General features: G+C 45.8%; 3 protein-coding genes across 9 annotated transcripts; 1 reads left to right on the top strand and 2 right to left on the bottom strand.

The window, feature by feature from the left end:
* The first annotated feature begins 15,549 nt into the window (after positions 1 to 15,549).
* CIT (citron rho-interacting serine/threonine kinase) lies at positions 15,550 to 179,778 on the top strand. 7 transcript variants are annotated; one of them, XM_079763289.1, is made up of 49 exons: positions 15,550 to 15,599; positions 16,312 to 16,424; positions 17,232 to 17,373; positions 24,284 to 24,459; positions 32,685 to 32,786; positions 44,686 to 44,828; positions 46,455 to 46,548; positions 53,408 to 53,611; positions 55,221 to 55,374; positions 77,791 to 77,974; positions 98,767 to 98,872; positions 99,781 to 99,924; positions 101,202 to 101,321; positions 106,080 to 106,250; positions 106,532 to 106,582; positions 107,107 to 107,160; positions 109,508 to 109,648; positions 111,504 to 111,629; positions 115,224 to 115,319; positions 119,667 to 119,783; positions 120,757 to 120,866; positions 121,898 to 122,072; positions 125,520 to 125,717; positions 132,928 to 132,981; positions 141,225 to 141,422; positions 142,099 to 142,292; positions 144,842 to 144,977; positions 147,428 to 147,532; positions 152,466 to 152,606; positions 153,208 to 153,315; positions 155,156 to 155,318; positions 155,571 to 155,735; positions 158,833 to 158,970; positions 159,507 to 159,687; positions 160,288 to 160,379; positions 160,881 to 160,985; positions 161,194 to 161,363; positions 162,082 to 162,126; positions 162,570 to 162,650; positions 162,780 to 162,915; positions 165,255 to 165,394; positions 166,598 to 166,690; positions 168,204 to 168,312; positions 168,407 to 168,535; positions 169,148 to 169,228; positions 170,923 to 171,001; positions 171,129 to 171,308; positions 176,146 to 176,449; positions 177,318 to 179,778. In XM_079763289.1, the coding sequence occupies exons 2-49, from the start codon at positions 16,329 to 16,331 to the stop codon at positions 177,339 to 177,341; spliced, it is 6,255 nt and encodes a 2,084-aa protein (XP_079619415.1). In that variant the 5' UTR covers positions 15,550 to 15,599; positions 16,312 to 16,328; the 3' UTR covers positions 177,342 to 179,778. The 7 variants fall into 7 exon arrangements, with proteins under 7 accessions (XP_079619415.1, XP_079619417.1, XP_079619418.1 ...); XM_079763291.1 differs by having other exon boundaries at positions 176,149 to 176,449; positions 177,318 to 179,777; XM_079763292.1 differs by having other exon boundaries at positions 155,201 to 155,318; positions 177,318 to 179,777.
* A 4,301-nt stretch (positions 179,779 to 184,079) lies between these two features.
* PRKAB1 (protein kinase AMP-activated non-catalytic subunit beta 1) lies at positions 184,080 to 193,985 on the bottom strand. Its single transcript, XM_079762863.1, has 7 exons — positions 193,520 to 193,985; positions 190,702 to 190,865; positions 189,469 to 189,562; positions 189,074 to 189,188; positions 187,001 to 187,134; positions 185,642 to 185,710; positions 184,080 to 185,407 (listed from the first exon to the last, which is right to left on the bottom strand). The coding sequence occupies exons 1-7, from the start codon at positions 193,676 to 193,678 to the stop codon at positions 185,330 to 185,332; spliced, it is 813 nt and encodes a 270-aa protein (XP_079618989.1). The 5' UTR covers positions 193,679 to 193,985; the 3' UTR covers positions 184,080 to 185,329.
* A 14,786-nt stretch (positions 193,986 to 208,771) lies between these two features.
* Positions 208,772 to 241,053, bottom strand: TMEM233 (transmembrane protein 233; the record flags this gene model as incomplete). The annotated part of the gene is made up of 3 exons (XM_079762864.1): positions 208,772 to 208,799; positions 217,513 to 217,649; positions 240,868 to 241,053. The coding sequence occupies 3 exons, from the start codon at positions 241,051 to 241,053 to the stop codon at positions 208,793 to 208,795; spliced, it is 330 nt and encodes a 109-aa protein (XP_079618990.1). The 3' UTR covers positions 208,772 to 208,792.
* Between the last annotated feature and the right edge of the window lie 23,284 nt (positions 241,054 to 264,337).

Consider the following 264,337-nt stretch of genomic DNA (forward strand, 5'->3'; position numbering starts at 1 on the left):
CCACTTAGAGTCTCTGGGTGGGAACCAGGACCCTACATGCTTAAGAATTTCCCCCAGTGATTCCGATGCATGCTAACCTTTGGGAACTATTGGTTTAGGTCAGTGGTTTTCATATCTGGTTGCACACTGGAATTACCTGGAGAGTTTGAAATGTACAGATTACTAAAGCTCCCTCCCTCTCTCCCACCAAACCTCTTGAACAAGAATCTCTGAGGGTGTGGCGCAGGCATTGTATTTTATAAAACCTCCCTAGGTGATTCTGCTTTGTAGTCAGGGTAGAGAACTACTGGTTTAGGACATTCTTAAACTGGTTAACCAGTACCCAAACAGTGTAATTGAATGTTTACTGTAGTTAATAGCCAATTTTCTCTCTGGAATCTGAACTTACGTGTTGCTGTGTGTGTGTGTGTGTGTGTTGGGAAGGAGGAAAACTCATTCTTATTTTGACTGCTGTCAGTGGGAAACCGCTTAGCAAGTCAAGTCATGCATTTCTATTCTGTGCAAGTCACGATGATTATTAAGGTGCTGAAATTGTCTTGAGTGGGCAGAGTTGGAATTGGCTGACTTATCATTCAGTGGCTTCCTGTTAATCAGTGGGGCAGATGGCCTGACTGCAATCCCTGAAGTCTATGGACTGCTTTGCATAGTCCTCTTGTGAAATAATATACCACTTCCCCCCTCAGTTCATGGGATAAAAATAAGGCACAGAAATTGCAGGGAGCTGCTCAAGGCTGGATATCTTGCAAGTGTCAAAGTCAAAGATAGACTCTCTGAAGTCAGGTTATACAACTCAGAGTGGTGAGCTGACAGAATTGTAGGCAATCAGGCACTTAGAATAAGCATTTTGGATGACATGGTGTTTGTTGGAGGAGGTGGTTGAGAGGACGTGACTGCCAGTTGACCAGCGAGCAGGCCCTGGGCGATTGGAATCTCCACATCCCCTCCTCTATCCTTGGAATGTACATTCTGCCCACCATTCCCTAGGGGAGCCGTTTTCAAGGACCTAGCCTTAAGAGAGGAATGTGTTGCCTGGCTGACATGGCTCCATGGTTGAGAGGTCATGGTTTGACTCCTGGTCAGGGCACATGCCCGGGTTGTGGGCTTGATCCTCAGTGTGGGGCATGCAGGAGACGCCGATCAATGATTCTCTCTCATCACTGATGTTCCTATCTCTCCCTCTCCCTTCTTCTGTGAAATCAATGAAAATATCTATCTACACTAATAAAAGAGAAACATGCAAATTAACCATCACTCCGCTACGCCCACCAACCAATCAGAGCGAATACGCAAATTAACCCAACAAAGATGGTGGTTAATTTGCATACGCAGGCACGGAGCAAAGACTGAAGACAGTGTACAAGGAAGAGGGAGGGAAAGTAGAAAGCAGGGCGAAGGCGGCGGCAGCAGTGGGAGGGAAAGCCAAGGGGGGGTGGCGGTGATTGTGGCAGCGGCGGCGGTGGTGGGAGGGAAGCCCCCCTCGGCAGGATTCGCTCCCATCTCTGCTTTGCTCAGGCCACAGGAAGCCCTATTCTTGCAGGAATAGGCCCGAGGAAGCCCTATTCTTGCAGGAATCTTCCTGCAATGGGCCTCTAATATATATATATATATATATATATATATATATATATATATATATTATGCAAATCGACCAGACGGTGGAATGACCGGTCGGCTATGATGTGCACTGACCACCAGGGGGCAGACACTCAAAGCAGGAGCTGCCCCCAGCCTGCAGGCCCCGATTTCCCAATGGGGAACCGGGGGTGGGTTGTGGTAGACGCAGGCGGTGCCAGGGCCCGATCGCCCTGCCGGTGGCCCCACACACAGAGGGCAACTAGTGGCAGCAGGGGGCAGAGGGCGGGACCAGCTGCCGGCAGCCGGGGAAGATCGGCCCTGATCCCAGGCCAGGCCTAGGGACCCTACCCGTGCACGAGTTTCGTGCGCCGGGCCTCTAGTATTTAATCATAAAAAAGGGAGCAATGTGTTGTTGAGGCTATCTGGTTCTTGGTTCTTGTCTCCTGGCCACAGATACGTTCAAGGATCATCAAACGGCTGGCTTCAGGTCAACAAGAGAAAGTGAGTCCCAGGTCTTGTGTGAGTGATTTCAGAAGACAGTCTTTCTTCCCCGGGATGGTGAGCGTGACCATGTGGAGCAGCCATAGGGCCGCTTGGTAAGCCCTGGAGAGGATGCTAGCCCGATGGAAGGATGGAGAGGACGGAGAGCCGGAAAGAAAGCACTGCGTGGTGCCTGCAGGCCACGAGATCAAGCCTTACCCGGAGGGGGATGCCTACAGGTTTTCAGTTACGTGAGCCAATAGGTAACACATTCTCTGCATTGTTTAAGCGCCTGGAGCTGGGCTTCAACCAAAACATCCTCATTGGCAACCATCTCTTATGAGCATAACTGACTACTTTTTAGGGGGGAATGGATGGGGAACTTCAGGCCACATGCGAGTGAGAAGGACCTAACTCCCAAAGCAAGCTCTGCAGGCTCTCTTGGCACATAAGGGGTTTTTACAGACCCTCCTTGAGCCCCTTCAGTTAATGAAATCACATGCCTGAGTCCTCTAATAAAACCCATTAGTAGCCCTACACAAGCAAAAACTCAATAAATTTGCTGACTGACTGGACATCCTCATTGTTATTGAAAATCATTCCTATAGATGGGTCTCTAAATTTGAAAATGTAGGCAAGCTCAAACAGAGTGAGTGTCTTGGGGCTCTTACAGCCCACATAAAGCTCAGAAACTCATTTATTTTATATCTCTGGCCATTAATAAACTCAACTTTCCTCTGCCGATCTTGACCGAAGGGGTCAACCTGCAGGATTCAGAAATGATTTGGGACTTTCAAAAGTGATTAGCCCAGTCATCTGCTGACGGGCACCTAGGCTGTTTCCAAATCTTAGCTATGGTGAATTGTGCTGCTATGAACATAGGGGTGCATATATCCTTTCTAATTGGTGTTTCTAGTTTCTTCGGATATATTCCCAGGAGTGGGATTACTGGGTCAAATGGGAGTTCCATTTTCAGTTTTTAGAGGAAACTCCATACTGTTCTCCACAGTGGCTGCACCAGTCTGCATTCCCACCAGCAGTGCACGAGGGTTCCTTTTTCTCCGCATCCTCGCCAACACTTGTCGTTTGTTGATTTGTTGTTGATAGCCATTCTGACAGGTGTGAGATGGTACCGCATTGTTGTTTTGATTTGCATCTCTCGGATAATTAGTGACATTGAGCATGTTTTCATGTGTCTCTTGGCCTTCCTTCTGTCTTCTTTTGAAAAGATTCTATTTAGGTCTGTTGCCCATTTTTTTATTGGATAATGTGTCTTCCTTTTATTAAGTTGTATAAGCTGCCTGTCTGGATCAGAAAACTGTGGTACATCTACACAATGGAATACTATGCTGCCATAAAAAAGAAGGAATTCTCATCATTTGCAGCAACCTGGGAGGAATTGGAGAACATTATGTTAAGTGAAATAAGTCAGTCAATGAAAGAAAAATACCACATGATCTCACTCATTTATGGATAATAAAGAACATTATAAACTTGAACAAAAAGATAGATACAGAGACAGTAAAGCATCAAACAGACTGTCAAATTACAAGGGGAAGGTTAGGGAGAGGTGGGGGAGATAAGAGATCAATCAAAGGACTTGTATGCATGCATATAAGCATAACCAATGGATGCAAAACTCTGGGGGGTGGGGGCATATATGGGAGTGGGGTGGGGGGGGGCAATGGTAAGATATGTACACATATAATACCTTAATAAAAAAATTGAAAAAAAAAAGTGATTAGCCCAGACCTGAAGGGCGGAGCCTAGCCCCGAAGAACTAAACCCAGACCTAGAGCCCAGCCCAGACCCTAAGGACTGTAGCCAGTCGTGAAGGGCGGAGCCTAGTCCCAAAGGGAGGAGCCTACCCCAGGAGCCCAGCCTCGCCCCTAAGCAACACCCCCCCTTCAGCAGGCCCCGGGAGCCAGCCTCAGTGTGTCCCAGTGACTTCCACAGGCACCGCCCCCTGGAGAGTCAGCAGCCCTTTCCACCCCGGGCTCCCAGGCCGAGTGTGCTCACTTTGGGTCCTCTCCTCTAAGGCAGTCTTGTGGGGACCGGGGCTTCCCCATGGCCGGGCCCGTTTGATTTTAATGGACCTAGCCCGGGATGGCCCAGCCACGGCCTAAGAGCTGGATCTAGTCCCAAAGGGCTGACACTAGTTCTGAAGACCCGAACCTGGCCCCTGAGACCCCAACCTAGTCCTAGGAATAGCCCGGGCGGAGCCTACCGGGAAGAGCCGGGCCCAGACAAACCAGCTGCATTGAAACTGTCGCTGCACGTCTGTTACTCCTGTTTTAGAAAGGGGTGCAATTAAGAGGTCACTGGAGGAGGCGTTGTCATTCAGGGTGAAAGCCCATTTATATAGTCTTTGTAAAGGCACCCCTGGCTGAATTTGACTCGGACTTTGCCTTTCGAGGCACGACCAGATGGGCATCACCAGGTAAAGTAAGTTATAATCAAGGACTTGGTTAGGACAGGTACAAGTGAGAGGGGGCGGCACCTGCAGTTATCCCACTCGGCCACTAGATAGCGCTTCTGCTCCTGTGAGGCAAAACGCCGAGCGAGCCTGGTAGTCTGGGTGCTTTAACTATAAGGAAGTCCCTGATGGAAGTAATTTTGAAGGCGGGAGCCTAACGGCTCTCGAAAGTGAAATATAGGTGCTCATTAGACAGTGCGGAACGGAGGAATGTCTGCATTTCATATATGAAGTATTTCCATTGCTGAACAAGGAAAGTAGAAATAAGTAGGCACAATGTGAAAACACTTCATGCCCATTAAGATGACCGTAAGAATAATTTTTAAAAAGCGCAGAAAATAACAAGTGTTGGTGAAGACGTGGAGAAATTGGAGCCCTGATGCATTGCTGGTGGGAACGTACAATGGTGTAGCCGCTGTGAAAACAGCTGGGCAGTGCTTCTAAAAGCTAAATGTGGCATCATCTCACCCAGCAATTCCACCTCTGGGTATCTACACAAAAGAATTGAAAGCGGGGACTCCAGCAGATACTTGTATGCCTGTGTTCATAGTAGCATTATTCACAACAGCCAAGAGGTGGAGACCACCCAAGGGTCCATCAGCGGTTGAATAGATACACAAAATGCGGTCTATCTACACAATGTAATATGACCCAGTCATAACAAGGAGTGAAGTGCTGGTACATGCTACAATGTGGAGGAATCTGGAAAACATTATTCTAATTTTGTGCCATAAACCAGACACAAAAGGATAAATATTCTATGATTCCACTTATATGAGGGACCTGGTATGGGCACATTCAGAGAGACAGGAAGAGTAGAGGTTACCAGGGGTTTGGAACGGGAATGGAGAGTCATTATGTAATGTGTACAGAGTTTCCGTTTTGCAAGATGGAAAGAGCTCAGGAGGGAGATGGTAGTAGTAGTTGGACAAGAATATGAATATACTTAATACATGAACTGTACACTTAACAATGGCTGAGATGGTGTTATGTTAGTTGTATTTTAACCATAATTAAAAAATAAATGAGTCCTGGCTGCATAGCTCAGTTGATTAGAGCGCTGTTCAGAAACACCAAGGTTATGGGGTCGATCCCTGGTCAGGGCACATACAAGAATCAACCATGAATGCATAAATAAGTAGAACAACAGATCAACAGATCAGTCTCTCTCTCTCTCTCTCTCTCTCTCTCTCTCTCTCTCTCTCTCTGTCAAATCAATAAATAAAACATTTTTTAAAAGAGAAAAAGAGGCCAAAACCGGTTTGACTCAGTGGATAGAGCGTCAGCCTGTGGACTGAAAGGTCCCGGGTTCGATTCCTGTCAGGGCATGTGCCTTGGTTGCAGGCACATCCCCGGTGGGGGGTGTGCAGGAGGCAGCTGATCCATGTTTCTAACTCTCTATCCCTTTCCCTTCCTCTCTGTAAAAAATCAATAAAATATTTTTTTAAAAAAAAAAAGAGAGAGAAAAAGAGCTATGTCAAGCTAGACAGCGTCTTTCTCAATATATATAAGCCCTCCAAAGAGCGATCTTGGGCTTTTCTGCAAAGTGATGCTAATGAGCAACAGAACACACCTTTTCCTACCCCCACCCCCCAAAGTCCTCCCAGCTGGGTTTGCTTTTTGGCTTGGACAGTCTCTCTCCACACCCACATATGGAAAACTAAAATAATGTATCCTGCAGTCTCTCCAAGTGCTTTAACTTTACCGGAAGTTGAGGAATAAAGAGAACATGACAAAGGCTGTCCCTCAGCAGAAAGAGTAGAAAAGTGCAACCCCATGTTATTTACAGGGAGAAAAGGCCAACCCCGGTAGCTTTAAAGAATGCGATTGCAAAGACAATTCTCTTCCTAATGAACGAGCTTTTAGTCATTACAAAAAGTGCCTTGGACCTTATCTCCTACTATTCTTGCCTGCACGCCGCCTTCTTCCACCTTGCTGGTTGCGGGAGGCCCAGAGTGGCTCCCCAAAGATGTGCATGTCCTCATGCTCAGATCCTGTGAATATGTGATCTTACACGGCAAAAGGGACGGCGTTTTCCAAAGTGAAACACAAGCCAGAGTGGCTTCTCAACCGAACTTTAGATTCTAGCACTTTACTGAACTCATGGGTGCATTAACTCAGAGAATATCAATGTCCCGAGGGCCTGCCGAGGCCCAGACACCGTGCAAGATACTGAAGATGGTTATCGGGAGCCGGATGGGCACGATCCTTGCCCTCAAGCAGCTGAAGTGTGGGTGCGCAGAGGCAGGTTTATGTGTGGACATACGTTTTCAACTCCTTAAATACCAAGGCGTGTGATTGCTGGGCTGATGGCACCTTTGGTTTGGAAACTGCCGAACTGTTTTCCGAAGTGGCTGCACCACTTTGCATTCACACCAGCGTGAACAGGCGTTCCTGTGGCTGCACATCGGCGCCGGCGTTCGGTATTGTCCGTTTCCTGACTTGGGTCCTGGGAACAGGTGTACGGCGGTATTTCATTGTTGTTTTAATTTGCGTTTCCCCAATGACATGGATGTGGAGCATCTTTTCATGTGCTTATCCGCCACCTGTCTGTTTTCTAGGGGGAGGTGTCTGTTAAGGTTTTTGAACCATTTTTTTTTAAATTAGTTCATTCACGGTGAACTAAGGAGGCTTTGCCTTTTTAAAAAATATATATATTTTTTATTGATTTTTTTACAGAGAGGAAGAGAGAGGGATAGAGAGTTAGAAACATTGATCAGCTGCCTCCTGCACACCTCCTACTGGGGATGTGCCCACAACCAGGGTACATGCCCTTGACCAGAATCGAACCTGGGACCCTTCAGTCCGCAGGCCGACACTCTATCCACTGAGCCAAACAAGTTAGGGCTGAACCATTTTTTTTTTTTTTAAATTTCTTTATTGATTAAGGTGTCACATATTTGTCCTCATCCCCCCATTCCCATCCCACACCCCTCCCCTTGGATGCCCCAACCCTCTGTTGAACTTAAGCATTGGTTAGGCTCATATGCATGCACACAAGACCTTTGGTTGATCTCTCCCCCCTCCCCCAACCCTCCCCTATCCTCCCTCTGAGGCCCGATAGTCCGATCGATGCCTCCTTGTTTCTGGTTCTGTTCTTGTTCATCAGTCTATGTTGTTCATCATTTCCCCTAGATGAGCGAAATCATGTGTCACTAGAGATATACTTATAAGAATTGAATGTGCGACGAGCAATAATAGTTATGCTGACAGGCAAATGAATCAGTCTGTAGTGAGTTTCTTTCTGGACCAACAGTTCTTTTGAGACCCAATATCAATGTCCACCAGTTCCCTATGAGTACATGTCGGCACTGACCCCTCAGCTCTGGATGGTGGACAAATGGTGGTAATGCAGGTCCGACTCCCTCTGGTTTGGTCTCGGCCGGACCCAGGGGCACTGATTCACCCGGATCCAGGGGCCCACGGCCTCACCCGGACCCGGGGCCAGGCTCACCCGGATCCAGGGACCCACGGCCTCACCCGGACCCGGGGCCAGGCTCACCCGGATCCAGGGGCCCACGGCCTCACCCGGACCCGGGACCCAGGCTCACCCGGATCCAGGGGCCCACGGCCTCACCAGGACCCGGGACCCAGGCTCACCCTGATCCAGGGGCCCACGGCCTCACCTGGACCCGGGGCCAGGCTCACCCGGATCCAGGGGCCCACGGCCTCACCCGGACCCGGGGCCAGGCTCACCCGGACCCGGGACCCAAGCTCACCCGGAGCCAGGGGCCCGCGGCCTCACCCGGACCCGGGGCCAGGCTCACCCGGATCCAGGGGCCCGCGGCCTCGCCCGGACCCGGGACCCAGGCTCACCCGGATCCAGGGGCCCGCGGCCTCGCCCGGACCCGGGACCCAGGCTCACCCGGATCCAGGGGCCCGCGGCCTCGCCCGGACCCGGGACCCAGGCTCACCCGGATCCAGGGGCCCGCGGCCTCGCCCGGACCCGGGACCCAGGCTCACCCGGATCCAGGGGCCCGCGGCCTCGCCCGGACCCGGGGCCAGGCTCACCCGTATCCAGGGGCCCACGGCCTCACCCGGACCCGGGGCCAGGCTCACCCGGACCCGGGACCCAAGCTCACCCGGAGCCAGGGGCCCGCGGCCTCACCCGGACCCGGGGCCAGGCTCACCCGGATCCAGGGGCCCGCGGCCTCGCCCGGACCCGGGACCCAGGCTCACCCGGATCCAGGGGCCCGCGGCCTCGCCCGGACCCGGGACCCAGGCTCACCCGGATCCAGGGGCCCGCGGCCTCGCCCGGACCCGGGACCCAGGCTCACCCGGATCCAGGGGCCCGCGGCCTCGCCCGGACCCGGGACCCAGGCTCACCCGGATCCAGGGGCCCGCGGCCTCGCCCGGACCCGGGCCCCAGGCTCACCCGGATCCAGGGGCCCGCGGCCTCGCCCGGACCCGGGACCCAGGCTCACCCGGATCCAGGGGCCCGCGGCCTCGCCCGGACCCGGGCCCCAGGCTCACCCGGATCCAGGGGCCCGCGGCCTCGCCCGGACCCGGGACCCAGGCTCACCCGGATCCAGGGGCCCGCGGCCTCGCCCGGACCCGGGACCCAGGCTCACCCGGATCCAGGGGCCCGCGGCCTCGCCCGGACCCGGGCCCCAGGCTCACCCGGATCCAGGGGCCCGCGGCCTCGCCCGGACCCGGGACCCAGGCTCACCCGGATCCAGGGAGGGCTGAACCATTTTAAAATCAGGTTGTTTGTTCTCTTATTGTTAACTTTTAAGAGTTTTTTGTGTTTTTTTGGGGGGAGGGGTATATTTTGTGTAATAGCCCTTTATCAGATGTATCATTTGCAAATATTTTCTCCCAGTCTGTGGCGTTTATTTTCGTTTTCTTAAACACTGTAGGGATTTAATGACTTTTTTCTTTTCTAGTTGTCCCAGAGAACATTTGATGTGAGCCAGGTGGCTGAATTTCTTGCATTTTAAATGGACGGGACATTATAAAATACTCCTGAAGTTAGTGGGCTGAAGGTAGCAGTATTAAACCTCTAAGGTTTTAAAGCTTATACCTTTAAAGAAACATGATTAATGGACATGCCCAAGCATCATAGAGTGATTGTCTAGAATCAAATGGCAGGAAAGCTAATTGACATTTAATTGTGTTTTGAAAATTTATTTTTCCTTGTTGGAAGCTTTGTCTAAGGCAGTGATGGGCAACCTTTTGAGCTTGGTGTGTCAAACTTCGCCAAAAAACTGAGCATAACTTGGGTAGTGTGTCACTTTGAGGAAAAAACATTATTTCGCAAATGTTTCATCCTCAGGAGCAGCAAATGTTTCATCCTCGGCATGCGGCCGCCTCAGCGGCTGCGTGTCATCAGAAATGGCTACGCGTGTCAGTACTGACACGCGTGTCATAGGTTCGCCATCACTGGACTAGGGTCAAAGAAGGAAAAAAAAACATAGATAGGAAATGATTCATCCAAACTTGGATAAAACATCGACACCATTAGGTGTTAAAATGTAAGTGGTAACAGTTAAATTTTCATAATGTTTAAATCTGGAAAATGTATTTTGATTTATTTGTGAGCTCTTTGGTTTAAATAATGTATATTTAATGTATTTGTTGGGAATCTTCCCATCCTACAGTCACAACAGTCCTCAATCAAGGGAGATTTTGCCCTTGCCACCCTTCCTATCAGGGCACTTGGCAATGTTTGGAGACATTTTTTTTTTCATATATTTTTATTGATTTTAGAGAGGAAGGGAGAGGGAGAGAGAGATAGAAACATCAACGATGAGAGAAAATCATCGATTGGCTGCTTCCTGCACGCCCCATACTGGGGATCGAGCCCCAAACCCAGGCATGTGCCCTTGACTGGAATGGAACCCAGGACCCTTCAGTCTGTAGGCCGACGCTCTATCCACTGAGCCAAACCAGCTAGGGCTGGAGACATTTTTTATTGTCATGACTAGGGGTGTGTGCTAGTGGGTGGAGGCCAGGGATACTGCTAAATATCCTACAATGAACAAGACAGTGCCTCCATAACAAAGAATTATCTGGACCAAAATGTCAACAGTGTCCAGGAGGAGAAATCCTGAGTTATAACAATGTTTCACATTTATAACTCACTAGAAACTCAATGAATGAAATTCGTGCAAGGCTCTCGGCCCTCGCAGCCCCAGGCGGCCCTCACAGCCCCTCATAGCCTCAGCTGGCCCTCCCACCCTGGCTTCATCCAGAAGGTCATCCGGAAGGACATCCAGAAGGTCCTTCGGCTGTTCCGTCTAATTAGCATATTAGCTCTTCATTATATAGGATTTTAATTTTTTTTTACGTTAAAAATTGTGTTATCATTCACATACCATAAAGTTCACACTTCAATTGTAGAGTTCAGTAGTTTTTAGTATATTCACAAAGTTGTGTAACTATCAACATTGCCATATAATTCTAGAACATTTTAATCACCTCCAAGAATAAACTCCATACTCATTAGTAGTCTCCATCCCCCCATCTTCCTAGCCCCTGGCAATCACTAATCTCTGCCTTCTGTCTCCGTGGATTTCCCTAGTCTAGACATTTCATGTAAATGGAGTCATGTAATATGTGGCCTTTTGCATCTGGATTCTTTCACTGAGCAAAATATTTTTGAGATTCATCCATGTTGTAGCTGGTGTCAGCGGCTCATTCCTATTTATGGTGGAATAATATTCCATTACTTGGACAGACCATCTCTGTTTACCCATTTATTCGTTAGTTTCTACTTTTGGGCTATAATGAATGCCAAAGGCTGTCAGGAACATTGTGTAGAGGTTTTTGTGTGGATATATGTTTTAATTTCTCTTGAGTATATACCTAAAAGTGAAGTTGTTGGGTCATAGATTCTATGTTTAACTTTTTGAGGAACTGCCAAACTCCATAATTTTACATTCTCACCAGCAATGTAAGAGGGTTCAATTTTTTTGCAGGTCTTCAGCAGCAGTTGGCATTATATGCTTTTATTTTTATTTATTATAGCCATCCTAGTGGGTATGGAGTGGTATCTCGTTGTGGGTTTGATTTATACTTTCCTAATGACTCATGATGTGGAGCATCTTTTAATGCGCTTATGGGCCATATTTGCATATCTTCTTTGGAGAACTGTCTATTCACATCTTTTGCATATTTTAAAGTTGGGTTATTTGTCTTTTTACTGTTGAGTAAAAATTCTTTATACATTCTGGATATGAGACCCTTATCCGATATCTGACTTACAAATATTTTTCCCTAGTCTGTGGTTTGCTGGCTTTAGATTTTACAAAGCATTTCACATCTCTTAGCTCTTAATGTCATAATAACTATGCATAAATTTAGACTCAAAGGTTAAATGATGTATGTTTTCCAAATTTCATGATTTAAAAAAAGCTATATTCATGTGCCACTTATACTACTATTGACTTAACATTTTCTTTATTCACTCATTTTCTTCTTTTTTAAGTGAGGGTGGAAGGGAAGAGACAGAGAGAGAAACATTGATATTGCCTCAGGTGACACAGGATGAAGCCTGTAACCAAGGTGCATGCCCTTGACCAGGATTGAACCTGGGACCCTTCTGTCCTCAGGCCAATGTTCTATCCACTAAGCCAAACTGGCTAGTGCTCATTTTCTTCTTAAGTACCTCCCTTAGCCTTACTCCTAGTGATATAAGCTGTGAAATACCTGGTTTGATGGACTAGCTACAGTTTTCCCTGGCACAGGGTAAAATGTAACAAATGTATGTGACCTGAAAGTATCTCTCACACCAGTGGTGGGAACACATTTTGGGGAACAAGTGATGCCTGGGCTATGGCTCCCTCTTAGTGAGCACGCAGCTGGTGGTAGTTATTTTTATTATTTAGAACTTACCTGCAGCTAAAATAGCTCGAGGGACTGTTCTTACCAAAGGGACCAGAATAGCGTTGCCTCTTTGTGGCTAGCTTCTCGGATTCCTTTTCTTCCCTTTGGGAAGATGGTATGTACAATGCTTAAATGTTCCACTCAGTCTGGTTTGGATCTTGTAGTCAAGTCTCCTGTCTCTTTAAGGTACATTGGCTTATCTCTGCTTGCTTTATCTCCCGGGTGAATGTTCTGAGGGCAATCACATGAATTTAAAATTTCGGGCATTTGCTATCACATTCCGCCTGCCCTTCCTTCCTTTGGCTGCCATAGCCCTCTGCCGCCTCCCCTGCCGCAGGAACTCATCAGCGTTCTTCTCAATTGTTCGCTTACAGCCCCATTTCCCCATCACACTTGGCTCCTCAAAAACAGGCAAGGTGGGAGTTCTTTTCATTTTGGTGCCCTCAGTGCTTGGAATAATAATTTTTTAAAAATAAATGAATAAATGATAATTAAATGCAGGAACATCACAATGTCCCTCATTATGACTCAGTGCTGGTGAACTTCTTCCAGAATCCCTGTCGCAGCAATCATCACGGATTCATGTTCAGCATTGAACTGGTCATTGCCTCATTTTGTGCAAGAACAAATGTCCAGTTTCCTAACAGTCTAGTTCTCTAGTGATGGTTCCTTCCATTTGGCAGTGCTTACCCTTTTCGTATTGGCACAGTCTCTATTGTCCCTCTTCACTCTCTTTCCTTCTACACATTCTGTGCAGTGACTACCCCTGAAGGAAAAGTGGTAGCGTTAATGTGGCTTTTGCTTTATGTTTCTTTCTTCATTTTGCTGATTTCCTATCTTGTTTCACAAAGGATTCGCAGAGGCCAGTCATTGTTCTACTGGGACATTAGTAGGGTATCAAAGTAGGATTCAGGGCAATGCAAAAGGGTGTTGTTTAACATTGCATTCTAATTTAGGAAGAATAAGACTGAAGATTCTGGTAAAGACTTCTGTTTGTGACACCTGGGAACTAAGTTTGCTGGGCTAGAAAAATCAGCAGAAGCTTTGACTAGCTCCATATTCACAGCTTTTCTGTGATTCTTTTTTTTTTTTTTTTAAATCCTCACCCGAGGATATTTAAAGGGGGGGCGGAGGGGGAAGAAACATCGATGTGAGAGAGACACATAGATTGGGGCTGGAAACCTTCAACCGAGGTACATGCTCTTGACCAGGAATCGAACCCTCAATCCTTTGGTCCATGGGCTGATGCTCTAACCATTGAGCTACCAACCAGGGCCTGAGATTCTTTATTTCAAGGCAAGAGCTGCCTAGAACCTGTTTTGCGTCTCCCCTTATCTTGCCATCCACAAACTTTGTTAAGCCTCTCGTGCCATTAGAAACATTTCTTATTTCTATACGTTGTTCTGGACTGGGTCAGCCCTTGCAACATGACAAAAGCAGGGGCTGGGAGAATTTCTAATGTCTTCTGAGAAGCAGATTTTGTGTAGAGGAAAGGATTTGAAGTCATATAGTCCCAGAGTTCCAAACCCAGCTCCAACGCCTAAAGCTGAATGACTCAAGATCAGTCACGTGACCCCTCTAAACTTCCATGTGTACAATATGGATTACAGTTCCTCCCTCTCAGGGTTGTGGTAAGGATTCACTGAGATAAAGTGCTTGGTAAAGCAAGGAGGGCTTGATAAATAATAGCTGTATTGTCTCAGGAATGAGTAGCAAGTTATATTTGGGGGAAAAAAGTGTATTAAGCAAGTCTGTAGCTTTGGTTTTGTATTGATATGTGCATATGTGGTGCATGTGTGAATGTGATAACGCATTTCCAGTTCTATCTAGTGTAGGGATTAGAAGAGTACAGAAAGGACCTAAAATTTTTTATATACACAAATAGAACATATATAAACACAATTGAATAATTATAAAATCTCTATTTTATTACCACCCAGGTTAAGAAATAGATCCTATCAGTACCCAGACACCCTGAAAGGCCCCCATCACAACTCCAGGTAACCACTGTCTGGCCTTTTGCGTTCTTATGGCTTTGCCACCCGTATATACATCCCTCCTTAAACAACATTGTTTTGTCAGCTTTTGACATTTATACTAATAAATCATACTTTATTGTTTTGCTTCCTTCATTCAACATTGTTTTGAGACCCATTATGTCATTGTGTGTAGTGTAGTTTATTCATTTTCATTGCTGTTTGAAATCAGTACAAATAAGAAATTATCCTTTCTACGGCTGATGGATATTTGGCTAGCTTCCAGTTCTTTTGGCCATTACACCACTCAATATTATTTGTACATTCTTGTACATGTCTCCTGGTGTACACAATTAGGAGTTTCTCTAAGATATATGTCCAGGAGTGAGTTGTAGACTGTGCATATATTCAATTTTAGCAAATAGTGCCAAGACTGTACTAATTTACACTCCCATCAGCTATTTATGAATGTATGTAGAGCCTCTTCTTTGAAACAGTTAGACCCCCCCCCCCAACACATCTGCATGTTATTGTGTCTTCCTGTGGCTTTATTTATTTATTTTTATGTGTGATTATCAATGAGGTTGAGCACCTTATCATACGTTTGTTGGACATTTGGATTTCCTCCTTAGTGAAGTGCCTGTTTAAGTATCTTGCCTTTTATTTTAAAATATCATTTCAGACAGTCTCAATACCTGCACCTACTCACTGCAGGACAATTAGACCCAAGATGCTGTCACCGAGGCAGGTGGAAGTTCAAACTCAAAACTTTGGCTACCTTAGCTGAGGCAGAGAACCAGTTGATTTACCAAAGTAACAAGTACTTCGACTTTAGCTAAGATTGAGAAACAAGACCAGGCGGCGGCCTGGCTGCCTTCCTCCTCGCTGGTGGCCTTGAAAGCAGGAGACGCCGCCCTGGCGACTTCCCCAGGGATCCTAGACACCAACGGGGCGTCTGTCAACACTGCATCCAGCTTAACCGCCAATTTCAAACTTCCTAGACCGGCCCTGCCGGGTTAGTCCTTCCCCGATTCCCATTGGCCACCAGTCAAAGGAAGGAACAATTTGATTGGCTCCCCTTTACACTTACTCCGTCCCTTTAAGGACCTGGGCGGGGCCTGGATGATACGCAGATGTCCATCATAGATAGGGGTACTCTGATTGGTCCAAACACGGTTGGGACCCACCCATCCGTCCCCGTGTTCAAACGCGACGGCGGGAGGCAGGCGGCGGAGCTCAGTGCTGACGGGCGGGGTCCTCTGAGCGTGAGTCTGAGCCCCCCTCAGCCCAATTCTTCCCACCCCACTCCCAACACAGCGGAAGGGCCCCCTTCACCCACGCCAATCCCACTTCGCCTCCCGCAGCGGGGAGGGCGGCGGTCCCGCCCTCAGGGCTGCGGGGGTCGGGGGGTCGGCGGGCGGGGTCCGGAGGTTCAGGCTGGCGGTGCGCGCGCCGCTTCCACGGGAGCCGAAGGGTCTGCTGGGGGCGGAGCGGTGCCCGGGGCCGGAGGAATTGGTCCCATGGCCTTCTGCCCTGCCTCCTGTCAGCATTACGTGCGTTCTTCTGTCTAGTGGAGTCCGGCTGCAACTTACTACCTGTGTGACCTTAACTTTTCAGTGTCTTCACACCCCGGTATCCATCCATCACCTGCTACCTCGGCCTCTTTCACTCTGCGCTAGCCCCTCCGGTCTTCCCGCCATCATTAGAGAAGGCCAGGGCCTGCCTCAGAACCTTAGTTGAGCCCTGGCTGGGCCCTCTGCCTGGGGTACTTTTCCTTCTCCAGTGGTCACAAGGCTTGCGTACAGTGGATAGAAAACTGGTTTTTATTCGCCCTCACCAGACTGAGTATCCCAAGGCCCGTGTGTGGTGGCCGACCTTCACCTCCCTATCCCTGATACCTTGAGGAAGATCAGGATCCTTCAGCCCTTCCTTCTCACATTGTCAGCGCACACTTGACCTTCTCCTTTCTCCCCTCAGCACCGGCGGGCGGGGAGATGTTGAAATTCAAGTATGGAGCACGGAATCCGCTGGACACTGGTGCTGCTGAGCCCATTGCCACTCGGGCCTCCAGGCTGAATCTTTTCTTCCAGGTACCAGGCTGCCAACTCGGCTCACCTGAGTTTGTTTCCTTGTCACTCATCTTTGTGTTTATCACAATATTGAGACCAACCTAGGAGAAATATCCCATTCTCATGCAGCTGCAGCTCGAAGTCAGCAGGCAGAGGTATGGGGCAATGCTGCTAGATCTGCCAGTGTTTTAAGAGAAGCCAGAAATCTCCCCTTCTCCCACCTTTTGGTAAAATCTGATTTTTCAATATTGGCAGATAATTCAAATTATTTTACATACCACAGGCCAAACAAAACATGTCTGTGGGCTAGATACAGTCTGCGGGCTAAATACAGTCTGCCAGTTTGCAACTGTTGCTCTAGATCAGGAATAAATTCAGCTTTAGAATAGTCACTCCCTTCATCGCACTCTAGATTGTTTGAGTGAATTAAAGACACTAAAGTTATATTAATAAACCTCTGGGCAGTCATTGTTTCCTCTTGTAGAGACATGGAGACGTGTCCGGACCAGCAGGGTCCAGAATAAATGTTCCTGTGAGCCTCAGACCGTTAGGAAAGAAGGGCCTTTTCTAATTAATGGCGTTCATGTGAAGTTTTTCTTCCCGGATGCTGGTGAAAGAAACCCACAGTAATGGAATCGTACAAGTGATAACTTAATGACTGTCAATTGATGTCTCTTTAAAGAATGAAGCCACAGAATTGGGCTGTTAGCATGTGTCGTGAGCAGTTAGTCAAGTTGGTGGCTTGTAATTTACTCTGTGTGGATGGATGTTATTGATCAAAGCTTTTCATTATTGACAGTGTCTCCATCTGCTGTTTGCTGTTTTTAGGGGAAACCACCCTTGATGACTCAACAGCAGCTGTCTTCTCTTTCCCGAGAAGGGATATTAGATGCCCTCTTTGTTCTCTTTGAAGAATGCAGTCAGCCTGCTCTGATGAAGATTAAGCACGTGAGCAACTTCGTCCGGAAGTGTAAGTTGGGAGAACTGTTTCTTGAAAACTGTCCCCCTGGAGAAACCTGGAAGGATGCCAGAGGCAGAATGAGTCAGTGGTTGCTGACAGCGGGTACGAATTCTGCTCTTAGACGGACCCCTTTTCAAGGTCAGGTTCCACCTGTGGTAGCTGGGAGACCGGATAAGTCAGGCCTCTTGGTTGCAAGTGACAGAAACTCATTTCAAACTAGCTTAGGCCAGTAAGTGAGAAATCCAAGGGTGGGTCAAACTTTAGGCATGGCTAGTTCCAGGGACTTAAATATTGTCCTCTGGCCTAGTCCTCCACTTACTCAGGGTGGACTTCTCCATTAGGCATAGTGGGCACAATGCTTAAGTCCCACAATATTTAATTTTAATAAGTTTAATTTATTTTAACTTAATTTATTTTAAAGTCATAAGGAAAATATATATATTAGAAATAATGTATAATGGTTCTGGATTATGATTATATTCATTATACCACTGCTCATAAAATATATATAATTTTTAATTTTATTTATTTATTTATTTTATTTTTAATGGGGGAAGGGGCTGATGAAAGCAAAAGAGCCTAAGGGCCTAAGTTGGCCCTGCCCACACCCTGTTCTTGACTTTGCTTGACTTGGGGAAGTTGGCTGCTGGTCCCTAGTCTTTTTCGACCAGTGGTGATTTTGCCCACAGGGACACTGGGCAATGTCTGGGGACATTTGTGATTGTCAAAACTGCGGGGGAGATTGCTACTGGCATCTAAACAGCCTATAATGCACAGCACAGTTCTCCACAACATGGAATTATCGGGCTGGAAATGTCAATTGTGCCAAGTTTTGGAAACCCTGCCTTATATGACTTTGCAGTATAACTACCTACCCTAAACTTCAGTGGTCTCAAATGATGATCATTGTATTACCTTCCATGATTCTGTGGGTTGACTGGGCTCAGCTGAGGATTCCTCCTCTCTATGTGATGTTGGCCAAGATTTCAGGCACCAGGGACTCTCCTGGTCTGGAATGTCCAGATGGCTCACCCAATGCTGACATGTTGACTAGAAGGCTGGGCTCACCTGGGGCTCTGGGGTGACTGGGCTTTTTCTCCTGAAGTCTCAGGGTTTTCATGCTCTCCACGGCTCCTCTATGTGGTCTCTTCCTCAGGGGGTCAGCCAACTACAGCCTGGGATGCCTGTTTTCTAAATAAAGTTTTACTGGAACACAGCTACTCATTTGTTTAGGCATTGTCTGTGGCTGCTTTCACATTACAGTGGCATTTGAGTAGTGGTGACTGAGACCTTGAAAGGCCTACAAAGCCTAAAAGCCTGAAGTATTTACCATCTGGTCCTTTAAGGAAAAGCTTGCTGACCCCTGATCTGCATGGTGGGTCTCTAGCAGAGATGTCTGGACTTCCTACATGGTAGCTCGAGGTTTCCAAAAGCATGAAAGTAGAAGTGGCCAGCCTCCTTAGGGTGAAGGCCCAGAAGGGGCCTAGGATCTATTTGGCTGCATTCTGTTGTTTGAAGTGTGTCATAGGGCGGCCCAGGTTCCACATGCCAGGAGCTGCACAAGGGCATGAATTCCAGGGGACATGGGTCACTGGGCATCACCTTCAGAGACTGGCTATCATACCCTGCTATCATACCTTTATCTTTCACTATGTACTAGTATATTAATACAATGGCAGGGAAGATTCTAATCAGCTCTGCTTTGGGTCGTTTGCCCCCCTCTTGACCGGTCACTGTGATTGGCCTCATCTGGGTACTGTGATTGGCCTCATCTGGGTGCCTCGGGGTTCAGGGCACCGTGATTACCAGGACCTCATGGAATGGGGGATGTGCAAGTACCAGAGGAGCTGGGAGTTCTGAATAGATAAAATCAGTGTATGGGCCCTAGCCGGTTTGGCCAGTGGATGGAGCATTGGCCTGTGGACTGAAGGTGTCCTGCGTTGCAGGAGGCAGCCGATCAATGATTCTCTCTCATCATTGATGTTTCTATCTCTCTCTCCCTCTCCCTTCCTCTCTGAAATCAATAAAAATGTATTTTTAAAAAAAAATCAGTATATGTTCAGTACAGTGACTTTAGGTATTTATGTATGAACCTTGTCTGTCCTCAGTTTCCTCATCTGCAAAATGGGGAAAATGTATATCTAATAAGGCTGTGTGGGGATTGAATGATCAGGTTTATCATGTTGCCTGGTACATAGAGACACTCAATAAATGTTTCCCAATAACGATAGTCATAAACCTCCACCGATGTTTAATATATATTTAACTTTAAAATGTACTTGGGGTGTTTGCTCATTATTCTGTATTTGTTTGAATAAACTCCCACCTTATTTTCTTGCATATTTAAATTCTCAAATAGGGAGTGGAGGGGAAGGGAAATTATGTGACAGACGAATTTACCACTTACCGAGCCACGCAGGGGCACCTTCATTAGGCTGGAGATTGCTCTCTGGTTACTTTAAAGCAGTGGCTCTTCTCAACTCATTCCGTAATCAGGGGGCTAGGCTTAGTGAAATGTAGATTCTTCTAATGGAATTCTCTTTCAGGGAACTGTTTCATATTGTTGAAGAGGCTTCCTGGAGAGTATAGTTGAGAGGCTATGATTGAAAAAGGATGATTGCGTTAGTGTTTTTTTATTTTCTTCCCTTTTGAGTTTCTGTTTCAGAATGTAAGCTTCAGTTTCCCATGGGAAGAAAGGTCCAACAGCTGTTATTGCCCAAGTTTCTTGAATCTTGTCATAGAGATAGAGATTTTCTCTGGGAACTATTGAAGGAAACGAGACAAAGTATACCCCTATAAACTAAAGTGTTGCCCCTAGCATGGACCAAGGGAGGGCAGAGAACTAGCATTTGGGATAGGGATGGAATTTTTGTTTCTTAATTACTATTCTATCCCCAGTGTCTGACACATAGTAGGTGCTCAGTAAATATTGGTTGACTGACTATGATGCTAATGAACAAAATAAGTGGCCAAACCTTAAATATAGTGTCTCATAATTTGTGTAAAAAATAAACAGCAAGGGTGATATTAAAACACACATAGAAAAGTGTTCATAATTGCCAAAGTTGGGAATTGGTGAGTTGATAGTAGCTGAAATTCTACCCTCTTATATTTGTGGACAAATTATAACTTGAAGAAGTTTTTTTTCCCCCAATAGTAAACATAATACAAAATTAAATATAAAAGATCAAAGAGAAAAATCCTTCAAAATCTTGCCTGCCTGAGATAACCACTATTAATAGTTTGGTGTATAGTATTGCAATGTTTTTGTCCTTATAAAATATTATAGCAATTATCAAACACATCGAAAGAGAAAGAGAGTAGTTTTATGAATTCCTCTGCCCCAGTCAATTAGCTTTAGCATCTGTCAGCCCTTTCCATGCATGTTCTAACATTACTTGTGTTTAATTTTACACAAAAAGAATAGTATGTGTTAAATTAGAAAGTGAAACATGAGCGTTTATTTGAGATCAATAAGAACAGTTGTTTGGTAATCACTGGTTCAGGCAAAGCCCAAATAGTGTTCCGATGAGGAGCAATGGGTATTTAGGAGGAAGGGAAGGGGCAGGATGAAATCAACAGAAGGAAGGCATTTCTGTTGGTGCAGATAGCATAACATAGCGATGTTCATTATAAATCATATTTAAAATTTCAGTCCAGTAGTCATAATAACTGCTTTTTTTGTTACTTTGGAAAACAGTTCTTTGGGACACAAGGTTGCTTAAGCCCAGTCCAAATGTTGTTTGCTCTGTTTTAACTTTCCAAAGATTTGAGACAGAAGCGGTGTAAGACAGTTCCTCTGGCTTGGCGGCTCCGGTCCATTTTAAAGTGGTTCCGCTTGTATTATTGTTCACATATGTGTATAATGTCTTGCCACTAGCTTTGCTCACTTAGCAGCATATTTACTCAACAAATATTTATGGAGCATTGGCTACGTGCCAGATTCCCTTTTAGGTTTACAATAGTGACCAAAACAGACAAACTCCCCCCCATATATTCTAGTGGAGGTTGAACTTTACCTCATTCTTTTGAACAATGGCCTAATATTCTTTTATGTGGGTGGACTTTCCCGTTGATGGACCTTTAGGTTGTTTGTAATTATTTTTCTGTTACAAGCGTGCTCATTACGTTTTCATATGTATCTTCTGCGAGCACATGTGCTGGTGTTTCTGTGAAGCACTTTGAGTTCCTAGAAGTTGAAATGTTGGATTACTAAGTCTCAGAGAAAAAGCTGTGCATTCAGCGGTGCTGGCTTTTGCTTTCTGGGTGCAAATGTTTATCTGACAAGACCATCCTTTGTCTGCATTCTATTACAGTGCTTCCGGTCTCTATCTCCACTTCAGAAGTCAGCACCCACTGGGCTCTTACATGCTATATCCATGTGCAGGGGTGAAGGGTAATATGGTCTTGGAGATACAGAAGCTGCTAATTTGGAGAGAAATTGTGAAGATTTATTTTTTTTAAATAGTCGTAGACTTGAGTTTAGGGTCTCACCTGTTCACCTTAACAATCCAAAGCATTTGAAAAAAGATACTGAGATTTGGAATGATTTTTTAGAATTCTGAGAGTATCATGGTGGTTTTGCCTGTAAGCGGTTTGCCTGCTCGTGTGATTGAGATGTCTGGTGGTTGGCAGTGACAGACCCAAAATTAATAAGTTGGACAAATGCTGTAAGCAAATTGTGGGCTCAAGGCCTAACAGAGAATCAAGAGAGATTGGCCTTGTGTGGGAGCAGTAATGAAATCGGGTTCAACCCAGAGAGTTGCAAGCCAGCGTATTTGGGAAATTATAATTCAAAACTCAAATGCTTGATCTGAAAGAAACTTGGAAAGGGACAGGGAAGAAAGATGGGGTTGGCACTGTGATGTCAGGGTAAAAGGAAAATGCCGTTCAGCTTTCAATTTTGCTTCTGCAATGATTTCTCTGTGTAGGCGCTCTAGATTTTTTAAAAAAAAAATTTTTAATTTTTACAATGGTCATGATGAATTTATGGGGATCTACCTACCACTCTTGCCTGATTCCTCAAGGGACGGAAGGAAGGTGTTTTCAGGATGACTGGCTAATGTGAGAGGTGGGTCTGTGGTGGGTAAACACTCAGTGCAACAGAGTTCATCGTAAGTGCCTTTGATACAAAGGAATTAAATTCCAGCCATGCAACAAAGAAAGGGGGTGGTGACAGCAGTTACAGTTGCATTGGCTAATTCATCAATATGCCACTCTGTGAATGTGGGTATGAAATGGCTTTTCCTTTTGTTGGACTCAGTCCCTGTCATGGTCTGAACAATCTGCTGAGCTGATCCTAACTCTAGAAATCTATCTTCCAATTTTGTCCGTGGCCAACCTACGGAAATGGCGATCTGTTCCAGTGCCCGGAGGACTCCAGTGTCCCTCTGGGATTGCAAGACAGCCTCTTGGTCTTCAAGGTGGCACTGTCTGAGGGATTCTCCAGGGTAATTTGGATTATGTGTTTTCCTTGTCTTCCTTTGGAGTGGACCCCTGTATATGGTGCAGTTTCCCTATAATGTGCAGAACTGAATTAATTTTTCAGTCAGTCCCAGCTGCTCCCCTCCATTCTTGCAGGTCATTAGAGTTGCTGCATATTCAGAGATGCTCCAGCCTAGTGTTCTTTCAGTGTTAAAAAAAAAAGTATGTTAGATTCCAAACCTGCCATCCATTTATTTAGTCCATATTCATACATCGAAGATCTCTGACTGAATGTTTATGTCCCGCCCAGTTTACCATGTTGAGCCTGTGACCCTCAATGGGATGGTATTTGGAGGTGGGGCCTTTGGAGGTACTTAGATTGAGATGAGATCACGAGGATGGGGCTTCCAAGAAGGGATTAGTGTTCTTATAAGAAGAGAAAGAGAACTAGAGCTGCCTTTCTCTTTGTCATGTGAGGACGGAGTGAAGAGGTGGCTGCCTATAAGCCAGGAATTGGGCCCCCACCGGGAACTGAATATGCCAGTATCTTGATCTTGGATTTCCCAGCCTTCAGCGTGATGAGAAATAAATGCCTGTTGTTCAAACAAATATCTATGGTATTTGTTATAGCAGCCCAAGCAAACTAAGACACCAACAGAAAGATTGTACTAGGACAGTGGTCGGCAAACCGCGGCTCGTGAGCCACATGCGGCTCTTTGGCCCCTTGAGTGTGGCTCTTCCACAAAATACCACGGCCTGGGCGAGTCTATTTTGAAGAAGTGGCGTTAGAAGAAGTTTAAGTTTAAAAAATTTGGCTCTCAAAAGAAATTTCAATCGTTGTACTGTTGATATTTGGCTCTGTTGACTAATGAGTTTGCCGACCACTGTACTAGGAAAAGGAGTAAGACCATACATTAAGAAAAAGACAGCTGCAATCCTCCCAGATCTGTGACATGTCAAGTTTGTTTTGTGTTGTTTTTTGGTAGCACTGCCACATATTAAGGCAAGGAAGGCATTACTATTACTGACACAATCCATGGGCGATAAAATGGGCTACTGAGAAAACTGAGCAGAGAGCACGTCAGAATGGATGGTCCGGAAACGAACTCCAACATTGCTTGAGATGGGAGTCATGTTGCTTGCGTCCATTGTAAAATTGACCTAAATGCGGACAAGTGTTTTTGACCAAACACTGCCCTGCAGCCTTGGAGAGGAGGAAGGAAAGCTTGATCTGTTCTTCCCCTATTTCCTAAGTCTACAGGATGCAAATTATAGCTGCCATGGAAACTGTGCTTTGGAATTTCTGGAGCCCTTAATTTTAACATATAAAAACACTTTTGTGCTGATTTTATAATTATTCATGATGATGAAAAGTGACTAAATGTCTTTGACAGTGAGGGAGGACATAAGAACACTTTTTCTTTTCTGGCTTTCATAAAGATGCAGGTCTTCGAAGCTCTTTATTTACCTGGGAGTCATTCTTCTATGTTTGCAGATTCCAGCACCATCACTGAGTTGCAGGAGCTCCGGCCTTCTGCGAAGGACTTCGAAGTCAGAAGCCTGGTGGGTTGTGGACACTTTGCCGAAGTGCAGGTGGTAAGAGAGAGAGCCACCGGGGACATCTATGCCATGAAAGTGATGAAGAAGAAGGCCGTGTTGGCCCAGGAGCAGGTAGGAGCATTTTAGCATCACACCCTTTCCCCTCTCTGTACCAGAATGTTCGTTGCAGAGATGTTAATCTGCTGAATTGACATCTGGGATCCAGCACATTTTCCTCTGTGACTCTAGTTAATTGCAGCTGCATGGGCAGACAGGTCTCTCATGTCCTTAGCTCTTTTTCTTGAACTGATCTTGACTCATTTTGAAGGCTCACAAACTCCCCTGGATTTCTTTATCATGTTTTTATAGTTGTGTGTGTTATTCAGAACCAACTTGGCCTTTTAATTAATGAGTTTAAGGTCTTTCCTGACTGTCAGCTGGGGATTTAGAGATATGCATATTATGAGGTGAGTCAGCATTTGCTTTTGTGCACATTTTATATATTTGTGCTGTGGGCATGTATATTTGATTTTAAAAAACACGCCTCTAAAGAAATGAAATAAAATTCTTATGTGGCTAGGGAGTTGCTTGTTTGAGAGCAGGTAAGAAGGTATCTCAATGGCTATGGTATTTTTCTTTCTTTTAAACAAGCCTGATGCTCCAGACATATTGATTCCTTTGCTGTGTTTCTGGAGAGACGGCCATCAGCCTTGGAGTTCAGAGAGTAATTTATTAGTTACAGACGTTCGAGTGCACATCATGTGTCTGATAATGTATCTGGCTCGTGGGAAGCCTGCACAAGGAAGTGAAGCTTCATGGCTGTTGGTTTCAGGGTTTAAATTAAAACAACCTTGGAAAGCAGAGGAAAAATGCAAATATATAAAGCAGGCGCTTACCAGCTAAAACAGCTAAAGCGTTGCAGGAGGGAGAGCAGTTAGCAAATCCTTGAACGATGGAGTGAGGAGAGATGGGAGCCAGGGGCAGTCAGGGGATGTTCGATGCTGCGGGTTCTGGGCAGAGAGAAGTGACGAGAATGTGCCCGGTGTGGCGTGAGTGACTTTCTGGAGACTTGAGTACAGGATTGCTATATGCAGATGTGGTTTGTATTTTTAGTTTTTTTTTTAATGGTTTAGAATAGACTGGGAATGGGAAGAAATGAGGACATTTGGGTGGGATGGGATGGGGGTAACTGATGGGAAACCTCAAGAACCTTTTCTTTTATTGTGGCAAAATATATATAACATAAAATGTATCATTTTAACCATTTTAAAGATCAATTCATTGGTATTAGTGCCTTCGCAGTGTTGTGTAACCACAGCCATTTCTAGAACTTTTTCACATCCCAAACAGAAATGGTAACTCCCCATTTCCCCCTAAACCAGTTTTTGGAATGGCAGTTTAATCTGTGAGACAGCTGGGGATCATTTAGGCTTTTGGAAGGAGGAGGTTGGGATGAGAGTCTCAGGACCTCAGTGACTTTGTGTGGCCTCCAGTCAAAGGAGCAGCGGAGGACAGGATGCTGCTTGTTCGAGTCCAAGGGTGATGTAGCCCGTGTTTAGGAATGCAGTGTGAGCAACTACCCAGAAAGGAACAATGCAGGGTGGGGCAGATCGTCTGGCAGAGGTGTGAAAGATGCTCACCTGGCCTCCTAGCACCTACGTACCATCTATCCCCAGTAAACACTTCCTGAGCACCTGTTGTGTTTGGAGTGTTTCTAGGTCCTTGGGAAGAGGCATTAGACGTAGTCCCGACCTCGCGATGCTTACCTCGTAGATGGAAATAGTACATGCAAAGGCAGAGTAAACCAGCATCCCACACTGCTGTTCAGATAGCGTGCCTTCCTCCCGGTGAATGACTCGTGATGACCCCTGTGAGGTATGGGTGGGAGGTTTCTAAAATCATCCACATGTTGAAGTTGCCCATCCATTCCTTAAGAGGGTGACTTTAAGAAAAGCAGGGTCCTTAGCTGAGCCATGCTGAGGCTTTGGAATTTAAGGGCATTAGAAGAGAGACGCCAGCACCAGGAGTGAGTGAAGAGAAATGCCAGAGAGGAGGAGGTAGGGAGAGGTAGTGTCCTGCAGACAAGACCTGTCGCCTAGGAGCGGCCGTCCACCCAGCCAGAGCTCAGTGAGAAGTGGAAGAGGTCCTCAGAGACAGTTTATTTTAAATTAACAATGATACACTGTTACCATCTAATCCTCACACCCCCATTCAAGTGTCACTAGTGGTCCCATGGTCTTTTGGAACAAAAGGATCCACTCCAGGACCACACCTGGCCTTTAGTTATCCTGTCTTTTTAGTTTTTTTCCAATCTGGAACAATTCCTTAATTTTTCCTGGACTTTCATGACCTTGATAATTCTAAAGACTACAGGCCAGTTATTTTGTGAAATTTGTATTTGTCTGATGTTACTCATGTTTGGATTCAGGTTAGAGATCTTTGGCAGGAACATCACAGTTGAGATGCTCTGTTCTTTTTATTGCATCCCAGCAGGTGGCTCTCAATTTCAATTGGTCACATTCATGATGATGTTCACTTTGGTATCTGCCGAGCTTCTTCACTCTAGTTACTTAAGTATCTTGTAGGAAGGTGCTTTCAAACTATCAAAATAGCCATTCCTCATAAAACTTTCAACTCACTCATTTATACTGTACGGACTTACATTTAACTGTTTAAGTCAGTAAGTTATGATCCATTACTGTTATTATATATTTTTATACTTAAATTGTCACCAGGTTGGCTCATGAGAATCTCTTTAGATTGGCTTTTTGTCCTTTTGACATATCCCCACCTTTGAGTACTGTCTAACTTTCTGGTACAAGGTTTTCAGGACCTTGTACTTTTACTTTGCCTGCTCCAGCCCTGCAACAGTCCTTTCATTGTAAAACTAGAGGCCCAGTGCACGGATTCGTGCACTGGTGGGGGGCATGACCTGCGGGGATCGGCCTGCTGTGGGAGCGCCGCTCAGCCGAGTGACTGTGGAATCGCCCTCTGAGCAGCTGCTGAATGAGGAAATTAGTCTGAGCTGATATTTTGGGGTAATGTCTTGGGTAAAGACGTGTTCCGTGTCCTGGAGGAACCTGGCGGAGAGCTTTGCACCCCAAAGCCACTTGGTGAATGTCTTTGATGTGTGATGCCAGGTTGGTGACACCATCGGGGATGTTTGGGGCAGCCGTGCTCCAGGATCCTCAGCCACCAGGACACCTCCCCGGGGGGTCCACAGTCATGTCCTCTCTTGCCATCTGCCTATGCCAGCTCCCTGTGCTTTTTCTTTTTTTTTTTTAAATAAATCTTTATTGTTCAGATTATTACAATTGTTTCTCCTTTTTCCCCCCATATCTCCCCATCACCCGGTTCCCTCCCCACCGTTGTCCTTATCCATAGGTGTATGATTTTTGTACAGTCTCTTCCCATACCCTCCACACAGACACCCCTTTCCCCCTGAGAATTATCAATCCACTCCCATTCTATGCCTCTGATTCTATTATGTTCACCAGTTTATTCTGTTCCTCAGATTTTTAATTCACTTGATTTTTAGAATCACTTGTTGATAGATATGTATTTGTTGTTCATAATTTTTATCTTTACTTTTTTCTTCTTTTTCCTCTTTTTAAAGAATACCTTTCAGCATTTCATATAATACTGGTTTGGTGGTGATGAACTCCTTTAGCTTTTTCTTATCTGTGAAGCTCTTTATCTGCCCTTCAATTCTGAATGATAACTTTGCTGGGTAGAGTAGTCTTGGTTGTCGGTTCTTGCTATTCATCACTTTGAATATTTCTTGCCATTCCCGTCTGGCCTGCATAGTTTCTGTTGAGAAATCAGCTGACAGTCGTATGGGTGCTCCCTTGTAGGTAACTAACTGTTTTTCTCTTGCTGCTTGTAAGATTCTCTCTTTGTCTTTTGCCCTTGGCATTTTAATTATGATGTGTCTTGGTGTGGTCCTCTTTGGATTCCTCTTGTTTGGGGTTCTGTGCCCTTCCTGAACTTGTAAGTCTATTTCTTTCACCAGGTGGGGGAAGTTTTCTGTCATTTCTTCAAATAGGTTTTCAGTATCTTGCTCTCTCTCTTCTGGCACCCCAAAAATTCGGATATGGTATGCTTAAAGCCATCCCGGAGGCTCCTTATGCTATCCTCACACTTTTGGATTCTTCTTTCTTTCCTCCTCTCTGGTTGGGTGTTTTTTTCTTCCTCATATTCCAGATCTTTGGTTTGACTCTTCGGGTGCGGTGGTCTACTCTGTATGTTCTTTATTTCAGACAGCGTATGCATAATTTCTGACTGGTCCTTTTCCATTTTTTTGGTATTCTCATTTAGGTCCTTGAAGGTCTCTTCAAGTTTCTCAGCGGTTTTTAGAAGATTCTTGAGTAACCTTATAAATATGGTTCTGAACACTGTGTTGTCCATTAGTTTGCTTTCATCTATCTCTCCTACTTGTGACATACTTCGATGTCTCCACATTTTAGCTGCCTCCCTGTGTTGATGTAGTGGCTTTGTGTCGTTGACCTATAGGGGCCGGTAGCTCAGCTTCCCCAATCACCCTAGGTGGTCGCTCTTGGTACTCCCCTTTGTGGGCTGAGTGGAAAGTTGGAAAGTCTTGGTGTAGTTAAAAGCCCTGATTGCTGTTGGTACACTGGGAGGAATTGACCTCCGGTCCAATTGGTTGTGAGGGCCTGCTGTGTCTATAACGGAAGAATTGCTGTGCTGGAGACACAGTAGGGCTTTGGTGCTCACTGAGTCTGCCTCTTGAATGTGTCCCTTATGAGAGTGGTTGAAATCTGGTGTTCTCCACACCGACAGAAAAGTCACTCTCACTCTCCGACCGATGGCCGAGAGTCCCATAGGCGTCTGGGTCCCCCGCGTGTCCCCAGAAACTGGAGTTCAGAGTGGTTGGGATTGTTGGTATCACTGGCGGGAATTGATCTCCAAGCCAGTTGGCTGTGAGGATCAGCAGTGTCTCCGCTGGGAGAGCTTCTGTGCTCAGCTTGGATGGGGCGGAGTCTCAGGGTGGCACAGACAAGCTTTGGTTTCCCGTCTGCTCTGCCCTAAGAGGGGCGGTTTCTCCCTGCCCGAATTAATGGCTGCGCACCTCTGAGAGAAGGCAGCTTTCAAGCCTCTCCCGCTGCCTAACAGACTAGTTTCTCCCCAGCTGAGGCTGGATTTCAGTGCAGACCGGAGGTTTTGTTTTTCTCCCGAACGAGAAATCCAGCCACTGGGAGGGCTGTGCTCAGCTTGGATGGGGCGGAGTCTCAGAATGGCGCAGACAAACTTGGTTTCCGTCCGCGCCGCCCTAAGAGGGTCAGTTTCTCCGTGCCCTAATCAATGGCTGCACGCCTCTGAGAGAAGGCAGCTTTTGAGCCTCGTCTGCTGCCAAACAGACCAGTTTCTCCCCGACCGCAGCTGGATTTCAGTGCAGTCGGGAGGTTTTGATTTTCTCCCAAACGAGAAAGCTAGCCATGCAGCGTCTGCTGCCCTCCCTCTCTGCGCGCTGTGAGCAAGCCTGCCGTGTATTCAGCCGCCTGCCCTTTCCGCGCTCACGGATCTCCGCACCTCCACAGCTCCTGAGGCTCAGCGTCCCCCTCTCTTTTTTTCTCTAGTTGTAGGTTTTCCACTCTGCCAGCTTTCCGGTGATTCTGGATGGTGTGCACTCTGTTTTCCAGTTGTAGTTTCAAAATTGTTGTGGTAGGCAACAGTTAGGTGTTTACCTTATGCCGCTCTCTTGGTTTCTTGCTAAACTCTTTATCTCCCTGTGCTTTTTCTAGAACACACCTTAGAGGGCCTGCATCAGCTGGTGGGGTCAGGCCAGAGTCTGAATTGTCTTAGGTATTTGATAGGTGTAGAGACTTGACCTCACCCTGGGCCTGCTTATCCCAGTTAGCCGAGTGGTGCTCCCACTGTGGGAGTGCACTGACCACCAGGGGACAGCTCCTGCATTGAGCGTCTGGCCCCGGTGGTCAGTGTGTGTCATAGTGACTGGTCGACCGGTCGTTCTGGTCGTTCTGCCATTCAGTGGCTGGGCTTTTATATATATTGACTGGAGGCCTGGTGCATGAAATTTGTGCATGGTGGGGGGGTGGCGATCGGGCCGATCAGGGCCATCTCGTCCAGTCCTGATCGGGGCCGGTCAGGGCTGGTGGCCAGGGAGGGACTGCGGGGGGTACTGTGGGAGGGCTCCAGGGTGTGTCTGGCCCTTTCTCGCCCAGTCCTGATTGGCTAGACCCCAGCAGCAAGCTAACCTACTGATCGGTTGACAGCTCGTTCGGACACTTAGCATATTAGGCTTTTATATACTAGTATATAGATTGTAATTCACGGCGCAGAATGCTCGGCACTCACTTCCCTCCAGCCCCTGGCCTTGGAGACCTCATGTCCTTCCAAGGCTCTGCTCACCCTCTTCAGCTGCCACGTGAAGTAAGTTGCATCGTGTGCGTGGAAACCCTTTGCAGGCTCCATGGGTGTGTCTTTACTTTGCTGCAGTTCCGATTACCCCAACATAAGGAGAGACACCCTCATTATCAGGTAACACCATCGTGGTAAGACCCCTGCTCAGCCTGCTGCAGAGGTTTTAAACAGGCCATGGGTCGCCCTAGATGATTTGGCTCAGTCAGTAGAGCCATGGCCTGTGGACTGAAGGGTCCTGGGTTCGATTCCAGTCAAGGGCACATTCCTGGGTTGCAGGCTCAATCCCCAGTAGGGGGCGTGCGGGAGGCAGCAGAGCGATAATCTCTCAGCAGTGATGTTTCTATCTCTCTCTCCCTCTGCTTTCCTCTCTGAAATCAATAAAAATATATTAACAAAAATAAAAATAAATAGGCCATGAATTAAATGTCACTGCTCTCCATCCACCCAGTCCTCTCATACCCTTTCTTGTCTTGCCCCTCACTCTCCCCACACACACACTCTGCTAGGGTCTGTAAAATGGGGTCAGGATTTCTACTTCAACCAAGAGCGACGCTTCCGCATGGCCCTCCTTCCCCGCCCCTCTCTGTCCCCAGTCCTGTGTGGTTTCTCCCTCCCTCCCCTCCATCCAACCTGGTGGGCCCTGCTCTGCCCCCTCCTCCTGCGGCCTCCTGTCTGCAGCCTCCCCCTTTCTCCGGGGGGCGGAGCTCCCCAAAGGCTGTGCGGGCCAGGGCTGTGCGGGCCATGCGGTGATGCAGAGCTGTGCTGGGTGAGCCCAGGCGGGGCCTCGAAGGAGAGCTGCGGAGGAGGGAGAAGGGGGGAGGGGGGAGGGACGTGGAGCCTGTCCTGTGGGAGAGGCACCGGGCTCCTCAGCTGCCCCCACCCAGCAGCTTTTCTAGGCCCCTACGTCACCCTCTGTCCCTCACTGCCTCCTGCTTCCTTTCAAGTTTTGGACTCGGTTTCTCTGATTCAGCCCTTCCCCCCTCTCTGTTGTGTCCCTGGGACCCTGAGGCCGCCCCTTGGCCTCAGGCAGGCGCGCCTGGCCTGCTCCCCCCCAACCCCATAATGGTGCTCCCCACTCTCCTAGAGTAGTTAGTGATACTTAACAATAAAAAGAAGCAGCTCTGAAGATTATAAATTGCACACTGAGAATGCCACAGGCTGTGGAGGGCTGCACAGTCCACAGCTCTTGGATCACGCGTAGCAGCGTCCCACACCACCCGGTCCCTCCTGGCTCCTGCCTCTGCTCGGGCCTGGGGCCAAACCCTGGGAGCTTCCTGATGGCTCTCACCTCACACCTCACTTTTTAGTCCAGCCCACCAGCGCCAGCAGCAAGTTAACCTGTCAGTTTGAGCATCTGCCCCCTGTTGGTCAGAGCACGTTATAGCGACTGGTCAAGCTGTCGAACTCCCAGCTGAACTCTGGTCAAGGGGACAATTTGTATATTAAGCTTTTGTTATATAGGATGTGCATCTAATCTACTGTCTTTGGTGCTGCCCTTCCCTTTGGTAGGCTCAGAGCATCCCTATATGTGGGTGCCTTCTTCACCCTGCATGGCTGTCGATACCATATATTGGACTGTCCCCACACATGTTTGCAGCCCTCCTCATCCTGCTTGCGCCTGGTATCCTGTTCTGGGCCACCATGCCTCTTTTTCTACCACCTGTCACTGATGCTCAGGAAGGGAAGGTGAAGAGAAAGAGAAAGAGAAAGTACTTAGATTTAAAGAAAGTGAGTTGACTTTAAAGAAAGACACTAAGTAAATAATTGGACAGATAATATACGGATCTAGCAAAAATTGTGAGCAAAGTAAGAAAATGGATGAGATTTGTGGGATGCTGGGTTAAATGATTTTTTTAAAACATCAATTTAAGCTTAAAGAGAGAGAAAAGGGCATTTTCCTCTTCCTCACATTTATTTTGTATTATAATTGTCTAAAAGATTTCTTTTTCCTCTAGGTTTCATTTTTTGAGGAAGAACGGAACATATTATCTCAGAGCACAAGTCCTTGGATCCCCCATTTACAGTATGCCTTTCAGGACAAAAAAAACCTTTATCTGGTGAGTATTTACATCTATCTGCAAGTAGCCCGGTGCACTGATACCGATGTCACAGTCATAGAACTGATGTGGTTCTTGCTCAGACAGTCCATGGCACTGCTCATTCACTCCCTTGCTTTTCTGACTTTCAGGTGTCTTCCTGTTCTTCTCACCCTAAAGATTGAGGGCTAGCCCATTTAGAAACAGCCCCACTTACTGTTGGGTAGTGTAACTATGACTTAAAGGTCAATAATGAGAAATCATTTATTTGGGAATAGTCTGGGATCACCTTTAATAGAGTCTTGCTTTAATTTTTTAATTGAGGTATAATTGATATATAATAATTATATTTCAGATGTATAATATTTTTTGATATTTGTGTATTTTGTGAAGTGATCACCACAATAAGTCTAGTTAACATCATTAAAAAAATTTTTTTTAATCCTCATCCGAGGACATGCTTAGAGATAGATAGATAGATAGATAGAGAGAAACATTGATCAGTTACCTTCCATACACTCCTTGACAGGGGATCAAACCTGCAACCCTGGTATGTGCTTTGACTGAGAATTGAACTGGCAACCTTTCGGATGATGCTCAACCAACTGAGCCTCTTCAGCTGGGAAAAAAAGTTTTAATTTTTTAAAATTGAGATAATTCATGATTATTATTAAGAAAATGCAATCACTGAAGAACTGTATGACATAGAAGGGAAAATGCTCTTTTTTTCTTTCTAGTCCATTTTCTAGTAGAACAAATATTAATGGTTATGCATGTTCTCTCTGATCCTTAACTATGCCTCATGGGAAAAGTATTTCTATGTCTATATTTATAACACATACATATAGTTTATTTTACAAAAAATGGTATATTACTCTCTGCTCTGCTCTTCACCTTGCTTTTTGCCTTTAAACGATTTGTCATGGACATCTTTCCAGATTAGTACATACAGATCTGCCTCATTCTTTGAATGGTGCCATCGGTATTTCTGATATACATGTAACATAAGTTGTAGAATGCTAAAATTCATTTCGGGGCCTTGTTTAGGTTCTCAGGGGTTTAGATTCTTAAAGTAAAAAAAAAAAAAGTGTATCCTAGAAACAATTTTTGTCTCTGAGTTAGCCCTTAAAACAAGACTGTATAGACTTTATAGAGGCTCATGTAAGAGAGAGATGGGCTTCTATTTATCTTGAAATTTCATGGGGCTTCTTTTTGGGGACTTGACTGCCTTTATTTCCAACCTGGAATAAACAGTTTATTTGCTTTGGTTTCATATTAGTTGAGAACCCATGCTGGTAGAGAAGCTGCCCCCCCCTCACCACCCCCCACCCCAGCCTTCTAAGCAAGGACATTCTCACAGACTGTGTTGGGAGACTGGCCTTGCATCAGCACATGCTCCTTCAAAATCAACACCACATCTGCTTGCTTATGGCCTGAAACTTCTTTTCCTTGAATAATGTCTGGGAAGCTTTTCTTCCTTGAGACCTGGGGCATGGAGCCCTGACCTTCACAAATGACCTTGATGTGTTTCTAGGTTCACTGATATCCTAGGATATTTGCTGCAAATGCAACAATTGCCTTGTGGTGTCTGTATCTTACAGAGTTCCTTATGTTTGGGGGTATTAACAGACTTCATGATTAGCCTGCAGAAAAGAAATTCCCTTGAAACCAGCAGGGGTTTGTTTGTTTGTTATTGTTGTTTTGGGTATTTTAATTAGAACTCTGCAAATGATTTAGAAGACCAGCTTGTGAGGATAAGCTTGATTTTCAAGGCAATACTGGCAGTCTTGGAACTAGGAAAGGCACTGATTTTTGGCAAAAGCCGAGTGCATAGTTTTCTGGTCTGCCTTGCACTGCTCTGTAAGCTCATATTTCTCTTCCTCTGGGTTGAAGAGCTCATCTTCTAGATATCCAATCTCATGCAGCTTCTTCTTAAAACTACGCATTGTTTAGGAGTGTCACACTATCAAGGCCAGCTTTGGTAGGGCGATGACAGATTCTGAGTGTTCTGTGTAACTCAGATGACAACTACTGGTCCAGACACATGTGGCAGCCACTCACTGCTCAGTTGCTTCAGGGAAATGGTGTCTGTGGTGGCCACTGAGGATGACCAGAGGGAACCCAGGAGTGACCATTGTCTTCTTTGTTTGGTTTTTTTTTTCTCATGGCTCAACAGTTTTCAAAGCATATCTTCAGGAAGTAATGTTTGGGCATTTTGAGAATTTTAAACTCTTTTGGTGTTCCCATTTTCATCCTTACCAGTTGGCTTTGTCACAATGGTAAAAACCTACCCTTTCTTTTTAATTTGTGGACTTAACTGGTGTGGACTTCTGCTTGAACATAGCCTTCCTGGAATAGCTCATGGATTGGGAATACCTGCCGTTCCTCTGCTAGGATGGCTCCCGGCTGCAGGGGGCTTCCTTTTGGGGTCTTCTAGCTGTGGGCCTTCCCCCTGGATTTTGTCCCTGGCATCGGCATCCTTAGCTTAAGGACCATCTTCTCAGGTTATCTACCTGCCGGCTTGCAAGATGGGAATGATTGCAAAACAGCTGCTTCTGGAGTTCTGGTTGCCTCAGCACATTGATACCTGGTTGCAACATTTTTATGCCCTTCTTTAGTAGCTCCATTGAGTATCACTGATGGCATCTTGTAATTATCTCCTTGTCTGCATTGTCTTCTCAATTACTTTGGTACTTTGGAGTAAAATGCTTGCTAAGGGTACAGTTTTCATCTAAAAATCCAAACTTAGTATAGGAATCAAGGTGAGATTACAGACCCACCATCCCTTATCTGCAATTCTGAAACACCCAGAGCTCTGAATAACCTCAAGTTCTTTTGTTACTTATTTGGCAGCAAAGCCTGACTTGAACTCCAGCAAAACCTGACCTGAACTCTCTTATTTATTCCCTTTAGTGCGACTATTCATCCATTTTGCTGCAAAATTATGAATGTATTTTATTACAGGGTGCTATCCCAGGCCCTACCCTTGGGTGTTACATAATATAAAGTATATGCACATTTTACCCTTCTGAAACCTGGGAATGCATTCTGCCGCAGGATCAGGGGACTGTAGATCTACTTTGGTATCATAAAGTACTAAATTTCCATTATACCGTTTGACCACTTAGAGATCATCAAACCTTTGAAGTTTGGGGAAACATGCAAATCATGGTAAGCTCCCCTGTTAGTTGAACATCATTGGTAATGCAAATACATTTAATTGATGATACAATTTATATTAATGAAAAAATATAGGATTCCACCTCCGATACATTTCTCAGAGCTATCTCTATTCTCCAGCCCTGCTTCTACCGTGAGTTCCGGCCGCCATCTTTTGCCTGCATTACTGCATTAACCTCCTAGTGTTCTCCCTGCCATCTGTCTTGTCCTTCCCTCAGGTCTTCCACACAGTGCAGCCAAGTCGTCCTGCTGTTAAAACCCTTCAAGACTCCCTGCTGCCCTCTGGATGAAGTCCAGACCTTCCCACGTGGTTTACATGGCCTTTTTTTTTGCATATATCTCCAGCCTTGTTGCTTACCATTTCTTTCCTTTCCCTTGACATTCACCCTAAACTTCCTTTGGTTCTTTGAATTTGCCTCTAACCTTTCTCCATGCTGTTCCCTTTTTCCTTGTTCCTCTGGCTTACTCTGATTTCAACTTCTGTGCTTGGACCAGATGCTACTTCTTTTAGAAATTCTTTTTTTTTAATAACTTAAAAAAATTTTTTAAATAAGAGTTGAGGTACAGTATAGTTTCAGGTGCACAACCCAGTGATTAGACACATATAACTTAATCTTTTTTTTAAAAAAAAATCTTTTATTCTTTTTAAAAAAATATTTTTATTGATTTCAGAGAGGAAGGGAGAGGGAGAGAGAGATAAAAACATCAATGATGAGAGAGAATCATTGACTGCCTCCTGCATGCCCCCTTTTGGCGATTGAGCCCGCAACCAGGTATGTGCCCTTGGCTGGAATTGAACCTGGGACCCTCCAGTCTGCAGGCCGACGCTCTAGCCACTGAGCCAAACCAGATAGGGCTCTATAACTTACTCTTTCAGAAATTCCTGCTGGGCCCTTTACTGGACTCATCGCACCCCTGTACTTCCTCTTTCTGATCGGGTGTTGGTCTCCATCATCGGGCTACTCCCTCCATGAAGGGAGGGATTATGTCTCCCTTGCTTCAGTAGAGTTTCCCCAAGTAAATGCTTAAGAAATATTTATTGGATGAATACATGATTGATTTCACAGAAATTTGATTTGTATAAAAATTTACTTATTGTGTTATGGAAATAATATGTACTCTAAAGTATATAATTTAAGATAGACACAATGGGATTTTTAAAATTTGGAGTGCAATACAAGGAAATTGAACTTGGGCACTTCGGAATTTTGATGGTTAAAAATTTCCCATTTGTCGTTACACACTAATGAATGTGGCTTACAGTTTCTGGTATAGAGAAAGTTGTAGCAAGTTTGTTGTAACATCTGGTTCTGTATAACAAGGCTAGTCCTGCATTCTGGCAGGTGGCCCACAGAAACAGTGCTGTTTTAATCTGGTTCATGATGAAATCTGTTCAGTTCTGAATAGCAGATGCCTTTGCTAGTGTCCTTCCACAATGGAGCTGATCTTTACAAAGGAAACATTGTTTTGCAACTCACCACTTGTAATATGGTTACATCTAAATTCTCTGTAAATTCTTAAAGCTTGCTGGTTTTGTATTGATGTGTTTCATACTGTGGATCTCTTCAGGCTGCCTTAGCACTGAGCCTATAACTAACGCGTGAACCTTCTTTCCCTGCTGTGGCCTTATATCAGCTTCCCTCTGTGCATTCCCAATGCTCCCTGCCCCTCAATTGCACACAGGGAGGTAGTAGTTAAGGTATAGGCTAAGGCATTGTAACGAAGAGACCCCAAAATACAGTCCGTGCAGGTGGAGCAGCTGTGATACTTCAGGGACCCGGTTTCCTTCCATCTTGTGACTCCCCTATCCCTTAGGATGTTGTATTCATTGATGTGCTTGAACTGGGGCCATTTCATGCCTTATTTTCCCCAGCTGGTAGCAGAAAGGAGAGCAAGGCAGAGCAGCCACGTGTCTTTTCCATAGGATGATACGGAAGTGGGGCACATCATTTCCTCTCACGTTTTGCTGACCAGACCTTTGTCACATGACTACACATCTGTATTGTCTAGCTGCATGGCCTATATCCAGCTCAAATTCTTACCACAATGGAAGAAGGGAAGATTGGATTTGGGGGACAAGTTATGTAGTCTGCCACAGAGATGAAAACAGTGGGTTTGAAGCCAGGCTCCCTAGACCCACCTCCCTTACTGTCATTACATTACATTGTCGCATCCCAAACCACTTCTAACATGACCCTGGTTCTCATGTCCTGCTTGGAATTACTGCTCTATTCTTCTGTTTCTCTTTCAATGCACAGCCAGGCAGTTTCGTAGACAGTCTTTCCTTTCTGTGCGGGAGCAGTTTAGAGGTGGGCTGTTTCCAGGCAGTGACCCTGTGGCCTGTGTGATCACCAGCCTGTGCTGTCGTTGGGAGTCTGGAGAGAGCGAATACAACTTCATTGTTTATTTTACTGAAATGTGGCAGCTTGCGATAGTTTTGACAGCAAAGACATGTGCTGTTTTGATCTCACTGGTAAGATTACCAGTTTTCAGGCTTGTCTCAAAACTCGCCAGCGTGTTCACGAGCTGCTGCTTCGGGAGCCAGGGTTTGGAAGACAGCTGCCCATCAGAAGGAGGCTGTTACTTCGAGTGTAGGTCCTTGTTTCATTACTGTTCCTGATTTGGTCTGTCCGGAGCCATTGGCCTCTTCGGCTTCCATTTGCTCAGTGGCGGAATAAGATACTAATCCCTCTTACGGACCCCCATTCAGCTGCTGAGTGGGTTACCTTTGCGGGGTTCTTTGAGTTCTCCATGCCTTTCAAATAGTTGTGTTGTGTCCTGGTCTTCAAGGCATATTTCAAGTGAGTGAATTTAGAGTTTTACCATCTTGGGTGTCCCTGTTTAGTTACATTGTCCCAGTTTGCCTGGCACCACCCTCCGTTTCTAATTCAGTAGGTCTGGGGTGGGGCCCAATAATTTGCATCTGTAATCAGTTCCCAGGTGAGGATGCTGCTGCTGGACCCCACTTTGAGAACCACGGTCCTATAGCTATTGGTATAGCTATAGTTAGCGTCTGGTTCCTGCGACTTCCTCCCACTCCTTCAGTATTAGTATACACATCTGAGATCCCTTTTCTGGTTCTTTTAGGCCAAGGCATGGTACCTACTCACTCCTCTGCTGTTAGCTAGCCACAGGAGTTTCACCATCCACGTTTATTTCCTTTAACCCTACCTACGCCTTCGGAAACAGCCCCTTCATTAATTCATCTCCTCTGTTACCTAGTTTGAGTGTGCTGTCTGTTTCTGGCCAAGACTGTGGGTGATTCAGTGCTCAATGAGGATTTTTTGAATTCATGGACGAATCAGGCTGGGATTCAGAGTTTCTGAAATAAAAGGCCTCCTCTCTTTTCCTCTTGGTCATCTTGCCCTTCAGGAATAATTTAGGGTCTCTGCCAGGGCCCACTCTGCTTAGAGGATCCCTTCCTTGTTCCCTCATGCCAAAGATCAGGAATACCGGCAGAGCAGGTGGTGATGCCAATAGCATCGTTGCGTTTCCATGGCACTTTCAGTCTTGCTGATTGTAGTGCAAGCATTTCAAGGACAATATTACAATATTTCTAAGTGATGGCCAGCACAGTGTGCCTCTAATGACACCCTAGGCAAATTGGAATAGAGTACTAAAGAACTATTAAATATTCATATACCCTATATATGCATACATGTGTAAGCAGGTGTGCAGGTATGTGTGTGTGTATAAGTGTGCGCACACCACTCATACACTCATTCTTGGTTTCAAATGCAACACAGCTGATAGGAATTGCCATCCTTGTACTTGGGGGTATGGACGCAAACACCAACAGAGAAGCATGTAAGACGTTCCCTTTAATTAGCATCTGTAGCTGCTGCCATCAGAAGGGCCTGTCTCTGTGGGCCTGAATGTCTTTGCTTTAAAAGAGCAAGTCCATTATAGCTCCAAGCCGGGCTCGTCTGTCAGCTGCTGTGCTTTCTCTGCCATCCGCAGGGTTGTCACACTATTTAGGGCTGTTTCACTGCAGGGCTCTTTCCTCCTCCCACGTCCCCGGCCTTTGATTACCATGCCTTGGCACTCACCATTTGGGTGACCTGCAGCTGTTCAGTGTGTGCAGGGACATCTCTCGTCCTTGCAAAGATGGGGGATTGTTGCTTCAGTGCTGACAGCCTGGTGATTTTCCAGCCCTTTGTTGTCAGTGATCTTGTCTTGATTTGCAGAAAGGCTCCAGGTAGTCATTGAAAAAAAATGTACACAACAGAAGCCATAGTTGTATGAAGGCCAGGTTCCGTACAAGGGCACCTTTGCTGTGGAAACTTTTCAACTGGTCGGAGTAGGGAGCCCCGGTGGCTCCACAGCCTCCTGGGCAGCGGGTCTAATACAGTGCCGGGCTGGCTGCATCAGATCACCCGGTAGCGCCCTAAAATGCAGGTCCCTGGGCCTCACCCATGGAGCTCGATCCATGAAGTCTGAGTTGGTCTCTGGAACCCACATTTTTAACAAGATCCTGAATGGTTAGGATGGGAAGAGACATACTTTACTCTTTCATACTGCTTAATTAAAAAGAAATTTTTTTCATTCCATTAGAATTCCAGCTCCATGAAGATAGCCGTTTTCCTACTATCTAAAACAGTGCCTAGCACATAGTAGGCACTCACATATTTATTTGGATGAATATATTTTATCTATTTTAAAATAGTGCTTACTTACCCAAGTGATTCTGGTGGACAGGCAGGTTTGAGGAGCCCGGCCCAAAGGACTTACCAGTCTAAGTAGGTTTGAAACCATATTTTGGGGGGACCAACATCTCACTGGGCACCACTGGATAGTAAAACCAAGTGCTGTGAATGATCAGTCTGGAACAGCCTGGGTGGTAATTTTGGCCTTAATTTGTTGATAGTGTTCTGTTGATGCCGCTTGTAAAGACTCTTAGTTTGTGACTTTTTTTTTAGGAATGTCAATCTTTATTCTCGTTTTGTTGTTGTTAATCCTCACCGAGGATATTTTTCCATTGATCTTTTTAGAGAGAGTGGAAGGGAGGGGGAGAGACAAAGAGAGAAACATGGACTGGTTGCTTCCTGCACTTGCCCTGGGGATTGAGCTTGCAACCGAGGTGTGTGCCCTTGACCAGAATCGAACCCAGAACCTTTCAGTCTGCAGACTGATGCTCTATCCACTGAGCCAAACTGGCTTGGGCTCTTAGTTTTTTACTTTTGATGATGCTTTTGGAGCCTCTTGATTTGGTGCCATTTTTAAAAGCCCAAATGTGTTTTCTGAAAGTGCCTGAGTCCTGGTTCTTTATTGTATCTCTAAGCTCAACAGCAATATGATTGATTAAGCTTGGGTTGGCCCCATCCAAGCCATCTTCCCCACGGGCTCCATTCAGACCAGATGAACAATTACCCCAGTAGGATAGGTTTAGAATATGGGTAACATCTTGGGATAGCCAAATCTACTCAATAAATAGGCAAGCTAAGTTCTCCTAATGGTGCTCAGTTGGTAATCTGGAATCATATTGGTGGATCAAGTTCGATTAGCTTCTTTGATAAGTACCCAGTCTATTTAGGTAGGTTTGTAATTTCGTATGTCTCTTTGGCCTCATGTTGTGGAGCATACTGCTTAGCAGCTGTTGTAATTTTTGTTGCTTGTCTTCTCAATCAGCCCTGGTTTTGAAGAAATAAAAAGTTGTTTGACTTATAGAAAAGACAAATCTAGTTTGGGCAGGGATTTCTAGCTCAGGAAATTTTATTTTTTTGAACAGCATGCATATCTTTTTTGCCTTTCTAAGAGATGCTTCTTATTTTCAAAACTGTTTTACTGATTATTACAAATGGACTCTTCAGGAGTAGCTGCTAAGTACTAAATAATGGTCAATTTGTGAGTTCTTAAAAGTTGTCAGTGGCTGCTACGCATTGACTTTCTCATCCTTAAACTTAAAAGCGGTTCCATTTTTTACATCTTTAATAGAGCCAGATCAGAAAATTTATAACTGCTACGTGTTGTCATAAATATGCATTGTTCTTATTTTAAGACATTTCCATTCTAAAAGTGTGACTACTAGTGTTATATGTGAATTTTGGGGGGATGTTTAAGACCTTTTTGGTGGTAATATACATGAGTGGCCAGATTATTATGATCTCTGAACACATAATAATCTGGCCACTCAGTATGTGTGTGTGGGGACATGGTGTATATCCTATATATTAGAGGTGTATATCCTATCTTACCTTATAATAGACAAATATGCAAATCGACCGCACCTTCGCTACGCCCAAGCCACGCCCACCAACCAAGCCACACCCACCAGAAAACCGTTGCAGGGACGTTGGGGTGTGGTGGAGCCCAAGGCCGGGAAAGCCTCGGGCGGAGGCTTTCCCGGCCTTGGGCACCAGCAGGGAGCCTGCATGGATTGCAGGCAACGACCAGGGGGTCGGCTCCTAAGATCTGTAGCAGGGACGCTGGGTGCAGCCGAGCCCAAGGCCGGGAAAGCCTCGGGCGGAGGCTTTCCCGGCCTTGGGCACCAGCGGGGAGCCTGCACGGATCACAGGAAACCACTGGGGGTCGGCTCCTGAGATCCGTACCAGAGCCCAAGGCCACCGCCCGGGGCCAAGCCCCGACCCTGAAAGAAGGCAGAAGGCGGTGGCCACAGCCAAGGCCTGGGTCCCCGGTGCCGGCAGAAAACTGGTGCAGGCAGCCAGGTGAATGAAGGTCTATTGCACGAATCTTCGTGCAAACGGGCTACTAGTATATTATATCCTTGGTGTATATCCTATATATTAGAGGTCCGGTGCATGAATTCGTGCATGGGTGGGGTCCAGCCAGCCTGGCCAGGGGGAGGGGACATGGGCGGTTGGCCGGCCTGCCTGCTGGTCGAACTCCTGGTCGAGGGGACAATTTGCATATTAGTCTTTTATTATATAGAATATACACCAAGTGGCCAGATTATTATGTGTTCAGAGATCATAATAATCGGCCTCTCAGTGTATATGTAAAACAGACATCAAAATTAGCATTCATTCACCCACATACCAGGGCCTATAGAGAACCAGGTTGGGATGAGTGGGTGAGCTATAGGCAGTTAGGTGGCTCCTTTAGCACAGGGACAAGTAACTTATGTCTGCTGTGAATTTGGGGGACATGAAGTCTACATTTTAGCTGCCTCCCCCTCTAAGTGTTGCTGTTCTTGTTAGTTCATAGATCAAATCAAATGGAACCTTACTCTTCAAATTGTCCAGTCTCTGGTTGAGTATCTGCCATGTGTATGATGCCATGTGAATGGGGGAGACTCCCAGGTGATGTGGAGCCCTCCGGGAGGACATGCAAGTCACTGATTCCTTTCAGGGGCCTCTGGCGTGGGGTTGGCTTGGTGTGGGGCAGAGTCTTTACTTGACTAGCCTGGGGCCTCTGGGGATATGTGCCATCGCTCCATGTTTGACTTGACTAGAGCTTTCTTCTAATTCTGGACTAAAAGCAAACAGGAGTTTGGAGGAGGATGGAGAAAATTCACTTCCCAGAGTGAAAGGATGTGAACAATGTGAACAATGTGGAGGACCTTTTTGGTGCCAGGCTTTGTATTGAGAGGGTTCCTTGGTGTGGGAGAAGTTTTTTGCTAACCAAATATTTTTGTTTGTTTTGTTAATCCTCACCCAAGGATATTTTTCCATTGATTTTTAGGGTGGAAAGGAGAGGGTGAGGGGGAGAGAGAGAGAGATAAAATGAAAGAGAGAGAGAGAGAGAGAGAGAGAGAGAGAGAGAGAGAGAGAGAAACATCAATGTGAGAGAAATACATTTATTGGTTGCCTCCTGCATGTGACTGACCAGGGCCAGGGCTTGAATCTGCCCTTGACCGGAAATTGAACCCTCAACCCTTCGGTGGGTGGGCCAATGCTCTAACCACTAAGAAACACCAGCCAGGGCACTAACACCCCCCGCCCCTCCGTATATATACTAACAAATGTAATAATTTGTTGTTGTTTTTGAAATTCACAACAAAGGAGCTGTACTTTACCCTGCATAGGACACCACTCTGTATTACTGTGGACAGCTTTCCATGGCAGTGTGAATAGATCGAGTCCATTCATTTTTGATAGCTGCGTCTTATCCCACTGTTTAGATGGATCACATTTTAGCAGTCCCTTACTGATGGATATTTGGGAGATTTCCAGGTTTTTTCCTTCTGTGTTACAAACAGTGCTGCAGAGAATCTGTTTATCTATCTACAAACTACTACAAGTTCCTGTAAAATAGTCAGAAGTGGAATTATGAGACCAAAGAGTATATGTTCACATTTAAATATTTAATAGAGAGTCAGACTGCCTTCCACCCTGGCTGATGGTTAAAGGCAAAGATTGTATCACATTTATTGCACACGTGCTATGTTCTGCTGGGTGCTGAGGGGAATGCAAAAGGGGTGCAAGAGGTTTGTTGTCCTCCAGGAACTTCCATCGAGGCTGTGTACTCACCCTCGGGAATGCCTGTGTCGGTGGGTGGGCGAGTGGGAGGATTCAGTTCAACTTTTCAAGCTTGCCTTGCAAACATTGTGCATGGTGTCTGGTACTAGTCTTTCATTTTATTGATTCTCTTGGGGAACAGATGCCATTTCCTTAGGGCAGGGACCTCATTCTACATGACTTATAATATGTCTCACACATCTTCATTACTTTGTGGAGACATCGTAATTAGAACATGTCAGGCAGGATTTGAGGATCTAATTGAGACATTTCCTTTTTTGTGTGTGTGTATGAAGAATTAATAGCTTTGGCATTCTATACAGGTCATGGAATATCAGCCTGGAGGGGACTTGCTGTCACTTTTGAATAGATATGAGGACCAATTAGATGAAAACATGATTCAGTTTTACCTTGCCGAACTGATTTTGGCTGTTCACAGTGTTCATCTGATGGGATATGTACATCGGTAAGTGATACTCTCTGGTAGAATACTGAGGGTTTATCTGTATCACCTAAGAGTTCCAACAATAGAATGAATAGATGAATGATTTAGGCATCAAAATAACACTTCATCTAATTTTTAGCCAGTCTTAACTATAACTGGCTGAAACTAAATTTTCCAAAGTGGCAGACATTTCAGCTTGCCCATTCAACAGTGAAATAGATCTAGAATTGTAATGTTCTCAAGTTTGCTAGTTAGGTGTGTGAACGTAGTTAATTAAGACCAGGATCTCTTAGAGGGATTCTTTGCATTATATGGTAGAAAGACAGAGTTTGACTTGCAAAAGGAGCTGACATACCATGTAGAACAGAACCATGGAATTGTACTTTTGACCTCACCTGTTAGTAATTTACAAAGGTGATCCACACGATCCTCACTTGAAAAGTGTTTCTGTACATCCTCACTATTTGATGTTTTATGTACCTGGGAATGTTGTGGGAATGGAATGTGGTTAGACCAGGAATCACAGGAGTCTTCCTCCTCCTCCTCTTCAATGTATTTTGCAAAATGTGTGCTTATTATTTACAAGAGGCCTAGTGTACAAAATTCATGCACCGGGGAGTGTTCCCCTCAGCCCAGCCTGCACCCTCTCCAATCTGGGACCCCTTGGGGGATGTCCAATCGCCGGTTCAGGATCGGGCCTAAACTAGCAGTCAGACATCCCTCTCACAATCTGGGACAGCTGACTCCTAACTGCTCACTCCCCTGCCGGTCTGGTTGCCCCACGCAGTATGCTGTTCGGTTGTTACTGTTACTGTGACGGCATCCTGGACAATTTGCATATTCCTCTATTATTAGTATAGATATCCATCAATAGGGAGGTCTTATAGCAGAATACAGACACTAAGATTTTTTAAAATTTAAATTCTTTATTGTTTAAAGTATCACATATGTCTCTTTTTTCCCCCATTGACTTCTCCCCAGCCGTTCCCACCCCCCAACACATGCCTTCACCCTCCTACTGTTTTTGTCCACGGGTTATGCTTATATGCATGCATATAAATTCTTTGGTTGATCTCTTACCGCCCCCCTCTCCTCTGCCTTCCCTCTGAGATTTGACAGTCTGTTCGATACTTCTGTCTCTGGATCAATTTTTGTTCATCAGTTTATGTTGTTCATTATATTCCACAAATGATGAGTTCATGTGATATTTATCTTTCTCCGACTGGCTTATTTCGCTTAGCATAATGCTCTCCAGTTCCATCCATACTGTTGTAAATGGTAAGAATTCCTTCTTTTTTACAGCAGTGTAGTATTCCATTGTGCAGATGTACCACAGTTTTTTAATCCACTCATCTGCTGATGGGCACTTAGGCTGTTTCCAAATCTTAGCTATGGTGAATTGTGCTGCTATGAACATAGGGGTGCATATGTCCTTTCTGATGGGTGTTTCTGATTTCTTGGGGTTTATTCCTAGAAGTGGGATCACTGGGTCAAATGGGAGTTCCGTTTTTAATTTTCTGAGGAAACGCCATACTGTTTTCCACAGCAGACACTACGATTCTTGGCCGAATCAATATCCTAGGTGAGCAGGCGCTTGCTGATTGGCATGGACAAGACAACACTAATTGTGGCCTGATTTTCTTACAGAGACCTCAAGCCTGAGAATATTCTCATTGATCGGACAGGACACATCAAGCTGGTGGATTTTGGATCAGCTGCTAAAATGAACTCAAATAAGATGGTAACAAAATGCAATAAGCTAGCTTAATAGAGGTTGTTCTGAAAAGCATTCTGTGATCCTCGTAAGTTTGGGAAATACTGGGATAAAGCTGAGTGACATTTTGGAGCCTTTTTCTGCCAGCGTGTGAAATGACCTTGAGGGGGATGAGAGTGGGGATGGGGACACAGAGTTGTTTCCCAGACTTACTTGACCTTGGCACCCTGTTATGTATAATACCTGTTCATACCCTACAAGACATTTTTAGGAACATTCTTATAGTTTGGTTTAAAAGAGAGAAAAATGTTAATTTTTTTCCCCCTTCATTTTTCTTGCCTGGTAGAGACTGTCTTCTGTTACATTATGTGTTTTTTTAACCTTAAAATATTTGGTGAAACGTAATCTTCTTTATTTCAAATCCTCTATTTTCCATGCAGCACAATTAAAGTTAATCATCAGAGCATTTGAACCAAAATATCCTAGGCATTAAGAACTAAGTGCTCAAAATGTTAATCCTGAGTCCTGGAACTATGGTAAAAATTAAAATATATCCCATGTGCTAAATAGTAAGGCAGGAGGGCAGCTATTGAGAGCAAGAGTGAGAATACTTTAGGAAAAAGATGACAAAGTAAAAAAAAAAAAAGATTAAAAATCTAATAAAGTTAATACATATTAAAATGTGAATTTGGAAGTCAATTATGCAAAAAATGATAAGTCTAAGAGAAAATCGACTTAGGTTTTAAGACTCATTTCACACCTGAACCACTCGGTGACCTAGACAAGTCCTTATGAGTTTGGCCTTTTATTCTTTCTCCAGAAAATACTGATTTTAGTAAAATTGCACAAGTTAAGAGGTTAGAGAAGCTGTTCTTCGAAATGTCCCCAGCTGTGAGTTAAGTTCTTTTTGTAAAGGGAAATATGTAAAGTTACCTTTCTTTCTCAAATTTCTTGAAGGAAAGGTAGGTATTATATCAAATTATGTTTTATAATCTATTCCTCTTGACCATTACATTAAGAATTAGATTAGAGAACCAAAGCATTTTGTTTTTAAAATTATGTGCAATTCCAAAACAGGCATGAAAACTTAGGTGTTGAATTTATGGTGGAATAAAGCTCTGAAAAAAAAGTTAAATACAGCAAAAGTCTTACCACCTAAGATTAAAAAAACTTATACATTGCATTCATAACAAAAACGTATGCATCTAGAAATAAATTGGGCCATCCTACCTAATAATAGACAAATATGCAAATTGACCATACCTCCGAACACCCACAAGCCATGCCCACAAGCCACACCCACCATCCAATCAGAGCGAGTATGCAAATTAACCCATCCAAGATGGCTACAGCCACAGAGAGCATGGTTTCCCAGGCAACAGAGGGAAATAAGCTTTCCGCCAGCCGTTGCAGGCCTAAGCCTCCTCTCAAGCTACAAAGTTTCAATTATAGAAGGTAAACAAATTCAAACAGAAATGGCGTCAGAATGGAGCTTGAGAGAGCAGGCCAGGGTTGCCACCGGCAACAGGGGAAGCAAAGCTTTCCGCACACCCTGGCCGGGACCACCCGCTTAAGGCAACAAAGTTTCAATTATAACCCCAACAGAAATGGCTGCCGCCGCGGAGGGAGCCCCAGGCTTGGCTCCGCTCCAGGCTACAAAGTTTCAATTGTAGAAGGAAAATAAATTCCAGATACCAGGGCCTCCGTTTGGGTTGCCAGGGGTCGTGGCCCGCCTGCAAACCAGCACAGGCCCCTCGCTCAGGCCGCCCCATGCCCCAAGGGAACCCCACCCTGATCAGGGACACCCTTCAGGGCAAACCAGCTGGCCCCCACCCCTGTACCAGGCCTCTGTCCTACCTAATAAAATGGTAATATGTAAATTACCATCACCGCTATGCCCAGGATTGGGCCAGAGGGAGGCGCAGGAGGCGAGACTTGGGGTGGCTGGGGTAGCTGATTGGGCCAGTGGGACGCTGAGCTTGCGTTGCCAGCGGCGGTGCGAGCTCTGCTTCTGCGCCATGGCTGTGCTGCGGAACAGAAGGGGCCTCTGGGGCAGCGAGCTCACGTCCCGCCGCGGACCATCAAAAGCGGGGGAGCTGGGTGCCTGTCTGCTCCGGCACCAGGCCTTTCGGAAGCCTCCGCCAAGAGCCGGAGGCTTCTGAAAGGCCTGGTGCACCAGCGGACAGGCACCCGGCTCCACTGCGATCGAAAGTGAAAGCGTGTAGGGGACCCTACACGTGCATGATTCAATCATGCACTGGGCCTCTAGTAGGTACATAATCTGATAATTGAAGTATAGGTACATAGTCAGCACCACTGACATTTTGGTCTGGAGAATCCTTTGTTGTGGGCTGTCCTATGTGGTACAGGATGTTTAGCTGCATCCCTGGCCCCTATCCACTAGGTAGATGCCAATAGTACCTTTCCCTGCAGTTGCAATAACCAACCAAAAATGTCTGCAGACATTTTAATTTTTGAGGAAATGCCATACTGTTTTCCACATGTCCCCTGAGTGGCAAAATCACCCCAGGTTGAGAATCACTGCTGTGGATTGAGAAGCATCTGAAATCTAGTAAATGAGAGCTAGCAACAGTGTGTTTGCAATAAACCTGCTTAGAATGCGAGGCTAAGATCCAGTGTCACTGCTTGCTAAAGAAATGGGAATTAGGACTAAGGCCCTATCTCTGCGTCTGGAGTCACTCTCTTCAGACCCCTTGCGGCAGAGACAGGACTCCTGTTCATTTCCGATTTCTGTTTTTCAGTGCTTCGAACTGCCCTTTTCACTTCTTCTAATTGTAGCACCTTCACTCCAGGCAGGAAGCCTCCCAGAGGCACTGCCTTTTATTTGCAGCTCAATGAGCTTAACCCTGGATTATTTTGGTCAAGGAGATGTGGTACTCAGTCCTGTACACTCAAGAGTATTGCATCTCCTCTCCTTGTGGAGACAGAATAATTTCTCTAGAACTTCCTGCTTTTAGGGCTGAGAATGTGACAACCAGAGAAGTAGGGGTTTTTAGCATTGTTTTAAGTGGAAAGGCCCTTTTATTATAGAAGACCAAGTATCTGCAATCTACTAGCTAGATCAAGTATGGATATACTCCTGTATAATAAAAGGCTAATGTGCAAATCGACTGAATGGCAGAACAACCGGTTGCTATGATGCGCACTGACCATTAGGGGGCAGACGCTCAACACAGGAGCTGCCCCATGGTGGTCAGCCCGAAGCCCTGAGCCAGGTGCATGGCTGGTGAGTGCAGCGGTGATGGTGGGAGCCTCTCCCGCCTCCGTGGCAGCGCTAAGGATGTCTTTCAGTTGGACATCCCCCGAGGGCTCCCGGACTGCGAGAGGGTGCAGGCCCAGCTGAGGGATGCCCCCACCCCTCAAGTGCACGAATTTCGTGCACTGGGCCGCTAGTAGAATTATAATTTTTTTTTTTTTAATCAATGGAGGTAGGTTAGAAATGTGTTTCCACTAAATAGAATATTTTATGGCCCTGGCCAGGTAGCTCAGTTGGTTAGAGTGTTGTCCTGATACACCAAGGTTGTGGGTTTGACCTCTGGTCAGGTCACATATAAGAAGCAACCAATGATTACATAAATAACATTTTGGAACAACAAAATTGATGTTTCTCAAATAAAAAAAAGTTTAAATAGAATGTTTTATAGCCCTTAAGTTGGTTCTAAATGTTGGTACTCAAAATACACTATATAAAATTGAATCCACATTGACTGAAATTATTGTATGTTACCCCAAGTCAATTAATCCTTTTTCTTACCACTCACAAATATTGTTTATGTGTTTTGGATATTTGTGAATCTTAAATCTGTTGTGTTTTCTATCTTCCATTGTCTTTATTTCAAGCTTCTTAGAATATTGCTTTGGAGTATTTTTCTTACTAAGCACAGGTGGACCTTACTGCCTGGAGATTTGGGTGTTCTAGGATGTGCCATTGACGTGCTGTGTGACTTAGGTCACCCACTTCATTTATTAGAATCTCAAAGAATGGTAAACAGCTAACATTTTAACCTGTGTCAGCTCAGGAAAACAATTGTAAGAAGGTTATAAATCAGCCCCATTGATCAGTTGGAAACCCATAGGAGATAGCCATTTTTGAGATTTATGTTGGAGTGAGAATTTCTTAGCCCCCTGCTTCTGCAGAGGTGTATGTTTACGCCCTGGGCAGTGAGATGGGGAAAGGTAGGTTGAAGCAGTTTTATATAGTTTAAGCATTTTATGGGAAGGGGCTTGGGAAGAGGAAGACAGTGATTTTCTTAACTTCTTCTTGTCTTTTTTCTGCTTATAAAAGAATCTGCTAGATTAATCCTTTTCTTTCTTTTTTTAAAACCCTCTATTTCTCTAAATATGACTGACCCTTCTGCCTCTTAGTCATTTTCTTCTCATCTCCTTCTGAACTGGTATATTTTCTTCCCTGTCAATATAGTGAAAATGAATGAAACTTCACAAAATGGGGGCCTGGTCAGATGATGTGTTGGACTGGACTCCTAGTACATGATTCCCTTTTTGATATCTCACCCACATTAGCCGACCGTGAATTGCCCCCAGAGGAGAATGAAAGCATCTTGCAAAAACCTTATCAAGATGTGTGAAGTTACATGTCGAACAGGTTTAATATGCTTGGAGGTCAATAGCTAATGGAAACTTAGTAATCATTAATGGCCATTAAAAGTCTGTTAATTACTATAGTAGGACATATACAAAAAGCAAGCAAAGGAGTATTTTTCTTTAAAATTTAGAAAATTTACAAATGGATGAGACAGATGCCTATGATCACATATCTGTTATGGGCATTACTTGGGGAGTTATCTGACTCTTTGATAAGTCTAATAATGAGTTTGAAAATGAGGCATTGGCAATTTATACCCTTTGCTGGATCATGCTGATACACATGACCTAGTCAAGTTCCAACTTGACTTTCAGCTCTTTGGTTGTGGACAAGTAGCCAAGCCGTGTGAGCTGCAAACAGGGAAAACCGAATATTCTCAAACAACCTAGTGTGATGATAAAATAAAACCCAACATATGCAAATGATGTACATTTGAGGATTGTGTATTAATGGTTCTGCAAGATAATTAGGCATAAAGGGTAAGCATTTAATCAACGATACAGTGGCATTACTAACACCTGGATAAGTCAAGGTATTATAGTGTTTATTTTCTTATTTTGATATTTAAAAGGTATTTCTCATTGTCAGTATTGATGGTTTTTACCAAAACCCTGCAGTTTAATCCTAACCTGTGTTGAGCTCATTAACATGTACACACACATTAAAAACACAGAAGTCTGGGCTCAGGCCGCCCAGTGTCAAGGCTTCCTCTTGATGTAAGCTGCTTTCAGTTCCTCAGGCTTAGGGTGTGCTGTCGTAGACCATATGTTTCCTCCTTTCTCTTCACTTTTGTCCATCAACACAGGCCCGTGAGTTTCTTGGGAGGTGTGGCCATGTAGCTTTCCCAAATGGGTATTTGCCGTGGAGATCCTTTGCCCAAAGCAGTGGATGACCCTAGTGTCAAGAGTAACAGCATCACACTGCTTTCTGGTTTACAGTTTGGGAAAACATATGGTGGGCCTGAGGCAGGGGGCGGGAAGAGGGGGAGTATGGAAAATGAGTCCATTTTCTATCACACTGGGCCTCTGGGTCAGAGGAATGGACAAAATTAAACTTACAGTTGGAAGAGCTTTGGGTCTTCATCACTGGGGAAAGGAGACCTAGTGTCCTCTAAACATTCGCTTTCCTCTCAATTCCCAATCGAAGCTAATTTACTTTCTTGATATAAAGCCCAGCATTAAAGACATGTGGCCTTACCCATAAAACCTCTTGGCTCACAGAGGGGCACTTAACATCCTTTAATGGGGAGAAAGTTCTTTTGTGCCATGTAACTGCTGATGTGAGAGAAACCTTTTTAGATGTAGGGTTATTGGACAGCTGGTCAGCACAGTATATGATTAACATCAGGCCCTCTCTGGTTTATGGGGAAGGTTAGAGAGGTGATCCTTAGACTTCAAATTTCATGGCTCAATAAAACTTCAAAACAATTTTGAAGACCAAAAAGGCTGTTGCTGACTTACTAGGTTGCCTCCGAAGGGGTGGGGGTGAGGGGCAGAAAGCCTACTTCTGTCATGAGCATCATTTCAAGAAACAAAGGACATTTAAACACCAAAACAGCCAGAAGGACAAATTCTCAGAAACAGAAAGGACAGTTCTTTAAATGGAAAATATTTAGCTTTATAAAAAGACATGCTACATCGTCCTAATCTTTCGTTGCCAAGGTCGGGTGCTTGGGTGCCATTGGATTGGAGGGCCCTGGTTTCTGAACAGTGGGGAGGGAACAAGGAACAGTGGGGATGAGGAAAGTGAAGTAACATTGTGCAAATTTTCATATCTTGCCCTGTGGATGGGTCAAAGTGAAAATGTTGATTCCAAATATTTAAACTTGACATATAACACGTTTGTAATATTGTGTTGCCAACTAGCTGCCAGTGTCTCAGTAATGGGTAGATTGATCTTATAGATTCATTTTTAGGATTTATTATCACTTTGCTGTTGCATAAGTAAGAGAAGTTCTATCATATCCGTAACGTGTACCAGAAAAGCTATCTTCCACTTCACGTATATACTCCCCTCTCATTGTGTAACCAAAGGGTATATATCAACAGCTCTTTGCCCTTTCCTTTTGGATTATACTATGTGCTTAAAAAAAACTAGTAAGTCATTTGCATTTCCTGACAGTGTGCCACTTGACAGAAGGTTTAAGTGCCTGGAAGAAGAGTAATCAGTGGCAAATCAGCTTGTGTCTGAAATGTGGCTGTTCGCAATATATTTGAGGATAATTGAAAGCTTGTTGTGTTCATTTTATTTATGGGTTTCCAGGTGAATGCCAAACTCCCGATTGGGACCCCAGATTACATGGCCCCGGAAGTGTTGACAGTGATGAATGGGGATGGAAAAGGTGTCTACGGCCTCGACTGTGACTGGTGGTCAGTGGGAGTTATTGCTTATGAGATGGTGTATGGAAGGTCTCCGTTCACTGAGGGAACTTCGGCCAGAACCTTTAATAACATCATGAATTTCCAGGTAAAGAGCTATTAGTAGATTTGAAATAATATTAAGAAATGTTAAAAATTGTGGAATGAGCGTTTGTAATGTAAACCAGCAGTACTGGTTAATAACATAGCACATACTTATATAGCACTTACTTTATGCCAAAGGCTCTTCTAAACACTTTGTTACTTGTAGTCTATTGGCTTTTAGCTGCCAGTAATTAATTGTAAGCTTATGTCATTATTTTGTGTACCATTAAAAAAGAAAACCTGCAGCCAGTTAATCTATGATATTTGATTGAGTATAAGATGCATTTTGATTTCAGTGTTGTTAAATGTGAGTCTTAGAATTGATGAAATATAGTTTATTAACTTGGCAAATTCTCCAACAATCCTGTGAGGTAGATATTATTATTTTCATGTAACAGATGAGGAAACCAAAGCACAGAGTAGTTAAGTAACTTGTCCAAAATAACACAGGCAGTCTGGCTTTGCAGTCCATGCTCTTGATGTCATGCTATATGCGGCTTCTTAGTACTACTAGCTATCGAATGTGATTGAGGGCATGAATCAGAAATATAATAATATATATAAAGTAGAATTTAAATCTATTTTCTAATAACTGACTATTCACTATAGCCGTGGTCAGCAACTGCGGCTCACGAGCCACATGTGGCTCTTCCACAAAATACCATGGCCTGGGCGAGTCTATTTTGAAGAAGTGGTGTTAGAAGAAGTTTAAGTTTAAAAAATTTGGCTCTCAAAAGAAATTTCAATCATTGTACTGTTGATATTTGGCTCTGTTGACTAATGAGTTTGCCGACCACTGCACTATAGTAAGCCCATTTCTTAAAGATATGACAAATATAAATGTTTTAGTTTCAACCAAAAGGAAAAAAAGTGTTTTCACAGGTTTTTGTATCTCACCCAATTTCATCTTTCTGGAATACTTAATACATATTTTTATATGTATAATACATATTTTATATGCTTAATACATGCGTAGTTATTTGTTATTCTTGAGTCTCCTCTTGAGTTAAAGTTTCCACTTAGATGATTCTTGGGGCTGATTTATTCCCTTCATTTCAGCCCACCATTCAGCAATGAGTAGATCGCACTCACTACATTTAGGTACCAGGTTTACAGTGATGAGCAAGGAGAAGGTTCTCTGTCTTCTTCCTCCATCGTCACCCAGAAATCAGAATACATGTGTGTGTGCAAAAGCAGAATACAGAGGGAGAGTGCAGGAGGGAGTGACAGGGTGGAAGAGGTAGGCAGGGAAGAAGGGCCCAGGGTGGGCAGGGTTTTCTAGGCAGACAGAACAGCATGATTTGTTCAGGCAGCTTTAAATAGCTCATCATTGTTGGACAGCCAAGAGGGAGATGGGGAATGGAGCTAGATGAAATGGGAGAGGAGCAGGGGTCAAGTCATGAAAAGTATTGAACCCTTGCAAAGAAACGAGGCCTGTTCCTGTGAACAGGACATTTATTTTGGGAGCTTGCCTTTGGTTCAAAGTGAAGAGGGCACAAAACTTCCTTCTTTAAAAAAAGAAAAAGAAACTTGCATATAGGAGAAGTACTTTTTTAATATTGGGGCATAGGAAGCTGAATTTGCTAAGGAAATTATTTTATTTTTTGGAATAGCGGTTTTTGAAGTTTCCAGATGACCCCAAAGTTAGCAGTGAATTACTGGATCTGATTCAAAGCTTGTTGTGTGGCCAGAAAGAGAGACTGAAGTTTGAAGGCCTTTGCTGCCATCCTTTTTTCTCAAAAATCGACTGGAATAACATTCGTAACTGTAAGTAGAGCTGCAGTTCCTTCAGTTCTGGGGTTGGGATTACGAAACACATGAAAATGATCTGAAATTATTGTGGCCCACAGAAGCTGTTATAAACTATAACAATAAGGGCTTTAATTATCTACCGGATAGAAAAGGCTGGTGGTGTAATGCAGCTGTCGGAGTAAAATTCCACTTTAAAGTTGTTTGCACAGAACTGGGTCACTTATCAAACTCCGTGGTGATGTGGTCTTTAGAACATACTCCCTCAGTAAGCTAGAGAGATGGAGTTTGAAGGTGGTAACTTGCTTCGATAGAGTTTCCTTCCAGAGGAAAAGTGGGCCTGGGTATTTCATTCACAGGTTAGGAAAAAGATTCTGAGATTAGGCAAAGTGCCCAGGTTGCTCTGCTAATGGCCAAGCCTGCATGAAAACCATAAATGCCTCGCATTTTCATTTGCTTTCCTCTAAAATTTTTGTGTTTGCTCACAAGCATGTAAAATCTATAATGTACACACAGAATGGATTCATTCATATATCACTTTGTAATGAACTAATGCAAACTAACTTCATTAAAAACAAAGACCTGATTTATTGTCAACAAAATAAAAATGCTTGGTTTTTTACAAATTGGTGATTTTTTTAAACCTTTTTTTAATTGGGTGTGTTGTTGATTGAATGTGCTCTAGTGACCTGACCCAGTGATTAGCATAGATTAGCCAGTAGGAAAGCCATTGGCCTGCTTGAGTGTGTTTTATTTTTGCTGATGAGGGGAGGTAGGGAAGTGGAAGCCATGTCTAGGTGGCAAAACCAGGTTTCTAGTTGGAACTGTTGTATTTATCACCACTTGTACCTTCAGCTGGAATGTGTTGGGTTAAGATCCAGTATTGTCCAGTTGAAAGCCATTTTTATGGTTTCTCTAACCTCCCGCCAAAATATTTAAATAGATTGCACTCTCATAAATCTTTTGGCTTTTTCCCCCTTCTGGTAGCCACATTGCTTTATTTTTATAATCTTTAGGCATCAACCCCCAACTCTCCACGGTTCTGAGCTTTTAATCAGCGATACATTTTCAGTGCAGTCTTCCTTTTTGCTTTTAGAAAGATGATACAGTTTCTTTTCGTTGCTATTCAAATACTTAATCATTTCTTGCCTTGCCTTCTCATCTCTAATACTAGAGACCCAGTGCATGAAATTTGTGCATGGGTAGGGTCCTTGGCCTGGCCAGTGATCAGGGCTGATCAGGTTCACTGCCTCCCTGCCTCCTCCTTTCCTCACTCCCTCAGTGGGGGCATTGCTGGTCGCCCACCATGTTCCGTGCTGCCCCTGGTGGTCAGTGCACGTCATAGTGAGCGATAGAACTCCTGTTCTCACAGTTGAACTCCCGAGGGGACATTTTACATATTAGCCATATATTATATATATATATATATATATATATATATATATATATATATTAGAGGCCCGGTGCATGAAATTTGTGCACGGGGAGGGGGGGTGTCCCTCAGCCCAGCCTGCACTCTCTCCAATCTGGGACCCCTTGAGGGATGTCCAACTGCCCGTTTTGGGATCGGGCCTAAATTGGCAGTTGGACATCCTTCTCACAATCCAGAACTGTTGGCTCCCAACCGCTCGCCTGCCTCTGCCTGATTGCCCCTAACCGCTTCTGCCTGCCAGACCGATCACCCCCTAACCACTCATCTGCTAGCCTGATCGATGCCTAACTGCTCCCGGCTGGCCCGATTGCCCCTAACTGCCCTCCCCTGCTGGCCTGGTCACCCCTAACTACCCTCCCCTGCCAGTCTGGTCACCCCTAACTGTCCTCCCCTGCAGGCCTGGTCACCCCAAACTGCCCTCCCCTGCTGGCCCGGTCACCCCTAACTGCTTTCCCCTTGAGGCCTGGCCCCCCCAACTGCCCTCCCCTGCAAGTCTGGCGACCCCCAAACTGCCCTCCCCTGCAAGCCTGGTCCCCCTCAACTGTCCTCCCCTGCAGGCCTGGTCACCCCAAACTGCCCTCCCCTGCTGGCCCGGTCACCCCTAACTGCTTTCCCCTTGAGGCCTGGCCCCCCAACTGCCCTCCCCTGCAAGTCTGGCGACCCCCAAACTGCCCTCCCCTGCAAGCCTGGTCCCCCTCAACTGTCCTGCCCTGCAGGCCTGGGTCCCCCCGCCCCAACTGTCCTCCCCTGTAGGCCTGGTCCCCCCCCACCCCAACTGCCCTCCCCTGCTGGCCTGGTCTCCCCCAACTGCCCTCCTCTGCCAGCCCGGTCACCCCTAACTGTCCTCCCTGCTGGCTGATCGCCCACAACTGTCCTTTCCTGCAGGCCTGGTGCCCCCAACTGCCCTCCCCTGCTTGCCTGGTCCCCCCCAACTGCCCTCCTCTGCCGGCCTGGTCGCCCACAACTGCCCTCCCTGCTTGCCTTATCGCCCACAACTGCCCTCCCCTGCAGGCCTGGTCCCCCTCAACTGCCCTCCCCTGCAGTCCTGGTCCCCCTCAACTGCCCTCCCTTGCAGGCCTGGTCTCCCCCAACTGCCTTCCCTTGCAGGCCTGGATTCCCCCCCAACTGCCCTCCTCTGCTGCCCTGGTCACCCCTAACTGCCCACAACTACCCTCCCCTGCAGGCCATCTTGTGGCGGCCATCTTGTGTCCACATGGGGGCAGCCATCTTTGACCACATGGGGGCAGCCATCTTGTGTCTTAGAGTGACAGCCAATTTGCATATTAGATAGGAAGGATAGATTCTTGAATAAGCAGCTAATGATTTATGCATGCACTTGCAGATTATGTCTAAGAACATATCTCCATTCAAGTAAGTCAGTGAATAGTGATTAACTTATTTTGGTTTTTGGTAAACCTTGACTTTTCAGTATTGTGTCAGAATTCTCAGATTTTGCCCTAGCTGGTTTGGCTCAGTGGATAGAGTGTTGGCCTGTGGACTGAAGGGTCCCAGGTTCAATTCCAGTGAAGGGCACATACCTGGGTTGCAGGCTCCATCCTCAGTGTGGGGCATGCAGGAGGCAGCCGATCAATGATTCTCTCTCATTGATGTTTCTATCTCTTGCTCCCTCTCCTGTTCTTTCTGAAATCAATAAAAATATATTAATAAAAAAAGAATTTTCAGATTTTGTTCTAGTTTTTTCCTTTTGGGCTCTTTATAGGTTTTAGGCTTGTAACCACTGTTCTGTAAATGATAAAGCCCCGTGGAGAATACATGTCAGTGTAGAATGTGTCCCATGCTGTCCATCATGAGGCCCATCCCTGAAGGTCATGGTTGTCTTTGGGAGGAGATGACTTTGTGATGGACTACTAATAGTCTTGGTCATCTTCACACTTGTTGCTGCCATATTGGACTCACTATTCCTTCTGTGGCTATCTTAATTTTTCCATATCCTAATTAGTGCCCTCTTAGTTTTTCCATATTTTTAACACATGTCCCCACTCCTTCTCCCCCCCATACTCATTCGTATAAGGAAATTCTCTTCACCCAACTGAATCCTAATTCTTTTTTTAAAATTTATTTTTTAAAGTAAAAATTGTATATATTTAAGATGTACAACATGATGAATTGCTATACATATACATGATGAAATGATTACTGTAGTCAAGCTAATTAACATATCCATCTCCTCACAGTTACTTTTTTTCTCTTACTTTTATTTTTTTGTGGTGAGAGTACCTGAAATCTACTCCCTTAGCAATTTTCCACACTTCAGTACAGTATTGTTAACTGTAGTAATTCTCTACATTAGATCTCTAGACTTACTCATCCTACATAACTCCAACTTTGTACCCCTTGACCAATATTTCTGTTTCCTCCACCTCCCCACCCTGGTAACCAATGTTCTGCTCTCTGCCTCTGTGTATTTGACTTTTTTAGATTCCACACCGAAGTGAGATCATGCAGCTTTTTTCTTTCTGTGCCTGTCTTATTTCCATTAGCACAGTGCCCTCAAGTTCACCCAGGTTGCTAATGGCAGGATATATATAATGTATATATATATGTATATAATTCATCCATTGACGGACACCTGGTTGTTTCCATATTTTGCTCTTGGGAATAATGCTGCCATGAAATGGGAGCACAGATACCTCTTCGAGGTACTGACTGAATTTTCCGTGGTTGTATAACCGAAAAAGGGCTGGCTGGGTCTCATGGTAGTTCTAGTTTTAGTTCTTTTGAGCAACCTCTATACTGTTTTCCATAGTGGCTGTACCAATTTACATTCCCACCAACAGTGCTCAATCCTTGCCAATACTTATCTCTTGTCTTTTTTATAATAGTCAACCTAAGGTATGAAGTGATATCTCATGGTGGTTTTGATTTGTATTTCCCTGATGATTAGGATGTTAAGCACTTTCATATAACTCTTGGCCATTTGTATGTCTTCTTTAGAAAAATGTCTTTTCAGGCCCTTTGCCCAGAATCCTGGTTCTTAAAACTTGATTGTTTTTATTGACTTCTAACTCCCAGTATAGTGGCTCTGAAGAGTCATAAAATATGGTGGCTTCAAAAATTTTTCTTTTAATTTTAATAAACTTTTTACTTTGGAATAGTATTAAATTTATAGGAAGGTTGCAAAACTAGTACAGAGAGTTACCGCATACCCTACTCCCAGTTTCCCTAATGTTAACATCTTACATAACAATGCCACATTGGTCAAAACTAAGATTAGTATTGGTGCATTGCTATTAATTAACTTTAGACTTGCTTCTTATTTCACCAGTGTCCCCACTCATGTTTTCTTTCTTTTTCAGGAACAGAATTCAGGGTACCATTTTGCAATTAGAGTATTTGTAGTTGCTGGGACTAATCAGATCAACTAATGTAGCTCAGCCGATGGGTGGCATCTTTCTGCCCACTGAGGATTGGTGGTGCCCTTTCCTGGAGGTCCCGTGGCCTCCCTGTCCATGCAGAGAGCCATGGTTTAATTTCACCGTCTCCTGGCAGATTTTCTTACTTTCACCAACCTCTGATCCCTGCATATTTGCAGTCAGCTCAGGGCTTTGTGATTGAGAACATTGCTGGACTCCATACGATTTGAGCTGTGTTCTAACTCTAACAGAAATTATGCCTTTGTCCAGCCCTTGTTTTCATAAGCACATGTTAATTGACTTCCGTCAAACAATACACTTGAAGTCATCAAGTTCCCCAAGTTCATGGTTGCTGCTTAAATGCTTCGTGATTCCAAACTGTTGAATAGTCCACTTTCCACACACAAAAGTGTTCCTTGATGAAAGCAACATTAACCTCTCGGCTGTTTCACCCCTAATTCTTTTTTTTTCTTGTTGTAACTAACGGAAGTACTGCTTAACACAGCAGGTAATCTTCTAAAACTCATTATCTCAAGAAGTGGTCTTGGCTGGATATATAAATGCAGTTTCAGAAGGGTCTGGGCAAATTTATGAGTGATAGAGTTGGGAATGGCTTCTGAGAGAAACTTGGACAAGTCTTGGTTTTGACACTGAAGTCAGATGGAGCATCTGTGTCCCCCCGAGTCCTGCCCATGGGGGGTGATATGGGCACCACCAGGACTCTGACCCAGCTCAGGAATGCTTATTCTCCCAGCAAGCAACCTCTGTGATGAGTCACTGCCACACTCATGGGTCACCAGGTGCCCATTACTCTGATGCTTCTCCCCAGCTTCACATAATCAGATGTAAGGTTGGGTTTTCAGCTGCTTATTATTATCATTATTTCAAGGCTGCTTTCCAAGTTTTAGTTTGGGGCCTCTTAAGTGTACTGTTTCTTGGGCTATGCAGTTCTGGTGATGTTCAGGTGTTGGTCAGGAGTCTGGTTGTACCCACACTGATTTTGGGCTCTGGAAAGCTGAAGCCAATCGAGCTCCTCTTTCATGCCTTTGGGGTTGCACCTGCCTTTCCTGGCATCGTGCACCTGCTCCTGTCAGTGGGGAAGCATAGCAGTCTGGTGAACTCTTCCAGTTACACCTTCTAGAACATATCCCCCCAAAGGCATGGTGATGTCAGTGCAAGTAGCACATCTGCCCCTCTCATCCACGACAACCAAGTCTTGACACTGAGAAATGCATAATGGGAGTATCGATTATGGATTATTCCCTAGAACATCTGTGGCTATTGCTCTAGAGAACTTGTATTGTCTGTTGCTTATGACATGGGCTTTTTCTTTTGATTTGCCTTTCTTTCACCATTCTCAGGAAGGCACAGTCCTTGAAAAATTAATTAGTCTGAGTTTTCAGGTCCTTAACATTTGTTAGCAGAGAGTACATTTTGTTTTGATCTGGGAGTGCCTCTGGTGGTCCCTTGCTGATGAATACTGAGTTATTCCCCTGTCAGATAGGTTTCTCTCTCTCTCTCTCTCTCTCTCTCTCTCTCTCTCTCTCTCTCTCTCTCTTTGCTGATGATCATTATTTGCTATCTGAATAGTGAAGCCACAAGGTCATAATCCTGTGGATGCTCACTTAACCTGAGGGATGACAGCGTTTGGTTTAAATCAATGATTTAAAGAGAGGGAGTCTACACTGAGTGGCCAGATTATTATGATCTCTGAACGCATAATAATCTGGCCACTCAGTGTGTGTGTGTGTGTGTGTGTGTGTGTGTGTGTGTGTGTGTGTATGTATGTGTGTGTGTGTGTGTATATATATATATATATATATATATATATATATATATATATATATTAGAGGCCCAGTGCATGAATTCATGCATGGGAGGGGGTGTCCGGCCAGCCTGGCCAGCGGGAGGGGACATAGGCGGTTGGCCGGCCTGCCGGCTGGTCGAACTCCTGATCGAGACAATTTACATATTAGCCTTTTATTATATAGGATATACACTGAGTGGCCAGATTATTATGCGTTCAGAGATCATAATAATCTGGCCACTCAGTGTATTTCTTCTTAGCCTCAGGTGAAATTCTACATATTGTTGTGTGTAGAAATAAGCACTATGGGTGTTTTACTCCGGTCCCTCTGTATGATAGGAAATGGCACCTATTCTGAGTCAACTACTAGGTATTTAAGTGTATCACACCATATTACTTTAAAACAATTCTGTCAGAGGTAAGGATTTTTATACCCATTTCACAGATGTGGACATTGTGGTAACTTATCCCAGGTCATATAGCAAGTGAGTGAGAGGGGCCAGATTTGGGTTGAGGTCTAGAGCCATGCTCTTTCTATAATACCATGCATGCCCTAGCAGAAATAATTGTGATTTGTAATGATGAGATATCATAAACCATGTCACACTATAGATGGTTTAATCTCTGTGTCTGTTTACGCATATTTGTAACTAGAGGCCTGGTGCACAAAATTCATGCACTCGGGGTGGGGGGGCAGTCCCTCAGCCCGGCCTGCGCCCTCTTGCAGTCCGGGAGCCATCAGTCAGACATCCTTAGTGCTGCTGCAGAGGCAGGAGAAGCTCCTGCCACCGCTGCTGTGCTCACCAGCCTGGCTTCTGGCTGAGCGGTGCTCCCCCTGTGGGAGCGCACTGACCACCAGGGAACAGCTCCTGCGTTGAGCGTCTGCCCCCTGGTGGTCAGTGCGCGTCATAGCGACCGGTCGTTCTGCCATTCGGTCAACTTGCATATTAGCCTTTTATTATATAGGATTGCAGTAATTTTTGGATGTATAAGACTCATCATGATATTTGAGTACCTACAATGTCTAAGTGCTACATTGGGTGCTGTAGCTCTATAGGTGAGTAAATTTGGATATGACCCTGCCTTCATGGAGCTTATAGTCTAAGCGTTAGATCCTTTGCTTAGATAGAGCTATGGTTCTGTTAAAATGCTTAGTTGGTCACCTCTGGCTTACTGAACCACCAGTGCTTGATTTTAAACAAAATGTAGACCATGACCCAGTGACCCCTTCTCTGTGTATAGCATTCTGTTCTTTCTGCTAATCTCTTACCCTTCCCACACCTCAGATTTAGCCTGGGAAAGGACAATCCATGTTGGATCAATGACCTACTTCTAAAATCGGGTTTATAGTCTTGAGATGAATTGAGAGGACTGGATTCATGTTTCTGTTTATTTAGAACAGGACTTCTCAACCTGGGCACTATTGACATTTGGGACCAGGTAATTCTTTGTTGTGGGGGCTGGTGTGTGAATTGTAGCATGTTTAGCAGCACCTTTGGCCTTTGCCCATAGAGGTCATCCCTGCAGTTGTGACAACCAAAAATATCTTAGGATATTGTCCAGGGTCCCTTGGGGACAAAGTCCCCCCAGTTCAGAATCATTGATTTAAAAGAATCGACCAGTTGTTACCAGGAGAGAGTATCACAGTAATCGGAATCCCTCAAGATTGCTGTTGGCTGACAAGCAGGGGAGCCGGTATCCGGGGTCAGTGGGACCTTGCTGTGCAGCGTGTGGGCCATGGACCAGCAGCGTCAGCATCACCTGGGAGCTTGTTAGAGATGCAGAGACTCACGCCCCACCTGCTAGGCCGAAGCTACAGATTCCTGTGCATATTAGCGTTTGTGAAGCTTGGCAAGAGGAGAAAGTTAGATCTGAGTTTCTTGTTCATGTTTGTGGAGTCTTCCTAGTTTTGTGCTCTGGGCTCAGGCTAAAGGGAAACTGCTTTTAGGCTAAGAACGTCGATGGGTGGATGGGGTGCTTAGAAATACCAAATTTTAGGCTCTGCTTTGAGGAATTGAAAGTTTTCCCTCAGATGGGCTTTATATCCTTCATGTCTTTCAAGATGGTGGTTTAACTTAATCTCCACCTGCTGATAGCAAATGGTTGTAAAAAGGCATTTTTATGCCTTCCCACACCCCAGCTTACTGTCGTTTTATATTTACCTTTAATTAAGGATGGATTAAGTTTTTCATCATTAATACTTTTTTATGCATGTATTATACTGCCATGCCATTTATTGAGTACCTACTATGTGCTAAGGGCTCTGCAAAATACTTTATGCATGTTATTGTTTCATTTACTTCTCCCCAAACCTCTGTGAGGCAGGTACAATTATTAGTCCCACAGTACAGATGAGGCTACTAAGGCCTGAAGAGATGAAGCCGCTTGGTGAAGGACATGGAGCCAGGCCTTGGCCGTGGCAGAAGTCAAATCAGATCTCCCTGACTCTGAGCTCTCTTAGCTTTTATTTATTTGAGCAGTTGTATAGTCCCTGGTAAAACATTCCAGTGTCAAGGAAGGTTATACAATGAAAAACATCTCCTTCCCACCACACATCCAGTTCCTCTCCCTAAAGCGAACCACTACTGCCAAATTTTTGTATAACTTTCCATAATATTTTCTGTTAATATAAATGACAGCACAGCCTGTACTCTTAACAGCATCATTATACTGCCTCCCAAGAATTCAGGAGTATTTATTGTCAGGTTATTTTCCTGCATCATTGGAATAAATGAGGGGAAAGTCTTTGCAAAACCCTACTGTGTTTATCCTTTGAATTTGCCACTCTGACTATGATTTCAAACGAGCGGTACTTTCTTCTCAAATGAAAAGCCCCTTATGGTTTAATATGAATATTTCAGTTATTTATTTTAGTGTTGTTTTTCAGATAGCATTCTTTCAATGGCGTGTAGTGTGTGTGTGTGTGTGTGTGTGTGTGTGTGTGTGTGTGTGTGTTTTGAGCCTTTTAAAGATCTCCTATCATTTGAGCAGGCTTCCGGCCATGTGTTGTTTGTGAACTAGTTTGAGGACGGTGGTAGATGTACTTCTCTGTTAGCCTTGGGTGGCCCCTTAAATGTATCTCCCTGTCAGACACCCGCCCAGTCACTTCAGGGGCAGGAGGAAGGGAGGAAAAGGAGCTGTTTGGGGGACTGGTATAAGGAGGGTAGAAAGAGGGGGGATGCTATAGTTGTGATGGCAGAAGCACAACTTCCTGGACCACCTGCTAAAACATAAAAAAGGAATAATGAAGACATGTCAGTAGCTCTTACAGTCTTATGGGATGTACAGGTGGATATTGATGTGTCTCTTGAGGGCTGTTCTTTTTTTAGAGAGTAAGTCATTGACAAGAGAAAATAGACTAAAAAGAGTTAAATGCTTATGAATTAGAATGATAGGATTTCATTCTAGAAGCTACATCCAGATGTTAAACATATGTAATATTTCAATTTATTCCAAGGTAAGTTGAAACAAGCTTATTTCAGCTATAATTGCAGTATTAGAAGGAACAAAACAAATGTAGAAATCTGGGTGGTGGAAATACCAGGTAAGGAAATAAAATCAGGGTCAAAGGTGAAAACAAACAAGTTTCTGTCAAGTTGCTACAAGATAGATTTGGTGCTCTCAGCCTTTTAGTGGCCAAAGCAGAAAGTATTATGAACAGTCCCACGAGCCTCAGTCCCACGAGAAAGAGACCCAGAAGGTTTGCTCAGAAAAGACTGGATTTTCTGAATGCTGCGCCTTGAGGAACTTCCCATAAATGAGACCCCTGGTGACATGGTGGACCACATCCCTCCAACACATGCCCTGGGCCTTCCCCATGATGCTTCCTGTAGTGCCTCTCAGTGTAAGCCAGCAATGCAATGCTAAATTCCAGTTCAGCAAATCAACTCTAAATGAGGTAATTAGTGCCTTTCTTGGGAGAACACGGGAAACAGGAAATAGGTTTGTAGAGAAAGCCCATAAATTGGAATCCATAGCCCTTAAATTCTCACTTGCCAGAAAACCTTCCACAACCAAGCAATCATGGAAATGATTTGGCTAAAGATTCAACATTATATTAAACATCTGGGACTCTATTCAGCAGCCAACTTCCTAGTCAGCTCTGTGAAGTGTGGTGCTTGCATTTACGTGCATATTCAGAGGGCGATGTTTGGATAGAATTAAAGAGGGCAGTTGGCAGGAGTCAAAGAGATTAAAGCCTGGGACAAAGACTAGGAGGTCCAGGTTGTTCATGACTGAAAGTTTGGCAATGATTTTCAGTGTCTCACTTTAGAGAAAAGTATGGCCAACTCTGTTGCTCCCTGCTGAGAGAAAGGAAAGGTATAGCATTGACACCTCGGGTTCTAAGACCCACCCTTCTGTCCCTCAAAATTCTGACTAACAAAGGACACACACAAAGAACTGGTAGCCAGATAGGGACGAAAATGTCCACTTCATTCGTGGCAAGGCAGGTGCTCAGTAACCTTCGATGTAAGGGTCTGTTCAGTTCACCCACCCTATTGAACAGAGAAGGATGGGAGGCCTTCCCTCGTGGCCAGGAAGGCCTTGCTGCAGTGGGCCTGGTGGAAATACGGAGGACAAGCGTGGTCACTTGGTTGAGTGCCTGCCGCATCTGGACATAGGCAGTGAAACAGGAAGTGCTAAGCCTGGTTCTTGTTTTCGCAGCAACCCTGTGCGCCACTAAAACATAGCCTGAATGTCCCAGGCCGCCTTCCTTGGGGGAGGAGTGAGTTAAAGGGCAAGACTAGATGTGTTTATTCTACACGCCTACCTCATGGGGTGAAGGAGCCTGGGTGGAAGCTCCTTAGACCAGGAGAGAATTGGGGACAAAATATTCTCCCTTCCCAATGGTCGGAGACAGCTTTACTGGGGAAGAATAGGTGTACAGTAAATACATGCATTGTAAGTGTGCGCTTAAGTTTGGTGTATATATACACCTGTGAAACCATCACCACCCTCAAGATAATGAACATGTCCATCACCCCCAACATATCTTTTATCTGGCTTCTTTCATTCAACATAATTATTCTGAGATTCATCCACATGGTAGGATGTATCATTATTTCATTTTATTGCTAAGTAGTAGTTCATTGTATGGATATACCACAATTGGTTATCCATTCATCTGCTGATAGACATTTGGGTTGTTTCTAGTTTTTGGCTATTTGAAATATAACTTCTATGAGTACTTGTGTACAAATCTATGGACATATGCATTCATTTGTCTTGGACAAATGCCCAGGAGTAGAATGGATGGATCATAGATGTATGTTTAACTTTTTAAGAAAGTGCCAAAGTTTTTTATAGTGATTGTGCCATTTTATATTCTTCCTGACAATGTATGAGAAATCTAGTTTCTCCACATCTTGCCAACACGCCAAGTGGATGTAAAGTCACTCATATCTTGGAGTATAGTCAGCTATGGAGATGGGCTTACATTAAAAAAAATTTTCTCCCAAGTCATTGACTTGATGAAGTTAGGTCATTGTCTTTAGAACATCCCCACTTTGTCTCTGCTTTCTCAGCAGGGGATGATGGTGGTGGTGGTGGTTTTGTATTTGCTCTTCCAGGCCCTGTAAACTGGAAGGCAGCTCCAAAAACTAAAATGGATTCTGATTTGACCTTTTTTTGGCAAGAATATCTAGTAGAGGGGCTTCTCTGTACTAAGGTGGGACAATATAAGCATTGAAAAGACTGCAGTGAAGACATCAACTATATAAAAATTCATGTGTTCACACCAATAACTAAAAAAGAAATCTTATTGGTTACTTCTGGCCATGGCTGAGGGCCCCCACCCTCCAACTTATTACTCTGAATGTTCCTAAATATAGGGAAAGACCCAAGCATTTATCTTGCCTCCCTATTCGAACTAACTTCTAGGGCAGTGGTCAGCAAACTCATTAGTCAACTGAGCCAAATATCAACAGTACAATGATTGAAATTTCTTTTGAGAGCCAAATTTTTTAAACTTAAACTTCTAACGCCACTTCTTCAAAATAGACTCGCCCAGGCCGTGGTATTTTGTGGAAGAGCCATACTCAAGGGGCCAAAGAGCCGCATGTGGCTCGTGAGCCGCAGTTTGCTGACCACGGTTCTAGGGTAACCAAATTGTTGATGTGGTAATAAATGCAGAAGGAATGACACAGTTGGGAAACCACCATTTTGTAGCCCTTAATGAAATAATGGCTGTAGGCAGTGGTCATCAGTGACCATTAATGGAAAGATTGGAGGGACCTTAATGGTGGAGGGATCAGGCTGATATCATTGGAACCCTATTCATTGGGTCACAAGAAGGGAAACAAGCAGACATTGTGTGCCCTCTAATATCATGTACTAGTACGTAGCCAACACACCCTGGGGAGTATTCTTGCCAAAAGAATTGAATATGAATATATGGAAGGTCCAGGATTTAACTGCCAGTTTATAGGAGACATGCAGGACAGAAAACATGTTTAATGAGTCACAAGAATATAACCAACCAAGTCCAGAATGTGGGAAATTTTATAGGGACATGCGATCCAGTTTCTTAAACCAATAAATAGCATTAAATGGTATAGATTAGGTGGTACACCAACTGAATCAGTGTATGAATCTTGGTTGGATCCTGCTTCAAACTAACCAACTATAAAGAAACGGTTTGGGGACAATTGGAGAAAGTCTAACACAAACATGGTATTAGAGAATGTTAAAGAGTTGCTATTAACTTTGGTGTGTGACAGTATTGTGTGTGTGTGTGTTTAAGTCCTTTTGTATTAGAGCAGTGGTTCTCAATTGAGGGCAGCTTTGCCCTCCAGGGGACATTTAGACATGTCTGGAGGAATTTCTGGTTGTCATGACTGGAGGTGCTATTGGCATTAGTGGGTCTAGGTTGTGGATACTGGTAACCTATAATACACCTGGCAGCCCCTACAACAAAACAGCTGAGAAGCCCTGGGTTAGAGATATCTCCTGCAGTAATAATGGGAAAAATGATAGGATGCAAACAAGGTAGGGGTGGGTGAGATGCAATGAGATTGGGAGTTGCTAGCTGTGGAAGGTGATGGACACATGGGAATTCATTTTTCTACCTTACTACTACTGAGCATGTGAAAGTTTTCATAGCAAACATTTAAAAATAAAGTTTGAACGTGTTGGAGGAAAGGATACTACAGAGTCTTGAGGGCAGCAAAGAATGAATCAAATCCAGTGTGTTCTTGGGTGTAAGTAATTCAGTCGTTGAGATTGAGGGCAAGCAGGTTCTAGGGAGTGGAAGCCGATGAACCGGCTCATTTGCTTTTGTTTAAGTAAAGTCTGGGGCTTCCACCTGGGTCCCAAACTGGATATATCCAGACCCCACTTTGCAGAGAAATGCCCAGCTGCAGTGTGAACTGGGCTGTCTTTTGAGTGCTTTCTAGCCTATGCAGATGTGCCACAGGTCCCTGAGCACCTACATTGAGAGGGAAGGGGAAAACAGCAAAACTAAGAGGCTCGAAATCTGCTTCAAGTGCGTCAGAATTGAGAGAAAGGATCTCTGACAGTACAATTCTGTGGGAAAGCGTAAGTTGTTACCCAAGAAAGTGCTATTAAGTAGCCTTTAGGGACATGGCTTTTGAGAACGGTGAGTTTCAGACAGAGCTCACAACCCCACTGAGATCTCTTCTTTGCCACCAGATAGGAGCTCTCCTCAGCAGCTGGCAGCCAGACCCTAGCACCGTGGGATGGATTGACGAAAGCATAGTCCAGTAACTCTAACTTCCTTATTTGTTTACTTTGAAGCTACATTGTGAAAATCACCAGCCAAATCAACATTGCCCTACCTAAAGTCTTTTTATGACTCTTTTGGGAAGTAAAGAGATGGGAAAACTTTTAATTTACTTAACTCTATTGGAAACTGGTTATGATTTGCCTTCTTTTTGAATAACTTATACAATGTATCATTTGGATGAATCATATCTGATCGCCTCCCACCTGGAGGCTGTAAGGAATATAACCTGTTCTCATGGGCTCCGCTACTTCTGTGTATTTAGTAATTAGCTCTATTTGCCTATCCCCTGACTTATTCTCTTGGCTCATTCTCATGAGACCTCTGATATTGGGTTAGCTTGCTCTTTCTATTGTAACCCTTTTCTCTTGGAATTAGAGCTGGTCATTGGTATTTTTAAAATGATAACAAATATTGCGCTTGCATCAGTTGTTACATTTTGCCATTTTTCTCTATAGCTTGTTTCCTGTTAACCCACATCGTGTCTGTTTCTGTTATCACTTCCTTTGGATAGAATTGTCATGTTGATATTGTAGACTTGTCCTTTAGAGGTTTCTGGCGTCGACCTCTTCCCACTATCACTACTGAAACGATCATATCAGTCGCAGGAATTGACACCAACGCAGCACTCTAAGACTCTCTCTAATAATCCCTCCTGTCAGTCCAACCCAGGATTCCCCCTTTCGAGGTGCAGCCAAGATTTCACTTTCACGTACTTTGCAGCCTCATTACCCATAGCCTCTTGGGCTGCCGCTCTGTGGCTTATCTAAAGTAGCACTCTTCCCCGCACTTCAGCCACGAAGACACCTTTTAACCAACTCTTGAGATTCATTCACCTCCATGACACTTCCCTTCAGGAACACACAAAACTTCCTGTATCCCCGTCTTCAAAACTCGCTCTCACTCCACTGATGTATTCTTGACTATTCTCACCTATATCCTGACCTCTAAACCATAGAAATTGCTTCCTTTCCACTTATTTTGCAGTTCTGTGTTTTTAACACGGGTAAGTGCAATCCCAGTGGCCCCTCAGATTTTAAGGAACTGAAAGATAGCTTATTTTTTTGTAGTCTTCCTTATAGGTTTGAACATAGCAACTACTTAGTTAAGTAGTGTTTTTTAAAATATATTTTTATTGATTTCAGAGAGGAAAAGGGAGGGAAAGAGAGTAGAAACATCAATGATGAGAGAGAATTATTGATTGGCTGCCTCTTGCACGTCCCCTACTGGGGATTGAGCTCGCAACCTGGGCATGTGCCCCGACCGGGAATCGAACAGTGACTTCCTGGTTTATAGGTGGACGCTCAACCACTGAGACACATGGCCAGGCTAAGTAGTTGTTGTTTTTTAATTTTTATTGATTGATTGATTTTAGAGAGAGAAGAAGGGAGAGGGGAGAGAGAGAGAAACATTGACTTGTTGTTCCACTTATTTATGCATTCATTGATTGATTCTTGTATGTGCCCTGACTGGGGATTGAACCCATGACCTTGGCGTACCGGGGTGATGCTCTAAACAACTGAGCTACCCAGCCTGGGCTAAGTAGTGCCTTTTTAAGGTGTAGGACATCATGGTAGATAGAATAAAGTTGCAATTGTTTTTGATTTAATATTATTGAATGCCTACTATGTTTCAGGCACAGTCCTGATTCATTATATTTATTTATGTGCCATTGTCCTTTATGACACTGTGTTGGCTGTTATTCATCTTCTACCTCTGCCACACACAACTCAGCACCAATGTCTGTGACCCACAGTTATGATTAAAAGTCATAGGAGTTTTATGAGCTGTATTTAGGCTCAGGTGTTTTTATTTACATACTAGAGGCCTGGTGCATGAAATTCGTGCACTGGGGTGGGGGTTCCCTCAGCCCAGTCTGCCCCCTCTCACAGTCCGGGAGCCCTCAGGGCCTAAGCCGCAGTCTGGCCTCCCTCTGCGGGAAGTGACCGGGCTGATCAGGGGAAGGCGCCACCCCCATCACCCCACTACTGCTGCCACTGCTGGCTGCCGCAGCCGCCAAGGTGTTTTCATCAACACGGACTCCAGTTCCTTCACCACGAAAAAATGACAACTTTCTTTAGGCATTTTCAAGATGTGTCTTTCATAGGATATGACCTTTCTTTCTTTCTTTCTTTCTTTCTTTCTTTCTTTCTTTCTTTCTTTCTTTCTTTCTTCCTTCCTTCCTTCCTTCCTTCCTTCCTTCCTTCCTTCCTTCCTTCCTTCCTCACCTGAGGATATGTTTCCATTGATTTTTAGAGAGCGGGGAAGAGAGAGGGAAAGACAGAGAGAAACATCAATGTGAGAGGGACACTTCGATTGGTTGCCTCCTGCATGAGCCCTGACCTGGGCCCCGGCCAGGGAGGAGCCTGCAACCTAGGTACATGCCCTTGATCAGAATTGAACCCAGACACTGCTGTCAGCAGGCCGAGGCTCTATCCACTGAGCCAAACTGGCTAGGGCAGGATATGACGTTTCTTAGTCCCTCCAGCAGCAGACCTTTGCTTTTTCCTCCAGGAGTGTGGTGGAAAAACCCTAGATCGCCTTCTTGGATTCTTATTACCCAAGTTACCTAGAATACTGTGAGTGGCGGCGTACAGGGAGCTTAGCCAATGAGCGGTCAGGGAAGGTGTTTCCTCTGCAGCTCACACACAGAGGCCCCCCTGGTGTGTGTCCGCTCTGGCCCGCCGCCAGCCCCAGCCTCCCCGCGGTCGCTGGGGCTGGGGGCGGCACGCAGTCCTCTCCCCTCATCAGTGTGCGCAGCTCCTCCTGAGCCGGTCATGATGCAGCCTTCTCCTGAGCCAGTGGTGATGCCTTAATGCGTCCTGGCTAATTTGCATATTACCTCTTTATATATATAGATTTTATGTGTCAATTCTTCATGACTAAATTGGGTCTCTGAAAGTGGCATATTGCATGAAATAATCCATTAGGTCTAAGAAATTATCCCACATCTAAGGCTCTTATTATTCCTTCCTTCCTTCAAACCAGATAGTAAACATGGAACAAGGACAGCCAGGTACTGCTGGAGGTGTGAGGTGTGCCGTGGTGAACACAGCACAGCCTTTCCCTCATGGAGCTGGTGTTCCAGGGGGGGAAGCAGGTGATAGACATAGCAACAAAATTAGAAAATCTTTTGTGTGTTTTTTTGTTAATCTTCACTCAGGGATATTTTTCTATTGATTTTTAGAGAGAGTGGAAGGGAGGGAGAGAGACAGAGAGAGAGAAACATTGATGTGAGAGAGGCAAATTGATTGGTTGCCTACTGCACATGCCCCTACCAGGGCTGGGGATTGAGCCTGCAATGAGGTACATCCCCTGGACTGGAATTGAACCCACGACCCTTCAGTTCGAGGGCCAACGTTCTAACCACTTAGCCAAACTGGCCAGGGCTATGTTTTGAATACTTTTGAAGGCAATAAATTTTTTCCCCCTCAAAGCTTCTAATGAATGTCAGGACTTAAAAAAAAGAGAGAATTTATAGGAAAGAGATTAACTATAGTTCTTAAAATAGCTCTTTGTTTCTGAAAGCCTTGTTTTGCCATCTATCTTATATAACCGGCGGGTAAAAACAACCCTGCAGAACTTATTTGGATAGCCCCTGCCACCAAGGAGAAAGTGCCCTGATGTGACCTCAAGCACAGGCTGATTTATTTAAAAATATGTAGGAAAACGTATTTTTCTATTTTTTTCTTAGTGGCTTTTGCCAATGAAAAATATATCTTAATATGTGATTTCTTAGTTGTCATTATCGAGTGTGGTGGGGGAGATGATGATTTTGTAATACTGTATCAGAAAATAATATAGGCACTCATTAACATATTTTTCAGACAGAACAATCTCCACCTTAAATAAAGAGTCCTTAGAGCCTCTTTATTTAACTCAAACATCAAGTAACTTCCTCGCAGCCTGTATTAGGTTACGTGCTCTCTTTGCAAGAGGTATTTTCTAGTCATTTAATTATATGTCTGTTCAGTAAGTATTTATTGTGCACCTACTATGTTCTTAGCAGATGCTATGTTCTCAGACTCCATCAACATAGATACAGATCCAATGACCTATAAATACTTTAAAAAAAATCCTCACCTGAGGACGTGCTTATTGATTTTAGAGAGTGGGGGCTGGAGAGAGGTAGAGAGAGGTGGGAGGGAGAGAGGGAGAGATGTGAGAGAGAAACATTGATTGGTTGTTTTCCTGTATGCTCCCCGACCGGGGATCAAACCTACAACCTTCTGGTGTATGGGACTGAGTCATTCAGCCAGGGCTTACTACCTTTTTTAAAGCAAAAAATATTACAGTTTATTAGGATCAAATAATGATTTTCCATAATGTGTCAATAATGTCATTTTCCATAATGTACGAGAAAAAGGAGAATTAGTTCCCTAAGATAGATGTGGTCACATACTTGGTGGTCTTTAGACTTGGCCAAATTTTATATAATCCTTTTAAAATATGGCATCTAGATTTTGATTGTTTGCTGCTCACTCTATCTGGTGCTGCAGTTAGATGTGTATTGAACCTTGTCATTCTCTGTCCTTTGATCTCTCATGTCTTCTCTGTCTGTGTTATATTCATTAGGAGGATGTTTCTAACTGTAGCGTGCTCGTGAATCACCTGCATATCTTGTTAGAATGCAGCTTCTGATTCCCTGGGCATGGGGCAGGGCCTGGGCTTCTGCATTTCTAACTAACTCCCCGGCGATGCTGATGTTGCCAGCCTACAGGTTACACTTTGGAAGCGTAAGTCTATGTGATGTCTTTAGATCTAACTGCCAGTTCACTAATTTCCTCTTCAGCTGTGTCTAATCTTTTATTTAATGCATCCAATAAATGTTTAGCTTTAAATTCAGTAATAATACTTTTCATTTTTATAAGTTTCACTTGCTTCCTTTCAAATGTGCTTGGTCCTTTTTTCAAAGCATTTTGTTCTTTTATTAGAATTTCTACTCATTTACCCGATAATAAATTACTAATTTTTTATGGTCCATTTTAGACTGATCTTTTATCTGCAGTTTTTGGAGGGCAAATTTTCCCATTTCTTATATCTGTTCATGCTCCATCATGATCGTTTGGATGGTCTTTTTTCCCTTGTTATGTGTAGTTGATTGTTTTTACTTTTTTATTGTGAACTCATTTGCAGTAGGGTTGTGTGTGTGTGTGTGTGTCCTGGGTTGTGAGAGTGTCCCTACAAGTTATTCTCCACTTGTGTCTGTGAGTACCCTAAGGACTCAGCGATCTTGGACCAGTATTGATGTTCATTTCTTGCCTTGTAGTTCCCACACCATTCAGGATACTGTAAACGCAGACACTCTACCCAGGTTTACAGTGTGAGTAGCCACCCTTATTTCTTTCCCCCTAAAGGGCTCTGGTCAAGGGTGAGCATCCTCATCCCTTTCTTTCCAGTTTCCCCACTTCTCTTTGACCTGAGACAGTGGCTCTTTTCCCGCCCACATGTGATTCTTAGAGCCTCTTCTTTTCAGAGTTTCCTGTTGCACTCAATTGACTACCTGTCTGGAGGCTTACATCCCTGGCTTTTAATCTTTTCTTCTGAATATCTCACCCGTTATCAGCTGGTATATTTCATGTTGACTTCTTTTTATTGCAGCTTATCTGGCCCTTTTTTTAATCTTGACCAGATGGGCTACCTTTGAGCATGATGGGGTTTTAAAGAGGACTCTTATTTTATAGTATGGAATTTCTAAATCATAATTATTTCACAGAGGGGGGCTTCTACCCCTATATTAATCATACTCTTCATTCAGAAGTGAAATTCTATTTTAGTCTCCTAAAGATAGATTAGGACAGCGGTCGCCAACTGGTGGTCCATGGACCACTGGTGGTCCGTGAGGTCCGAAAGGTTGGCCACCGCTGGATTAGGATATAGTGTAAAGGGTATTAAACTTCTGTTAGGAATTAAATGATATAATTAAATGATTAGCACAAACATCCGCATGAGTATGTTGGTGTCGTGTGCAGGAAAGAAGAATATTCAACATAGATTCTGCTGTATCGCACTGGACTTCAGTAACTGCAGCATCTGTCGTAAACATGTATTTCATATGAGCAACAGTAGTATAGTAGGCAGTCTTCATGGAGTGCTTACTGTGTGTTGAGAACTGTACAGGCACTTTATACAGATTCTTCTCACTTAAAACTCCCAGCTGCCCTTTGAGGAAGTTATCTCTGTATTGAAAGTAAGGCTCAGAGAGGTTAAGTAACTTTCCCAAGGTCACAGAGCTGTTACGTGGTAAAGCTTGAATCCACTCAGTCAGATCACAAAGTAGGTGCCATAACCACGATGCTCCCATGCTATTATCATCTGCAAATCTCTCTTCATACATTTCTTGTCTTTATCTGAGTTTCCTTATTTTAGAATGGAAAACTCTGTGATTTTTATGAGATGTAGTTTCATTAAAAATTTTTTTTGCTTAAAAAAAGGTATTGGGTAATTGAAATCAGATTGGATTTGAGGCTGTGTTGATGGAAGTAGGCATGGGATGTAGGCTGAGGCATTCAATGTAATTTTTTCCCCATCAGCTAATTTTTTAAAGTATTAAGCTAGTAGATTCTGATACTGACAGAGAACATTTAAATTCTCTTGAGAGCTTGGAGGTGTTAAATAATTTCCTGGCAGTGCACATTTTACATTTCCAATCTCCCACCTCCTCTCAGTGCACCTGAAGCTCTGAGAATGCTCTTTTGCACTTCCTGGGGGCAGCCAGACCCCCTTCCTCTCCTCCGCCCTCCACATCCCTTCCCCGCTCCATTTACTTCCCAGTGATGCTGCAGATGTTGTTGTCGCTGGGGAACTTTGGAAACAGCCAGAGTCTTTTGAGCCTGTAAATAGAAAACAGACTGCTGCTCAGATCTGGCGCGCGGCTTTGTCCAGGAAACAAGGAGTTAAACAAGAAGTCTGGACTGTGAAGGGCTGTGACAACTGTCCTAGGGGGCGCTGTAGCCAACTCCGGCAGTGACTCATGCTGCCCTGTCACTCAGATCAGCATTGGCCCCTGCCACGCAGGCGGCCAGGTGGGGTTACAGCCAGAGCTCGCACGGAGTGGGGAGCATGAAGCCTGCACTGCGGGGGATGTGATGCCCAGCTCGCCAACTCTCTGGGCCAGGCTGCCTCAGACGCTTCAGGCTGCAGCCATGGTAACGCTTCTGGCCGGCTGCACCCCCGGGAGCCCACCACCATGGGCAGCCCCCTGGTGACGGATGGATGAGTTTCCACCTCCCTGACTTCCAGAGAGTTGAGTAGGTCTGCAGCGAGTGGAGAAAGATGTGAGATGCCCCTAGCCGGGAGTCATGCCTTAACGAGGTAGGACGCCGATGTCCTTCGGTGCATCCGTCTGCGCAGGGGTGCTGTAAATCATGGGGAAGAACTTTATTTGGCTCGTGTTTCATTATGCTGATTAAACTGCGGTGGATTTGTGGAGGGGGCATGCTTGAGCTGGGGAGAAGGGAAAATGAACTAAAAAAAAGTGATTAATAAGAGCTCCGTGTGTACTCATCTGGATATGAATGAGCTAGACTGCAGTGCTATCCTAACAGGAGTTACATACCTCCCAAATCCTCTTCCCTGTTCCTCCCTCTGATTCCGGCTAATCCACAAAACAGAAATTCCATCTTATTTCAACCTTATTTCAACGAATAGCACTAAATATTAATAATGCAGACCTGTCTGGAAGAGGAAATGAATAGGTTTAGGTCATCGGGCATGCTGGCACCACCCGCTGATGCTCTGTGTAGCTCTCTGGAAATACCAGCAACGAGCGGCTCCTCACATGAGTTCCCCAAGTGCTTTCTTTCCATCAAGTGACCTGTTTGAGTTTATCCTTCAGTTTATCCCAGCAGGGAAGGCAGCCTGTCTGCGGGTGGGTGGCCATGTTGGCAGAGAAGGGGTTAATCTCTTGTTGCTGTAAGAGCCGAGCCCAGGCAGGGGCTGCCTGTGCAAGCTAGATTGAAAGCAGGCGCTGCAGTGCCATCGCAAACGCTGAGGGAGTCGGAGGATTTTCTCCGCAACAGTGTGCAATCTGGCTGAATTTCTCTCTCTCCCCACCTTCTTCTTGTTTTTCTTTAACCAGCTCCTCCCCCCTTCGTTCCCACCCTCAAGTCTGATGATGACACCTCCAATTTTGATGAACCAGAGAAGAATTCGTGGGTTTCATCCTCTCCGTGCCAGCTGAACCCCTCAGGCTTCTCGGGCGAAGAACTGCCGTTTGTGGGGTTTTCATATAGCAAGGCACTGGGGATTCTTGGTAGATCTGAGTAAGTGAGAATTTGACTTTCTAAGGGATCTGCATTGATGCAAGACCTACAGAGCCCCAAGGTGGTGGTGGTCGGGTGGCGGGAGTGTGGTGGGGGGAAGCTGTTAACCAGCCTGCATTGGGAAAGCAATTTACCTGTTTGGGCTTGGGAGGGGTTGACTGTTAATATTTTCATTTTGCTGTGTTTAAGGTACCTCTTCCTGTCTGCAGCATCATAATTGTCAATTGGGTACTTTGGGTTAGTTTTCTAGTCTTTGGTCTTCTTTAGAGGGAGGAGATAGTGGGAAATATCTAGCAGTGCAGATCTGTGGTGGGAGGAGAAATGTGCAGGGTTACGATGAGCTGTCCATCTATGTATCTGTCCACCTAGGTCTCCATCTCTCAGGCGGGTAGATGGAGGTTGCTATCTTGGCTGTACTGCAAAAAACCTAAAAACTGTGTCTCAGGGTTCCTGATGGGTTTAGTTATCAGAGCTTCAAGTGGCTGTGCCGGAGCTCTCACAGAGCTGTGCTCGGCTCCGCTCGAAGTCTGCTGAAGATCAGGGCGCTGGCAGAGCTCTGGCAGCCAGAGAAAGCCCGCTACCATGAGCCACCGGGAGGGAGGGAGTGTGATGCAGCGAGTCACTGATTCCCAGAACCGGGCTTCACAGGGGAAAAACCAAAGAGACCAGGAGACTAGAAAATGGAAGTGTACTATTACTGTAAACCTCTTGACATGAGAAGTCTTTCTTCATTTTTTAAAAAGCTAATGGAAAACGCATTAGCGTGGCACTTGGGACAGGAGGGTCTGGGTTCCGCCTCCTGGAATCTGTCTAAAATGCAGTAGCCTCTGTGGATGCAGGAGCTCAGTGTCTCGCTTCGTTCTCATGATCTGATGACAGTCTGTGTTCAGAGGCGGGAGTTCCCAGGCAGTTCTTGGACCGGCCCTGGCTCCTCACTTGGAGGCTCTCAGGGTAATGTTGGGTAGTTAGTTGCTGCCCACTTAGGAGACGAGCAGAATTTGATTTTCTCCTTGGCAGCATTCATTCCTGATTCGTTGTGCTTGTAGCTTAGACATCAATTTGAAGTGATATCATGTTGGTTCTTGGATGGTGTCTCCCCTTGGGTGCTATTTTGACAGTAATGTTCCTGAAAAGATTTCAGACTATTGTGGGGAATTGGGCACTTGACATGAGATAGGGTTGAGGGCTGCGATTGACTTTGAGACAGATTTTTATTTAGAAAGGTACTGAAGTGGTCCTTCTTTCCTCCCTGCCTGGGTGCTGGGTTTAAAATTTGGGGTTGGATTTTGGTAAGTGTTGGCTGTGCCTTTCTGTCTAAATTTGCTCAGCAACCCCAAAGGGATCTGATGATGGGAGGAGAGGCAGAAAGCGAACTAGCTGTTGAATGTGCCCTCGCATTTGAAATGGCCCAGCAGGGCTGCGAGGTTTTGCACTGGCATCACAGCCAGGGCAGACGTGGAGGCCCGATACTGAAGGATGCATGGCTCCTGGGCAGCTTAACCTTGACACATGCAGCATACTGAAGGTCACAAATGGGACTGCAAGGAGGCGTGTGGAGAGCTCTCGTGCTGGTCAGTAGTGGGCTGGCCAGGTCCGAATGAAGCTTGCTTAGGGTGCTGATCCGTGTTCTGAAAAACCAGAGAGGACTCGAGGGAATTAGATTTTAAGGGCAAAGGCAGAATGATATGAGGGGATCTTAGGCACACAGCAATGAATCTGAAGCAGGGTGTGATTAATTGCTTATTTTTCAGGAAGACCGTAATTGCATCTTCCTGTTTCTCACCGAAAGCTCAGTTAAGGGAGCTCTCTGTCAGGGCATCTCAGTGCTAAGGCCCAGGCCCTCGACGGATATTTGTTGATTTAATTTACCCGTGATCCTTTTCCCCAGATTGTGTTTATATTGCTCACTGTATCTGAAGATACGCTATCTCACCTTTGGTAGTTCAAACTATATCTCTAGAGCATAGGATGAGCTTCTGTTCATGCCCCAACAGAATGCTTAATAAGATCCTCTTAAAAGAAAAAAAGCCCATGCAAATAAAAGGCTGTATTTCTCATTTGTCTTTGGGGAAACTTCATTGCCTTTTCCATACCAATTCAGGGTTGGAATCAGAAAGATTCTTCTTTCATCTTATGTCTCTTAATGTGATCTTGCCTTCGGACTATACTGCCATGGGCAGCCCTACAGGTAAAACCTATAACATCATTTTAGGAATTCACTCCACCTGTTGGATGTAGGTGACCCTGGACATATTGGATTGTTATTATTTAGAAATGCAATAAAAGAGATTCAGTGATAGAGTTACTTAGAATCCCCTGCAGGTTTGTTGATATGTATTTACAGAATTCATTTGGAGGCGGGGGAAGCATTTTCTGGGGGTACCACCATCGCCACCAGGGACCTGGTGTTTCTTCCTGAGTTTCTCCTCCTCCCCTCCCTGTTTCCAGCATTACAGGTTTTTATTTACACACATTGATTACCTGTGCTGTTACTCACTCTTCACACCACCGAGGAAATTGCAGATGTTACTCTACTGCGCTGGGTAAATTGACCCCAGGTCTGCTGCCAGTGAATTGAATGAAATGTTCAGAGGTGGGGCTGAATGAATGAGGAATTTTCACGGAGACTGGCAGTGCGATGACTTTAATTGTCACGACTGTTTGTTAGGATCCCTTTTCGGGCCCCCAGACTACTTCTAAGCCAGCCACTGAGCACATCATTCTTTGAAGGTTTAATACAGCTCTTGATTTCAGCATTCTCTGTCTGAGTCTTCGTGGGAGTTCCTTGCAGCTTGAGTTGGAGGGAGTAGGAGAGAGGCTACAGAATTAGTTGGGTTGTCTTTGGGGTGGGATTATGGCAAAGTTGGTTAGTGCTGGAGAGTGGGTAAGTATCCCCTTTTTCTTTTTAATCAACAATAACCCAAACCAAGTCCCCAAGCTCTGCATGCCTGGTGGTTCCTGTGAGCTTCTATTTGCTTGGATTTCACAACAGTAGGGTATTAACGGAAATCAGTGTGTTAAAGGTTTCAAAATAAAGCGGGTCCCGGCTCTCTCCCCTCCCCTGTCAGTACGGGTCCATTTCTTTAGGGCCCTTCTCCTTCCTCCGAGATTGGAGGCACTGCCTTGTTGAAGTTCTTGCTGGATCAGTGCATCTCTGCAAACCTTCAGCATCCACTCGCGAAGGAAAAAGCCAGTTGGTTTTATAGTTTGTTAGTTTTGCACAGGCCCGTTGCATGCTGCTAGAGAAGTTGGGAATTGAAGAGGAGCATTAGGATCCCAGAGGGACTGGACTCTGTGGGAGGCCATTGTCTGTTTAGGAAGGGGCTTACTCTTTCTTTTGGCTCAGGGCTTCCCCTTTCCTTTTGGGTGGATCTGAAATGTCGTTTTGGAGCCAGCCATCCAAACACTGGGGAGAATGAAGAATGGCTGCCATATTGCTTCCCCGGATTCTTGGAGAACCAGTTTCCGGTGCCTCTTCCTTGCTCCACGGGGGCCTCTTTGCATGTCAGTTTCCTCCACTGCAAAGTGGGGTAATGATAATACCTCCTCTTAGGGCTGTTGGGAGGATTCTGTGAAGCATCTAAAACACTTGATCTAGTACTTGGCACGTGGGAAAGTCCCAGTAAACGTTCACTTTTATTATTTTTGTTACTACTGATGGAATTTTCTGCTAGAGAAGCTTAAACGTCCTGACCAACCACAAATTAGTAGGCAGTTGCTAAATACCTGTAGGTAGAGGGTGGTTGTTGGGGTGGAGTGGATGGGGGGATAGAATTAGAAGGCCCGGGCCCAGAACGGGCTCCTTTATATCAGGTTGTACAAGTGAAAGTATATGTGTGTGAAACAATTCAGGGAACACCAAGCAAACACCTTTGCTGCAGAATATCTTGGTACAAATTGGAGAGGCAGGAGAGCCAGGCAGCCCAGTACGGGACACTTAGAGGGTAATGCCAGTCACAGTTCTTGCCAAATTACAGTGATGATCATCGTTGGAATGTCTGTCCATTTTCCCTTGTCGGCTGTGATCACAGGGCAGGGCTGGGTCTCATTCATCCGCTCTTACTGGAACGCTGGGCATGGCAGACCCTCACGAAACGTGTGCTGGAACTGAATTTATAAGCGTCCGGGTGGAAGGTGAAATATTTGGCTTGGCTTTTTAAGAGACAGTGATTTGGATGAGTGGAGAGGGATGTAGACAGGATTTCAGGTAGGCAGAGTGATAACAGCTCATCCTTACAGAGTACCAGCTCCGAACCAGGCTCTGTTCGAAGCACTTTATACAGATCAACTCATTTAAACTGCACAGCAGCCCGCAAGGAAGGTACCATCATCACCCCATTTTACATGTGAGGAACCTGGGCACAGAGCGAGTCAGCAGCTTGCCCAAGGCCACACAGCTCCGAGTGGCTCAGCCGGGACTTGAACCCAGGCAGTGCGACTGCCGAGTCTCTTAGCCACTGTGCTCTCCTGCCAAGTATAAATGACCCAGACAGGAGAAACTGGGACATTTGTGTGAGGTCCCAGGTTCACATGCTTGTCGATGTGGAGAATGACAAGCAGTGGGTTTGGGCCAGGGTCAGATGAGAATTAACAAGTGATCTAAATGCTAAATGACTTTGTTTTCAATCTCTGTGAGGTTATTGAGTAGGTGGACTGTGTAGCTCCGGGATTTTTCTGATTGATTTCTTCCTCTTCTCATTTAGACCCTCTTACCGTGTGTGTGTGTGTGTGTGTGTGTGTGTGTTCATCAACACATGTGTGTGTTCATCAACTCTTCCCTGAGAGTTCTTATTTGCTAGGGTCTAAGGTTGGCAAGGACGGGGAGCTGCACTGACCTTGCTCTGCACCGTATCTGCAGGCTGCTCATATACAAGTTGCTCAATAAGCATTTGGTGAATCGATCCAAATCATTTTTATGGCTGCAGCTCTCCATTTGTTGATGACTCTATGATCCGTGTCTATTCAAACCTGCATTTTATACTTCCAAGCTGCCGTCTGTCATCTATCCAGGGATTGCTTATTCTAGTGAAGGATAGCCTGAACTCTCCAATCAGTCCTACTTCCTTTTTACCGAAATACTTGGGAATATTCTCTTAAAAAGGGTTTTTCTTCCCACGTCCTGCCCAGATCCCTTTTGCAAAGAGCCTCATCTGTGTTTTTATTTTATTTTTTTATTATTATTTTTTAAAATATATTTTATTGATTTTGTACAGAGAGGAAGGGAGAAGGATAGAGAGTTAGAATCATCGATGAGAGAGAAACATCGATCAGCTGCCTCCTGCACACCCCCCACTGGGGATGTGCCCGCAACCCAGGTACATGCCCTTGACCGGAATCGAACCTGGGACCTTTCAGTCCGCAGGCCGATGGCTCTATCCACTGAGCCAAACCGGTTTCGGCTGTGTTTTTATTTTTTTCTTTAGTCAGCAACAATGACAGAATCTGTTGTGGCACATGAAAGTATGCATCCCCTGTACTTCCCAAAGAGGTTAAAAAAACGTAACTGGCTCCTGCCCATGGTTACTGTTGTCCTGTATGGTTTCCATTCTGCATTATCTGGACCAGATGTCTAACATTCCCCTCGGTTGTGTTGCGTTCTCTATTCTTGATCATTCAGTTCTTCCTTCTCTTAATCGAGCACATCTTGTTCTGCTTGCCTTATTCTGTTCTCTATTTAGACCGAGCGTGCTTGCCTTGCAGGCCTGGCAGGGCCGTTCTGCCGCCTTCTCACTTGTCTTAAAGATACCTTCAGGAAAGCGGATCCAAACCATCCCAGCCCAGTCCCAAAGATTAGGCTCTGGAAGATCTGTCAAGTGTTCTTGTGTGTGTGTGTTTTTTTTGCTGGCCTACACATGCTAATTTGCACGGTTGCCTCGGATCCCCTAAGAAGACAGTAATTGACTAAATGGAGCTGTATGTTCCCAAGCTGTGCGCCAGTTTGGCAACCCTTCCTTTACCTAAGTGAATTTCTCTCCGTTCTCTCTGTGTCTCTTTATCTCTTGTCTCCTGACCTCACTCACCTTCTTTTCTCTGACAAGCTCCTACAGAGAATAGCCTACACTTAGTGCCCCTTCTCAAGCTCTGCACCTCTACGGAAATGACTGTCTCAGAAGCTACTGATTCCACCAACCCCAAATCTAGTGATTTCCACCTCACCGCAAGATACCGTTAATTGCCACATTTGTCTTGAAATTTTCTACTTTCTTCTGCGAACTTGGCTTTCGTTCTAACTCCCTGCCATTCACACTCTTTTGTGGCTGCTTCTGTTCCAGGCCCTAATGTACACACCGTTCCCTAGAGTTCCCTCCTCAGTGCTCTGTTTAGCCTGTTCTTGGTGAGCTCAATCAGTTCCTTGATGTTAACTCTCCTTGCCCCGTGGCCTTCCTCCCAGCCAGGATATTCTACCAGTTCCTCACCGGCTCTGTCCTCTGTTCCCTCCCAACACAGATGCACTAAGTAAGCCACTAGGTACTAGCTTTGGCTTCTTCATTTCATTTAAGTCAAGAAAACGGAGTCATCTGAAACTCTTTCTGCCTCCCCCGCATCCCATCAGTTGCCAAGATCTCTATGTTGTGCCTCTAGGGTGACACTTGTATCTATGCCCATCTTTCTGTCCTCACTCCCCTCCCCCACTGACACTTTTGCTTGGACTATTGCAGTAGCCTAACCGATTCCTCTGCTTCCAGTTTTCCTGGCTCTAACCCATTCTCCACAGAAGATGGAACTCTTCCAAATCACAGGTTGGATGATGTCATTCTCCTGCTCAGACCTTCAGTAGTATCACAGTGCGCACAGATTTAACGGCCACTCCTGGACTTGGTATTCAAGCCTGGTCTATGCCAAGACCCAGCCTGCCTTTCAGTCCTCATTCCTTCTTGTCCCCTGTGTCTGGCCAAGCTGCTCACGCTCTTCGAGGACAGTGACTGTGTTTTCTACCTTGTGCCTTGCCCCTGGCAGGTCTTCAGTGAACATTTGTCAAATTGAATTAGACTAAAGTGGCCAGGGATTATACCATTTTCTTCTGTACAGTTTATTCAACTGCTAATGGAAACTGTCATCTATTGAGTACTTCCTGTGTGCCCAGAACTATGCTGAGTGCCTTACATGCATTATCTCATTAAGTCCTCACCGTAAATCTATGAGGCAGCTGGTATTAGCCCCATTTTACAGATGAGGAGACTAAGGCTCAGCAATGTTGTTATTTTTCTAAAGTTTTGTATGTAGTAACAGATCTAAGACTTAGACCCTGCTTCTAATGGTCATGACTTTACTAGATTATGCAGAAACTACAGAGTTGCCTAAAAATAACAAAGGTGAAAGAGCTGACTTTAGTAAGAATTCACTCTGTACCAGGTGCTATTGCAAATGACAAGCATCCTCATTTAAACCCAATAACAATCCATTGTTTTACAGATACGGAAAGTGATGATCCATCAGTGTGAAACTTCTTAAGTTTCATGCCCTTTGATGTGGCAGAGGATGGCCAACTTTTTCAGCGTGTAACTTTAGAGCTGATACAAGCACTCTTCATTTTTTTGAATGAACTATATAGCACAGGCTTTGGAGTCAGAGAGATAGAGCTCATATCTAAGCTCCACCCTTGCTAGCTGTATGAACAAGGCATTTAACTTCTCTCAGCCACAGCTCTTTTAGGTGTAAGTGGGGGTTACAATAGCCCCTGTCTGTTAGGTTTGTTGTGGGGATGTGTAGAGCACACAGTGCTAGCACCTGGAGCAGGTGATGTTCATTTCCTGTTTGTTATTGAGGGGTGAGGATGGGCCGAAGGGTGCTTTCGGATGTCTTGTCTTTCCTGCTTCACTTCATAAAGACATCTTGCTGGTTTTTGCCCATTGAGAGAAGCAGACTCCATGTGGGGTGCTTGACAGATGTCGTAATATCTCCATTCAGTGTTTTATTCTGAATGGAGTCTGTGGTGTGTCAGTAAAACATGCTCGAGGCTTCTGGTAGGATCAATTTCAAGTGGGGTCTGAAAGTCGGCGCCGGGGAAGGAGGAAATGCCAGTCTGATGTCACGCACTTCCTCCACTTTACGGTGCTTGAGTGTGGCAGAGTGTGCATGTAATTGTGGCATTGCTGTCCCAGAACTAATACTAGGCACCTCTTGGGCAAGGGCCAGCAACATTGCTCATGCCAGCGTGCAAGGAAGGCACTGTTTGTTTGTTTTCCTTTGTCCAACCATGACCTTTGAACTGAGGTGGCCTGGGGCACAGAAGCTCTTGGCACATCATTCATTCATTCGCTCAACAAATATATTGTTCTAGGCCTTGTGGCCTAACTATGAAAAAGGCAGAAAAGGTTTTTGTCCTTAAGAAACTAGCATTCTGTTGGGGGGAGGCAGAGGATAAATAAGCTCATAAATTAGAAAATTTCAGATGGTGGTAGGGGCTCTCAAGAAATCCGAACCTAGATGGGGAATGACTGGGAGTGACTGGGGCGGCCGGAGCTGCAGGATGCATGGGGAACGTGGTCTGAATTTCGGTAGGTGGGGCCTTCAGGTTTGGATTGTGCTCTACAGATGGCCCCTGCCTTAAGATTTTCCACTTTATAATGGGGCAGAAGTAGAACTTGTACCTTGCATTTTTGTCTTTCCTAGTACAATACTCTTTCATGATGCTGGGTAGCAGCAGCGAACTGTAACTCCATCAGCCATACAGTCGCGGAGTAAACAACCAATTCCCATTGTTTCTTTTGGACACGGTGTTCTGAGCATGTTTAAAGTAGGCTAGGCTAAGCTATGATGTTCAGTAGGTTAGTTGTATTAAATGTATTTTTGACGTATGATATTTTCAACTTAGTGATGGGTTTATTGGGGCGTAACCCCGTCACAAGTCAAGGAGCACCTGTAATTGCAATGAGCAGGAAGCCTTTGCAGGATTTTGAGGAGGGAGGTGGAATAGCCGGTTCTTATTTTACAAAGGGTCCCTGTGATGTTGTGTGGTGGATAGTAGGGCAACAAGAGTTAGATTCAGGGAAGTAACTTGGGTTACTGCAGCCATCCAGACAAGAGGAGCAGGTATATCAATGAAATTAACCTGCAAAGCTAGGCACTGGCTTAGAGGTGGGGACTGTATTAGAGATCCCATGAGATGCTATGCTTTTATTAATAACATGATTTTTAATAACTGATTCTTGAATTACATGCTAATCATTCCAAAGCAAATGCTCTAATTCAACTGGAGTCCACTGCTGATTGTGTGTGTGTGTGTGTGCGCGTGTGTGTGTCTATGTTTGGGTAGGGTGTGCTCCAAAGCCAGCTAGACTCTGAAACTCTTTAGAACAGCAGTATTTTTGATATTACCAAGTATTCATGATGGACACTACTGTGTATATTAAAATGGGTTTATAAAGTTCGTTCATAAATTTCAGAATGCCCAATCTTAAAAGCCAGTATATTTTGGGAGCAGAATGCTGGTGAGTTTTTTATTCTTTACACCGTGTTACATCTTGCAATGGCATGTATTTTTAGTGCCATTGGCCACAATTAAGAAGGGCCCTCAGCTGAGCTAATTTGAGGCCCTTGTTTTAGCCTCCAGTACCCATTCTTGGTTAGCTCACGCATATCTGTGATTTGCGACATGTGTGATCTGTGAATTAGTGGCATCTTCTGCAGTCATGGAGTCCTCTTCCTAAGGGAATAAATGGAGGTGTGATGCTTAAGCATGATCTCAATCATTACAGTAGTGATTAGGAAGTACTTAACACATGTACTTGTTTTTAGGATGCAAGTACAGATTGTATACTCTTTTGATCTGAAGTATTCTGTTAATAGCTTCATTAAGGGTGTTTTTGGAGTTATGTGGATTATTTATAGACATTGGGAAAACTGCATTTTATCATTTTTACTTAAATGTTGAAGTTCCATGTAAAGTAATTTTTAGGTCACATCTAACACATTTAAAAAAATAAACACATTCTTTCTGCTGCAGCAGTAACAACGAAGCCCAGCCTTCCCTCTGTGTCATATGCCATTACCTCTATTAATACTCCTTGGGTCTCTATAATTATAAAGCAGATGTGTATCAGGAAGAGATGTCAATTTCAGAGTAAATTTTTCTAGAAAATAGAAGCTGGAAAAAAGGAAAACCCAAACTCGTCTTCGTGCTCACAGAGACAGCACTGCTGTGTGTGGGTGGGTGGCTGCATGCAGCGCTGCTCAGAAGTGCCTTTTCTCTCCATGGGGATAACTGGCTGTGGATCCGAGATGTGGCCAGGAGGAGTAGGCAAGCAATGTGTGGGCAGGCTGCATGTTCTTTTATTAGCATCCTTATTGTACTGCATCTCATCGAGCCTGGAGCATGAACCAGCCGGGCCTCTAAAATCTGTGTTGTTTCCTATTTAATTACCACCCTTGAGCCACCAAGTGATGGAGGAAGAGTTGTTCTTGTGTGTGGGCTGAGCTGTTTCTGGGGGTGGCCGTGGCCTGGCCTGGCTGTGGATATTCTTTAGTACCCAGGCTGTTCTGGGCTCAGGCTTAGAGTTGTCTTCCCAGCACTGCACATACCCAGTCACAGATGGAAGTTACCTTCCCTCAAGTAACTGGTTTTCCTTCCCTCCGTGACCTCGCTCCTATGAGCCGCTTCGGTACCTTTCTTGGGTTTGTGCAAGGCCTTGCAGCTCCAAAGTAGCCGAGTTGGGATTTGAGCTAACAACCGTTGGGTTGCAGAGCCCAACTTTAAATTCCCAGCTCAACTGTCCTGCATCCACACCCTAATCATCATAATATAGGAAAATGGAGAGGCCATAGGGTAAGCTATTCCTGAGCATCAGTGCCATGGGATAATAATACCCACTGCATAGGATCGTGGGGGAAGATTCAACGAGGTAACCCATAGAGCACCAAGCAGTGCTTGGCACATAGTAAGTGCTCAATAAATGTGCATTATTATTGATGATAAAGATAGTGGCATTAATTCTCTCCTACATTGCTAGTTCCTTGAGGATAGGAATTGTAGCTTCCTTAACTTTATAACCTCCACAGCAAGGTTTCTTAACTCAGCACAGTTGACATGTTGGGCTGGATAATGCTTTTGGGAGGTTCTTCTGTGGATGGCAGGATGTTGAGCAGCATATCTGGCCTCAACCCATTAGATGTTAATAGCACTCCAGACCTCGTTATAAAAGTAAAAAAAACCCTCCAGATGTTACTTAATGTCCCCTGGGTGACAAAATTGTCCCCTGATTGAGAACCACTGGTTTATAGGTACCTCTCATGGGATACCTTCCCTATCTATGTCTGTCTGTGTATCTATCTATCATCTATCTATCTACTATCTATCTACCTATCTATCTATCTATCTATCTATCTATCTATCTCACATACACATTCACTTATAGAAGGTAATCCTAAAATATTTATTGAAGTTTGAGAATTCTTTTTTTAAAATGTATATTTATTGATTTCAGAGAGGAAGGGAGAGGGAGAGAGAAATAGAAACATCAATGATGAGAGAGAATCATTGATCAGCTGCCTCTTGCACACCCCCTACTGGGGATCGGGCCCGCAACCCGGGCATGTGCCCTCGACTGGAATCAAACTTGAGACCCTTCAATCTGTAGGCTGGCGCTCTACCCACTGAGCCAAACCAGCTAGGGTGAAGTTTGAGAATTTTTGGAAAACTCTTTAGTTAGTAAGTAGACTCCCAATTCCAGGGTCAACAGAACTTCATGATTAGATAGTTTCTTGGCTGTAATTCTGTGCCCATCACTCAACCAGCTACATGATTTTTTGTAAACTTTCCTTAAAGCAACAATACCATCAGCTCTTTAAACAATACTACTCTTTTTTAAAAAAATAAATCTTTATTATTCAGATTATTACAGTTGTTCCTCCCCCCCCCCCCCCATAGCTCCCCTCCACCCGGTTCCCACCCCACCCTCTGCCCTTACCCCCCCCCACTGTCCTCATCCATAGGTGTATGATTTTTGTCCAGTCTCTTCCCGCACCCCCCACACCCCTTTCCCCCCAAGAACTGTCAGTCCACTCCCTTTCTATGACCCTGATTCTATTATATTCACCAGTTTATTCTGATCATCAGATTTTTTATTCACTTGATTTTTAGATTCACTTGTTAATAGATATGTATTTGTTGTTCATAATTTTTATCTTTACCTTTTTCTTCTTCTTCCTCTTCTTAAAGAACTAGAGGCCCGGTGCACGAAATTCGTGCACAGGGGGCAGCAGGGACATCCCTCTCACAATTCAGAACTGCTGGCTCCTAACCGCTCACCTGCCTGCCTGATTGCCCCTAACTGCTTCTGCCTACCAGCCTGATTGTCCCTAACTGCTCCCCTGCTGGCTTGATTGCCCCTAACTACCTCTGCCTCGGCCCACACCTGGTACCCAGGATTCCCTCCTCCAGCTGACCACAGGCACCCAGGATCTGGGCTTCCCTCCCTCTGGTCAGCCATAGGTGCCCAGGCTGGCTGCAGCCTTAGGGGATGGTGGACAGGGGGCTTCGTCTGTGCTGCAGCTGCAAGTGCTGGCGCCCAGGACTGCAGGGTGGGCGGCTTCTTTGTCTCCCAGGCCACAGCCAGCCACAGGTGCTGGTGCCCGGGACTGCAGGGTGGGCGGATTCTCCATCTACCATGCTGTAGCCAGCTGCAGGTGCTGGCACCTGGACCGCAGGGTGGGCGGCTTCTCTGTCTCCCAGGCCACAGCCAGCCACAGGTACTGGTGCCCAGGACCGCAGGGTGGGCGGCTTCTCCATCTCCCGGGCTGCAGCCAGCCTCAGGTACTGGGGCCCGGTTTCTCCATCTACCCCAGGACATGGGGTGGGTGGACATGGGGTGGGCGGCTTCTCCAGCTGGCTGTAGCCTGGGATCATAGGGCAAGCGGCTTCTTCGTCTCCCAGATCGCATCCACCCTCAGGCACTGGCACCTGGTTTCTTGTCTCCCCCAGGACGTGGGGTGAACCGCTTCTCCAGCTGGCTGAGGCCTGAGATCACAGGGCAGGCAGCTTCTTGGTCTCCGTGGCTGCAGCCAGCCTCAGGTGCTGGGGCCCGGTTTCTCTGTCTCCCCAGGACATGGGGCGGGCAGCTTCTTCCTCTCCCGGCCGCACCCAGCCTCAGACGCAGGGCCCGGTTTCTTTGTCTCCGTCTCCCCAGGACGTGGGGCAGGCTGACGTGAGGCAGGCGGATCTGAGGCTTCTGAGACTGGCTGCAGCCTGGGATCATGGGGCAGGCGGCTTCTTGGTCTCCGTGGCTGCAGCCAGCCTCAGGCGCTGGTGCCTGACTTCTCCAACTCCCAGAGACCTGGAGAGGCTGGGGGGCGGGGCTGCCGCCATGTTTTCAGTTTAATTGCATACTCACTCAGATTGAATGGTGGGCGTGGTTGGGGCGTGGCTGGTGGGCGTGGCTTGTGAGTGTAGCGGAGTGATGATTTGCATATTACTCTATTATATTATAGGATACCTTTCAGCATTTCATATAATACTGGTTTGGCAGTGATAAACTCCTTTAGCTTTTTCTTATCTGTGAAGCTCTTTATCTGACCTTCAGTTCTGAATGATAGCTTTGCTGGGTAGAGTAATCTTGGTTGTAGGTTCTTGCTATTCATCACTTTGAATATTTCTTGCCACTCCCTTCTGGCCTGCATAGTTTCTGTTGAGAAATCAGCTGACAATCGTATGGGTACTCCCTTGTAGGTAACAAACTGTTTTTCTCTTGCTGCTTTTGAGATTCTCTCTTTGTCTTTTGCTCTTGGCATTTTAATTATGATGTGTCTTGGTGTGGTCCTCTTTGGATTCCTTTTGTTTGGGGTTCTCTGCACTTCCTGGACTTGTAAGTCTATTTCTTTCACCAGGTGGGGAAGTTTTCTGTCATTATTTCTTCAAATAGGTTTTCAATATCTTGCTCTCTCTCTTCTTCTGGCACCCCCATAATTCAGATATTGTTATGTTTGAAGTTGTCCCAGAGGCTCCTTACACTATCTTCATATTTTTGGATTTTTTTTTCTTTTTGCTTTTCCAGTTGGGTGTTTTTTGTTTCTTTGTATTTCAAGTCTTTGACTTGATTCTTGCGATCCTCTGTATATTATTGGATCTCTGTATATTATTCTTTATTTCAGTCATTGTATGCTTAATTTCTAGTTGATCCTTTTTCATATCCTTGAGGTTCTCACTAAATTTATCGGCAGTTTCTAGAATATTCTTGAAAAACCTTATAATCATGGTTTCAAACTCTATATCCAGTAGTTTGCTTTCCTCCATTTCTGTCACTTGTGAACTGTTTCTTTGTCTCCGCATTTTGGCTGCTTCCCTGTATTGATAGAGTGGCTTTGTGTGCTAGGTGTCCTATAGGGCCCAGTGGCTCAGCCTCCCCAGTTACCTGAGGTGGACACTCTTGGTGCACCCCTTTGTGGGCTGTGTGCACAGTCTTGTTGTAGTTAAGCCTTGATTGTTGTTGGTATCACTGAGAGGAATTGACCTCCAGGCCAATTGGCTGTGAGGATCAGCTGTGTCTACGATGGGAGAACTTCTGTGCTGGAGACACCCTTATGGGGCAAGACTTGCTTCAGTAGGGCTTTGGTGCTCACTGAGTCTGCCTCTTGAGTGTGTCCCTTATTGATCTGAGGAGTTGTAATCTGGATGGTCCCACTCTGACCACTGGGTCCACTGGCTCTTGGATCTCCAAGGAGGTGCAAATTTAGCCTCTGCCTGAGGCCACCCAGCAGGAGCTACGAAGAGATCTGCAGATTCCTCTTCTTTGTTTGGGTTTTGGAGGTGCCCAGATGAGGCCCAGCTGTGAAGCAATGCAAGCTGCTGCGGGGCCTTGGGCCTTCTTTTGGAAGTTCTGGGTCTTACTGACTCAGCTGCAGTTTGTTAGGTAATTTTAGATTGCAAAGGGCCAGGCCATTCATATGCAAAAGCCTCTGTGCACAGCTGGGGTGGTGCGGGGTCTCAGGGAATCAACAGGGCAGAGCAAACAGCTATGGCTGATCCTCAGCCCTGCCCTAAGAGGCCCCTGGGTCTCAGTGTCCCACGGTAATCCCTGCAAGCACCTCTAAGAGAAAGCCGCCCTTGAGTTCTGCCCAAAGCCAGACAGTCCAGTTTCTCCCCGTATGAGTCTGTATCCCCAGAGTCTCACCCGGAACTGGAGTTCAGAGCAGTCAGGAGCTTGTGTCTCCCTCCTGATTAAAAAAGACAACCGCATACTCAGTTGCCAGCCCTTTCCGCTTGCATGCTTCTGTAGCTCTGCACTTTATTTCCACACCCCCTCTGAGTCTCAGTGTGCTTTTCTCTTTCCTTCTAGTTGTAGAATTTCCACTCAGCCAGCCTTCCTGTGGTTCTGGATGATGTTCGTTTTGTCTTTTAGTTGTAGTTTTGAAGTGGTTGTGTGAGGCAGCAATTTCAGGTGTTTACCTATGCCGCCATCTTGGTTTCTCCTTTCCATTGATTTTTAGAGAGAGTGGAAGAGAGAGGGAAAGACAGAGAGCTAAACAACACTACTCTTGATGAAATGGTGCATTTCACGATAATTCTTAACCAGCTGAGTTACTACTTGTAGAGCACAGAGACCTATTTGGTAATAGTCTGGTGGATCTGAGGCCAGCTTTGGCTCGAACCTCCTAAGCTATGATTTACAATATGGTCAATTCTACAATAATGCAAATGTCTGCAATAATTTGCTATTGCTTTGAAAGTCAGAAGGATGGTTAATGAAAGCTTAGAAAAAAGTAGATAATATTTCAGAACATCTTTTGGGGGGATCTGTTGGTTCAAGAAATACAGAGCTTATCATTGGTGCTAGTGATTGAATTGGCCTAAGTGTCTCCATGAAAAATAAATGGAATACAAATATGTTAGGTTCTGCCTGCCTCTAGTATATTCCTTTTATAGAAATAATGAAAATGGTATATTTTAGTTGACTTATTAACATTGGGAGCATAGGAGTAGCCTTTTATCATTGTCTAAAACATGTGCATTGTCTTGAAATTCATAACCCACCACGATTAACTTAAAAATTATGTTCCCACTCAAAGAGTGACCAAAGGGCACCAGCATCAAATGGCGTGGCGAAAGTGCTGCCTGGCACCAGAAGCTGGGGACAGTCATACTATCCTATCTAATAAAGAGGGAACATGCAAATTGACCATCACAAAGATGGCGGTGCCCATAGCCACAAGATGGCGGTGCCCAGTCCCCTCAGCCCCGCAGGAGTCCCACAGTCCTTTCAGCTCAGCTGGGGGCTTGTGTGGGGAGGGGGCGGGCGGCAGGCGCACTGTGTGGCCAGAACCGCCCTCAGTCCCCCAGCTGCCCAGGGCCGGCCTGAGGCGCAGGCAAGCCTCGGATAGCAGCTGCCCAGCCACCCAGGGCCGCCCGAGTCGCAGGTAATCAGGGCTGGCCAAGGCTTGCACTGCCAGCTGTGGCAGCAGCAGAGGTGTGATGGGGGCATCGCCTTGCCCTGATTGCTGGGTCGCCTCCCGCCCCTGAGGGCTCCCAGACTGTGAGAGGGGGCAGGCCGGGCTGAGGGGCCCCCCTTCAGTGCATGAATTTTCATGCACCGGGCCTCTAGTGAGTTATAAATGCCTAGACCCTAAATCACAGGCACCATGGTTCTCAGTGCTGTGTGTACATTAGAATTACCAGGACGCTTAATGAAAATGGTGCTGCCCAGGCCCTACTATTAGTCTATATGTCTCTGATTTAATTGGTCTTGTTGGACCCCAGACATCTTTTTTTTAGAGGCTTAATTTTTAAGGAGCAGTTTTAGGTTCACAGCAAAATTGAGAAGAAGGTTCAGAAATTTCACACGTACTTCTTGCCCCTGATATCAACATCTGGCACCAGAGTGGTACCTTTGTTACAGTGGATAAAACCTGCACTGACACATCGTTGTTACTCAAAGTCTATAGTTCACTCTTGCTGTTGTACCATTCTAGGGCTTTGGACATGTATATAACAACATGCACCCATCATGGTAGTATCACATGGGTATTTTCATTGTCCATCAGTGTTTTTCAAAGGCTCACCAGGTAACACTAAGGTGCAGGGCTGTCCAGAGGGCTGTGATGACCTTTGCCCTCTATCCTCCAGCCTCATGCTCCAATCCCATTGTTGTTTATGGGATTGTTGCTACAAGCCAGTTTAGTCACCGAATTCTTACCAGAGCTTTTAAATTTTTTATTTTATTTATTTATTATTTAAAATTTTATAGGAGTTTATTTGAGCCAAACTGAGAACAAGCCCAGAAGCAAGATCTCAAAGAATTGAGAAAATACTCTAGAGAATGGCAGTTTTGCGGTTCTCTTTATACATTTAGCGTCAAAGGAGAAAACATAAGGAGGGTTACATGAAATCCATTGGTGGTAGATTAAGGAGGTAGGAGAAAGCCAGGCAGAGGAAATGTCTAGGATTGGATAAAGAGGAAACTGGAGAGGTACATATTTCTTTTATACCGGTGGGTACAGGATAGTTAACATTTATCATTTACAGTACATCGAGATGGTATTCTGACAACAAGACAACAATCACCATAGCTTTTTATAGATGTGATTTTTATTTCTTAAGAAGACGATTTCCTTAGCACCTTTATTTGGAAGAGCTCTTAATTGTTGTACTTAGAACTTCTAAACAGTGAACATTTGTCAAGTATCAAAACAGTGGAAGAATGAGGGAGTTAGACCTTGGGCGACAAGGAGGCATGTCGCTTTGTCTCCTTCCTGCAAGTGCCAGTGAGTGGGGCCGCACATCTCCTCGATTCTGGGTCCCATTAATGAGTGACCTAGATTAGGTTTTTGTTTGTTTGTTTGTTTTGTGAATCAAGCCATCAGCTTTGCACCTACAGCTGCTCACTTCAAACGTTAAGCCGGCCCTCCATGTGCCATCAGGTTTGGGGAGCCACTTCCCACCCCATCATCATGCACCCATGTGATCACTCCTCTACAGATGCCGGTTTTGTGCTTGGGCACAGAGAGCTGTGGCCTGTGTTGTCTTCTCTGACTCATGTCAGTGCGTGCGACTTCATGACAGGCGGCTGATTCTTGATACTGAAAGACCTGCGAGCCTGTCTGTGGATCAGCCCTCCCTCCTGGCTGGTTGGGTCTTCTTCTCTAGCTCCCCCCCAGAGTGAAGGAAAGAATGAAGGAAACAGCAAGGGTAACTCAAGTCATGCCAAGCAACCCATTTCATCTCAGATTAAAGGGGGGAAAACTGTGTGTGTGTGTCTGTGTACCTAGATTTAGGTACAAAACAGGCTAATGAGAGGCGTAGAAATCAGTTAAAAATTTTGGCCAAATGTTAGATTTTAAAAAGGATTTATTTCTGGATTTTAGTCCCTGTTGCCCATTTCTATGAATAAGCAACATTTGTTTTAATGTGAATAATAGCACAGAGTGAATTCAACCCCCTGAGTTGGACTATTTCAAGCAACTCTTTTAGGCCTGCGAGGCATGTGCTATTTATGACATTGCATGGGTAGTGATGACAGAAACGACAGTGATACTAGTAAATGGTCGGTGTTGATTGAACCCTCGCGATGTGCCAGGCACTGTGCCTAGGGCTTTACCTGGGTTATCTCATCTAATCCCGCAGGAACTCTTTGAAGTAGGTTGAGAATTATCCCCATTTTACAGATGAGGAAACCGCAGCTCAGAGAGGTTACACAGCTAGCATGGCAGAGCCAGATTTTGAACAGAGCAGCCTGACTCTGGGTGTTGACCTGCTTGGTTGCCATGTAGTGTGTTTGTAGGGAGCTGCCACTGGGGCATGGCAAGACGGCTCTATCCCGCCAACCCTTGTCACTGGGGGGGTCGGGGTGGGGGCGGGGGAGCTGCAGGGAGAGAGGTGTTCTGAGTTGCTGCAGGGAACTGACCTCTTTCAGGCAGGGAAGTAGTTTGGGTCGGCATAAAGCAGAACTTTCACCTGCTGGTAAGATGTGAAAGCTAATGGAGAACCAGCTCCTGCAGTCCCGTTACCAAGGCAACAAAGATGGGGCTGTGGGACAGCCGTGGGCTCTGCTGCATGTCCTTACCTATGTGAGAACCTTTGTCGGTTGTTGCTCTGACCCTGCCCTTCACCAGTCCCAGTGTTCGTGCCCAGGGAGCCAACCACTGTGGGAAGCTGTCCTGGGAGGGGACTGTCATTTCCACCCATAATCAGCTGCTTCTAGGGATGAGGCAGAGTGCGCGAGTGATATACACAAGCATATCCTTTCTATGGAGAGAGCATCCTTCTAACCCACTCTCAGGAGGTCACGCTGCATTATTTTTGTGATATTTTTCCAAGGGTTATATCAGGTGTATCAAGTCATTCTCCCTGCCCCAGCTCTCTATTGTGAGACGAACTGAAACCATTTAGTAACTGGCAGGTTGCTTAGTCACTCTGGGCCTCAATTTCCTCATCTATAAAATGAGGATAATAAATTGTATCTGCCTCCCAGAATTGTTGTGAGGAATAAAGAGTAAAAACCTGTCTAGAGTTAGAACAGAACCAGGCATGTAGTCAGTGCCCAATAAGTGTATGAGCTTTCTAGAGCTGCTGTAACAAATTGCTACAAATTTAGTGGCTTAACACAGGACACTTACTACCTTAGAGTTATGGAGCTCAGAAGTCTGAGGTGGGTTTTACTGGGCTGAAATCAAGATGTAGACAAGACTGTACTCTGCAGCTTCTGAGAGAATCGGTCTCCTTGCCTTTTCCAGCTTCTGCTAGCCACCTAGATTCCCTGGCTTGTGGCCCCTTCCTCCATCTTCAAGGCTAGCAGTGTGGTATCTTCAAATCTCTCTCTTTCTGACTCTGACCCTAATTCTGTTGTCATATCTCCTTCCCTCTTCTGCTTTCATTTTATAAGGATCCTTATGATTACATTGGACCCAACCAAATAATCCACATGAATCTCCCCATCTCAAAATCCTTCACTTAATCACATCTGCAAAGTCTCCTTTGCCGTGTCAGCTAACAGATTCACAGGTAATGGACATTCGGATGTGGACATCTTGGGGCCGGGGCATTATTCAGCCTACCATAGTTAGCTTTAGCAGTTTGTATAAAATGAAACAGAACCAACTGGCTAGCTTGGGGATGGAATAAACAATAATTTGATCCGTGTACATTTATTGTGTACTTGCTGTGTTAGCTCTGCTCTGCCTCAGGACTATAGCATCAATTATCCCTCCTCCCTAGAGCTTGTTTCCTTCCAGAGCTTTGGATGGCCTGCACCTTCCCATCCTCAGGCCGCAGGTTAAATGTCCCCTCCTCAGAGAGGCACTCCCTGATTACTGTTGCTTAAAGCAGACCCTCGACCCATTTTCTCTTCATGTCACGTCACCCTGTTTCCTTCTTTGTCATCATCTGTAACCTTTTTGTGTGTGTCTGCCTGATGCATTCTTTCTGCCCCTCTGCGGAATGTCAGTTCCAGGAGGGCAGGGACCCTGATGTCTTATTTATTGCTATTCCAGTGCCTGGGACAGTTTCTGGAACATAGTAGGTGCACAGCACATATCTGCCCCGAGTGAGTGAAGCCATGTAGGCAGGGTGCTGCTCACACTCTCCTGTGGTAGGTCCTTTTATTAGCATTCCACCTCATAGATATGGAAACGGAGGCTCAGAGAGTCTGAATCATTGCCTCAGGTCAGTGGCAACTGAATTTACACCCAGCTCTGCCTGCTGCCAGAATTCTTGCTTCCTTCCACCTTCCTGCCTCATGCCGTGATGTCGTTAGAAGCCCTGCTGATGGCCACAGAGCTCTGGAAGCTTCATCGTCTGTGCCGTCGTTTCTGAATGCAGCTTTCAGGCCATGCATTTGCCACCTTGACACTGGTTTCCTTCTATCTAGGTCTGTTGTGTCGGGCCTTGACTCCCCTGCCAAGACTAGCTCCATGGAAAAGAAACTTCTCATCAAAAGCAAAGAGCTGCAAGACTCGCAGGACAAGTGTCACAAGGTATTTATTTCCGCAGCCGGCCTCTCTCCTTGCTCCAGGATCCTCCCGTCAATGTATGCCAAGGGAGCCACCCGGGGCCGCTGCTGGCACTGAGCCACCTGATCCATACAGAGCGAGCGAGGTGCTATCTCCCTCGCTGAAGTCACGCCTTCGGCAGCTCAGAGGGAGATGAATTCGGGCCTTGACTTTGCTGTAAATCCTTTAAATCTTAACCAGAGGAGGCCCTGGATTTAAAGCGGCCTGTTCCTCAGCATGACCCAGCCAGATGTCCGCTCCTTCCGGCAGGTGGTGTGGGTCCTCACCTGTGGCCGAGATGCATCCCATCTGCTCTGAGTGATGCGAAGTTTCTCTTCCTAGTCTTTTAAAACTCCTGCTTATGTAACTGCTGCCACGGTGTTGATTATGCTCAACGTCTCTTAACATTCACTGTTCCTGCCCAGGGGCAGCTTTCTGGAAGCTCATAAAAGTCACTACTTGCCTGGGACTCCTAAGAGTGCAGACGAATACATATCTCCTTGCCCTGTCCTGGATTGTCCTCTAGATCTTTGCAAGGAGATGGGGGGGATCAAGATGGATTTGGGGTAACATTAAAGTGACGTCTGCAAAAACCAAACCAAACCAAAAAAGCAAACAGGTGAAAAGTGATGCTTGTGGCTCTCTGGCTCACTGGGTTAGAGGAGTGACCAAGTGTGAACCGAGACGTGAATGAGAGGAGTGACTTAGCATTGGTGACTCTCCTTACGAAGAACTGTGCGCTCCTGGGCGAAGAAACCATGGTATTTCCATCCCAACCTTTGGCGCAATAGTGCCAGCCCAGACCACCAGGTGGTTTTGGAGGCTACTTGAGAGTTGATAGCCCCCACCGAACCTCCAGGGGCCTTTTTAACCTGTCGATGTGTTTATTTCAGATGGAGCAGGAAATGACCCGGTTACATCGGAGAGTGTCAGAGGTGGAGGCTGTGCTTAGTCAGAAGGAGGTGGAGCTGAAGGCCTCTGAGACTCAGAGATCCCTCCTGGAGCAGGACCTTGCTACCTACATCACAGAATGCAGTGTGAGCCTTCCCCAAGTCCCCTTCCCTTGGAGGTGGCACTTCCTGTTGTGTGTGTCTCATCCTGTTTCATGACAGCTCCATGAGGCACATCACAGCCAATGGCAGAGAGTAGAGAAAGGGAGCTTACAAAAGCAAGAACTGTGATTTGCAGAGTAGTGTGAGCCTGGTGACAGGTCCCAGAGAGAAATGAGACTGGACCCCAGAAAGTCCAGGCAGGCGCAGAGCTTGGAGATGGGCGTAGTCATCATTGCAGCAAGTCCCCAAGGGTCCTAACTTCACCCATCCCAACCTCTCTGGTCTAAACCTACACCAAGTCTGACACGATCATCCTCGGGAACCAAACTCGCGAATAAGCACAAGAAAATAAATGTCTTTTGAATCTGCCTGAAATCAATTTTTCATTGCCTGCAACTGGCGTAGCAATAAGAAAACTCAGCCTTTAAAACCCAGACCCTCTGTCATTATTTACCATGTGGCTTTTTTTTTTTCTTTCCATCACAAGAGTAGACTGTCTTCTCCATTGTCTCGTTAAATTTTTCATCCAGGTGTGTTTTTTTTTATGTGCCCAATTAAACAGTCTTAAAAAATTGAATCACACATTTTTCAAGTTTCTTTCCCCCCCCACTTCTTTCATGAGGGAGAGATCTATAGGACGTGGCTAATTAAGAGTAACTGCTATGTTTCCATTCCAGATTTGGCTGCCTTTCAGTGGTGGGTGAAGTTATTCAGCTCTGTATTTCAGATATATATTTCAGTGCCACTGAAGCACTGAGGGAACCTTATGGATGAAAGGTATCCAGGAGACATAAGCCAGGAGATGGAAATAGACTGCTTGGAGTCTCAAGGGACAATAGGGCAGAGCACGAAGTCATTGCTACTTTGAAAGAGTTATATACTAGCAAGTCCTTGAATAACTGGTATTACAGAAAAGACTGTGACTGTCCCAGTGGTGGTTATAACAGCTAAGGGATCTGATTAGTGTTTAGTCCTAAACATGCAAGTAAGTATGTGCTAGGACAGGGAGATGGTGGTAGGAGACCGCTTGCTGTAGCTTCAGGCTGGATCATAAGGTCACAGGGTTGAGATGATCTTTCTTGAACCCAGGAGTCTTTACAGGATGAAAACTGGAATCAGCAACCAACTGCAAGTTGTCGACTTTGGTCCCTCACCTGAAACCGTCTTGGTGTCTACGAAGCAGCTTGCAGCTCCCTTAATGAGTCTTTTCAAACAGAGCAGGCTCCACAGGGCATCCCTATTAAAATTTTTGCTTTCTGCAGAGCTTAAAGCGAAGTTTGGAGCAAGCACGGATGGAGGTGTCCCAGGAGGATGACAAAGCACTGCAGCTTCTCCATGATATCAGAGAGCAGAGCCGAAAGCTCCAAGAAATCAAAGAGCAGGTATGACTGCCTGCCCGGGAGCAGGGCGGCGGCTCGGGCCTCATTTCAGGAGAGGGGTGTTTGAGAGGCGGAGAGAGGGAAAGAGAAAGCGGGAGACATGTAGGTCATTTGGAAACTTCAGCTAGTCCATATTTACATAAACTGTGGAGTGCTTGGTCGTAGCTCCTTTGAAATCTGTGCCTATAATGGCTGCTCTTTTCTATTAAAAGTCGAGGTTTAGAGCACGGTAGGACAGCTGTGGCCTCTGGGGCAAATCTGGCCCACCCCCTGTTTTCCATGACCATAAGCAGGAATGCCTTTTGCATTTGTAAATAATTGTGGGAAAAATCAAAAGAAGAGGAATATGTCATGGCACATGCAAAGTACGTGGAAGTCAGAGTTGGGTGCCCATAGATAAGGTTTCGTGGACAGCCATGCTCATCCCCTGACGCCTTGCCCATAGCTGTTACTCCTGCTCCCGTGGCGGCGGGGAGCTGTGACAAAGACCATCTGGCCTGCAAAGCTGGAATCGCTTACGATCTGGCCTCTTACAGGAAGAGTAGGCCAACCTCTGCTTTCGATCACTACAAAGAAATGAAGGTTTTCATAGCTTTTCAGTTTCACTTTTAAGTTTTTGAGAGAAGCCAGGATAATTCATAGTCAGTAAAACTTACTATATAAGTAAAATGTAAAGAAATAGTCGAGAAGAAGAGGTAAGACTGAGTGAGATTTAACAGCAAATCTGAGTGCAGAAAGCTACATCCTGTGTGTTCAGAAAAGAGCACCGAGAACTTTAAACAGCCCACTCTCCCTCCACCCCCCTTTAAAAAGGGTTTTCTTTGGAGATTGTTCATTTTTTTTTAAATTTTGCTTCATTGTTTCCTTTTTAGCATAGATTTTTCTGTCCTTTGAAGAAACTGTAAATAGAAACTTTCATGAAGAGATGGTAATGAGCAATTGGAGAACTGAATTATCAGCTGCCAGGCAATTCTCATTCACTTCAGAAAACCCAATGTAAACACTGATGGAAATGAACATTTTTGTCTCTGGGTAGCACCAACTTAGCCATCTGGGTGGTGCTAAATATAAGAAACTTCTGCAAATGATCAGATCCATTCACCGTTCTTTAAAGAAAGAATGATTGTTGAGGGGTGTTGTTGGTATAATCCATCACCTTAATATTTAAAAATGATTGGTTGCTATCCTCTTGCTTAATAAAAATGTTGTAAGTAAATATGCATAGGAAAAGGAGCAGTCTGGTTAGCAGATGTCTGAACAATACTAATCTTAGAGCTTTTCCAGGCCACTCAGTTTGAAAGACCTGCTTTGACAGGTGACTCATTGCCCCTTTTATCAACATGGTTTCTCATCCTAAAAGTTTCAAGAGGTGGGATTCTTTTTCTCCCATTAGTTCAATGTGTTTGGAAATTTGCTCTTGGTTGACATCCTGGGGAAATGAAAGCTATATTTGGCCACCAGAGGGAGCAGCTGGTGTCCATGAAATTCCACAGAAACAGAATTAACAGAACATTTTGAAAGGTGGTTGAGTTCAAAGCACTGTCTTTTGTGATTCATATCGCAGTTGGCATGATGTGGAGTTTTAGATTTAATGACTGCTAAGAGTTCCAGTGGGGGAAGAACACTTTCTCGGTTTCTGATTTTACTTCTCACCAGAAGAAGCGTTTATTAAAGTGGCTTTTGGGAAGTTCTGTGAGAGGAGGATGTTTGCAGTCCAGGAACATGCCCTGGCCAGTTTGGCTCAGTGGATAGAGTGTCGGCCTGTGGACTGAAGGGTCCTGGGTTTGATTCCGGTCAAGGGCATACCTCAGTTGCAAGCTCTGGCCCTGATTGGGAGACATGTGGGAGACAACCCGTTGATGTGTCTCTCTCTCATTGATGTTTCTCTCTGTCTCTCCCCCTCCCTTCCATTCTCTCTAAAAAAATCAATGGAAAAATATCCCAGGGTGAGGATTGGCCAAAAAAGGAAGGCACTTCCTGCTTTCAGCAAACTCCTAGTAATTGGTTCGCAGCACGGTGGTTCCTCTCCGGTTTGGCAGTTTCCCCTCCTCTTTATCTCAAAAGCTAATTCCTATACGGCTCTTTATTTTTTAATATTTTGCTTCTACCTAGCCACCCCCTGTAGAGTATTTGGACTTGGTTTAAAATAACACCCGAGTCTCCCGTGATGGTTTGATTCATGCACCTTTACCAGCAATGGCTGACCCCTCGCCGTCGCCCTCGCCTCAGGAAGGGAAGCAGAAGCTCAGGAAACACGGAAGATGCTTCTCACTGAATAGGACCACGTCTGACTTCCTTCCCACAAAATTCTGAAGCTCCCTCGGGAACACTTACCTTAGGCCTCGGGAGTTGTCCGTGGTCCGCATTCTGATCCCGCTCAGCTCCCACCTGCAGGTCAGCCCATGCTGAGACAGGGCTGCTCTCAGCTGCCCTTGGAGACAGGCCTGATGACCTTCCCTCAGGTTTTCCCTGCAGCAGGCATTAGCTGTTGGATTTATGAGATTGCCTTGAAGTCTGCAGCATAATAACAGCGGCTCAACAAATGAGGTAGAATTCTCGTTGATGCTTGAGCAGGCTGGGTGCCCCAAGAGCTCAGAGAGCTGACGGAGAGGTTGCCTGATTCTTGCCTTCCTCCCCCTGGGTGCTGACGGCTCAGGAAAGAGATGTTGGGGGGATGAACAGCTGCTCTGTCCTTGCTGTCGACAAAACACAAACATTACATTCCTTCCTCACTAACAAGTCCAAGAAAGAAAAGGGAACTTGGGTCCCAGGTTCGATTCTGGTCAAGGGCACAGACCTCAGTTGCAGGCATGATCCCCGGCCCTGGTCAGGGTGTATATGGGAGGCAACTAATCAATGTGTTTCTCTCACATTGATGTTTCTCTCTCTCTGTCTCTCCCCCTCCCTTCCACTCTCTAAAAATTGATGGAAAAATATCCTTGGGTGAGGATTAACAAAAAAAGAAAAGAAAAGGGAGCTTGGGGATAAGATGCTCAAGATTTTCTCCCAACTCAGCTTCCTCCACAGTTTGGTGTTTGTGACTGTAGGGTAGGATGACGGTATTTATAGTTGCCCATAAAATATTTAAATTTTTTTATTTAGAAGAAAAAAAATTGAGCTTTCAAGTCAAAGAAACTTTTCATAGATAATCATGTTTTTGTCTTTATATGAACACAGTAATAAAATATAATTTTAAAAAATTATTTTTTTTTGGGGGGTGGGGGGGAGAAGAGGGTCTAGGAAGGCACAGTACTCAGAGCCATGATAATCAGAATGCATCCAGGGGTCTGGAAAAACCCAAGGAAAAATGTATCGTTTTACATAATCGGCTCATGTTCCATTCCGTGAGTTCAGATAATTGTGAGCAGGTTATAAAGGCCTTTGGCTCTATAACCCCACGTCACCCACTTAGTGTGCACCACCCAGAAACCCGGTGCCCCATGACTTCTAGGCTTGACCTTCAATGACAGTATAGTTTTTGGTAAAGTGAAATAAGACTGCTTCTCTCAGGGCTTGCTTTTTTTCCCATTTCCCCTCTACCAATGGTATAGTTAGAGGTGTGCTTGCATGAGAACTACCCAATTTTCATAAGGACATCACTTCCCCTTAGTGTGCACTGGGGAGATCGCCTATTAAAATAGGCTGGGAAGTCTACTTTATACCTTGTTATTTAAAACACACATATCCTTGCTCAGTTGATACCTCTTCAATTATTGCTTGGGAGAACACATCTTAGAGATGTTCACTGTATATAGTGAATGTCAAAGACAATTTTGATTCAATTCCTTGTTCTTTCATTTTATATCCCGCCTACCCCCACCCCAAGGCATCTTGGATTGCATAAGTGCCCATTCATAATTCTTATATATAAAAGTTTTGATTTTGCTAATAAAGATGATTTTCATACTTTGGCCAAAAGTTTTCAAAACTGCCCATTTCTTCTGGTAAATCCAATTTTGAAAAGCCTCAATTCAAATGTTCTGTTTTGATTTTAGAAATGCATTTTGAAAAAGGTCAGGCTGTCTGGATCACTTGAAAGGATTTGTTAGAGGGAACAAGATGATTCTTTCTTTGGAATCTCTCTCACAAGTTATTCTGACCAGAGCCAGTGTTTTCTGACTCTTGCAAATTTCAGGGTGACTTGTGTTTCAAGAGCAATGTTAAGTTCTTCATTCAGTTTGGGTCCAGAAAAATTAATGGTGAGAAACTGACATGATGAGTTTCACCTTCCAAGATTCTTTCCACTGAGATTTCCAATTACCCTCTTGTGCAATCTGAAAGGTTAATTTTAAAACTAGTACCATATCTAATTATGTTAGGAGCACATGACTGCTAAAGGACAAATCTATATAAGCGATTACCCTTGGAAGAAAGCTACACATAAGCACTTTGTCCCAGTTGTTTAAAGAACATCCCTTTCAGCTCTCCTCTGTTGCAGATGCCTTAAGGTTCTGTGCTTACTTGTGGTATTATTTGCTCAAAGGATCTTATTATAGGCACATGTGTTCCAAATGGTGTTAATAGTGATACATGTTCCACTTTAAGACAGTTTAAAGATTTAATACTCTCTTCTCCCTCCTCACCCTCCCATGCCTCTCCCCTTTGCCCATCTGTCTGTTCACCTTCTCTCTAGGTCTGTTCTCTGCCAATCTCTCTTCAGGTTTTGTCTTCCCTCTGTGGCCGATGTCTGTCCATCTTCACTGCCTGTCTTTTCTTTTAGTAGTTCTCAAGTTCACCTTTCTTCCATGGTCCGCCCTTTAGGAGTACCAGGCTCAAGTGGAAGAAATGAGGTTAATGATGAACCAGTTGGAAGAGGACCTGGTTTCGGCAAGAAGACGGAGTGACCTCTATGAATCGGAGCTGAGAGAGTCCAGGCTGGCCGCCGAAGAGTTCAAGCGGAAAGCAACAGAATCTCAGCATAAACTGATGAAGGTAGCCACCACCCACCAGGAGAGTGTTTGGGGTAGAATCTTGAATGATCTAGCAAGAATAACGGGAATGCTAGCCTGATGAGTCTACGTTTAGGAAATGATGGGATATCTTGGAAAGTTCCTGGTCTTTACAGACGATAACTTATTTTGTCATCGTCATCGTCATCATCATTATCATCATCACTTTGGTCACAGAGACTTAAGAAAGTACAGGAGGTAGTGTTGTCTGTAAGACTTTATATTCTTGAGACTCCCCGTTATGTCATATCTTTTAAATTACAGGCGAAGGATCAAGGGAAGCCTGAAGTGGGAGAATATTCCCAACTGGAGAAGGTATTTTCCATTGTTGATGTCGCTGTTTTGGTAGATAATCTTTTAGAGGTTACTATCAGTGGCCAGTCATTGGAAAGAATACTCTTATAATGAAGAGAGAACTTTCTTCCAGGTTTATTTTGATGGTCAACCTCTGGGTGACCACTTTTAGCTTCAGCTGTGGTTCTAAAGGGATAAAAGACATCATTTTTTTTGGTCATGTCTGCTCACAGTAACAAAAAAACCCAGACTCTTAGTAAAATACATGTGAAAATTCTCTTTGCCTTTAAGGCACTGGGCAACTTTGATTCTCTTTTTGCCATTTTGTATGCTGGTGCTTCTGGAGGAATGGTCCCTGTGGAGGTTTGCTCTGGGACATTTGGTGCTTTCTGATAGGCCACTTGTTTTTCCCCTCCATTAGTAGGTACTGGGAAACAAAACAAAAAGATCCCACAGAAACCTCAAGAAAATAGGACTGTAGTAAATGCAGCAAGACCTTAATACTGATTTGCCTTTTGCTTTATTTCCTGGGATTTTAATTATAGATCAATGCTGAGCAGCAGCTCAAAATTCAAGAGCTCCAAGAAAAGCTGGAAAAGGTAAGCCTGAGGGGATTTTCTTGGGAGCCTACCCCGCCCCCCTTTCCAAATTCTTTACCTTGCCTCCTCCTGGGCATGAAAGATGAAGGAAACAGATTTAGTCACCCAGCGCAGGGGAAAATGCAGGGGGAGTGAGCTATTACCTGAAAATATGAGTTCTGAATATACTTTTTCTTTTGAGATGTGTCAGCAGTGTTTATTTTTGAAAACCAAGCTGTGTGAGAATCTCAAGAAAAATTTCTAATTATACTGTGACAGAACCCAGGAAGCCGGCTTCTCTCCCTTCGGGGGCCAGACTCCCCATTTTGCACATTTGTAAGGGAAGCATGTGTTGTTCACGACCCAGACTGCTTTCAATTAGAAACTCTGTGGGCAGCATTGCTGTGCACTGGAAGATGGAAGGAGCCGAGGAAGCGTCTTCTTGGGGGGGGGGGGGGGCGGGGGGGAGGGGGGAGTTTGGTTGACAGCATCCGGAAAAGTTAGTGCTAGTTGAACCCTGGAAATACTAACAAAAGGGCCAGAATGAATGTGGTTCTGAGACATGGCTTGTGGATGTTTGTGAATGTGCTTATTGGTTTAGTGTAGCAGAACTCCTTCTTACTTTTTTTAAAAAAATTGTGGTAAAAAAACATAACATTAAATTTACCATCGTGACCATTTTAAGTGTGTAGTTCAGTAGTGTTAAGTACATTCACATGGTTGTACAATGGAGCGCTGGAACTTGTCCATCTTGCAACACTGGAACTCTATACCTGCCAACACGAATCCCCCTTTCCCTGAAAGCCCCCGCCCTTGGGAACCACCTTTTAATTTTGTGTTTCTACTAGTATGGCCTTGACTGCTTCAGGTACTTCTTATGAGCAGAATAATACAGCATTTTCCCCTTTTGTGACTGGCTTATTTCACTTAGCATAATATCCTTGAGTTACAGCGACTTTGTGGCATGTGACAGGATTTCCTTCTCCAGGGCTGCCTAATATCCCATTGTCTGTAGCTTCCACATTTTGTTTATTCATTTCTTCCCTTCTTGCCTATTCTCGAGCCACTAATGAAAGCCTTACTGCCTCTTTTAGCTAGTAGCTTGTGTGAGGAATCCCGTTTTCATCTAGAACTGTGCTCTTTAATAGAAGTGTGATGCAAGCCACGAATATCAGCCACAGATGTAATTTAAAATTTTCTAGTAGGCTTATTAGGAAAAACAAAAAGAAACAAGTAGAATTATTTGAGTAGTATAGTTTATTTAGAATATATCATGTTAGCATCGTCAATATAGAATATATCATGCTAGCATGTCAATATTAAGACATTTATACTATTTCAGTTTTTAAATGTATTGAACTTAAAGAAAGAATGGAGTTCCCGCCCTGGCTAATTTGGCTCAGTGGATAGAGCATTGGCCTGCAGACAGAAGGGTCCCAGGCTTGTTTCCAGTCAAAGGCACATGCCAGGTTGCAGGCTTGATCCCCTGGGGGGGGCGTGCAGAGAGCAGCTGATCAATGATTCTCTCTTATCATTGATGTTTCTGTCTTCCTCTCTCTGAAATCAATAAAAATATATTTTAAAAACAATGTAATTCTCAGTCATACCAGCCACTTTCAGGTGCTCCACGGCCACATGTGGCAAGTGGCTCCCATGTGGACAGTGCTGGTCTCGAAACTGGAGTTTTCTTGCAGTTTCCATTTTTAAATTTTGAGTTTCTACTTTTTTAAATTTTAATTTAAAGCAACTAAGTGTGAGGTTGTTGGTCTCTTAAACTCAGATCTTTACAATGATGCTGTAAGAGCAGAAGTATAATGAAGACCCATATAAAAATTAACTTCAAAATGTGTTATTTAAGGAAACAACACATGGATTGGCGAATTACCATGAACACTATGGTTGTTGTGCCCTTTGAAAAATAGTTGAAATTACCGTTTTTATCTTGTTTGCTTGTAAATGTAGTACAAATTCTCTATAGGAAAATTAGAAAGTGAGATAATTAAATGAGGAGAAAATTAATGCTTCGAGGTAAATACATTATTACCTGGGTAGATAAATCCTTCTAGACGTTTGTGTTTGCATTGACTACATTGCATTGAATCTAAGATGATAATGATTATCAGATATACCATTATCTCACATACCCCAAGATGGAAAAAATGCTGTCAATTTTCATTGTAGGATGAATTCCAAATTCAGCAATGTTAAAAAAAATATGCATGTGCATCTTAGAATTAGACAAATTTCATAGTGAAATGAATGTTTATATGTTTTTTAAAATGGACATCCTACTAGTGTCCCTGATTTTCCCCATTTAGAAAATGGAATAACCGTGGCCATCCATCTCCTGTTCCCTCTTTCCTGGTAGGCTGTAAAAGCCAGCACAGAGGCCACCGAGCTGCTGCAGAATATCCGCCAGGCAAAGGAGCGAGCCGAGCGCGAGCTGGAGAAGCTGCAGAACCGCGAGGATTCTTCCGAAGGCATAAAAAAGAAGCTGGTGGAAGCCGAGGTGAGCAGGGGACTGCCAGCCCCTGGCGAACTGACCCCGGGTCCTGGCGTGGCCACGTGGGAGTGACAGTGACCAGCCTTTGGCTGTGCCAAGGGAGAGGAACGGCAAAGCCACCTCTTATGTCTGACCAAACTGTTTTCCCTTCTGCAAATAATTTTGAAACTTGAGAGGCTTGGAAATGTTTTCCCAAAGGGGAAGAAAGATTTGTCACAGCAGCTTCAAGTAGAAAGATGTTTTGATGAAAGCTTTTCCTTTCTGTTTTCCTCTGACCTGCTCACTCATCCGCGAGGGTTTGTTTATGTTTATATAGGCAGACTGGAACGCCATCCCCGAGTTTTTCTTTTCTTCTCTCTGGACCCTTGTTTTTCCTTGCCTTTCCCCCACAGTGATTATAACATATTGATTTTCAAGGCTTCAGCTATTACCTGTGTGTCGATGACTTCCCAGATCTGTATTTCTGGGTGTCTTCTCTCCCTCAAATTCTTTGTTGTTGTTGTTGTTGAAATCGTTTATATAATTATATAGTAAACACACGAGTGTCTTCTCATTGTCAAAAACTTAAAACAGTGCTGAATATAGAATAAAAAGTGACACTTCCCCTTTTCTCCTGTCTATCTCCCCTAGCTCCTTGGTGGTTGCTCTACAGAATGGATGTGCCACAGTTGATTTAACCATGTCCCTGTTGCTGGACCTTCTGCTTTCCTTACCACTGTGCTGGCGTGACCCTGCTTGCTCATGTCTCTTTGGGGCCATCCTCACCCACTGCTCCCCTGACATCTGGACTGGGTATTAATAGTGCATTAAATCTAGAATGAACTCAGGGTCTTCCCCCACGAACTGAGTTCCCTTCTTAATTTCCTCATGGTGGTCAGGGCGGGTGGCATTATTCATCTAGTCACCCCAGGCTTGAAACCTTGACATTGTATCTGCTTCTCCGTGGACCCGTGGGCCCTGCCATTCAGTGAGCTACTCAGTCCTATACATACAGCCCCCCTGCCCCCCCGTCCACCCCCTGCCTGCCATTTCTGTCGGCCTCCTCACAGACCAGGTCCTCTTCCTCTTAGCTGGGCAGTAGTGATTTTTTTTGCCTTCTGCTTCCGGTCTTTCCTTCCTCCCAGCTAGCTCATATAGTAAGACTCGTGGACTCAGAAGAAGGCTCATCAACAACCCCTACCCCATCCCAAAGCTTTCAGGACTTCCATATATCTTATGCGTAGCCCTGAGCCTGGTACATGACACTCGCAACTATTTGACCCACCTTTTTGAATTTTTCCTTTTCTCCTGCTCTTCCCCATCACGCATCTTAAGATGTAGCTGCTCCAGGCTTCAGCTGGGGCCTAACTTGGCTCTTGACCACCTCCGTGTTTCTGCTAACATGCCTGCCTTTGTCTGAGAGGCCTTCCATCCTCCTCTTCTGCCCTCCCCCTATCCCAGACTGTTCCAGAACTCACGTCTCTGTGACTCTTCCCCTCACCTGTTGGGTAAAAAGTCCCCTTTCCTGCCTCCAGCCTTCCACAGCACTCTGTACCTGTTTGCTTTATGGCTCTTCCCCTCTTAACCTACGTTATGTTTACCTGTGTTTGTCTTACCTTTAGCAAGGGCAGGAGTTATGTCGGCTTCCTCTCTGTATTTTCCGTGATGCCTAGTGTGGTACTTCTGCAGATAGTAGGTGCTTGGTAAATATTTGAATGAATGAATGCACTCCTGTAACCTTCACAACCAAGTACTTGAATTCTAGAGTCTTTATTTTCTTCGCTGCTGGTGCGGGTGCCTGAGACTTCTCTTCCCGCCTCAAGTGCAGGCGTTATGCCCGTAGCGGTTACCCCATTAAAACTCTCTGATTCACGATCTACAGGAACGTCGCCATTCTCTGGAGAACAAGGTAAAGAGGCTAGAGACCATGGAGCGTAGAGAAAACAGACTGAAGGATGACATCCAGACAAAATCCCAACAGATCCAGCAGATGGCTGATAAAATTCTGGTGAGCAGGAACCAAAGTTGAAAAGTTAAAAGATAACAGGGTAGAGGTTGCCGAGGGAAGGGGGTAAAAAGAAGCATTAAGTGCCGTCAGAGGGGAGGTATCACCAAGCAGGTGAACTAAGAGAAGTGATTTCAGTGAACACCGCATCAGAGAACAGTATGAATAATCAAATTGTGGACATTTCAGCACTGGTAACAGATCCGTAAACATTTTTTATTTTTGCTCTGTTTGCTACTGCCTGGCATTTTAAATTATGAATTTGCATACTCTGTTATTTCCCATAGATTTCTCCAGGAGCATTTCCTTCCTATGAGCAGGGTTTTGTATGACCAATTTTAAAAACTGTAGGGCTTTAGACCTTTAAGACCAAAGCCCAGATTCTTGTTTTTGGAGAAGAAAATAATTAGTCATGCAGAATTGTTTTTCTCAGAGTAGTATTTGTCATAGCAATGTTCACCCACTCACTCTCTCTGCCACAGTTGGTTCTTCTTATTATTTTTCAATTTCTTTAGATGTAGCAAGTCATTTTTTTAGCTTTGTAATCATGATTCTGTTTTCAGTTCTGGTGACCAATTTAACTTTAATCAGGAAGGCTCGGGCGTTATTTGCAGATGGGTTCAAGTTTTGCCTGCCAGGGTGGGTCACGGGAACTTTTGAAGGACTCTCCTTGGATCTCAGTCCCAAAGCCAGGAATTTGATGCCACTTAGTGATGACTTGGAGTCTGTTCATAGCTCCTTCCTCCCCCGCCCCAGAAGCGACTCCGGAGTAGTCGGCTGTTTCTCTGCCACAAGGAGGCGAGGTGGTGAGCAGGTCACTTCTCTCTTTTGCTCTCTCTCTCTGCATCACTTCTGGGAAATGAGTCATATATGAACTCAAGATTAGCCAACTTACAGGCCTGTACTTAATATTTTTTAAAGAAACACCCGTTAAAACTTTGCATTTCTATGTTTGTATGTAGTCACGTGTGTAGGGATGCTCTTGAGCAAACAGGTGAAAGAGAAATTGGTTCGATTGTTTTGCTTGGGCACACAGTCTTCATATATACGTCTGTACGCAAAGGCAAATGTGACTGTTATTCTACCCTTTCCGTTCTCTTTTTCCGTCATCAGAGTTTCTCTTGGCAATTGTCAAGTGTGTGAATTTTATCGTGAGTAAAATTAGGCCCCACTGAGATCCCACCACCACTATCCCTTGCTTTGTGCAAATGAAGTGGTTAAGTCTCTTGTGGTCGCAAAGTGTTTCTCTGTTTACCGGTGATGTGTTCATTCATTCATTCAACAAATATTTAATGAGCTTCTACTATGTGCCAGGCACTGTTCTAGGAGCTGGAAATATAGCAGCGAACAACAGTGTTTATGTAACAGGACTGAAAAGTTTGATCCAATACATATAGAAAAGATAATGTTTTAAAAAATGACAACAACAACAAAAAATGCCAAACTGCCAAGAAGTCAGATTTTAGCATATCTGCTTTTCCAAAGGTCATTTGCAATTAATATGTAGGAGAATAGAGCTTCACGTTCTTCGATTATATGTCGTAAACTCCCATTCATATATAGACCAGAAATTTGGTCTTAAAGTTGCCAGTCTCAGGTATCTGAGTTTTTAACCTGTTTTAGATTCAGATTTCCATTCCTGTGCTATCTTATGAGGACTGAAACTAACAAAAGAAGATTATCAAGTTATTTATAATATAAAGAAAAAGTAAGCATATTTCTTTGTTTGAATGTTGCCACCTGCCCAAGTTCCTCTGTGGCTGTGACTTCATTTATCGGAAGGTGCTTTTTGCTCAAGAACCCTGTTCTTATGCTGCGAAGTATGTAGGACATGGGCAGAGGTGGTCTTTAATACTGTTATATAATGATGAAGCTTGCATCAGATCCCAAAATGTCACCTGCTTTAAAATACTTGCTATCTGGTAGGAACTTTCAACACAGATAATTGGGGGTCTCATTGTATAGCAAAGTCTTTTGCTTTAATAAAAGAAGTCATTGCAGAGGATCCTTTAGTACACATCAAGCCCTTAAATTATGATTTTTATTAATTAAAATTCTGTTTATGTTCAACTTTTCAAGATCATATCTGCTAGATTGCAACAGATTTTGTGTACCTGGTCTTAAAATTGAAAACTTCACTGGCCCCCAAAGCAAAGTAAATGCTTGCAGACTTTAGAATTTCAAAAGCTTGATCAGTAACATTTTATGTGCATGTGAATTTGGAAGTATTTTTGAACATAAACTGTATAATTTCTTTCTTCAAAATTCTCATAATTACTTCCCACTTCAAAAAAAAAAGTCATAATAGTGTCAAGAGATGAAAACTTGGAGTAATAACTAATAACTTTTTGTTTGTTTTTTTGTTATCTTAGTTTTGGAGTAATAACTTTTTATATTAGTAATGAACTAATGGGTCATAAGACTTAATGTAGATGCGGATATGATATCTGCATTTTGAGAATGTTTCAGTGAATTGAATGCTGCCTTTCACAAATCAGTTTATAATACATTGGCAAATGAATTGGTATAATTTTCAAATGAATTACAAGTTTGTTTAAAAGCAGAATATTTAATAAAAGAATGCAGAGAACATTAAATTTGAGCTATTGATATTACTCCAAATTCTCTTCTATCTATAACATATATGTGTACATATTTATGTCATTATTATCAGTATGTTTTATGTTCTGCTTTGTTACCATTAGCTTGTGTCACATAAACCAGCGATTTTCAACTGGTGTGCTGCAAGAATTTTTAAAACATGCAATACCTGACTACTTAGTCAGGGGCACTGACCTCTTTTCCTTTAGATTGTCAAATAAAAAAGTGACAACAGCCAACACAACAATAGCTGTCTGATGTGAATGAATCAAAATTACACCTATTTTTTTTTTGTCAGATCGGCAAAAAATATATTTTTTTGGTGTGCCATAACATTTTAGTAATTAGTGTATGTGTGTCATGAGATGGAAAAGGTTGAAAATCGCTGATATGCACATTAGGTCATATGAATGTCTCCATTCTCATATTCTGCATACCAGTCAGTTGAAATAATCATTCAAAACTTGAAGTGTTTCAATTGTAACATGAATTATCCTTCTCAGCTAGGGTTCTTGAGCAAGCGCTTTGTTAATGAGAAAAAAAATACAAAATATTTTTTATCATAATAAATTAACTTTAAATTTAAAATAAATTAAAATTACTTTTCTCATTTAAGGCTGTCATAGCAGTGAAAATGGCCTGAAGCTCAAGATAGTGGTCAGGGGCTTTGCGCTGTACTAAACGTTCAAGTGTTGCCTTGTTACTCTTATTTCTCTATGCAGATATGAAGAGCTGCCTTTGTTTGACCTGTCACACTGACAGATTTCTGATCCTGCCCACCTGCTGTGTGTGTATATGTGTGTATACTTGGACTTGGGAAGCCCAGGGCCAAGGCTTGGTGGTGATTTCCTTCCCAAGAGCCTTAGGGCTAGTGATGAAGGAACAGATGCCTGTTGCCTGTGATACCTGTGCCACAGTCATGCTCCCTGTGAATAGCTAACACACTGGCTATGGCCTGCCCTTTGCACACCTGACTGTCTGTTCTTTTGTGTCCAGGAGCTGGAGGAGAAGCACCGGGAGGCCCAGATCTCAGCCCAGCACCTGGAGGTCCACCTGAAACAGAAAGAGCAGCACTATGAGGAAAAAATTAAAGTAAAGACACCTTCTGATCTTCCCTGGCCTTCATCCTAGGGCACCGCATAGCTTTTCTTGCTTCCTGGGCACTTTGGGCCAGTTCTTGCTTGACCAAAGGACTGCCTGGGAGAAACACTGTCTTCAGGCCACTGTGGAAGGCTTTGGTATATTGTCCATGTAGGGGCATGGATATTAGAGCTTCAAAAATTTATTTAAAAATGTAGTCATTTTGTATGTCAATTTTATTTTTAAAGTATTTTTGACCCACTCTCATTCAGTCCATGATAATTTTGATGTAGATAGATTTACCACATTCCTTGTTTTTAGTGCCTTCCTGCATCTCAGACCTGAAAACCTTTTTTGGTTTGTTTGTTTAAAGCATATCCTCAAAAACAAGTTTTTTAATTTTTCAATTACAATTGACATTCAATATTATATTAGTTTTAGGTGTAAGCATGGTGGTTAGACATATAATTTATGAAGTGATCCCTCCAATAAGTCTAAAGTATATCCTTGAGGATATTCTTTGGTGAAGTTCTGCTGGTGACAAGCTCTCTGTTCTGTTTGTCTGAAAATGTCTTTATTTCAGTCTCATTCTTGAAAGATATTTTGCTTGGGTATAAATACTAGGTTGGCAGTTATCATTCCATTGACTTTTGGGTTTTATCACTGTTATTGAGAAGTCAATCTAACTGTTGCTGTCTTTGAAAGTAATTGATTGCTTTCCCCTTTTGACTTTAAAAATTTTGCTTTGTCTTTAATTTTCTGAAGTTTTACTGCGATGTGTCTAGGTGCAGATTTATTTTTATGTATCCTGCTTGAAATATACTGAGCTTTGAATATATTAGTATTTTTAATATTTCCAGAAAATTGTCTATCATTATATCTCAAATATTATCTCTTCCCCATTCTCTTTTTCCTTTTCCTTTGAGGATTTGATTAGGCATGTGTTAAATAACCTCCAGTCTACCCTTTGTTTATATTTTCCATTTCTTTATCTGTTAGTGCTACATTCTGGGCAAGGTCTGACAGATTTTCCATTTTACTAGTTCTTACCTGTATAATCTGCTGTTAAACCTACCCATTGAGTTTAAAATTTCAGTTACTGTATTTTTTTGTTTGTTTCTAGACATTCTATTTAGTTATTTCCCAAGTTTCCTAGATTTTTTAAAGACAATAATTTTCCTATTTCATGCATTCATTTCTAAGCTTGTCTTTTATTTTTTTAAATGCATTAAGCATATTTGTTTTATGATCTGTGTCTGATAATTCCAATATCTGAAGTATCTGAAGGTCTTTTTCTGCTTTGTTGTTTCTCTTGGTTCTTTTTCATAGTGCCTGTCTCCTTGTGTGCTTGGTGAGCTGCTCATTTTCTTTAGGAAATCATTAGTTGGAATTCTATGAGACCTTGAATGAAAATGTGTGCTCACCTTCTGGGGTGGTCATGGGTTTTGACTTGTCTGCCTTCTTAACCTTTGAAACTCTTAACAATGAAAGTCTGGTTTGGTTTAGCAAATGCCTCAAGTTAAAAAGTGCTTTGTACCGATTTTACCTTTCTGGGTTTCTGCTTTCACTTTTACATGCTTTTGGGAAAATGTTTTCTATATTTCATTTAGCATTTAAAGTCATTCTCTGTAGAAAAAGTAGCCTAAATAATCTTTCCCACCATATAAAATGATACATTCAATTATTATTTTAATTATTAAAATTATTATTTTAATTCAATTGTTATTAATAAATTCGGTGTTCAGAAATGGATGTCAGCCTATCTCTATTTCCTTTTAAAATGGCATCACAATTTTTTTATGATTTTTTGGACCTAGCCTTCAATTCTTAGGTTCTAGAACAGTGGTTGGCAAACTCTGGCTCGCGAGCCACATGCGGCTCTTTGGCCCCTTGAATGTGGCTCTTCCACAAAATACCACGGCCTGGGCGAGTCTATTTTGAAGTGGCATTAGAAGAAGTTTAAGTTTAAAAAATTTGGCTCTCAAAAGAAATTTCAATCGTTGTACTGTTGATATTTGGCTCTGTTGACTAATGAGTTTGCCGACCACTGTTCTAGAGAATCAGACATTGGTCATTATATCTCAAATATTGTTTCTTTCCAAATCAGACAGTGAAGAAGACTTTTAATTTTTGTGGTGATGCTGTTATTGATTTGGTTGGTATTCTCAAAGAGGTGACTGGTCCTTTTTTGGAGAATCAAACATGCATGTGCTCACACAGCATTATCACTATCACCACCTCGACACCTTCTTTCTTTTACCCTTGGTGTTACTTTTGGTTATTTTTTATTAAAAGAAATATAGGAAAACAACCCAGAAGTGACTTCTAAGTGTTTTAACGTGAACTTCTACTTTAGTGTATTTTAAACTTTATATACCCATCGTTTTAGTTTGAATTCTGGCATCCAGACTTTTATGTATACAGGAGTCCATTGGCACCTTTGCATGATGGAAATAACCCTTTGTAAAATTCATCCTGAGATTTGAGTGATTACATTGACTTTCCTGTCAAAAAGCCATGTTCTGTCTTGACTGAGACTTGTTCCTTCTGGTTCACCCTGACCTCTTGCTGGGTTCCATCACTGCCAACATTGGGGTCTTTTTTTGAGCAGAAGCACCCCGAAAATGTGCTTTATTGCTTTAGCACCTCATAAAAAAAGAGCATACCTGGCCGAGACCGGTTTGGCTCAGTGGATAGAGCGTCGGTCTGCGGACTGAAGGGTCCCAGGTTCGATTCCAGTCAAGGGCATGTGCATTGGTTGCGGGCACATCCCCGGTGGGGGTTGTGCAGGAGGCAGCTGGTCGATGTTTCTCTCTCATCGATGTTTCTAGCTCTCTATCCCTCTCCCTTCCTCTCTGTGAAAAATCAATAAAATATATTAAAAAAAAAAAAAGAGCATACCTGGTCTAGATATTATGTGGTCTCTGCTGCCTTCTAGATGGAAAGAACTTTGTTTAGGGAATGTTAGGGAAAGATCTGTTTTCTTCTGTCTCCCTCCTGGAATCTTATGAAACCTTTTCTTTTTAGCCTATTCTGCTTTGTATTTCCTGATCCCACCTCTGTAAGGCCATTTTAGTTATAATTATGATCATACCCTGGATTCTGTCCTTTTCTTGTTCATAATTTTAGAATCATGCCCTGACATCCAAGAGAATGGGCCACTTATCCTATTGAGCTTCTTCCCTCTTCCCATGACCCTGTTCTCCACCTTTTGTTCCTCTCCACCAACTCTCATTCTATTTTTTCCATCAGTCACCTCTAGTTTAAAGCCCTCTTTGAAATCTTTCTTTCCTTTCTTTATCATCTGGGTTCCCTCCCTGCTGACTGGTTCTTTTTAGAGATGATGTCCCCATGCTCTATGAAGGTCCCCTCACAATAGGCATTGTGGGAAAGGCAGATTTCAATCCATCTGTGACCCCAATTCTTTCCGCTTTCTTTCCAGCATCAGATGCAGTTGGTGTCATTCAGAAAAACAGAGTGGATTCTCTCAGATGAGAAACACAGGGTTGTGGTCAAAGGCTTGGGCAAGTTATGATGTTGTCTTTCTTTTTCCCTCCCTGTTTCTCTTGTTGTTTTGGCGACCCGTAGGGCTTGCGGAACATTAGATCAAGCTGGCGGATGGTGACACCATTACTGTTTTATTTTTCCTCCCGGGAACAGTAGGTGCTTAGAGTGGCATTCTCAGCACTGAGAACACACGGGTTCTCTCCCCCTGGGAAAGGTTTCTCTTTCCAGTGACTTTTTGTGCAGCTGGATCAGAGGAAAGAGACATTCGGTTTTTCTTTCTTCTTTGTTGACTCTCCACCTACGTTACTGGTGGGCAAATCCTCTTGCCCCTGCCTGTTTCTGACCATCAGCCTTGGTCACACAGACTTCCTCGGTCTCCAGCTTTCTGTCTCTTCATACAGGAGCACAGAGATATCTAGATTCATTTTGTGCAAATTAAGAACAAGCAATATTCTGAAAACTACTGGTGCATTGGCTACGATAAAATTGTCCTCAGGTAATATATTCAAATTATAAGATCTGTAGAGAGATCTTATTTTCTCTTTCATTTTGAAGTTCACCTCCATTTTGGATCTACCTCTTGGGTCTTTTTGGCTGCTGATTTTAAAATAAGTTCTTAGTTCAAGTCAATGGGTTACTTGCCATTTCATGGTAAGACTTTTTAACCTCATTTCAGCTAAGAAACAGACTCCCAATCCCTCTCTTTGTCCCAGAATTTGGAGGGCTTGTCCTCTCCAAATGCTTTTCCCCTCCTACCTCCTTTTCCCATTTTTCTCAACTGCCCTTGTTTAGCCTTCCCTGCTCAGTGTTGCTGCTCAGGAAACTAACTTCCTTTGTTTCTGTTTCTCATAGGTGTTGGACAATCAGATAAAGAAAGACCTGGCTGATAAGGAGAGCCTGGAGAATATGATGCAGAGACATGAGGAGGAGGCCCATGAGAAAGGCAAAATTCTCAGTGAGCAGAAGGCGGTAGGTATAAGAAATCGCAAAGCCAGTGTTCAAAGGAGGGTTTGTGAACCATGCCAGGAACCACACACCTGAGATGACTCCATTGCAGCTGATGAATTATTCTTTCTGTTTTACCTTGTGGAATTTGTTGCTAACAGGTGGTTCTCTCTGTAACTTGCCTCTTAAAAGCTTTGGAGGTGGAAGCTCAGGATGGTCAATTTCGCCTTTTCACTCTTCTGTAAGAGCTAATCTGTCATCAGCTAGAACATTGTCCTTCAAAACGCCCCCCTGACGAAATATCCAATGGCCCTTGGTCTCCCTCATGCTTCCTCTCTTTTGTCCATCTCTCCTTTCTAATCCATATAAACAGGCATTTCAGAAGGTTGCTGCTCCTAGGCTCACCGGCAGTGGGTGTTATCTCAGATTCTACTGCCCTAGTTACTTCTGTAGTTGGCCTTCACACCCCAGACTCTAAAGGAGGGTCCTGAGAGGTGGTGTTTTTAACCATGACCTTTGCTGGTTTTCCTGATTCCTTAAGTTGGGGAAACCTTCAAGAATGTCGGACAGCAGGGGCTGGGTGATAAGGTATCACTTAGGAAAGGACAGCTTCATGGGTGATGAGAAGTATGAACTTGTAGGTTCAAGTTAGAGGCTCTTGCAGGCTCAGGTGACATGCAGGTGCCATGGAGATTGAACGAGGCCTGCTTCCTTGCAGAATGTCAGGTTCCTGAATAGGGCCTCTTGCCTGTTTTTAATGCAAGCCGCTTAGCTAGTGTGGGACATGTAGTCACTGTTTAGGTAAAACAACTGAGTGCCATCATTTGAGCAATAAGATCTGTGACCCTAAGGGTACAGCCTGGTTGAGTGCCTTGTTGCCTCTGGTCAGACTGCCTGCAATTTCAGATGAGACCTTTACCCTGGCACATGGCTCACATTACTCTTACGCTGGGGGAACTGCCTGTGGGTGAGGTTTCAGAGGTCCCCTGCGTTTCAGATGATCAATGCTATGGATTCCAAGATCAGATCCCTGGAACAGAGGATTGTGGAACTGTCGGAAGCCAATAAACTTGCTGCAAACAGCAGTCTTTTTACCCAGAGGAACATGTAAGTATTCAAATCCTAACTGCCTGTGTGATTACACTTTGATCTTCTCTCCTGGGCATAAACTCCATTCCCCTCTCTGATGGAGCTGGAGCAGATTTAATTACTTGTGTAGTTTGGCCCAGCCCCTCATCCCATACTTATGTAATCTTGCCCTCTCTTAAGTGGGCTCATTCTAAGAGTCTTCTCTTTTGAGCTGGGTTTTCTTAAGTGCTTCAAATTGCCGTCAGATTATAGAGTGTTTTGCTGTCTCTAATGAGGCTATTTATAGTTTGCTTTTGGAAAGCTGCAGACCTTGATCCCAGACTTGCTCCTGTGATTAGCCAGAGGTGATCTGTGTGTGCCCAATTGGGCCATCTACTTCGCTGTTATTAAGTTAGACCCTGGGGAAGAAGTTTGGGGCTTAGCAAGGACTCTTCATTGTTCCAGGAGCACTTTGATCTTTAAATTACAATCTAAAGAGTGGTTTTTTTTTTTCTTTAAATATCTCTTCAGAGCGTTTCTAAAACATTCCTATCTTAGTTTAAACCAGCTTGGTAGACTGCTCTTTGGTCTTTGAGTGATCCTGTTTTCTGATGCTTTGAGCAGGCTGGTGGAGAGGTGAGCATGGTTCACGGAGGAGAAGAAGGAATAGCATTCTTTCTCCTCATCCCTCTTTCCTCCCCAAGGTCCACCTGAAAGTGTGGTTAGGGTTCTCTTATACTCTAAGTGGGCCCCTTTCTGCCCTCCTATACATACGGAGTCAAAAAAAAAAAAAAAAAAAGATCTCTTGCACTCGCCTTGACCACACTTAATCCCCAAAGTGGGGGACTCGTCCCCATGCTCGGATCATGCTCTCACGGCCAGGTTAGAACAGAGCTAACCTGGGAATGACCCTGAGTCCAGGTCAGGTCATAGCTAACCTGGGAATGACCGTGGTCCACTTACTGTAGAAGACACATCATTCACTCTGTTTCTGTCTGTCCTTCTGCAAGGACGTGCTCACCTCTGACGAGACTGTGCTTTTGCTTGGTTCCTCTAACCACCCCCACCAGGAAGGCCCAGGAAGAGATGATTTCAGAACTCAGGCAGCAGAAGTTTTACCTGGAGACGCAGGCTGGGAAACTGGAGGCCCAGAACCGGAAGCTGGAGGAGCAGCTGGAAAAAATCAGCCACCAAGACCACAGCGATAAGAATCGTCTGCTGGAGCTGGAGACAAGGTTGAGGGAGGTGAGACAGGGTGATCGCCCCAGAGGATTTGTTGGAGGGCTCAGGCCCCAAACCAGCCAGGGATCAGGCATAAGTCAGTGCTCACATGAGAGGCATTGTGCCTGGAGAAGGGCACAGGGTCTGGGTTAGAGTCCCACCTCCACTTCTGATGAGTTTTCCAACCTTGGGCAGGCTACCTTCTCTCTGTGCATCAGTTTCTTCATCTTTAAAGCAGCCATGAAAATTGATCTCCCTCCCAGGGTCACATGGGGCTTATGTAATTGGTGCATCTTCAGAAGGAGGCAGAGTGATTCCTCCTTATCTCGATTTAGCAGAGTCACATGACCCAGCTCATGCACAGAGTTTAGCACAGCATTGGCTATCTAGCATGGCTTAATGACAGTGGCAGAGTCTCATAATGACAGTAGCAATTAAACCAACTGTTAGGTTTGTTGGATGGAAGGTGGTTCTCTTAGGAAGCTGGGAAGGACAGCCAGGTTTTGAGAAGGAAAATATAACATACTCGGTTGTAAACATGTTGAGATTGATTGAAGTGATGACGTTACATTCAGGTACTCACTTATGGTGTGTTTATTAAATGCCTGTGTGTGCCAGTTAGTAGCCTGATATAAGCTGTGACAAGACAGACCCAGGCCCTGATCTTGGGGCTGTCAGCCTAGTGGACAGGGTTACCTGGCACCTGCAGAGGCAGGGCTGCCGTTCAGCAGAGTGGTTGCAGGAAGTGGGACATTGGGCTGGGAGTGGAGACACCACGCTCAAATATTTGTGATGGAATTCTTCTAAGAACAGAGGGTGACTCTCAAGGAAAAGCCTGCTAAGCTGGCAGAGGTCTGCGGACTAAACTTTGGGGAGTACCTGTGCTTAGGCACGTCTTAGTTTGCACTGGCGTGTTGAAATGAGGCCAGCTCTCCAAAGGACAGGAGTTGTAAAGGTGTGGACCCTCCATTAGGACCACCTGGTATGTCAAAATGCAGATTCCTGGGCCGCTTCCTTCCTCAACCTGTTGGAATGGAATTGGGGTTGGAGGGGGTGCAGAGTAGAGGTTTGCATTTTTAACAGCTGCCCCAGGAAATTCTTGTTTCTGGAATTTGAGAACCATCTTTCTAGGTCATCTAAAAGCCTTAGGTGTTGGTTTAACTTTTATCATGGAGGTGATATTTTTACTCCTCGGTAAGTTTAACACCACTCCCCTCTAAATAACTCAGAGAGACTTCTTTGAGCTTGGGAACATTGGCTGGATGGCCTGCCTTTCTTTTCCACAAATGTCTCTCTTACCTCTTCTGCCCTGAGGCTGTATAGCTCATCTGGGCAATTAAAATGCCTCTGGGAAGCGTGTTGCTTTGTTCTTAAATTAATACAGCTAGTCCCCCAAGGATGGTGGTAGAAATTTAGAATGCTGCTGAGAGGCTCTCTGGGAGTTCTGGAGCTTTAAATATAACAAGGCAGGTCCACCCTCCCTGCTGCCTGCTGCCTGCTGCTATTGAGATGGGGGCAGAGGCCTCAGCCTCGGCTTGATTCCCCTTGAAGGGCCTGCGCGCCCTCCCCCGCCACTCCCCCCCCCCCCCCCCCCCCCAGCTCGCCCAGTGTGTGCAGTGTTAGCTCTTCTCTAGCAAAGTGTGTGGAGTCCTGACTGTGCAGGGCTCCTGGGTTCTCCTGTCAGTGTTCAGCATCCTGCTCACCCACCTCCGCTCGCTCCGCTGTCACCTGTTTCTCAAGGTTTTCCCAAGTGGCAGGGGAATTTCCAGGCCTGCTAGTAGAGTGCTGGCCCTTTAATAAGGCCACCAGTAAGTAGTGGAGCTACACTTCCTGGGTTCGAACCAGCCCTGCCCTTGTTTAGCTGTGTGACATTTGTCCAATTACTTGATCTCAATGCCAAAGTTTGCTAATCTGCAGAACGGAGGTCATAGTAGTGTCTCCCTCTTTGGGTTGTTATGAAGATGAAAGGAGTTAAAACAGTGCCTGGCTCCTGTGAGAACAACATTTGCTGCTATCATGTTGTTGCACCATCATTCTCATCCTCACTAGAGAGAGATCACAGCCTTGGCTTCAGCTGCCCCTGACTTCCCAACCCAGACCTTTCTCCGGTTGCTGAGCCCTCATCCCAGCAGACATTAGACATCTCCACTTGGCTGTCTCCCTGTTGCTCAAGTTCAATAGACGAAGACTGAATCTTTCTCCTCAGACTGGCTCTTCCTCTCATGTTCCTTGTGCTAGCCAATGGTTTCCCTCTGCGTAATGCACCTGCCCAGAAACACAGATTCACCTTGGACTCACCTTTGTCCTTTGTTCCCTGCCCCACCTCGAACTAACCACTAAGCTCTCTTGGTTCTCTAGGCTAAATCTTCCCTAAGTCTTTCTTCTCTTCCCCCGTATGGCCTTTGGGACTCCAGTGTCATCTTTTCTGGGAAGCCTTCTCCTGTCCTCTGGAGCTGGATCTGATGTCTCCTTTGTGTCCCCACAGCTTCCCGTGTGTAACTCATCACCCTGTGTACCTCTTGGTAGTCCCATTGGAGAGTGAGCTCTCTGAGGGCAGTGAGCGGCTGCCATTAACTTGGTAATCAGTGTCCGACAGAGTCTGGTTCTCGGGACGGCCTCGTTGGTGCTGGTTAGGACAATAGATGTGCCACAGTCTTCCTCCTCTCCATGCCTCTGGGTGCCTTGCTGCCCCTGCTTGGACTTTTTTTTCTTTTCTGAGCTGCTTGTTGGCTTCCTGTATTCTTCAGTACACAGTGCAGTTACCACCTCTGCCCTCCGCTGTGTTCCCATTACTTCCCTGCATGTCCTGACCCTTGCACATGACCACAACATATGATAATGGTTGGTTTTCATTTTTCTTCTCAAGTTGAAGGCAGATCCTGTCTTTCATCTCCATTTTCCTTTTTACACCGAGGTTACTGAGTAAATTTTTCTTATATGAATGAATGAAATGTTGAGTAGATAGATGGTTAGATGGGCAGATAGAAGGAAGAATATTCATAATGTGACATTAATACTGGTTACCTAATGGGAATAGATCAGAGCAAGAATATTTAAAATACACAGAATTCAGCCTGTTGTTCCATTTGTATTCTAATTATGAAGGTGTTCCTCTTACTAATATGATGATACTTCTATCTGCTTGCTTTTAAATGCTTTTCTAATAAGAGCACTTGTTATAATGTCCCCTGGAGGAGATTGTTGCATAGTTTTCCTTTGGAAACCTTCCTAAGCATTTGAATATTTGTAAATAAGGAATGGTTTGTGTATACATCCTCTCACATTTTCTTACTCCTGTTGGTTTTCAAGACTCATAGAAGTCAGACCTGTTTAATTTAAGTTTCCCCCTCAGTTGAGTGCAGAAGAATTTGATTCCTTGACCAAGTTTAAGATACACATTGAACAACAGCAGGTCACACCCTGGCTTCCTTTATAGGTAAGGTCAACTGAGCATTTCTCTCTGTGTCTCAGGTCAGCCTCGAGCACGAGGAGCAGAAACTGGAGCTAAAGCGCCAGCTCACAGAGCTGCAGCTCTCCCTGCAGGAGCGCGAGGCCCAGCTGACAGCCCTGCAGGCTGCCCGGGCGGCCCTGGAGAGCCAGCTCCGCCAGGCCAAGACGGAGCTGGAGGAGACGACCGCAGAAGCAGAGGAGGAGATCCAGGCGCTCACGGTAGGCCTGGGGAGCGGCCCCGCGGCGCTGACGGCCTCAGCGAGGATGAGTGTGGTGCTAGGATGTCTGCTCACTCTTAGACATTTCGAAAGAGAAAACGGCCATCTCTTGAGATGTTGAATGGGCATTAAACTGGCTTACATAGGGTTCTCCTTCATTGGAATTAGTGTTTTAGGTCATTTGGTAATATCTGAGCTTTCCTTAGCATCTGGAAAAGGTCTTCCTTTATTTATCTTCCCTTTAAAAAAAAAATAATCATCCTTATTTTTTTCTTTTATTTTTTTCAATTACAGTTGACATTCAATATTATATTCATTTCAGGCGTATTCATCTGTATTTCAGTTATATTTGGAATTTCAGTTTTAGCCAAAGTCTTTTTACTTGGATCTTCTACTTTGATTTTCAATAATCATTAAATAAATAATAATCTTAACAGTACCATATTTCTATATTTGTTTTAGTTAACCTTATTTATGTTTTGTTTTTTTTAATTTGTAGATTCTGCTTTATGTCTTATGTATGCATCTGGTATGATCTGGTATATATTTTTAAATAGTTTCATTCTTAGAGGTTATTCTCCCTTTGTTGGGTTTGGAGAGCCCATTATCTCAACCCATTGGGAACATGATCTGTCAGTGCCAGGGTCCTATGGACCAGTCTGGGACATGGGGACTTCAGGATTCTGGGGGTAACATAGTAACATATGTAGAAGGTACTTGTGATACCTAGATTGTCAAGTTCAGATACCGACTACAATCTGAATTTCCATGTCTCTATGAGAACACTTACTAAACACTGTTGATGCCACATGCCCCCAATATTTGTTTGGAAAAAAGTAGTCATGCTATCTCTTTATACTTTGCCTTGTTTCAAAATGTACTGAAAGCAATTTAGAAAGGTACAAAACAGTGAAACAGGATAAATAAGAAAGAAAAGGCAAAGAGTAAATAAGACTATAAAAGGGAAAAATGGAGGTAAGCATGAAATGAATATGTAAGAGTGAATGCAAAGAAGGCTTGTGCACTTTCTGGAGTTGGGTGAATGGGGAGGAAGACAGCCAGATAGCTCTTCTTGGCTGCTAAAGGAGACACTTAAAAATCTAACAGAATTATATTTAATGCATTGTGTGTTGATATTTTGCCCCTGTGTGAATACCCAAGCTCTGAAAGGAAGAGAACTCAGTAATTTAATCCATACTTCATGAGTCCTCACTGTGTGCCTAGGGCTGTGTCTTTAGCCTTTTCTCCCCAGGGGATTGGCCTGTAATCCCTCAAATTCTTTTACATTGGAGGAGGAAGACACATTTATTTTTCTGCTCCGTGGGAATTGGGAGGGAGGGCGGTGGCCATGCATCTTCTTCCCTTTGGAAGGAGGAGGGTATAAAATAGAGCATGTGTCACCGCTGTTTATCTGTGGGGAAATTAGTCTTTAAATCCTGCTTGCTGCTGGTTGGAATATGCTGTGTCTAATGGCTGCTGGGAGCCTAGCACAGCAGCAAGTCACGACTTAATTTAGTCAGATGAGATCACTGCCTCAGAGCATCTTCTTAGAAAAAAAGAAAAACAGCTGCCTGAGGTCTAGAAACTAGGGCTCTACCAGTCTCGCAGATGAAGATGCCATGGAAAACAGGGCTTCTTAAAAGTTCTGGCAGAAAACTGCCTTTGGTCAGACAGCTGTTTGTAAGCCCATCACGCAGGAACCCCAGCTCCATGTCAGTTTGCTTCCATTCAGTTTTGAGGCTGTGGGTTTTTCCTCTCCCCTCCTTTTGATTACGTCCTATAAACCTGGTTATGGGCCACCTGTGGTTGTTGCCTGAATCGCTTTGTTGAATTTGGTCTGAAGAATGTATTTTCCAAGAGAAAGAGAAAATGGTCAAAAATGCTGTACTCTGACGCCCTCTCTCTCATTGTTCAAGGCCCAGGTTCAGACCCAGCGTAAACATCAATCAAATTAAATCAGCCAGATCTAAAACGATCTCCCAGGAGGCTTGTCAGCTTCACAGCAGGCTGTTTTATCAATAAAAGGGAATAGTTAAATGGGCTATTATTGCTTATTTCAAAGAGGCCTCCATCTCCTCGCCTGGGAAGGAGTAGTTACCCCATTTGGCCTCCGCTTCTGGACCGAATTAGATGGATCGCCGTTAAATTGAAGGTCGGCATTGAAGGAGCTTGGCAGGGGCCACTGGGAAGCCAGTGTTGGTCTTCTGCTTTCTTTTTCCTCACTCTCACTTTACCCATCCTGTCAATTGCATTTTCATTGAAATTTACTGGTTGAGATTAAATCAAGGTAGAGACTAACAGGAGAGTCAAATTTAAGCAAAAATCCATACTTTCAAGATGCTTCCGTGCTTATTGGTGGGAGAGAGTATTTTTTGCCTGGACTTGAAATTTAAGACTCCATGTCATCCTGTCCTGTAAGGAAGAGAATCAGAGTCTGTACACTTTAGAGCACACAGATGTGTGACACGATGTCGGCGTCACCCTGAATGGTGCCGTGGGGTAGAGGCATGGTGTGAGCCCTACGTACACTTGCAAGGCCCACGAACATGTTTCGCGTCCCTTCCCTCCTGTGCTTTTATGGATTTGGCCAAGAGGCTAAAGCCAGAGACAGTAATGAGAGGAATGCTCCCAGCATTCTGTGATTATGAAATCCCAAAGTGGTCCTGTGATAAGTTAAAATCGTTAGTCAATGCACGCTCTCATTTTTTCTTCCCCACCCCCAATAAATATCAAACCCTGTATTTAATTAGTAAGCCATCAGTGTGATAGCCAAGATGTGAAATTGGGGCATGTGAGGTGACAGTCTTGCTTGGTGCCGGCCTTCACAGAGAAAGGGGTAGATGTGTGGAAGCCTGAGTGTTCTAGAATCCTGACCATGGATCCCAGAAGGTGGTCAGACATCTAAATACTGGTTTCCTTTGCTCAGCTCTGCGGATATTTTCTCTCATCAAGGCTTCGTTATAATTCTCGTTTCTTTCTTCTTCTTGTAACTTTCCTTAAAATTAATGAAGACATAAGTACTCCCCAAAGAGAGTGGCTCTCTGTTCTGCAGGCTGCAGCCTGTCCATTCTACCTTATTGCCACCTAACCCCTAGCTCAGTGGTTTTCAAAGTAGGTCTGTGGATGCCTGATGGTCCCCAAGGTCAGATTATTTTCATAGTAATACTAAGATGTCATTTGACATTTTTTATTGGGTTAACACACAGATGGTACAAAAGCAATGTTATTGTTATTTAAAAAGAAATACAAATATTTGAAAAAGATCTCAGTTTTAATTTCTAACATGATAAATATAGATAGATGTAACCCACATAAACAAAAGCTTTTTGGGGTCCTCAATAATTTTTAAGAATACCTATTCCCTGTAGTACCTAATGTCTAATTAACACTCAGTTACTTTATTGAGAGAATCCAAATACATTTTACCTTGTCTTATGTATTTCACTGTCCTTATATATACTATTATGCACGCTTTTGCTTTTTTGTATAGTTGGTTTATAACTTACTTCAAAAAAACATAAAACATGTTTCTTGACATTTTTTTTTACACAGATCAGCCCAATAATTATTAAATTTCTTATAGTATTTCTAGCAGTCACAACAGGATTGTTTCTACATTTTGGGTTTATAGTTCATAGTCAATAATAAATCAAAAGCCATGGCGATGATAATTCATTACCTTATAACCTCAAAGAGGATTGCCATTTGATGTGTCAAAATGATCCAAAGGCCTCAATGATGGAAAATTTCAAAGAAAATGAAACAGTATTAGTGATTGACATTTCAGACTGCAAGTGGGGGCAGTTAAACAAGTTTTTAATGGTGTGGTATTAGAAATTTTGCTATTAATAAGAAGGTGGAATAGATCGTCTATCCCTAAGTCTAGGCCAGGGATCACTGTTTAGGCTTTGAAGGAATTAACTCTACCCTCAGCTTCTTGTTGCTGTCTTTGAGAGATTTCACACCAAATAGTCATTTAGAGCAGGGTTAGGCAAGCTATAACCAGTGAGTCAAGTTCAGTCTGCCTCCTGTTTCCTGTCAGTAAAGTTTTATTGACACATAGCCATGCCCATTTTTTTATATATTGAGTATGGCTGCTCTTGTGTTATGAGGGCAGAGTTGAGTATTTTTGACAGTGACTGAATGGCCCTTGAAGCCAAAAACATTTACTGTCTGGTCCTTTAAAGAAAAAAATTTGCTCACTTCTGCTCTAGAGTTTATTAATCTACTAGAGGCCCGATGCACGAAGATTCGTGCAAGAATGGGCCTTCCTTCCCCTGGCTGTTGGCACCACCTTCGCTCCGGGCCAGAGCTGCCTTTCTGCTCCAACCCGGAACTGCCTTTCCACCTTCCCACGCTGCCCAGAGGCCCGGAGCGGCTGGGGTGGTGCAGAACGCCTGTGTCGTCACCATGGCGACGATGCAAGCGTCCCACCTGCCCCCGGCTGCTCAGCCCCTGCATATGCAAATTAACCCACCATCTTTGTTGGGTTAATTTGCATACTCCTTATTGGCTGGTGGGCGTCGCGAAGGTACCGTCAATTAGCATGTTGCTCTTTTAAAGATTTTTATTGATTTTTTACAGAGAGGAAGGGAGAGGGATAGAGAGCTAGAAACATCGATGAGAGAGAAACATCGACCAGCTGCCTCCTGCACACCCCCTACCGGGGATGTACCCGCAACCAATGTACATGCCCTTGACCGGAATCGATCCTGGGACCTTTCAGTCCACAGGCCGACGCTCTATCCACTGAGCCAAACTGGTTTCGGCGCCTTACTCTTCTTTTAGGAAGAGTCCTCGGTGATCATGAAATGCACTCAAGGGGGTTGGATGGTCTTTGGGGCCAGACACTCTGCTTGCTCACAGATGAGATTTCAACAGCAGTGTAGATAGCTACATTCCTACTTCGGATAAATAGTGTTCTTACACATCTATTGGTTGCCTCCTGCACCTGCCATGGATCAAACCTGAACCTAGGTACATGCCTTGACTGGGATTTGAACCCACGACCCTCCAGTCCGTGGGCCGATGCTCTAAATACTGAGAAACCGGCCAGCGCTAATTCCTTTCTTTTTTTTCTTTCTTTTTTTAATTTAAGAGGACTACTTTTGCCTTTGGGCTCTCTGAGCAAAGCAGACAATGCCATAATCCATATTAGCTCTCAAATCCAAAGGCTGTAAGGATTTGACTCTTCTTTTCCCTTGGCCCCCATGTTCATCAGCAGGTCTTATTGCATGTGCTTCCAAAAGAGATCGCAGTCCATTCACTTTTCTTTGTCCTTGCCACCATCCTCTCTTCCTTGAATGACAGTGGTTTCCCTGCTTCTTTCTACCTTTGTCCTATTTTGATCTATTCTTCCTGTGGCATCCACACAATGACAATCATATCATGTAAGTCTGCTTCTTAAAACACCATTGGCTTTCAATTAATTGCAATTTGAATGAAATCCAAACACTTTTCTGGGCCTTCAAATTCTTGGTCCCTGCCTGCCTCTCTAGCATCATCTTGAGCCACATTTTCCTTGTCTGTGCTTGAGCCAGGTGGTTTTCAAAAATAATTTGGCGACAACTCACCGAAGAATACATTTTACCTTGTATTGTAGTAGTGTATTTCACTGAATTTAAGGTACTGAAAATCGGGATCCATCTTATAATAATAGCCTATATATAATTATATAGTCATCCTATACAATAAAAGGCTAATATGCAAATCAACTGAACGGTGGAACAAGTGCACTGACTACCAGATGCCAAATGCAGGAGCTTCCCCCTGGTGGTCAGTGCACTCCTACAGGGGGAGCGTCAACTCAGCCAGAGGCCCTGAGCCAGTGCGCTCCCATGGGGAGTGGGCCTAAGCCGTCAGTTGGACATCCCTCGAGGGCTCCCGGACTGCGAGAGGGCGCAGGCCGGGCTGAGGGACTCTCCCCCCCTCCCCCCCTTCCCCAAGTGCACGAATTTTGTGCACTGGGCCTCTAGTTTATACATAAACATGTCATGGTTTAGTTGATAGCACTTTTTCTTTTTTAATATTACATAAAATTGTGATAGTCTTACAACTTGATAGCAACTTAAATTGGATGAATTATGCTATCTCAGACAAATTTTCTACAACAGGACTTACTGTTGTAGAAAAGGTACCATGTGATGTGTTTTATATTCTGTCCTGTTTGTTCCATTTCATTGGATAAAACAAACCAGAAAATCCCACTTATGCTCACCATTGGGGCACAGCTTGAAGTTGAAAAAACACTGCTGTAGCCACTCGGGTCTTTTTTTGTTCATCAATTGCACTAAACCCCTTCCTGCCTCAGGGTTTTGGCACATGCTGTTCCTTTGCCTTTTCCTGTTATTTGCATGGCTGGCTCCTCCTCACCCTGCAGGTTTCGGTTTAAATGTCACCTCTTCAGGGAAGCCTCTGTGACCACCCATCTAAGTGAGTTTCTTCCTAACCCCCTTGTTCCCTTTTTTCTGTTTCCTTTATAGCATTTGCCATGCTTTATAGTCATGCACTTACTTATGTTCTAGCTCCCCTCACCAGAATGAAGTTGTCGGCCCTACATGCTCTCTATTATCACAGTGTCTGGCATGTAGTATGCACTCAAAAAATCCTTGTCAACTGAACGAAGCAGTTCTGCCTCTCTATTTATTTCAAGATCACTGTGGGGTTTCTGAATCTCAGCAGCTTTTGATTAAAAAAAAAAAAAGTTCCTACTTTGTCGTGGCTATTGTCCTGTATGTGTGTCTGTGTTTTTGTCTTTCTTGGGAATAGGCTTGGTTGGGGAGGGTCAAGTAGCGAGAAGAGGGAAAGGTTAAGGTCGGGGAACAAGACAAATGAAGGAGAGTAAAGACTTCATCCTTTATTAGGTTTTTTTGTCCACTCATCCCTAGGCATTAATGTGAATGTTCAAATATATTTGTAAAGGGTAGGCATGTGTGGTCTAAGTAGTTCATTGTTGTATGTCAACTGTAATTGAAAAATAAATTAAAATTTAAAAAACAGTTAATTGTTATTAACGCAGCATCATGTGTTCCTGTAACTTTTGTTTCTGATGTTGGGGGTGACTTAATTAATCCTTTGAAAAACAGATGCCGAGGCTGCTGCATCAGCATTCTTGGCTTTCTAGGCAAATGCTGTTCTCTTTATTTGACCCGTAGTGTGTACAATTGTATTCCTCCCTATGGAAAATTTATAATCAACTTCTTACCTTTTAGGCACATAGAGATGAAATCCAGCGCAAATTTGATGCCCTTCGTAACAGCTGTACTGTGAGTATTAACCAAAGATGATTAAAATAGTGTAACATTAAATCCAAGAAGAAAAAGAGAGCATCTCTTTGTGATACCAGTGACTAATTTTTGATACAAACTCTCAGCTTGACGCAGTTAATGCTGTCAAACCAATTTGGCATTTCTGAGCCCCAGATAATTTCAGTTTCTCGGGTGTCTGCCTGTTTTTAAACATTTAAAACCATTCTTCATGCTGGAGGGAGGATAGCTGGAGTGGTCCAAATGATTCTCACTGCACAACCACTAATAGGTTTCAGTAGCTGCAACAAAAGTCCCAAGCAGCTGCCCCTCCTTCTCCAGTGTGGAAGCTTCCCAGGCTAGCGCAGGCCGGAGATTGTGTAGGGGCAGTTATGTGTGCGAAGTCTTCTGTAACCTGCTGCCTCTGCAGAGGAAACATCTAGAAATTTTAACTTCCTAATAGGTAAAATCTGGCTTCCTTCCATGAAAATTTAAAATCTAGGACTCTTTGGAAGATGTTATTTATATTGAGAAAAATAAATCCTATGCACAGATAAGCATCATTCATAGATTATGTAATAGGGTCGGGTCAATGGAAATGCAAAGTCTATTTTTGCTGAAAAGGAAGGCCTGAAATAGGCCTCTTTTAGAAGAGAGGGATGTTATCTTTACCCTTGGTTGCACTGCCTTTCTTTTTGGTCTTTTCATTGCTTTATTACCTCCTAGTCAGTCCTAGATGAGCTTGTCTCCATTTGCATTATTCGCATCTGTGAATTTCCAGAATGCGCACCCCCTCCTCGCCCTCATATGTGTTTTATTTTCTTGTAATGAACTCTTTCTTTCCTCCTTACCAATAGTGGGGCATTAAACCCTGATTCTTTCCCCCTTAGTTTAGGTATAAAATGCATACAGTAAAGAATATAAAGTGTATAAAAGTTTTACATGTATAGACAATCTACGTAGCCACAACATAGATTAAGATACAGAGCATTTTCAGCCCCCAGAAGGCTCCCTCATATTCTCATCAGCATCCTTTTCCCCAAGAGTAACCGCTATTCTGATCTCTGATACCATAGATCAGTTTTGCCTATTTCTTGAACTCCATTTAAATGAAGGTCTTTTGAGTTTAGCATTTTTTTTTTTTTTACTTAAGTTGTCTCTGTGGTTCATCCATGTTGTATCTGTCAAAAAGCTGTTATTTTTCATTACAGTGTGGTGTTCCCAGTATATGACCAGAGCTGAAGTTAGTTTATCCATTCTCCTGCGGATGGATATTTGTATTGTTTTTGCTATGAGTAAAGCTGTTAGAGAACATTCCTGTACATGTCCTTTGGTGGCTATAAGCACTTATTTCTGATGAGCACATACCCAAGAGCGGAATAGCTAGGTCACACGATGTGCTACTAGTTTGACTCCAGTAGGCACCTGGCAGATAGATTTTGGTTATTTCCTGGTGCTGAAGGCTGGACCAGGGTGGGCCCACCTTAGAAATGTCTGTTGATTTCCTCCATTCTTCCTCCCTTCCTCGAAGAATAGAAGCATTCTGGGCCTGTCCTCTTTTTTAGTTTCTTTTTGTCTTGGTTTCTTATTTACACAAGAGTTATTTGCTTATATTACATACATGCTCATAAATGATCACCGAATAAAATATAGATCTTTTTATGGCTGTGGTATTTTTAGATTACTATATTTTTCTAAAATAAACTTGGATATATTTTCAGTGTATATATCAGAAATCCTTCATCTGCAGGTTTCCTTTCTTCATTTTTAGTCTTTTGGCATAAAAATTAAAATAAAATTTTTAATACTTTTATTGAGGTGTATATAACTGGCACACAATCCCCTGATGAATTTTCAAGTGTGTGTACACCTATGAAACCAGCACAACACTCAAAATCATGAACATATCCATCATCCTCAGACGTTCCCTTGTGCTCCTTTGTCATCCACTCTCCCCCACATTTTTAAAATTGGAAATTTAATAGAATATGGCGATATGTAGAATGAATTTGGTTACTTTCTTAACTTATGTAACTTTCAGACTCTCTTTATTCCTCAGATTTGCTTTTTTTCTGCAACACTGACCTGTAATCCTTCCTTTCCTTACCCCCGGCATTCCGTAGAGAAGCTCTGGGGGCCTCACAGGTGGAAGGAGGGGCCCCGCCCACAGCAGTGGCCGCTGAGGGTCCACACCGGCTCTCCGGTGTTAGGCAGACCAGGCTCCAGTTCTGAATTGGCCTCTTGGGAGCCTATGTGGTGTTATCTCCCAAGTCTCTATTTCTTTACCTATAAAATGGAGCTAACACTCTCCTTGATTCCAATACATCATGGATTGTAAGATATAATTTATTTAATAACTGCTCTTTGGAGCCTGGGCGAGAGAAGAAAGATAGCTGCTTAGTTCCAATATATATCCAAATTACAGAAACCGTAAAACTTAGGGAACACTGAGTCATAGAATCAGGAATTTGGTAACAGTACCTACCCATGAGGTTCCTACAAGAATTAATTAGATGATGCACCCAAGTGTTTACATAGGGCCTGGTCCATAGAAAGTGCTAAATTGTTGGTTACTATCATTATTTTATTACTAGAGGCCCGGTGCATGAATTCATGCACCAGTGGGGTTCCTCGGCCTGGCCTGTGGGATCGGGCCATAAATGGCTCTCCAACATCCCCCGAGAAGTCCCAGATTGTGAGAGGGTGCAGGCCAGGCTGTGGGACCCCACCAGTGCACCATCGGGGCCAGGGAGGGATGCAGGAGGTTGGCCAGCTGGGGAGGGACCATGGGAGGGATCCAGGGTGTGTCCAGCCTGCCTCGCTCAGTCCCGAATGGCCAGATCCCAGCAGCAAGCTAACCTACTGGTCAGAGCCTCGGAGAGCCAGTGCACGTCATAACGATCTTAGCATATCATTGAGCGGCCTTAGCATATCATTAGCATATTACACTTTGATTGGTTGAATGGACGACCAGATGACTGGACACTTAGCATATTAGGCTTTTATTATATAGGATATTGGACTTCTGACATAAAAGTAAACCCTTTGTTTAGAAAAGGGTTCTGCTCCTTAGAAAAGTTTGAAAGCCACTCCTTATGGAACAATATTTGGCAACAATAGTCAATCTCAGTTATTCTTTCGCAAGTTCAAAGGCTGCTTTCAAGGTACCTCAGTAAATGTTCCTTTCTCGTTGGTGCGGTTCGAGATCGTCCACTAGAAGTGTCTTTATTACTGTTGGGAATTCCTAAATCAATTGATAGAAGCTCCCAGTTAGCAGCTTTTAAAAAGCCCATGAACAGTAAGATTTTCAAGCTCTGACCACTTCTATATTTCGAAGAGATTTAAAAAAAGGATTTGATTCAAAATATAGATCTTTGAATCCTACCTAAGTCTGTTTTGTAGGGGAGTTGGTGGGCAAACATACGACACAGTTTTAATTATGAATCAATCTGTCAGCTATAAGATTAAAAATAAATAATATGCAAATAGCTGCCTTCAAGAGAAAAACAGGCATTAAAATAGGACTTCAGGCCTGTATCTTTGTAGCCTGGTGCTCACTACCTTACTGGTGTCTTCACCTCTCACATGCTACGGACATTTACTGGGTAACGTTCCCCTTGGGGCCCCTCGCTAGGTGGGAGATCTCTGTTACCATCTGTTTCTTAGAACCAAGAGTTTTGCATGAAAGCCTTGAAAAGCAACAGATAATCCCAAATAGAGATTTTTTTTTTTTTCCAAACAGCATTTTTTATATCCTGTTTTCTCTTAGAGCTGCACCAAGATATCTTATCTGCAAGAACAGTAGACAAGAAAGCTATGGTAGCCCCTGTCTCCCTCGTCTTTTTTGCCATTAAGATGGAATCAGGCTTTTAGTTTATCTTTTTTATCTTCTGTCTTTGGAGATGAAAGATTAACAGACTCTAATATAGTAAACAGATCATTTGCCTTTGGTGTGGAAAGAATAACCAAAGGCCACAAAGTAGACCCAATAATTCTCCTTGTGTATTACCTGGTTCAAAATCACCTATTATTATAAAAGTCTATTATTATACTTTTTTTTTTAAAACCATGGAGACCATTAATTTACTGCTTTGTCTCAAGTCAGTTCAATATCTGCAAACTCAAGTGTGTGTGTGTGTGTGTGTGTGTGTGTGTGTGTGTGTGTGTAACACTTAATACCACAACTCCAGCAACTGGAAACAGAGTCACAAGCTACACATGTTCTAGCTTGGGTAGAAAGAATATGTAAAAAGTCTGAATGAGTTAAAATGCTTGAATGAGTGCTTGGGTGCTTCACACAAACACAACCTCCACTACTTATCCATTGGCAACATAGAGGCAGTGACAGGATCTAGAACCAGCAATCATAAACTGTGTAAATAGGAATCAAAGACATGACCCCTCCCCCAAAAACAAACAAACAAAACAACAAAGGACAACAGGGAAATAGAAGGACGCTTCCTCCAGTGGCCCGTTTCAGTTGAAGTGAGAGTAACAATCTTGGCACGTCATTGACATTTTTCCAGTTTTTCTTCTTAAGCAACTTGTAATTTAATTTTGGGAGAAAGAGAAGAGGTGGCAGAAATTGATTCATAGCAGATTGCATTTTCTTTTCATAAATTTCAAATGAAGTGGGTATCCAAAGGCTTAAATATGTCTTCAGATGGCAAGGAAACTGTTTTGTGTATATTCTTACATGAACAAATTTTCTGTAGTTCCTGCTCCCCAAGATGCACTATTACAATCTTTACAATGAAGCATCATCTTGGTCGTTAATTTTTATCCCTTGTATTTTTTTTTTTAAGGAAATATTTTTATTGGTTTCAGAGAGGAAAGGAGAGGGAGAGAGAGCTAGAAACATCAATGATGAGAGATAATCATTGATCGGCTGCCTCCTGCATGCCCCCTGCATGTCCCCTACTGGGGACCAAGCCCGCAACCCTGGCATGTGCCCTTGACTGGAATTGAACCTGGACCTTTCAGTCCACAGGCCGACGCTCTATCCACTGAGCCAAACCAGCTAGGGCTATCCCTTGTATTTTTATATGGTACATTAAGGTGGAATAGTAGGCAAGGAAATTCAAAACATTAAAACAATAGAAGCAGAAGGGTAGTGAAGATAGTATTTATCTCCATGTCACAGATGGAGAAACCAGCCCATAAAGTCCAATGTTGCTTATTTCGGGTTCCTGAATTCATTTTAATGCTTAGCTTCTGGGCCAGTTTGCCTCAATTCTGTTTTCCTTTGGGAAAGAGGTGGAAGGAAGCATCATATAGTTAAACTGGCCTAGTGCACAGTGCGCGAAACTCGTGTACGGGTAGGGTCCCTAGGCCTGCCCGGCGATCAGGACTGATCAGGTTCCCTACCTCCCTGCCTCCTCCTTCCCTCGCTTCCTCAATGACCCCACCGCTGCCACTGGTTGCCCCCCACTTTCCGCACCACCCCCTGGTGGTCAGCACAAGTCATAGCGAGCAATCAAACTCCCAGTCTCCTGGTTGAACTCCCAAGGGGACACTTTGAATATTAACCTTTTATATATATAGACTATAGGCCCAATGCACAAAAATTCATGCAAGAGGAGGCCTTCCTTCCCCCAGCTGCCAGCACCGGCTTCCCTCTGGCACCCAGGACCCAGGCTTCCCTCCTCCGGCTACCAGCAGGCACCCGGGACCCAGGATACTTCCCTCTTCCGGCCGCCCGCAGGCACCCGGGACCCAGGCTGGCTTCCCTCTGGCCCTGGCTTAGTCAGGAAGGACGTCCAGAATGACATCTGGTCTAATTAGCATATTACCCTTTTATTATTATAGATGGGGATATTTTCAGTCTGTTATGAAAATGATCTTAAGGAGTGGGGTTTGCTACCTATTGGAAAGAGACCAGTTGAACTATTAAGCATTGTTTATTCATTTATCTACTAGGAGCCCAGTGCACGAAGATTCATGCATGGGGGTGGGGTGGGGAGGGGGAGGGTGTCCCTCAGCCCGATCTGCACCCTCTCCAATCTGGGAGCCCTCAGGGGAGCCCTCTTCAATCCTGGAGTTTCTGTCTGTCTTTGCAATCATATGAGTGAATTGTCTGAGACCCCAACCCAGTTTGGTTTGGTGCTCACAGAATAATAGAGGTCTATTTTTTTTCTTTGCTCCATTGGTGGAGATTTCCTAGAAGTTGCAGGATATCTTCCCTTTAATTTTTCCTCGACACTCTGACTTCACTTATGTCTCTCACCTTTGCTTTCCCTCCATCCCCCACCCGCAACAGTAACTTGCTTCAGGCTCACTTTGCTCTAGTGTCTAGGACATCCCGCAATGCGTCTGCCATCAGAACTATGATTCCCAGCATTCCTGGTGCTCCCCGCGCTCTGGGCTTCTGCTTCCGGTCCAGGGGCTGCCACCAGAACTATGATTCCCAGAATTCCTGGTGCTCCCCGTGTTCTTGGTTTTCGCTTCGGGTCCAGGGGCTGCACAAACCAAAAGGACTGCGAATTCCAGCCACCCGCAGCCCGGGCTGACAGGATCGGACACTCCAGTGGTGTTCCCAGGACCCCGGCCGCTCAGTGCCGGTGTGTGCGCGCGCTGGCCACAGGCTCAAAGCAGGCGGGGTCCCGGGGACGCCTGCCATGTCACCCCGACTATGCGGAGGGCAGGTGGGCGTCCCACGCCGCCCCCGGCCACTCAGCGCCTGCTTGCGTAGACCCTGAGCAGCCGGGGGACATCCCGCCCTCCCCCTGGCCGCTCGGCGCCTGCACACGTGCACGCTGCCCACAGGCCCGCCATCTTTGTTGGGTTAATTTGCATACTCACTCTTGATTGGCTGTGGGCATCACGGAGGTATGGTCAGTTTACATATTTGTCTATTTGTATAGATGGTTTGAGGAGCTTTAACCATGTCACAGAGAGGGTGATACAGGGATCCCTATGAGGCATAGCTGCCTGCTAGGAATGGCAAGCATGCAGTGTTTTCCTATCCCCACCCTCCCATGAAGAAGGAGTCTCAGCTAAGAACCCGACCAGATAACCTTTATTCCCCCTTTTGTAGCTGACAGTGTACTTCAAACCAGTACGTTAGGAATTAATGTGGCTTCTGATATTAAAATTAAAATTTCTAGACCACTTACTACATTAAAAATCCATCAGCTCGGTTAACAAAATGAAAAGCTGTGCTTTCTGAGCCGCATTGAACAAATGTACTTATTGATGCTCTTTATTTCCATGTGCCCGGGAAGATATTTTTTAAACGCTAATCAGAGGTGGTTAAAATAGGGAATTAGTCATGGAAACAGTGTTAACATTTCATAAAGTAACTCTACTCTTGGTTTGAAAATTGGAAACAATTAATAAGCATAGGCTTAAAGGCATTTCCTTTTAATTTACATCTTTTTGTTACATAAAATTTAATTTGCTGCCTGTGCACCTCATTCCAACTATTATAAGAAAATTGGCCTTAAAGTTCTCAAGTATTGTGTGTTAAAGCGGTCTGCAAGTGCCGATACTGAGCCTCAGCAAAGAATAGGAAAGCTAAAAGCAGTGAAGTTGAAGTCATTCTGCCATTGAGCGGGGAAATAATTTAGCCAAACCCGATTAAATCTCTTTTCATAAAATGACAATTTCATATACACGCCATCCCATTTTTCCGATAGTGAACTGTATAATAAAAACCATTAAAGTGATGCCATACATAGTACAATACTGTATTTTTAGGATTACTCAGAGCTTCCCTGAAGATATTTTTTTCCTTTGTTGCATGTAATTAAATATGTTGCCTGAGATATTATTAAAATAACTCTAGTGTCCTTCACTCAGTCTTCCTCGATAAGAACTTTATTTTGCTTTCTAAGACTATCTCCAGGTATAACTATAGTTTCTATAGAAGGTGTTGTGGGCATTTTAGCTTAATTTGCTGGTTGTGAGACCAGTCTTCATGCCTCTTTCCTCAATTTGCATTTTCCACATTATATTTTTGTCCATGAACTTTATCTCATTTAAAGGGGCCCCTTCTGAATGGCCTTCACTTTTGGTGGATTTGCTTTTGCCACGTTTTCCAGATGAACCCCGAGATGGACTTTCTTCTTTCTAGCACAGCGAGTGCCTTAGTGCCCAGTAGGCGGGCGCAGGAGCTTGGGGCCCACTCTGGGAGTTGGAGAGACAAACTCAGGAGCTGTTCATTGATCGCTAGTGTCCCCACTTCAGAAACCCACGGCTCTAGAAGCAGTTTCTCATTTAAAATCTACTTGTGTGGTGTGTAACCGATTGCTTTTATCTTTTAGGTAATCACAGACCTGGAGGAGCAGCTAAACCAGTTGACAGAGGACAACGCTGAGCTCAACAACCAAAACTTCTACTTGTCCAAACAACTCGATGAGGCTTCCGGCGCCAATGATGAGATAGTTCAGCTGCGTAGTGAGGTGGATCATCTCCGCCGCGAGATCTCGGAGAGAGAGATGCAACTCACCAGCCAGAAGCAAGTAAGGACAATAACAGTGTCAGCAATCCCTGGTCCCCTTCAGGTCAGCGTGATGCCTGGTGCATCTCCCCCCGCTTCCAGGGCTGAGCCGGGCCACGGAATGGGTTCTTATTATAACCATGTCTGTGTTTTGAAGGCTTGAGGGTTTTAAAAATGGCTTCTAAAAGTGTGTAGTTCTTCTTCGGTTTGATTTTTTAAAATTAAAACAAGCCCTGGCCAGGTAGTTCAATTGGTTAGAGCATCGTCCTGAGGTTACGGGTTCGATCCTTGGTCAGGGCACATACAAGAATCAACCAATGAATGCATATATAAGTGGAACAACAAATTGATGCCTCTCTCTCTCTCTCTCTCTCTCTCTCTCTCTCTCTCTCTCTCTTTTCCCTTTCTCTCACTCTAAAATCAATCAATAGGAAAAAAAGATAAAAATTAAAAAAAACAAAAACACTTCTCGGGGAGGCTAATGTGAGCCCTTTGCAGTCTCTTCCCCGGCCTTGCTTTGGTTTCTGCCGAGAAGGTGGTGGCAGAAATGGCCCTTCGTCGATTCTCGTCCAGTCCCCTCGATCGGTAGATGAAACAGATAGACTGGGTTTCAGGCTGTAGTGAGAAATGTGTGCTTTTCTGAAACTGATCCAACAAAAGTAACATCCAGGAAACTCTCCCTTGGTACTGATTTGCAGACGATGGAGGCTCTGAAGACCACCTGCACGATGCTGGAAGAGCAGGTCATGGACCTGGAGGCCCTGAACGACGAGCTGCTGGAAAAGGAGCGGCAGTGGGAGGCGTGGAGGAGCGTCCTCGGTGACGAGAAGTCCCAGTTTGAGTGTCGGGTCCGAGAGTTGCAGAGGATGCTGGACACTGAGAAACAGAGCAGGTGAGAGTTTCTGTTTGTAGAGAGCCGATGACAGGTGACCACAGCAGGACCGCCTGAGAGTGGTGAACAGGGTGACCAGTTGTCCCAGCTTTCCCAGGACTGAGGAGTTTCTGGGACAAAGACTTTCAGCGCTGAAACTGTGAGATGCTTGGGCAGACCAGGATGGCTGGTCACCCTAGTTGTGACTATGGTCAGTGTCACCTGGATTCTTGGCATTAGTTGGTGTCCGTATACCCCGTGGAGGACGCGGGAGTCAGAGCAGGACAAATGTCTCAGTGCTTTCTTTGCAAAAACTCTTTCCTCAGGTTTCCTACCATGGTGGCCTTGTAGCAAGACCATCACCATTTAAAAAATATATATATTTTTATTGATTTGAGAGAGAGAGAGAGAGAAACAGAGAAACATCAATTGATGATAAGGTGCCCGCAACCTAGGCATGTGCCCTGGACCTCCTGGTTCATAGGTCGATGCTCAACCACTGAGCCATGCCAGCCATCACCATTTTAATCCTGGTTGTGAGTAATGCTAGTCTCCCTCTACCTACCCGGGGGTTTCTCAGCCTTGGCCCTATTCTCAATGTGGGCTGGATAACCCTTTGTCATGGAAGCTGCTGTGTGCAGTCTGATGTTGAGCATCCTCTCTTGTCTGTGCCCACTTGATGTCCCTCCTCAAGTTGTGACAACCAAACATGTCTCCAGACATTGTCCAGTGACCCCTGAGGGTGCAAAAATCACCCCCAGTTGAGAACAACTGCTTTACAAGGATAATTTAATTTTCTTTTTCTTTCTTCAGAGGAAAAAAGTAGTAAGTCCAGGCAGTCTTCTTCCTCTGCTTTCTCACCTTTGTCCCCCCGGCACAGAATCCCCTGCCAGGCCACGCATGCAGGCTGTGAACTGCATAGCTCGAGGCGTGCCGTTCACATCGAAGACATCACCGATTGGCAGATTTATTAGGACAGTCTCACCACTCACGGCAGGAAAGTTTTGCTCTAACCAAATTGCTATATTACAGCAGTTTGCCCACAGATGGAAATAGGTGTCTTTTTCCAGTTTGCACCAGGGTACCGTATGGGCTAGAGCTAGCCCCATGACTTCCTGTCTGCACAGCTAAATCGTATTTATCCTTCATAACCTCCCTAACATCACCTTCCTCCAACACTTGCCTTCCTGTGATGCTCCTTAAGCAAGACAGCTGTACATAGAAACATCTGTCATTTTGTTGGACTCATTTTGGTATTTTTTATGTTTACTTGACCATAAGAGACTCAACTAAATGTGTTGATGTTACATATAGTCTATGCTAAGTTAAACTAGAAAAGGTTAGAGGCTAAAGATTAAATTTCAAGAGAAATATTCCCTTTTTTGCACATCTTCCCACTCAGGGTATTTGCTGATTGTGAAGGGCTGCTGGTTTGCTTCCCTCCAAACTCTTTGGCCCCCAACTCCTCAGGGTATATTCTGGTTGCATTCACACAGACATCTCCCCCTGCCCTCAAGTCCAGCTCCCACCCTAGCTGTTTCTAGAGTTCTTCAGAAACAATTTTGGAGGTTGGAGGCTGGCTTCAGCATTAGGAAACACACAGCCACACATGGGAGGTGTAATTATGGAATGTGCTTAGGTAGATATTTCACCTATATTTTCAGGGGGCAAGTATAACCCTCCCCCCAATTTGGTGTTATGTGGGATACTGAGATGAGCAAAGTCTAATTCTTAATTTTTGTCTTCAAGAGGCTAAGAGTCTAATGGAGGAGATAACCTATGCATTCAAATGTTTATCACCAAAAATAGAGAGTGGGGTATGTCAGGAAAAATACATTTGTGCTTTGGATACAGAGCAAGGAGAGGTTACTTCTGAGAGCAGAAGTTGGGAGAGATTTTCTGGAGGACACGGCCGTGAGTTTATCCTTGAAGGTTGAGGCAGGTTTGGGTTCGTGGAGCAGGGAAGGGGAGCATTCCCGTGGAGGAGCTTGCTATACGCCCAGATGTGGAAGAGGCAAAACCTAAGACCTCCATGGGAAGGGAAGTGACTTTTCCAGTTTGTTTCTAGTTTTTCTTTTCTCTAACCTTATTTACAGACACATTCACCAGATTCAAGTTTCAGTTTTCGATGAGCACACAGAACACTCAGCATCTTGCATATACATCAAGGAGAGGAAATGTTTGCTTACATGAGGTCTCCCATGATCCTCTGCACCCGGTGGTCCTTCAGCGGGACCTCATTCCATTTCTTCTCCCACTGGAGGGTGTGGCAGTGTTGACGCTCCCATCAGCCCAGTTGCATTGGGAAGCATGCCCTTTCCGTTCAGCCTTTCCAGGCGACTCCTAACAGGAACTCTACTCTTTGAGAGTATTTTTACCCAAGGCCTAAAGTGGGTCAAACCTCCACTCTGTAATAAGTCAGGAAGCAAGGCATAGTTTGGATCAGGGTAGGGCATCTGTCCAGCCTGCAGCCTGTTGGGTTGCTTATCAGGACGAAAGATGGGCCAGCCTCCTTTCTCCAGACTGATGACGACAGCGCTTCTGAGAGTGGGCCTGTGTTTCTCCGGCAGGGCGAGAGCTGATCAGCGGATCACTGAGTCGCGCCAAGTGGTCGAGCTGGCCGTGAAGGAGCACAAGGCCGAGATTCTCGCTCTACAGCAGGCTCTCAAAGAGCAGAAGCTGAAAGCTGAGAGCCTCTCCGACAAGGTCAGTGTCCATCCCTTCTGCCCTTTAGGAAAACATCCTCATTTCCTTCTTTTAGATGGCATGGTTAACAAAAATTCAAATGCAACCTATGGTCAGCATATTACATAAACAGGTATTTACTCATTCCAGTGAAGCCCCACAGGTATGTGTCACCATGGGACATCCTTGGTTGGCAGTCGTGTGGATGGGTGTCGTAGGTACTGGGGCATCACAGCCGTCAGTGATTTCTTAGCATCTCCCTGTCTGGGCCCCTGAGGTCCAACTTTTGGTTTGGACGTACAACTGTCGTTTTCTGGCACTTGATTTCTAGAAGGCTTTATGGACTTAATGTTATATTTACAAAGTGGTATACCAGTGTTTTAGAGACTTTTATCTAAGATCCTTGAAAGAGATTTAGAATAGATACTTCAGTGTTATAGATAACAAAAGTGAAGATCAGAGAAATTTCATATATACCTCATAGACACGCTTTCATACCCACGTACAGTCATCTGAATTTTGTATTTTGTATAACTCTTTGTTATTTCATGACTAGAGGCCCAGTGCACAAAATTCGTGCACGGAGGGGGGGGTGTCCCTCAGCCCAACCTGCACCCTCTCCAATCTGGGACACCGATGGGATGTCCGACTGCCCGTTTAAGCGGGCAGTCGGACATCCTTCTCACAATCCAGAACTGCTGGCTCCCAACCACTTGCCTACCTGCCTGCCTGATTGCCCCTAACCACTTCTGCCTTCCAGCCTGATCACCCCCAAACCACTCCCCTGCCAGCCTGATCGACACCTAACTGCTCCCCTGCCGGCCTGATTGCCCCCAACTGCCCTCCCTTGCCAGCCTGGTCACCCCTAACTGTCCTCCCCTGCCAGCCTGGTCTCCCCTAACTGTCCTCCCCTGCAGGCCTGGTTGCCCCCAACTGCCCTCCCCTGCAGGCCTGGTCACCCCCAACTTTTCTCCCCTGCAGGCCTTGTCCCCCCCAACTGTCCTCTCCTGCAGGCTTGGTCCCCCCACAAGTTCCCTCCCCTGCAGGCCTGCTTGCCCCCAACTGCCCTCCCCTGCAGGCCTGGTTCCTCCCAACTGCCCTCCCCTGCAGGCCTGGTCGCTCCCAACTGCCCTCCCTTTCAAGCCTGGTCCCTCCCAACTGCTCTCCCCTGCTGGCCTGATCGCCCACAACTGCCCTCCCCTGCCGGCCATCTTGTGGCCACATGGGGGCAGTCATCTTTGACCACATGGGGGCGGCCATCTTGTGTGTTGGGAGTGACAGTCAATTTGCATGTTACTCTTTTATTAGATAGGATTACAAAAGGAATTATTTGGGGTCATTATGGAAGATATAAAAACCACAGAAAATAAAGGAAAAAGTGACTGATCATCTGTCACCACTATTGTATTGATAAAGCTATTTGTAGTCTTTTCTTTGCATGACATGTTGATGTGTGCACACAAACATTTACAAATTTAGGTTCTTACTATAGAAATAGTTTGCAGCTTTTTTAAAACATCGTATACTAGGGACTTCCCTTGAGTTATTGAATATTTTTTGAACATGTAGATCTAAAAAACAAATTACATCATTCCACTCGTGTTGGAAATTTGAGCTTCTTCCAATTTTTTTGTTATTTTAAATAACAGTGATGAACATAGATCTTTATGGACATCATGATTATTTTCTTAACAGAATTTTATAGAAATACAATGATTAGATTCAAGGCTAGAGCTTGCCTCTCAGGAATGTTCCCGAGTTCCTTGATACTGGCTTTACTATTTTTTTTTTAACTATGATGAAAATAAATACATTATTTAAAGATAAGTGAACCCTTTTGTGTTTAATTTGAAGAAAAAAAAATTTTTTTTTAATTTGACTGTTCTTAAAATATTCTAGAGCAAAGTCCTACCCAGCCTTTAAGACATCAGGCATCCTGAGACCATCTTTTCTCGATGAACAGGGATTCAGTATGAATTTCTCTTCTCTGTACCTCTTATCAAAATTAACATCTAACCAAGCAGCCTCATTCTTTGTGTGTGTGTCAAGCTACGGCCACTCCCTGCCTTTGTGATTTGATGTGATGTCCTTGAGAGAGCGTGTCTGTCCTTTTACCCCCAAAGCCTCTGATATTATCTTGGGCTAGAAGTAGGTGTTCAGCATATGACTATTGTTTCGTTCAGCCACAGCATGTCAGATAAATAAATTCTTCAGTGGCCGTTCTCTTAGAACTTGTCATAGCTGTATATATGACCCATCCCTTACAAATCACTCCTGTGCTCACACAAAGGACCTCCATAAGGCTTATCTCCACCATGGACTTTTGTGGTAAACTTCTAAAACATAGTGTTTATGTTCTGACCTTCAGAACTTGGTTATTCTTTACATGTGAAGGTTTGTGGATATTTGCAAAAGTCATTAGCATCCAACATTCCTAAATGTGGTATCATGGCCACTTCCCCAATGTCCAGCTCAGTGACCTGGAGAAGAAACACGCCATGCTTGAAATGAACGCCCGGAGTTTGCAGCAGAAACTGGAGACCGAGCGTGAGCTCAAGCAGAGGCTCCTGGAGGAGGTGAGTGGGAACTCCTGGCACATGGGGCCAGGCGGGGTTTCCAAAGTGAATAGTTGTTGTGTTCCGGTGGTCGGGTCCAAATTAGACGTTCAGATTTTGCAATTGGCATTTCGAGGAAGAGTGAAGTGGTCATGTAATACTTTCTTGAAGGTGTTGAACACATTAAAAGAAGTGTCATGAAGGCCAGAGGGCCTCTGACATTTGCACCCTCCCACACGGTGCTTACTAGAGTGGGGAGCCCATGGTGGGTATGTGCCCAGGGGCAGTTTATTAAGTATGTGAGTGAACGAAAATTGCATTAAATTGTTCTTAATATCCAAAGTCTGTTAAGTTTTCAGGTTGGTAGAACATCCTTGCAAATCCATGGTGTACACGGGCAGAGACTTGATTATGTTGAGTACCAAGTTTCATGAGACTTGAATATTCAGTTAATTCAATTAAAAAAAATTATGCCCTGCTTTTGAGACACAAAATGAAAAGCTCCAGTGATCTCTTAAACCCGTCCCTTCTGCTATTTCCTGAACTTTGTAGCAGAAATCTGAACATCGCTTATTAAAATGGTAACTACTTCCCACTCCCAGGCAAAGCCCTCTGTGTTGAATCACTAATGATTTCGCTTTGTTCATTAGAATGGACCAACCAAGACAAATGCACTGTATAAAGATATTTAACAAGAAGCTGGACTTCCGGAGTGTTCTCTTTAACTCATAGTGAGCCTGGCACTTCGATTAACCAGAGTTGCCTGTCTGCTTAATTGAGGGTTTTCTTTTTTAAAATATATTTTATTGATTTTTTTACAGAGAGGAAGGGAGAGGGATAGAGAGTTAGAAACATCGATGAGAGAGAAACATCCATCAGCTGCCTCCTGCACACCCCCTACTGGGGATGTGCCCACAACCAAGGTACATGCCCTTGACCAGAATCGAACCTTGGACCCTTCAGTCCGCAGGCTGATGCTCTATCCACTGAACCAAGCCGGTTAGGGCATTAATAGAGGTTTTATTGTATGGTACCCATAGTTGCCAAAGGGCTCTGCTGGTAGAAATAATATTGCTGTGCTATTAAGTTTGAAAAAATGTGGTGAAAATTGTGCAGGTAAGTATGGAATGTATGATAGAATAATGCTTTAAAAAACATGGGTGGGAGGTTGGGGAAGATCAGGAGACAGAGGTGGTGACGGTTGCACAACAATGTGAATGTATTTAGTGCCATTGACCGGCACACTTAAAAATGGTTAAAACGTTAAATTTTATGTGCTATATATTTTGCCACATGAAATATTTAAATAAACTTAATTATATAGATGAGTGAGAAGTTTACTAAAGGCAGCACTAAAAACACTCTAATAGAAATTTAAAAGTGTACTTGTGCCCAGCCTGGGTGGCTCAGTGGTTGAGCGTCGACCTATGAACCAGGAAGTCATGGTTCAATTCTTGGTCAGGGCATGTGCCTGGGTTGCAGGCTCCATCCCTAGTGTGGGGCATGCAGGAGGCAGCCAATCAATGATTCTCTCTCATCATTGATGTTTCTATCTCTCTATCCCTCTCCTTCCTCCCCGAAATCAATAAAAATATATTTTAAAAACATATTTAAAATATTAAAAAAATAGAAGCCTACTTGGTGGCCAAATAGAGAGTTCTGGTCTTTTATCAGGAATGAATAGGCAGTGTCCCCACTTTAGTACATGTTGGAAACGGAAAGAACAGAGATAATCAATGATGTCGTCTGTCCTATTTTCCTTCCAAAGGAGAGTTGGCCCTGACAGCTCAGTGCTTTGGTCCAAGGTTACATGGTGAGTCAGTGACAATGCTCGGAATAGAATGCTGGAATCCGGATTCAGTCCCCTCACTCTCACTTCTAAAGCACATGAGAACATTTCCAGTTTCCCAGTCTGTACCCACAGACATCTGGCTGACATTGAGTTTGAGGCAAATTTCACTGACAGTTGAAACCATTATGAAACATAGAATGATCTTTATTGTCCAAAATGGGGCTCAGCTCTTTGGCTGTGGTATGCACCCTGCAAGCATGTGACCGAGGGCTTAACCCAGCTATCCTCACCTTAGGCACAGAGACTTGTCAATGCGGCCAGCATCAGAGTCTCAGAGCTGGACGGAATTTTTATGTGTCATCTAGCCCAAGTTCTCAGCACTTGCACCACTGTTCCCAGACTTTACTGGTGGCTCTTTCTCCCAAATCTTTCCTCTTGGGCCCTAAATGGCCTCAGAAGCTTTTCAACATGACACTTTACAGCCACTGTTAGTCCATTAGAAGGAATGCCAGAGATGAAAGTCCGTTTGCTAATCCTGGTGAAATTAATTTCCCATCCAAGCTAGAGAATCCCTCCCCAACATTCCTCACACGTGGGTCTCATTGAATCACGGCCTAAATACAGTGACTTTGGACATCCCAACCCTTTTCTCAGCAACTCGGATTCTCACAGAGTCTTTCTTATTTTGAGCTAGCACTTATAACTTCCACCCACTGGTTCTATTTGGTTGAAACATTTCCAAATAGAATGTAGTCTGATATTCCCAACTGAAATAGCAGATTGATATTGATTACTTGGTTATTAAGCAGAATAGCTGATGTTTAATTAGCACTTACTATGTGCCAGGTGCCTTTCTGAGGCCTTTATATGAATTAACTCCCACAGTCTTGTGACAGTTCTGTAAGGTAACCACTGATGCCATCTACATGGTCTAAGTTGCTCCCACTCCAGATTCACCTTTTCTAAATGGCACATTTCAAGTTTGCAGTGTTCTTTTCTGGTGGATTGATCTTTCCAGAGAGTTCCTAGGAGTCCCGTGGTCTGGAAGCACGGATACGGTGGGGCACCTCCACCTCCCTTCGGACTCTGTAACCTCTGCCCGCGCCCTGGGCTCCTCGGGGGCTTTATCGTGCCACGGACCATTGACCTGTGAGGTCACCGTCTGCCCTTCCACAGTGGGTTTTTTTTGACATCTTTGTGTTGGTATTTATTCAGTGTTAGTTTTTAAAAATACCACCTATTGAACTTCCTCTAGCTAGTTTTCTTCCATCCTGCCAGCCCCCAGGGTTGTTCAGGCTCTGGTTTCTGTCATCTTCCCAGTCTCATGCCACCTCATAAGTTGTGGGACAGAGCTAAGCACATAACTAAAGCCTTCCTTTCAGTCTAACTCTGGCCAGGAATAGCCTCCACTCGCCTCTCTCTGGGAAGCAGGTAAATGGTTTTGGAAAACATTTTATTGATTACATATGTCATTCTTACTTGTTTTTTATTATGGTGACTAAGCAGCCTATTTCTTGGAAAGCTAAGCAACGGTTGTTGTGTTTATTCTAGAAAAAAATCTTGGGCCTGGCTGTCACCAAACATACTCTTGTCCCCAGCATTGCTTCTCTGCTTCCTGTCTCGTAATTAATGTTGTCCTAAGATAATGGGAAGAAACTTAAGAGGGTAATTTACAGAAGAAATCACTCCTGCTGCGAGGGATGGATAGCTCCCTTGAATAGGTTATCTTAGCTGTTCTTCTTTTTCTTTTTTTTAAAAAGTATTTTAGGGGTTTCTGTGGTCGATTCAGAAATTCCAGGTTGGCTCACAGACCAGGTGATTGTATCTCTTGCCTCGTGGGGGACTGATAGGGGAGAGGCTGGCAGAGTAGGTGGGGCAAGAAAGAGCTCCGAGCTGGATGGAGGGAAGAAAGGACAGAGGAGGTAGAGAGCATTGACCTCATTAAGCACCTGCTGTGTGCTCAGTACTGCACTCGGTATGTCCTCCAGTGAGGGCAGGTGTTATACCCACTTTCAGATGAAGAAACTGAGGCTCCGAGAGGCAATATGAGCTACCCTATGTCATATGACTCATCAATGTTAGTATCAGTATTTAAACCAGGGTCTCTCACATTCCACAACCCACTTCCTTTCCTTTGCTGTGATGCCTCAAGGAATCAGGTACAGGTGGAGGGAAGTGAAGTAAGACAGAGATGGTCAGCAAACGGAGGTCAGCGGTAGCTCTCGGCCTGCTGGGTCCGAGAGCATGGACATTGGCCGGTGTCTGCGGGAAAGCCCCGTGGTGATGTGTATTGCTCTTCATTAGCTCTCTGTCCTCAAGTCTGCAGAGGGTGTAGGCCGCTGGGAAGGGCTTTTTTGGGTCACAGCAAGTGTGGTTAGCCTGTAACCCAAGGGTTGGAGGAAATCAAGCAGTGTCTTGTCAGGATAGCTGTTCTTTCCTGCTTTTTACAAACAGGCGTTTTAGGAAAGAGAGCCATCAAACCAGGACCTTTATAGCCTGCCCTATTTTTTGGTTGACTTTCCATTATAAAATTTGGAGAGGTTTCAAGCACAGAACTACATTTCCAATAAACTAAAAACTTTCTCTGGGTTTTACCAACACTTGCACTGAAGCTGGGATCTTCCTCTTTCCACACGTAGAAATATTTCCTACAGTTGTGGCGACTCCGTGCTCATTGGGCCTCAGCCTGAGGAGGACTCTCTCAGTTAGAAGTGATGTGATTCCCCTTGTATGGCCCCATGGCCTGGACAAAGTGATTTCTCCTAACAGCAACTGAGGCTTTAAAACCTAACAATAAGGACATATTGGAACTGGTTGTCAAGGCACAAAGTCACACAGCCTTAGATGTCAACTCAGGTGGCTCACACTCTTAAATGCTGAGTAGCCTTCATTGCAGCTCTGACTGGGGAGCCAGACCCACCCGCCTGGACCTCCCATTACAGTGGGCACCCGGCGACCTGCTGGCCATCAGAGGTTTCTGTGCAGATCCTTTTTAACTGGGCAGGCGTCGTTTTGGGATAGGAGACGGTTGTTAATGCTGGAGTGAGATGATTTCAGAAGCTGCACTCTTGGTGGCAGGCCTGAAATGAGTGGTAATAGGGACAGTGTGGGAACACATGTTGTGAGTGTAGTGAGCCCTTCTCTGGCCTTTCTTCCCACTAGCAAGCCAAATTACAGCAGCAGATGGACCTGCAGAAGAATCACATTTTCCGTCTGACTCAAGGGTTGCAAGAAGCTCTAGATCGAGCTGATCTGCTGAAGACAGAAAGGAGTGATCTGGAATATCAGCTGGAAAACATTCAGGTGAGACCTGGCAAAGGGAATTTACTTAAAAGTTGTCTGCGGAGCCAAAGCCTGGTGGCTGAGAGCCAGCTGGTGAAATGGTCAGTATCTTTATGTTGTGCACTATTGTGTATTTCCCCCCAGTATTTCATTACGAACATTTCCAAATATTCAGAGAAGTTGGAAAACTTCTATAATGATTACCTCTGAGATTCTCGTATTAACCACTTGCTATTTTTACTTTTTCACATGTTTATCCATCCATCAGTCTACCTCTCCCCCCCACCGCCCCCCCCCTACACACCTTTTTGGCTATAAGAATAAGACTAATCAATATTGACTGAGTGTGTTTGTGTTGAATTTTCATATGCTAGTATCCCACTGACTGTATTTTTTATTTTCTTAAAGTATCAAATTTAAAAGTATACAGACAGTCCTCGGGCTACGTCGGACTCGACATATGTCGTTTCGTGGTTACATCGCCATCTCCCATTAATTTATTAAAAAAACAAAGTTCCATCATTTCGACGTATGTACATCTGTACTTTATCTCTGACGTAACCCGAGGACCTACTCTACTTCTTTCTGGGTCTGAGGTTGTTTTTGTTTTGATGAATTTCAGGTTCTCTATTCTCATGAAAAGGTGAAAATGGAGGGCACTATTTCTCAACAAACCAAACTTATTGATTTTCTGCAAGCCAAAATGGACCAACCTGCTAAAAAGAAAAAGGTGGGTCATCGTTGTTTGAAAGGGGGGACTTGACATTTTGCTTGACCATAATGATGATTCAGTGAAAACTATGGTGATAGAGAATCCAGGGAACATTGAAGAAAACAAAATGTACATTTTCTTATTTTATTTTGGGTTGAAATGTAGGTTTTGAGATAATCAGAATAGCCCTCAAAGAGAGGATATCATTATCAACTCTGTACTTTATGTTCATGGCCTTTAAAATTGTATGCCTGTCTCTGTTAAGGGAGTGATTTTTTTTTTTTTTTTTAACCTAAGAGACTGGGAAGATAGCAGAGAAAGGTTTATACATGGGTCTCTGTACAGGTCTCCAAAGGGGGTCTTGCTCATGTGTACGGGACTCCAGAGGGGTTAGCAGGTCACAGGTGTGGGAATTTAGAGAGATTACAGGCCACGTGTATGGGACTCCAGAAAAGACTAGAAAGCACCTGGCCCAGTCGTTTTGATTGGCTCATGAAGAGACTGGGACCCAGAGAGCTGAAGTAACCAGTTCAAAGTGCCTGACCGGACGGTTGCACCCTCCACCAAGGACTGCTCCATCCTTTTGAAGTTGTAGCAGACAAGTTAAAAATTAGCCAAAAAATCTTCCCAAATAAGCAACTATGGGCAGGGTTTCATATAATAGAGATGAACACTGGAAGATTTTTTTCTAGTTGGTTTCAGACAAGGAAGAAAGGACAGAGAGAGAAAGAAACATCGATGTGAGAGAGATACATCAATTGGTCACTCCTGCATGCATCCCAACAGGGATGAACCTGCAACCTAGCTATGTGCCTTGACCGGGAATTGAACCTGTGACCTTCTGATGCATGAGAGATGCTCCAACCAACTGATCTCTACCGGTTAGGGTGGAATTTTTTTTTATTTTTATTTTTTAATAAGCCCAGCACATGCTTCTCTGAACCACTGAAGGCCTCCTTCGAGGTTTGGCCAAGTGTTCTCAGTTCGCAAAGGTCTCTGAGGAGTTCCATTTCCTTCCAAAGGCAGTCCTCCCCCAGAGTAGCAGTGGCAGGGCTTTCACAGAAAAGGCCTCTGGTGACTGGGAATACTGAGGCTTGAAGGGGCACGCGGTCCCGTGAGCCCCATGCTGCAGTTACAGCAAGGATGAGAGCAGCATTCACAAGCACCTCCTACTGAGGGGTGGCTGCAGGGGAAGGAGTTGCTTGCACACTGTGTGACTGTGTTTGTTATGCTTATGATATCTAATCTTTTTTATTTTAGCCGTGGACTGTTATCTGATTATGTCACTTGATGTAGTTAGGGTGTTTCCATTTTTTTGTTTTTATTTTGTCTCATTATTACATGGTTTCCTTTTTTTTCTTCTACGTACAACACATGTCTCCACTTGCATTTTTTTTTTTTGAGTAAGCCCCTAATTCTGACATAATTTTAGCATTCCATTTTTTGTTGCTTCTGTTTTTATAACACTCTTCTCTGTGTCTTGTAACTAAGCATCATGAGACAAATTCAAGGCAAGAGTGATTTCTGAACCATCTCTCCTGACTCCATCCTCCACTTCCATTTTTTGAGGGTAAAGAATCAGGAAATGGCTCTCCTGGGGAATGCTTAAGGAAGAGGTGGTGGCAATCCAAGCATCTTTAAACCCTCTCGGTGAAAGTTTGCGCATCCCTATTTTTTCCAGCCGCTGGAATGGGCTGTGGCCCCCTCCCCTCCCCCTTCACATGCCATTTTTACTAAATCCACTTACAGTGAGTATGCTCCTGGCTTTCGTGGTGTGCTCCTCCCAAGTCAGCGTCCTTTAGCTAGAGTAAAGTGCCAGTTTCCAGGAGTTAGGAGATATCTCTGTTTCCATTGCTAGGGTTTATTTAGTCGACGGAAAGAGGACCCTGCTTTGCCCACACAGGTTCCTCTGCAGTACAATGAGCTGAAGGTGGCTCTGGAGAAGGAGAAAGCTCGCTGTGCCGAGCTAGAGGAAGCCCTTCAGAAGACCCGCATCGAGCTCCGCTCCGCCCGCGAGGAAGGTAGGGCTCCCAACTCTCTATGCAGTGTTAGGACCCATCCCAAGACCAGCTCAGCATCTGTATTTATGGCCTATGAGCTTTCAGTCCAGACACCCAAAATCTGAAAAATTCATGGCATCCTTGGCGTTGCCGATTTGGTACAATGCGTGTCCTTTTAGTTTGGGGGTCCTTGAAAGACAGCCTGGGGCAGTCCATTGGCTCGGCCTCTTGGTGACTCGCTGACCAAAAGGCGTTGGACTGCTCTCTCCCCAGCTGCTCACCGGAAAGCCACCGACCATCCGCACCCATCTACACCAGCCACTGCGAGGCAGCAGATCGCCATGTCTGCCATCGTGCGGTCGCCCGAGCACCAGCCCAGTGCCATGAGCCTGCTCGCCCCGCCGTCCAGCCGCAGAAAGGAGTCTTCAACTCCAGAGGGTACGTTCTCAAGCCATTGGAGTTTGGTTGACATTATTTTTTTCCATTAAGAAATATGGTAAAAATGACAAGTAATAACATTAAGGGATAAAGAGTAAGAATCCAATCTCTCCATCCTCCCAATCCTAGTTCCCTTACCCAGAGTCAGCCATTGTGTTCATCCAGCAGTAGTTCATGGAACTGCATATCTGTTTTATTCATATATTTTATATTATCCTATATAATAAAAGGCTAATATGCAAATTGTCCCCTCCACTAGGAGTTAGACTGGGAGTTCGACCAGGGGGTAGGGCCGGCCGGCCAACCACCCCCAGCCCCTCCCCCCGGCCGGCCCTGGCCCCAATCACCCCCGATGGGACCCACCCCCACCCTGATCAGGGGCGGGGCCGGCCAGCCAACCTCCCATGTCCCCTCCCCCCGGCTGGCCAGCCAGCCAGCCCGATCAATCAGTCCCAATAGGGGTAGGCCAGCCGGACTCCACCCGTGCACGAATTCGTGCACTGGGCCTCTAGTGTAATCATATTTAAAGAGTCTTGAGAAAATAAGCATGTTTTTCTTAGGCCTCTTTTCTTTTATAAATATCAGAGCACACTATGTTATACTCTACAAAACACCTTTCTTCTTTTAGTTAAAATGTTATCAGAGTGTTTCATATGAACACACATGGATGGACCTCATCCTTTTCAAGGGCTGCATAGTGTTCCACCGGGTGGGTATGTGACTCACCTGTTAAACCAGGCGCTGGTGGGGGCATTTTTGTTATTTCCAGTTGCTTGTTGCCATACACCCTGCGCCTCTGGGTGTGGTAGCTGTAGGGTGTGTTCTTAGGAAAGGAGTCACTGGGCTGAAGGTTATGTGCTTTTAGAGTGTTGTTGGTTCATGCGGGTTCATACTCCTACCAGCAGTGTGAGGAGTTTTCTTTATGGTCTCAGAAGCACTCTGCTCACCCAGAGATGAAAAGGACGTAAAGAAGGTGGTTGGAAAGTCTTAGGGAGAGTGGAGTAGAGCTGTGATTTAGCATCATGGTATCACCTTCAAGCCGACTTTTGTCACAAGTATTGTAAATCTTGATGGCATTCTGCTGGTTTCCTTCAATGATGATATCATCTTGTTGTCCCTGTTTACATAACACTGAATCCGTCAAAGAACTTTACCCTTAACATCACTAAAATGGTGGTGTTAACACAGGAAAGAAAGGACCCTGGCTCTGGTGTCTGTTGACAGGGCTGTGGGGAGTGGCTCCCTGAGTACTTTGTGATGCTCGGAGCACTTCCTTCGGGGGCCTTGCACGTGAGCATGTCACTTATTCCTTACAACTTTGTGATGAAGGAAGGGGGGTGATGTTAAGTGGCAAATGTAATTTGTATTCAGAAATTCCTTAGTTTTGTCTCTAGTTAACCAAGTTCTAGGTCACTATTGAGAGGGGGCCTATTAAAAGGAAAAAATATCTTATTAATTTTAACAGATAGGAATGTAAGTGTAAGAATCTGTTTCTTGAGGCTTAAAAGTTGGGTTTTTAACATGAGGTTATTCATGACAGAACTAGACATGAAGGGAGAATACTTCAGTCAGCTTATATATTTTATAATTAGATATTCTTTGATATTCGTGATTTTTAAATTGGATTCTGAAATGCTCTAGATATATATGTTTCACCTGGGAAATCAAAGAATTCATGACTAAGATATTTACAAACGTTTGACTTAAAAGCATGCTTCTTTATGCCCACAAACATCTATGCTATCATTAGTTGACCTCCTACTTTCTTTAAAAACCCCTAATTCCTGGTAACCAGAAAATGGAGATTTTAAATTAGATGCATCTGTTAGTGTTAAAATAGTTTTCCACTATGGTCAATGTGGCTCAGTTGGTGGGAGTGTCATGCGGCACACTATAAGGTGATGGGTTCAATTCCTGGTCAGGGCAATAGGGCACATACCTAAGCTGTGGATTTGATCCCCGGTTGGGGTGGGTACGGGAGGCAACGGATCCATGTTTCTCTCTCACATCAATATTGCTCTCTCTCTCTTTCTCTTTCTCCTTCCCTTCCTCTCTCTGAAATCAATAAAAAATATATATTAAAAAAATTTTTTTAAGTTCCCCTATCTGTAACTAACCTGCTGTAATAATTTTTTAAACAATGTTATTGAGATAAGTTCACATGTCATACCATGTACTCACTGAAATGTATAATTCAGTCTTTTTTGTTAAATTTACCAGGTTGTATAACCATTATATTCTAATATTTGGCTCCATCCTTTTCCCCCAAAAAAACCTTCTATACTCATTAGCAGTCACTTCCCATTTCTCTTTTTTGCCCAACCTCTGGCAATCACGAATATGCATTCTGTCTCTGAATTTGCATTCTGGACATGTCATGTAAATGGAATCAAACCATATGTGGCTTTTTTCATTGAGCATAAAGTTTTGAGATCCACCCAGGTTGTACTTAATTTTTATGGCTGAATAATATTCTACTGCATGAATAGCACATTTGGGCATTTGGGTTGTTTCCATTTTTTGGCTGTCATATATAATGTTGTTATGAACATTTATGTACACATTTTGTGGCTACATGTGTTTTCAATTCTCTTGGGCGTATACCTACAAGTGAAATTTCTGGGTCACCCGGTAATCCTATGTTTAACTCTTTGGGGAACTGCCAGAGTGGGCTCCAAAGTGGCCTTGGCATCTTACATTCCAACCAGCAATGTATGCAGATCCCAATGTCTCCACATCCTCACCACTTATTTTCCATATTTTAAATTCTAGACTTCTTGGGGCATGAACGGTATCTCCTCGTGGTTTTGATTTGTGTTTCCCTAGTGACTAATGATGTCGAGCACCTTTATATTTGTTTGTTGGTCATTCATTTATCTTCTTTGGAGTGATGCTTATTGGGATCCTTTGCTCATTTTTAATTAGGTTATGTGTCATTTTATTATTGCTTTGTAAGAGTTCTTTATATAGTCAAGTTACAAGTCCCTTGTCAGAGATATGACGTGCAAGTATTTTTTCTTGTTCTGTGGGTTGTCTTTCCACTTTCTTGATGGTTTAATTTGTAGCACCCTAATGATTTTTGAAAATTTTCCTCCAGAATTCAGCCGGCGTCTTAAGGAGCGCATGCACCACAATATTCCTCACCGGTTTAACGTGGGACTGAACATGAGAGCCACAAAGTGCGCTGTGTGTCTGGATACCGTGCACTTTGGACGCCAGGCGTCCAAATGTCTTGGTAAGAGCAGTGGTTGTATGTTTGCAGTGGGCACCTGTGTATCTCCACCTAAAAAAAAAAAAATCTATCCTTTTTTCCCCATTTTAATTTCCTCATCAGAGTACATGCATTTCCAAGCTTTTAGTTTCAGTAGGAGGATGCTATTTTTCTCTTGTTGGAGGAGTGCGTTTATACCTGTTTTTGGCTCATGTCTCCAACCTCCTGTACAAAATGCCTTGGGCTCTGCTAATTTCCAGCCCCCTTTCTTCAGGCTGGTCTCTGCCTACCATTAGGCTGTGTGCTTGCTGGCTTCCACTGGAGCGTGCACATGTGTCCTTTACACATTTGTCTGTGATAGCCTGGGAGAGGCCGGAACAACTGGACTGAGAGCACTGGCTCTCTCATTTCCCGTCTCTGTAGAGGCCTGGCTCCTGGGGAAGCTTAGGGGTTACCTGGGTGACAAGGCCAGGCTGACAGGCCCGCAGGGGTTGGCGGAGGAAGGGAATGGTCCAGGATCAGCCACGCGAGTTTTCAGGTTGTCCCCTGCTTTTCTCTAGAATGTCAGGTGATGTGTCATCCCAAGTGCTCCACGTGCTTGCCAGCTACCTGTGGCCTGCCAGCCGAATATGCCACACACTTCACCGAGGCCTTCTGCCGTGACAAAATGAATTCCCCAGGTCTCCAGGCCAAGGAGCCCAGCAGCAGCTTGCACCTGGAAGGTTGGATGAAGGTTCCCAGGTATCGTTGCCGGGTGGCTTGGGCTGGTGCTGGTGAAGGATGGCAGAATATGCCACCCCCAAATATGCCACTCTGGGATAAAGACTATTTCGAACTAAAAGCTTTTGAAAAACAGCAGGTGCAAGGACACTCTGCCCTCCCCTTCCTCTTCCTGAAAGTCGGAGATAAAACTCCCTGTCAGAGCTGCCCTCCCTGCACCAGCAGGAAAGAAACACTCCGATCTCATGGCTGCCCCTGTGCATTTCAGAACTTTTCCAAAATCACTGCTCTTGCTCAGCCTAGAATACAAGCACTTGGGCCTCTCAGCTTTTTGGGTCTTTATTTTCTTATGGAGATACCCAGGCAAAATAAGATGTGTTTGCTTTTCTCCCGTTCATCTTCTGGTATCAGTGGACTCCTGTGCCAGCCACAGAACCTAGAGGGGTGCAGGAAGTTTTCCCTCCCCCGTGCTGGCATGGAAGGACGCAGGCCACTTCCAATCCTGGTGTTTTCTAGAGAACTCTAGGGATGTCTTCTCTGGCATCCCTCCCCACCCCACCCCTTCCTCCCCCTGATTCCTCTGAATTTCAAACATTTCTTCTTTTCCATCTGTTTTCCCAGGAATAACAAACGAGGACAGCAAGGCTGGGACAGGAAGTACATTGTCCTGGAGGGATCCAAAGTCCTCATTTATGACAACGAAGCCAGAGAAGGTAAATTAGGAATTCAGGGGATTTCATTGCACGTGGTGGACCCAGGGCTCCCAGGCTTGGCGTGAAGGCTTTGTTTTTTTGGACTGCGCTGCAAGCCTTCTACAGTTTTCCATTTTTGAAAATTAAACACCAAGTGACTTCACTAAAGGTTATTGGTCCGATACTCACATCTATAGGTCTCCCCTCTGAAGACCCTGCAGGGTGCTGCCCTGAAGATTCCACCTGCTAACACACCTTCCGAGAACTTCTGCCTCAGCCAACTAACCCATAAATCCGCATCGTCATCAGAAAGTTGACTGTGCTACTCATCTGACACACTTTATTTTTTTTATCTTCCCTCTCCGCCTTCTCTGCACACCCTTCCCCTCCTTTGTTCTTGTGTGCCTCTTTCCACGCATACTGTCTCTCTCTTTCTCTCTCTCTCTCTCTCTTCCTCTTTTCTCCCCTTGTTCTTGTTCCTGTTCTTTTGTTTTTCTTTCTGCCCTTCCTCTTTGCACCAAGCTGGACAGAGGCCGGTGGAAGAATTTGAGCTGTGCCTTCCCGACGGGGATGTATCTATTCATGGCGCCGTTGGTGCTTCTGAACTCGCAAATACAGCCAAAGCAGGTGAGGAGAGCAGGGGCCTCCCCCGGAGGTGGGCTGGGCTTGCTGAGTCCGTGGGGGCAGGAGGGTACGTGGGGGATTGGCCCGCACAAGGGCCCAACCTCCTGAGCTCCCTGTCTTAGCCGTGAAATCTCTGAAACCTCAGGGCCATCCCTTCCGGCGGGAGTGGGGAAATCCACACCCAACCCTGTGCTCTCTGTCGCACTCCTAGATGTCCCGTACATCCTGAAGATGGAATCCCACCCGCACACCACCTGCTGGCCCGGGAGAACCCTCTACTTGCTAGCTCCCAGCTTCCCCGACAAACAGCGCTGGGTCACCGCCTTAGAATCAGTTGTCGCAGGTGGGAGAGTTTCTAGGGAAAAGGCAGAAGCCGATGCTGTGAGTATGAGCGGGCGCTAGGGCTTGTCTTTGTGGGCTGACGCGGTGGGGTCCTGGCTGTCATGCTTTCCCTCGGGCTCCCTCTCGGAGGGGTGGTGGCTCCATGAGCGGAGTTCTGTGGGGACAGAGATACAGGCTCTCAGGTGGCTTGTCTGGGCGTCACGGGCCCTCTTAGAATGGGCGGCAGCACCGCTAGCCACCTCTTAGTCATGGCAACACAGCAGCTCATGGACTTAACGGAAATCCTCTCTCTTGTTTACTCTGATGAGTTTATTGGGTTTGAAGGCTTGAGTGTCAAGCACGCTGGCCATGTAGCAGCACAAAAGGCGGCCTCCAGCCATGTCTACTTCAGGCAAGCTTTTCATAGCCTTCTCAATTGCTTCGGCACGATTTGCTCTTCTGTAGGCAGGTTTGAAATGCCACTCATCCTTAAGATGTTAGAGACGTAGGTGTGCCTTGATTGGCAGCAGCCCCCCCAAAACTTTTCAGGATATGAACAGGGCTCGTTGCTCATTGGCATTTTCTCCACCAAAGACCAAACAGCGCTTTTCAAACACTTATCTCCTAATAAACACTCGAAATATTAGCAACCGGAATCCTTACCCACGAGCCTCCTGATATCAGGAGCTCTGCTCACTGGGTAGACTTGTTCAGTGACCTGTTTCATCGTTACCCGTGTACACCTTTGACTGAATCCACGTTACTCTGTGTACACCAGGGCCCTGGCTGCACTCCCTACGGGCTGCTGCCTGCATGGGTTCAGGTAAAGAGATTCCGAAGCTTGTTGGTTTGCTGCTGACTCTGGGCTTTGCACTTTTGCTACAGCCTGTAGGGGAAAGAACCTTCCATGTGCTCATTAACCCTTTGCAGGTACATCTCTTTAGCTTCAGCTTATTACCCAGAATATTTTCTACATCTATTACTAATATACTCATTTACGTCTGCGTCCAAGCGGAGTTCTAACTCCAATGCTAATTAACAACCACCCCAGAGATAGCGGTAAGACTCGCGTCTTGCCTTTTGAGCTCAAATCAAAATATGAGGCAAGCCAAGAGCAGAAGTGTGTTTCTGAGTGTTTTCAGGAGTAACTTGCCTTTCTTTCTGGCATTAAGCTTCTCTCCAGTCTTGCTTTTGTCTCTGGTCATGAAATAGTTCAATCTCACCAGGTTCTTTTTTTCTTTCTTATTTTCTTTCACATATGAAAAGAAATTGCTTGGAAACTCCCTGCTGAAACTGGAAGGTGATGACCGGCTAGACATGAACTGCACACTGCCCTTCAGCGACCAGGTAACGGTGTTTTCTGGACAGACGCCGTCAAGAAAGAAAGGGCTGTGTCGGCTTTGTGCCTCTTCCTGTTTGGTTGCTATGGTGACGTGACGATGCTTCTGTTCTGCCCTTGCACTTCTGCCCTTGCAGGTGGTGTTGGTCGGCACCGAGGAAGGGCTCTATGCACTGAATGTCTTGAAAAACTCCCTCACCCACGTCCCGGGAATCGGAGCAGTCTTCCAAATTTATATCATCAAGGACCTGGAGAAGCTCCTCATGATAGCAGGTGGAGGCCAAGGACATGGTGCTTTTTCTTCACTTTAGGAAAACTGTTTGAAAGCCAGGTGTCATGCTTGTGAAACCGGAAGGCAGGCCCTCCTGGGAGCAGGATGGAGCGGAAGCAGCTCTTCTCTCTGTCCCTGTCTGTGCCCAAGCTGATGGCTCTCTTGTTCATTTTCGGTTCCCTGGGGGTCCGGTGTAGCACAGACTGACACCCCCAAGGAACTTCTCACCATTGTGACAGGTGAAGAGCAGTGAGCCTGAGGCTCACTAACGTCAGACCTTTGTCCTCATCGCATCATACCCTGGGAGCCACAGCCTTGTGAGAGGTGGCCTGCTCTTGTCTGCTTTGTGACTTCTCAGAGACCCTTTGTCTAGATTCACCACTTGTTAGGCTTTTGCCACATTTTTTTTCTCTCTTTCTGTGATACACAGACATGCTATCACTTTTTTGGACTGAGAGTTGCAGCCAGTTCTTCAGCATATCACCTAAGAACAGGGTATTCTCTCACATAACCAAGGCAAAAATGTTTTTTTCTCCTTTGGGTACTATTTTTTTTTTTTTAAAAAAAAGGAAAACAGTAATTTATTGGCTCAATGTTCAAAACATCCACAATTAGGTCCTGTTTTAGACACAGCTGGGTGGATCCAGGGGCTGAGCTAAGAAGGGCTGGACTTTTCTTGGTCTTTAGCTCCTTGCTCTGCTGCTTTGTTTCTTCTTGTTGGCTTTCCTCCCTCCCTCCCTTCCTCCTTGACCTTATTCTTTAAAAAAAACACACCAAAAAACAAATATATATATATATATATATATATTGATTTCAGAGAGGAAGGGAGAGGGAGAGAGAGAAACATCAATGATGAGAGAGAATCATTGATCGGCTGCCTCCTGCACGCCCCACACTGGGGATGGAGCCTGAAACCTGGGCATATGCCCTGACCGGGAATCGAACTGTGACCTCCTGGTTCATAGGTCGATGCTCAGCCACTGAGCCACACCGGCTGGGCTCTTTGATCTTACTCTTTAGAACAGTGTTAGGTTCACAGCAAAATTGGACAGTACAGCGATTTTCCATAGGCCCCTTGTGCGCCCCACACACACACACACACACACATACACACAGCCTCCCCCCTCTATCAACAGCCCCACCAGAGGGTACATTAGTTACAAGTGATGAACCTGCACTGACACACCATTGTCACCTAAAGTCCATAGTTTACATGCAGGTTGCTCTTGGTGTTGTATACCTCTGGGTTTGTACCCATAGGTTGTGGCACGGATCCTCTATGATAGCATCATACAGAATAGTTTCACATGGTACCATTATGAATTCATGGAGTTTAACCTTTGCTGGAATACAGTGCTCTGATATACTGCCCATAGTCAGATTTTATCTGTGCCCCCATCCTGGCCTTTAGAGTATTTGTTTAGAGTAGTGATCCAGTCCGGATCATTCACTGTGTTTAGTCATGTCTCTTTAGTCTCTGTTAACCTGAGTGGATCCTTAGCCTGTCTTTTGTCTTTCATGACATTGCCATATTGGAATTGTCTGAGTTTATCTATACTAATAAAAGGGTAATATGCTAATTAGACAAGGTCGACCGGCCATCTTCCGGATGTCCGACTTCCCTCCGGACAAAGCCATGGTGGTGGGGGCCAAGGCAGAGGCAGTTAGGGGCGATCAGGCCGGCAGGGGAGGGCAGTTAGGGGTGAGATCAGGCCTGCAGGGGAGGGCAGTTGGGGGCAAGATCTGGCCAACAGGGGAGGGCAGTTGGGGGTGAGATCAGGCCAGGAGGGGAGGGGAGTTGGGGGCGACCAGGCCTGCAAGGGAGGGCAGTTAGGGGTGACCAGGCCGGCAGGGGAGGGCTGTTGGGGGAAGGCAGGCAGGTGAGTGGTTAGCAGCCAGTGGTTGGGCCTAAACTGGTAGTCGGACATTCCCTGAGGAGTCCCAGATTGGAGAGGGTGCAGGCCGGCCTGAGGGACACCTCCTCCCCCTGCCCCCATGCACGAATTTCGTGCACCAGGCCTCTAGTAGTTTTTTAAAATGTTCTCTCATTGTTCCTATCCCATTCTTACTTTGGTGGGGAACATGTTTGAAAAGTATAGTTCACCTTCTCCAGTTTTCTGCCTACAGAATGTTTTTTTCTCCCTAAATCTTGACTAAGAGGCGAGATGTTTTCATTTGAGATCTGAAATTTGGACCTAAACTGTGTTTATAGGAATTCATGGAAAACAGTCCATCTGTGTGGCCTTGCTGGCTTTTGTTTGTGAATAGAATTAGAACTGCCATCCTATGTGTTTGCTTAATGTCCCCAAACTGACCAAGAAGCTGTTCCTTTTCCCCTCAGGAGAAGAGCGAGCCCTGTGTCTTGTTGATGTGAAGAAAGTGAAACAGTCCCTGGCACAGTCTCACCTTCCTGCCCAGCCAGACATCTCGCCCAACATTTTTGAAGCTGTCAAAGGCTGCCACTTGTTTGCTGCTGGCAAGGTATGCTCTACTCGGGACCTCAATGTGCAGAATGTTTCACTAATTAATTTCCAGGTCTTTTTTTCTAATATAAGCATTTAAGGGCTACACATTTTCCTCTAACTACAGTTTTAGTTGCACCTTGTGTGTGTGTGTGTTTGTGTGTATAATTGATTTCAGAGAGAAAGGGAGAGGGAGAGAGAGAATCATTGGTCGGCTGCCTCCTGCATGCCCTACACTGAGGCTCGAGCCCACAACCTGGGCATGTGCCCTTGACTGGGAATCGAACCCGGAACCCTTCAGTCAACAGGCCAACACTCTATCCACTGAGCCAAACCGGCTAGGCTGCACCCTGTAAATTTTTGTCATTCTGCATATTTTAAAATTTCTTATATTTATCTGTGAATGATGAGTTATTTAGAAATGTGCATCTTAGTTTCCAAAAATTGGTTTTTAAAAAATTATAAGTTAATTTCATCATAATGTTTGAAACATACAAAAAATATATGGAGTATATATGTAAATTATAAAATTATAACACCTAATACTGTTGTAAATATCTACATACTCTCTATCCAACCCAAGAAATAGAATATTGCCAATAATTTTCATTTTCCTGTGTATTCCTTCCCTAATCCATCCCATTTCCCTCTGCCCACCCTGCCAGCCACCTTCCTTTCAGGACTGTTTTGAACAATCAGCTTCTTTTCACTCTTGGTGAAATGACAAAGATCTCGGTGTAGGAGGTGAAGTAAGAGGGATTCAGCTGTTCTAGAAAAAGTTTTAATGTAGAACTCTGTACACACAGATCTTAGCTAAGAACTTTTCTTTCTGGGCCAAAACCTTCTCTAAATTCTTATAGCAATGTCTACTGCCTTTCCCCGCCCTGGGGGTGTAAGATAACACACACACACAAAATGCTTGTGGGGGCAGGTGGGTTTCCTGAGCCTTTCTCTGCGTTTCTGTTAAATCAGGGGTTCTCGAGCAGGGGGAGCCTGCCCCCCGGGATGTTGGGCAATGGCTGGAGACATTTTTTGTCAAACTATTGGCATCTACTAGGCAGGGCCCAGGGTTGGTGCTGAACATCCCACAATGCACAGAAGAGCCCCTCACCACAGAAGTCACCTGGTCGAGGGCTCAGCAGTGCCGAGGGTGAGACCTCGCTCTTTTCCCGCAGTCACTGTACACACCAGTGACACTCCTTTTTCCTCCGATGCCTTTCAGATTGAGAACGGGCTCTGCATCTGTGCAGCCATGCCCAGCAAAGTCGTCGTTCTCCGCTACAACGAAAACCTCAGCAAGTACTGCATTCGCAAAGTAAGTCTTGGGCCTGGTCCACCTGCTCTGCCCACGCACTGGCGTAGAAAGCGTGCTTCTCAGGGAACAGCGCGTGTCTGTCCCTTCGCCTGCCGTCCTCTCGCCGGGTGACCTTGGAGAGAGACCCTTCCTTCCTGGAGGAGGCTCCAGGCCGCTGGTGGCTGCACGTCTCCTCTCACTTGCCTCCTGGTCGTGAGCTGCCTCTCCAGCCAGCCCCGTGAAGCCAGCCGTTCGTTCAGGTGGAAAGGAAGGTGGCTGATGGAGAGAGCAGGAGAAAAGGAAAGGGATCTCTGAGAAGCTGCCGTCCCTGTGGCACTTACTAGAGTCTTTCTGTCCTGGAAGTTCTATGCGTTACCTCGGAAGAGCCTTTGCCCGCTGTGCGGGCGGTGCAGGCAGAGCTGGCTCTCCTCGGAGCAGCGGGGTCATGAGGCTGACCGCAGGCTGGCAGGGTGCCGGCGGGCCCTTCCCGGCCTCGCTTCGGGAGAAGGCTGTCTGTCGTCCCAGGGTAGGATGTTCCACCCAATAAGCCCGGTTTATTTCAGGCTCTTTCATGATTAGTCTCAAAAGTGAAAGGAAGGGTGAATAAACCAGGGTCGTTCCTTGGAGGGCCTGTCCACCCTGCGTGGGCTGTTGTTAGTGTAGGGTGGGTTTTTACTGAGCACCTACTGGTACCAGACACTGAGCTGGCTCCTTTACAAACACGTTTTGCAGCGATTCTGAGAAGCAGGTGTGGCAATCCCCAGTTTCAGGTAAGACGATTGAGGCTGGCCTTGCGAAGTTACACAGTCGAAACCAAAACTGAACTTTGATTTTTCCAGCCATTTCACATTGTCATGCTGCCTAAAAGTTTCCTTCCACGTAGTAGGTGGTCAGTGAATAGTTAGTGGTCAGGATAATGCTGATTAGAGTTTGAACTGTTCGCTTCAGGAGAATTCTCAGAAACCATTGCTTCTTCCTAATTCCTGGCCACCATTTCGAATAAGCATGCCTGGGTTGCTGGACCATCAGGATTGGCCTGAAAGCAAGCAGCAGCAATTAGGAAGCAGATAATTCAGACAGAGGACGACAGTGATGGTGATAATAATTAAATAATTATGTAGGTGATGTAGGTTCAAAATGGAAACGTAGAACTCGAAGAAAGAAGGAAGCTAAAAGCACTCCCTCCAGCCACCACTGCTAATAGTTGGTGTGTTTCTCCAGGCTTTTTCCTCTGATAAGAATGTTGTATTTTTAAAGCTCTCTTTTTGAATGCTACCTTTTCATTGAACTGGTGTTTCTGCCCTTTTATTTGGCTGTAATTTGGCCTTATTTTCTTAGATTGGGGTTGCAAAGAATTCAGAGATAGCAAAGGGACGGGAAAAGATTGACTGCTGTGCGTAATCCACAGCTTGAACACGTCTGGTGGCAGGGGTCCCTCTGCGGGGCTCAGTGAGGCCTGAGGCGGAAATAGGAGAGCTGGAGGCGTGGCTACCTTGGGTGAGGACACTCACATTCTCCTCTTGCCCTCTCTCAGGAGATAGAGACCTCAGAGCCCTGCAGCTGTATCCACTTCACCAACTACAGTATCCTCATCGGAACCAATAAATTCTACGAAATTGACATGAAGCAGTACACGCTTGAGGGTAGGGCCCCAGTCCTCCCAGCCCACACACTGCTCTGGCCTTGCCACCAGCTCCAGCCCCTTCCTGAAGCCCTGCTTCTCGCCTGCCTTTTCAGAATTCCTGGACAAGAACGACCATTCCTTGGCGCCTGCTGTGTTTGCCTCCTCTTCCCACAGTTTCCCTGTCTCGATAATGCAGGTGAACAGTGCAGGGCAGCGGGAGGAGTACCTGCTCTGCTTCCACGGTGAGTCGGGGCTGCCGCTCGCTGCTGTTTTGGCACCAGCAGACCCAGACTGGTCCCCCAGGGCTGCGGGTTGTCAGGGGACTCTGGGGCAAGGCGGGACCTGCTGGGGTGCAGAGAACTTCCAGCTGCCACAAAGACCTCTCAGTATCGCCGTCCTGTCCCCACCAGGGTGCTATCCTGATCCAGCGCTACCCTATTCTGCCCAAAGATCAGGCAGTTCTTTCCTTCTCTGTCCTCACTTCTTTCTCTCCCTGTCCTTATATTTTTTTCTTTCCTTCTTTCTTTTTCTTTTCTCTTGATGTTTCTCTTCTTCTTTCTTTCCAAATCCCTGGGTCTTTCTTTCTCTTCCTTCCTGTCTCTGGGTCTCTATTTCTCCCCTTTCCTCCCTGCCTTCCTTTCTTCAACCCTCCTCCCTCCTCCCTTTTCTTTTCCTCTCTCTCCCCCTTTCACTTGAACCCTCTTTTTCTAATAGATCAGGCTTAGCAGGGTCCTTAGGTTTTAACCATCTGGTGAAATCTGGCCAGTGGTCCCCTGGGCTCGACTTCTCCTTCTTCCGTCAGTGTGTGCTGTTAGCCTTAGCTATGCTGATGTCCGGGCTCTGACTCCTTGCAGAATTTGGGGTGTTCGTGGATTCTTACGGAAGACGTAGCCGCACAGACGATCTCAAGTGGAGTCGCTTACCTTTGGCCTTCGGTGAGTGCGGCAGGTGTGCGGGCTCCTGTCGCCAGCAGCTGGTGTCCTGGGGAGGCATTGTGGGCGCAATTCATTTTGGCCCAAGCACTGGGCTCGAGGATTCCATTGGACTACAAGTGCCACGTGTAGTCGTCCCCCGAGTCAGTGCTCAGGGCAGAGTCTAAGGCTTGATAGAGAATTGCATCAGCCAAACCCACCAGCCTTGTGAAGTATTTGTTAGGGTCTCATGATAGAAAGCAGACCATTCCCTGAGTTTATTTAAATCATTTCCAAGGCAGCAGAGTATCCCAGGGCATCGCCGAACACCTGTCAATATTATCCATTCTAATTGGGCAAAGCACTCAGGTCCTGGCCATTCTTTAAGTGTAAATAGCACTGTGATGAGATCTTGTACTAGTTTTTATGCACTTGTCAAATAGTATCCTCTGCTCCTAAGTTCTAAAAGTGGAACTACGTGCATGATCACACATACATGCAAACATGTCCTTGCTTGTCCCTGTGAATGTTCTGAATTACCATCACAGCTGAAATGCCCTTCAAGGCTTTTTTGTTTATCTGTTGCTGCATATCAAGTTTCAGAACTTAGTGACTGAACACAGCTTATTGCCCATGATTGTGTGGTTGCCCGGCTAGCTGTTTCATGTGGTGTCAGCGGGTCACAGTGGCCTCACAAACATGGCAGCAGTTGGTGGGAGCCCGGCTGGGCTGGTGGCTGGAGGCCTCAGCTCCTCTCCATGTGGGCGGAACCGGAAGCTCAGGCCTCTCTCCCACCGTATGCACTGGTTAAAGCAGGCCACAGAGCCAGCCCAGGTTCAAGGCCAGGAGACCCCCTGGGCCTCCTTTTCCCTTTAAGATAGAAAAGATCATGCCCTAACCGGGTTGGCTCAGTGGATAGAGCGTCGGCCTGCAGACTGAAGGGTCCCAGGTTCGATTCTGGTCAAGGGCATGTACCTTGGTTGTGGGCACATCTCCAGTAGGGGTGTGCAGGAGGCAGCTGATCAATGTTTCTAACTCTCTATCCCTCTCCCTTCCTTTCTGTAAAAAATCAATAAAATATATTTTAAAAAAGGAAAGATCACTGGTCATCATTAGTGTTTCAATGACACTGTGATATATGGTATTAAGACCAGAAATATCTAATTACCTATGAACACAGTCTTTTTTTAGTTAATTTTTTCAAAATGCACATAAGCAAACATTTTTTAATGTGTACAGTGAAAAGTCTCATCCATATTACCCATCTTCCTAACTCTCCATCCCCACTCTCTCAAGAGAAAATAGTTGAGTTTCTTATCTTTCTAGGGCTTTATGCAAATGCAGAGAGGAAATATATTCTTATGTCCCCCTTTTTTATCATTACAGTAGCACACTTGACACATTATTCTGAATCTTGCTTTATACACTAAAGAAAACTACACACCTCAGGACTCTTCCCACCCGCCCCACCCGCCATATCAGTCCTGGAGAGGTTCTTGTTGCATTTTTGAGCTGTGCCACGTTGTATGTACCTGATCCCCTCGCACGTGCCTTGAGCTGGTTCCCATCTTCTGCTCTGACAACGTGGCGGTGAACACCCTCGAGCGTGCCTCACTGTGCTCGGTGGGATTGCTGGGCCCAAGGGTGCACTGCAGGCTGGTTTTCATTTTCTTCCTTTTAACCCTTCCTTCTCCCGCTTCCTCCGTGGCGGCCCACAGCCTACCGAGAACCCTATCTGTTTGTGACCCACTTCAACTCACTAGAAGTGATTGAGATCCAGGCACGCTCCTCTCTGGGGTAAGCACGGCCCCCGGCTCCGACGGGCTCAGGGTTGGGGTGGGTGTCGGGCCGGGCGCTTGTTTCTTCTTCCCTGTCTGTCTAGCAGTGGCGCCCACCTGCACTGCTGCTCTTCTGTTCTCTGCAGGACCCCGGCCCGAGCGTATCTGGAAATCCCAAACCCACGCTACCTGGGCCCTGCAATTTCCTCGGGAGCGATTTACCTGGCGTCCTCATACCAGGACAAACTGAGGATCATTTGCTGCAAAGGAAACCTCGTGAAGGAGTCTGGCACTGACCACCACCGGGGGCCCTCCACCTCCCGCAGGTACCGTGCCCCCCCTCTGCTCATTCCGGGGGTTAGCACTTTCTGCAAAGCAGAAGGAAATCTTGCCAACCTGGCTGGAGGTTCCCCGGCATTGAAGCTCAAGCCACTCATTCCTTTGAGCTCCGCAGCCTTGACATGACCTAGTCAGGGTAATGGCAGGAGACTGTTCAAATGCCCCTTAGCAAAGGTGGAGGAAACCCCCGGCCTTCCTCTGGAGGGTGTTTCAGTGGCTCTGGAGGGTGGAGCGGGCATTCTGCAGTCATTGCTTTAGCAGATGTCCTTCCGGGCTAGTTGGGCGGTTGTGGCAGGGTTAGTGGTGAGTAAACCAGATGCATCTCCTCCCTGGTGAAGTCCCAGGGGAGAGACACATGCACTCAGGCGATTCCAGCACAGCCTAGAAGGTGAGGCTGCCATCGGGGTCGTTTGAGGTTCCGTGGCGCTCAGAGGAGGCCCCCAGCCTGGACTTGGGGGTCAGGGAACATTTCCCAGAAGAAATGAAGTCCTATTTAGACGTCCCTCTTTCTTTGTATGTCATGATTTTTTTGTTGAAAACAAAGCCTCTCAGATAATAGAATGTGGTGACGGGAAATCTGGTCCCCTCCGTGGGCTTGCTGCTGTTTAGTTAGTGACTCTCCCAGACTGATGCTTATGGCTGCCACTGAAGGTCCCTGGGATAGGGCTTTTCCAACGACGTAGCGCTAAGCCAGGACAAATAAAAACCAGCCCTGAGAAGGGTCTTTTCCAAGGAGGAACCAGACAGGTCAGATGGTGACATTTTTCTGGGGAGTGTCAGTCCCACCAGGCTCCCTCTGGTGGCGGCCACTCAGCTGGCTTCCACAAGGCTGCTGCTTTCAACACGGCTGCACATCTGGGGAGAAAGCCGTGGGAGCAGGTCAAGTTACAGTGTCACAAAGCTTGTTCTTGCTGAAAGTCAGCTGTCTTTCTTACACAAACGCTCTTGCAAGCCTTTGGTTAATTTCCAGAGTTCCAGAAAGTTGATTTTGACAGTGTTTGTCGGTGTTCTTGCTGCTTTTATGAAGGAACAGGTTTCTCGCTCTGCCCTTCCTTCTCATACAGGTGGCCACACACTGTGCAGGCCGCAAACCTTAACATTTCAGAGAGCGTTCCGTGTCAGTGTGGGAAGTATTTCTTCCTCTTTTCTAAGCCTCCACAGCATTCCTTCCCATGACCTTCAGCTTAATGCACTGCTCCTTTCCCATTGGGTATTGGATTGTTTCCCGTCTGTTGCTGTGGCAGATGACTGTGTGCCTGCGTCATTTTGTTGTCTGCATGCTTAGGAATCTACCTGCAGGATAAATTCCTAGAAGCGGCTGTGCATCTGTGATTTTGATAGATGTTGCTGAGTGTTCCTCCGCGGAGGCGGAAACCTTTTGTCCCACAGCATTGTGTGGAAGTGGGCCTGGCCTTGTCCTGCCACAGAGGGCTAGCCAGCTCCAGGGCGATGTGGAGGCGTGAGATGTGTCAAGTTCAAGTCCTTGGTCCACAGAAAGGGCTGAGGTGATTTAACCCAGGGGATATTTAATGATCTAGGATTTCAATTTCTGGACTGGTTTACAACCCCACATGTCTACAAAGAGTTATGTGGACCCCTACCCTGTGCCAGACCCGATGTCTGGCTGGGTGCAGAGATGAAGAAGACACTTTCTAATCTGAAGGGACACTCGGTTTGGTGGAGGAAACACCTCTGATATTACAAAATGCTCAGGTCTTGGGCTCAGAGGCTATTTAATACTCTGTCTCTTTCTTTTGCTGAAATATCAGAGTCAGTCAGAAATGTTCGGTCAGTGTGGTTTTAATCCCAGGACTTGCTGGATCACCAGCAGCTCCTCACTCTTGGCCTGCCCCTGCCTCAAGAGTGGCTGCTCAAAGTCCTTCCTTGGGAATTTTAGATTTTATTTAAGTAGTTTTTATTTAATTCATCTAGGCTTTATTTTAGTAGCTCCTAAGTCATGTCGAGAACAAATCAAAGTACTGTAATTAGATTTTTCTCTCCATTGTCTCACTAGTTCAGTGGCCAGGCACCTTCCTTCTGAGACTGTGGTGTCTCTGAAATGAGTGACTTTTTCTGAGGTGGAAAGTGGCCCCAGAGTCTGTGAACGGGCAGAAATGATGCTGTTGTCAGGCGTGTGGAAAACCAGCGTTAGTCTTTAGCTGCCTCATGGCGTATACATGGCCTTTAGCTGGAGACTGCTTTGGGCAGGTTAGAACGTAAACGTCTGAAATTGGGGGGGAGAGTGCTGGTGGTTGTTGTTTTTTTATTGTGTTTTCAATGGAGAAATACATTATCTGTTCACAAAATAGCTCTTGGGAAAGACAAGGCGTACAGACCCTATAAACAAAGCAAACTCCAGTCATGAGGCACTACGCACGTCATGTGAAAGCAACTGTCTGGTCTCCAGGTTGTGAAAACTAGAATTTGAAAGTCACTACACAGCTTGGCAAAACTGGACAGCAGTTACGTGAAACGTTTAATAAACTGAATTTCCCCCAACGTGTAAACAACACGACAAGACTAACTCTGGGCCCGGCGCTCTCAGTCCAAACCCGCAGCTGCTCCGCAGGTCAGGTCAGCCACATCGCCCTGGGCTAGTTAGCAGAGCAGGAGATGTAACTCTTTGCAAGAAGCATAAAATTGACGTGAAAGATCATTGGTTATTAATGCATGTGGCGATGGAAGATTGCCCACTCGGCCTAGAAGGATGGGTATTTTCTTTCGTCCATTAATCTGAGCCGACATCCCGAATGGCCTTCCTTGAGCCGTCTTTCTTCCCCTGGGCAGTAACCTCCCTCTCACTTTTTGATGGGCCCCTGTGGACACATTTTGTAATTTCTCATCCGTTACAAACAGACTTGATGTGATTCTCCTACTTGGGATTCATTTTATTTGTCTGCCATGTCTTAAAGCCACATAACTAGAGATGAATGTAAACCTGGTTTCAAGCTGTTGAAATCCGAGTTACCCTCTTCTATTGCTGCATGCTCAGCGCAGGGAGGTCTGGCTTTCTGAACATTTGGTATCTGGATCTTCACAGTTAGCGGTGCACCGGGAAGTAAGAGAATGACATGAAACTGTGCACAACGAACCGACTGCTTATAAAGTGATCTCGCTCACCAGCCTCTCTGTTTCACTGAAGAGCAGGAATTGGCAAACGTTCTCCGTGAAGGTCCAGATAGTAAATCCTTTCGGCTTTGTGGGCCATATGGTCTCTGTCTCCACTACTCCACTCGGCTGTAGTGTGAAAGCAGCCATAGACAGTGCATCACCAGATGGGCCTGGCTGTGTTCCAATAAAACTTTACTTACACAAACAGGCTTCTGTCTGGGTGTGGCCCTCGGCTTGCTCTAGTCTTTCTCCCCCAGGGATCAATATCTTTGCTGCTCAGTTGCTTTCAATTCTGGGCATTGACAAAAGAGGTTCTGGTAAAGTTAGACCAATAATTGAAGAAAGAAAATCAACAAATTTGATAAAATGATAAACTGTCCCAAAGGGAAAAATTTAAATTTCAAGGATTACAATAGGCCTTTGGGAAAAACAGATATTTTCGAAGAGATGTCTTTATGATTTACTGCAAAAGCTAGCATCTTTGTAAAGGATGACATGCAGCATGTTAACATAATTTAAAAAAAATTTTTTTCAAGCATATAATTTTGCTGAGAAAGTTACAGCAAAATAAGTCAGTATGAGATTCATACTTGGTTCATTTTTAGAATTAGCATGTAATTTATATTTTTAAAATATCAAGGATAAAATAAATTTATTTTTCTGATTTCTCCTTTTACTTTTGAAGATAAAGCCCCAACAATGAAAATATGTCTCCAAGTGGATTCACTATAAATGGTCTCATTGTAGGTGGGTTGCCTTCTCCCAGCACTAATCATGCTCAGATAATGAGGACCCGAATCTGTCTCTGCTCACGGGGGTGGGAAGGAATGGATTTGGAGGCCGCATGTCAGTGCTGTTTCTCGCTTTTGCTTCTTCAGAGGTGGTGAGGGACATGTGTGCAGAAATCGTCATGAAACACCCAGGCCAGTGCTGGGTACAGGGTTGGATTTGTTGTACAAAAAGGCCTCAGTGTTTTCTTTCTTTTTTGGGGGGCGGGGAGGGGCTCAGTATTTTCACCTGATTGGTTATTAACCATCACCCTTTGGGGTCAGGGACATTTTATGAGCAGCTACACTGTTTTTATCTGCCCTGCTCGGCTTCGTACTTATGTCAGGCCAGATCCCTGCACCTCTCACATCAGCGTTGGGTTGCCTCCTTAGAAAGCCACCTGGAGGGAGAGGGGACTGAACACCTGCCCAGGAGGGGGACAGCAATGGCAGCTGACAGGGATGAAACAGGCTTTCTCCAAACGGCTACCTTGCATCGAGGGCCTTTCAGCAGGCTGACCCTCCACGTGCAGTCCTCCCGTGCCTCCGGGGCTCAGGAAAAGATAAGTCGAAGGATAGAGGGTGGGGATTGTGACATCAAACTGGCCTGAGCTGAGTCCACTCTCTAGCTCAGGCCAGTCACCAGCCCGCCTGCGTCTCCGTTTTCCCAGCTTGTGCTGTTGTGATGGTCTGACGACAGTTAGAGCTGAGCATAGGGCCTGGCACACAGTAGGTGCTCAGTAAACAAAAGCCTGCTCCTAGAGCGGAAGCTTGAGTTTCTTTTGTCGTCATCTGTGCTCTCTTGCCTGCCCTCCCTGCCCAAATCAAACAAAGAGCCTGGAGAACACCGGGTGGGGCCCTTTTCTCAGGGTCAGTGGGGAGCTGGGGCATGGGGGTTCTCACAGGAGGGGAATGCCCCTCAGCTCCCCTCCCTCTCCTTTGCCAGCAGCCCCAACAAGCGAGGCCCGCCAACGTACAACGAGCACATCACCAAGCGTGTGGCCTCTAGCCCGGCGCCACCCGAAGGCCCCAGCCACCCGCGAGAGCCAAGCACACCCCACCGCTACCGAGAGGGGCGGACCGAGCTGCGGAGGGACAAGTCTCCCGGCCGCCCCCTGGAGCGGGAGAAGTCCCCAGGCCGCATGCTCAGCACTCGGAGGGAGCGGTCCCCTGGGAGGCCGTTTGAAGACAGCAGTAGGGGCCGGCTGCCTGTGGGAGCCGTGAGGACCCCCCTGTCCCAGGTCAACAAGGTGAGGCACCATCCGGAGGCCAGAGGAGTGACCGGGGAGCGAGGCCCCCTCCGGGCCTCTGTTGTGAAAAGGAACGCCGCTACTGTAGTTCAGGCTGGTGAGACACGTGAGGTTAGCAAGCAAAGGTACTTGATTTCACAAGAGACTTCCTAAGCAAATGGATAGTGTATGTGTGTGTGTGTGTGTGTGTGTGTGTGTGTGTGTGTGTGTCCCACAAATGGGGTAGCGACCAAACAGGATCTTTCCCTTCCTCGGAGGCAGTTTCTGGAGGGAGTGTGCACATAAGCAGATGTGTGTGTATTCGCCCTTCTTACACACAAATCACTTACTACACAAAGCGTTCTGTGCCTTGCCTTTCCAAGCGCCCACACAAATGTACACATACGTCAGGCATTTTCAGGAAGGCTGCCCTGATGCTGGTCGCAGTGGCTGCCTTCTAGAAGAATCTGAATCTTCCGTCACTGAAGCTGCCTTTGTAGATGGCATTTTTCTTCTGATGCCATCTGCAGGTCACCGTCACACCCCTGCCGGGACAGAGAGGAAAGCCTCTAAATGTTTTTTATCTTCTTTGCTCCTATGCCCTACTGATAAGATGGTGTGTGTGTGTGTGTGTGTGTGTGTGTGTGTGTGTGTGTGTGTCAGTAGAAATACTCATCGCTTTGGAGACTTTTTAGTGAATTTCAGGCCCTGATGGACCCCAAGCTTTGAGGGTTGGCTCTGCTAGTTGGTGCCACCCTGCCCAGCACTCAGCATTAACCGCTGAGAGGGGGGAACCAGGTGCTGCAAACTTCCTGTTTGGATTATGCAAAGAGCACAGCAATTTCTGGCCTCTGGTGGCTAAGCCCGCTCCTCCTCCTTTTGCTCCTAGGTCTGGGACCAGTCTTCAGTATAAAGCTCAGTCAGAAAAGCCAACTCCTCATCGTAATCTGCAGGAAAACACCAAACACACCATGGAACTCTGCTGAAGGGGACCCCAGCGCCATCGCTCAGCCACCCATGGCACAGCTGGACCCAGACCCACCTCAGCACGGACACCCCTGCTCAGGAGGTGCGGGGCGCTGAGGCTCTTGGGAGCTGCCGGCACCGTCCTGCAGTCATCCTCTTTGCACTTTGTTACTCTTTCAGAGCATTCATAAACTTTTGTACCTAGCTCTAGCCTGTACTAGTTCATCAGAGGAAACCAACCGGGCGCTAACTGCAGTGTGGTTAGGCCCCTAATTAATAGCTATTTGAAGATCCTAGGGTTGGTTGTTTCTTTGTTTGTGTGTTTTTTCCAAGTTTTTTCCCTTTTTTTTTTTAAAGACAACAGAATTCTTACTAGATTTGAATAGCAATGTATTTCCTGTTGAGTCATTTTTAGCTAGATCACACATCAGGTCTTTGCTCCTGGAATGTGTTGTAGAGTCCCCGCCAGTTGGCTAACTCCCTGCACTCACATAGGTCCATTCTCGTCTTTGCCCTTCCTTGCAGACGCCCCGTTTTACCCAGGGCGACATCTTAGCCAAATGTTTACTGTTCTCATTGCCTTTTATGGCCTTGACGACTAACCCTCCCACCAGCTGAGAATGTATGGAGGTCATCGGGCCTCGGCTCATCGGGCCTCGGCTCGGAGGCAGTGACTTGGGGCCAAGGAACCTCGAGGAGCTCTCCCTCCCCGCCCCTCAGCGTGATCTCCCCGCCTGCTGTCCCGCTTTCATGTAGCTTTGGCCAGGAAAGCATGCAATAGATTTGCTCTGAGCCCAGCACCCATGGGCCTCGGGGCCTGGGAGGGGACTGGGGGCACCCACCTCCTGTCCGCGATGGCACGCTGTTCCCGCCCTGGGATGGAAGAGACCCGTCCGGGAGTTCTGCATGGCGGTTCGCTGCATGTGCTGCCCCCCCCCGCCCCGACCTGGCTGCCCCCCTAGGGTTGCTCTGCCAATGTCCTAGGACCGTACCATAGCTCCCACAAATCGAGACCCTCTGACGACTTGCCAGCTCACTGGCCACATAAGCTGCGGTCTGTAGCACTGAACCAACAAAAACCAAACGCTCAAGCCTTACGACCAGAGAAGGATTTCAGCAAACCACCACCTCACACGGTCACGCTTCCTGCCGGTCCACATGGATGACTATCACACAAACCCAGCTCGGTTCTACCCCACAAAACTGTGACTCCCAACGAGCCTTTCCCTAGGGCTAGACTAAGACCAGGAAGAGGCAGCCGCAGCTCAGCTCCCACCTCCGCCGGGCCCGGAAGTCCTTAGGTGCAGTGCGGCCCACCTGTTTCTACCCCCTGGCGACCGGTACATTCCTGGCAACTGGTAAAGAACCAACCTAGAGGCTTTGCAGTTGGCAAGCTAACTAGCGGCCTTATTTCTGCCTTTAATCTCCCACAAGGCATCTCTCGCTTTGGATTCTCTTAGGCACGCCTCCCACCACCAAGGCACATCCTAGGTAGGCCGACAGGTAGCCCTGTTCCCACCGCAGCAGGTGAACATGACCGTGTTTCAACCCAGGTGTCCACAGTTCAGACCCCTTTCCAGATTGCAGCCTGGCCCGAGTCCCGGCTCCTTCCTGCTCGTCTCCTAACCTAAGTGCTTTCTCCTCTGAAACGCCCAAGACCCTCCCGTGGTCGCACCCTTGGCCAGTGTCATGCTGTCGTGTTCTATGTGTTGCTTCGAGTCTTTGGGGACATACTGCATCCCCCCGCCCCCGCCCCCAGGGCAGATCCGACTGAATGTTTGCTGAAGTTTTGTCTCTTGGTCCACAGCATTTGGAAAGGTCACTGCAAACGAGTCTTTCAGTCTTGGCATTTCATTTAGGGTCTCCATGAGAAACGGGCTTCTAGAGCCCCGGCGTGTATATCGTGTGTCCCACGTGTGAAATGCTTCCTGCTCTAGAACTAGCTCAAAAGACTGTACATATTTACAAGAAACTTTATATTCGTAAAAAAAAAAAAAAAAGGAAATTGAATTGGTTTCTACTTTTTTATTGTAAAAGGTGCATTTTTCAACACTTACTTTTGGTTTCAACGGTGGTGGTTGTGGGTAGCCATCTTCACTGGAGGGTGGGCCGCTTCGTGTGACCACCAAGATGCCAGCAGGAAATATTGTAACACGAAACTGCAGTCAAAAGCTTATCAGCATAAATAAGATTCTAGGTCTCCAAAAGTACAGGCTTTTTCTTCATTGCCTTTTTTATTCAGAATGAGGAAAGGAACAATTCAAGATCCACCTTGAGAGGAATGAACTTTGCTGTTGAACAATAATGAAATAAAGCAATGATCGAAAATGTTTGCTCTAGTGCAGTGACCTCTTCTTTCATTTCTTGAGCGAGACCATAAACATCCTAAGTATGGCCAGTGCCGGCATAGGCCTGTTATCATGGCGGGGGACCCCCCTCCGTTCCCACGAGGCTTTTTCTCTGGGCTGGGGGAGCACTCAGAGGTCAGAGCCAGACAGAGCTCTCCTAGACTGGCCACATTCTCTTCCAAAAGTGCGACGTTGTCAATGTGTGGTCAGAACTTCCAGTGAACCATGAAGTGGTTGTTAAGGCCGTTTTATAGGGTTGCAGGACTGGAAAGTGTGAGCAAGCAGTCGGGCCATTTCGAAGGATTCCTCCAGGACGGATTACCCAGCTCCCCTCGGATGCAGCCCAGCCGGGCAACAAGCCACCTTAAAATTCCTCTCTTAGAAAGCTGCAGGGATTTAAAGATGTAAATTTCCTTGGAGGGAGGAGTTCAGATCAAGGTAATTTCAAATGTAAATATTTCTGTTTTTAACTAGATGAATTTTTATAGTCTACAAAGAATTTTTTTCTATGATTTTAAAATATTTTGTTAGTAAAAAGATCCAGACAAAATCATCACTTTTGGCAATTGTTGATTTCCTCATAGTTCCTGTTGCTGTTAGTCTTCGATTTTTATTTTCCAGCGAAGTAACCTGACCACAGTTGAAGTCTGACCTACAGCGTCCTATCTCACAAGGCCTGTGACAGGAACCGTAGTTGCAATTCTGTTCCTCTTCTCTATTTTACTGCTGGGGATAAAAATCTGCCCACGGTCACAGCTGCAGGAATGAAAGTAATTCAGAAGATGAACCAGGGAAATGCTGAAACCTTCCTTTCCTTATAATATTAGGAAAAGTCCACTAAGTACCAACCAGCCTTTCAGTTATTGTCCTGCGGGTTCTGTCAGCCCAGAGTACTTCACAAGCACAAGGAAAACCACCTTTTCCTTAAGGAACGCGCCAGAAAGGTTCTTTGGACCCTAAGGAGTGACTTCAAAGAAACAGCCGACCAATTACTCAGCCACACCATCCTCCCGGGTCTGAAGCACAAAATTAGATGGCACATTTCTGCTCTTGCAATTTAATTCTCACAAGACCCAAGAGGCGACTGCATAGCAAATTTAATAACCATGAAACTTTAGGATTTGGAGACGCAGGCCAAAAAGGGATGATTTGCTTAATAGGACTGAACAGCCAGCTGGTCTTCAAAATGGGGTTTGCTTTAGAAAACATTCACGTAGATTTAAGTCTAAAGCATTAAAGCTAGGCCCACAGGGGTGGGACTAACTAAGCTTTCAATCTCATAATACAACAGTTACAGGGGCCTCTTCCAGGGGTTCTAAACTAGGGGTGACTGCTCCCCTCCCCTGAGGACACTTGACAAGGTCAGGAGACCTTTTTGGTTGTCACCTAGAGGATAGAGGCCAGGAATGCTGCTGCAAGTCCTGCAATGCCCAGGACACTCCCCACCCCCAAAGAATAATCGGGCCCAACGTGTCAACAGTGCCAAGGTTGGGAAACCTTGGCCTGTGCTAGTCAGATTTCTTTGACGGTAGTTTAAATATTGATTGTGTCTAAGGCATGGAGAAGTGGCTCTAGGCACACTGTTCACAGGAGAAAAAGCTTATCCCTCACCTAGTCAAATGTTGAAGCTTGATTTTCCCGAAGCTGGGAGGGTGGGGCAGGAAATCCAGTGCAGCGTTGATCATGGCTCTCCTTGAGTCCATCAATGATTAATGGAGCTCTATTTGCCCAGAAGGGGTTGTTAGGGGTAGAGGAAAGAACCTTGAAAATGACTTTAGAACTCTAGACACACTCAGGCTGTCTTTCAGGAAACCACAGAGGGAAAATAAGTTGACCCTGGGGACATGCAGCTGGGGCTCTTATTCTCACTTGCTGTTGAGTTTTCCAGATGGATGGGTGCATTCACTCCAGGAGAGTAGGAGGGAGTGGGAAGGGCTGGCAGCCTATCCAGGCAAAGGCCCTTTAGCTGTGTTTAGGACAAAAAAATACAGGTGGTTGTGAGAGGTGACCCTGCTGGCAGAACCGTGGGCGGGGTTCAACCCAGGGACAGGGCTGGGCCCCAGAGATGGGACTCACTGCTCCAGATTTTAGAATCCAGTCTAAGGTCTGGTTCACAGCAGGAATGACTCTTAGGGCCCTTGTGGATACTTTTATAATTAGTTGGAGCGACTTAGGTTTTAGAGGAAATACATGCATGATCCTAACTTCCTGTTTTCTCCTGAAGACAATTACTATTGCGTTCCAGGGCAGGGGGCTCTCGTTTCCTTTCTCCACTAATTTGCTGATCAAGAGAGGACTAGGGAGGGACATTAGTGGTCCATAGCCTTCAGTCTTCATGAATTAATTCGAAGCATTTGTAATCATTGGTGGAGGGTCAGGTCTCAGAACTGAGCAAAGACTCAGAAAGTTTGCATTTTTCTATGATGGTGGAGTCTCTGACCTCAGCTGTGGACGGTATCACTTGGACCTGGGTTTCAGGCTTGGCCTTTGGAGTCATGGAGGTCTCCTCATTGAGCTTGATGTGCTGGCACTTTTTCTTAACTTCCTGTTTGTGCCCACATTCCATTCCTGTTGTAAAGGCTTTGTGCCTCCCAATGGGAAATGAAAGGAGCTTTAGGGACCATCTAGTGCTAGTTCAAACCCTCTCATTTGTGCAGGGGGATAAGTCAGACTGAAAGAGGTCATGTGGTTTGCCCAAGGTCACCTAGCTAGTCAGCAACTGAGCTGGACATTCCTAATCTCAGTTGTGCCCCACCCTGGGAGGGGATGCTGGGGGAATGGCTGACTCCAGGGATATGTCAGGCTTTGTTTGACCTGGTCTTGGGGTGCTGTTGACTTCCCTGTTACACCCGCACATGGAGCGGGAAGGTGGGGGCGAGCAGGCCAGCAGGGGGACAGTGGGGGGTGAACAGGCCAGCAGAGGGGGGGCAGAGTGGTTAGGGGCAATCAGGCAGGCAGGCAGGCAGGTGAGCGGCTGGAGCCAGCAGTCCCGGATTGTGAGAGGGATGTCTGACTGCCGGTTTAGGCCCAATCCCTGTAAACTGGCAGTAGGACATCCTTCGAGGGGTCCCAGATTGGAGAGGGTGCAGGCTGGGCTGAGGAACACCCCCGGCCCCTGTGCACGAATTTCATGCACCGGGCCACTAATTTGCATATAAACTCCCAGAGGGAAAAATCTCTCTACATTCATAAGCAACTTACGCTTTAACTAGCCATGTACCCAGTCCTCACCCACAATGGGCCTGCTACCAGAGGAACATTCCCTGGGTCATGGGACACCGCAGGCCTACAGGTGGCTTTGCCCGTGCTTTTCCACATCCATGGAATAATCTCTCTTACCTCTTGGGTATAGTCTTTCACTTGGGTGTGAGCAATCTTCTGGACCTCAGGGTTAAAATGAAGCCGTTGAAATACACAAGCAGCTGTGGTGAGTGCGGACACCACGTGCTGGTTTTGTGGTTGGAGCCTATGTTCCCTCGGTCGTCTCAGCCGGGTCCCCATGGTCCCTGGGCTGCGCAGGACAGTTACCGGGCTTACTGGCTCCAAATGCTTTCACATTGCATTTCCAGCTTGGCTTCTTCTGAAGTTCATGGGTAGAGCCAATTTGCAGGCTGCATTTTCCAACTTAGGCTTTTATTATTATTATTTTTAAAGTTTTTATTGATTTTAGAGAAAGAGGGAGAAACACTAACCGGCTGTGTTAAACACAGCACGGTTCTGCCAGCAGGGTCACCTCCCACAACCACCTGTATTTTTTTGTCATGCCTACAACCCGGGCATGTGCCCTGACCGGGATTTGAACCGGCACCCTCTCGGGCCCTGGAACAACCAACTGAGCCACTCTGGCCAGAGCTGGGCTTTCCGGGTGAGATGGCTAATTATCCAGCCAGGAAAGCTTTCCCAGCCGCGCTCCACCTCAGTGGACCAGCTGTCCCAGAGGTCCCCTTCTCTGAAACTTATTTCAACAACCCCTGATGCCTGGGAAGAAAGGCTCATTAAAGGGATACCTGTAACCGTCCATCTTTTTGGGAGGACAGAGCCAGTTAGCTGGCAAGAACAGGTCTGACTCCAGGTCGTCCTGGTGGCTTCCAAGCAGGTGCCATGACCCCAGGCTCCCTCTTGGTGCTTGATGATGAACAGGTAGCAGTACCTCTGACCTGGGATACCACCTCCCTGCCTCACCCAGGAACATCCTCGGCTACCTCTCCTCAGCTTCCCCTTGTGATTCAGCTGTTCAAAAGGACTTGAAATCTCCAGGGTCCTTAATAGCCTTTCAAACTGTGTGCGGAATGGGTGTGGTCAGGGAATGGAGCCTCACCCGTGAGTCACAGGACATGAAAATGATAGAAAAGCATGGCACTGAATGAATGCTTTATTGAAACCTGTACGTCGACAATAACTCAGTGTTTTGAAACAGTAACAAAAAAGGGTTACTTTAACCTGGACTCGGGTTTATGGAACAGGTACTGGAAGCCAGGAGTTCCTTCCTCTGTGTCCCAGCAGGAACACAGAGCATGACAGCTTCCGCTGACTTGGGGACAGGCGCCTGTACTAATGGTAACATCTGAGGCATCTCCCCGGAAGCCAAGCCCAGCATAAAGAGGTTTGTTTTGGTCCAAAGGATGTCATCCCAACACAAATTTAGAAGGCAGCTGTCGAGTTCTAAGTTCCTTGCAGAATAAGCAACAGAACTGCGACAGCCTTCTAGGTAGGGACAGAGGTCCTGAGCAGGTGGCATAGGCTGGGGTAGGTGCCCCCCAAGGTTTTCATGGTAACACTGTCACCTCATTACGATGAGAATAAAAAGCTGGACGACCTCGCTGCTAACAGTGGCCAGTCCTCAGGATCATCCAGCTTAATGGAGAAACCCGGCAGCGGTTTTCGAAGTCTGTTCTGAGAACAGATTATTGCTGAGCAGTTTGTTCACATGATCTACATTCTAGCTGGGTGATTAGAAAATTGCCCTAAGGCTGTACATCAGCCATTTTTGGTTAAAAAAACACACACAACAAAACTTAGTGCACGTAAGTGTAACAACTGTAAAACGTCACCTGAAATCAGACAGGTGCTAATTGCTATAGAAACGACACCTCCCTGGAGCAGAGAACGGGAGACAATATTGCTTTGATTGCAGAGGCCGGGCAACACCAACACTGTACTTGGTGTCAGCGCCAGAGCCAGGCCGTAAACACACACACACAATTAGAAATTTTGTGTGGCCTGTTCCTGCTTCCCAGGTATTTGCTACTAAAGCAGCTAGTGTTTGTTTTTGGCTTAAGGAAACCTCCACGACCGGTTTGGGGTGTGTGTATTTAGAAGTGCACCCGTCCTTGCGCCCTGTGGTGGGGCTGTGGGCCTTCCGTCCTCGACTCTGCTCTCGGCCACTGGGTGTGGAGAGGGCCGTGACAGACGGAGGCGTGCCAGGAGCTGCTGTGCCCAGAACCGACCTTCAGGCAGGACCAGGGCAGGTATGAAATGTCGTACAGAGCGTGAAATGGGGAATTGACAGTCCCTTCCCTTCGGTGGGAAGCATGCGTGTGAAGCCTGGTGGTGCCCGTGTTCCGGGCTCACGGCTGCTCGCAGCTCCTCATATAGGCTTGTATAACAAGGTGGTGACATACTTCTTCTTGTACCGGTGGGTCGCGCTGAGCACCATCACTCCGTCCTGAGAAAGGGTGGAAATGACAAATGATCAGGGCTCACCGTTCATGGAGTGAAGCATGAGCATCACCATGCGGGCTTCATCGAAAGGTTCCTGGGCCGCCCGCAGGACTGGAGCGGGGGTCTGCCTCAGGTCCTGGGAGCTGCCCCTGAGCCAAGAACCCCAGGTAGTTCAGGTCTAGGGGCTCAGAGCACACTTTGAGAATCACAGCCCTGACAGCAGCAAACACGTCATTACCTTGATAGACAGTGCATAAAGGTGGTTCAACATGACGTGGTTGGGCTCAGGAAGCAAAGCCGGATCACACTGTGAGGAACAGAAGCAGACGTGAGGTGAGCATGTACGATTTGGGAATCAGGAAGACTCCCCACTTTATCTCACAGCCCCGGGGAGCAAAGGAAAGCGAGCAGCCTCTCAGGCGCCGTCTTTCTAAGTCAGGCAGCCAAAGGGCTGTCCAAGGCGACAGGTGAGGCGAGGGGGTCGTGCTTCATGCTCCAACCAGGGGGGCCTCCATGTGCTGCTGGGCTCCCCGGTGTCTCTGCTCAGGCTGTGCCTTGGCCTCTATCAAGTGTGGCCCACAGCCCTGTCCTCTTATTGGAGCGGCAGAAGACAGAGCTGTCCAGAGCGCACTTTTAGAGAAAGCGGGAGGATACAGTCTATACCAAACACTCCCGCACCTGGAGAATGACATGAATCACTGAGGGGGCTGGGGGGGGGGGGGGAAGGCACTACTGCTCCACAAAGCTCACAGGACAGGCACTAATGTTGCCACACCCTCCAATTTTTAAAGAGAAACCAGAAATCTGGATTTCTTTTTCCAATGTACCACTCTCCAATTTTATAAATGCTCATTCCAATGAGAAAAGGTGTAGGGCAAAAGTCAGCTCAGCTGTCAGATGTGTGTGCTTAGGCACTCTGCCCTGAGTGGTGGGTCCCTGGGTAACAAAGCATGGCCAGTGCAGGGAACGCCTGCACTCGTGTCCTTCAGCTCCTGTCTCGTACACACTTCGTGTGGAGGCCAGAGCCACGGCTCTGTGCGCTTTCCACCTGGTAAGTGGATGCCTTTTAGGTGGCGGCTTGAACAAAGCTGAAGAACATCTAGCCTCCCCAGGAACCCCAGAGCAGAAAACTGGGCGATTTGGGTTCAACAAAATGGACAATTAGCCACGAGGGAGTGATGGTGTGTTCTCCAGGGCCCAGGAGGACCCGCACTTCCTTTGTGCTAGCGACCTCCCAGAGGCATGTGCTGCCGAGACACCCAAATTCTGACCTAAGAGCAATGTTTCTGAGCATGGGGGGCTAACGGAGGAGTTCCATTATGCAGCTTCCTGAGAAGGGCTGGCTTATGTATTTTTGTCATAAAATTTGAAAGGAGTAAAATGCAAGGAAAAGCTCCGAAAGGCTTGCTGGATGGAGAGGCAGCACCCCCTGGAGAAGGCCCTGCCAGCAGCCGTTCCCACGGCAGAGGTGGACCGGCAATTAACACTGAGGGGCGACCCTGAGCTTTTCCAGCAGCTGCTCTGCACGAGGTGGACAGAGAGGGGGCGGCTGAACATGACGGCGGAGGACGGTCCAGGCAGACGCCTGTGCACTCACAGAGATGCCCGTGTCCTTGTTCAGGATGACCTGGAGCAGATGTGGGGGGAGAATGGGCGGTGCTTTAAACCGTTCCTCCGGTTTTGAGATGTAGGGCTCCTGGTGGTAGGGTCCTGGCGGGGAACTGGACAGCTCTGTTGGGAGATGGTGACAGGACACTTACTTTGAAAATGGAGTCAGGAGCAGTCTCACTTAATTCACGGCACCGTCTAGTGTTGCTTGTCCTGTTCCCTCAATACAGATTTATATTCTCTTGCAGAATACACAGGCCCCGAGGGTGAAGAGCAGAGGCAATGAGAAAACCCTTTGGAATCCGGTGACTGGATAAACTTCAGCAGTGAACTTAGGTGCCTTTGCAGGAGACAGCACTTGTGGCAGAGATGGTGAGTCTGGTCAGACTAACAAGGAAGCTGTCCATCGTGACCCAACAGGAGGGACATGCTCCTCGCTATGGGCTGCACTGGCCAATACCGCAAAGAAGCTCCAGGCACCAAGTGAGGCTTAAGTGACCTAGCCTGAGTTGGGAGCAGCGCCAGCCAGAATAAAACAGAAGATACAGCAGCCTGTTTACACAGGTTATATGAGGCACTGGCACATTGCAAATCAAAACAAAGCAAAATTGGAAACCCGATCTCCAAAGGCACTCGACTCTATCACTTTCAGGTTCCTTTCAAACTCCTGCTTGAGTGTCTCGATTATGCAGACATATTAAGAAGCGTCTAGAAGCACAGTATTTCACAAAGTTAGCAGCAGCTCCCTCAGCTGGGAGGACTGAACTGTAACTCAGGACATCGGGATGGGGCTGGTCGCCTGACCCTTGGGCTGTCGGGAATAAACAGGGCCCGGCCGGCCCATTTCCTCATCGCACTTTCTAGGGAAAGGCTCCCTCCCTTCCCATGACCCGAACAGCTCACAGCAGGAAACGGACAAAAGCAGTATGTGCAGAACACCGAGCCGCCGGGAGTCAATCCAGATGTTAAGAGAGCCCGAGAAGTCTACAGAAAGCCCGAGTGGGTTACCTGCGGGGGGGCGGGGGCGGGGTCAGTTTTCTGTCCCAGGGATCGAGGCTGGGAAACGTGACTAAAAGCCTCAGTGCATGGCCCAGTAAATAGGGGATATTTGGGCATTTCCTCCATCCCCCAATTCCCACCTATCTGGAAAAGAAAGAAATGGTTTCTCTAAAAGACCAGGTAGCTGGCCAGAGAGAACTCGATGTCTGGATTCCCACCACGGTCATTTACCACCGTCGCTTCGGAGCCCGAAGAACAAGGCCTGGTGGCAGAACCTCCAGGTCGAGCCAGGAGGCCAAGAGGAATCATCCTGCAAACTGAACGGAAGCCATTTTCTTAGACTGACAGGCACAGTCCTGGGGAACCTCCCACGGCCTCCCAGGGGCCCAGGAATTGTGTAAAGGCTGCAGTGCGGTTGCTGTTGACACTTTAGATGACAACACATCCTCCCGCTGAACTGTACTTATTGTTGCCAGGCAGTTCCTTCCTGTGGGTTTGGATGGAAAGCAATTTACCGAAAGGGCTAGGATTGGGTGACTCGTGAAAGATGGGAAAGTTTTCTGAGACTGTCCTTAGCAGGCCGTGCTGTGCAGCCTGTTTCCTGTGGTGAGCCTCCTTGCCCAACAAGGTGCTAATGTGCCACACGGTGACGGCCAAGGTCACGGAGGTGCCTGTTTACCACGTGTCAGGCTGAGACGCTCCAGGCACCCTGAGTGGGTTGTGAGCAGCGGGGGCTGGCAGGCTTCCCCGGTGCTGGCTCATCACTGACCCAAGGCCGGGCTCCCAGGCCTTTTGATTCTGTTTCAATTCTCTCATCTCTGTGGCCAAGCCGACCTACTGAATCCTGGAGATGCACCCCCCAATGACTTACTGCTTCCTCGGGGCTGGATTTCAGCCACCGGACCCCAGAGTTAGGGATTCATTATGAGGCTCTTTAGGGAGCTACAAACGTCCACCCGACTGGGCAGCTCGACTCAAGAGTGAGAGGAGAGGGAAACAGAGGATTTCTACACTGTCCAGCCCCCACCTACACACACGTGGTATAAAGTAACTGTGTTCATACCAGACACATCGGAGCACTTTTGGGAATCCACCATTAAAGCATCAAACACTTCAAAGTCAGTTTTCTTCACTTGAATGATGTTGTTAACTGTGCCAAGCTGGCTGGTTACTACTGGCTGGGAAGAGACAGACAGGCAGAAATCATAATGGGGAAGGTCTCTGGGGTTATTCTTAGAGGATCTAGAATTCCTGGCTGGAAGGGCTCAGCTCTTGTCTAGCCAACCGGCTCCTCTTGGTCAAGTATGCCAATTGTCTGACACTTAGCACTGTTATCTAGCTCAGCCACACACAGGGACTTCTACCAGCAGGACAAAGGGACCTGGCAACAGTCTAGAAGGGAAGGTGACTCATCTGGATTGTGCGGCAGGCAGAGGACGGAGGGCGGGGGGAGAGTACCTCAGAAGGGTCGTGTGTCCACTGACCATCCACATAGAACTTGTACTGATGCTCTCCTTCCGGCAGGTCCAGGATGGCTACAAAGTTGTTATGGCTGCGAGGAAAAGGAAGTAGAGGTTCCAGCTGAGTGGGCTGCCTTCTGAGCGTACTTACAAAACCAGCCATAGAACAAAACCAAACCTTCCCGTGTAAAACCAAGACTTCAGCTGCAGGAGTATAAACATTTTTAAGCAATTCAAGCAAATCAATACATAGATCTTAATCTAGAAATGGTCAAGGAAGCAGGGATGCAACGTTTTATTAAAACTCACTTTACTCAAAAGGTCGGCTGACAGGCATCTGTCCTTCTCAACGTGCACACAAAACACCTGGCAGCCTAGATGCCAAGGAGGATGGCAACAGCCTGCAGCCAAGCTTTGCCCTTTGTCAGTTTGCGATGGGCAGGAAAGGGGAGCAATTTAACAGGAGGCAAAAGTTCTCTGAAGAAGCATAACTTGTTAAAAAGGTCCCAGAAAACCTTTGATTGTTTTGTTCCCGACTTGAAGCAACTTGTCACTGTGCCCAGCAGCTCCCTCCTCACCAGTATCACCCCTGGAAAAGCAGGTGGCTCCCTGACAATAACAAGGCCTGGCCACGAGGCCACGTTTCTCCCTCGGCTTCATCAGGAGTACCCCCCAGGGAAGATGCTGTCACCGACACTTTGAGACAAAAGTCCATGTAGGGCTCCCGATGAACTAGTGTACTGCGGTCTTGTTAATGATGCTACATAACATGTACCTTTCAAACAAAGTAACGCACAGAGAATCCGAGTTAGAAGGAACCTCAGAGATCATCCGATCCATCCGATCCAACAGTCTCTTCTTACAGAGAGGAACGCTGAGGCTTAGGTATTAATGACAGGTTAGCCCAGCCAATATGGTCTCAAGTCCGGTCTCGAAATTCCCAGCCTGGTGCTTTCTCTACAGCCCTAGGAATAGACTTCTCTTTCCCAGAATCCTGCCTGAGCAAACGCACAGCTGAGTACGTGAAGTGGAAGCAATGCTCGTCACTACGTGTGCTCTAAACCTAGACATGTGGGTGTGCGAATGGAACCTATGAATTATTAAGCAAGATTATTCTTCCATTCAGCGCTTCGTATTATAAAAACACCCCTTTCTATTCACTGGCAGAGATGGTTCAGGAACAAGAGCATCCCTGAGCTGAGACGATACGTGAACCCTCCCAGGCAATTACCTTCGTGTGAGCGGAAGTTTACTCCAGTTGTTGAAGGACCCAGATAAGTACACTTCCTTGCCGCCCCCCGTCCAGCGGAAGACAGTGGGTCGAGCCTGGGCAGGAGCTTTATCATTCACTTCCAGATCGTGCTGCCAGGCCAGGAACTCCTCCTTCTCTGGAGCCTAGGAACACAGCCGTGTACTCAGGGACAGGAAGTCATTAGTGAGCTCCCTACATAGACAGTCACCCTAAACTGACAATTCATTCTAGAGGCAGCTGTTACTACCGAGGTTCATGTTCAGGCTCATTAACTGGCCAGTACGTCAGTTCCCCACTGGCAAAATGGAGACAGTAAAAATAACAATTTAAGATTGTTGTGAAGACTGAGCGAGAAAGTCCATGTAAAATGCTCTGCGTAGTGTCTGACATATGGTAAGTGCTTAAAAATTATTAGCTGCTATTATTGCTGCGATTAAAGAGGACTACATTAAAATTCTAGGAGAAATGACAAAACTCCCTTGGAAGAAGGTGCAATGAATTCAAGACTAGCTTAATAAAGGTCATTTTCCTCCCTTAATTAAGCAAGATTTGAAGTACATGAACATTTATTAGGGACAATTCCAGAGGTGTCAACTTGAAAACTGGCAAATCCAGATTCCGAGGAAGGGAAAAACTACCTTCACTGAGTGCCGTCCAGACACCGGGGAGAAAAAGGCAAGACAAAGACCAGCCCTCCCCACGGTCAACAGTAGCTCTTAGCGTGGGAAACGACGTGGAACTGGGATGCTCCAGAGAGAAAGAAACACGTCTGACTCTGGGTGAGATATACGTGGTTTTGGATCTGTTACATGTTTCCTAGTCAGCAGCCGAAGACTTTAAAAGAGCAGGAGTTCCAGGTTGGGAAAGACTGTTAACGTGTTGAACGGGCATCTTCCCTTTGCATACTGACCTGAGCTGCCTGCATTCTTTGAGCTTAACAAGATTTCAGATTAAAGAATAACAGACTGAAAACGGTTTCCACTGAGGATGTGGTAACTCCAGCCAAAATGGTACATTTGCGCATAGTTAAAAGAATCCGTGACTTTTTTTTTATGGACACTATTTCAAATCATTCTCCACAGATCATCTGTATGCTAAACATTTTTTTAGAAGTTTTGGAATAGCAACAGAACAAAAACTTCTTTTTTTTTTTTGTGGTTAATCATCACCCGAAAATATTTTCCCGTTGATTTTTTTAGGGAGAGTAGAAGGGAGGGGGAGAGACAGAGAGAGAGAAACATTGATGTGAGAGTCACATCGATTGGTTGTTTTCTGCACGCCTGACCAGGGCCAGGAATCGAGCCTGCAACCCAGGTACTTGCCCTTGACTGGAATCGAACCCGGACCCTTCAGTCTGTGGGCCGACGCTCTCCCCACTGAGCAAAACAGGCTAGGGCAGAACAAATACTTCTTGAAGAAAGTAGTTCCATTCTTATGCTGTCTTAAATAGCCACCCTTGGGCCAAAATTATTCCTGAGGGAAGGGATGTCAAGTCGTTGGAAAACCAGGACTCCAAAGTTCATGTTGCACGTAGCTTCTCAGAAACGCAACAGATTCAGAAAGCAAGTTCAAATTGCAGGATGGAAAGCCAAGTCAAAGCAGAGCCTTTACAGCGAAGATCCAAGTGAGAATATAAGATAACCAGAGGCCCGATGCACGAAATTCGTGCAAGAGTAGGCCTTCCTTCCCCCGGGTGCCTGCACTGGCTTCCCTCTGGCACCCGGGACCCGGGCTTTCCTCGAAGCCCCGGCTTCGTCCGGAAGGACGACCAGTCTAATTAGCAGATTACGCTTTTATTATTATAGATAGTATGATCACCCAGCTCAACATCTGAGAAAAAATGTGAGCCAAGTTGGAATGAGTTGCCAGGCAATTAGCCTAATGGACGATGCTCAATACACAAGTGGATGCTAACAGAACAAGTCGGGCTGGGGAAGGGGAGGCCAGGCACCTTCATTTCACCTAAACCTGCACTGTCCTCAAGAAATGAGTTCTTCGTTTCCGAGGATAAACTGCATACAGCGCAGCTGCCAGAGTCACTAAGTGGCCTTGCAGCTGGGAACAGGCCCTATGGGGTGGTAGGAGTATGAATCATCTTAGACATTTTGATGAATTAAAGCAGACTGCAGCAGGATGCCCGCATTCGGTTGGCTTCGGCCTGTTTAACACATGGTCACATTTACACAACAGGGGAGAGAAGATGAGCTGCTGCGGGCGCCTCCTTCACTCACCACGGCCTCCAGAAGCGCAAGGACCCTTCTGTGCCCGCTCTGAGCGAGGGGGGTGGGGGTGGGGGTGGGAACCAAATGTTTTAGGCAGGGCCCGACGCCCCTGCCCACCGCAGTCAGCTGTCCAACTCAGCTTTCAGCTCACCTGTGTGCGCTGTCTCCAAAACTGACAACAACCTGCAAAACCCACTATTACAACAAGGGCCAGTCTTCCTGCAGGGGAGGGAGGTTTCTCAGTGAAATCAATTAGGATACCTAAGAGGAAAGCGAAGACGGGCTCAGTGACTGCTGGCTCCACGATCTTAATTAAGAATCTGAGACTCTGAGCCGCTTTCTCCTAACGACGTTAGTGCAGTGCGGCCCTCCTCCCTCAGGGTGACTTTCTCCGGTCGGTAATCAGACACCGGCGGCGGGACTAAGAGGGCTCCTCCAGGGCCACCGGGCTCCTAAGTGCGGAGGCGGAAGGAGCACCTCCCTCCCACTTCGGTGGAGGTTTAGAGGGGCGGTGGCGGGGAGCTGGTAGATCTCTACATGAGGTAAGGGAATCGGATTCCCCCACCTCCCCTCACCTTGATTTCCTCGGAGTGGAAGAGGTCGGCGTCCTCGGGGCTGTCCATCAGGATCTTGGGCCTGTCCCCATCCTTGGCGCCCCCCGAGCTGTCCCTTCGGGGCGTCTTATGGCCGCCCTGTCGCTCCAGCGCGGCGCGCTCGCTGCTCGTGTTGCCCATGGCGGGAGTCTGCGGGGACACCGGGCAGCCGGGCCGGGCTAGGCCTCACTCCAGGGGAGGCGCCGGGGACTCCCGTAGGCGGGGACGCGGGGGGGGGGGGGGGTCGCAGGACCCAAGGAGGGAGTCGGAGCACCGAGTCCCGCACCCCTCGGGCTAAGGGTTCCGGGCAGGAATCCGGTTTGAGCCGGGTCAGCAAACCGGGCGAGGTTTCACGACCGCGCTTTCCCAGCTCGGGCAGCGGCGGCGCGAACCCAAGGAGCGCAAAGATAACCAGACACACTCCCCCCGCCTCTTAGCAACTTCCGCTTCCGGTTCTTCCGCTAGCCGGCGGGGCCCACGGGGTGGGCCCGGCGGGGGCCCGGAAAGCGCGAGGCTAACCCTTACTTCCGCTTCCGGTCGGGGCCGCCGCGGCCGTCGGCTCCCTGAGGCGGTCTCTGGGGGCCTCAGAGCGCGCAGTCGCAGTCGACCTTTCCGGCCGGCCCGGCCCCGGGCGCGGCTGCTGAGGGACGGCAGGGGGCGCAGCCGCGCGCCGACTTTCTGGCCCCCCTCCCTGCTAGGGGTGAGTGATTCCATTAGAGATGGGGGATATTTTTGCTCACTTCCAGTTGATTCCACACTCTCCAGCCAAAGGGCTCGTATTAAAGGGAAAATCTAATTAAGGGACCCCTGAAAGCCCAGGGGTGCGCTGGCTCTCACGCCTTTGAGCGCCTCAGAATCACCGTGAGTACTAAGCGATGAAAATGCAGGTTCCCCGGCCCCAATCCTCAGAAACGGTGATTCCTCGAAGCTCTGGAGCGGAGTGTGCATTTTAATAAGTATCCCGGGCCATTCTGGTGCAGGTAGCCTTGCAGCTGTTTGAGTAGAAGGACACACCATAAGGTTTCTGGAAATTTCTCACATCTAGTAACCGGGGGTTGTAAAATGTTGGAGCTGTTCAGGTGTTGTTTTTAAATTGAGTGCACAGCCTTTTGATAGGTAGTGTTGCAGTCACTTTGGACACGTCGTTCTGCATGAAGTGCCTTTATTAACGCTTGTCATTCACTGTGGCCCGCGCTTCAGCAACAAGTGTGTACACATGCAGCACCAAAATATTGTACTCCCAGCGTCAGTCACTGTCATGGTTTCCTTGTTGTGTGTGGGTTTTGTTTTTGTTTTTGCATAAGAATCGCAAAATACTTCCCATTTGCTGGGCCTGGGCATGCATTTTGTCCACTGAACAAACATGTCTTTAGTACCTACAAAGGGCCAGCCATTTTGCTGGGGAAATTGGAGACACGGGTGATTATGTTCTCCTGGAGGGGAATGCCACTGTATCTATCAAAAAAACAAAAAAAACAAAACGCACCTTCATTTGGGTGCACGGTTTTGCTTCTAGAAACTTCTACAGAAATCCACGCCTGAAAATTATATGCAAACATGTTCTTTGCAGCATTGTCTCTAATGCCATAATATATTAATTCTGAGATGCACATTTTAATCTCTATGAAACTGGATACTTCATATAGTCAGTGGAATCTTAGATTTGATGAAATAAGGAAATGAAAAACTGAAAATTGCTGAAAAGTTTGTCAATAGGAGAATGACTAAATGAATTAAATACATTCATTTTATGGACTGCTGAGCGGCCTTTAAAAAGGAGGGAAGAGAAGCACACAGGTGACAATGGAGAAGTGTCTGACGTTCCAGATCCCCAAAGCAGATGGCAGAACAGTGGAGGTTAAGAGCTGAGCTCTGAAGTCAGCCTGTCCGGGTTCAAATCCTGGCTTTACCACCTAGTAACTGTCACCTTGGTTTTCTCTTTTGTAAAATAGGGAACAAAAATAACACTTCCCTTGTAGGCTTGTTCTGTGAATTAATTGAGGACATGCACAAAAAGTGCCTAGCAATAGCACCTGACTCTTAGTAAACCTTTAATAAACATTAGCACGTTTACTGGCCTCATTAGGCTTGCAAATGGAAGGTTCTGGAAAGATATACAACAGGCTATTAATATGGTCTTCTCCGGGAATAGGAGTGGGATTGAAAAAAGGAGCAGATAGAAAGAGGACTTTCAGCTCTTTAGTTTATTGTTTGAAGTTTTTTCTACCTCAAGGATGTACTTTTGTCCTTTAAAAAGGATTTTTAAAAGACAAAATAAACAAGACATGGTTCCAGCCCCAAAGGCATCCATAGAGGAGAGGTGGAAACAGGCTCACAGAAAGGCCAGGGCTGCCCCCGGCGCCCAGGAGGGACTCAGCCAGGCTAGCGGGTAACCCAGCATCACAGGTTGAGCTGTTTTTCTTGCTCACAGTGGTCAGTGAGGAGGCCTTGGGCTTGAAGACGGTGCGCTTCGGGTTCTCTCCAAAACAACTTGCGAGATAAGGAAGAACACATGGGGCGTGGACCCCTAATCTGGCTATGCAGTCGCTCGTGCATGGGGAACGTTTCAAGACTTCTGCTCTGGCTCAGATATGACAAGTGGAGTCTGTGGCTCTCATCCAGTGAGACAGCCCGGTACCCGGGGCCGTGCAGGTGTGCCCCGGGCAGGGCTGCCTACCTGAGGAGACAGGTAGGTCCTGAGATCCCACCTGCCGGGAGGAATGGGCACCTTTTCCTAATTTGTACGACTACGCCACGAGGGCTACCAGTGGCCCTCCCCTTGATTTAAAATAACACATTGGGCTGGTGCTAGGAGAAGTGGTAGAGGTGTATAGCTTATCCTTTTTCCAGTTCATTTTATGCGAGCTGTCTTGCAGGATGACCCCTCCACTCCAACACTGGTCACCCAGCCCATCAGAACCTGGGTTCATGACGCTTGTTCTGGTTAACGTTTAATTTTTGAGAGGCCTTCCGTTTTCTAACTCATTTCTCTATCAGTACCCATGTATGGCATAACTACTATCTGCCAGGCACTGTGGTAGACCTGGCGATTGAATGGTGGGCAAAACAGACCCAGGCCCTGAGCTCTTAGCGCTGATGATCCAGCCGGAAAGAGAGACATTAATCAAACAACCATCCAACAGTCATCTGTGACAACATGACCTAGTTAGGAGGTCAGGGAAGGCTTCCTGGAGGAAGAGACAATTAAGTTGAGATTTGAAGACCATAGGTGTTAACAGTGAAATTTGTTTATCAAGCCCTGTTATGCACCTGGCATTGTGCTTGATCTATCAACTTGTAATCTCCCCAAGAGTCCTGTGAGAGATCTATTATTTTATTTTTATTTTTTTGTTAATCCTCACCCGAGGATACTTTTCCATTGATTTCTAGGGAGAGTGGAAGAGAGAGGGAAAGACAGGAAGAGACATCGATGTGAGAGAAACACATTGATTGGTTGCTTCCTGCTCAAGCCCCGACGAGGGCCGGGGCCGGAGAGGAACCTGCAACCAAGGTACATGACCCCGACTGGAATCAAACCTGGGACCCTTTGGTCTGCAAGCTGACACTCTATCCACTGATCCAACCAGTAGGGCGAGATCTATTATTATCACTTGTATCTTATAGATGAAGAAACTGAAGCTCAGAGAGGTGAAGTGATTTGTTCAAGGTCACACAGCTGGGAAGTCATGGAACCAGTATTCGAATGCAGGCAGCTAGCTGATTTAGAAATGCAGGCATCGTGGACAGATCATTGGGGAAAGGGTGAGGTGAGATTATTTGGGGTAGGCCAATGGGTGAGGCTGATTAAGATTATAAATATAAAGATGGAATGGTCACTCAGTGAAGGAGATCAAACCAGGTATTTTTGCTTTAAAATCTATTGAGTTTTATAACGTATGGGCCCACGTTTCTGATTGTTACCAAACTAATTAAAAATTGAAAGTTTGAGGTCATGAATTGTTTGGTGTAAGATACTAACTCAAGAAGGTGGGATCACTTATTAAGTAGTGAATAAGGCCCTAGGTTTGGCTCAGTGGATAGAGTGGGCCTGTGGACTGAAGAGTCCTGGGTTCGATTCTGATCAAGGGCACATACCTCGGTTGCAGGCTCCTCCCCAGCCCAGGCCCTGGTCGGGGCTCGTGGAGGAGGCAACCAATTGATGTGTTTCTCTTACATCAATATTTCTCTCAGTCTTTCCCTCTCTCTAAAAAAATCAATGGAAAAATATCCTTGGGTGAGGATTAAAAAAAAAAAAAGGGAATAAGGTTAACACCAATGATTGTGATCATGGCAGGCAATGTCCCCAGCACCCCCTAGGTGGCAGTAAAGAGCAATGAAAGATACGCTCCCCCCCCCCCCCCCCCCCAAATTAAATGTCTGTGTTTATAGGTGTGAATGAACCTGGTAAAAACTTCAAATAGTATAGGACAGTGGTTGGCAAACCGCGGCTCATGAGCCACATGCGGCTCTTTGGTCCCTTGAGTGTGGCTCGGCGTTAGAACCACTTCTTCAAAATAGACTCGCCCAGGCCGAAAACCAACTTCTGCGCATGGGCCACGAAGTTTCAGTCGCACTGTACGTGCGTGCCCGCACGTGGTATTTTGTGGAAGAGCCACACTCAAGGGGCCAAAGAGCCGCATGTGGCTCGTGAGCCGTGGTTTGCCGACCACTGGTAATAGGAGGTATTGAATAAAAAAAACCTAAAAGTTTCCCTCACATCTCATTCAAATCTCTATTTCCTTTCCCCCCAAATGAACTGTTGAGAGTTTCTTGTATATTTTTTGGGGGGCATCATTGGTTATAATGGTATAACTTTTTCCATAAAAAGTATTTGCTTATGTATCTCTCTCTCCTTTAAGAAATTCCCATCCCCCTGAGTATATATTTCCATGTCAGCACATACAGATCGCCCTCACTTTTTAAATGGCTGCAGATTCCATAACAGGAATAGTTAATATTTATAGAGTTCTTACTGTATACCTGCACTGTCCTAAACACTTTCCTAGTTTTAACCCCCTTAATCCTCACAGAGCCCTAAGAGGGGCATTCTGTTATTATTTCTACTTTTCATATGAGAAAACTAAGGGATAGTGGCTATGGGACTTGCCCAGCGTCACGAAGCTAGTAAGTGGTGGAGCCAGCATTTGGGTGCAGGAAATTCAACCCCTGCGTCTACACTCTGAACTACTATGTTAAACTCCAGGAGCAGAGACGTACCATATTTGACTTAGATCTGTGCTTTTGGAATATTCTTTAAAAATTATTTATCTGCCGAAACCGGTTTGGCTCAGTGGATAGAGCGTCGGCCTGCGGACTCAAGGGTCCCAGGTTCGATTCCGGTCAAGGGCATGTACCTTGGTTGCGGGCACATCCCCAGTCGGGGGCGTGCAGGAGGCAGCTGATCGATGTTTCTCTCTCATCGATGTTTCTAACTCTCTATCCCTCTCTCTTCCTCTCTGTAAAAAATCAATAAAATATATTAAAAAAAAATAAAATAAAAATTATCTTTTTACAATTGAGCTAAAATATATTGTTGTAAAATATACCCGGGGTTTTGGTTGTATTCATGTATGGTAAGGCCACGGAAAAGATAGTTGATTACTCCCAGTTCCCAGGGGGAGGGGGAAACTCAGGGCCACAGGCGAGAACCCTGAGTTGGTCGCAGGCGGAGAGAGTGAGGGGAAAGCGTGTTGTAACCGCCATTATTATGGTTTCTGAGAACGGGAATGGGGAAGGCAAGGGAAGCAGTTGAGCAGGTTTGGGATTGTTTAGTTTGAATAATTTTGGTGGCTCTGGGCTCTAGGGGTGGTCTCTAGTTGTCTGGTCCCTGGCCCTAGGATGATTAGGATAGAGGACTGGTTGGTTTGCATAGTCCATACAACTCATTTACTATCCCTAGAAGTTAGTTAACCTTGGGAGGGGCAGTCTCTCCCTATCCCTGAGGCCCTAAGATGTCAAAGCATCATAAAGTGTGTAGAAAATTCAAAACATGAACAATACATGTACGTAACATAAAATTTACCACCGTAACCACTGTCAAATGTACACTTCAGTGCCATTAAATACATTCACGTTCTGGTGCACCCTCACCCCCGTCCACCTCAAGAACTGTTCCATCTTCAAAACTGACACTTGATGCCGGTTAAATGGCAGCTCCCTGGGCCTCCGGACGCCCTGGCACGTGCCATTCCACTCTCTGTCTCTACGAATTTAGCTACTCTGGGTGCCTCATAGGAGTGGGATCACAGCATTTGTCCTGTGTCTGGCTTATTTCACCTAGCATAATGCCCTCAAGGCTCATGCACGTTGTAGCGCATGTCAGAACTTCCCTCCTTTTTAAGGCTGTATAATATTCCATGGTGTGTATGTACTACATTTTGTTTACCTGTTCATCCATTGATGGACACTTGGGCTGTGTCCACCTTTTGGTTATTGTAAATAATGTTGCTATGAACATGTTGTACAAGTATCTTTTTGAGTCCTGCTTCTTGGTATATATCCAGAACTGGAATTGCTGGCTCATAGGATGATTCTATGATTAATTTTTTTTTTGAGAGAGAAAGAGGTGGGGGGAGGGAGAGAAAAAACACACACCCAGAAACATTGATATGAGACAAATATCAATAGAGCCCTAGCTGGTTTGGCTCAGTGGATAAAGCATTGGCCTGCTGACTGAAGGGTCCCAGATTCATTTAGGCAAAGAGCATATGCCTGAGTTGCGGGCACAATCCCCAGTAGGGGCGTGCAGGAGGCAGCCAATCAATGATTCTCTCTCATCATTGATGTTTCTATCTCTCTCTTTCTTCCTCTCTGATATCAATAAAAAAATATATATATCAATAGGCTGCCTCTGACACCCCCCCCCCAACCGGGGATTGAACCCGCAACCCAGGTATTGTTTTTCTTCTGTGGATATCAAATATTGTACAGAGAAAATAAACTTTAGACATAGAGTTGAGACCTTATGTGTCTGACAAGATTCCAAACAGAAAATGTGTTGTAGTTAATGCAAATCTGTCCCCAAAGTTCAGCCCACACAAATTTATGTTAAGCTTGAAACTAATTAGGGAAAATGGGGAAGAAATAGGAAGGTAAGACTTTTAATTCTTTTTTTTTTTTTTTTGGTAAAAGAAAGTAGTGTTGTTATTTTTTTCTCAGGTATGAACTAGACTATGAGTGTCAGTTTATGATTTATGGGAGTTAGTCGAATGTAGTGATTAAGAAAATGGATTTTAGAATCAAACTGCCTGGTCTCAAATCTTAACACTGTGTAGTTGGGTGACCTTGAATGAGAAATTGAACTTCTCTGTACCTCAGTTTCCTCAGAGGAAAAGATGAATTAATAGTAGTGTTTAGATCTAGGTTGTTAATGACAATTGAGTGAAAGTACAGTTTAAAGGCTTAGCACAATACTTAGCAGATAGCAAACCATATATTTGCCATAGTATTATTTTTATAGTTACCTACTTTAAAAAAAAAAGATTAAGCATTTTGAGGAGGGGGCAAAATAGCTAAGTTTAGAATTGCAGAATATAGAGATTTAAGAATAAGCCCCACTGAGCCAGCCTTTGTCTTCCACAGTCACTGGGAATTTTACTATCTTATTCACCTTTGGTGTTTTTAAAGAACAGAGATGAGAATAATTGTGCCTACCTTGCTTTTGAGAATTTTAAGGCCAGAACTAAGTGTTAGAGCGAGCTAGCCTGGAAATCAGCCAAAAATCTTTCAAAAGCAACTGACTGTACTTTAGTGCTTTGAACTAGTGACTACTGGCAGGTTCTGCCCCGGGTGGGAGTCGAGGCCCTGGAGCCAGGTTCAAATCCTGCATCTTACCACTTCCTAGTTATGGCTCTTGGCAAGTGTCTTAACCTTCCTGTGCCTCAGTTTCCCCGTTTATCAAAAGTGGACAACAAATAGTAGCTTAGTCAGTTGGTTCTTTTTTTTTTTTTTTTGCCATCAATAAGAAATTTACTTGTTTTAAAAAAAAATCCAAATGCTGGCATTGTCTAGAAGTCAGTTGGTTCTTGCAAAGATTAAATGGCACAAGTGCTTAGAACAGTGCCGGGCACACTATAATCTCTTAAAGCATTATCTCCGTTTCCGTTTTTTTTTTTTTTTTTTTAAATTTCTTTATTGATTAAGGTGTCACATATTTGTCCTCATCCCCTCATTCCCATCCCACACCCCTCCCCACGGATGCCCCAACCCCCTGTTGAACTTAACCATTGGTTAGGCTCATATGCATGCATACAAGTCCTTTGGTTGATCTCTCCCCCCTCCCCCCACCCTCCCCTATCCTCCCTCTGAGGCCCGATAGTCCGATCGATGCCTCCTTGTTTCCGGTTCTGTTCTTGTTCATCAGTCTATGTTGTTCATCATTTCCCCTAGATGAGCAAGATCATGTGTCACTAGAGATATACTTATAAGAACTGAATGTGAGACGAGCAATAATAGTTATGCTGACAGGCAAATGAATCAGTCTGTAGTGAGTTTCTTTCTGGACCAACAGTTCTTTTGAGACCCAATATCAATGTCCACCAGTTCCTTATGTGTACATGTCGGCACTGACCCCTCAGCTCTGGATGGTGGACAAATGGTGGTAATGCAGGTCCGATTCCCTCTGGTTTGGTCTCGGCCAGACCCAGGGGCACGGCTTCACCCGGACCCAGGGGCATGTGGCCTCACCCGGACCCAGGGGGTGCGTGGCCTCACCTGGACCCAGGTGCGCGCGGTTTCACCCGGACCCGGGAACCAGCCGCACCCGGATCCAGAGGCACACGGCCTCACCCGGACCCGGGATCCAGCTTCACCCGGACCCAGGGGCGCGTGGCCTCAACCGGACCCAGGGGCGCGTGGCCTCTCCCAGACCCAGGGGCACGTGGCCTCACCCGGGCCCGGGACCCAGCCTCACCCAGATCCAGGGGCACACGGCCTCACCTGGACCCGGGATCCAGCTTCACCTGGACCCAGGGGCGCATGGCCTCACCCGGGCCCAGGGGTGCGTGGCCTCTCCCAGACCCAGGGGCGCGTGGCCTCACCCGGATCCAGGGGCACATGGCCTCACCCGGACCCGGGATCTAGCTTCCCCCGGACCCAGGGGCGCGTGGCCTCACCTGGACCCAGGACCCAGCCTCACCCGGATCCAGGGGCACACAGCCTCACCCGGACCCGGGATCTAGCTTCCCCCGGACCCAGGGGCACGTGGCCTCACCCGGACCCAGGGGCGCGTGGCCTCTCCCAGACCCAGGGTCCTGTGGCCTCGCCCGGACCCGGGATCTAGCTTCCCCCGGACCCAGGGGCGCGTGGCCTCACCCGGACCCAGGGGCGCGCGTTTCCGTTTTTCTTTAAAGGCTACTCCAGAAACTGTTGCTTCTTTTCCCTATCAAAGTTGTGCGATTTCCCACCAGCTTGTCTCTGGATCCCATTACACAAACAAAGGATTATAAAAAGCAAAGAAATATGCTCTTCCTCAAAGGGCCACCCTAAAGTGCTTTTCTCTCGCTTCCACTAGGGGTCAGTCCAGCCCCAAAGGAAAAGGCCACCCACACAAGTAGGGCTTTATTTGGATCCATATCTTCTTGAAATAACTTTGGGTGTTACATGCATTTTCATGATTTCCTTTTTCTAAACCATCACGATAAAAGGGATAACAAAATAAGTGAGAATGTTTTGGATCAGGACTTCGAACCAAGTCCTTGGTTAATCACATCTTACTTCAGAAATCAGGTTTAAAGCTGCCAAATCAGAATGTAAAAATAAGGCCCAGGCGATGAAGCAATATTTGGTTCTGTTCTCTTTTACCATCTCTCCCTGCTTTTACACCTTTACTCATTATATATTTACTCATTCTTACAGTCAACAAGTAATGACTGGGAACCTATATGCCAGGCACCAAGTGTGCAGAGGTGAAAGACGTGGACATGACTCCTGTTCTCAGAGGGGCTGATCAAGTGCTGGGGTGGACAGATAGGAAGTGACCATTACACAATTGACTACTGTTTCTCATTCCCATTGTGGGGAGCCCTTGAAGTAAACAACAGGGCAGTGTGAGCATGCAGAAAGGAGACCCTACATCCTGAAGAGCTGGCATGTCAGAGAAGAAGAAGAGGCAAAGGTGTGGACATTAGCTAGAGGGAGGGCATATTGGAGAAGAGCCTTTTACTCATTCAAGAAGTATGTGTAGAGCATCTGCCATGTGCTACATTCTCTTCTGGGTGCAGAGGAAATAAGACAGGGGGACTGGATGGCGAGGGATTAGGGGTGGGTGGCTGCCTTAGGTGAGAAGCTGAGACCTGGAGGAAGAGGAAGAGCAGCTAACTGAAAATCCAGGGAACTGTCTGGGCAGAGGAACTCGCACTGTGTGCATTAAGCTTGCTGAGGCAGGAACGATCTTGGCCTGTTTGGGGAACAGCAGGAAGGCCAGTGTGTGGGTACAGCAGAGTGAGGGGGGGGGCGGATGGTAGGAGGTGAGTTCTGAGAGGCAGCCAGGGGTCTCATCACCTAGGGCTTTGCGGGCCTTGGTTAAACGTTAGGGTTTTCATTGGGTGGGTGGATGGGTGGGGTTTTAGCAGGGGAATGACATGGTTCCGTTTAGGTTTTGAGATCAGCAGGGCTGTGTGTGAGTGCTATTGAGGAATGAATGTGAAAGCAGGATGTGTAGGCGGAATAAAGGTCCTCCAAAGACATCCCGTACTAAATCCTTGGAGCCTGTGAATAATTTAGGTTACAAGGCAAGTGGGGGGGGGGGGGGTTAAGGTAGCAAATGGGATTAAGGTTGTTAATCAGCTGTCTTTAAAATAAGGAGATTATTCTGGATTGGGGAGAGGGGAGGAATGTAATCACAAGGGTCCTTAAATCAGAAAGAGGGAGACAAAGGAGTCAGAACCAGAGAGATCTGATGTGAGAAAGAGTACAGCGGCCATTGCTGACTGAAGGAGGCCACAGCCAAGGAGTGTGGGCTGCTCTAGAAGATGGAAAAGGCAAGAAAACGGATTCTCCTTTAAGAGCCTCCAGAAAGGAACGCAACCCTGCCGGCATCTGGATTTTGGCCCAGTGAGACCCATTTCAGACCTCTGACCTCCCAGCCTGTAAGATAATAAGTGTGGGCTGTTTTCAAGTCACTAAGTTTGTAGTATTACAGCATCAGTCAGAAACGAATGGGCAGGGAGACCTAGGAGAAGGCTATGTGATTGTTTGGATGAACTTCGGCGCTGGCTCAGGAAATGTTGTATTTACCTTGCCGACAAGGTGCTGTGTGTGGGTTAGGTCCTCTTTCCTGCCGGTCATCAGCCATGTGTTCCCTCCGCAGAGGCAGGATTTGGCCTTTCTCGAGTTCCTGTCTGTACACTCACTCGGAAGCACAGCTCGTCCCCATACACCGGATTCCATGTCACCTGGCCAATCAACAGTGCCAGGAGCAGACAGCTTTGGAAAACTAGACACCAGAGCACCTCGGTGAACCAGCGTCTGAGTGTGAGGTGGGCGGGTGTACACTCGGACGGGAGAGGGGATGAACACTGTGACTGGACCACCGCAGACTTGATCTGGCCACTCTTCCGGGCCTTAGAACAGGTGCCAGGAGGCACTCAGATGCCTGACACCAAGCATGCACAGGGCCACACTGCAGCCCCTCTCCTGACCTGAGATAAATAAATCTCTGTGGGAACAAATCACACTAGGAAATAAGTCAGTCTCTATTGGAAAGGGGATGCCTTCTTTCTGAGGCTTCTCCAGGGATGATGGGTGGTCCTTATGCCTCTCTTTGTATTTGTCAAAAATCACAATTCAGAGTATTTGGTTTAGAGACCTATTTTTATAGGGTAATTCTCCAGACTCAAATATGCAACATTCAGGAGTATTTTTGAAGGGTTGGTAGTAACTAATGAATGTGGACGCTGTCTTAAAATAATATATATTTTTTTGTAGTCAGTGACCCAAAACTGTTTCTTATATTTAGAAGCCTGGGTCTAGGGTTACGTATCAAGATACAGGCCTCACACTGTTTTGCTGAATGCAGCTGTCCCGGTGTCAGCCAAAGATAATTTGCTGATACAGGAGCTGAGGCCAGCGATTTTGTGTCTGCATCTGCTTCTGCCCATAACTTGTGGGCGAAGACAGGGCAGCATCCAGAGCAGCGTCAGCCTTAGCAATCATGGAGTGGTGGGACAGGGACATTCGCCCCCGAGGCTTCCCCTCTGGGGACCAGCCAGTCCTCCCTCCTGCAAGGTGACTGCAAGACACCGTTCCTGCCTCTGTCTTCGCTCAAGTTTCTTTCTAATTGTGTGGGTGCCTGTTCCCCTGCTCCAGGGCAAGCCCTTCCAGGCTTCTCTCTTGATCGTTTCGGCATCTCCAAAGCCGAGCCCCGTTTCTGTGGTCGGACGGGTGCTCTGTAAATAATGATTGCGTGAGGAAACGGATGAGGTGGCAACCGAGTGGAGAAACTGTTTGAAAAGTGATGAGGTCACTTTTGTCCTGCGTGTGGTAGGCAGAGGGAGAAGCAGCAAGCTTAATGCACAGTGGTGTTTGTTCTGTTCTTTTCTGCTCAGCATCAGACTCTCCTTCTGGTAACACACCCTCAGTCCATAAGGTTTGGGGTGAGCTGACCTCACCCTGAGTTCCACTGGCTGGATTGTGCTCCAGGCCGGCGAACGGGGGAGCCACGCACCCCTGGCCACGGCGGCAGCTTGTGTGGGAAGCACGGCTGCACCTGCTTGTTGATGGCTGCTGTCCACTCTGACGCGTTGGTTCCAGTTCCGAACCAATTGTGCATTATTTCGAATTGAACTTTTTTTTTCTTTGTAGTTATTAGGGAAGAGACACAGATAGAGTGAAGTTCTTAATAAAGGCTGAGCACCTAGACCCAGCCATGCTTGACGCTATCCCTGGAATTTTCAGTTATATGAGACAGTAAACTCTACTCTTTGCTCTGGTTTTTTTTTTGTCACTGGCTGCTGAAAGAGTGCCCTGGCTGATGCGCTTGGTCAATTCTTTTTCTGTCTGTGCTTTTTGGAGTGGAGCAGGGGCATCGAGCCTTGCGGAGGCCCCGGAGAAGACCATCACCCTGCTTTGTCACTATGAAAACTCTCTGCCAGGCCTGGGGGCCCAGCAAAAATCAGACCCCCCTCTCGATCCCAGGGAGCTCTCTCAGTGACTTTATTGGATCCCCATTTTCAATGCCTCCTAGAAGGGCATTTCAGGCCATAAGTAGTTCCGAGTTGATACCTGTTTGGCCCACCCCTGGCCTCTCTGTGGTCTTCCCTACAGACTGAGGCTGCTATCCATGAGCCCATTCTGGTTACGGGAGTCTCTAAAAGGTTGAGAACCCCAAGAAAACACCATTTACACACTGTGGTAAACAGGCTTACTTAAAACCATTTTTATTCTGCCTCTCAGCAACACTTTGCATTTGATTTGGGTAAAAGATCAGGGAGCCAAACACAAACAAACAAAAACCACGATGTCAGAAACAGAAATGAGGATCCAATCTCCTGGAATGGCGCTCAGATCTCCGTGTGCTGAGGCTTCATGACCCTGATCCAGTGTCCTCCTGGGACAAGTGCTGGCTCATGGTGGACACCTGGGCGAAGTGACAGGCGGAATCCGATGTCCGTCAAAGTCTATCTTTTGCAAGGGTCCAGGATTTTAGCAATGCCTGAGAGTCACAATAATCTAGGAACAACACTTAGAATTTCCCTCCAGGGGCATTCGCCTATTATGCCAATTCATTCACATAACAACACTGAGGTACGTAGGCAGGTATTATCCCCGTTTTTCCAGAAGAAGAAATTTCCCAGAGAGGCGGAGAAACTTGCCTAACATCAATTTGCATAGTCAGCCAGGGACACACATGGAACCCACGTGTTTTGACTCAGCCTCATGTTCATTCACTTAGAATAAGCTGCCTTTTCTCTTAGGAAAGGAAGTTCATTATCACTGTGTCTCCAATATTAATTCTTGAACTCATTTTTGCCATATGTACATGTCACCTGTTGTGTTAATCACTAGATATTTGCTGAGTCCACTTATTTTTTCAAGTAAATTTATTTTAACAGAAATGATATATCAAATCCCTAAGAGGAAGCCCTAAATGGAAGGTAATTAATAAACGCAATGACCACAACACCATGTATTAAGTTCTATCTTGACAGAAGACTTTGAACCTGAGACCTGCTCTTTCTTTCCTGAGACAGGAAAGGAGCCAGCGTTTCAGAAAGGTCGTAAGGACCCATGAGCCCTAAACAGAGATTGAAAAAGAATAGAAAGGGGAAGTGCTCTCTGTGATTCGGCGGCATTTACTGTTGCGTCTATAAATGACTTAAAAATTGTGGACCACCAGTGGTATGCCTCGCACTCTTGGTACACGGGGCTAGCGTGTTCTGGCAGGCGGAATAACGGTGCCATCAAACCGGTACAATCACACCTAAAGGGCTTACATTTGACAGAAAAGAAATACAATGGTTGGCATTTCCATGTGGCATCCAGGAAAATCAAAGATCTTGCCTGAGACTTGCAAAAAACAAACACCCCCCCCACACACACACACAAAACAAACAAACAAAAAAACAGAGAGTTTGGAAAAAAAGCACATTCCATAAACATAGCCAGTTTATTCCCAAGACTGGGATGGGGAAGGTGCTCATGTACCTGGAATTGTACGTCCTCATCTGTTGGAGTGGAGAGTGAGGTCCAGGTCAAGCTGACAGCGGTGGATGCAAGCAAGAAAGGGGGCCTTTAGGAAAACGGGGCCAAGACCAAAGGCCAGAGGCTCCTGTGTTTGTGTCTTTGACGAGGGAGGAGCTACTGAAGATTGAAGCGAAGCTACCACAGGTAAAAATAAAAGGAAAAAATGCACACACTCAGCTCTATTAGACAACGGTAAACATGCTGCAAATGTTTGTACTTGACATTGCAAATACCATCATCCATTGCTCTTCCTAGAACTCCCTCCACCTTCCCGAAAGTAATGGGGTTTCCTGAGGCTCATCTCTGGAGAAGAGGAATGGATACAATGGCTTTTGCTAAACTGAAACAGTGAGACTTGATTAAAAAAATAAAAATCAATGGCTGGCAGATCTGGCTGTGCTGCTTGGTTTTCCTACATTTTGGACTTTACAGTTCATTTGCCAGGGACCTGCCTCTGGAGAGTCCTGGAGGAAAAGATCTCACAGTCGGAAGTCAGGATCCATTCCTCAGAAACTCCTCTGGGGTGTGTGTGGATGAGGTCCAACCTCCATGCGTGGGGCGGCTGCCGGCTGCTCAGGCTCTGTGTGGTGCAAACAGACAGAGTGAGAAGGAGAGAAAGACAGCTGGACCAGGCTTCTCGCCCAGGGCGTCCTTTTAGCACGGCGATTGCTCTGATTAAACAAGTGCTGACGTGGACTAGCAGAACTGCATGCTTTGGAGTCTGAGCACCTCAGAGAAACAGATTGTGTTTGGAAACGTATTTTATTTTACCCGGGGCTCACGCAAAACCCCCCAAAAACAACCCTAAATGATAATGCAGCAAAATGCCTTGTGAGCATTTCTGAATCTCATTCTCCTTAAGGGCTACTAGCACTGTTAGCATTTGGCATGCTGCTTCCAGAAATTTTTCTCTGCATTAAACCCATAAATATTCACTGAGAAATTCATCTTGTGGGTGTGTTTACATAAATGGGATCATGTCATGTCTGTGTGTATAACTCATTCATTTATCCAGTCAGTGTTTACAGCCGGCAGTGCTCTAGGCGCTGCTATAATACCACCAACAGCTACCGAGTGAGGACCTGGGCCCCGCACTGTGCTTTACACAGTTTAATCTTCACAGCCCTATGAGATAGGCACTGTTTTTGTTTTTGTTTTTAAATATACTTTTATTGATTTCAGAGAGGAAGGGAAAGAAAGAGAGAGAGAGAAACATCAATGATGAAAGAGAATCATTGATTGGCTGCCTCCTGCACACCTCACACTGGGGATCGAGCCTGCAAATTGGGCATGTACCTTGACCAGGAATGGAACCGTGACCACCTGGTTCATAGGTCGATGCTTAACCACTAAGCCATGCAGCTGGATGATGGCACTGTTTTATCCCCATTTCATAGATGAGAGGACTGAGGCACAGAATGGTTAAAAGGGCACATGGCTACTTCGAGGCAGCACCTGGATTTAAACCCCAACAGTCTACCTTCAAAGTAAGCACCCAGAAGTGTTATATTCTGTTATTACAGGCAATGACGGGAATGAGAATGTTCCTGGAGTTTTCATTTCAGCAGGAGGAAACACCATAAAAACATATATCTCTATATATAAAAGCCTAAGCAATGGAACAACCTAACGACTGGTTGCTATGACATGCACTGACCACCAAGGGGCAGACACTCAGTGCAGGAGCTGCCCCCTGGTGGTCAGTGCGCTCCCACAGTGAAAGTGCTGCTCAGCTGACCAACGGGCGCCAGACTCCAGGCTCATGGCTGGTGAGCACAGCTGTGGCTGCACGAGCCTCTTCCGCCTCTGCGGCAGCGCTACTGAGTGGAAGCTGTGGTAGGCGCAGTGGGGCCAGCATGAACGGGAGTGGTGCCCAGCCTGGACTTGGGCTCCTCCCCGGCCACCTGCTGCTTTCCACACTACTACACCCCTTGGGGGATGTTGGACTGCTGGTTCCGGCAGTCCGACATCCCTTTAGGAATCCCAGAGTGCGAGAGGGCGCAGGCCAGGCAGAGGGACCCCACCGGTGCATGAATCCGTGCACCAGGCCTCTAGTGACTATATATTGGTACATAAATACATCTGAAATAGTATAGTAAACATATAAATATATAAGTAAATGTGTACATATAATTTCTGAGGGGGTGATACTAGGAAGAAAGGTAAAGTTGGACAAGGGGACAGAGAAAAGAAGAGTGGGCTGTGGGCACTGTTTTAGCAAAGTTGGTCAGGGCTACCCTCTCTGCTAAGGTAACATATGAGTAAGTATCTGAAAAAAAGATGGGAACAAGCCATGTGGATTTCAGGAGGAAGGAAATCATAGGCAGAGGGATCGGCAAGTGCAAAGGCCCTGTGGCAGGAGCATATTTGTGTTGCTCCACCAAGACGGGAATTCATGTTGCTGAAGTGGAGGGGTGAGAGGAGAGTGCTGGGAAGGAGAGCATGTGGGGCCTTCTAAAGCCAAGCAAGGGAGATTTCCATGTCTGAATTGTAGGGGGTATTCTATCCTACAGATAAACCCACTGCCTCTGTGACCATTTCCCACTGATGGACATTAGATTGCTTCAAGGTTTCAACTATTTCAAACACAGCTGCAATGAACATGGTTGGTTCTCACCCTGGCTGCACATTAGAATAACCCCGAGTGCCCTGACACTTACCAGTGTCCAGCCCTGTCACTGGAGATTCTCATCTAACTGGTCCAGGGAGGGCTCTGGGTGTTGGTATTTTTTAAAGCTCCCCAGAAGATCCTAGTGTGTGGCTAAGCGAAAAGAACATGCCTTTTTGTGCACCTGTCTCTCGGGTGGATACTGAGAAGTAGAATTGCTGGGTGGGAGAGCACATGGGTTTTAAAGTTTAATAGATACACCCAAATGGACCTCCCAAAGCCTGTCCCGGCTCACTCTCCCACCAACAGTGGAGTATCCAGTTCTTCACTCTATCACTAACCTTGATATTATCTGTCTTTTTAATTGCTTCAATCCGCAGACAAAGGAAATAGAGTATTCTATTGTTGCTTTAGCTTGTGTTTCCCTGGTTACCAGTGAGGTTGAACATCTTTTTCATGTTTATTCTGATTTCTTTGTCCATGTCCTCCTGTTTACATCCTTTTCAAAGCAAAAATCTTTCCATTGTTAGTGATGATTTGTCTTTACCTCAATTTATCTAAACCAACAAAGAAAGGCCCTTCTGACCTTCTGGAAATAGTTAACATTCCCCATTTTTCATCACGGAATCACAGCAGTTCTCTGAAGACATATCTGTGCAAAACAACTCGCAGAAAGCCTTACTCCAGCCAGTAGCATAGGAAAAAAGATGAATTTGCTTTTGTGGTTTTTCAAAAAGGTCACCTTCTTGTGCACCTTGATATATATGCTTACTTCCAATCCTAATGCAGTTAGGAAAGGACTCATTCCAGACTGTTCATAAGACAGAAGCATTATCAGTGCAGAATGGGTTACTGTCTGCTAATTCTGTGCCTGCCGATGGGAGGCAGGTATCCTTGTTTAGAAGTCAAGTTCTTCCTTAACGGAAACCTTGGCTCACGAAGGCTCTTCTTTCTAAGAATGACAAGCATTTCTGACACAGAGTGGGGCGTGCCTGGCTCTCGAGACACCTACAAGACCACCAGAGGTGTAAGTTCAGTGGAATTGCATTATATGGGTTTAACTTATGGCATACCAACGGTTCATATTGCTCCAGAAGACAGAAGCCACTGCTTAAATGGAGCGGGAGATTCTGACCACCCCCTGGCTCAGTGCTCACGAAGGTGGACGGGGACATGACTCCTGTGCCTTCAGTGCCAGCTCGGGGAGTGGTCCCAGTGATGCTCAACCCAAGGGACATCATCTCTTCCAGCCCTGGAGGAAACACTGGCTCTGATACACTGATCAGGACATGGTGTGTGAGACTCTGACAGGGTGCCCCCTCTGGTTGCTTCCAAGATCAACTCTGATTATAAAAGCTCGCCTTGTGCCTGACGTTATAACCTAGCCCCTGCGTGAGATGAAGCTCCACCACATGTCATTTGTCATCCTTGTGGTAGACAACACCTGTCGCCCTCACACCCAAGCTTTGTCACGGTCAGCTGGTTTTGCCGTTAAGGAAGTTCCACTGAATATCAGGTGTGTGACCATGAGCCTGACCACGAGGAGAGAAAGAAGAGGAAACTTGGGAAGTGGTTACACGTTCTGGAGAGGACAGGAAGCTTCTACCAGGAATCTTAGGAATGTAAAAATGTCCTGTTTTGCCTGGCCGGTTGAGCATCGACCCATGAACCAAGAGGTCACCGGTTCGATTCCCGGTCAGGGCACATGCCAGGGTTGCAGGCTCAGTTCTCGGTAGGAGGAATGTAGGAGGCAGCTGATTGATGATGTTTCTATCGCTATAGCCCTCTCCCTTCCTCTCTCTAAAAAATCAATAAAAACATATTAAAAAACATTAAAAAAAATTTCCTGTTTTGGCCAGGCCAGCATGGCTCAGGGGTTGAGCGTTGACCTATGAACCAGGAGGTCATGGTTAGATTCCCGATCAGGGCACATAACCCAGGTTGTGGGCTCAACCTCCAGGGGGGAGTGCAGGAGGCAGCCAATCAGTGCTTCTCTTTCATCATTGATGTTTCTATTTCTCCTTCTCCCTTCCTCTCTGAAATCAATAAAGATATGTTAAAAATAAAATAAAATATCCTGTTTTGTGGCATATGCTCATGCAGGCAAAGCCCTAGAATAATGATCCTACAACTTTAGAATACCTAGAACTATTTTGGGGGGATGATGTGCTTGTGATAATGTACATTTCAGGGTTGCCCAGGGTCTTGATCGGGGCCCAGCAATCTGCATTTTCCCAAGCATTCCAGCTGAATCTGTTGCAGGTGGCTCTGAGGCTTTGAGAAACACGATTGGAATAACCCAACCTTGCTTTAATCCTCAAGGCATCAGCAGAAAGTCAAAGCCTGCAGACATGTGACTGTGGCCAGGGACTTGAACGATTAGGATTGATAAATAGCTGTCTGCAGTATTTAAATGCTTCACCTCTGCGTCTTTCCACTTTCCCTAGCAGCCTGAGAGCAAGGGATTGTATGACTTTGAGAGATTGCAAGTTTCTGATTCCAGTTGGAAAACTTGCACCATGAAGGTCTGATTTCTATGAATGACAAACAAGCATTTTTAATGCACAGTGTGGCGTTCCTGGCTGTCCTTTGTCAGCTCAGCGCTCTGTCAAAAACAGTTGAATATTTCAGTTCAGTGATTCCCAGCTCTGACGGATCTGATGCCACAAAACTGTCTTACCTTGCTCCACAAACACCACGTGGCTTACAGAGGTACCCTGTAAAATCAGGATGGGGAGACCTTTTTATGAGTTTGGGTAAAGGCTATGCTGACCCGAGTCTATTCCAGAGAATAAACTACCTTGGGGTTTTGATCATTTGCAGGGAGAAAAGATTGGTTACAGTTTTCTTGATAAAGATAAAACAATTTTTTTTTAAAAGGCAGGGACTTTGAGATTAGTTACAGTTTTATTGATAATGGATACAGAATAATTTTTTAAAAGGCAGGACTGCACCATTTAAAAAAAAGGCAATAGCCTGCTTCAGACAGTTTATAAAGGAAACTTGGAAAACTCATATATTCAAGGCTCTTTGTCTTGTCTCTGGGCTGGTCAGCCATAACGTGGGGTTTCCCCAGCCCCTCCCTGGAAGTCCTGGCTGCCTTTTCAGATCCTTACAAAAGAGCCTCTCTGCGGGCACATCTCCTAGGCAGTAACTTGACTCCTGGAGTTAGATATACCACATTAGGAGGATGAGTTTGCTGATGTAATGAAAACTGACCACTCTGTTAATGACTGGCAATGGTTAGCACGGTCTTCCTTTTGCATTTGGGAGGGAGGACGAGTGCCGGGTTTTAGCAAAAACTGTTCTCCTGGCCACCTGCATCTGGATTCCTGGGTGGCTGTGGGGAGCTGGAAAATGCAGACCCCTGGGCCTTACTTCTGACACAGCGAGTTGGAATCCATCGGCGTGGGGCTTGGATGCCAACTTCCCCTGAGCCTCCGCAGAGAACTCGGAGGCAGCCCAGAGTTTGGGAACCTGTGGGCTGTAATTTTCCGTATTGCCATTCAGTCCTTCCTATGGCTGGGAGATTTTATTTCAAAGGATGAGAAATCGGCTTTGTTGTTGGACTTAACGGAAGATAGAATCAATTCCATTCCCTAGTGTCTTACATGCACGCACACACGCACGCGCACGCGCACGCACACGCCTTTCAATTGGAGTTGCTCCATGGGTTCTAATTCTGGAAGACGTTTTTGTGTTCTTTGTTAACATGGAGGGAAAGGTGTCTATCGAAAAGGAACCTGACCATACACACAGGGAAGTGATTCTATCCTCACTCTATAGACAGGGAAACTGAGGCACAGAGAGTTTAATAACTTGCCAGGGTGGTCTGTGTGGCAGAGCTAGGATTTGAATCCTGGTAAAACCGGTGCAGAAGTCCATGTTCTCACCACTGTGAACACTACCTCTTAGGAGGAAGGAGCAGAGAAGTGACTCACGCTCACAGTGTAGAACTATTAACAAAGCCTCAATCACAAGCGTATACACATCACTGCCTTGTCTCCAGGTAGAAATATTTATGTTAAAGATGGACAAAGTCCCCATATAGGAAGACTTCTGGGTCCCTTATAAAACTTCTTGGATGGTGTCTAATGGGCAAACTGAAATTTGAAATGCAAATTGTCCACCAGAGACTGTAAAGTAGATAATCTCCAGGTTGCTGATGTGGTTGTTGTATGTTTATGGTTTGTCTTTTTTGACCCTCACAATGTATTTAAGCAATGTGAACTGATCGCCAGCATTTAAAAGCCAGGATATTTGAAATGAAAACCCAGCTTTCCAACGTCTTTGGGAAAATGGCCCCCATGGAGTCTGCATCCTAAGTGGTAACAGTTAGCTGGAGGGGAGTGGTGGTTGCTCCCTTCAAATGGTGCTCTCCAATTCGCCCCAGTCCCCACCACTCCCTATTGTCCCACAACCAGGCTGCTTCATTCCTGTATGTTCCTTGCCTAACTCCTAAAGTCTTTTGATTTTCTTTCCCTTGGCTCTGACTCATCACGTGTTGTTTCGTAGGTTGAAGCCTCACCTACCAGCCTCATATAAAACAATTCTGGAGGTAGCTGCAAGGCGAGTGCCATCCACTGGCCTTTGTTATTGAGTGTACTAGAAGGCACATGTTGGCTTAGAGGCTGTGTGGTGTTGTGGTTAAGAACAGTTTCCAGAGCCAGACATTCCAGGTTTAAACCCTGCCGTTACCAATCACTAGCTGTGAGACATCAGGCAAATCTTTGATTTCTTTCCTTCTCTGAGCCTCAATTCCTTCACCTGTGAAACAGGGATAATAATGCCTCATAGGGTTGCTCTGAGGAGTCACTGAGGATTAATTCACGTAAAGGCTTGGAGCAGGACCTGGTATGTGAGTGTCAGCCACTATTACAACCCACTCAGCTCAAGCATGGATCTGGGCAGTATGTATTTTCCGAAGATCCTAGCTAGTTAAGCCAGGACTTGGCCTTGTTCTCTTGGAACACACACCATCCTTTGAGTTTGGCTCATGAGTTCAAAGCCTTGAACTCGATTTAGTGGCATCTTAAATTCTCAGGTGCTCTCCCAGTCATGATAACAATAGTAGTGTTAGGATTAATAAATGGTTTGCATTTTTTGTGCACCAACTAAGGAACAGACACCTAGTTATACACATTTTGTGGATCATCTAGTTCACCTTCACAATAGCTCCGTTAAATGGGTGCTACTTTCATTCCCATTACACAGAGGAAGAAACTGAGGTTTAGGGACATTAAGCAGATGGCTGTACTACTAACCCCGCATTCTATGGCACCAGACTTCCCCTGAGCCTCTCCCTTCTGGGAGTGCCCCCCTGCTCCTAACTTCCTATGAAACTTTCAGCCATCTGCCTCACGTCTGTTCCCTCTTTGCCCAAAGCCCTCCATTCTTTCCTTTGTGACACTTCCTGTTTTGACATCTCCTCCTCCGTGCAGTTGCCCTGATTGCTCCTGGATCTGGCTTGTACCATAGGAAGTTTACCTACTGTGACATCCACTATGCTCTTGGTTGCCAAGGGTGAGTTGGCTGATCTGGCAGGCTCAAGGGTGTCCTCTTCCTCCCTCACTCACCCGTTGACCCCTTCCTGAAATCAAGCCAAAGAGGCCGACCTACTCAGCTCCTGGTAAATGGCATGGGAATACCTGTGCTGCTCTGGCCGTAAAGCTAAAGAATTTCCCAGAGTTCTTATCTGCCTTTCCAGGAGTTGTACAGGGAGACAGAGATGGATTGGGCCTCTCATTTCTGAGTCTTGGTTGTCTGTCACATGACCTTACCCTCTGATGGAAAAGGTCATTGATTCTAGCAGATGGAGCCCAACTCAGCTGATCAGAGAAATCTGAATAAATTTTCCCAAATCCAGAAAGAAACATCAACAGCATCCATCTCCTTATGAGGTGAGAGCTCGCTGGCAGTACCAAAAGCATGTGGTGAACCTTCTGCCCTTTAAGAACATTTTGGCTAGTTTAGTGCAAAACCATGTTGGAACACACTGTACTCAGTAGATCCTAGGGTCAGGCCGAACAAATAATAATCCCAAGTATCCCATTTACTCTCCCACAGTCCTGCTTTCTCACAGGTAGGTGGAACGGGGTGCTTTGTTTTAGCCAACTGTGAGTCTGAGTGACATTTGCCACTCCAGGGCTGAGGCAGAGGAAACCCAGGTGGGACTCTCTGGTCTTCTCTCCCCTGGGGTTAGCCTGAGGAGGCCTCATATTTTAGATCAGAGGTTGGAAAACTATGGTCCACAGGCCAACAACCTGTTTTTGTAAATAAAGTTTTACTGAGCACAGCCATGCCCATTCATTCACATTATCATATATGGCTGCTTTTGTGCTAACATGGCGAGAGTTCAGTAGTTGGGACTGAGATGGTGATAGAGGCCATATGGCCTTCAAGGCTAAAATATTTACTATCTGGCCGTCTAGTGGAAAAGTTTGTTGACCTCTGTTCTAAATAGAGCAGCTATGATATGCTGGAGCTTTGGATAGCATGGGGCCTCGAATGATCCTGTGGAGGAGAGACCCTTCCCAGACCTCCGTGGCCCATGTAACCACAGTGAAGAAAAAATGAAAATGCTTTTGTTTGCGATTGTCTGTTGCCAGAGAATAACCTAACCCAGCCTAACAGATCCCGATGGGCATTATTCTACATTGGGAGGGATTCCAAAAAGCCTACTTACTTCCTTGCGAAGTGAACCGCACAAGAAATGCCGATGATGAGAAGGCCGATAATGATGGAGGCGATGGCCACCCACTTGGCATTCCTCCCAAGCCGCCTGGATCCTTCCACGTCTCCATTGTTGTAGCTGTTCAGAGACTGGGGGACATAAGGGAAGAGCAAGTGATGACAGACAACCTACAAGGAAAGACATGTGCTTCTCAGGCTGATCTGAGCAGGCAACATGGAACCACCTCCTCCAGGAAGCCTTCCCGGAACTCCCAGACTGGCTAACTTCCCCTTCTGAATTTCCTGATTACTTCCATCTTACCATAGCACATTAACATGACTGATTTGGCCTCTCCTATTAGAGTATAAGTGCTATGTGGGCAGAGACCATTATCTTGTTCAAGTGCCCACTGCAATAGTTGTCATGGAGAAGATGCTTGATAAATATTTGTATAATGAAAGAATAAATGGGTATACTGTCTCACCCACTAGAACAGGGGTTTGCAACTGTGGTCCATGGGCCACCTTCATCCTGCTGTTTTGTGAATAAAGTTTTATTGGCACACAGCCACACTCATTTGTTTACTCTTGTCGGTGGCTGCTTTGGTGCTACAGTGACAGTGTTGGATAGCTGGGACAGAGACCTAAGGCCTAAAAGGGCTAAAATATTTATTTGGTCTATGATGGAAAAAGCTGTACCCCTGCACTGGAAGGTTGATCCCTGATGTCAGGGACTTGGGCTGAACTGTTCACCTCTATGCCCAAGTCAAGCTGTCATTCACCTGGCACCTACTCATACAGCCTTCCCGGATGTTAAAATATTGAAATGTTTCTGTATTGTCTGGTAAATAGAGGCTACCCATCCAATGTCCCAACCACCCTGGCCTCTCCCCTGAATCCCCCTGACCTCACTGCGGTCCAGCAATTTAAGGGTTACCTTTGGGCCCAGCAGAGCATCCTGTCTGATTCTGTGCCACTGCCAAACTTGTTAATATTTTAAATACTGCCCATTGTAGGAACTCAAGAAATATTGGCTGGGTGAATACTAGGTGTGCCAGTTAACAATGCGGATTTTTTTCACTAGATGGAGTTACACATATGTATATACATATGCAATTTGATATGTATGCTATTTTGTTGTATTGACAGCAAGCTTCAAAACATCATATGTCAAATTTGCTGAAGGTGTTAACATCATAGATATTTTTACTCTTAAAAATGTCGAATTTCGTGCCAAAAAAAGAGCATTTGCGGGAAGTTTTAATTCATTACTTTATTTTGAAGAAAAGTGCGGCTGAAAGTTATCGTATACTTCGGGAAGCTTATGGTGAACATGCTCCATTTCAAGATACTTGTGAATGCTGGTTGAAACGCTTTAAAAGTGATGATTTCGATGTGAAAGACAAAGAATGTCCAGGTCAACCGAAAAACTTTGAAGACCAACAATTACAAGCATTATTGGATGAAGATGTGTGTCATACTCAAAAACAACTTGTAGAAAGATTAAATTTTGCTCAGCAAACAATTTCCAATCGTTTACAAGCAATGGGAAAGACTTTAAAGGAAGGAAAATGGGTGCCACATCAACTGAACGAAAAACAAATGGAAAACCGAAAAGTCATCAGTAAAATGTTGCTTCAACGGCACGAAAGAAAGTCTTTTTTGCATGGAATTGTGACTGGCGATGAAAAGTGGATTTATTTTGAGAATCCCAAATGCACAAAATCATGGATTGATCCAGGTCAACCATCAACATTGACTGCAAGGCCAAATTGTTTCATAAAGAAGACAATGCTCTGCGTTTGGTGGGATCAGGAAGGTGTGGTGTATTATGAGCTTCTAAAACTGGGTGAAACCGTTAATACTCATTGCTACAGACAACAAATAATCAATTTGAACCACGCTTTGATCGTGAAATGATCAGAATGTGCCAGAAGACACGGCAAAGTAATTTTGCTTCATGATGATGCACCATCACACACTTCAAAACCAGTTAAAGACACGTTAAAAGATCTTGCCTGGGAAGTATTAACCCACCCGCTGTATTCACCAGACCGTGCTCCTTCAGATTACCACTTGTTCCGATCAATGGCACACTCACTTTTTGAGCAGCACTTCAAAACGTACGAAGAAGTGGAAAATTGGGTCTCTGAATGGTTTGCCTCAAAACAAGAAAAGTTCTATTGGGATGGTATCCACAAATTATCAGAAAGATGGGGGAAATGTGTAGCTAGCGATGGACATTACTTTGACTAAAGCACTTTTGATGTTTCTCTTGAAATTATCGTGTTTTCTTTGATTACACAATCTGCATTATTAACTGGTACACCTAGTATGTCTGTTTCCCTACGGAATGTGGTTCACTGAGGGCATGTTAGAATCTAGCCCAGTTCTAGGCAAAGTGGGGGTGCTCTGAGAATGCTTGCTGCTGAGCTGAAGGCCCAATGCCATTCCTCTCTCTTATAATAAGTCTCTGTCATAACTCCCATTGTGAGAATCCCCCCAAAGTTGTGCGGCAGCCCAAAGACTGGAAAGTTGTAGACAGAGGGACTCTATCAGTGCCGTGAATTGTAGATTTCAGTGGGAACCTCACGACCTCATCCTGAAATCACAGCACTTGAGTGATAATCACTCCTCTTCCTGGACTATTAAGTGGGGAGGGTTAGGCATTATGCAATCAATTACAAGCCAGAGAAACACCCAGGATGCCACAGGGCTTTCTGCTTCCGGAAGCTTCCATTAATTCTTGGATCCAGGCCACCTTAGTCAGCAACAGGCCAGGGGACTTGGCAATGAAAAGGACCTGCTTTCAGCCCTTTGTGGGAATGGGAGAGCCAGAGCTCAGTGACGCCACAGACCGCCAGCATGGTGAGTTTCAGATTTCCAAGTCCCGAACCCTGGCATTCTCAACCCTGGGTGCTCATTAGAAACACCTGGTTGTTATTATTATTATCTTAACTAGAGGCCCAGCACATGAAATTTGTGCATGGGGGTGTGTGTGTCCCTCAGCCCAGCCTGCACCCTCTCCAATCTGGGACCACTTGAGGGATGTCAGACTGCCCATTTAGGCCCGGATTGGGCCTAAATGGGCAGTCTGACATCCCTCTCAATATCCAGGACTGCTGGCTCCCAACTGCTCGCCTGCCTGCCTGCCTGATTACCCCTAACTGCTTCTGCCTGCCAGCCTGATCACCCCCTAACCACTCCCCTGCCAGCCTGATCGACGCCTAACTGCTCCCCTGCCAGCCCAATTGACCCTAACTGCACTCCCCTGACAGTCTGGTCACCCCTAACTGCCCTCCCCTGCAGGCCTGGTCACCCCTTACTGCCCTCCCATGCCAGCCCGGTCACCCCTAACTGCTCTCCCCTGTAGGCCTGGTCCCCCACAACTGACCTCCCCTGCAGGCCTGGTCACCCCCAACTGCCCTCTCCTGCAGGCCTGGTCCCCCCGCAACTGCCCTCCCCTGCAGGCCTGGTTGCCCCTAACTGCTTTCCCCTGCTGGCCTGGTCCCCCCCAACTGCCCTCTCCTGCAAGCCTGGTCGCCCCCAACTGCCCTTCTCTGCCGGCCCGGTCACTCCTAATTGCCCTCCCCTGCTGTCCTCATCGCCCACAACTGCCCTCACCTGCTGGCTATCTTGTGGCAGCCATCTTTGACCACATGGGGGCAGCCATCTTGTGTGTTGGAGTGACAGTCAATTTGCATATTACCTCTTTATTATATAGGATAGATAGCTGGGCCCTATTCTGGAAAGATTCTGATATAACTGGTGTGGGGACCAGACATCAATTAAAAAAAATTGTGGCCCTGGCTGGTGTGGCTCAGTTGGTTGAGCATTGTCCTTTGTACTGAAAGGTGGCAGTTTGTGGGCTCAATCCCTGGTGCATGTGGGAGGCAACTGATAGATGTTTCTCTCTCTCTCCTTCTCCCCTCCTCTCTCTCTAAAAATCAATAAAAACATTTTAAAAATTGGGGTGAAATACATATAACATAAAATGTACAATTTAGTGGCATTAAGTACGTTCTCATCGTTGTGCAACCATCACCATCACCATCATCTCAAACTCAAACTCTGTACCTACTGAATACTAACTCCCCCAATCTACCCTTCCCCAGACCCTAGTAACCACCATTCTACTTTCAGTCTCTGTGAAATTGACTATGTGTTCCTCATATAAATGGACTCAGACAATATTTTTGTGTCTGGCTTATTTAATTTAGCATAATGTCCTCAAGGTTCACCCATTTGTATAAAAGTGTCAGAATTTCCTTTCTTTTTAAGGCTGAATTATATTTCATTGTATGTATAGATCACATATTGTTTATCCATTCACACATCGATGGACACCTGGGTTGTTGCCACAGTATTCTTTTTTTAAAGCTTTTCAGGATTGAAAATCTTTGGCAATAATTCTTAATATCCTACAAGGTTATGATGTTCAGCACCTTCAGATTTATCCCAAGGAAGTGTGTAACAGAGCATGAGCTCTAAACTCAGAGTGATCTGAGTTCAAACCCAGTGTCTTATTAGCTGTGAGAATTAGAGTAAGTTATCAAGCTTTCCAAGCCTTAGTGTTTTCATCTGTAAATTGGGGACAATAGTAATATTACCTTCTTCACCTTGGATAATAAATTAACGCATGAAGAGTGGTTAGCATTGGCCAAACAAATAGTATATACTCAATAAATGTTAGTTTTTATTGTGAACTAGAGGCCTGGTGCACAAAATTCGTGCACAGGTGTGTGTGTGTGTGTGTGTGTGTGTGTGTGTGTGTCCCTCAGCCCAGCCTGCACCCTCTCCAATCTGGGACCCCTCGAGAAATGTCCGACTGGGATCGGGCCTAAACGGGCAGTAGGACATCCCTTTCACAATCCAGGATTGCTGACTCCCAACTGCTCGCCTGCCTGCCTGCCTGATTGCCCCTAACCGCGTTTGCCTGCCAGCCTGATCACTCCCTAACCACTCCCCTGCCAGCCTGATCAATGCCTAACTCCTACCCTGCTGGCCCGATTGCCCCTAACTGCCCTCCCCTGCCAACCTGGTCACCCCCAACTGCCCTCCCCTGCAGGCCTTGTCCCTCCCAATTGTCCTCCCCTGCTGGCCTGGTTCCCCCCATCTGTCCTCCCCTGCTGGCCTGGTTACCCCTAACTGCCCTCCCCTCCCATCCTGGTCACCCCCAACTGCCCTCCCCTGCTGAGCTGGTCACCCCTAACTGCCCTCCCTTGCCAGCCTGGCCCCCCCCTCAACTTCCCTCCACTGCAGTCCTGGTTGTTCCTAACTGCCCTCCCCTGCTGGCCTGGTTGCCCCCAACTGCCCTCCCCTGTAGGTCTGGTCCCCCCAACTGCCCTCCCTTGCAGGCCTGGTCCCTCCCAACTGCCCTCCCCTGCTGGCCTGATCGCCCACAACTGCCCTCCCCTGCCAGCCATCTTGTTTCCACATGGGGTGGCCATCTTTGACCACATGGGGACAGCCATCTTGTGTGTTGGAGTGATGGTCAATTTGCATATTACCTCTTTATTGTATAGGATTATTATATAGGATTGTCACTACCTGTCTTGTTCTTCCTCAAAAAACTTGATATCCTTGGAGTGCAACAGAATTATCTGGGCTACTTATCAGAATCATAGGTGGGGAGAACAGCCAGTCTGTGCCATATCTATGTGTGTAGGCTCTGCCCATGAGCACAGGTTACATGTGGGGGTCCCTGGGCCACTTGAGTTGTTTGTTTCAGGTTGCCTGACGAGGGGCATTTGGGTGCAATGCAAGCCATGGCCAAATCCTGCCCAGCCTTCCATCACCTGCTGCCAATCTGGCCTCTTGTTTGTGACCCTCCTCTTTGCAAATCACCATCTCTCTGGGGCTCATAAGGGAGACATTGAGTCGCTCCAGGAATGGGACCATGTTTGGCTTGAAGAATAGATGAAAAGTCTCCTTCAGTATCAACTGTGAACTGTTCTCTCCCCATGAGTGTTCTTATGAATTCGTTTTCTCCTCTGGCTCTTGGGAAAGGGGCTGACCATGGGTAAATCTGCTGGGTGAATATGAGGATCTGGGGGAAGGGATGAGGTTGGATACTCTGGAACTGTAAGATTTCACTCTAAAACCTTCACTGTGAGGATCTCGGACTTTAGGGTGGAAATCTAGCTGTGAAGTAGGAGGGGACTGGTGCCTCCTCCCCACTTCACTGGCTGTAATTCCTCCAGATTGGAATCGCATACTAGCATCTCCCAGTAGATGCTATGAACCGAAGTGGTAGAAATGGATTTTAGAGAAAAATGCACAGTTTATATATATATTTTTTCCTGATGAGCTTAGAAAGCAAACGATCCCATCTATTGTGGAAGAACTAGACAGAAAAGGGGTGGCTTAGATATTTAAATGATCTCGTTAATTCTTTTACAAACTACCCATGTGATTTGTGAACATGTAAAGCATTCAAACGCTATAGAAACATATGCAGTAACTAGTAAACTCGTCTCCCAATCCTATTTCCCAGAGATAACCACTGTTAATAGTTTGCATTTGCTTCCAGATTTTTTTCTTCCCACGAATAATATGAAAGGAAAACTGACACTTTCTCTTGCTTTCAGTGTGACTAAGCACATCGTGGCAATTTGCACCCTGAGATAAACCAGGAATAACAGGGTCAGTCTGTCTAGGCCGCAACCCCCCAGCATTACAACTGAGTATTTTCCATATGTCTTGGCAAAGACAAGTTCATCCCGCCCTTTTGTGATTAAACCTAAGTCCCTTCCTTTGTGGGTACTGTAATCTTTTGAGAAAGTTACTGTTTTGCTTTTTTATTTAAATTATCATGAACAGACTAAGGTAAAACTTGGTAACCTTGACAATTTTGTATTTGTTTCCTTTAAATACTTGGGTTGTGCTTTTTATTTGGCTAGCTGGTTGTTTTGAAGTTGGTCGCTTGCATTTCATGTAACTTTTTTTCTTTTCTAAATGTTTCAGCCTCTGAGTCTTTCTTTGACAAAATAATATGATAATGATGACATTTACTGAGCATTTATTATGTGCCAGGCACTGTGTCACATCCTATTCAAGGATGATCTCATTAGTCCTCATAACAACCCTACGAGGCAGATGCTTTACTATTTCCATTTTCAAGTCACATAGCTGGTTTGGTAACGTGTGTATCTCTGTGTGTGTGTTTCTATACCTACACACTCAGAGTTCTTTGTTAGTTTTCTTTTTCTCGTTATTCTAAAAGTATGAATACTATCACACTATATTTGTTCTACAACTCACTTTTCCCCCCACTTGATAGAGGGCGGGCAACTTTCCAAACCAGTGCCTCCAGGTCTATCTCATTCCTGCTTTCTCTCTCCAGTTATGATTTAAAATAACGAGTTCTATCAATAGACTTTCTAATGTTACACCATCCTTGCATTCTTGGGGGGGGGTCTTAATCTGTCAGGCCCCATTTTGGGGGGCTAACTTTGTTTTCAAACAGCTTCTAACTTACAGAAAAGTTGTGAGTGTAATTGTCTCGTTCTTGCTAATGGCTTTGTAGTAGTGACTTAGATGGCCCCCCTCACCCATACACATTAGTTACTTATCGTTTGTGGCAGGTCCATAAGAGGCTGCGGTGCACATTCTTGTTCATACGTTTTTGTACACATTTGTGCCTCTCCTTCAGACGGAGCCTAGGAATTGGATTGCACAACCGCCCTCATTTCAAGGTGCTAAATGGCAAGTTCCTGTCCCTGTTCACTGTGCAAAGTATGTTAAAAGAAGGACTTCAGCTTCCTTCCAGTTTTCATTCCCCTCTGGGAGGCAGGTGACCCTTTCTCAGAGTGAGGACAAATGGGCTCTCACCACACATTTCACAAGGCACTCAGGAGTCCCCAGCGGTGTCTTTTCCCTTTTCTCTGGGCCTGGGCTTACACTGGAAAAATATAATCGTAATTGCAAAACCCAGGGCTTGGTCAATTGCCTCGAGCCAGCAAAGGCCACATCCAGACAGGAAAGCGGGCAAGTTTCTTTCTCCTGTAGTAAATACCAGCGATGTCATAGCCACCGCTCCTGGCTATCTCAAGCATGTCATTTGTGCACCCCTTCCCTGGACGGGCACACGAAGCTGAAATACCCACTGAAGGCAAGTTGGCCAGGAGCCAGAAACGAGGCAGCCTGTTTCTACGCCAGAAACGAGGAGGCCTGTTTCTACGCCAGGCACAGGAAGGCTACAGCGCCGAGCAGCAGGACTGGGTCGTGAGGCCCTGCAGCCAGGATCCTGGAAGGGCCAGGCCGCTCCCGGCACCCACATGGCCAAGAAGGAGTGACCCAGCGCCACCCCATTCATTCTCATCAACTGGGGATGAACACCAGTAGGAATGACAAACTGGGAATTTGCAACACTTTACACCAAGTGGTCAAGCTGTTCCACTGTCCACGCCAGGAACGATGGAAAGTGCTTCGTCCTTTCCCTCTTGCCGCATCCCACGTGGTGCCGCATACGGAAGTGCTGCCTGTGGGGTGGGGCTTCCAGGCGCAGACCTGAGATGAAATTCTCAAAGTCATACCTTTCATACTGCCCTGTGTCGGTGGCTTCCAACCCTGGCTGAACCTTAGAATGACCTGAGGAGCTTAAAATCATTCTTGTGCCCAGCCCCACCCAAACCAATTGGACCAGGATCTCTGGGGATGGGACTCCAGCATCAGCATTTTTTTAATCTGATCCCAGGTTGAGAAGAACTGAGAACTACTGTCCTGGACAGCCATTCATTCCTTCATTCCTTCAAAAACTATTTATTGAACACCAGTTCTCTGCCAGGCAATGCTGCCTGCCCTCATGGAGCTTATATTCTGGTGAAGATGGAAAACAAACAAACATGCAAATAAACAAGACAAAGACAGAATATTATCAAGGCAAGAAGAATGGGGTGTAGTGAGGGAGCTCTGGCTGAGGTGGGGGCAGGCAGGCTGAGACCTGAAGACTTGAGAAGGAGCAGGCCTGCACAAAACAGGGAGAAGAAGATGCCTGGCAGAGAGAACAGCAGGTGTGAAGGTCTAGATGTGGGAAAGAGTTTTTTTTAGTTGAAGGCACGCAAAACCCAATGTAACTGAAATGTAGGAGGGAGGGAGAGAGGAAAGGGGAGAGAGAGAGAGAGAGAGAGAGAGAGAGGGAAGGGAAGGGAAGGGAAGGGAAGGGAAGGGAAGGGAAGGGAAGGGAAGGGAAGGGAAGGGAAGGGAAGGGAAGCAAGACCCAGCGACAGAGCTTTTGCACCTTGAGGGCCCCAGTGGGCCAGTGGTCGAGCCCAAAGAAGTCGGTGGGGTCTAAGCAAGAGGCGATGGTGGGGCTGCCTGGGATACCTCAGTGCCCACTGGAAGCAGCAGCCAGGCCCTGCGGTGCTGAGGTTAGCAGATGAGACTTTTGTGTGAGCATGTGAGAAATACCTCCTAGAAATACAGAAAGGAATTGTGCCAGGAGTTGCCTTAGCAGGGAGGGATGAGAACCAGTGAAACCTGGGCTATTGTTTATTAACATAAGCCCCGTGTACACTCACAGGTCATTCATGCCCAGGGAAACTGGGACGAAGACAAAAATAGATCCTGCCTCTTCAGTGACCACATTAGCTTGGAGTAATTGTTCTAGTTTGGAATGAGGGTTGAAGTAAAAGTAAACCAAGGAGCTGTGCTAAATATGGTAGCAGGTTGGCTTGAGACCAGGGCAAAAGTAATGGTCTGTTAAGAGCTCTTATGTGACACTCCACTGGGTAACAGCCCTAGATCTCTAGTTTGTGGACTATTCTGGGATTCCTTCCTGGGCAATTAAATTCATTTTAAGTAGATGACATAGATGTCATAGCATATGGCTCTAGAACACAGCAAGCTTATTCCACCTCAGGGCCTTTGCACGTCCCGGCTTTGCTCCAGTCTTCTGATGGCTGGCGTCATCCTTTGCCAATCAGGTTTCTAAAGTAGGATCTCTTCACTACCTGCCCCCACCAGGCCTCTCTAATACGTGCCTGTTTATTCTTTTCATGTGCTCATCACTCTCTGAAAGGATCTTACTTACGTGCTGGCCTGTGTCTGGTGTGTCTTCCTCCATTCATACATAAGTTCGCAGGGAGCTGGGACCAGCCTCGTTTGACAAGCAGGGGAAGGCTGTGGTTGACCTGTGTTGCCCATGGAAGTGTGGTCAAGTCTGCCTAGTTTCGGGAGAGAATGAACCCTTTGGCTATAGATCTGAAGCCACACTCCCCAAAGAGTGCATTTGTTGGTTCCCTGTGTCTCATTTCTTATTGGGTTCAGGATTCTTTTCTTTTTTAAATTTAATAAATCTTTATTGTTCAGATTATTACAATTGTTCCTCTTTTCCCCCCCATAACTCCCCTCCACCCCGTTCCCACCCCACCCTCTGCCCTTACCTCCCCCCCACTGTCCTCATCCATAGGTGTACGATTTTTGTCCAATCTCTTCCCACACCCCTTTCCCCCTGGGTATTGTCAGTCTACTCCCTTTCTATGCCCCTGATTCTATTATATTCACCAGTTTATTCTGTTCATCAGGTTTTTAATTCACTTGATTTTTAGATTCACTTGTTGATAGATATGTATTTGTTGTTCATAATTTTTATCTTTACCTTTTTCTTCTTCTTCCTCTTCTTAAAGAATACCTTTCAGCATTTCATATAATACTGGTTTGGTGGTGATGAACTCCTTTAGCTTTTTCTTATCTGTGAAGCTCTTTATCTGACCTTCAATTCTGAATGATAGCTTTGCTGGGTAGAGTAATCTTGGTTGTAGGTTCTTGCTATTCATCACTTTGAATATTTCTTGCCACTCCCATCTGGCCTGCTTCTGTTGAGAAATCAGTTGACAATCGTATGGGTGCTCCCTTGTAGGTAATTATTTGTTTTTCTCTTGCTGCTTTTAATATTCTCTCTTTGTCTTTTGCTCTTGGCATTTTAATTATGATGTGTCATGGTGTGGTCCTCTTTGGATTCCTTTTGTTTGGGGTTCTCTGCACTTCCTGGACTTGTAAGTCTATTTCTTTCACCAGGTGGGGGAAGTTTTCAGTCATTATTTCTTCAAATAGGTTTTCAGTATCTTGCTCTCTCTCTTCTTCTGGCACCCCCATAATTCTGATGTTGGTACGCTTGAAGTTGTCCCAGAGGCTTCTTACACTATCTTCAAATTTTTGGATTCTTTTTTCTTTTTTCTTTTCCGGTTGAGTGTTTTTTGCTTCTTTGTATTTCAAATCTTTGACTTGATTCTTGCGTTCCTCTAGTTTGCTGTTGGGTCTCTGTATAATATTTTTTATTTCAGTCAGTGTATGTTTAATTTCTAGTTGGTCCTTTTTCATATCCTCGAGGGTCTCGCTAAATTTATCAGCCTTTTCTAGGAAATTCTTGAAAAACCTTATAAGCATGGTTTTGAACTCTATATCCAGTCGTTTGTTTTCCTCCATTTCTTTCATTTGTGATCTGTTTCTTTGTCTCCGCATTTTTGCTGCTTCCCTGAGTTGGTAGGGTAGCTTTGTGTGCTAGGTGTCCTATCTGGCCCAGTGGCTCGGCCTCCCCAGTTACCTGAGGTGGACACTCTTGGTGCACCCCTTTGTGGACTGTGTATACAGCCTTGTTGTAGTTAAGTCTTGATTGTTGTTGGTATCACTGGGAGGGATTGAATTCCAGGCCAGTTGGCTGTGAGGATCAGCTGTGACTACGCCGGGAGAACTTCTGTGCTGGAGACACTCTTATGAGACAAGACTTGCAAAATTGCAAAAGCCTCTGTGCTTAGCTTGGACGGGGCGGAGTCTCAGGGCTGAGCAGACAGTCCGGGCTTCTCGTCAGCCCTGCCCTATGAGGCCCCTGGGTCTCAGTGTCCCTCGGTAATCGCTGCAAGAACCTCTAAGACTAAGCCGCCCTCGAGTTTCTCCCGCTGCCAGACAGTCCAGTTTCTCCCACAATGAATCTGGATTCCCAGATTCTCGCCTGGAACTGGAGTTCAGCGCAGTGGGGAGCTTCCGTTCCCACCCGCTAGAGAAAGCCAGCGGCACAGTCAGCAGTCCTCTCTTTGCGCACTCGCACGCGCTCCTCCAGACCTCTGCCTTTTGCGGCTCCCCTGAGTTTCTGCCTGACAGTCCAGATTCCCCCGTATAAGCCTGGGTCCCCAGGGTCTCGCCCGGAACTGGGGTTCAGTGAAGTCAGAACTGGGGTTCAGCGCAGTCGGGAGCTTTTGTCTCCTTCCTGCTAGAGAAAGCCAGCCAGGCACTCAGCTACCCGCGCGCGTCTCCGTACCTCAGCCTTTTGTAGCTCCTCTGATTCTCCGTGTGCTTTCCTCTTTCCTTCTAGTTGTAGAATTTCCACTCAGCCAGCTTTCCTGTGGTTCTGGATGATGTTCGTTTTGTCTTCTAGTTGTAGTTTTGAAATTGTTGTGCAAGGCAGCAGTTTAAGTGTTTACCTATGTCGCCATCTTGGTTTCTCCCAGGTTCAGGATTCTTGAGGGGGAGAAGAGTGGTTCACCCATTGACCCACAGGCAGGCTGCTTCTAACTGGGAACCAATTAGCTCACAGGTGCCCCAAATGTCAGCTGTGTAAAGCTGGCATTTATCTACAGGATCACCATAGTGCCTGGCACATAGCAAGTGCTCAGAAATGGTTGAGTGAATGAATGTGGGAGAACCCTTCCTCCATTTTCTGCCCTTGAGAAACGGCGGCAAAATGTTTCCCAGGTGCTGTTTCTTTGTGTTGGCTTAAAGCTCTCCTCCCTAATCGGAATCCCTGCTCCTAGCTTTTCTCTTTGAACTTCAGAGTAACTGCCATCCAATGGCGGCAGGAGGCAGGGTGGCCATATGTGGAAGAGAAGGCTGGTGACTCAAGCTTTCTCTGTCATTGGTCTTGCAAACTGATGTCTACTTGCTTCACTCCCTGCCTCTTCCATTTCCCTTCTCATTGAAAATGGGCCTTGGAATTTGCCACAATACAACACATATGTGATTTTTGGGTGGCTCACGGGGTGTTTGAAGTGATGGAGATGTTCTCTCCAGTGTCTGTCTGTTGGTGGATACTCACCGAGGAGATAGTGTGGCTCAAGGGAAAATATTATGAGCCACATGTCCTTCAAAAGCATGAAGAACTTAACTCAGGAGCCTCAGGTGCCCTCTATGGGGCTGAGAGACAGAACAAAAGAGTGGGCTTAACTATGGAAAACAGTATGGAGGTTCCTTAAAAAATAAAAAATAGTATTACCACATAATCGAGCAATTCCATTTCTGGGTATATAGCCAAAGGAAATGAAAACAGATCTTGAAGAGACATATGCACCCTCATGTTTATCACTAATAATAGCCAAGATATGGAAGCAACAGTGGATGAATGGATAAAGAAGTTGTCACACACACACACACACACACACACACACACACACACACACACACGGAATATTATTCAGCCATGAGAAAGGAGGAAATCCTGCCATGTGTATCAACATGGATGGACCTTGAGGACATTATGCTAAGTAAGGTAAGTCAGACAGAAAACGACAAATTCTGTATGATATCACTTATAGGTGACATCTAAAAAGTCAAATTTGTAAAAACAGAATAGAGTGCTGCTTACCTGGGGCTGGGGAATAGAAGAATTGGGGAGATGCTATGGATACAGACTTGCACCTAGTAGATAAATATCCTGGAGACCAAACATCCAGCACAGTGACTATAGTCAACAGTGCTGCAGTCTAAACCTCAGACTTCTAAACATCAAAGATCTGACAGACTAGATCTTAATTATTCCCAACACAAAATTATTCTCATGTGACATGAGAGAGGTGTTAGCTAACGAGACAATGGCAAAGGTATTGCAATACATATGTATAAAATCAACACGTTGTATGCCTTAAAAACATACAAAATTACATGTCAGTTGTATATTAATTTAAAGAAAGTGGACTTATATTAGTGGAGGTAAGCTTCTGCTTAGGTTAAAAACCCAGTAAAAGTGGGTAAAGTGGCATTTTCCAAGCATTTACTTTGTGGCAGGAACAGTACTAAGCTGCAATTTCTCTATCCTTAAAGATTTTCGGGACTAGAATAAAACATCAGAGTAAAACAGCATTTGTTTTAACTATAGAGCTGAGCATTTCAGCTCAATAAGAACATGAGTTAGAGTAAGAATTACCCTTTAAGATGGAGAAAAATTCACTTATTTACTAACCCCTTCCTTCTTTCTGAAGATTTTTTTCCCTTTTTATCATCTTTGGAAAAAAATCTTTATTTCTGATAGAAATGAGATTAATCATTTATTATAGAAAAATTTGAAAATACTAAAAAGTTATAATAAAATTTGAAATTATAATAGCCAAGTTTTATCAAGTACTTTCCATATTTTACCCCATTGAATGACATGACAATCCCCTGGAAGTAGGTGATACTGTTTTCATCTTACAGATGAGAAAATCAATGTTGTGTTGGCATCAATGTTTTATATTCATCTCTAATTTTTTACATTTAAACCACAAGAACAACAAATATTAATTAAGCAGTTATTTTGTGCTGGGTACCATGCTTCATGTTTGTTAACTCATTTTATAATTCACTTCATAATTAATGCTGGGTAAGCATCGGATATGTAATGTTATGTCTTTCCATTTAGTTAATTTAAACAAATTTTTAATCTCTTGGTGAAGCTTTCTCTGTATAGATCTTGCATGTTTATTTCTGGTAGTTTACATTTTTGTTTGCTATTGTCAATATTTTGATCTATTGAGTTGTCAAAACTGAAATCCTAATTTTAGCATGTGTTCCCTTTCCCTCAAAACATCTCTTCTCTCTTTCAAAGTCATCTTCATCTTTATCATCCCTTTATCTCTGGTACATCCCTTTCTCTCTTTCTCAGTGTGTGTGTGTGTGTCCCTCTCTCTGCCTGTTTCTGCCTCTAGTTCTCTCCCTTTCACACACACACACACACACACACACACACACACACACACACACACACACTCTCACACACCTGTGTGGGCGCCCATCAGTGCCTGAACACAGTCCAGCTGTAAGGAATCTCTTTATATAGATCAATATTGTCTTACTTCCCAAACTCCTAGATAGCAGGCTTCCTCAAAATAGCTTGATGGATGTGGGCACTTAGTAAATATTTGGTAGTAACAACTGAGCTTGCAGATGACTTAGGCATTCCTTGTTTAGATTTTGCTTGCTCCTGATTTCTGTGCCGAAGGTAGTGCTGGGAATTCGCAGCCTGGGCTTGCACATCACGAGGTGCATTTTCCTCGTCATCACCTTTCATTCATTCATGCTTGTCTCTCTCCTTCTTGGGCTTCTGGGCTGTTTTTCTCCATAAGTATCTTCAAGGACAAAGTAAAAATTGTCCTGTGGCCTATCACTAAAGCCAAAAAGCCAGAGAGGAATTCTGCCAGGCTTGCTTGAGAGTACTATGCGAGGCTTCTTATATTGATGGGGCAGGTCTACTACAGAAGAGTGCTTTCCGAGCATCACGGCTGCATTCCTATCAAAGGCAAGGCATAGTGGGCTGATGGCAGTGCCCCTGGAGGGTGGTCTGTAAACTCCATGGTGGGACTGTCGTGTTTGATTCTGTCCCCGAGTGCCACCTTTTTTCATGAATAAATGGGAGAACAGCTTTCTTGCTGGGGTTTTGCGAGGAACAAGTGAAATTGTGTGAAAATGCTTTGAGAAGTAAAGGCATAGGCAAATGCAATACTACTACTACTACTGCTACTACTACTACTACTACTACTGGCAATGCCATACTATCAGAATTGTCCAGAACCGTGGTTGGCAAACTGCGGCTCGCGAGCCACATGCGGCTCTTTGGCCCCTTGAGTGTGGCTCTTCCACAAAATACCACGGCCTGGGCGAGTCTATTTTGAAGAAGTGGCATTAGAAGAAGTTTAAGTTTAAAAAATTTGGCTCTCAAAAGAAATTTCAATCGTTGTACTGTTGATATTTGGCTCTGTTGACTAATGAGTTTGCCGACCACTGGTCCAGAACAATGAACAAATGAAGTCATCAGTAGAGGGTGCTAAGTACAGAAGGTCTCCTTCCCTTTGGGAAATAGGTGATATGATAAAAAGGGTAAAGGAAACAGAAAGACAAATTCCTGGATTTCACCTATAGGTAAAAGAGAATGAGGGAGGAATAACAGCAAAATATGGCGAGAGGGACCTATTAAAAACACCTATGCTGGAAGAAAAGGGAGAGAGGGGTCTCCAAGGCAAGAGTGTTAGGATGAAACACCCCACAATATCCCCATGTCAACAAAAACTCAGCTCATTAAAAGTGAGGACCAAGGAGTCATTAAGAACAGTATTTCCCCAAGTGTGTTCTTTGGCACATTTGCCTTAGGTCCGTGGTCGGCAAACTGCGGCTCGCGAGCCACATGCAGCTCTTTGGCCCCTTCAGTGTGGCTTTTTCACAAAATACCACGGCCTGGGCAAGTTTATTTTGAAGAAGTGGCATTAGAAGATGTTTAAGTTTAAAAAATTTGGCTCTCAAAAGAAATTTCAATCGTTGTACTGTTGATATTTGGCTCTGTTGACTAATGAGTTTGCTGACCACTGGGTTAGGTCAAAGGACCCTGGGCAGCATGCTTGGTAAATGCCCCAAGTGTACTGTTCCAAGGTGAGTGGTTGACCAAAGGCTCTGAGAAACCCCACAGGAAAGCAGACAGTTCGCTTTTACTCAACTTGCATTTGACTTCCCAGTTTCATCCCCGTTTTCTGTCCCCCTTTTGTTAAAACTTGTTAACATCAGGCAGAAACAGTTGTGTGAGAAGCACTCTTTTGGAAGGTCTGGCTTCATTCCTGAACTTGAAGAACTGGAGGTTTTCCGCTATGTTCAGGTGCAGACTCGGAAGGCATCCCACTTCTGGGTGAATGGCTTTTAATTGTAAAATATTCATGCCCTGGACTAGCCAATTGAGAATAGCACCAATTTCCACACGTGGAGCCATTGGTGTGCTGTGTGAGGATTAGCCAGGAAAATTGCCCTTGGGAACTAAACTTTGGTCAACCTCTCAGTGACCCTGGCATGAGCCTGGGTCTGCTGGGTATTTTCCAAAAAAAGTTTATCAGAAATGCAGAACACAGGTGGGAAAGGGGAAATTCTCAGAGAAGTAGGAGCCAGCTTAGGGCTCTGTAGCCACTCATCAAACATTTGTATTATTTCCTTGAGGGTCCCTCAACTTGCCACTTCTCCTTTCTTTCTTTATCTCTACCCTCATATTTTTAATTCCCAAGAACTCTGTGTTGCTTTTCCAATAGTTTTATTTTTTCCAACTTGTTCTTGTTTTGTAACACACACGGTTTCTTATTTCTCAAAGGATGCTAATCATCTATGCTTGCCATTTTCTTCTTCTCGCATTATTAATTTCCTTACACTTCATTTCATTTGTAAACCACAGGTCTCTGAATTTAGAAGAACTTCACAAATGTATGCTAATCTTTGACAGCCTCTTCATATTTGAAAATGAGATGTTGGAAAACTTCTTTTAAATTATAGCGGGAAGGCTGGGGAGCAGGGGGAGGGGGGGTAAGAGATCAACCAAAGGACTTGTATGCATGCAAATAAGCATAACCAATGGACGCAAGACACTGGGGGAAGAGGGGTTGGTGAGGGCATGTGCCGGAGGGTAGGAGAGTCTGGGAAAAGGTCAATGGGGGGAAAAAAGGAGACATATGTACTATTTGTGATACTTTAAACAATAAAAAAAGGATATTTTTATTGATTTCAGAGAGGGAGAGGGAGAGAGAGAGAGACAAAAACATCAATGATGAAAGAGAATCATTGATTGGCTGCCTCCTGCATGCCCCCTACTGGGGATTGAGCCTGCAACCCGAGCATGTGCCCTGACTGGGAATCCAACCATAACCTCCTGGTTCATAAGCTGAGGCTCAACCACTGGGCCACACCAGCTGGACTGCAAAACTTGAGGATGAGGCTTGTCAATGGGTGGTCATCCTGGGGTGACTGGGTGGGGACGCCATCACTTCTCTGGAGAACTCCTAAATGTTTGTATCTGTAGGTTTTTTCTTTTGGATGGTAACATCCTTGGAGAGAAATTCTCCAGTCTCCCACCTGGATGCCAGGGTAAGGGTGTCAAGTAGGAGCAGGGGTAGAGCTTCCTTGTTCAATACGCAGACTTCCCATTAACCCCGCTGGCAGCACAGCCCCTTGACGTTACTCTCTGCTGTGCCTGGTGTCTGCAGGCATTCTGATTAATCTCCCCAGAGTGCAGGTCTCCCCTCTTCTATCGGGGTTGTCGAGGAAGCAGGTGCCATGCATGGAGTGGTAGACGATCGCTGATAGCTTTTTAAACAGTTTCTAAGATTCCTTCTCTATTCAGCCCTACCCTCTATGCCTACCTTCAAAGGTGATACCTCCAGTTAGTACCTCCAATTTCTGAGCCTTCCTAGAGTTTTGCAGGGCAAATTGTCTCCCCTCCTCCCATTCGCTCCTTCTTCTGCAGGATTTAGATTTCAGTGTTATTTACTCTGTAAAGTTAGCCAAGACTCAACTAGCCATTTTCCATCTTCTAACTTTTTTTTCACCCCTCTCATCCCTTTTCTTGTTCTCCTAATTTGTCCTTGGGTGTTTGCACCCTTTTAAATTCTCTTACTATCATTTAAAGTGGTTTCAGAAAGGAGTGGAGAAAACAGATGTGTTCAATACTCCATCCTTCACCAAAAGTCTTCTTTGTTTACTGTAGGTGTTTCAGTTTAGCATTCATATTTACCTTTAGGCTGCAAGTTATTTAGAACGGTGACATGTTTATTGGTTACTGATTTTGTAAGTCTCAATAAAAACAAAAACTGCTATTGGAAAACATCCCTAAAATATACTCCTCTCCTCTTCCTCCCCCATCATCACCATCATTATCAATACTTGCTGAGTTCTAGCTGTGTTCTAGGCAATGAAAACATTTAACTTTTACCATTTAAGGTCCACAACAGCACCTGAGTAGGTACCATCACAGCCCTCACTTTACAGGGTTGAAAAATCAAGCCTCAGAAAGACTAGTTGCATGAAATCACAAACATAGCAAAAAACAGAAAAGCTTTAAACTTCAATGGTTGGTCTTTAGACAGGCTCTGTAGGTGTAAGGAAGAAGACATTCTGATGAGAGAAGTCTTATAAATTACCCAATCAAAAGTCCTTGGCTATTTGTATCCAGACTTAGGGTAAGCAAGTTGGTTCAACTATGCAAATGATTATATCAAAAGATGGCATCAAGAATGGACCCAACTCCAGTCTCTTGAGTCAGGTAGCAAATTCCAGCTACAAAAGCAATGGATGGTGAATGGAAGCTAAATTTTCCAACACTCTGCAACTTGCCTGGAACCTTCCTTCTTCCAGATCCCGAGGGCAGAGACCTTGCTGATCCTATTTACCCCTTGAGAGAGGTAAAGGAGTATAGAGCCCGGCACATAATAGGTGCTCAGTAAACATGTGTTGTATGAACAAACATTCTTTCTCCAGGGTCAAACGCCAAATAGAAATGATGAGTCTCTTTTCACTTGGGATAAACAGAGATAACCAGGAATGCACCCAGATAACCTGGGAGCATATGAATGAGGCCTGACAACCATCCCGGGCTCTGCTTCCCAATCTGTGTGCCCTGGTACAGGCTGCATCTGCGTGGAGAAGGGGGTGCCACTTTCAAGTTCACACGCATGGGCTAGCAGTGGCCCAGTCTGGGGGAAAATTCTGGCGATATATGTCCCTGAAATTGATGACCGGTTAAGTACACTTTCAACAAACAGATGTTTGATACATGGAGAAGCAAAGACTTTCATGTTCCTGCCACTGGCAATGCTCCACTCACCAACATTCCAATGTGAAAAGCTATGATGCACATTGTATGCCCCCTCCCAACCCCCAGGACAGGGCTGGTGGAAAGATCTACCCACAGCGTGAAGAACACTTCTCAGATATATATTTTCCAATGTAGTTTTTTTTTTTTAATGGCAGTCATTTAAAAAAAAAATAAGTTTTTATTGATTTCAAAGAGAGAAAGGGAGAGGGACAGAGAAACATCAATGATGAGAGATAATTATCGATTGGGTGCTTCCTGCACGCCCCCTACTGGGGATTGAGCCTGCAACCTGGGCATGTGCCCTTGACCAGGAATCAGTGACCTCCTGGTTCATAGATAGATGCTCACCCACTGAGCCACATCAGCCGGACCCATCATCACCATCATTATCAATACTTACTGAGTTCTAGCTGAGTTACAATAATAATAATAATAATAGTTTTATTATTCCCCAGCCCCTACTCCAACTTAGTCCTTTTATAGACGGCTTTGCAGGCTTGGTTTAATACAGATATTGTTTTGAGATTGTTGGTTCTTTTTACAGTTCTGAGAACTAGCTATTTTGAGGCTTGTCGATATTTTCCATACGTCTATGTTTCTATCAATTTGCATTACTGTATAGTATTTATTGATATTGGGTGCTATTGATGTTTGGGGTCGGGCAATTCTTCATTGGGAGGACATTCTCCAGCATTGCAGGACATTAGAACTCCTGGTCATTTAAAGCAAATGCCAGCAGGAGTGCCCCAACTCAATGGGACACCACACTTGCTCCCTCAGATTTCCAAATGCCTCCAAGGGCAATGGCTTGCCTGAATTTATCACAAATTACAGGTGGTGGAGCTTTGAAAAGGGCCGGGATTTAACATCACAAGACCCCCTAAGGAAAGTACATACCTGGCGGAGTGGGTCAGCCACCTTCCTCCTGCACAGCCTTCCTCTTCCTCTTGCTTCTTTGGACTTGGAAGTCTCTATCAGGAAACGTGCCTAGCCCAGATCTGCACTATTTCAGTGGGAAGACACTTCTAGTACCTTAGAGGGGGTGCAATGAGGAGGGTGTAGGAAACTCTTTTTAGAATTTGGGTTTTACTTCCTTCATGTTCTGTTTATTTTCATATGTGACATATGATGTTTCCAGGCTCCACCATCTGTCCATCTGTCTGACAGTTGTTGCAGGGGGCAGGGGAGCTTTATTTCGATTCATCCTTACACAGGTTTGCTCAGCTTAAAAACAGTCCCACTTTCTAGATGAGGAAACCAAGGCTTTGAGAAGGCACGGAACTTGCTCAGGGTCAGCTTTCCGACTCCAGGGTCTGTGTTCTGGCAGTAGAATGGTCTCTTGCAGTAAAACTATTTTTAAAAGGCTTGGGGTGGGGTGGGGGTGAAGGTGTCAGAAAAAAAGGTTTCTATTCAAAGCATGCACACATCTTGTCCCCCAGGACACACCAAGTGACATCATTAGCATTCAACCTGTCACCACCGGCTGGAGTGTGGTGTTAGCTCATCTCGGAGGGGGGTGGGGCACTGGGAAAGAAGCAGATTGGCTGCTGATTCATTAATAAACCAGGATAGTGTGTGGGCACCAGCAGCAGCCAGAGAGCCGACTGCTGTCTGGAGAATTTGGCAGCTGTATTCTCCCCCGCGTTGCTGCAACTGCCCCTCCCCTCCTCCCCCAAGACCTGATATCCTGGGAGAGGAAGGAAGGAAGGAAACTGGCTGGGGTTCTAAGGAACCTAATAAGGTGGCTTCAGGGCTCTGGTATGGGGTAAAGCAGGCATTGTGGTCCATTAACACCATTCATTCATTCATTCATTCATTCATTCAAACATGCATTCCTTTCATACTTGTTGAGCATCTACCACCTGCCAAAATCTATTCTAGGTGATGAAACAGCAACAAACAACAAATATCCCTGCCCTCATGAGGGAGACACAGACAGCAAGCATAGTAGTAAGGAAAATCATCTATCGGATGGATGAAGTGCTTTGGGCAAAAAGCAGCAGGGAAGGGCGCTGAGAGCTTTGGGGGCTAGATTTTAAACAGAGATCAAAGGCCTCAGGGAGTGACCTTTGATCTAGTAGCACCGTGGCGGACACTGTTTCAAACGTTGTTACAGTTACTACTTCAATACAACCCCTCAACAATGGCTGTGATTATTCCCATTTCACAGGCAGAGGCCGTGGTTTCCGAGGATCCCTCAGCTAGCACGTGGCGGAGCTGAGGTCTGAACCCGGCGGCAGGAAGTCCAGCAGCTGCGCTTGGAGGTTGCTGCAGAGCCTGCAAACCCGGCTTGGGAAAAGGCAAGTTGCGGGCGTACACGAGGCCTCTGTGGGTACCCAGAATCGAATGGTGCCACCCATGGGCAAATGCGGATGGACTTGAATGAGGGTGGGGGTGGGGACTCCCCCTGACCGTGGCTGGGGAGTTCCGTCGCCCAGCTGCAGAGGTGTCGGCCAGCGGGGGAGGGAGCTCACTGCCAGGGTTGTCCCGGGACTGTGCCGGTGGGAACCTCACCCCGCCGCCACCCCCTGGCCAGTTGCTCCAGTCAGTAAGGCAGGAGGACCTCGCGGCGCTCGTCGCCCTCCTTAGGGCTCGCCTGGGAGTTCCTACCAGGGCTGAGGAGGGCCGCGGAGGCGAGCTCCGGAACGGAGGACTCAGCGCACCCGCTGTCGGCCCTCGGGAGAGGCGCGCAGTTTGGGAGGCCGACACGCAAAGGGCGCCGGAGCTGCACGGAGCGCGGAGTCCCCATGCATTCCCGGGAGCGCCCGGGGTACAGGACAGCGCGGTGGAGGGGCGCCCGGCAGGCCTTGGGGACAGGGCCGGTGCGCAGCGCAAGACAACTACGACGTCCTAAGAAGAGAGCGCGCTCCCAAGCAAGACCTGCAGAGAGACCGGGCGCGCTGGAAGGATGGGCAACGGAGGGGTGGGGGGTGAGGGGGGCCCGGAGCGCCGCGGGAGGGCGCTGGCGAAGGAAGAAGCAAGAACTGTTGCCCCAGAGAGGGCACACCAAAGCGTGGGGTCCAGGGTCAAGGAGAGGGCGTCGGAAGTCGCTTGGGAACCCTCCGAGTGTGGCCGACGCGGCGCCCGGGCGCGCAACGAAGGGAAAAAGGCCTCTCCGCGGGGAGCGCCGGTCCCGCACGCGGGAGGGCGGGGGCGCCGGCGCGCAGGGGACGCGGCGTGCGGTCGCCGGCCCAGGTGCGCTACTTGAGGTCTTAGCCAAGCGGGTTGGGAAGAGCCCGACGAGAGCCCACAAAAGTCAGAGCCGGGAGAGAAGCCGCCGAACCCGCCGCAGAACTTTTCCCCGGGTTGGAGCGGGAGTGCACCCTGGGTGCGGAAGGAAGTGGAAAGCCGGCCTGGGGGAGGCTTGGTCAGGGCTGAGCTCCACAAGGAGGCAGAGGAGGCGAGAATTCGAGAGCCCGAGGAAGGTGAGGAGGTGGTGCGGGGGGCAAACACCTCCAGGGCGCGCGGGGCCGTGAGGAAGGGAGCCGTGGAGAGCGCGCGGGGTCCCCCGGAGGGCCGCAACGCCGCCCGGGCCCCCCTCCCTGGCCGCGCCGGGGTCTCACTCACCATGATGGAGAAGACGAAAGCCACGATGTTGATGGGGTACGCGGGGCAAAAGCACGAGACGATGGTGAGCCACAGGTAGTTCTTGGGCATGGGCACGTCCTCCTCGGTCTTGTCATCCTCAGTGTTGGCCTCGGGACTGCTGTCCAAGGCCGTCTTGAAGTCCGATTTGGAAGCGTACTGAGACATGAGCGAGGCGGCGGCGCGGGCGGGCAGAGCAGCACTCGTCGGCGAGGTCTGGGGTTCTGGCCGCCGGCTCCTGGCGAGCCTCTGAAAAGCCAGCGGAGCTAGGCTCACGGGAGACGTGACCTCACCTCTTCTGCGTCCTCCGCGCGGGCACCCGCCTCCCCCGGCTCAGGGACCCGGGCCAAGTGTCTAGGCACAAGCAGGAGGGAGGGAGGGAGCAAGGAAGTGAGGGAAGGGGACAGAGAGGCTGGGGGAGGGGGTGTGTGGGGGAGCCTGCCAGCCCGAGATACAGGGAAAGACGCTCCTTGACGACACACCCAGAGCCTCTCCGAAGACGAACAGACTCCCTGTGAGAAGTCCGGAATAAAGAGGAGTTTCAGGGGAGCAGGAAGCAAAGCCCCTTTAAATTGCAACTGGCCAGCTCCCGGGTCAGGCCGTAGGCGAACGGTGCACTTTTTCAAGCAGCGAATTGGATTGCAATTAAGCAGGAGAAGCGGTGACCCACCCACACCCAGTTGGCCACACAGTGACTACTCCCTCTTCCCTGCCATGTACTGTCTGGTTCCGGAGGCTCCCCTGCCCCAATCCCTTCTACTCAGACCTTGAACATTGAGCCCCAGTAATTTTCCCCACAGGTGGGCAGGGAACAGGTGCCCAGGTTGGGCCCAGCCCTTTCCATGCTGTCCAGGGACTCTGGAGACTGGAGTTGAGGATAGCCAGGCAGTGGACACTGCCCTCCACTTTGTCCCAAGTGTGGAAACAAGGAACCCTCCTCTCACCTTTCCCAGCTACCGCCGAGCAGGTGGATCTGGCTGGTGGAAACAGCCCAGGTGGACACCTGGGATGGGGAGAAGGGGAGGGGACCCACTTTGGGAACCAGGGTGAAGATAGCAGTTTCATCAGTAGCTAAGCCATTCCTGGAAGGGGTTGGGGCCGGAACTGAGACTGAAGCCTGACAGAGCTGGGACATTGTCACATGAGTTGAGTGATCTCAGGAAAGTCTCCTCGCCTTGCTGAGCTCCAGTTTCTTAATCTGAAAAAAGTGGAATAATGAGAATCTCTGCTTCATAGGGACCTTGTGAAGACTATGAGATTTCATATCAAATCAGGTAAATCTAAGTGCGCAATAAATGTTGGCTATCATTAGGACACTTTCCCCCAAATACAGCCATTATACAGTACCTCAGATGCAATATCCAAAGTTACAAATATTTCACCCAGAATTCAGATATGCTGAGTTTTTGAGACGGTGCACATAATTTTATTATGCACAAAAACAGCTGCTCACCTTGAACATATTAATCATCACTTGGCTGTCTCAGAAGACGAACTCATTGTCTGGGATGCCTCACTTCTCTCCTGGGACCACATTTACAGTATTTAGTTCTCTGCCTCCCTCCCTGGTTGGCAACTCCCTGAGAGAGGGGACAGTCTTGCTCATCTTTGTGTCACCACCTGGCACATCGCCTGGTACAAAGTGTGTGCTGAGCATACTTCGCTGCGTGAACACATACAAATGAAATAGTAACTTCTCCACTGTGCCCTCCACCCCATTTAGGTTGGCTCATCCAGTGGGAGTAAACCAGAGAATTAGATTAATCTATTGAGTTCTCAACCAAGCCTTTGCATTGCATGTTCCCTCTGCCTGGAATGCTGTTCCCCCACACGGTCACACGGCTGCTCCTCATTTCTCAGCTTCGGCTCAAATGTGACTTCCTCAGAGAGAGGTCTTGTTAGATTTATCTAGTGTAGGCCCCCATAATTATTCTGTATTTTTCCAGCATTTTTTTTTGTGTGTGTGTGTGTGTGTGTGTGTGTGTGTGTGTGTGGCGTGTGTCACTACTGAACTTCGTTTACTTGTTCACTTTTTTCTGTGAGTTCTGTAACCTCTTCAGAGATGTATCCCCAGCACTTAGAATTGTCCTGGCACAAACAAGATAGGAATGTAGGAAATATTTCTTGAATGAATGGATCAGAATTACCTGGGAGTATTGAAAAAATGATTTCCAGATCTTGACCAAGACTTACTTGAATTACAATTTCCCAGGGTGGTACTCAGGAAATCTGTAGTTTTAATACCTGAGAACCAGTATTTTTAGAACACTCCTCAGTGGTTTTGATGCAACAGAACATTTTCCCAAATCCCAATACTGTGTCTAGTTCTTAGGACATAGTTTTGGATCTTTACTTTGGAGATCCCCTCCGGCACCTCATATTCAGCATGTCAACGGTGAAAGTGTCTTCCCCCAAAACCTGCTTCTCTCAAGGCTTAGTCCTTGGTGAATGGGTCCTGCCCATTTTTCAAACCTCCTCTCCTGTCAATCCTCTCGTCTCACTGTGCTCTAGTTGTGTAGGCCTTTGGCCCCTTTCTCAAATACACCTAGATCTTTCCCACCCCAAGGAATTGATTGATTGATTGATTGAGTTCCACTTATTTATGCATTCATTGTTTGATTCTTTTATGTGCCCTGACTGGGGATCGAACCCACAACCTTGGTGTATCAGGACAACAACCTAACTAACTGAGCTACAGGGCCAGGGCCCACTCCGAGGTTTCATACCTGCTATTTCTTCTTCCTATAAATAAGCCTTTTCTTTCTTCCTTCTCATCTGTCAGGATCCATGACCTCATGTATTTCCCCCAAGAGAGTTCTTTCCTGACCATCATATCTAAAATAGCCTTCTATCCTCTTATTCTCTTTCTCATTTCCCTGTTTGTTTCTTTCATCACAGTTATCACAACCAGAAATTGTCTTGTTTATTCCTATGTTTACTATTTATTGTCTGTTTCTCCCATTAGAAGGGAAACCCAGGAGCTGAGACTTTTATTTTTTCTGTTTGTGCAGGAACAGTTCCTGGCCCTTAGTAGGTGCTCAATAGACAATTGTTGAATCGATATACTGTGCATGTAGTCCTCCAACTTAGAAAGTTGGAGGTATTATTGTTATCTTTCCTTGAGCCTTTACTTGAATGATCCATCAAACCCTGTTGATTCCACCTCAAACATGACCCCTCACTCCATCCCCTCTCTCTGTTCCCAGGGCCAGTGTTCCAATTGCAGATCTTATCAACAGTGAAAAGGCTCAATGGGTGCTGTCTCAGTCATATTTGTGATCTGAGGCTCATGAATTTAGTTGGCTAAGCCCAAGGTTTGGGTACCAAATAGAATTTTGCTATTTTAAGATCATGAACTACACTGTTCACGCTAACCCACTGAGTCATCCAGGGAAATACAAAAGAATGGGTTGTTGACTCTGCAGAGCCCATCTCCTCTGCCAGGAAAACTACGGCTCAGTACTAGTCCAACACTCCGGAATCGCCAAACATTTCTTTATTACCTGCTGTGTGCATGCAATGCATTTTCTAGATGCATCATCTCATTAATTCCTTCAGCACCCTTTGTGAGTGCTGAAGGACACCCTTTTTACAAATGAGGACACCTAGGATCAGAGAGGTAGAGGGTCTTCTGTAAGGTCTTTTACCCAAGGAAGTGGGGGTGCCAGGATTTGAACCAGGTCTAAGTTACATGGTCAATTAGCAGGTCCAGGCAAGACATTTAGATGCATATCCCTGAAGTTTGCTGGAGTTGTTATATTCTGCTCAGGGAAGATGGATTAATAGCTTGTTGACTGGTCTAAAAAGTAGCAGTGAAATTGCAATCACTTGAAATATTTACAATTAAATGGAAAAGAAAGTGCCCACACCAGAAAGTGTAATACATATGGCGGTGATTCTTGAGGGATGCATTAGGCCACTCAGTAGGGGCTTCCAGCTCTAATTTCCTGAGCTTCACCCATTTTCTCTTGAGAGGTCAGTTTATTGCTCTTGAAAGAACCCTACTGGTTGATTGCTTCCATAATGTGGCAATACCTTCCCCCTTTAAAATGAGAGGAGAAAGTGACTTCCTAATAGCCAATCTAGGAGATTTACTGTAGCTTTCTGGGTCCTGATGTAGCAACTGATCTTTTTTGACCTTTGAAAAAAAGTTATATTTCCAAATGTAAAAGTAACATATACTCATTGATTCATTTATACTTTGAAGAAAAGCATAAATAAAAAGAGATATCACCTATATTCTACCGCACAGTGGTAATCTCTATAAAAATAAGGGTTATTTCCTTTCAGTTTTTTCTATATATGTATATGTTTCTTCAACACAATGAGGCTATATACAGTTTTTGTTTTCTGTTTTCTTACTCAATATATGATTATTCATATTTTTTTGCAGATGTTTTCAGAGTCTGCATAATTTCCCATTCATTAGGTAGATTATTTATATAACCATTCCGTGATCATTAGGTATTTATGTTGTTTTTAGTTTTATTGTTGTTGTTGTTATGAAAAGTGCTGTCATGGATTTTTTTGCATCCAATTATCTGTATTTGTGATCATTTCTTTGTGACCCATGACCTTACAGGGGCCTTTCTTAGTCTTTGAAACGGCAGAGAAAACTCAGGTTGGCATTGGCTGGTTGGGATGCTGCATTATAAGATAGGCACTAATAGTAAAATTAAAATTGAGGCCAAGGAGACAGTGCTAGAATCAATGGACTACAGAAATGAAAACAACTTCCCAGTGCCACGTGGATCCCCAAATCTATAATCTTCAATGGGGTGATGTTGAATCTATGAACCTGTGCTGGAAATCTATGCTTTTCGATCTCAGTTAGGTCTAGGATTCCAAAATAGGACGAGGGGAGAGAGGGGGAGATGCTGAGATTCTGCTGATCTGTGAAAATGCAAGAGAAAGATTCCAGATCTTTAGGAATGATAAGAGGTCCAGGGCATTTGCTGCCAAATTTTGCATTAGTCTCAAGTAGCAGCCTTTAAAGTCATAAAGTAACTGTCTTGGTCTCAGGGGTTTGCTACAAAGAACAGTATCTCTTTGGCTAATATTATTAGAAAGCCATTTACCTTTCCAGTTTCCAATAACATTGATCCTCTCACCATGAGGCGGGGGCGGGGGGGGGAATGTAAATCAGGGGAGAGGGAGTATGAGGGGAGACAGATTCTGTACTGTAACTTTAAAGAAAACACGCCTTTTATCGTAATAAAAGCACTCAGGACAAAGGGACAGAAAACACAAGCCCTCTCAGACCTAAAATACAATCCTTTTCCCATTTGTCTCCATTGTACTAGAGAAGAACAGTTCCCATGCATCACTTTTCTTGCTGATTGGATGACATTTATAATAATATCAACAACACAGAATAAATGATAATATATAATAATGATAATGCTGTGTTTTGGACTATGCAGCTTATGGATGAACTACTTATAATAGTAAATTTTATAACAGTGATCATAGAAATCAGAAAGAAATTACCTTCATGCCAATATACTAGCCTTGGACATCTCCCATGCTCCCTTCTAGTTCTTGTGTATGTCCAGGTACATGTCCACACACCTTTAATGAAGGTATATGCACAATTTTGTATGTTGATTTTTAAAAAGTACTTAACCTTTCTCATGTCGTGATCCTTTGCTGAATCAGTTTTGATGACTTTAATACTTTTACTATGATTTAACTGTTGTTCTCTTATTGGATAATTTTGTCTTGTTGGATAGTTCTGTCATCTTTGTGTTAAAAATAAGGATGAAGGGCTCAGCCAGTGTGGCTTAGTGGTTGAGTGTCCACTTATGAACCAGGAGGTCACGGTTCCATTCCTGGTCAGGGCATATGCCCGGATTGCAGGCTTGATCCCCAGTGTGGAGCATGCAGGAGGCAGCCAATCAATGATTCTCTCTCATCATTGATGTTTCTATCTCTCTCTGATATAAAAAAAATCTCCCTTCCTCTCTGATATATATAAAAAATTACACACACACACACACACACACACACACACACACACCCCAAAAACTAAAAGAAAGAAACAAGGAAGAAGGGAATTTCAGAGATGCTCACAAATCCTGTCCTTTCTTCCCTCTCTCACCACCCTACCGAGGGGAGTCCCTTGGCCTCATCGATGAAACAGAGACTTTCAGAGCATGTCTTTCCTAGGTGACTGTCCCCAAATCTATAATCTTCAGGAGAGGTCTCCTGAAACAAAACATTTCCAAAGAGGCTGGACTGCAGACGGGATTAGGGTGGGAAAGGCTGAACGTTGATGGGTGGAATTGCAACCTGGAGTAAATGGGTCATGGAGGTGACCAATGGGCCAGTGTGGGCAGGAGAGGGTGTTGGGAAAACTGAAATGGAGTAGGTAAGAATTGCACTTATGTGTGGACCAGATAGGGAGAGCTGGGTTTCTGTGTTTTGGAGTGAATCATTTGGTGCACCTGAGTTAAGCGGACCAGCTGCTTGGCCTTGTCTACCTGTATCACACTCTGTTAGTTAAGTCTTCTTATTCATTAAAAAATGTTTATTCAAGAATCTACCATGTGTCAGGAACTATTTGGGGTGCTGGGGATACAGTGGTAAACAAGAGAGCTATAGGTCCCTACTCTTATGGGCAAACAAATATGATACTTACAACCTGTGATGAAGGAAATAGAAGAGTGACTTGGGGGAGTGGAGTACCTTAGAGGGGGTGGCCGCAGAAGGGATGCTAGATGCTGGGTATATTCTGTTGAACTTCAGAGCCATCTCCACTTTTCTTCACCCTATCCTCTGACTACCTTGAATGTTCTACTTCTGGGCCCAGGAAGCTATAGCTCCTGTTTTTGTCAATAAAGTTTTATTGGAACATTCATTCATTTAGCTATTGACTGTGGCTTTTCTCAGGCTACGACATCAGAGTAGTTGTGATAGAGATTGTATGGCCCAAAAAGCTTAAAATACTTACTCTCTGGCCTTTTACAGAAACATTTTGCCAACCCGGACTGTAATCTATAGGCTTCCTTGCCCTCTGGTTTCAGATGGGTTTGGCCAACAGGGATTCCTGGCAAGAGGACAGAGGGAGGGAGGAGAGTGATGCCATGTTCCCTCCCTGGCGCCCTCTGTGCTGACTTGCTTTCAGCTGATGAATCATTGGATTGAAGGTCACTGCTCCCCTGAGGGAAGCCCTCTCTATGAACTCTCCTTTGGGGTTCTAGACAGCCCCCTGTCCTCCTCCCTTCAGGCCTAAGAGTGATACCAGCTCCCCTGTTGCTCCTGGGGTATGGCATTGTCCCCCATACCTTGGTAAATAGTTCTTCCCCTAATATTGTTGTGTGAATGTGTCATTTGAGGCCTGTTGGGCCCAGGATTTAAAGGTCTCTTTGGGGAGGTGGCATGTGAGTGGAGATTTGGTGGCTCAGGAGAAGCCAGACATTGGAAGAGCTGAGGGAAGAGCATTCCAGGCAGCGGGAAGAGCACGTGGAAAGGGCCTAAGGTGGGAAAGCGCTCAGGGTTCTGAAACAGAAAGGAAGCCAGATGCGTCGGAGATGCGTTAGGAGTCAGGAAGCAGATCCACACCAGTAGGACCTTCCCAGAACTGGTAAGAAGTCTGGGTTTTATTCTAAATCAACAGGAAGCCATTGAAGTGTTTTAAAACAGATTTTGATGTGGGCTGATTAATGTTCTTTTGTGCTAATCAATTGCATTAATGAGTTGCCAGATATACAGAATGATTAAATTTGCCTTTGGAAGGTTAATTGGAAGGGAGATTTATTTTATGAGCTTCAAAAAGGGACAATCAGCTTCAGGACCAGCAGGAACCAGGGCAGATCTGGGGACCCCTACCATCGGAGTTAGTCTCGTCTCATCTGGCTCCCGACAACTGGTCTCTGTGTCTATGAATCAAATCCCAAACCCTCATTAATCTCCCATTTAACCAAGAGAGGGCTGGCCTCAGGCTCAAAGTCTTGGGAAGTCAATGGTATCTAGCTAGCTATTATTTTCTTTTAACGCTGTTTACTTCTAGTTATGGCAAGTAGAAGTGGCTTTAAATATATGATAATGATATAAAATTTCCTTTAAAATGCATCAATTGCATTAATGTATATGCTAATCCTATATAATAAAAGGCTAATATGCAAATAGACTGAATGGCAGAACGACCAGTCACTATGATGCACACTGACCATGCTCAATGCAGGAGCTACCCCCTGGTGGTCAGTGCACTCCTATAGGGGGAGCACCACTCAGCCAGAATTCCTGAGCAGGGTTCACGGCTGGCGAGCGCAGTGGTGGTGGTGGGAGCCTCTCCCACCTCCGCGGTAGCACTAAGGATGTCTGACTGCTGGCTTAGGCCTGCTCCCCGCAGTCGGACATTCCCTGAGGGCACAGGCTGGGCTGAGGGACCCTCCCCCCCCCCAGTGCACTAATTTCATGCACCGGGCCTCTAGTTAAAGTATAAACTTAAATAGCAAAGATGGCACCTCAGTATGGCAGACATAGTGAGGGTGATCCGTAGATTACTCTAGCCTGGGAGGTAGTATCCAAGTCAGAAGGCATCAGTTTAGAAAAGAACCTTAGTGATAACAATCCCATTCTCTTTTTAAAATAATTTAAAAATATTAAGACTTTATTTGTAGAGCAGTTTTACGTTTGCAGAAATATTGAGAGCAAGTACGGAGAGTTCCCATATAGCTGCGTTCCACCCTTAGTCACATACGGCTTGCACTGTTACTACCATCTTGCATTTAGTGTGGTACGTTTGTTACAGTTGATGAGCCAATACTGACACATTATTACTAATAATTTACATTAGGGTTTACTTTTGTGTTGCACGTGCTATGGTTTTTGGCCAAAGTATAATGACATGTAAGCATCATTACAAGGTGATACAGGATAGTTCACTGCCCCCCAAGACCCCTGTGTTCCACCTACTCCTCCCTTTCCTCAACCCCAAATAGTGGTAAAATATGCATAACATGAAGTTTACCATTTTAACCATGTAAATTCTGATACATGCTGCAACACGGATGGACCTCACACCCATTGTGCTAAGCGGAATAAACCAGACACAATAGGGTAACTGTTGTATGAAATCAAAGTTTTATGAAGTGCCTGAAATCAGGAAATTGATAGAAACAAAAGGTAGACTAGAAGTTACCAGGTGCTGGGGTGGGTGGGAGAAATGGGGAGTTAATGTTCAATGGGTACAGAGTTTCTGTTCCGGTTGATGAAAAATTTTGCAAATAGATAGTGGGGAGGGTTATACGGCATTGGGAATGTACTCAGTGCTGCTGAACCGTGTACTTGAAAACAGTCCCACCCTTTTGGTTCAGTCGTTGCCCCCTTCCTGCTATAGATGTGCAGAATGAAGTCGAGAGAGGGTGAGTGCCTTCCTGAGGTGCACAGTCCCCACAGTCACAGCCCAAGTGCCATAACGCTCATGCCAGCATTTCCTTTGCTCTCTCTTTCCCCTCTTCCTTATCAGCTTGAAACCCTTTCCTTTTCCTCTCTCTACCCCTACCTCACTGTTTCTTTTTAAAATGTGTTTTTATTGATTTCAGAGAGGGAGATAGAAACATCAGTGATGAGAGAGAATCATTGATCGGTGCCTCCTGCAAGTCCCACACTGGGGATCGAGCCGGCAACCTGGGCATGTGCCCTGACCAGGAATCGAACCATGACCTCCTGGTTCATAGGTCGATGCTCAACTACTGAGCCTTGCTGGCCGGGCCCCACCCCACTGTTTCAAATCCACTCTCCTCTCATCAGTTTTCCAAGAGTGGCACTGTTGGCATTTGGGGCAGGAGAATGCTTTGTTGTAGAGGAGCCCTCCTGTGCATCGTAGGACATGGAGCAGCATCCCTGGCCTCTACCCATTACATGCCAGTTTTGACAACCACAGATGCCTCCGATACTGCGCAATGTCTCCTCAGGGGAGGGGGGAAGCCACTCCAGTTGGCTATTCCTGCTCTAAAGCAGATTAAACTTTTTTTTATTTCTACAAGCTCTCAGGTGCTGCTGGTTTGGCGATTACAAGTTGAATAACACTGCTCTAAACTACACAGCTAGATGAGGTAACCATTTCCCTTCCATTTTTTGAGACTGCATATATCACCCTCACCATGCAAAATAACACCTCACTCAGTACAATGTTGGCTATAAATTACACCAGGCCTCCTATGTGGAAGATGGGAATCCCAGCATTAAATTTTCAGAAGTGAAATGTCCCTGTGTGGTAGGGACCACACCTAACTCAGTTTTACTTCCTACACTGGCAAATTAGAAACCCACTGGATACATTAAAAGGAACTGTTTGTCGAAGCCAATCATTTCATTATTTGTGTTAATTTGAAAAAAAAATATTAATGAGCCTCACCTACATATTCAGCAAGCTCGTTGTGAGGATAGTGTGTAGAATGAATATGGTTGGAGTGGACAACTCCTAAACGTGTTGTTGGAATCCACACCAAGGCCGGGTGAGCTCAGACTCTCGCTCAGGGCACCATGACCATCTCTAATTGCTCAGAGAGCTTCCTGGGAGAGCCGCACATTAGCGAGGGCTCCAAGGCAGCTCCCTGTCTAAGCAGGAAGGCGCGTAATGCTGTCCTAAATGTCTTCAATTATACACGAAGGGGTGGGCTTTCCATCACAGCCCAGCAAGGAAGCTCTTCTCGGGCTCCTGGGGAATTTTTACGCATTAAGGATGAAAACTTTTCTGGATCTTTTTGGCCAACGAAGATACAACATGTTCCTGGCGAGGGAAAAAGTATTGGTTCTTTTAATTAAGAGTGAAAGTGGATTTTTAAACATTTAGGCAGAAGATTTGACTTTGGATGGGGGCACACAGGCAGCATACAGATGATGTGTCATAGAATTGTACACGCGAAGCCTATGTAATCTTATTAACCAACATCACCACAATAAACTTAATTTAAAAAAGAAAAGAACATTGAGAACCACAGTGGGTAGAGTGCATGTTGGACCTTTGTCTTTTTCTTTCTCTTTCTCTCCCCATCGACGGCCTCCTCCCCCAAGCTCCCTCTCTACCTCTTTTTCTTCTTTCTGTCCCTTTTGCAAAGTGGATAGAGTGAGGCACACACCCTTTTGTTTTATGATTACTATTGGCTCATTTTCCTGACAAAAACTAAAGCAAAGCAGCAGAGTTTCAGGAAAGGGGATGTGAAGTTGCTTATCAGCGATAAGAGTTTTCAACCATTTGGTATTGGTCGACCCATGTAATTAACCATTTTTTAAGTGTGCAGTTCAGTTGTGTGAAGTATAATCACCTTGTTGTGCAACCGATCTCCAGAACTTTTCCATCTTGCAAATCTGAAACACTGTTCCTGTTAAACAACACCTCCACATCCCCCTTCCCTAGCCCATGGCAACAGCTGTGTGTATGTGTTAGACTACTCTAGATGCTTTATTTTATTTAAAAAAATATATTTTTGTTGATTTCACAGAGGAAGGGAGAAGGTGAGAGAGATAGAAACATCAATGATGAGAGGGAATCATTGATCCGCTGCCTCCTGCATGCCCCCTACTGGGGATTGAAGCCCGCAACCTAGGCATGTGCCCTGGACTAGAATCAAACCCGGGACCCTTCAGTCTGCAGGCTGACACTCTATCCACTGAGCCAAACCAGCTAGGGCTCTAGATGCTTTATGTAAGTGAAATCACACAGTATTTTTGTCTTTTTGTGACTGGCTTATTTCACTTAAATGTAATGTCTTGAAGGGTCATCCACGTTGTAGCTAATGTCAGAATTCCCTTCCTTTTTAAGGCTGAGTAATATTCCCTTGTGTGTATAGCCCGTGTGTTGGTGATCCCTTCATCCACTGAGGGACACTTGGGTTGCTTCCGCCTTTTGGCTTTTATGAATGTGCTGCTATGAACATGGGTGCTCAGGTAGCTCTTTGATTCTTAGGGCGTCTACCCAGAACTGGGATTGCTGGATCATGTGTTAATTCTACTTAAAATTTCCATGTTACCACCAACCGTGCTTAAGGGTTCCAGTTTTCCACATCCTCACCGATACTTGTTATTTTCGGCTTCTTTTGACTGTAGCCTTCCTAATGGTGTGAGATGATACCTTATTGTGGTGGATAGGTTTCTATCACGTGCCTGGCACTGCAGTGAGCAGGCTTGGAGCTTGTGAGTACAAAACACATACAAGTCGCTAATTAGTTGTGCAAGTTGCTCCAAAGGAGAAGCTCCAGGGCTGGGGTGGAGGGTTTAACTAATTCCTGAAGGAGGGGCATTTCTTAAAGACATAGTCGCTCATGCCCATGCATCCTCCTTACATGGGGGACTTTTCACGCTGCTCCCTTAAGAGGCTTTTTGGGAGGTGACCTTTCGGCTGCTCAGTTCGCAGAGGCCCCTGGGTCCTTTCTGAGCACACAACAGCTTTTGGGGCCTGGACTTGCCAGACATCTTCAAAGGTCTTTAAAGAGCTCTTACTCTCGCAAACACTTTCCCATCAATAAATGGCAGTACTTTCTGCTCAGATGCCTGTTGAGTTTGTCTCCCCGCTGCAGAGAGTCGCTCTTAGCCAAACGTTCTCTTGTTGGGAAAGATGCTCTGGCGACCCACGGCAGCCTGGTTTCTGTGACCCCATTTGCCAGTTTGTGACCAGAAGGTGGGATGACCTACCAGTGGCAGGTCATTCTGGGCTCTTGAGTCTGTGGAGGTGTCATGGTGTTAATAACATCACCTGTGCTGAGTGGGCACAGGTGGATAAAATAGGTACCCAGGAAGCCGGAGGAAGGCAAGAGAGGCGTGGGGTGGGCTCAGGGGCTGAGCCGATCACTTTGATGTTGCACTTGTGGCATCTGGGTAGGCGCTGGCTGCAAGGTCCTTCTGGGGACAACAGCCAGGATCAGAGAACCGGTGGCATTGGTGGAGGTGGTGGTGATGGTTTTGGTGGTGGTGAGAAAGGTGCCCGTTTCTGCCTCTCTTCTTTGCTATTTTCTTCCTTACGATGAAAGTCATAAATTCATTGTATACAGTTAAAAAATACAGGCGAGAGGGAAAACGTTGGGTCCAATCACTGAGAGATTTCATTTAAAAAATATCTATGGAGCCTCCCCTAAAGCTAGGTTCTAGGTTCTGGGCAGAGAGGGATGACGGAACAGACTTCCTCCTTCCTGGAACGTATACACAGGTGGACAAATGAGTAAGATATTTCTAGAAAGTGGTAAGGGCAATGGAGAGAACAAAACAGAGCCCAGAGTGACTTGGTCGGAGGTTAGTTTAATAAGAGATAATTTATTATTCACATTTTCATGTGTGCACGTTTCAAGGTCTTTTCCCCTCAGATCTGCCCTTTTCTTCCCCTGCTGATCTAATTATCTGTCATCTATCTAAAAATGGGATCATGATGAACATGCTGTATTGTCACCTTATTTTGTCACTTAATATACTGTGAATATCTTCTATTTTATTATTTATTCGTCTGCATCATTATTTTATGGATGCAGAACAACTTGTCATGTGTATGGCCCTTAGGATTGCATGTGGGCTACTCCGGTTGCTCCAGTGTGTTGAAGGGATGATACCTCTGGAGCCTGTCCTTTTCTTTCCATCCTCTCTGCTGCCTCCCTGGCTCCAGCTTGCACTGTCCCTCACTTGGACCATGGGCGTAGCCTCCTAATGAGTCCTCAGGCTCCATCTTACACTCTTCTGGCCAGATTTTATATTTCTGATCATGTCACTCTTCTGCTCCCAAACTATCATTGGCTCCCTATTGCCTACACAATAAAACCTAAACACTTTAGCTTTATCACCTTTGGGTTGGGCATCAGTAAAACTGGATGGCTTGAATAAGTACGTGAAAAGACACTCAACATTGTGAGTCATTAAAGAAACGCAAATCAAAAACACAATGAGGTACCACTTCATACTTACTAGGTATTAGGATGGAGATATACATCTCACCAAATATATATATTCATATATATATATATATGTCTATATATATATATATTCATATATAATGGAGCATAGTAAGTGTTGGCAAGGATGCGGAGAAATTGGAATCCTTGTACATTGCTTGTGGGAATATAGAATGGTGCAGTCTTTGTGGAAAACAGCTTGGCAGTTCCTCAGAAAGTTAAACTTAGAATAACTGTACAACCAAACCACTTCTAGGTCCACACCCAAAAGAATTGTGCCAGTGTTCAGTGCAGATTTATAATGGCCCAAAGGGGAACAATTCAAGTGTCGAACAAATGAATGCACAAAACGTAACACGGTGGAATATTATTCAGTCATGCAAACGAGTGAAATTTTGGTTCGTGCTACGATAGGGATGAACATATAAGTGGTATAAGCCAGGCACAAAAGGACAAATGCATGATTCCAGTTACATGAAATTTATAGAATAGGCAAATTCATAGAGACAGAGAGTGGCTCAGAGGCTACCATCTTCAAGGGAATGGGGAGAGTGGCTGGGTAGAGTTTCTCTTTGGAGTCATGAAAAAGTTTCTAGAGTGGTGACAGTTGTACCAGTGTGATTATAATCAATGCCAATGAACTGTAAACCTAAAAATGGTTAAAATAGCGATTTTTGTGCTATGTATATTTGACCACAATAAAAATCATGGCCAGCTAGCTCAGTTGGTTAGAGCATTGTCTGGATACATCAAGGTTGCAGGTTCAATCCCCGGTCAGGGCACATACAGGAATCAATCAATGAATGCATAAATAAGTGGAACAAAATCTCTTTCTCTCTCTTTCTTGTTCTCTCTCCCTTCTCTCTGGGGGGAAAAAAGAGACATATGTATTACCATTTGTAATACCTTAAAAAATAAAATTAAAATTAAAAAAACACACAAAAACTGGGTGGCTTGTCCATCCCGCCTCCGTGCCTTTGCTCACATGGCGCGCACTTCTGTTGCACTTCTGCCCGTTGAAATCCCGTTCCGTTTTCAAGGCCCATCTCAAATGGCACCTCCTTCTCTGACGACTTTTCTAGCTGGTTTTCCTGTCTGTGTGAAATCAACGTGATCTTTGGTTTGCTCGGCTCTCCGAGTACTTTACATGCCCCCCTTTGCTCCGTTTCCTTGCCTTAAGCCCCTACTAGGTTGTGAGTTCTTTGGGCACCGGAACCTTACTTACCTTATTCATCTTTGCATTATTCATTAGACAAATACTCAGTGAGCCCATTATGTGCCAGCTTGTAACATGATGCCAGCATACCATAAAAGTTCAATTAATGTTGAACTGAGTCGAAATGCCCAAGGAATTTCAGAGTGGTGTAACCTGAAGGAGGAGCCACTTTACTCCCGACTTAAAAGCCTTGTTGGCTTTCACTCTTGGAAGCACTGGACTCTGATAGGTTGTTTTTTCTCTCTTCTGGGAACATATATCACCCATCTTTTGGGGAAATGTTTTCCTTTTCCCTTCCCCCAACTCCAACCCAAGTGATTTGAGAGATCCGCCATGCTTCTTACATTTTGTTCTCGTGGTCACTGTTGATTGGTTCAAGTTGGACAACTGACCCAAGCTGGGTCCATCAGAGCTTTTTCCTGGGATTTTTGAAACCAGGACAGAGGAGGAGAGCCTGGCAGAGCCTGGCAGAAGCAGACTGCCATCTGTGTAAGAAGTTGGTGTGCAGCAGGAGAGGGTATGGCTGGTGCACAAAGAGAAGGGAGCCAGAAAGAAACAGCCACTGGTACCCAGTTGCATCTGTATTTGTCCATCCATGGCTTGCTGTTTAGGCTTTTCATTGTATTCCTTGAGGCAACAAATTCCCGGCTAGTCTAAGTTAGTCTGAGTTGCGATTCTGTCACTTGCAACCTGGGATGCCTCATCTCTCGTGATTTCTCCTGGGCATTTCCAAAGTCTCCTCATTGCTTTTGCCCTTGGTCTTAGGCCCTCTAATTCAGTTCACTAGAATTTTTGATGCATGCCACATAAGTAATTTTAAAGTTTCCATGAGTCCCATTAAAAGAGTTAAAGGAAGCAGGTGAAATTAATCTCAATATGATATTTTATTTAAACCCAAATACCCCCAATATTGGACATGTAATCAGTATGAGAAATATTAATGAGCTAGTCTACATGCCTTTTTTCATACTAAGTGTTCAAAGTCCCATGGGTATTTTATGGGTATAACACATGTCAGTTTGTGCCAGCCGAATTTCACGTGCTCAGTAGCCACACGTGAGTAATGGCTGCTGTATTGGACAGTGAGTCTCTTCATTCCATTCTCCACCCTGCAGGTAGAAGGAAATTTCTGGAATGTAAATGTCACCAGCTCTGAATTTTCAAAAACATGTCCATCCCTAGCTCCCTATTACTTTCAAAATAAACTCCACCTTGGCCTTTGTGATTGGGTTCCAACTCCCCTTTCTATACTGTCTTTTCATAATCTCTTTGTGCAGGGAAGCCCCAGCCTCAGCAAACATTCTTGCTTTCCCTCCAAACACGTCATTGTTTTCCAGGTCTCTGTGCCTTTGCGCAGGTGGTTTCCTGTACTTGGAATGCCACTCCTTCTCTTTCTACTTCTTCAGTAGCAAACTTCTTGTCCAAGACCCAACTGAAACACCTTCTCCTTTTAAACCTTCCAGGATTTGTCTAGGAAGAGTTAATTCCACCCTCCTGTGGACTCACGTGGTGGTTTGAACGTCGCTTTTATGGTATGGCTTGGTAACTGTCCATGTACTAGCTTCCCTCACAGACCAAGTGCATCACCAGGGAAGGGACCACAACTTACCCATCTGTCTGCTCCTGGTGCCTTTCTCACTAAATGCCCGTCACCAGTTCCCTTCATTCATTTTAAAAAACATGTTGTCTGTTTTTTTAATGATTTGAGAAAGAGAGAAAGAGAGAGAGAGAGAGAGAGAGAGAGAGAGAGAGAGAGAGATCCATTAATTGGCTTCTTCCCGCATACCCCCTACTGGGGATCAAGCCTGAAACCCGGGCATGTGCCCTGACCAGGAATCCAACTGGTGACCCTTTGGTGCATGGGACCATCCTCAACCAACTGAGCCACACTGGCCAGGGTCCCTTCATTCATTGTTATTACTTGTCTGGTTTATAGACATGTCCGTTTGGGGACCTCATGATCTAACCCTCTCATTTTACAGATGGGGAAACTGAGGTCCCAGAAGAGAAAAAGACTAAATCTGTTGCCCTCTGGCCCACTTCCTGGCTCGCCCTACTCAGCTATCCTGCTGTTCACCGATAAGTTTCCTGGAAATGTAAAATGATGTTAGCTTGAAGAAGAGATGAGGAAAGTGAATCTGCTTTATATAGTCAGTGGTTCATGAAATAATACAGTGCAAACAATGTGAGGGTGAGACCATATTCCAGATGCCCTAGAGTTGTTGGATGTGTAATGGGATCCTCTTGCGAGTTCTGGTGTAAAGAGAAAAGAGCATTTGAATCAATGGTTTTTGTAAGTTTTAATCCCTTCCCTCCCCAATTGGGACTGCTTACGGGTGAGATCCCGCTGCTGTTGGAGCAGAGCCCAGGGATGGAGGTGTTTCTGTGCCTCCCTCGGTAAACTTCGTTTGGGGCGGATCATCTGCTGTCTTTGATCGCTGGAAGCATCCACTCTCTTTGTTATCCCGGCTGAGAGAGATGATGAGAATGTGCCAGAAGAGCCCGTTTGTGTGGGTAGCATTGCAGAGTGCTGTTTCATGCTCTTTAACTCAGGGTCTTGGCCATCTGACTGCCGGGTAGTCTCAGCCATTTGGAAATGTGACCGTGAATATGGGACTCAGGTAAAAAGACAACTCTGCATAAAAGTAAGCTTTGTAATTGGACAAGATTGGTCCAAGTTTCTCTTAGCAACCCATTTGCTGGGAGAGAAGCCGGAGAGCCCAGGAGGACCCAGGGGAAGGGTTAATTAGGAAAGCAGCTGCCTGGAGCCATTTAGCACAAGTTCAGGTAGCAAACCTCCCAGTACCTGAGAGCCTCACTGGGGTACAGAGAGCAATGCCCATTCCACAGGCATGTTCCACGTTCTAGCATTGATATGGCAGAAAAGGCACTGAAAAGGCCAAACACACAGATACGGAGAACAGACTAGTGGTTGCCAGAGAAGGGGCGAGTGGATTGCACAAAGGTGGCCATACTTCCAGTTATAAGAAAAGTAAGTCCTGGGAATATAATACACAGATGGTGTGGTGACTATAACTCACAATACTATAGCGTATACAGCAGTCCCCCCTCATCTGTTGTTTGCTTTCCACAGTTTCAGTTACCTGTAGTCAACTGCCGTCTAAAATTTTTTAAAATATATTTTATTGATTTTTTACAGAGATGAAGGGAGAGGGATAGAGAGTTAGAAACATCGATGAGAGAGAAACATCGATTAGCTGCCTCCTGCACACCCCCTACTGGGGATGTGCCCGCAATCAAGGTACTTGCCCTTGACTGGAATCGAACCTGGGACCCTTCAGTCTGCAGGCTGACGCTCTATCCACTGAGCCAAACCGGTTAGGGCTGCCGTCTGAAATATTAAATGGAAGATTCCAGAAATAAACATCCATACATTTTAAATTGTGAGCCATTCTGAGTAGCATGATGAGATCTTGCGCCATCCTGCTCCATTTCGGCCTGGGCTGTGAATCATCCCTTGGACAGCATGTCCACATTGTAGATACCCCCTGCCTGCCCATTAGTCACTTAGTCACCGTCTGGTTATCAGACCGACTATCTCGGTATCGCAGTGGTTGTGTTCAAGTCATTTTTATTTTACTTAGTAACAGTATCAAAGTATAAGAGCTGTGATACTGGCAATTCAGACATACTAAAGAGAAGTGTAAACTTTATCATAGGTATGCATGTGTAGGGAAAAACAGAAAACGTAGGATTCAGTGCTATCTGGGATTTCGGGCATACACTGGGGGTCTTGGAACGTATCCTCTGCAGATTAGGGAGGACTACTGCGTTTTCAAATTGCTGAGAGAGTAGATCATTTTTTTTTTTTTACGTAAATCCTCATTTGAGAATATGTTTTTATTGATTTGAGAGAGAGGAAGGGAGAAAAAGAGAGAGAGAGAGAGAGAGGGAGGGAGAGAAACATTGATGTGAGAAAGAAACATCAATTGATAAGAGTAGATCTTAAAAACTCTTATCACAAGAAAAAAATTTGTAAGTATGTAGGTGACGGATGTTAACTAGACTTATTGTGGTGATCCTTTCAATCCTATATAATAAAAGCCTAATATGCAAATTGACCAAATGGCTGAATGACCGGTTGCTATGATGCACACTGACCACCAGGGGGCAGATGCTCAACGCAGGAGCTTCCCCCTGGTGGTCAGTGTGCTCCCACAGGGGGAGTGCCACTCAGCCAGAAGCCGGGCTCAGGGCTGGCGAGTGAAGCAGCGGTGGCGGGAGCCTCTCCTGCCTCAGAGGCAGTGCTAAGGAGCAGCAAGCAGATGGGCAGTAAGGAGTGAGGGCTTCTGGACTGCAAGAGGGATGTCCGACTGCCTGCTTAGCACTGCGGGGAGTGGGCCTAAGCCGGCAGTCGGACATCCCCCGAGGGGTCCCGAACTGTGAGAGGGCTCAAGCTGGGCTGAGGGACGCCCCCCGCACCACCCGCCGAGTGCATGAGTTTTCATGCACTGGGCCTCTAGTATATATATATAATCATTATGCTACACATCTAAAACTAATGCAATGTTATATGTCAATTATGTCTCAATTAAAAAAACAACAACATTAAAAGTGGGGAAAAGAGCCCGGCCGGCATGGCTCAGTGGTTGAGTGCTGACCTATGAACCAAGAGGTCATTGGTTTGATTCCAGGTCAGGGCACATGCCTGGGTTATGGGCTCAATTCCCAGTGGGGGGCATGCAGGAGGCAGCCGATCAATGGTTCTCTCTCATCGTTGATGTTTCTCTCTCTCCCTCTCCCTTCTTCTCTGAAATCAATAAAAGTATATATTAAAAAAAAGTGGGGGGAAAAAAGAAGAGGCATTGTAGCTTCTTGGAATAAGAGTGGGGATGAGAAGTCAGTGATGCCATTGTTAACCACTTCATACTTCAGAACCCTCCTCCCCATTGTGTTTGCTGGTTTGTCTGATACCAGACATGTGGCGTCGTTGTCAGTAGAGATCGAGTGAAGGTTCCAGGGTCAGTCTACATCTACACCACTAGTCACGCTTAAGACATACCTAAAATACTTATAAATAGGTGAAGGGGAATATAGTCAATAAAACTGTGATGAGTTTGTAGGGTGACAGATGATTGTTAGACTTAGCGCGGTGATCGTATATAAATGTCGAATCATTCTATTGTACACACAAAACTAACACAACATATCAACTCTACTTAAATAAAAAAGATAACTGTAAATATACATTCCAATATTTTCTTCTCCCTAATGGAGCCTCAGGTGCCCCTCCCTGCCCCCCCCACCCCCCCACTTTGGAGACCATGGAGCTAAGACATTCACTTACCCAGCACCACTTTGCACAGTGGCAGATAACACGAGAATTGGCTCTGATGACAGTCCCACCTGACATTTACTTCATGCTCTTTTAAATCCAAATGGGCACTTTCACACCTGCTGCAAAGCTGAGTGATAAAACATCTGTGTTCTTAGTCTTACTTTTTCTCTTGATTGATGAGGTGGGTTTAACGCGGGATTTTCTCTTAGCTTTTCCTGCACGATATACCTGGTGATAGTCTCTCCTGCTGCTGTCCCACCAGCCCTGTGAGAGGACAGGCGCTTCATCAGGGCATCTGGAATTTGGCGATGGTTGGCCACAGATTCCTTTTCTCTCTCCTGTTGCATTAATTAAGAACAAAGGAGAGGGAAACCCAACCGAATCTGGCTTAAGCAGGAAAGAGAATTTGTTAACTCCTGTAACTAAGTAATTTGAGGGTCTGGGTGTATCCAGGTAGCTCAAAACGATGTCACTGAGATTTATCATCTCTCTGACTGCCTTTTCCAGCTTGGTTTTCCTCTGTTGGCAGTGTCTCTGTGAGTGGTGGTTCCCAGAAGCTCTAGGCTTATTTTATCCTTGTAGTAAACAATTCCAGAAGAATTCTTCTTGTTCTCATCAATTCCAACAGAAGCGTAGGGATGGACTTTTACTGGATTACCTCGGGTGTCCATCTCTGAACCATTGGCTATGTCCGGTAAATGTAATGCTTGGATTGGCCAGGTCTTGGTCACATGACCACACCTAGGACTGGGGTTGAAGCACTGCCCCATCCACAGTGAATGAGAATCCAGGGGAAGGGGCTGTTCCCAAAGAGGAGGGGTGTGAAAGCACCTGCCTTCCACACCTTTGAATGAGGACTTCCCTTGACAGAGGCTCAACCGCTGGGTTGGAACAGCATAGCCTTCTGCCTGGATGACAGCTTTCTCCTTGCAATGCAATTGTGATGCTAACTACCCAGAGTTAGGTCAGATTGCACAGTTTAAGGGCACAGTCCCAAACAAGAATGCCCTAAGTTAAGATAGCCATAAGTTTAGGAGTCCCCAGGCCACCTACACTTCTGACCAACTGTCTCCAATTTGGGTGTCACCTAAAGCCCCTAGGTCCATGAATTCATTAGACAATTTAGGGGTTACCAATAGCCCCTTAGGTCCAATAATTCAATAGAACAATTCACAGAACTCAGGACAGTACGGCAGCTATGATTACAATCTATCTAATAATAGGATAATATGCAAATTGGTTGGGACACCGTCACGAAAGGACTGATCAGCAGGCTGCGTCCCCACCACCTGCACCGGCCCGGAGACATGAGGCTCACATCCCCGACCCCTGCGATGGCCTGGAGACATGAGGCTCACGTCCCCGCCCCCGTGCTGGCCTGGAGACATGAGGCTCACGTCCCCGCGCCTGTGCAGGTGCGCAGAGAGGCCCCTCCGCCGTGGGCCTGGCTGGGGGTCTGCAGGTGTGCGGAGGTCTGCAGGCCTCCCCTGGCTCCGGCCTACCTCTTTGGGGCAATCCATTGAGGAGCCCCAGATGGGTGGGCGGGGCCTACCTCTTTGGGGCAATGGATTGCGGGGCTCCTGCACTGTGGCAGGACACAGGCCAGGCTGGGGGACCCCCCTCACCACCCTGAGTGCACGGATTTCATACACCGGGCCACTAGTTTTATTATAAAGGGTATAAATAAAGACCATTAGGATGAAGAGTTACATAGGAAGAGGGATGGTGGGTTCCAAACTTGAAGCCTCCATCTCCTCAAGCTTATCACCCTTCTGGTATATCATATATGGTTCACAACCAGGGAAGCTCGCTGATGCTCCTGGCATTCAGAGTTTTTATTAGGGTTTCAGTATGTGGGCATGACTGATTGAATCATTAACCCTGTGACTGAACTTGATCTCCCTTCTTTCCCTGACCTTCAGGAGGGACAAACTGACATCACATGACTCAAAGCACCAACCTTCTAATCACATGATTGGTCTTTCTAGTATGGCTAGCCCCCAATCTAAAACTATCCAGGGGCCCACTGTAGTCACCTCATTAGCATAAATTCAGGTGTGACCTGAGGGTCCCACCATGAATAACCAAGATGCTTCTATTATTTGAGAACTTCCAAAGATTTAGAGGCTCTGTCCCAGGAATTGGGCATAAAACCCCAGACAATTTCTTTATTATATAACTAGAGGTCCGATGCACGAAATTCATGCACAGGTAGGGTCTCTAGGCCTGGCCAGTGATCAGGGCCGGTCAGGTTCCCCACCTCCCAGCCTCCCCACTTCCTCCTTCCCTTGCTCCCTCAGCGCCCGTGGGCCTGCCATGTTCTGTGCTGCCCCCTGGTGGCCAGTGCATGTCATAGCGAGCGATTGAACTCCCGGTCTCCCGGTGGAACTCCCAAGGGGACAATTTGCATATTAGCCTATTATTATACTAGAAGCCCAGTGCATGATTTAATCATGCACGTGTAAGCTGTCTATCCGCTGGTCAGCAGCTCCAAAGTCCCTGGGCCCCTAGGGCAAGGCGGGGCGGGTGCGTGGTCCTCCTGCCACTGGAGCCCAGGCCAGGGTCTTGCCTTTGCCTCCCGCCCAGGAAGGCTGGGGCCGCCACCACGTGCTCCTGCGGCCCAACTGCCGCCAGACTCTTCCCCGGGGAGCCGCGCTGCCCGCCCACCCACCGCCCGCAGCCTCCAAACCTCCAAAACGCCGGCTCCGCTCGCTGCCCCAGAGGCCTGTCTGTGCCGCAGCACAGCCATGGCGCAGACGCTGAGCTCGCGTCGCCGCTGGCAACGCGAGCTCAGCGTCCTGCCAGCCCAATCACCACCCCAGCCACCCCGAGTCCCGCCCCCTGTGTCACCCGCTGGCCCAATCATGGGCGTAGTGGAGTGATGGTAATTTAAATATTACCTTTTTATTATGTAAGATAGGATAGTCTTCTATGCTGGATCCCAACTTCTTCCCAGGCTTGGATATTAACCACAGTCCCCTATTCTTCTCTGCTGCCACCACTTCTAGACCCAACATCAACTTCTGGCTGAGATTTTTAGCATCTTCCTCCCACAGC

Source organism: Cnephaeus nilssonii (genome assembly GCF_951640355.1).
Source record: "Cnephaeus nilssonii genome assembly, chromosome: 22".
In the NCBI taxonomy this organism is placed as follows: Eukaryota; Metazoa; Chordata; class Mammalia; order Chiroptera; family Vespertilionidae; genus Cnephaeus; species Cnephaeus nilssonii.

Coding starts and splice junctions, on each gene's coding strand:
- CIT (XM_079763289.1), top strand. CDS start 16,329: ATGTTGAAATTCAAGTATGGAGCACGGAATCCGCTGGACACTGGTGCT. Junction 55,375..77,790: donor CTGGAATAACATTCGTAACT/GTAAGTAGAGCT, acceptor TTCTTTAACCAG/CTCCTCCCCCCTTCGTTCCC. Junction 176,450..177,317: donor CCCTGTCCCAGGTCAACAAG/GTGAGGCACCAT, acceptor TTTTGCTCCTAG/GTCTGGGACCAGTCTTCAGT.
- PRKAB1 (XM_079762863.1), bottom strand. CDS start 193,678: ATGGGCAACACGAGCAGCGAGCGCGCCGCGCTGGAGCGACAGGGCGGC. Junction 189,563..190,701: donor AAACTTCCGCTCACACGAAG/GTAATTGCCTGG, acceptor TTTTCCTCGCAG/CCATAACAACTTTGTAGCCA. Junction 187,135..189,073: donor AAAGTGCTCCGATGTGTCTG/GTATGAACACAG, acceptor ATCTCCCAACAG/AGCTGTCCAGTTCCCCGCCA.